The sequence below is a fragment of the Anthonomus grandis genome, chromosome 9 (genome assembly GCF_022605725.1).
Source record: "Anthonomus grandis grandis chromosome 9, icAntGran1.3, whole genome shotgun sequence".
Taxonomy (NCBI): domain Eukaryota; kingdom Metazoa; phylum Arthropoda; class Insecta; order Coleoptera; family Curculionidae; genus Anthonomus; species Anthonomus grandis.
This window is the reverse complement of record NC_065554.1, coordinates 22,140,585-22,392,064: the sequence shown is the minus strand read 5'-3', so window position 1 is coordinate 22,392,064 and position 251,480 is coordinate 22,140,585. Positions and strand designations below refer to the sequence as shown.

General features: G+C 30.0%; 3 protein-coding genes across 3 annotated transcripts; 2 read left to right on the top strand and 1 right to left on the bottom strand.

Annotated features, from left to right (window-relative positions):
• Window positions 1-35,725: 35,725 nt before the first annotated feature.
• LOC126740722 (piggyBac transposable element-derived protein 4-like) lies at window positions 35,726-36,499 on the top strand. Its single transcript, XM_050446855.1, has one exon. The coding sequence runs from the start codon at window positions 35,726-35,728 to the stop codon at window positions 36,497-36,499; it is 774 nt and encodes a 257-aa protein (XP_050302812.1).
• A 52,989-nt stretch (window positions 36,500-89,488) lies between these two features.
• On the bottom strand, window positions 89,489-227,246 carry LOC126740248 (MOXD1 homolog 2). Its single transcript, XM_050446186.1, has 7 exons — window positions 227,011-227,246; window positions 182,196-182,512; window positions 132,321-132,485; window positions 110,981-111,265; window positions 105,247-106,073; window positions 101,872-102,040; window positions 89,489-94,791 (listed from the first exon to the last, which is right to left on the bottom strand). The coding sequence occupies exons 2-7, from the start codon at window positions 182,451-182,453 to the stop codon at window positions 94,495-94,497; spliced, it is 2,001 nt and encodes a 666-aa protein (XP_050302143.1). The 5' UTR covers window positions 182,454-182,512; window positions 227,011-227,246; the 3' UTR covers window positions 89,489-94,494.
• Window positions 213,557-219,004, top strand: LOC126740721 (uncharacterized). Its single transcript, XM_050446854.1, has 2 exons — window positions 213,557-217,904; window positions 218,022-219,004. Exons 1-2 carry the CDS (start codon window positions 213,557-213,559, stop codon window positions 219,002-219,004), a joined length of 5,331 nt encoding a protein of 1,776 aa, XP_050302811.1.
• Window positions 227,247-251,480: the final 24,234 nt, after the last annotated feature.

The following is a 251,480-nucleotide window of genomic DNA, read 5'->3' as shown; positions in this document are numbered from 1 at the left end:
TTCAAAATTACACTACAATAGCAAGACTTAATAGAACTAATTTATCTCATGGGGGCACTATGATTATAACGTCTATAAACAACGATTTTTCACCGGTAACTTTTTATTAGAAAAAGTAATTGAATTTTCCATAGTTTACCATAATACATACGACCTCTATATTATTTGTGTATATAGAATACCTGACGCTGACTTACAGACTTTCCTTCAAAAACTACTAAGCTTGCTAGAATCCTTGCCCTTTAAAGGTAAATTAATTTTGTGTGGCGACCTTAATATTGATTTTTCCAGTGTGTGTGCTGCTCAAGAATTTCTTCACTCTATTTTCGTCTTAATGGGTATAGTAAAGCATATTAACTTTCCTACCAGAATAACTAGAAATAGTTCTAGTACCATCGACTATGTCGTGTCATCTTTTGCTCCTGAATTCGTAGATTGTACGGTTTTTAATTGCGGATTTTCTGATCATGAAGCTGCAATAACAAAATTTTCCATAAATTAAATAAATGTAATAAAATGGAAGAACAGTTTACTTAAAATAATATTGCAGAATCCTAAAAACTTCTTTAATATATAAGAACGATTGTTTTCCGATAAAAAAATGTTGACAGTTGTATATCTTAATCAATCAATATTTATATCTACTGAATACTCGTTTCTCTCAAAACAACTTATTAGAAATACTACAACATTAGAAATATTTATCGTTTTAATATGAAAAATTTATTATTTAAAAAAAAATGTTTTAATAGACTCAAATCATATTTTTAAATCAAGACACATAATGGTGATTTTGAGTAAAAGCTAATCTTTAAATGAAACCAATATTATTTTGATTAGTGTAAATGTAAACTTTTATTACATTAAAACTTGTGTATTTTCAACCCAATGTTTCTAAATTTTCATATTCAAAAAAGGTTTAGTCAAAAAAAAAATATTTACTTAAATGAACAATATGGCAATATTATTATAATCAGTTTAGTTCAAGTGATAAAATATGTTTTGTTTAATTAGTAAGAATAACATTTCTCCTTTTGAAAGAAAAGTTTTTTAAAAATAAGTTCATATACTTAAATGAAAAAAAAAACGTATAATAATTTGAATTTTTAAGTAGATTAAAGAAAGTATATTAATTATTTATATTAGAATGCATATTTTTTATATAAAAATCACATTTCTTATTTGGAGTAAGTTACTTGTTTAATTTCGATTAATTGTAAATCAACAATTATACCTTCCTTAACTCTAGTAAAATTAAGTAATTAATTCTAAAATTTTGATACTTGATTTGTTCAGGAATTTATTTAGTAGTAGAATTTATTGATATTTAATTTAAATCTATTTTTCTTTACGTACATAGAAAGCTAAAATTTATTCCAATTTTTAAATGTTTAAAATGAGATATTCCTTTTTGTGTATAGTATGTTAAATTATAAAATGTTTATTAATTGTCAATGATCTTTGCTTTATTGCAACAGTCACTTGGAAAATTTTAACATTTCAGGAGTTGCTATGAATAGTAGTTTTGATTTTATTAACAAACAAAAATTCTGGTGAAATCTTAACTGGTTCGCACGAAATCCCTTGATTTCCTCACATGAAATTCACCTGCTTTCACATTCAAAGCAGGGGCACAAAGAAAACTTGACAAAAACGATAATCTGCACGAGCGGTTCCCGAATTTGCTTTTTCTCACGCACATTTAAGCAATTTCGGCTACTTCGAAAGATAAGACTCGGTTAAATGACTTTCTGAATATGTAAACGTGATGCGTCGAGATCCATCGTCAAATGTGCATTTGCAGACGATATTTGGCTCCTTGACTACACTGAGAGAAAACTTAAATTCATGGTTAAAAAAAGAAGCAATTTCTCATTGTGTCGCGATATTATTATTGCCAGCAATTCTTGCGGATTATTCTCGCCGCAGAAACAAAACGCATCAATCCTCGAACGCAGATTAAAAGATTGTTCGGTTTGGTAACAAAAAAAAAAGCAATCGGAGACCGCGGCTCGCAGGATAAATTTCCCGATCGTAACCGGAAAAATGACACAAATAAATATTACTTGCCTCTAATCCGGCATTGGAATCTATCGCTACAAAAAAAGATACCATTTTCTCCCTGTTCGCTATATAGATTTGATGGGAGATTCTCTCGTTTGGTGTTCAGTAGCGTTTCAATCCGTTTTTTCAATCGTGCATTCTGTTCTATGCAATTGTGTGTTTGTTATAAGAAAGTAATTATTCAAGGCAATCTATGCCAAGAACTGATTGGCTCAAATAATTTGAAGTAATGGAAATTTATTATTTTTCTTATTTTCAGACATAGACTTATTTTAGTTTCACTTATAGAGTAGAGTAATAATGTAATGCTTTTTGTATGCACAAGGTACCACACATTTAAAAATAGTAATTAAGGTATTAATGAAAAAAAAGTATAGAATACAAGCCAAGTGAAAAAATGAATAAAAATGTTATGTTTCTTATATGATTTAAATATTTGGGCTCATTTTCCATTAAGAATCAATAAAAATCATAAAAATTTATGGACCTATTTTGTGCCAAATTGCGTGAAAAATAATAACTTTAATATGAAAAAACAAAAAAAGAGGATATATATTTAAAAAAAATACGTTTCGCTATTTTTGGATCTAATTTTGTCCTATCTCATATGTAAGGCTAAATTGCGTAAAAAATTTATCACATATGATATATTTCTCGTGACCTTAGTTTATATGTTTGCTGAATTTTTACTTTTATTAGATATAGATAACAAGAACGACTTAAGACGACCAATTATATATTTTTTCGACATTTCGATCTCTATAAGATCATCCTCAGAACTCTAGAAGGTACATAAAAAATAAATAAAATCATTGAATCAAAGATCATTAAATCAATTTTATACAAGTAAAATCACATTATGAAATTAATTATTTTGAAAAATTGGTTATAAAACTTCACTAAAATAAAAAAATTACACTCAACACAAGTTCTGAACCTTCCAAATTAAAAAACCAAAAGGTCAAAATAGACAACATCAGGAAGATCTTATCAAAACGAAAAACTGCATATTCACACATATAAACTACAAGTAGTGGATGTTTGTACAAATATTCTTAAGACAATTTAACTAGACACCTATAAATTAGTTTTTCTATTTATTACAAATATCATGATTAATACAAGAATTTATAGGCCGTTCTTTGCTCTACAGTTTTTACGTGTTTTTTGTTATACCAAGATAAAAAAATTGACTTTTGAAAAACAGTATATAATAAGAAGATTTGGCATAATTTTTTAAACACCTGTAATTTGCATTATATCTTATATTATTTAATAGGGAGCTAATAAAATAAAAATAAATTGAACTCCATATCACAGTTCTCAAATATATTGTATTATAAGAATAACGGATTACACAAAATTTGCCCATATTAATATCAGCATCAGATCTACTTGTGTAATCATTAATTAAAAAAGCAAAAAAAAAAACAACACTACAACACTAGTTAGAGATACTATGGTTAACTAAATGAAAAAAAAGTTGCTCAATGAAGTGTCTATAAATATTCTGTCATATTCTTCTTTAGACTCGAAATAGCAAGGAATATAAGAGGAAAATTTGCGTTTAATAAAGTTCTTTATATTTTGTTTATTATAAAAGATACAACATCAACATTTTCAGAGTGGGTTAAGAAACGATCGAGAATTTAAAAATAAAGTAAAAAATAATGCCACTATGTTAAATGATGCTGTAGTCAGGTGTCAGGGTTGAAATTAAAAGTTAAAAACGACGTCCTACCTGTCTTTTTTCGCTATTGTCTTCTGACTATACACATACACAAATGCATATAAAATAGATCCAATGATGCTTAGTACAGGCAAAACGCGGGTAATTCTTTGGTAATTATTGATAATTCTTAATATTTGAGACGAAGTTTAATTTACGACTATTTAGTAATCAAGCCGGTCTATTTGAGAAAAAATTAACTATTTCTTAGAGTAGCTAAATAAACAGTTAAATTAGGAAGCAGTACGAGATGGTTCTATTTGCATGTTATGTACTTTATTATTGAAATAGATCTTTATATACATATAATAAAAGAAATATGTAAAATACATATTTCTTATAATTTGTGTCCAGTCGTATCTAGTCGAAGTAAACAAAACTCATAGACAATAAATAAAAATATGTTTATTTATAAATAAAATGGATATATCGATTCATAAAAATATAAAACAAAAATAATATAAATAAACAGTTTACTTTTGAAGGGGTTTAACCACTTGTTAAAAAAAAGTCTGTAGATACTCAAATTTCTTTTAATCTTTTTCCTAGATGCAATTTGCACAGTCCTAATAGTCAATTTTGGGATAAAATAGTCAATTTTAGGATAAAATCCCATTTCACATTTTTTTTTCTTGACACATTTTTATAAATATGAGAAAACAGTTAATTTTGGGATAAAGTCACATTTCACAATTTTTCTGTTCTTGACTTATTTTTTTTCAAATCTTTGTAATATTTCTTATATAATTTGGAATAAGATTATATGTATAACGTAGGTGCTAGTGATATTATATTATTGGTTCTAATGACTGTGTGAATTTCTATATAAAGTCGAAATTATACCCATTTGTAATAGCGTCATTTTTGTTTATCTTTGTTTAGCATTTTCCAAAGAGCGGCGACAACAAACTTTTGAAAAAAATTAGTGTCTGATGATTATTCATCTTTTATATACTAGGTGATGTGAAATATCCGTCCCTGTCAATCAAAAATATTGGTTTGTCAACTTGTTCTTGAAAGTTATTTCGAAAAGTGTTAAATAATGCCTAAAAAAAGATATAATAGGTATAATGAACAATCGCAGCTGATGATTTTAAATATATTGTTTTTTTTTCAACTGGAAAAGGAACAAGTCCGAAACGGAATTGCACTTCAAATTAAGAATGTGATACAGCGAGCCGCAGATGCAACAAAATTGAGCACAACAACGATCGCAAATATAAAGAAGAATGGGATAAAATCAGATCAGGACTACGTAGCCCGTATATCTTCCAAGTAAAAGACAGCAAAAACCAAAATTACAACATATTTGAAACATAGAATTCGGGACATAATTTATTGTATGTACGCCAGAAAAGAATATGTAATATTGGAAACAATAAGATAAAAATTCAGGGAAGAAATTGAATATTTTGAGTTTTCCATTGACTCCTTAAAAAGATGGATCAATCGTATAGGCTTTAGGTGGAAAAAATCAAATAACAGAAAATATTTGATAAACTTGCCAACTATTGTTTAAATTCTTCAAATCAATTTTTTAAGAGAGTATATTATCAAAAATAGAAATGTAGGTCCGGAAGGTTTTACTCTAGTTTTTATTGACGAGACGTGGATTTTTAGCAAGGGATCATTTCGTAGTAGCTGACAAGATGACACCAAGCACACGGATTCAAGGAAAAACAGTGAAGGTAAAAATTATCTGGTTATCTTTTTAGATTTTTTTTTGAATAAAAACTATTGCTCGTGTAAGACCTCTAACTTCATAATTTCATCTGTTTCATAGTTTCATATAATTTCTCTCTAAGACAATATGAGGGAATTTAACTCCATACACTACTCGTATGTGCATGGAACATTACTTATTAATTATATTAAATTTATGTTCTGGAAGAATGATTTCTAAAAGAAGTGAATTGAATTATCTTTTATTTTTAAGGTCATCGTTATATCGTGGTCCACGCCGGAACCAAAGATGGCTTCATCAAGGGTGCAAATTTAATATTCAAGAGTGGATTAAGGACGGGAGATTATCATGACAATATGAACAGGAAAAACTTCAAAAACTGGTTTAAAGCTCAGCTGGTTCCAAATCTTCCCCCAAAGTCATTTATAATCATGGAAAATGCAAGTTACTATTCTGGTTTATTAGAAGAAATCCCGAGAAAATCTTGGACAAAGCAGAGACTGACCGAATGGTTAAAGAAAAAGAATATTGACTTTCCAGAAAAACCCATGAAAGATAAAATATGGCCTACCATATCATTGCCAGTTTAATGCAATTGAAATGGTATGGTCGGAATGTAAACGAAAATATGACCAATATATTTCTAATTTTAAGGAGCCTGTTCCAGTTTTAATTTCTGACTACATGGGAAAGGGTAGTAAACGAAATTTCTATAGATCATTGGCAAAAATATGTTTTTCATACAGAAAAGATAATTGAAAAGGCTTGGGAGGCAATATAAGTGTGTGATGCCTATGACATTCTGCCACTTGTGATTACGACTGACGAAGACGACGATGACGAAGACAATGTCCCTGATTTCAGTTCTGACTCTGACAATACTGACGAGATTGATTAAGTTTTTTTTGTTCTAGCAAATTTTATTTTATGATCGTCGTTTAAGTATTCAGTCATATCGTTGCAATTTCATTGACTTTGTAATGCAATATGGCATTTTTTTTTTGAGTTTGTATGTTTTATTTTTTGGAATGGTATTTTCATTTTAATGTGTTAACATATTCCTTCAAGCAGCATTTTTTTTCATAAACAAGTAAATTAAATTGTCAGTATTAAAATTTTTTCCAGTGAGTTAAAATAATTTTATACCATTATTCACAATTTTTGTAAGCTCGGTTTTGTTACGTCTACTGCTCGTACCGAATTCTACTTTTCAAATATGTTGTAGATTTGGTTTTTGCGGTCTTTTGCTTAGAAAATATCTGAGCAGCGTAATCCTGATCTGATTTTGTCCCATTCTTCTTTATATTTGCGATCGTTGTTGTGCTCAATTTTGTTGCATCTGCGGCTCGCTCTATCACATTCTCAATTTGAAGTGCAATTCCGTTTCGGACTTAATTTTTTTGGGAATGAAAGTATATACACGAGTATTAAAATATAATAATATGCTGCTAAAATAAATCATTTGTTAATTTCTGAACGTATAAAAATACATAGCAGACTATTAATTTCTGAAGGCGATAGTAAAGTTTCTAACCTAATATTGATTGGCAAAAATATCTACGCCATACGTTTTTTCTCACCTGGATGACTTTAATACAAATGGGTATAATTTCGACTATAGATCTTAGTCTACCGTAACATAAACATAGGATGTTACTTATAAACGCTCCAAATGTCAAAATTTTTATTAAAGTTCGAAGGCTTTTTATATTTGATCTTAAACAGTGGATATTTCGCTGAAACTATTTAACTATTTCCACTGGATTTAACACTAATCCATTTTTCTTGAAACAGGCGTATGCTGTTTGTAAATTTTCGTTGATATAGATAAAAAATAGAAACTTAAGAAGAGGTTAAAGTAAATAGTAGATTATTTTGGCGACATACAGATCACGAAAGAAAATTGACAAATTCTTAAGCAACTCAGCTATGAATCATGTAAATGGCGAAAGACCTCAATATGATCCTCACTCACTCTTTTCTTTTGGTAATTCTCTTTATTAGATAGAATCAATTAATAATAGGGTATAAATTTCCTATAATATTAGAGCTTACAACTCGCGAGGTCACTAAATTTTCAATATTATTTTTCTGTTATTCGGTTATAATACTTCTCTTTCTATACATGCGAATTAACGACGATCATAATAAACCTGTGCTTATTACATATAAAGAGTAAAACTGCGCAGTTATAAAGAAATCAGATATAGTAGAAATAAAAAAAACAGTAAAAAAGACAACTTTTTTTTTCGTGTTTGATAACTCACTTTTAACACAAGAAGATAGGATAAAAAAAATTTAATTAATGTTTTTTTTTGATGTAGTGAATATAGGTGTATAAAAAATATGTAACTGTATTTTGATTCGGGTATTATGATGGAAAGTAAATGGAGTAAAAATTAAGAAGCGGTTAATAATTTAATATTTTTTCATAAATTTCAATAAACTATTTGTTTTCATAACCATAAAATAATTTTAAAAAATTATCAATTAAATATTATATATACGAAAAAGAAAAGTCTTAAATTATAGTAACATTAAAATTACAATTAAAAATCTCACTCAGTGTGTAGATTGGACGGCCAGCTGGCATAGTCTCTAATGTCTTTTAAGAAATTGAAAGACACTTAGCATTTTTAGGATGGTTTGTTAGTATTTTCTCCAAACCTAATAAAGGTTGTGATTTTTTTTTTAATTTCACATAAACACTGATGGAGAGACATATTTATGATGGTAGGATTTATTTTCTTTTTAAAAGTTTCTTGACATGACTTGCTATAAGGAATTTTAAACATGGCGCGGATAATGCATAATACTTTAAAGATTAATGCACTTTCAATAGTACAGGAGTTGCTTCAGGAAGACAAATCATAGGTCAAAAAAGAACTAACTACGGCTACAATTTACGCTGTTCATGTTAACAGGGATATCCTGATATAAAACTATAAGCTCTGTATTAAACATATAAACTTCTAGAGTAAATCAAAAACTTATCCCTTTAATTTTAAAATCCAATGCAAAAACCTTGTAGGTATTCCAGGCATTACAGAAATTTAAATAATCACAGTTGAATCCTTGAAGAAAATTAAGGTTAACATAAAAAATAAGATAAAGACAAATACCACAATAAATATCTAGAATGAGATGAAAATTCATCAGAGAGAATTGAATGGCAATAAAATAATAATTACTGTCATATAAAGTATCAAAAACACATGATTTTAACATATAGGAGTCAGAGAGTAGGTAATGGAGAAATAAAATGCAACGATAAAAGCGATTAAATAAAAAGTCAAAACGAAAAGAAAATGAAGGCAAATAAGGACGTGAAGATCCCGATTAAGGAAGACAGACTTAATAAAATACATGGAATTTTCAAAATTGAGTCATTTATGTTAACACTTTGTAGAACTCGTTAATTTAACAAAAATTACCTATTCAAAAAGTAAAAAAATTATTTTTTTAGGTATTTAATCCGTAAAATAGTTAACGTTTTTTCAAAAAAAAATTTAAAATTTGTTCGTCTAACATACAATTTCCCTCACTTAATTCACGACTCTTAACGAGCTTCGAAAATAACATCTCGGTGTCCACAAATTAAATTGCAACAATTCTCAATGCGCTCTCGAAGTTCTTCCGGAGTATTTACTGCTCCATCATGATACACCAACTCTTTCAAATAGCCCTACAAAAGAAAATTCGCTAGGCTTTAAATCTGGATGGCGAGGAGGCCGAAAAATGGGTCCATTGCACCCTATCCGTCTATTCGAAAACTCAATATTTAGATATTCATGAACTTGTGGTCTAAAATGTGGTGGAGTCGTATAATATAGGTACCCTCATTCTATCTCATATTTAGAGGAACAAGTTCTGATAAAAAGTAGGTCCAAAACATTTCATGAAGATCTATGGTAAAATTGAGTTCATTTTACAGCCTGCAGATTTTCTACTACTCGAATATGATTGACGTGGAAATTTTTGCTGGGAATCTCATATAAATGTGATCCCGACTGTACACATCTTATTTTTGTTATTTGGCTTAATATTAAAAATTATCTCAGTGCGCCCCTGATGCGCCCAAAACGTTCAACACACCCCTCAAACTATACGGAAACGACTAAAAAAAAATAATTACTTCCTTATTTATTGCTTATTGTGACGGGGTTCAATATTTTTGGGATAGCGCGGTCGATTCAGAAGTGGGATAACAGATACGCCGATATACGTTGTAGTATTTTTTTTTCGGGAAGCAACAAAAGATATCAAAATATAAGGGTGGGTTCGTATTGAGAGGGAGATCTGTTCGCTCTTATTTATTTGGTTATAATTGATTACTTTTTTATCGTGTTTTCTTTGACGTTTTATCTGTATTGTTTGATTAAAACTTAAATAAAAAAAAATTATTGTCGCGTGAGGAATTGGTTAAAGCAAGCTGTGTTTATCTTTAACAATATCCCCAACTGATATTTGACTTTTCGAATAATAATACCATACAAAAGCGAATAATTGAACAAAAGAAACTATAAATAGGGTGGGTGTTTTCTACGTAATCACAGATGGTGTAGTGCTACACCCCAAGTAACGTTATAGTAGTGTTCCAATATAATTTGAAAAACACCGAACGAGAGCACGGAATATTTAAAATTACTTTTTAATCTGTTTTTAATTAAATTCATTAAATTCCAGAACATCCATTATTTTAATTTTTGTATATTTAAATTATGGAGCTAGATCAGTTCCGGCTCTTTTGCATATTGTTCGGGCGAATCTGCACGATAAAATTGTAAAATAATATGACCTAAATACTATATAACTCGCAGATATTATTCAAATTTTAAACGTATTGACATTATTGGAAAATATTATAAATGATTGCTGTGCAATTATCAACCGTAAAGCCATATGTTGTGTATTTAAGGGATGCACTTGGTCGGTGTATACATGTATAATGTCATAATGATACAGAGCGGTTAAGCTGCATAACTACAAGGCAAACAACTGTTAATGCCTTTACATAAAGATTTACGTTTTAAGTAATATTTGTTACGGATATAAAACCATAATGATAACTACATTTGTAACGCTGTGCTTGATTTATTAAGAAAAAAAAATTACTACTGGATAGGGTGATATTATTTACCTAAAACTTCATATCTCGATACGAAAAAAATGTATGTACTTAATTATGTCCTCATTTATTCCTTAAGTTATATTGAAGCATTTTTACTTTTGTGAGTTTCTTATTAAAATAAGAAGCTTTAAATTTTCAACATTTATTTAATCTTTCAGTATAAAATTATTAACAAAACAAATAACACAAATCTATAAACTGGAAATATATGGTGTGAGAAGATCTGGCTGAGAAAAAAAGAAATAAGGGATGAAATGATTCTAAAAGTACACTAAATGGCATGTAATACCATGAGGTCATGGTACTGCTATTTTTCTCTATGCGAGTAATATAACAGTTGGCAATCTGCGCAACAACATACATAAGGCGAAATTTGAACATAATAAAATGGGTTCATTACTAGCCTATTTGATCTATCTAGAACGAATAAAATGAATTGACAGTGGATTTTTAAAAAAAAATTACACCTTGGCTCTAGTAATATTTATTGTTCTATTCATCAGCACCTAAACCAAAATCCAAATTAAATGAAACAAGTGTCAAATGTTTGTATGAGAATATACTCCATTACCAACTTCGATATCCAAATATCTTGACTCTAATAACTTACAAATTATTTATTGACGTAAATCAATTCAATTGTTATGTTTGTAAGTTGACATTTTAACGATATCTGATAGTTAAAAGGTTTCGAAATTTGAATTTATGAGACAGGTGTAAATTTATTTTGTTAGTGATACGTATTTTCCTAATCGATATAAGAACGTTTTATATCAATTGATTGTCCCATAAATGTACAGTAAGTAACCAAGCTGTATATTAGCGATGGGAAATTGCCCAGAAACACCGAAAGCAATGACAAGATATTAAAGGTAATTTCGTTTTAAATTGCCATCATAGCAAGGAAAATCAATTTTGTAAAATGTACCAAAGGTTCTCGTATATACGTGTCTTTCAACGTAATTATATGCCTTCGCTAAATTCTGTAAATTGGATGTATTAGCTTTGGGACTTGTATGAATGTCCTAGTTAAGTCCCAAGCATAAAAGAGAAGTTTTTCCTTAACATTTTAATAAAAAAAAAACATTAATTTATTTTAGTACATCCAAATCAAGAACGCGTCGTTGAAAATGAAGCAACCTAAATGCAAAATAGTTTTTGCGAGTTTAAACGGGAAAACGATCCGGGGATAAAACTAGAAAATGAAAATGCGCCGTTCGCTAAAATCGTAATCGTAAATAGAAACAAAAGTGAGAATTAATGTAGCGGAAGTAAATTATTGTGCCGCCTGAAAAAAGTGCGATTATTTTTGAAGCCTTCGTCGTTCTCGTTTATGAATAAAAATGAGAAGCGTTAATAGCAAACCGTTTTAGTATCGATAGGATCATTTTGTTTTTTAAGAAAACGTTATAAATTAATTTCCTAAAAACGAGAATTTTAGTTAGGAGAAAATTATGAAATTTAACAGTAGCGTAGATTCACTAAAAGAATCTGCAAAGCTGCTAAAAAAACATATAAAAAATGGAAATCATTAAATGCAAGAAAAGTTTTGTCCTTGGTCCTTCTTAAACTTACCTTCATCAAAGTCAGGAAATCGATAAGTCCTTCTTCCGACCTATTAGATCACAAAGGAAAAATATACTTGATTCAAAAAATAAATAACATGAAAAAAATCCTTAGTATGTTCCGCTCTCAAAAATGTCAATTTTATTATTTTTCCTTAATTTAACCAACTAGTTTCTTTGAAGTTATGGGATATATGTTGTCTCTTTCTCATGGCAAATATAAGCCTCAAACAGAAATTTTAAAATTTTTGGATCCTATATGAGTCGGAATTATCAAGTCAAGGTCCGTAAATCGTGTCATAATATTATAAAGGTGACAGTATTAAGATTTAAAAAAATAAGACTAACAAATATAGGTCATTCAACTGTTGGTCAATCTTATGTGCAGGAAGAAACTTAGGATTTTGAAAACATTTTGTGACTTGCACAACTCACATGCGTCCAGTTTACATATACGTCTATGTTTCCGAGATTTCAATGGTCACTTTCGAATTGGGGACACTTTTTCCACAATAAGCAATTATAAATCTTATAATAATTCAAACTAAAGTAAAGAAAGGATAAAATTAAATAATTAGATCATAACATAGCGCACATTATTAATTCGAGCCAATTTGACACGTGTAGGAAATGGAATCTGATGCTTAATACTACACCTAGAGATATCGATTATTTAATCAGAAGCATGCATGTAAGCATAAATAATGTTATATTATGTACATCGCAGCTTATTAATACAATAACGAGCTACTATATATCCGTATACATCCACAAACGACTTAATAATTTTTAAATAACTCCTCTCGGTTCACTTTTAAACATTTAAGCCGGGCAATTCAAATTATTTTTAGCAAACAACGTTAATGGAAGCTAAATATTTCAACACTTAAAGCAACTTAAACACGGTTTACAACCGTGGCGCTCATAAAAACTGACAACCGCTAAACTTGCAACATTTTCTTAATGATTTAATGAAAATTTCGAGCGAGTTAAATAAATAAAACGTTACCGCGATGTTACTCTGGAAATAATAATTTAATGTTACCGTTTTGATGACAGCTGAGAGGTTAATTCATGCACCTCATGACGCATTTATTTTGTCGGTATATTATATTAAGCTTATATATTAAAACGATTCGCAAAAATATAATTTAGCTGGGGAAACTACCTTTGACCACGTATAACATGCATGTTTCCAAATATTATTAATGCAACGTAAACAAATCCAAAAGCATTCCGTGCTGTACTGGCGGTAAAGAATCAATTTTACAGTGGAAAACATGGAAACCTGCCGCGGAAATGGAAATGGAATAAATTTGTTTATAAATATAGAGACGGGGGAGCGGTTTGGTTTTGAACGCGTAGTGATAATTTCATGCTTTGGATTGTTTAGATGTCAATAATGAGTTATGGATTTGTATATAGTAGCACGAAGTTGAAAAAATATTTTTGTTATGTATTTGTGTTTTGTTTGTAAATACGTATAGGGATATTAATCACTAGGAAAGGTTATGAAAATAAATGTAAAAAAATATGTATACAAATCAACTTACTTACCACAGTTTTCTAAATCAAAATAGGTACTTAAAAGTGAGAAAAAATATTCCCTTATATTAAGTATTTTTAGGGTTCATTCGTATTTCGAAAACACGTCAACCTGAACGACCCATTTTTCAGTCAGATGATCTCTAGATCAAACTAATCTATGTATATAAAATTATTGGACTAATGTATCTTTAAAGTGAAATAGCTCAGAATGTATCAATTTAATTAATTTAAAATGCTCACAAAAGTTGTTAAGATAAGACTTTTTAATATTTTACAGTTTATTTCATTATGATATTATTAGTAGTTTTTGAAAAATCCCACTTTAAGGCCAGATGAGCTCCAAGATGAAACAGCGTTATAGGACTAGTGTCTCTTTAAAGTGAAATAACTCAAAAAATATTATTTCAATTATTTTGAACAATTACCAAAATTTGTTAAGATAAGATTTTTTAATTTACCAAAGCTTATTTTATTGAGATATATTAAGTGATTTTTAAGAAGTCACACTCTAAAGCCAGTGATGAGGTCCAAGACGAAACAGGTTTATAGGACTAGTGTCTATTTAAAGTGAAATAACTTAGAATATATTAATTTAATTAATTTAAAATGTTGACAAAAGTTGTTAAGACAAGATTCTTTAATATTTTACAGTTTATTACATTATGATATTATTAGTAGTTTTTGAGAAATCCCACTTGAAGGCCAGATGAGCTCCATGACGAAACAGCGTTATTGGACTAGTGTCTATTTAAAGTGAAATATCTCAAAAATTATTAATTAGTTAGTCCAGGCATTTAAAGCGTAATATTAATTTATGTACCTTAAATGGTAAAAAATGTTTAACAACTACAAAAACTTAATTTAAACATTAACTTTAAATTAATTAATTAATTGGCCCTGACAGTTAAGACTTTATTTAAAGAGCCTGTTATGGTAAGAAATCTACAGTTCGACTGCCTGGAATAATAAAATAAGTTTAACTTAACATTTAATTAATTAAATAGAAAGTTGTTACATGATTTTAATTAAAAATATGTGACTCTTTAAAAAAATATCGAGTTTAAGTGGTTAACGTTAACTATAAGTTAACTATTTTATTACTTTAGGCATTTAAGTCATAACTTTAATTACAGTTCCAAAAATGGTACGAAATCTACAGTTCGACTGCCTGGAATTATAAAATATTGTTTTTTTTTCTTAAAGGTTAATTATTAGTCAATTAATTAAATATTTCAAATGCCTATTACATGATTTTAATTAAAGGTGCCTGACAATTGAAAATATTAATATACAATTCAACCGCTAATAATTATAAAATAATTTTAGCCTAAACGTTATCTATAAATTAATTACTTAATTATTCTAAGCATTTGAGGCATAACTTTAATTAAAGTTCCGGAAGTGGTACGAAATTGACAGTTACACTGCCTGGAATTGTAAAATAATATTAACTTAAACGTTCACTTAAAATTAATTAGTCAATTGTTCCAGGCATTTGAGGTATGACTTTAATTTTATTTCCTGAAGTAGTAGTAGTATTGTAAGAAAAAAATTAACTTTGAATTAATAAATTAATTAATTATTCCCGGCAGTTGAGTCATAATTTTAATTAGAGTGTCTCAAATGGTAAGAAATCTTCAGCTCAACTTCTTGGAGTTGTAAAATAAATTTAACTGCGACATTAACTAATAATTAATCATTTAATTAAATATTTCAGGCGGTTATTACATGATTTTAATTAAAAGCACATAAATCATAGTTCCTAGGATATTATATTAAAAGGTATTTACTTAAATAAAGAAGGTAAAATAATATTCATCAGTTTAAACCGTGACTTAATTCCTAATTAAAAAAAATTGAGGAAACTATTGAGGAATTTCTCATAAATAAAAAACATCAATCATATCCAATAAAGTTTCAAAGCACTTTAAACTATATATAATCTAATACCTATTTTGAATAAACATTTAAATGGATACTATAGGACTTGGGAGAGGCAAAATCTCGACTTTCGGTGGGGTTTTTTTTAAACATATCCCTGTCATAGTTCTTTGATATCCTGGGTATTATTTTAAAATTGTGTTTTAATGCAGCAGTTCATCCAATTACATATGAAAACACTTATTTTATAATAAGTCTTCATTATCTTCATTTCAATTATTTTGAATTAATTACAAAATTTGTTAAGACAAGACTTTTTGTGACTTGAGATATCTTAAGTGGTTTTTAAGAAGTCACACTTTAAAGCCAGTGTTGAGCTCTAAGACGAAACAGAGTTATTGTACTAGTGTTTTTTTAATCAAATAACGCAAAAATATTATTTCAGTTATTTTGAATTACCAACAAAATTTGCTGAAATAAGACCAATGAATCAAGAGTCATCTCGTTAAGATATCTTAAAAAGATTTTGAGAAATGTCACCTAAAATTCAGTGATGAGCTCCAAGACGAAACAGAGTTATAGGACTAGTGTCTCTTTAAAGTGAAATAACTCAAAAAGTATCATTTCAATTATTCTAGATTATTAATAATTTAAAGCAAAATAACTCAATGCAACAATTATATTAACTAAAAAAGGCCCCTAAATGAAAGAAAAATTCTTTTTGTTTAATATCATTTGGACTTGTTCATATTTCGATTAAACCTCAACCTAAAAAATCCCACCCTTATTTTGGTTTCATACTGATATTTTTCTAAATTTTTAATTAACTGCCTTGAAGATATTAAATGTATTATACTTTTTTTTAATTTTAATAGAAAAACAAAACTTTAATTTACTAAGACATACTTAAAATTTGCTATAAAACGCCATAAGACTTCTATTAGAATCACAATTTATTTGGTTTAAATAAATAAAACAAGAATAATTTTTTTATTGAAATTAATAAAAACTTTAAATATTATTAATATATAAATTTTTTTTTATAAAATTAAATAAAAAAATTGGCGTTAATTTATCTAAACAGATGATAAATTTAAAATATAAAAAATTAATATAATAAATTTAAAATATAAATTTAAAGAGTTTTATTGCCGTTTAAAGTTATTAAACATCTACAGAGATAAAACTACCTTAGGGATAGTATTTATCCCGCCTCTTTTATTTTTTTATATTTCGACATAGCTAATATCCTAATAATTGTGGTATCTTACATTTTTATTAAATTTAATAAAATAAAAAAAAAATATTTGTTTATAAAAAAACATAATTTTTATTGTTGCAGAAGTAGTCCATACTTGCAGTGGAGTTAATATGTCAATGGGTAACTAAAATTGCTTTGGTCATCCTCCACTAAATTTATTTAAAAATTATTCATCCTACATGTTTCAAACATATATAACATGTCCATCATCAGGAATCTATAAAGAACCAAGGAAACTTATAAGATAAAGGTTAAAAGTGTTAAAATGCAAAAGGTATTAATAATTTGGACATAAAAGTAATAAAATAGATTTACTAGAAATTTTAAAAATAAATAGAGCTATAGAGAATAATAAAACCATATGTTTCAATGATCAAATAAATGATTCATCCACAAATTTTTTTAATTCATTAAATTTTAATGCTAATTTATAATGCCTTTTCATTTTCTCATATTAAAGAGTCAAAACATTTATATTTAGTTTATAAGTATCATTTCTAATACCGCCATCTGTAGCCAACTTATTAAAGTCTATTTTTACGAACTACCGGTACTATATTTTAAATAAGGCGCGCCCTATCTTTTGAACATGTATATGGTTCTTTTGTTCTTAGTTCTTGTTGACATAACAATTAGCGTAGTGTTGTCATGTGATTTTCCAGTTTCATCTAGTTTTTCATGCATCTTAATGTAAGTTTTTTGTCTTCAACGTCCAACTGTTTATTCGTTATTTAATTAATCCTTTTTATCATTATTGTAGATGCCATTTTTATTTATTGGTAGTGGTTTTAACCTTTTGACCTTGCCACAGGCACTATAGCTTCTTATATGTATTGACGAAAACCCTCAATTTGTTTAAGTTATTTTTAATACCTTTTGTATTTTAACACTTTTAATCTTTATCTTATAAGTCTTCTTGGTTCTTTATAGATCCCTGATGACATGTTATATGTCTGAAACAATTAGGATGAATAATTTTTAAATAAATTTAGTGGAGGATGATCGAAGCAATTTCAGTTCCCCATGGATAATTTTTATTTTTCTAAAACATGAATTTCCCTATTTCATGGAAAAATATAATGGGTAAATTGGAAGAATAGCAATACTTTTGCAATACTCCTTTAGAAAGTTTTTTTCAGAATAAGCCGTTTTTTGCTCTTGACTTTGAACCATCAAATTCTTTAATCAACAGTACATTTGAAAGTCAACCTTGTGGAGCCTTTAAGAAATCACAAATCAGTACTAAGGTACAAACATAGTGGAGCGGCGAGCCTCGAGTCTAGCCGCGATTCTAGCGACGAGATAAATTTTAAGCAATTATATTCAAATAGAGGCGCATATAGTGTATAATTTGTGTTTATAATCTAAAACCGCTTTGGGATCAATCACATCCAGATCATCATAATAGATATGTTTTAGACCGGTTATGGGCCGACGTAGCCAAGGAATGTAAAATATCAGGTAAGTCAAATATTAATATGTTTTATTAAAATAAAAGCAACGTATATTATTCAAAATTAAATATTTATGTATACTGGATAGGAAAGGAGTTGACATACATTTGAAAAGTGTCTCGCGTAAACTGAGCTTCATTAGTAGCTCGTCCTCTTGGTCTGTTCACAACATTTTGAAGAACTCTGTCAGTTACCAATTTTAAATGTTTTCAAAGCCTTCTTTATGGATGATGGTGTTATGCAAAATACATATTGCTTTAATTATATCATCAGCAGTTTCTTCATTTGTTTGAAATGCTTTTGACAATATGAGCCATTTTGAATACAGAATGCCAAATGCGTATTCAATTGTTTTGCGCACTCTTGAAAGACGCAAATTGAAATTCATATTTTCTGGGGTCAAGTTTCGCCTACTATATGGTTTTAATAAATGCGTCATAAGTGGATAGGCTTCATCAGCAATAAAGACGAAAGGCGCTTTAATATTTGTTTCAGGAAGAAAGCTATCTGTGGGAATTTTCAATTTTTGTTGTTTAAGTAACTTATACCTATTAGAACTTTGAAAAGTGCCGCCATCGCTTTGTTTTCCAAAACCTCCGACATCAATAATTGTAAAAACATAATGAGCGTTGCATACTGCTTGAAAAACGATGGAATAGAACTGTTTATAATTGTAATACATTGTACCAGAGTGCTTGGGATTTTTAATTTTGATATGCTTCCCATCCAGAGCACCAATACAACTGGGAAAATTCCACAGTCGCATATAATCATCACTTATTTGAAGAAAAGCTTGTGTTGAAGGTGCTGGCATATGTTGAGGTTGCAAAACTTCCCATTATACCTTGACTGTTTCTTTTACAATTTGGTCTACCGTTGCAGCTCCCATTCGAAATGTAAATGACAGACTCTTGTAGGATTCTCCGGCTGCCAAATATCTAGAAAAGAAAGAAAAATTTTAACATAATATTACCTTCATTATAAACAAACTGATCTTAAAACTTATGTCATAAAACATGAATTTGATCGAAGTACACAGGGTTCTCTCAAAAGTGTAAAAAATAATTATTATCAATGCAGGATTGGCATTCTGTTTTCTTCATCAAATTTTATTTATTCCAGCAAAAGAAGCACAAGCAAAATGGAAAAGTCTCAGAGACTATTTTAGACGAGAACTTAAGAAAATATCCCCTCGCTCAGGGGATCCCGGAGGTTCAGCACCACGAAGTCTAATTGGGCCCATATGAGGAACCCAGAACAGTTTTGCAAGCAAGACGTCGGACTAGAAAAAACCAAGTTGATGCTCTCCTGGAAATTGAGAAACAAAAAATGAACTACATACAGAGGAAGCGAACGGAAGAACCTCGGTCGGAATCAGCACCCGATGAGGAGCAAGCTCTTTTTTGACAGTCTCATACCCTATGTCAAGAAAATTGAAGACTCTCGTAAACTGGCTTTTAGAAACAAAATTTGCAGCCACCACAATCACATCGTACGCAGTTGGAAGGGTTTAATTATAACTACGACCGAGACTACGACGCACTTGACCTAAATAACTACACTTCCTAACTCTACTTCAACTGTATTACAACAGGAAAACTATAATTTCAATAATATACCATAGATTGAAACTTTAGCCGTGAAAGAATAATATTTTTTTTTTAATTTTAATTATCTAAACACAGTTGTAATAGGTGTATTATTTCCCTTAAAATAAATGATATCATTTATGTAAACCTGTACACTATGTAGTTAATTATTTACCTTAAAGTAACTTAAAGTCTTTCTTCAGGCGAAATAGGTTATCGTAGAAAATTTGTGCATTTCTTTTGAAGAAATGGTGATACCTGCTCCAAAATGTACGAAAATGTAGATAAGTCCATTCTCACATAGTTGAAAAATCTTTCAGGGTGGTTTTTTAGTTCTCTGAACAGAGTGTAGTAGGCACCACACTTCGTTCTTCTTTCATTAACTGTATGTACAGCATCTTGTCTTAGTAAAAGTACTAAAATTCGCAATGCGGCACCACCTAGAAGAATTTTGTCCTCACTATCCGACAACATCTTGGTAACTGGACCTTAGGTTTTGTCTCTCACTAAAATGCAAAACGCGTCGCTCTACTATAGGATGTGTGTCTCTTCGAGTTTTTAATCTCGCCGCTAGGATCGCGGCTAGACTCGAGGCTCGCCGCTTCACTATGTTTGTATCCTAAGAAATTATAGTTTTCGATGACAAAAATTAAAATTAGACTTTTCACTTCATAGACAATCACTGTGTCATTTCCTAAATAGTGTTTGATTAGCCTGGAAATACTGTTTTCTCGTCAAATTAAACAAGAAATATTTTTTTGATTCTTTATTTTTTAATTCTTTTTTCATAAATCAGACTGAGATGAAGATATAAAAATTATAATTAAACTTTCTTGTAGTATAGGCTTAAGTATAGGCTTCTTTATATAAAAAGATTTTAATCAAGTACGTGAAATTCACTTACAAAACCTTAAAAAAAAAATTTCCTTCCAAATTAAGAAGTCATTCTCTGTCATGTCATTCTCGTCAAGAGTCCTTTATTAGGAACAGAATCAATAATAACATTCAAGTTACATTTTTCATAAAAAAAAAGATCCAAATTCTTAATTGCTCGTTATTGACCAACCTATTATGATAAAAACAATTTGGCCACTGACACTTAAAAATCTCTCCTTCCAGAAGCAATTTTTGGTCCTTACTGGGTACGGTTCTCGCAATTCGGTTTTTCCAGCTGGCAAATGAAGCAATATTTTAGCAGAAAAGCGGGCGGAAGCGAAAAGGCGCCGCGCTCCTGCTTTTTCTTATCGTATTTCTCTGCAAAACGATAAATTGTAAGTATAATAGCTGGGAAATACATTATGTAACACGTGCTAGAGCGAGGGAATGTAAGCTCATAAAAGGGAATATTGAAAAGCTCGAAATCTTAATAAATTTTCGAGCCTCAGTCGTGGGTTTTTTTTTCGCCTCTATTTTAAGCCGACACTTTTCACTCGAAAAATGATCAACAAAGTAAGCCAATCCTGTCATAAATCCCTTAATAAAATTCGTTTAAATCATACGAATTTCCGCGTAAGAGAAATTTAAAAACCGCACTAAAAACGCCGTAGCAGAAGACTTCATCGCTCGCCGTAATAAAACTCGAGACGTGCAAAACTTTTCCGGTAAAAAGTGGAAAATAACGGGGAGGGAAAAACTGCATCGAGAAGAAAACAATGGATGGAAGGCCCAGCCTTCGAAAGTACTTAAAAATTATGTACATGTAGAGAGAACTTAGGAAACTGTAGCAGTTAAATCATCTTGCGGTATTAGGGTTGAAGAGTTACGAGAGCTTACCAGTGGTGTAGGAAAATAGTTTACAATTTTTTTTGAATTACGTCTATAGGATTGAGAAAGGAATATTTTTATAATTATAAATATAAAAATGATCAAAAATAACAGAGTTTTTTTTATCAGAAGATCAGATAAATCTAATATAGCTGCAATTAAAATAAACTCAATGATAAGTTAAACGTAGATAAAAATTTAAAAAAAATAGTACAGGCTAAAATAACATAAGATTTAAGTAAAACACTATCTATTTACATTTTTATTTTATACTTATTTTTAAAGTGTTATAATAAATACACTAGATAGTAAGAGTTTCTTACATTTGCTTTGAAATGTTTAAAAAATCTTCCAATTTTTGCAACTTCAGAAGTAAGAGATTGTATATTTTCTTTACATAACAAATAAATAACCTCCTTACTTCATTATTTTTAGGTATAAATAAAGGATTATTTTGTGATTGTCCAGTAAGATGTTCTCTGTGTACAATCAATTAATCTTTTGGATAGTCTGAAAGCGACTCATTGTGGTTCTGTGACAAATGATACTCACAAGAATTAATTTTTCTTTTTTTTTCACTGTTTTGCCTCTTCCACTTACTTCATCTAAACTCATTTGATTATCTTCTTGATCTTAATAATTCAAAGTATTTCTTCAACTTCTTTCATTAACACGTTCACTACCAACGTCCAGTTAACTAGACGCATGGTATCTTTCATAGGGTACCCCGTCTAGTTAACTAGACGGATTTCAAATGCTGATTTATGAGGATCTATATATATTCGGTTCATTTTGATTGACTCAGTATTTAGTGTTGAGACAGAAACTACTAATAAATTTTTATGCTAATAAATTTGTCAGTGTAGAATACCCCTAATGTGTTTTGTAGATTGCCTATCCATGTTCATGTTTACGTAGCGGTTGAGATTTAAAGTTTGTGATTTTGCTTTTTTTGTATATTATGGCTGATGATCGTGATTTACCAAGGTAAGTACAAAGTAAATAATAATGCCGTTGTAGTTGTACATGTATCTAAAGTTGTTATTTTTCAAGTATAGTAAAATTGAATTATATTGTAAATATATATTTGAGGTTAGGTTAATTTGGTCTGGCTATCTATCTTGCTAAAAGTCTTTGATTTGCATGATATACTCTTTTTTTGAAAATTTTTGTTGCAGATCTGTTTGGCTTATTTTATATTACATCTTATTATTTAAATTGGACATATGTATTTATTTACAAATTAAATTGATAATGAGTAGGCATTTTTATCGGATTGAAGCATCCTAAAATCAAGATTCTAGTTTGCTTTTTTTTAGCACAGTTAAAAAATAGATAAACATTATAAAATACGGTATATTTTATAATAATAATAAATATTATATTTAATTCATAAAGAATTACATTAGGCATTAAAAAATAAAAAAAACGTTCAGCACTTCTGAATAGAATAAAAGGAAACGTCACTGCATTCAAAATCAAAAGCCATTAACAGAAGCAGAGCTGGAGCAATGTTTTCTTAAATCAGAAGAAAGTGGATCCGATTTTTCTAGTGACGATGATTTACAAGACAAAACATTTGTGATATCTGATGAAAATAGTTCTGAATCCGATGACGTCGATAACCTTTTTGACGGCTCCAAGCCAGAAGATGATGACGCTATTCAGGACCACCCTGCACAGACCAACATCAATTGACGATGATGACGACTGGACGGACACCGAAAAAGATCCTCCTAATATTCTATTTACAGGGGTGCCACACGTGTCAACACACGCAAATCCGTTACAATACTTTTTTGAACTTTTTGATGATGACTTAGTTCAACTAGTTTGTACAGAAACAAACCTAAGAGCACATGCAGTATGCCAACCAAATACAAGGACCAGTAAACATAAGAAATGGAAGGACACAACTGTTGAAGAAATGAAAAAATGCATGGGTTTGTGTATATTGGTAGGCATGATAAAACTTCCTGCTCTTTCTAAACAGTGGAGCACTAACCCATTATATTTCCATCCAATATTTGGCAAAACTATGGCGCGCAACCGATTTCAGGATATTATTAGGATGCTGCGATTTGTAAATCATGATAATGTTGATATAACCGACAAATTATTGAAAGTCTGCCCAGTTTTGAAAAAAATGTTGGGAAACATAAAAAAGTGTTTTATCCTAAGCAACACCTTTCAATAGATGAGGCAATGATAGGTTGGCGAGGCCGACTATCTTTTAGGCAATATATTTCCAATAAACACCATAAATATGGAATAAAATTGTATGAGGTGACTTGGAATTGAATTTTGATGGTTTTTGATGGGACTTTGAAAATTGAATTGATGATGGTTTTATTCTAGACATCGTTGTTTATACTGGCAAGGGTACTCTACAAGATGAGAATTCCTCGCACGCTGAGTCCGTTGTAAAAGAGCTGCTCTAAGATTATCTTAATAAAGGGCATACAATTTTTTTAGATAATTTTTATACTAGTATGAGTTTAGCAGAATTTCTTTTGCAGCAAAACACGACGATGGTCGGAACATTGCGAGAAAATCATAGGGAGACAATGAAAAAGAAATTGAAAAAAGGAAAAGTTTGTTGGAAAAAAAAGGGAAAAGTGGTTATTACAAACTGGAAAGACAAGAGAAACGTGCGAATGATTAGCAGCAAGCATAAACACACAATGGTTGAAATTGTTGGTAGAAGAGGCACAAAAAAATAAAACCGGCTTGCGTTATTGATTACAATAAGCATATGTCCGGTATAGATCTTTCCGACCAAATGCTTTCCTACTATTCGGTTCCGAGAAAAACGTTGCGTTGGTACCGCAAAATATTTTTTCGTTTATTGGATATTTGTATTTGGGATGCTTGTTACATTTACAATAAACACCAAAATAAGAATATCGTCCATTTAGCATTTCGAGAAAGTCTTTTAAAAGACTTATTGGGCCTAAACGCAATAAGGTTGCCGGGACTTAATAATACGGAAAGATGCTCTTGGTGCATCATTATTTAGAACCGGTACTATCAACCGAAAAAATAAAAACGGCAATGAAAAGATGTCGAGTTTGCTCTTCACAGAAAATTCGAAAGCAAACTCGTTATCAATGTGCAATTTGTCCGGAAAAACCTGGATTTTGTGTTTATCCATGCTTTAAAATAAAGCATGAGTAGTAATAATGTGTTTTCTTTATTACATTTACTTTTATAACTTTGTTAATAAATATTTTGTCTTAAAAAAAGTTGTTTTTCTTTGTGTCCAGTTAACAAGACAGCGGTACATTTTATGAAAGTTATAAAAATATACCGACGTCCAGTTTACTGGACGGTTGAAAATAAAGGAAAAATACATATCTATATAATATTTTCACTCTATATATTAATAAAAGTACATACATTTTTACCTAGTATATAAATAACCAGTTGGTCCACGAGGAAAGTTTAACGTTTTAGGCGCGGTAGCGAACGTGTTAACAATACCCAAAATCTCCGAACTGGTTCTTCTCCTCGTTGTAGTATCATATAATACCATATATAATGAATAGTATTTATACATACCTATTATTTTCTTAATTTAAAATAATTTTTAAATACATAACCACCGCAACCAAACCGCACCAAAAGGAAATACCATATCTGAGCTTGCTTTGAGTTAAAGCACAATATTCCATTCCCATTGAAGTTTAATCCTCTAGAAATAGCTCGTAAAGTCAAATAACCAAAAGATCTTCATAATAATTTTCATCAAAATACCTAAAAACTTTAAGCTGTCTGGATTGCTTAATTTATTTCCATACAGAATGTTTATTTTAATTAGACTAAATGTAATAAGTTACTATTGAGCCAAGTCTACTTTTCGCAAATCATTGTAGGTATCATCCTCCAATACGCGACAATTGGAATAAAGCCACAAGATACTCGTATCATCAGCAAAGAGTGCCAAATGGCCATTTATTCCTTCTGAACAGATATCATCGATATACAAAAACGATATACGTAAAAAATAAACAAAAAAGTGTTATAAAATCGTATAGATAAGTAACAATAACAGTAGTATACGATAAAAATTCTGAAAAATAACGACCAGGCGTTTCGAAAATATTAAAAAACATCTTCAATAGGAACTATAAAACACTCTGTAACATGAAAACGATTCACTTTTCAAGATTCCTATATATAAAGTTTTTGTCTTATTTTTAGACAAAGATGCAGCTAATAAAATATTGCGATGTAATTTCGGGACCCCCTGTATAAAAGGAACAATAGTGACCCCTATGGGACAACACATTTATTAGTACTGTTGTCGGACATAATTTGAATCCTATCAAAAACGATCCGAACTAATTTAATGACTTCTCTCTAAAACGATATATTTTAAGCTACCGAAGCAGTTTTTCATGATAGACAGAGTCAAAAGCTTTTGTTAAGTCACAAGACAGTGCTCAGAAACTTTACCCTGATGTTAAGTAACAAATGGTTGATTGAAAAGAATACAGAGAATCACTAGTACTCTTTTTTTCCTTAAATTCAAATTGATTTGAGGTTAGTAGGTTATGGCCCCTTCATGATCTTATTCAATGACCTATTTTAAAAACCGTATATTTTAAGCTTTCGAAGCCGTTTTTATGATTGATAGAGTCAAAGGCATTCGTCAAGTCGGAAAACACCACTACAGAAACTTTATCTCAATTAAAATTTATATATCGTTGTTTCAGAAAGGAAAACAGAGCATTACTATTACTCTTCTTCACCCGAAGACCAAATTGATTTCAGTTAAGTAGGTTATGTTTTCGTTAACTAATATTTTTCTGATGATGATCATCTTCAAACTATGCAACAACTAAAGAATGCATCATGTCAAATCCAACTGGAAAACAAAAGTAATGAGTATTGACGAAATTGAAGTATTTATTGACACCAAAAAATAGATACAGTTAACAAGCAAATAATTCTGGTTTATAAGATCAGAATAGGAAAGGAAGTCAGGCAGCACAAATTAAAAGAAGAACTGCATTATCATAGGCTGCATTTGGGAAAATGAGATATATACTTAAAAATTAATATTTACCAATAAGAGATAAATAAAGAGAAAGGTATATGAGCTGCATCTTACCAGAGACAACTAATACAGAAAGAACTGCTAAAAAACTGGAATCGGCAAGGCATATAGCAAAAAGTGCCACAGATAGATGGACATCAAGATTACCAAGATGGAGAACGAGACAAACAAAAAGAAGCGTAAGCAGACCTCAGCAGAGATAGGCTGATGATGAAAATTGCAGGTAGAAACTATTTGGAGATAGCACAGGACAGAAAGACATGCAAGAAAGTTGAGAAGGTCTTTGTTCAGGAGTGAACAAGCAATGGCTGGGCAAAAAAAGGAAGAAGAAGGTTATGTTTATCCAAAAACTAATAACTCTATGTTCAACTAGCCTCTCTATGATCTAGCTTAATGACCCATCTTTAGAGCTATAATCGAGCTTCCGCAGTAGTACTTGACACCTCTTCCCCAAACAAAACTTTACTTTGTTGACTTCTTGACTGAGTGCAATAAATTAATTTAATGCACTCATTATTTAATTCAGCAGAACGGCTATCAATGAGATTTAATTGCTGATCCAATAATTAACCCTGAGAGGCTCACAAATAAATCCTTCAAAAATTTTCGGATGATAATAAGAAAATATATAATACTTATTGATTTATAGTTGTTGAGTCATGAGTTATCACCAGTTTTAGGAACTGGTGTCAATTTACCAGACCTCAGAGATAAGTCAAAAATAGTAAAAAGGGATCTGGCTACTGAAAAAGTGCAATTTTTAAGAAAAATTAGTGGAATACCATCTAGTCCAGGGCTCATATCTGAGCTGGATAATTCATTGCTTGTATCAGAAATTAATATTTTTAGATTGGATGTATAAATATTATTAAAAGTCGAATTATTAGGCTTCGTTTTGGCTATACATTTTAGAAAAATAATCTGCAAACAAGTCAACAAAGAGCACGCCAGTAGAACCTGTAGTGCCTTATATGAGAGCACATTGGGTAAAAGAAAATATACCCAACAATATCCGATTTTAAATTTAAAAGGCCGTTCTTGGCCAATAAGATGCTTCTCTATAAACATGTTATTAGAGTCAAACTGCTAGCTTACTTTAAGATGTTTAGCAAGCAGAGCAAAAAAAAGCTTGTGCAAAAAAAGGTTGGAGGCTTATAGCTCGGTCAAGCCTACGTAACTCTGATCTGGCGGAGGACTAAACGGTCAATTTCCTCATGGAAGCTAAAGAGCCGAAAAGTCTTTTCTGTCTCTCTTATTTCGAACCAACCGCAACCGTTTCTTTTCCCTGAACATTTTCCAACCAATCCTCAAATAAAGAAAATCCTTTTCTTTTTTTACCTCTTGGCACAGAGATGGTATCCAGAAAACCAAAAAAAATAGAGACCTATAACTCGCATATAGTCTAGATTCACAATCCAGTCAGGCCGAAAAACAGTCAAAACAAGCAAACTTTTGTTGTTCTTTATCTTCTTCATTCCATCGTCTATAAGGATTTTGATTAGTCCTGAGAAATGATATTACCATATCACCATTTTTTGAAGTTAATGCCTCAGTTCTTTTTGCACAGGACTATTATCTTTTATCTTATAACACGTTAAAGTACAGTTTTTAATACACGAATATCAAGTGTAATTTTATTCCTCCGCTACTGGTTTTCCATGGGAGTAACTCCGAAATACCTTAAGACGAGCAACTATGCATCGTTATCTTAGCCAGAATTTTAATAAAATTTGAAACAAGGCAGGCAGGCAGTACGTTAGAACTTTGAGGTTAAGGGTCCGTTTTTATACTGCAAAAAAACTGGTCGGATGCAGAAGTTTAGTCTTTTTAAGATAAAAGTTTGTAAACTTAAATCGTATATTGAAGGAGGTTTTTTTATGCAATATTAAGAGCTTCATTAGAGACCTTCTTGCGTATAGCACAGCACGTTTTCCTTTTTATCCCGAATGCGAAACAGAGACTTTCCGCCCCACATCCCGCCATTTCCATAGTGTTTAACCTCATTTTCCTCACAATTTATGGTTTTTCAATAAGCTGAGCGCCCGGCTTGCGACACAAAAAGCCTTTTTATGCGGTCGTATCGTTTTTAAAAAGGATTAAAACGGCATAATCCATAAGGCATATGTTTTTTAATGTAAACCTAATGCGGCCCTTAAAAACCGCTTTATATGCAACGCGCGGGGATTTTTAAATGGCGCTTTTTTCCACATTGACGGGAAAAATTGACGCGTTTTAAATTTTCAATGTAATCTATATGCATTTTGATGATATGATTAAAGTTGACGGTAGTCCTAGTAATTAAATTTGGAAAAAAACGTTGATATTGTTTTGAATTAAAAATTGTCACTTTTAGGAAATCGGATATTTTTTATCAAAATTTCTACATTTAATTAATAACAGAATATGTTTAGTCAAAAAAAATGGATTTATTAATATGTAAATGCCTAATATATTTATTCGTGTACGAAAATAATAATAATAATAATAATAATAATAATAATAATAATAATAATAATAATAATAATAATAAACAAAATTTAAGAATGACACTTTAAAGTGAAAAAAAAACTTATATAAAAATGTTAGATAATATAAGTTAAAAATGCAAGCAGCATGAAGCAAGCACATATACATATATTTAATGCATTAAGGGATAAGGAATGGGAAAGGGGAGGAAAAGGATTAATGTCGGGATAAATACATGTATATTATGAATGAAAAAAAAATTATATATATATTTATTTTTTTTTGTCCTTTTTCTACTGGCGAGAGAATAATAATTGTTTAATTTGCTTTTTAAAGGTAGCACAGGATAAGACAAATGTTGAAATGTTTAATGAGTCAACAGTATTGGCGAGATTACATGAAAGACTTCTTTTGAAAAGTTCTTTTCTATGTCGCGGAATAGTTAGTAGATGTATTTGTCTAAAGCGTCGGTGGTGAGTATTTATTTGAAACTGGACTTTACTGTATAAATATGAAGTTCTTATTAATTTTAAAACTTTGCAACAAAGAGAAGCAAAATGTAATTTTCGACGACTGAACATATTTAACCATCCTATATCCTTAAGATTAATATGAGATATATGATTTCGGCGACGAATTCCAAAAATAAGACGAAGGCATGCATTTTGCACTTTTTGAATTCTACGAGAGTCGACTTGATCTATGCATGGTCCATATACGATATCACAATGGTTGAAATTGGATAACACTAGAAAAACACAAAGATGCTTTTTTAAGTCTTGACCTAAGACTTTTCTTTGGTTATCCATAAGTTTAAGTGCACTATATGCTTTATTTAATTTAATCAGTTATATGATCACGAAATCGAAGATCAGAATCAATAATAAGACCTAAAGATTTTGAAGTATTAGTTGTTATAATAGGGGTGTCATTAATTTTTATTTTGAGTTCCTCGCTTATTCTAGATCTGTGGCTTTAATGTCTTCCAGTTAAGGTAACTAACGATTTTGCAGGGTTTATTTTTAAATGATGTTGTTTGGAAACTGTAATTAGATGTTGGAGATCGGTATTAATATTTTGATTCGCAGATGTTATATTATTAGCGTTAAAATGAAAATAAAGTTGAGTATCGTCGGCGTACAAATGGTAATTAGGAAATTTTAAAAAGTCTTTAAATCGGCAAATCTTAATTGTGATAAAGAAGTGGTCCTAATATACTTCCTTGAGTGACACCGGCACAGTATTAGATTTGGAACTTTTCAAAACTGTTTGCTTTCGACGATTACTCAAAAAAGAAGTAAAAAACTTAACTGCACAATTTGAAAAGCCGATATAATGCAAGATAGACAAAAGAATTTCATGATTTATGAGGTCAAAGGCCTTTTTATAGTCTAGCAAAATAAGAGCATAAAATGTATCCTCATCCCACGCTTGAAAGATATCATCAGTTACGTCAGCCATAGCTGTAGCACAGCAATATGTGAAAACATTTAAAAAAATAATTATTCCTGGAACGAATTTTCTAACATTCAATCAGATGAATTGATAATTGCAAAAGAATTAAATACATTTTTTAGTGACAGCCTTCGTGAAATAATCAGTAGCATTCCTAAATATTCTATGTAAGTAATATTCTTTGTAAATCCTGGAACCCAACCTTTAGTTTTTTTAAAATTCTATGACAGACATAAAAAATATATTCAAAGATATGAAAAATGTTGAGGATGGAGACCAGGCAATTTCAAAAAAGTACTGTTTGATATTTGCTAGAAGTTACAAATACACCCCTTTTAAAAGAACAATTTCCTGAAGTATGGGAAGGCTCGACTGTGATTCCTATACTAGAAGTGCAAAACACTTCTTTCTATAATGAGTCAAGGTCTATTATACTGTAGAAGCCTATGAGAAAGCATTAGAGCTCGCTTTAAAGAATCAGTCAAATCGGCGTTTCCGTGAATATCATTCGTGTTAGTCTGTCGTTATTAATATATGTGTTTAAAAAAAAAACTAAATAGAGGGTCTTCTCTAAAATTAAATTCGAAAGCAAGTCTGTGAATACTAGGTAACTACTTAAATTCTGGCAGAATTGCCGGCGATGGTAAGAAATCGTAGGCAGTTTCTGAGGCAAAATATTTCAGATGGTCTTAAATTTAGCTTTTAACAAGTAAGCTGCATATATTCTCTAAAAAATAAAACAAGCAAAGACATATCTGGTATCGATAACCATTATTAAAAAATTTGCCTAAATAAAATTATTTTGACAGAACATTTTCCATTTTGTCTAAAGGTTTCCAAAATTGTGCTAATTTGTGTACATCTTTGGAAAGTGTTGCCTAACAATAAGTTGTGCTAATTTTTAGGAATTTTTAGTTCAAGCAATTTACAGGCCCATTTCTTTACTTCTCTCTTTGCCACTTGTCAATATAGTTTTCGATCTAAAAGATAAAGAAGAACCTTCTTCTTAGTGAAAGGAGCTAGTGTAGTGTTTTGTGATCTCTCGAAGGCATTCGACTGTGTTTCCCATCGGATCCTAGTGAACAAACTAAGATTCTCTGGTGTATATGGAGTAATCTGATGCAGAGCTACTTGACGGCCGTATACAGCAGACAACAATGAGATAGCAGATATGCTTTACGTAGTTGACATTATTGTAATTAAATGTCTCTTTTGCATTTGACTTACTGATGTGATGACACTACCCTGGTAAAATAGAGTCATCACCTTAAAGAATTTTGAGATGTGATCCCTAAGTTGTGAAAAGTGAAAATACTCGTGGATAATAAACTTTTTATTATAAAATGGTGTTTTTATTATTACAACCTTAAAAACTAAGAATGAAATGTGAATAATGAAGCAATTGATAAAAATAATTACAGGGCTTTAATAGGACAAATTTATTTTCGGATAATCTCCAACATACTGTAGCGTGTACAAGAAGCATTATAGTTAAAAAAACATCTGCAAGCATACTCGTCTGAACTAAATCATAAAGCATGAAAATAATAAATTCTAAACGGCTGTAACCCATTTCTGCCATAGCCGAAACCCAATTTCCTCAAAATAAATTGCTTATCAGTTTTTCCATCGACTACTTCCTCTGAGCAAGCCTAATCCTCGAATTTATTTTCCGAAATGCGTGACTGCTAAATGAAATACCTCGATTTACCTTGTTTATGTAAATTTTGCCTTATTTTATAAAGTAATGGTTTATTATTGGCAATAAACATTCGATTAGAAAATGTTTATTTTATGTAGAGTTTGCATTGCACAAAATCAATTTTTAATATTAGCAAAATACATTAGGATTGAACTTTTATTCTAGTAAAGGGACCGTAAAGAATCTCAGCGAAGTTCTTCAATAACATATTGATCCATTTACTGGATAAACGGATCTAGAACTCACATTATAATATAAGTGTTAAAGTTCTGATTTAAATCACATCAAACGACATGAATCAAATTATAGTATATTTTTTTTTTTTAATTTGTATTTATTAAATCTTTATTAATTTAATAAAAATCCCTTAACAAAACCCGGATAATTTATCCCAAAAATCATTCCCGTATAATTGGTTGTATAACAAAATCACTTAAACGAAAGTTGCGTGTTTATTTTCAATTCTAATGAAATTGAAAATTTAATCCTTTAATTTCGAAAGTAAACCGTTCGCCGTATGAAGCGAAATCGTTTATTCAAATGAAATAAATAATTTAATTTCGTCTGGATCGGGACCGTAGATCAAAGCCGTTAATTTTCCTGCGCAATGAAGGAGTATTCTGACGCGTGTGTTTTCTTCCTTTCTGCGCTTTTTCTTTTATTTTTTTTTATTTTTTTTTGGGAATAGAAAATTATGCTTTAATATTTTGCCATTTAGCACATAATTTAATATCTCTTTTTCAAATGGGAAACCTACACATTTTTAGACCAACGTTTTTTTTAAAGAGGACATGGTTGTACATATAACTGAAGATGTATACAGAATGAGTATCCAGGAACTGCATCGATCGATTATGGGTAAAAACTATTAATAGGAAAAATCTGAATGAAAAGTTGAAAATATAATAAAAACGATTGGGGCAACTCGGCTTCTTGTCAAATTCATTATGTCAACTTTAAATATAACGCTCTATACAGGGTGGAATCATTTGAAAATTGAAATTAAAAGAAATTCTTGGTCTTTGAAAGCTTTTTACCCTAATACCTTGGGTCCTATCTATGGTATTTAAATAGTTAACAACTTTTGTTCTAAAGGGACATACGAGGTTTTTTATTAAACAAAGTTAGTAATTGTTTAAAAAAAATTCAACGTCAAAATTTAATTTAAAAAAAGTAGCAGGAATTAGGAGCTTCATTTCATTTTAATAAATTTGTTAATTATTGCCTTTTTTAAAAGTATGCTAAAGATTGATAATAAAACATAATATTTCATTCAAATAATAGGTAATCTGTCAGAAGGTAAGAATTGGTCAGAAATTAATTTTAAATCGTTAAAAAATTTAAAATCGTAATTTTATTGTCACTAATGGTTTTAAAAGCGACATTTTAGGTAATTTGAGAAAAAACATTAAAAAATTTGTATGCAAAGGTATTAGGGTAAAACGCTTTTAAATGACCCCAAAAATATGCCAAAAATTTTTGTCGGTTTATGTGCCGAACACCCTGTATAATAAGGCAATTTTGAATAATTTTTTGCAGCTGTATCTCAGGACCTGTAAATCTGGTAACAATGGATTTTTTTTATTAACATAAAAGTGGTCATGAGAAAATTTTGGAAATTATGTTCAAGTTTCGTATTTCACTGCTAGAAGGTGTAACTAAAAATTAAATAAGAAAAACTTTTTGAAAATTTCTATTATAAATTAACCTAAACCTTTGGTAATACTGCTAAAAAGTCAAGAAAATTCTCTATCAATTTGGTTTAAGGCTCATTGGCATACGAACAATACTAGGGGTGGAGGAAACAATTGTTAAAAAGTTTAATCATTTAAATTGATGTAATTTCTAAACCACCTATTCGATTTAAGCAATTCCAAATTTTGTTGCAAAATCAATGTAGCTGTTTCAAATGTCCGATCTCATTACATTCTTTCATTACTTATATTCTCTGTTTCTTCTGCAGAAGACAGCTTTTAGGGTTTTATCATGTGCAGACTATAGGGATCACTGTAAGTCTTTGTTTTAACACTACAACCTACTAACTCTATATGATCTTATTTTGTTTAAAACATTTCGTCACTGTCATTCTAATATAATGACTTGTAATTTGCATGCATGTATGCCTAGGTTAATTTTATTTTATTTCTACTCTACCTCTAAGTATAATACTTTGTAACTGTTTGTTATATGTTTATTGTAAATTTAGGAATTCTTTGTAAATTGTACAGCAAATTTGCTTTTCAATAAACCTTTGACTTTGAAAAAATTACTACTTTATAACTCCTAATAAAAAAGCTAGACGGCGATATTGGTAGTAATTCCCGTTCTTTTCCATTTTACTCCAAAAGTTCAAGTTAAACCATATATTTTTAATACCATAGTTGAAAAGTAAATAAAACTTTTAAAAATATTCTAAAAACTGGACGATGATATATTTGTTCATTTTAAAGTTATAGCAAATTAAAGTTTTTTTACGCATTGAGTCTAAACTTATATACCGTCATCTACCTTTCGGCCTTACAAATTCTAATTAACGTATAGTAGGCAGCAACAACAAAAAAAACTTAAAAAAAAAAATCGATCAAAAAATATATAGAAACCAAATTGTCCAGAATTAAACTGAGCTTAATAAATATTTTACATTTTAATACAATAATATTTAAAGGTTTATTTTGTTTTTTCCTGATACCATAATTATTTTAATGAGACATTATAAATTTTATCTACTTCTTAAATATGATGTCAGAAATAATCCGCTTAATTGGAACTCTTGAAGTAAAATTTAAAAAAGTAGGAATTATTACAAATTACGCCATCTAGCCCTTTTGTTAGGAAATATAGAGTAGTACTGAGATCGGGCATTTAACCCTTTCGGCCCCAATGGGACAAAAAAAAACCCACCATACATTTCATAACATCTGCTGGGCGCTATCTGTCCCGTTTTTAATGGAAATTGTCATTAGCGGGTATTTTTAAGTTTTAACAACTTTACTAAAATTTGTCCTCGAAGTTTATTTACTTTTATTGTTGAGTCTACAAACCAGCGAATCAAAATTCACAAAGAAAATAAAAAAAGCAGGCGACTTTCACTGATACAGGGGAGATTATGATTACTATTGGCTGCACATTAGTTATGTGTTTCAATAAGGTGCCAAAACTTCGCCATTACTGGTCATCGCATCCATCTTTGGGGTACAAGGCCATATCCAAAAACAGGGGATTGTTTTGACTATCCAAGCTTTATTTCAATAATCCAGTCAAGCCAGAAGGGGCCAGTAAGATTTACTCTGTACAAGAGCTTCTATCTTGCTTCAAATATACGTTTCAGAAATATCGATCTGACAGCACAAGTTAAAGTATTGACGAGAGCATGGTAAGCTTCAAAGGAAGATCTTCACTGAAACAATATATGCCACAAAAACCTGTGAAAAGAGGCATAAAATTATGGTCTAGATGTGATGCCAAAACAGGATATACATACGATGCAAATGTATATTGCGGCAAGGACGACGTTGAAAGGAGCAGAACTTTGGGCCGAACTGTTGTAAAAAAATTATGTGAAACTATACAAAATCCAAACGTAGTTCTGGCCTTTGAGCGATTTTTTACACCAGTCCGTTTGATGGATTCCCTCCAATACCCAGCTGTGGGAACAGCCATTATTATAAGAAAAGACATGCCAAAAAAATTCATTGAAAAACGAAAAGTCTTATCAAATCAAACAAACTCTATTGCGATCAAATGGCAAGATACAAAGCAGGTTATTCTTTTCATTAACTGCCATACCCCTGATATGACCTGTGTGAAGAGAAAAGACAAGACTGGGCAGAGAGTTGACGTACAATGTCCCACTGCTATTGCATACTACAATGAAATCATGGGTGGTGTGGATCTGACTGATCAGATGAGTGCTGTGTATGACTTTGGCAGAAAATCATGCAAATGGCGGAAAAAAGTATTTTATCGACTTTTGATGATTGCTGTTGTTAACAGCTGGGTAATATATAATGACTTACGTCTTACCCAAAAAAAGATACCCTTACTGGAATTTTTATTTACCTTATCAGAGGACCTAATCGAAGAAGGACAACAGCAAACTTCAGTCAAACTTCGAAGAAACAGTTGTGGAAGGTCATCAAAGTGATCAAAAGTAATGAAAGATGTGGGTGGTCACCTTCCAATAGAAACATCGACACGGCGAAGATGTGCTCGTTGCGCTCTTCAGAAAAAACAACGTAGAACCACTACTATTTGTGCAATGTGCGATGTAGGGTTGTACAAGCATTTTTTTGCGCTAAAAAAAAAAATAAAAATATTGAAATACAAAAATGTGTTTTTTGGGCCCCTAGGGATATTTATAACCCACCTAAAAATCTCTCTGGGATATATTTGTCCGACAATTTTTTGCTCTCCCTGTATATATTTTTTTCATTTTAACTAGTATATTATATTGTCAAATAATCTCTTAAAATACCATAGATCGCAAAAACATCCTTAAAATCATTAAAAATAAAATTGGGTCCCAAAGGGTTAAAACAGCTACATTAATCGTGCAAATAAATTTTGAATTGCTAAAATTCAATTTTTTAAGAATTTACACTTATTTTAATGATTACACTTTCAATAGCTCACTTCGGTCATTTGCCCACCTATACATTAGAATCTATATTATGATTAAAAACCCGGTCAAACGTAAAGGTTTCCTTATAGGGTCTAAAGCGTTATTTTTGACATAAAAACTTAAATATGCCAAAAACGTTAATACTTGAAAATGACAGCAGTCAGGCAGTTGAGGAATTGTCTTATTTTTTTATGGCATTTCAGAAAGTAGAATAAATTTCCTATTTTAACACAGTTAAAGAATCGTCAAATTTTTTACATATGAAAAAATTATTAATATTTTTTTGGCAACTGATAATTCTTTCCAGGCACTTCACAGAACTTTCTTATTCATTCCAGGCAGTTAAAAGAAACAGTTTCTTTAAGACATATAAGGTATTTTCTGATTTTTTTTACGCATTTGAAAAAAATCGTTAATTTCTTTCAGGTAGTTGAATAAATTTCTTATTAATTAAGACAATAAAAAAACCGTTAAAATGGACAGTAATAGTTTATGGTCAAGAAATCAATTGTAACATCACCCTATACGCCTACTAGTGTAGTCATGGTAAAGATTGTTCGTAGTATACCGAGCAACATTCCTGTAGGCAAATAAATTTATTATTTTCATGCTTTATGAGTTAGTTCAAACGAGTATGCTTGCAGATGTTTTTTTAACTATAAAGCTTCTTGTATACGCTATAGTATATTGGAGATTATCGAAAATAAATTTGTCCTTTTAGAACCCCGTAATTATTTTTGTCAATTGCTTCATTATTCACAAACAGAATTTATAATTAAAACTTTATTATCTACGAGTAATTTCACTTTTCACAACTCAGTAATCGAAAAGTTCGGCATAAAGAGGCATCAAAGAATAAAGCAAAGTCCAATAATGATTGAGAAATACAACATAGAATAACGACTAAATATTTCTATGAAAGCAGACTAAGTGAAAAACTTACAGCAGGAAATATATCAGACAAGAATGTGGAAAATATTTAAAATATAATTAAGAGATGCATACAAGAGACAATTCGACGAATCAATAGGGAAAAGAACAATAAACTTGGATAACCAAACTCAGCCTTGGTTTGATCTGAAGATTAAAAGGTTGCCTGAGAAAACAAAAAAGTATCTATACTTTACCGTGATATAAGAGTCTTTTTTAAAGAAATTCTTTATCATGTATTCTTATATAAGGTATGCACAAAAATACATTTATTTATTAAAGATGTCTTGGGTTGCAACAGTAATAAAAGAGCAAACCACCTAGTGAATGACAATGATAGATTGTCCCCTTTGAACGTCACTGGATTTAAATAATAAAACCTAAAATGTCAACATCTAATGTTATTTCCAAACAAAGAGTGTCTTTTCATTCGATTTTCTTAAAACGGGAAAAACAGTTTCGAAAAAAGTTCACCGTTTCCAACAATGTAAATTTCAAGCCGTAAAAGGGGCGCGAGATCTTAATAAATCTCGGCAAAGGAGCGCAGACTTTTTTAATATGTCGCTGATAAATTAAAGACTCTGGTTTTACTAGCCGCAATTTCTACGGGTTTGGCACCGAGAGCGGGATTCTCTGGATTAGAATGAGCCGATTTTTTGCGCGAAAGGGTGTTTTTTATTGTCTTCGACGCCGGAAGGAGATTAAGGATAGCGATAAGGAACGTAATACAGAGTGAGAGCAAAACGGGTGGAGAAGTCGCATGGAAATTAGAGGGCGGAGTGGTGCAACTACTATATCAAGTTAAATTTATTACGTTGTATCACTCTATAACACAAATTAGCTACGACCTATATGGAGTACCAATATTTCGGGTATATGCAGAGAATAACCCTATTTGCTGACACAATATATGCTCATAGATTTTTTAAAGCGGAAATTGTCATTTCTTTTTAAATTGTTTTCAAAGACATTTAAATAAAATTTTGTTTTGTTTTATTATATTCCAACAAATTGATTTTTTTTATTTTAAAAACTTTTTTATTTAAATCATTTTAAGCCCTTTTGGTATAGAGATTGTTTTTAAAAGTTTCTGAATGTTTTACGGTACTTGTATTACAAACCAAATTAAAGTAGTAACTTTTTAATCTAAATTTGGAAGTAAGAATATAAATTTTTTTAGTATACACCAATATTTTATTTTTTATACAAATAAATTACAACCATCTTGAAATTCTACTGTTCTATTCAAATGATTTCTGAATCTTTCAAAAATGATTAATTTTGAATTACTTATTCTGACAATAATTATTAAAAATATTATTACATACATTGCCCATTTAAGTGAAGATCGACTGTTTTTTTAGTTCAAATTGGATTCAATTACCATAAAAGTGCTTCCGAAATATCTGGTCACTTGCCAAAAGTAACCGTTGTTTATATTTTTTTGTGTATTTCAAGGAATATATTTGATTCATTTATCATTTGATATATTAAGAGTAATTAAAAGAACTCGTCCATTATCTCCAAGAGACCTCCGTAACTAGAGAAAAAAAAATGAAAACTCCAAGTCTCAGTCTCAAAATGTCTTTTTAATTATTCAGGTGACAGGTTTCGCTAATGAAGCATCATCAGACCTTATAGCTAGATGACCTGCTAAGTACTGGTACTTGCTTCATTAGCGAAACATGTCACCTGAATAATTAAAAAGACATTTTGAGACTGAGACTTGGAGTTTTCATTTTTTTTTCTATATTAAGAGTAAGACAGAGGAAGAAGATATTACCTGTCATTCAACAAATGTAAATTCTCAACTAACACGTCAAGAAGTTAAACATGCGATAACATTTTTCAGAGAACATAAAGATGAATATAAATGGAGAACTGCTAAAAAAGGAAGAAAGCATTCTATAGCAAAAAATTTATGAAATGATTCTAAATATATGAAAACAATAGAACATACCTAAGGAGTAGAACAAAAGCCATATTGTAATTTCGAAATTACAAAAGTATATCGCTGATCAATACAACATACAAGTCTTACAAATATTAGAAAAGAACTGAGAGAGCCAAATGTTATGCACAGATAAGGGATCATCAACGCCATTTAGTGTATCATCAGAACCCCTTCAATATTGTTAATTAATTTTGCCGTATAATATGCAGTTAGCAGAATAGCTTTGAAGCTAATAAAGGGTTTTGCGCCTTAAGATTCAACACTACTGTTGGCTTATGACATAGACACAATGCCTGATTCAGTATTTAGGAGACATATGCGAGAGGTTTTTTACAGCTAAAGGAGGAAGCAGGTAATCTGGGCCTATAATTAAACGAAGAAAAAAGAAATTATATGCTGGTTGCAATGAATCCAAAGCTGTGAATAAGGCAGTGTAAAACCCTTAATAAGCTCAACTTTGAAGTGGTTAAGAAATTTAAATACGTAGGATCGGTAATAACGGATGACAATCTAGTAGAAAATAATGTATTAGCACGTCAGACCTATAAAAGCTAACCAAATAAAATGGGCAGGTTATATAGTAAAATTGGAAAACCACAGATTGATAAAGACAATATTTCTTAAGAGATCAGATGGCTCAAGATCAATGGATAGACCGAGAAAAAGATGGAAGCAGCAAATTTGTCTAGGATGGAAGCTTAAAAGTGGCACAGGATTGTAGGAGATATAGACTCACTCAGAGTTGTAAAGGCAGTGAAAAGAAAAAAGAAGAAGATTTTCAAGTTATTTTTAGTCACATTTGTCATTTATAAAATATATGACTGGAATAGGGGGTATTACTAACTTCGCGATAATAAGGGAGGAAAACATAGATTACTCATTTGATGGAAAAACCTATAATAGGAAGCTAATTTATATGCTGCTGGAAAACTTTAGAAAATAGTATATTGTTTTTCACCAAGTAAAAACATTAGTATTCCAATAAGTTAATTCGAGATATATACAGGCTTAATATATCAAAAAGAAAATTAAAATTAGTTTAAGCGTTTTTGCACGTTATATGTCAAATAAAATGTAGAAAAATTAAAAAAAAACTGAGTTAGGTTAAAAATTAAAAATGTGAATAAAGAGACATTTCTTGACTTAAATATAGTAAAGGTAAAACATATTTAAATCTTCTAATTAAAACTAAGAAAAGAATTTTTAAATATCAAAAATATCGTGTAATTAACTGTATTAAGACTATAAATACAGGAAATTAGGGTATGGTAAAAAAAACTATTAGGGATCTTTATCGTATTCATAAACTTTGTTAATAACTCAATCAAACCACAAATTGAAAGTTGAGTAATTGTTCATTTATCAGAACGTCTTATTGGTGTATATATTCATTTGCAAAAAGCCTTTGATACCATGGACTTTAAACTACTCGCGAAACAGATAAGCTTTTGTGGAACTTATCATGAACTACTACAGTCGTATAAAGAAGGCAGGAAGTATTTTACCATTATAAATAGATAACTCGTCTTCACTGGGTGCCCTTAATTTTCTCTTAAATGCACATACAAAACTTTAAATATCTGCCGATTAAATCAAAATACTTACTGTTCACTGACGACAGTGTCTTTGTATATTCTGCTAAAGATATAGATAAATTAAAAAGGGCTATTGATGATGATCTAGTAAGATACTTGTGATTGAGTGGTTCTGCTACAACCAACTAAGGATGTATATTAAAAAGGCAGTCTACATGATATGTACTCAAGAAGTATATAGTTTTGATACCGTGATTTTGTGTTTTTTTTTCGCCTTGAATACAAGAAAAATAATAAAAAAGTAAAAAGGAACTATCGAGATTTGAGCCTACAGCCTCACTAGAAAACTGGTAATGTTTACTGCGTTGACCGCTAAGCCACACCGTCACAGATTTACAGAGTATTCTGTAAATCTGTGACACCGTTCCTAGACCTGCGATTTACTGCGTGGCCTAGCTGTAGGTTCAAATCTCGATGGTTCCTTTCTACTTTTTAAAAATTTTTCTTGTATTCGAGTTCTATATTATTGTTTTTTATATATTTGTAGCGTCAGTTTTTTTTTAAACCTATAGTATACCATTCAGTGAGTGTGTATAATTGACCCGGTCGATCGTGTTTTAACCGTTTTAAAGTATATTTTACGCTTTACTTTAGGTCTTTTTGTATTTTTTTTTCTCTTTTGTTTATATTATTTTTTAGGTCTGATGATGCTCTTAGGAGCGAAACACGTGTATCCACTTTGACTTTTAAAATAACATTTTCGAGACTGAGATTTTGTGTTCTTGTCTTCTGATTTAATTATATTAAGAATTGAAAATATGGACGACCTCTTTTAATCATATTGTAGTCTCTTTAAGCAAAATGCATGAATTCTTTCAATTATAGTCAAAAAGACAAACGGAACATAAAGCCAGAAATTAAACTAAATGGTATTCTTCTGAAAAGAGTGGAGAAAGACAAATACCTACCTGCCATAATTACAAGTAAAAAGAGTAGTAGGAAACAGCAATATCAGTAAAATAGTTTTTTTATAAGGTGCTATAAGAAGATATATTACTTAAATTAGATTAATAATTTATTTATCCCAGGAAAAGGTTTGCTGATACCTATACACAAAGTGTAATTTCAATACAGATAGCTGCAGTAAAATGCATAATAAGATTTTTACATGTTATACCATTAAATAAGATTCTATTTACCAGTTTTAATTCTTGTGATTCATATGACAATTAAACCTATAATTAAAAGTGTATGAAATTATTTTTATATGCACATTACATTGATTTTGATAAAGCAAGATTCAGAATATTTGCTAATCTATACTGGAGCCAACAAAGCTTATACAGTAATAGGAAATCAACCAACAGCAAAAATGGAGATTGGTCGTGGTATAAGACAATGTTGAATCATATCACTGCTGCTATTCGACCTCTATAGTGAAGCTAATTTTAGGAAAACCCTAGAGGATGAGTAAGTGGGAATATTTATAAATGGAGAAGTAATTATTAATACGAGCTACACTGATAATACCAAAAAACAAAGCTAATCGTAGTTACAAAATTTATACAAGATATGAACCTTGTGAACCTTACTATGGCAAATACCACGAAAGAGAATGTGGCGACGTATAAATATCTAGGAACATGGATAGAATAATTAGGTGACTAAACAAGAGAAATGGGAGCTAGGATAGAGGTAGCCAGATGAACATTTATGAAAATTAAAAAAATATTTACGAGTAAGATATTACATTTAATAGTAAGACATGAAACTTAGGATAAAGATATTGTTCTGTTACGATCTTCCCATAATTTTATATAGAGCTGACACATGGACCCTCAAGAGAAACTACATGAATAAACTACACACCTTTGAAAGATGGTTCTTCTATAGAATGTAGCGTATTTTCTGAACCGATAAAATTAGTAATGGCGAAGTACTGGAGCGGCTGCAGAAGAAGTGTAAGATCATTAACATTATATGAAAAAATAAAGCTTTAGTATCTAGGTCATATACAGAGAGAACAGAAATACACACATCTTCAACTGATAGTCCAGGCAAAGATTTGTGGAAAGCAGAGTATAGGTAAATTCTAGGTGTCCTAGAGAAAGGTCATGGTTTGATTTAAAGCTGCAGTCAACAAGGTCCAGACTGCTGTCATAATAGAAAGATTCTGATATGATAAGTCTATAAAAAGAAGGCAAAGAACAACAAAACATCTGACTCTTCCACCTGATCTAAAAAAAATCCTAACTCTAAAAACTTCAAACGAGATGAAACTCCTTTTTACATAATTCAAGTAAGTAATCTTACTGTTTTTTCTATTCTTCAACAATAATTTGCACTGAAAACTCTAAGAAAATTAAATTCTTTAGACTAACCGATTTTGCAATATACATTCCCTTAGTAATTTATTTTTAAATCTGCTAAACTCGATGGTCCTTAGTAATCTACTTGATCCAGAAAGAAAGCTTTAAAACTTTTTATTTAATTTCTATTGCAAATACACCTGATTAAATATAAATTATGAAAAATTATAAGGTATTTAATTTTTCTTACAAAACAACTGTTTAAACAAAAGAAAAAAACAAATTAACCTAAAATAATTAAATTTCTTGTTGATTGTTGATGTAAACATTGCATTTAATACTGTATAACCAAAAAGTTAATATGTCCTAAATTAGGTCTTAGAGAACACTTTTAATGATGCAACTTTAATAAAAATCTTACAAAAATTCGCAGCTAAATTCCGGCCATTTTTCGCTAACTATCAACTAAGACCTTGATAACAGTGCCGCCGAATTCTTTTCAGAACTTTTTACCTTTCAGGGCTATTCCTCGTCACCTTATAAACGACTTTTAAAGGCGCCCAACAATGCGATTGAACAGGCATAGCAAAAACAAACACTTTTTGCCCGACAAAGGAACCGTTTTCACACAGGTTTGACCCATTTTACTGGCATTTGATCAGACGCATCAATCTTTACCGGGGTGACAGCCTAGTCTGTCGATGCTTTTTGCCCTCCGAATACCTCCCGTGGCGATTTGAGCCTCCTAAACGATTTTTCGATGCTCTGTATACGGATCGTCGGTAATAAATTGCGAAAAACAGGTTAAATCCAAAAAAAAAGAATCTAAAAGTCCATTTTCTAAATTAAAAAGCCGGAGCTTACGATGGAAGCGAGTGAGCCGAAAATGTATACATCATTTTACCATTCCGAGTTCCAAAGGTGGAAAATAAATTTTAATTCTGAAGTGCAATTCCTTAATGCTTTGGCTTTTGCGCGCCAACCATGCAGCTGGTTTTTTTTAGTTCGGATAAGAAGATTTCTTAAGCTCAATTGATAAAACACCTTTTTACAAATGTTTGATTTTTGGTTTTAAGAGAATTTGGCACTAGAGTAAATGTTTGTCATTATTTAAAATATTAGATTTGAGTGCTTATAGTGGTGAGAAATTAGATGCAAGAACAGTACTCTAACTGCTAAGTGTATATTAAACTGTGTATTAAATACACTTAAGTTATACTGTAATTAATTTTTCTATATCAATTTTATATATAAATTATACCGTAATTTGAAAGTCAGCTTTCAAGGGAATTTGATAAATTTTCTCCTCAATTACTTACAAAAGTTTTTTTCTATCTTATTATCACTTTGTGCCTTAATTCACTTACTTTTATTAAAATATGTACAGTATACACTTAAGTTATGCCCAGATTTGTTGACCAATAAAATAAAATATTGATCAGATGTTCATAGCTTAAACCTAAAATTTAGAGGTCTAATATTTCAAAGAGGTTTTTCTTATAATATTTGCAAACTATACACTGTTCAATTTTAACACACTTTAATATTTAAAAAGATATTAAGGTAGCAAATGTTTTGTAAATTTGCCTATTAAAAGCAAAGTGAAGTGCAAATGTGAAAAAGTTAAACGGTATTATTAATATATACATACATGATATTTAAAAGGGTCACGCTTAAGTTGAAAACTTGTATTCTTAACTGTCCTCGAATGAAATATTTTCACTAGTGTAGCTAGTGTTGCATGTTTATAAATTTAAATTAATTACCATAACTAAATGTTATTTATATCATCTGAAATATTCAGGTTCCTTTTACAGAAACTACTCTACTTTCCTCTTTCATGTAGAATGTTCTTAATTGAAACAAAGACACTATTAAAAAGCATAAAAGCTCACAATACTTTAATCCTTTGCTATGATGATAGTAACTTAAAAACATATTCCAGTGTGCCAAATCTATTTTATCTGCTTTTTAGGATAATTTTCTGCTGCTTCCACAAACCAATGTGATTGTCCAAACTTGTATAAAATTCAAAATTTATTATCATTTCTGTTGTAGTAGATGCCTCTTAATAAATAGTAAGCAATTAAATTAATTAAATGCAATTAAAAGTGTACACACTGCATTTAATTAAAAATAAACCTTATTATTTGATTTCTATGTAATTTATTTTCTATTTTAATTTTACTAAATACAATTTGTTCATCACAATAAATTGTACTACACCCTAATTAAATTTTATTTAATTTTCTTTAATTTTCTTGGGGTACTCGAGCTAACAGATTTTGCGAAAAAATACATTTTCTTAGTAACAACTTTTTAAAATTTTGCTAAAATAAAAAAATCTTCAGTCATGTATCTCTCTCAAAAGGTAAACTCCAGGGATGGCTGTGATTTTTTTTTACAGATTACAAGAATTTCATCTCTTATTTTCGATTGCGATTCCTCTCGTATTTTTTATTCTATCCATAATAAAATTTGAACCATGTATATTTAAGTTATGCCTGGAATTAAAGATAATATTATTTAATATCCTTATTCCACTTCAATGTGTGAATAGAACCAAAATTAATAACAAAAGAATTATTACTTGACTTTCTTAAAAATTTTGGTATGAGTGAGTACTAGTGATATCACTGGTAATTATTTATCAATTAACAAAATTAAAATATTAAAAAAACCTTTGTTAAATTGTTACTTTCCTTATATACCTTACACCTTATGCTTAAAACGTTTTTTTTAAATAAAAATGCATAATACATAAAATAACGTTATGTCTTGCAGGAAAAATTGTGAAAGCATCAGATTTTTTGACCAAAAAGTTTGTGTGTTTTTTTACAAAAAAGAAAACGTAAATAGATAAAAAAATTTACCCCTTGAATTTTCCTAAAATTCTATGTTTGTATCTACCTTAATATATGTGTACATTAGTAATTATTGTAATTAAATCGAAAAAATCCCTAATTTCTTTTGATTTATTATCATTTAGTCAAATCTGCAAAAAAAATAGAAATCCGTTGACTTTTGTACCTGATCTAAAAGGAAAAGCCTGAATTTAAAGACTTAAGATCCAATCGATTCTTACATAACTCCAGCTGAAGCGATTCTGACTATAATTATATTTCTATATGTTTACACAACATTTGTTTTATACAAAGTTTATTAAAGTTAAAGTAATTTTTCATTAACTCTCTATTTTATTCATACCTTAATATTCATTTTCTGTCTATAATAAAGTGTGTATGATATCCATTTAAGTTATGCCCTGTAATCAAATAATGTAATATATGAGTACGTTAAATGTACACATAGAAGCAGAATATAATATCATTAAAATAATGAAATCCATTAAATCTTCTTCCCCTTGTAAAGTAATATGGCTAGTAATTATTTTAATTTATTTCAAAACTTAAAATTAATAAAAAATTACCAATGCTTTATTAAATTTTATATTATTTACATGCTATAAAAGGAAAAGCCTTACTTTAAGGATATAATCTTAGTGTTAAATTATTTTAACATCTATCAAGGTTATTCTTTTAAAATTAATATCCTATCTGTGTTATGCCTTGCAGAAAAAAAAATGTTAAATTTGACCAATTGAATATATGTCAAAAATCAAAAATGCGCTCGGAATTTATGTTTTAAGTTCCAAAAAATCAAATTATTTGACCCAAAAAATTATGTAGGAAAGTGCAATAATCCATTTACAAAAAATGTTTAACCATTGTATTCTCTTAGCCTGCGTTATTTGTATCTATTTTAGTATTAATATATTTGTAAAGAAAATAGAGATAATAAGATAAATTATTTCATTGACAATATATTGTAATTTATCAAAAAGTATATACAAGATACATTGAAGTTATCAATGTAATAAAAATCTATAATAAGTAAAAAAATTACACTCTTCCAGCGAAAATGGAAAACTGTTCAACCCTCTGTCCGATCCATGAATAAAAGTCTAATCCTATGAATGTAGGGTTAAATTTCTTCCTACATACCCAAGATACGAATTTTTATTAAGACGTACCCTATATACGTTTAAGTTATGCGCTGCCATAAAAAAATTATATCGAACAAAAATTATTACTGACATTCTTAATCATGCTTTAATTTCTGTTTCATTTGTACAGTCTGCCAACACCAAAATAATAAGAAGCTATATTCCAGAACCTTATCCTTGATACTTTCTTACTTCTCATCATTATTTTCTTCTATATAGTTAAATAATTCCTCTAGCTGGTCTTGATAAAGACCATCAGTTTGGTCAACATTAGTTTGTCATCACTGCTTTTTACTGATAATTCATCCTAATAACTTTTTCTTACTTATCTTTTTTCTGCACTATCTCAGCTTTTTAATATATATATTAATAACAAGGCTCATCTTATTTTTTTCGTTGATCTTAACAAATTTACTGCAGTATATAAATTTATTGAATCGAATAATATGATTTCCACCACTCAATCTGGTTTCAAAAAAGATGTTAGTACTTCTACGGTCTTCAGTAAGGCTTTTGATCTATTAAGTTATAAATTATTTCTAGCAAAACTACCTACAATGCTTTGGTTTTTCTGGCGATACTCTAAGTCTTCTGGACTGGAGGATTATTACTATAATCGACACAGCTGTGTCAAAATCGAACAATTCAATGATACGTTACTATTGACTTTTAGGCCTATTAACAAATGAGTGTCTCAGGAATCCATACTTTCACAAATATTCAACTTTAAAACAATATGCAGATGATTCTTAAATATATATTCCAATACCTTTTTAGAAACCTTTTTAATTTGATTTAAACATTTAGACCCAACCACTAACAATGATTTTGTCGTATATATAGGTACAAGGGGGGCTTTTAAGCGCTCTTTTAAACATGTAGCTGTGCAAATATAGTCTTTCAAAGAAATAGCATTATCTTTGAAGGCGTTTTCCAAACATGTCAAATCATACTAGCAGAACAAACTATTCATGTTTCATAATATATGTATTATCTGTATTGCTTCTTAAAAAATAACATCTTAGCACTATAAGCTTTATTTGTTCTCCTGTTGTCTCCGTCTTTCCACCTAATACCCTATGGTTTGGTGAACACTACTACTTTTATTAAAATCCAAAGAAAACTAAATGAATTTCAAGTGTTTTACATCTTGTATTATGCGAACTTTACACGCTCTATATTACTTAGTAATCTGTTTTTTAATTTATATTACATATTGATGATTGACGTTACATTATTTAATAAAATGCTTATCATATACACATGAGTTATGCCCTAGGAGTCTAAAATATACACCTATAATCGTTACTTTCTTAATATAATATTTAAGGAATAAATAGTTGAAAACTTATTTAGTTAGAGAACTAGTTATGCCCAAGCACTTTAGAAAATTATTTATTCATTCTAAGTTTGTTAAAATGGTATTTTATGCAATAAAACAAAGTTCTTTGCCTTAAGTCTAAGCAACAAAATTGTAGATTTTCCTTATTTAAGTCCCCGTTAATTACGAGCATAAATGTATTCAGTGAGAAACCGCCCGATGGCTGCTACTCAAAAGCAATTAACGAAGCACTGGCAACCTTATATGACTTTAAACCAGCCAACCAACTTGGTAGTTGTAGTTATAAATGCAAAAATCTATTTAGAAGGCGCACGTATGTACGGACTCATTTCCGAACTGCTTATTTCTTAATTTCCTTCTAACGTGTAAGTATTTTAATTAAGGTAGAAACGGGCGGTTATTTGTTTGTCGAGTTGATTAAGTTCTTAAGACGTCTCGCTTATGTGATCCAATGCTATTCAGAATGTACAGTTTTCGGAATTGCTAATTAACTTTAAAATTGTTTTATCCAAGACATGTTAAGAATAAAACTTCTTGACGTCACATTTTTATTATCACTTTTTTTTTGCTGTTAGTAATACTTTCTACAATACAATATTTTCTTCACATTTGCTTTTATTGTATATATGAGTTTTTTTATAAAGAAATTAAAAAAAAAATCGATGATCGTCGAATCGGGTCGTCGCATGTCTTGTCGCAAGGTCAAAGAGTTTTCATAAGTAGGATAATCCTCTAAAAGAGTAAAAGAACTAAGTAAAATGTAAGTTTTTTTATAAAGAATACTCTTGGGCTTTTGTCGATTTTCTTTTCTAATAAGAAAGTAATAAATAATTTAGTCGTATCATTTCATGGCTCGCATCTTTTTAGGCTATGAACATTGGCAATAGGGACACGTTTTATTGATTTTATTTTTTTTTGTGGTTTTAAATTTTAGCACTAAAGAAATATATATTGCAGGGAATTAAAAACAATCATTTAGATATTAAAACACGTATTTTTTTAAGTATATTCTGTGACATAAGAAGATAGTTCAAACCTTTTCAACTATTTTTTGTTCGATTAAGTATTGCTATTCATCATGTTTATGATAATATTCATTTCCTTATTTTACACAATTTGTATTTATGTATTTTTGCTTTTAAAAAGTGGCAAGTCAAGTAGCATTATATACGTGAATAAGTATATCAATTAGAATTTTAGTAAGTAAAAATATATATTACATAAAATATGTAAATTTATTAAACTTATATAATAAATAAATAAACTATAAGCAACAAAAATTTTAGTTATTAGTACCTTAAGGTAATATAAGAATAAATGTATAAAATTGGAAATTTTTTCGTATCGCATTATTATTTCCACACTATTGTAAGGGATCATTTGAAAATTGTGATTTTCTAGTAACGTTTACCTAATTTTAAATAAAAAAACCTATTTTTACTACCGTTTTTGTTAAAATGTGGTTCATAGGCATTTAAGTTATGCCTTAAGTAGTCCTTCTCGAAATTATCCGTTTATGTTAGAAACAACAAAAAATTAAGAAAATAATTTATCACCAAGAAAACATTCTCCCCTTTATAAATTTTGCAGAATATTCACTTTTGCTTATATGAAGTTTAAATTAGATGGATTTTACGTATTGTTTGTTGTAGCAAGTCAAATATTATGAAGGGGTACTGTACAACTTTCAGTATTTACTATCTTAGACCCCTTAAATTTCTCACTTCTCTATTTGTATATAAATATATTCGAAAACCAATCCATATATAATCTATTCACTTCTAAGATTAAAATATTAATAAAAAAATTAAACTTTTTTTTTGTATTATGTTTTATTTGTATACTACTCTCTAAATTACTTAAAACAGAGTTTTTAGCAATGTAGTTTACCCAATTACACATATACACCAGACTGAGTTAAAAATTAATCCTCCTGAATTAATTAAGTCTGGATCAATTTAAAGTTATATTTTTCTGTTATAGTTTCCATAGTTTCATACAAAATGCTATTACTATCCTTTATAATACATCAGACTAAGATGAGGATATAGATATAGAAATTAAACCTTTTCACTGTTTTTCTGTATCAAATATTTGCAAAAGTGCCCTGAATTATATAGAAAATATGTTTTTCTGCTTTAAATTACATTATTATATAGAAAAAACATTACTTTATTACCATTTAGTAGACTCAAGTGGAGATATAATTTTTTTTCCTATATAATTTTGTAATTTGTTTCTATGATTTGAATCAACTTGAAAAATTTCCTATTTCAATGATAGCTTACACAAGAACACAAAAAAATTTCATTTTACGAAACTTTTTTTTTTAATTTCTTAGACTGAAAAAAGGATATATATAGATCAAAACATTTAACTTTATTATATTTTAACTTTTTTATTTTTTTCTATACGTATTAGTGCAATTTTCATTAAAATGTAAACAATAGGCATTTAGGTTATGCTAAAAGTTTGTTTTAATTTTGAGAAAACGGGTTTTCACCTTATGTTTCTGCTTTATACCCTTAATTTCCGCAAAATTTTCCCTTTTGCTAGCATAAAGTGCAAGTAAGAGGGCTTTTTTTCCAATTTTTGTCATAACAGGTAAAAATATTATAAAGATCTATTATATAATTCTTAGTACTTATTTTTTTTTAGATCCTTAAAATCCTCCATTTCTGTACATGCACAAATTAGAAAATAATTTTGTAGATACCAAGTCTACCACTTTCGATTTTGGGATATACCTACAATATAGACATTAAACTTTTCTTTTGTATCATTATTTCATTTATATACCTAGTACTGCCTGATTTAGTGTTGTATAAGTTGTGTTTTTCTTGTATCTTTTTCGTAGCTACATAGAAAATACATTTTGTTAACCTCTTTTATGATACAAAAAACGGAGATGGGAATATCGATATGATAAATAAACCTTTTTACTTTTTTTCATATCAAAAGTTAGTTCAAATACTAATATCTGAATTATTTGAAGATATTTCAGATGTGTTTCTCTGGTTTGGTTTATATATTAATACAAAAAATTTATTTTTTATTAAAATTCTTTATAATACCTTAAACTGTGAGAAGGATGCAGAAAGATGAAAAAAATTACCTTTTTAAATTTTTTTGTATCATCTTTTCACCTTTTAATTCCTAATATAGCTGCGTCTTTTACATTTTATTAAAGTGTGGATAATAAGCATTTAAGTTATACCATAAGTTACTTATTGCGAGCTTATTCTTTTATGTTTTATTTTTGCTTTTTACTCTAATTTCGCAAAATATTTCCTTTTGCTTAAATGAAGATTAAAATATTGTAATAGGTGATGTATTTATTATAAGGGATTACTATATAATTTTTAGTATTTAGGCTTTTAAAATTCTCAATTCTATACATGGACAAATTTGAAAACAACTGTATAGATACAAAGTCAACCGCTTCATAGATTATTCTGCATATACAGGGTGTTTCTTAACCTATACGCATAGAGCATCCCTAATCCAAGAGTTGCAGACAGCAGCTAATTCAGGTTGTAGTCGAATTTCCTCGGCGGCAGCAAATAGCCGATTTCTTAATTCTTGTTCATTGTCAACTTCGGTTACATACACCAGAGATTTTAGGTGGCCCCAAAAATTAAAGTCAAGCGGATTAAGGTGGGGTGATCGAGGAGGCCATCCAATTGGACCACCTCGGCCTATCCATCGTTCGGGGCACATTCGATCCTAATTCATTCGACACAAATTCTGCCTAATGTGAAGAGGGATTTCTTCAAGGAGTACCGGCAAATTGCGTCGCAAGAATTGTAAATAAAGAGCACCAGTTAGACGATTATCCAAAATGAACGGGCCAATAAGTATTCCGTTTACAATTCCAGCCCACACATTTACTGAAAATCGTTGTTGAAAGTTAATGTTCGCCGAATGTCATGTGGATTTTCAACTGCGCAAAAATGCGTGCTGCGGAAATTCCGTGTGAAAATTGCCTCATCCGTAGCTAAAATGTTCCTGGTAAAGTTTGGGTTTAACTGCTGCTGATGTAACAACCACTCGCAAAAGTTTACTCGAGGTGCATGATCCCTTGGAAGTAAAGCTTGTACCCTTTGGACGTGAAATGGATACAGTAATTCATGCCTTAAAATTCGCTAAACTGTGACTGGTGATAATCCAAAATGCGTTGCAATTGTTCTTGGGCTTATGTCAGGATGCTCTTCGATGATATCTAAAATCAAATTCTCCAGATTTAAAATGCGCCTAGGTCTAATGGCTCCACCATGTTGCCCTGGCCTCGGCCGCAAATTTCCAGTTTTTTTGCCCCGCTGAACCACACGCAAAAAAGCTTCACGCGACGGATGATACCTATGAGGAAACCTTTGTGCATAAAAATTAGCTGCAGCCACACTGTTTTGTCTTGATTCCCCGTATGCCAGTAACATGTCCATTAGTTCCTCATTTGAAAAATTATGCGGCATAATTTTAATAAAAAACGAAATACGACCACAACTGTATCAACTGATAGCAAAGTAGGTACTACTAAACATATATCATCCGGACTTGTTTACTTCTTAATTTGAAAACAAAATTTCACCTGATAAAGTTATTACATTTTTGTGAAAATCAAAGAATTATCTCAGAAACTAAAAATATTTTACTTAATTTTTTTTTCATTATCAGTTATTATTTATCATTAGCAATAATTTCCCAAGTTTATGCGTATAGGTTAAAAAACACCCTGTATTGTTTAAGAAAAAGAAAATATTTCAGTCAGAATATAATAATGTAGCTCCAAAAACCGTTCTTTAATATTACCATTACGTGGCGATATTTTAATAACATCCGTATAATGTAACAAAAGGGGTCCAATTTTCAAAAAAAATCCCCGTGAAAACAGCCATTATTATTCAACCCTCCCATAATATTCAAAACATCTGCCACCACGACCCCACCCTTGGGCAGAACCTTTTTTTCTCTACCTGTCATATCTTCATATATAAAATGACACGGTCACAATAGCCTCCCTGTAGATCATCCAACTCAGTAATTAAGTGTGAATTTTTATAAAAGGAAAAAAACATTGTGGAACTAAAAGGCATATTTTAGGGTACCGCCTCGGGAATTAGGGATCTTAAACCCGGTTGGAACAGACAGGTTTTTGATGGGTGATGCCCTTAAGTGATTTTTAATACCTTAATTTAAGAAAAAACGGTCAAAAAAGAGATAAAGCATCTTGGAAAAATCATAGAACAGGACAAGACTAAATTTAAAAGATTTTTTTTGAAGCTAATATAGATGAAAAAGTGAAACAATCCTTCATATCTTGTTCAATTTACTGAAATAGGTCAGAAAAATGTGCCACATTATCTTACTGTTGATTGAATATTTGGTAATCCAAATATTCAATCAACGATCCTACTCACCACAAGATTCATATTATGGATTGGTGCGAAGAAAGACCTGATTTACGTTTTATTGAACACGTTGTATCTTTAATGGTTCGTTTACTAAAAATGATTATTTTTTTTACTTTAATTTTGATCCGTATAATTTGTTCTCAGTTACCATGCACAAACGGACATGCCTTTATATAAAACAATAATTATATTATAAAAAAATTTAAGAGTAAGGACACGCCTATCACCGCCCTACTTCCCACTTTAGTTTCCTCATTATATAAGCATTTCCGGTGAATTTGGTCAACGAAACAGGTTAAAGTTTGAAATGGGTGGAACGATACACCCATAACTTTCAGTAGAAGGGGGGCTCCATAAAGCGTGAATTATTTCGGTAAATAATGGCGGTCTGGTTCTATTGTTTTCAACTTTAACGGACCATAGTACAAAGTATTAGTTGGAATTTGTGAGTGTCTAAATACATAAGCGAAACTATAAATTATGTAAAAACGAGTGGGATTTATTATATAATGTGCTGAGAATATTTGGTGTTGTGCCAATTTATTCAAATTAGTTAAATGTTCTTACAGAATAAGAATAAGCGTATTTAAACTTTCAAAGGCATCTAAATTGCCTTTCATTACTTGCAATATGTTATAAAATGTTCAAGACACAATTAAAAATTAAATACATTTACTTCTTTTATATTTTGGTGAACAATAAATGTTAAAAATAATCCTAGTTTTTTTATATTTGAGAGACGAGGCAAGTATTGCTATGTATGTAATATTATTTTGACATTTTTGTTATTTAAAGGTGTAATCTTTGCTGAGTTTTATTTTAGCAGTGAGATAAAGTCAGTGCAACAATACTGCAAACATTTCATATATATGTTTAAGTATAAACAATGATACGAAATGTGGTAGAAAGATCTAGAATTTGGAAGCAATTTATTCAAGAAACTACATTTTTTTACTTAAAATTAAGATTCAGTTGCAAGAAAAAAATTACAAAAATTTTAAATTTTCAGGAAATTGTCATCAATATTAATATTAATTTGAAAGTAATTTTTTACCTCAAACCTATATTAAACAAAAGTCATTTACCTTGAAGGTATGGTGCCAAAAAGAAAGATATTTCAATTTGTATATTTCCCATAGTTTTTGTACGTATAACTACTTTAAAACTATGAAATTTTTTATTTAATCTTCAATTTTTTAAATACATTATTTAGGATTTATTTGACACATTGCTGAAGTTAAATGTGAAGTATGTGTGAAGAATTATGTGCTTAGGAGGTGCTAAGGAGTGCTTAATTTTCATAATTTATATGATTCCAAATCAAGAGACGTCTCACCTCCAAATAGTAGTAACTATATCTCTACAGCAGCTACTAACTCATATAGTAATGTATTAAAATCGAGTTCTGTTCTTCTTATCAAAAACAATCGCGGAAACGGTCAGGACAATATCTTGGCTGAAATAGCACATTCAATCAATCCAGGGGATATAAAGGCTTGTATTAATAACACCAGGAAAATACGTGGGGGTGTTGCTGTCCATTGTCAGGATGATAAATTGTTACAGGTTTTAAAAACCTCTCTTAGTACTACAGTAGGAGACAAATACAAAATTGATGAAGCTCTAAAATACAATCCAAGGTTACTTGTAAGGGATGTGCGATTGGAGGGATTGGAAACACCTGAGCAGATAATCAATAACACCACTGCTTTAAATGATAACTTGGAGGCTGTTTCCTCTGAAATCAGGTTTATTATCAAGTTAAAGCACTCGAATAACATATATGACTTGGTAATTGAAGTCTCCCCTACGGCTCGGGAAATGCTTCTCAAAAAGGAATTTATTTTTATTGGATGAAGGAAATCTAAAATTGAGGACTATTTACGTGTTACTAATTGCTACCGTTGCTGTGGATACGGCCACACAAGTAGGAACTGTAGGGAGCGCAAAGATATCTGTCCCAAATGTAGTAAGGACCATAATCTGAAAGAGTGTAAGTCCAGTGAGAAGAGTTGTATAAATTGTGTTAGACTAAACAAGCAAAATAGGCATAAATCACCTATCGATCATACCGCTTATAACAAGGATTGTCCGGTATATGTAGGTTATCTTTCGAAACTAAGATCTAAAATTAATTATAACTGTTGATTTCTGTTTCTTTTTTCTTAAATGGTTTAAAATGCGCCTTCTTTGTTTAATATTGCCAATACAAATGTTAAATCTATTTTGCTTAGCATTGCAGAGCTTAATAATTTAGTAACTGATGTATTTGATGTTATAGGAGTATCTCATCCAATAATGTATCTTTACTCGGCTATTCATTTTATAGGAAAGATAGAGTTAACAGGAGAGGTAGTAGTGTGGGGGTTTATGTGAGGTCCGCCATTCCATTTGAGATTGTCAACGTCGAGATCGATGTAAGTTTTGACTTTATTTTTCTAAAACTAAAACTAAATATCTCTAGTGTAGCATTGATTTTGATTTATTGTCGTCCCCACACAAGGGTTACTAACATTATTGAATTTTTTGATGAATACATTCCTAATTTGCTTACTTTTTATGACTTTTCAATTATAATAGGTGACTTTAATATTGACATGCTTAAGCCAAATTTATTATTCAATGTTCTGGATGCTCACGGATTCAATCAACTTATAAATGAGCCTACACGTATAACTAACTTATCAGCTACATGTCTTGATCCAATTTTTATAAGTTGCAGAAATATTTGTTACAATAGTGGCACTATAATTTCAAATATAAGTGACCATAACTATATGTCATTCTGTACTTTAGATATAAAAATGGAAAAACCGAAGCAAAAAATTATTAGTCTCCATTGTTTTAAGAATTTTAATTTAATTAATTTCGAAACTGATTTGCAAAATATTGCTTGGGACCACTTATTTTACATTAAAGATATAAACGAAAATGTTTTATTCTTGCAAAATAACATAACTTTCTTATTTAACATACATGCCCCACTTAAACAAATTAGAGTTAGTAAGAAGCCAGCTCCATGGCTAACAGATAACTTAAAATTAATTCTTAAGGAAAGGGATAGAGCACTTACGAAATATAAACAATGTAAGACACCTGAAAATTGGAGTCTTTACAGGGATAGACGTAATTTTTCCCTTGCATCCATCAGTCGTGAAAAAGCGGCATATCTACACCAGTTGGAAGCTGTCAAATCTCGTAAGGGACTTTGGAAAGGTTTAGGTAACTTAAATATTAAAACAGAATCGCAACTACCAATTGAGCTAGGTCAGCCCAGTACAATTAATGACTATTTCATAAGCATTTTCAATAAGTCAAATGCTTGTCTTAACAAAATTAACTATTACCAAAACCATAAGTTTTGCGCAGATCACACCTTTCATTTTGCCCTGGTGGACCAGATTACTGTTTCTAAAGTCATTGATGATATTAAATCCAATGCAGCTGGAAATGATGGAATTTCTCTTCATATGTTGCGTCTATACTTGCCACATCTTATTAATCATATTACTCACATTGTAAACACCTGCCTGGAAACTGGTTATTTTTCTAGACCATGGCGCGAATCTATAGTCTGCCCAGTTTCCAAAGTTCCTAATCCCAAAAATGTTTAAGACCTACGGCCCATAAGTCTCTTGCCTCTTGTCTCTAAAATCTTGGAAAGAATAGTACAAAGTCAACTAATAAATCACCTTTGTGAGACTAGTATTCTGCCAGCTCAACAATCTGGATTTAGAAAAGGTCATAGCACTACTAGTGCTCTTCTAAATATTACAGATAATATCATTACAGCCTTAGACAAAAAGTTGGCTGTGATTTTGGTGGTACTGGATTATTCAAAGGCATTTGACTTGATTGATCATGATTTGCTCGTTGCCAAAATGTCTTATTTTGGTTGTGATGACTCCGTCTTATCGTTTTTTAAATCGTTTTTATGGAGACGGTTGCAGCGAGTACGGGTATAAAATGAATATTCTGAATCAAAAATAATACAGAAGTAAAGTTTCCGGGATACCGCAGGGATCTATATTGGGGCCACTTTTGTTCCTAATGTATACCTCTGATCTACCTAACGTAGCCTTAAACTCGGACGTCTACCTGTATGCGGACGATACTCAGGTTCTTCACCTATTTAATCCACATAATGTTCAGCTTGCAGCAGACTCCATTAATTTTGATTTGGAGCAGATAATGTATTTCTTCAGTGAACATAATTTGCAGATTAACCCTATTAAAACTAAAGTTCTATTGTTTGCGGGTTGCAATCAACGACATAATATAGAAAATACACTTAATATTACGCTTAATAATACTATTCTCACTTTTTCAAATCACGTAAAAATTTTGGGTCTCATTGTTGACACATCTCTCAGATTTAGGGATCACTGCAATATGTTATTACAAAAATATTATTTACGCTTGCGAATGCTTTATGCAAATAAAAGTATTTTAAATTACAAAACAAGAAAAAAGCTTTCTGAATCCTTGGTTATGTCTATCATTAATTATTGTATAATTGTGTATTACCCATGTCTAGATCGAATAACGTAAAATCGCTTGCAGCGTATTCAAAACACATGTTGTCATTTTATTAATAATCTTAGGAAATACGACCATGTATCACAAGCTATACTTCAATTTAAATGGCTAAAAATTGTGAATATATTTAAGTTGTACTTATTAGTATTTAAATATCGCCTATTTAAAACACGCACACCTGTGTCTTTGTGTGAAAAGATGATTTACAAAACTGAGGTTCATAGTCGTAATATAAAGTATAATATACTTTCAATGCCACGTCATACTACATACTTTATTCAATAGTAAAATTAAGGGCGGTAACTAAAAAATAAGAGTGGTTCTGCGACGATGACCTCTAGAAGAAGTGCGGCTACCTTAACCAATGATGACCCTACCGAAAAAATGATTTTAAAGATCTGCACGACATTCATTAACCAGCTAAAAACAGAATTTGATGCTCGTTTTAACCTGATTAAAGGTAAACTTAGTCAGCTTTTTGCCTCGTTCATGTCTCTAAATGGGCGTATTAATTCCAAGAAAGTAGATGTTTTGGAATCAGGCTTAGATTGTGTTAAACAGCCATTAATGAAATGCACTACGCATTGTGGTATATGAGCATTAAAGTATATATAAATGAGGATATCGTGGAAATAACTACTAATTTTATTTGGTCAACACTTAAAGGTGTTGTTCTCGGTTAATTTATTTAATTGTTACTTAGCTGATGGAACATATGTTTTACTTTAAAGTAGTATTAATTTTAGTTTATTGATTTATTTTTTTTTTAAACTAGATACGTTAAGAGATAAAGAGAAGCTTTTAGCTAATCTTCGCCTGTTCAGGCAAATACTGTAATTTGCAGGGTTTGTTAAATAAAGACGATTTATTATTATTATTATTATTAGTATTATATTATTATAATTATTTTATGAGCAGCACATTATTTTATATATTATTTTATAGCAGTAGGTTAAATAATTTTTTGCCATTAATTTTTTAAAAAGTTATCCTTCACTTTTTTACTCAAGTTCTTATTTTACGAATATTTTATTTACAGAGTGTTTTCGAACAAAAAATACATTTCTTAGAGTACACATTTTTAAATTATAATAATATAGTTGTAGATATAATTTCTGTTTGAAAAAATGTATTTATTTTTTTATTTGAATGAAATGTTCTTTAAGTATTTAATAAATATTCAATGGCGCGAGACATATTTATTAAATATTCGCATTTTAATATTTATTTAATATTTTGATGCTACTACTGGGAGAGGACACACCCCATAAAACATGAAATTCTTTGATTTGATTTTTCAGATATTTAATTATTATGGTTAGATATTTCAGTATCTAACAATGAAAATTATACAGATCATTATAATATTTTTCGTAAGGATCGAATATCCTATTGGATACTTTCTGCTACTTCTCCTGCGTGTTTAAAACTTCTATAGAAGTCACACTAATTAATTTACAATATTCAAACCTTAAACCAGTGAGGGTCATAAAGTCAATTTCGACCATTTTAATTAAACTAAGGATAAAAAATGTAAGTACATTTTTAGTCAGTATCTTAAAGTGTTAACAACTACATTTAACAACCATATATTGGCCTATGACATTTAATCTTGATTTAAAAATGGGCCCATAATCTTTAAGAACATTAATCTTTTTATCTACGACCTTGCATCTACAACATAATAAACTTCCCTTAATAAATAGTCTTGCTAATGCCAACCGACTTACGTATATCCGATAGCATGTCAATCAGTTATTTAGGCCTGGAAAGTTTCATTTATATTACACCGGAGCCTAATTTAAGGCCCCTTGGTAATAGAGCATACACGGCCTGAAAACTTCTATAATCATATATGAGGAAAATAGTACATACAGTAGCCACGTAATTATATATGTCGCATTGGTCGGTAGTTTGCACGCTCAGGGGTGTAGCAAGAACTGTTTTAGCAAAAATAATGTTTTTTTTTGTTTATTTTAGAGTGTTTTACAAATTAGCAGGTCACTCTATTACCTGTATTTTTTATGTATTAAAGTAAAATGTTTAAAAAAAATACTATTGATCACAAATCTACCAGGAACCTAATATTTTCCTGTATTGAAAGCTCTAGAAACATCTTATTCAGCTGTAGAACGAAAAATACAAGCATCAGGACTATAATCATATTAGTAATTACTCGACTTTCTGTGAGATTAATCTCATAGTAATTCAATAGTAAAATTAAGGGCGGTAACTAGAAAATACGAGTTCTGTAATTAACGATAGCTACCTTGGAGAACAATAGCTGTTCTGCGACGATGACCTCTAGAACAAGAAGTGCGGCTACCTTAACCAATGATGACCCTACCGAAAAAATGATTTTAAAGATCTGCACGACATTCATTAACCAGCTAAAAACAGAATTTGATGCTCAAGCTAAGTCAGCTTTCTGCCTCATTTACGTCTCTAAATGGGCCTATTAATTCCAAAAAAGTAGATGTTTTGGAGTCAGGCTTAGATTGTGTTAAACAGCCATATAAATGAAATACACTACGCATCGTGGTACATGGACATTGAAGAACATGAAAATGAGGATATCGTGGAAATAACTACTAATTTTATTTGGTCAACACTTAAAAGTGCTATGGAGAAAGGAAATACTGCTAGACTTAAAATGCTCTTAAGTCCTATAAATGAAAACAGGAAAAGATTCAAGCGACTAAGAAAACTGTTAATCTACTGGCTACGGAACAATCAAAAGAAACCTCTTCTAAAGAAAAAATTGTACAAGCAATAAAAAATTATAAAGCCCCTGAATAGCTGAACTTCAAAAATATGGTGGAGATACTATCATAACACAACTGCAAATCCTATGTAAACTATATGGGAAAAAGAAGGTATCCCCAATGACTGGAAGGAGAATATTATGATACCGATTCACACAAGAGGCATTGGAACGATCTGTAAAAACTACAGAGGGATAACACTAATCAAAGTAGCCAATAAACTTCTATAGAACTTAATTCTAAGCCTAACCTTCTTCACTAAAAAAATATTTAGAGACTACCAGTGCAGTTTCAGACCAAACAGATCAATAGCTTATCAGCTGTTCACCATTAGGCAATTACTAGGGAAGAGTTGAAAATTCAATTAAGACCTCCACCAGATATTTATAGACTTCCAGCAGGCACACTGCAGTGTAAAAAGGGTCAAAATAAACAACAGGAATGAACGTAAGGAAAGAGAGGGTAACATTTCTTATGACAAAAAGCAATAAATAGACCACAGTCGAAACAAACGAACCATAAGCAAGAAGCTAGGAAATATAAATGAAATGGATATAAAAATACTGCATTCTTCCATAAGATATATCCATAAGCGAGAAATGTTACAGAAACACCTGAAACACGAAGATCAGTTAAGACACATAAATAGAGACATATTAAAGGCAGTTGGAGAAGAGACTATTGAAGAAAATTACTACATGGAAAGTTAAGAAGGCAGTATCAGATATTAAATCGGCAAAGCTTCTGAAGATGGTACTAAGATCAAGGCAGTCAAGGCATAGGAAGAGATATTACTGAAGGTAATAACACTCTTATTTAATAAATGTTTTATAGAAGCAACAGCCCCTACAGACTAAAATAATGCCATAGCCGTTATCACATACAAGAAAAGAAATTTTGCCAACCTAAATAAATATGAGCCAATAAGCTTACTGTTACACCTCTTACGTGAATTATTTACCAAAATTATTACTAGGCACTTTGATTCTAAGCTTGACTCCAGAATAGGCAAGTTTTTGGACCGGGTACGAAACTAATGACCACCTGCAGGTTATTAGAACCTTAATAGAAAAATCCGTCAAATATAAGAAACCACTCGTAGTGTCTTTGGAATATAAAAAAGCTTTTGACCTTATCAGACATAACAAGATCTTCAATGCACTTGAAGACTGCCCAGTTGACAGTAAATACTCTTCCATCCTACAACATATCGTCCAACCACGCAACAGCAAATGATTATATGAAAAGACTGGTAAATTTAATATCCGACGTGGAATTCGACAGGGAGACACAATCTCGCCATGTCCAAAAATATGGAGCTGGAGAGTCTAGGTAAAAATATCGATTAAAAAGATCTGAAACACCTCTAATTTTTCCAAGGACATTGTATTGATATCAAATTGCCCAGGTAAAACGGATTCAATGCTGTCAGAACTGAAATTTGCCTCACACATTGTTGGTCTCAAAATGAACGTAACAAAAACGATATTCATGTTAATTCTGGTCCCTAGCCAAAACTCTCTGGAACAGGGAAAATAGATGGTCAAAGTTATATCCTATTAAAATCTAGGATATCAGATCACAATCGGCAAAGATAATCGAAGATGCGAAATTGACTAGAAAATTGGACTAACATGGGTAATAAAGAGAGTAAACAGTTAATATAGTGAGAGTTACACACCGTGCCATGGAACATTCTCTTTTGGGAATTATAATAAGGGATAGTTTTCAATGAAAAAATATGACCGGCGTTACACATGCGGTAGAGCGAATAAGTTGCTTGAAGTAAAGTTGGATTGGAGAGTGGACATGTCGCAAGAATGCCATATAAAAATTGATCAAAAGCTGTATAGAATGGCAATCCAGAAAACAAACCTTCGGAAACAAGAGATGGACACATGCATGATGTGACATGCATTTTGACAAATTGGAGTCATGACGGGAAAAACTGGAGATTATTGAGAGATGCCTATGTTTGGCAGTAGACGAGACAGGCTGTTTGATGATAATGAAAAAGATTATAATGAAATAGGATGATGATGATGATGACTGAAGGATGCTATGGTATTGCCTTTCACATCAGGGAATAAATATAAAAGATTCCTTGACTCACTTCTCCCAATTTATTGTTTGCTCCTTATGTAAAAATGTTGAACTTTTTTCTGAAATCATTGATCTTAGAATATTCTTTTAATATATTGGGCCTATCGGAAATATAGCTCAAGGCTAGTATTACTGTTTATGATATGCAAGTTAATAATTAGAATATCGTAAAGAGGGATAGAGGGTCTATTAAATTTGCTGTGCGAAATTTAGTTGACCAACTTGAGAATGTGTGAGTTACAGTTAAGTGCGGTGGCAAAAAATTATGTCTTGTGTCCTTGTACAGGCCACCTGCTAATATGATTCATAGTAAGGAGGTGTTGGAAGATGTATTGGTGGAGCTTTTACCTCATTTTGATTTGGTTTGTTTTGGAGATGACCTAAATATTAGCTTGTTAGATTTGTCGGCTTCTATCTCAAATGTCTTTATAAATAGAACAGGTCAAGGACGTGACTCGTAGTAATAAATGTTGTAATACCTAGCTAGATATATTAGTAAGTAGTGTTATGTATGTCTGTAAGTCCTTTGGTTGATGAAACAAAAGTCCTCGAAATATATCACCTTTTGAACCGCAAACTGGTTAATATACTGTAAAATACAGATTAATTTTCAAGACTTATTTCGACTTTAAACATTTTTATTACACTAGTTTTGGAGTAGTAAGGAAAGTAGTAAGGAAATAGTAAGTTTTTTTAACAAAAAAGTAAACCAATTGTTTGACATACTTTGATAACAAAGCGTCCAGCTACTTGGTTCACAGAAAACCTTAAGTTTAAAATGAGGTTAAGGAACAAGGCTCTCATTATAAAAAACAGAAAACTGACGAAAATAAATCACTTAGAAATCTGGCTAATATTATAGTAGGAGCAGAAAAAAGAGCTTTTTTTAAGGAAACATTTAAAAAGTCTTCTTAAATTTCTAGCGCTCAATTAAATACCTTAATCTCACAGGCAATGTATCCACTTAACAAGTCTGATATTACTGCAGATCAATTTAGCGATGTTTTTGTTTAGTCGCCTCCGCAATTTTTAGATATTAACACTAGTTTTGTCAATAATTATTATAACAATATAACCTTTCAGAACAATGACGTATTTAATTTTTCCCAATTTCTCTAAATCAAACAATTTTCCATTACCAGTGCTCTTCTATGTCAGTCTCCTTTTTGTAAGAATAACAACACTACTACGCTTTACTTAAGGTATCTGATAACATTCTTAGGGTTTGGGATGCAAACTTGTGTACTATGCCTCATTATTTTGGATTTTAGTAAAGCGTTCGGTACCACAGAATATCAACTCTTATTAACTAAATTAAAATATTATGATTTGGGACATTCCGCTCTACGATTCCTTTAAATTTACCTTATTAATAGAAAACAAACTGTGATATACAATGGCTTAAATTATGAAAGTAACATAATTAGTAAAGGTATCCTCCAGTACAGCAGTCTTAATTTCTCTTACATTTTAAGACCCATCAATTTGCGGTTGACACACAAGTCTATACTGTTTTAATCCTAAAATGTCATTGGCATGTAGGGATATGAACGTTGATTTGCAAATGATCCATATTATTTTCATAGCTCATAGACTCGTTCCTAATGAAAACAAAACTCAGTTAATTTTATTTGGTAAATCTTAAAAAACTATTTTGAACGCTCAGAGTTTTTCACTGGTTTTATAGGGCATTTTGTAGAGCCCAATAGATAGTCGTATCATTAGTTATACAGAAGAGTTCTGGAAAAATTGGGTTATTATATATATGTAAAGAAGTTTTTGAATTTTATTTCAGTTACTGTAATATTGTTTATATTTCTTGTTTACCTTTATTTCGTAAATTTAATCATATGATTATTATAACTGTATCTAAAAGAATCCAGCTGGCTTAATATAAGAGAAAGATACCAGCTACATATTTTGTGTTTGGTCTTTAAAGTCTGAAAAACTTATATTCCAGATTATCTATGAGGAAACTGAACACTCTTTCTGATCCTTTCGTATCAGGTAATCGGTACTAGTAAAGTTGGTTTATAATTATTTTATATGCGTATAACCTAAATAATATTAGTCGGTACATTTATGTCAATACCCTTTCATTCGCAAATTTTTTATGAATAATGTATTAAAGTAGTTATATAAGCAACTTGAGTTGGATACCGTCACCCTATTTGAACTTATTTCTGCATAAGTAAATGAGTAAATTGAGGATATTGTGGTAAGTACTATACTCATTTGTATTTGTTTAATATTTTTGATATTAAAATAAGTGACGCAATACCCATATCAAAATAATTTTTTACGAACCCATTTTTGAAAAGAATAAAAAGATAATTATTCAAAAAAAAACACTTAATCATATAACGTCATTTTTAAGCATAATTTAAATAAAAATGACAGCCTAATCACATAAAGCATATTATTAAGACATGTAGTACTTTATAGCGCCAAATGGACGCACCATTGTTTCTTTTTAAACATTCCTTCTTCTTCGGTTGAACAATGCACAGCGCTGTCAAAGACCAGAGAAAAAGAAGAACCGCGTGATTTAAGGATGGCGTGTGGGATTACAAAGAACGTTTAATTAAATTTGACGTCGCTCAGGTAAAAACAAACCGCGACTAATGAACTATTATTAAGCGAGGTTTTAATTAATAGAGCGACTGTTATGTTAATATGAGGAAAGTCTTGAATTTTTGATAAGAATTAGCGTTTTTTCGCCGATAATTTCGGACCACCCGCCGTGTACCAACATCTAACATATTCAAGTGGCCCCCGAAAAATAGAAGAAAAAAATAACAAAAAGAAACCACAAAGACACACGCCGCTAACCCGCATACACAGTATCATAAATCACCACAGGAAATTGCATTCGGCTCTTGTTCTTTTATTTCGTTTTAATTTTGAATTTTAACGGGGTTCATTAACGAACCGTAAGTGTGTGTGCATGCTTCGGCTAAGGAGATTTTTTTACATCGGTAAAGCGCAGGTTAAGCTTAATTAATTATTATTCTGTAAATGAACTAAGCGGCGTACACCTACCTAATACTAAGCAGAGTCAGGTCGTTGTCGGCTTTTATAAAATAAAAAAAGGTTATTTTTGATACGCCCCTGGGTAAAGATTAATATATTATGTGCTGAAATGAACAATAGTAAGTGTTTTAGGGATTAATGAGCAATTTTAAAAGTAAGATTAGTCAAATAATTGAGGTTTTCAAAATTAAATTAGTAACTGAAATTTATTATTATAAAGGGACTGTAGAAATATATCGGTCGCTCCTTTTTTATTCTTGGATAAAATAATAATTTTATTTATTTAGGTAATACCTAGTGACATTCAATAATAATTATAATTTAATAAATTAAAAAAAAAATATAACCCTTAATGAAATTAAAATAGTAAAAACAAAGTAAGGATACTTAAGTAAAACAAAGACACATACATAAAATTAAAAAAAAACACAAAAAAATAATTTACATCTAAAACAAGGTAAATAACCTTTAAACTTGACCCTATTTAGCAAAATACAAAAGTGTACAAAAAATACACATAAAAAAAATATAAACGGGTTATTTTTTAGTATTGTGAATATTAGGAATGGTAAAATTTAAGAAAAAGGACTTTTTTTATAACAAAATTGTTACCCCTGTTTTAAATTTTTATTCGTACGTTTTTCCCAGTTTATAATAAATATATTTAAACAATAATAAAAACAAATATAATAGTACTTAAATTAGTGGTAATACAAGTACTATTTCAGCATTGACATAATCAGATTTAAGCGTTATTGCTATCCACAAACAGAGTTTTTTTAATGCGAAAATAACGAGAAAAAATACCAAGAAATAAAATATTTTATGGAAAAAATAAGGTAAAAAATTACCGACAACAATATCGTTACCAAAGTACCAAAATACCGTTTTTCTTTAAAATATTTAATTTAAAGTTTGCCTAGATGCTCATAGCAAATACTAACATTTAAATTGTGTATTAAAAAGTGGCTCTGAATGCATAGAATTGAAAAATTGCTTTAAGCAAAAAATTACAATAGAATGGCCAGCTCGCTGACCGGACTTAAAACCCCTAGACTTTTTTCATAAGGCTCTCTCTTTATTCCTAGGTCTTTGGTTTAATTTATAGTTTTTATAGTACATAGAAAATATTGATAAAACTCTTTCGCAAGATGTTAATGTTTAGATTTAGGAACTTCTAGATAATGAAGAATAAATTATCAATAACGAATTCTTTTACTATTATACATATATTAATAATTATTTTCAATTTTGTTTCAAATTTATACATTTTAAAACATCTGTATTAAAACATGTTTTATTTTATTCTATTCATATAGGTATTTAAAGTCCACAATAAATTAAAAACAATTTTTAATATTTTACAGATATGACTTCTTAATACGCAGTTTCTGGAAGATTTATGGAAAATGCTAAGAATTCTGAGAAAATGGCCAGCTCGCTGACCCGATCTGACATCCCTTGGTTCCTCTTTTTAAGGCTATGTCCATGTCATAGGTTTATATATTGTTAATTTATGTACAGAAATTACTTATAGTGTCCATAATATATGGTAAGGATAATAGAAAGCATTCGGAAGACACTAAAATTATGATTTAGGTAGTTCTGAACACTCTAGAAGCAACTATCAATAACAAACTCTTTTACTACTATATATTTATACTATTTTTTAATTTTTATTTCAAGTTTCAAGTATTTTAGAATATTTATATTTTAGGCTTTTAAAGACTTTGTTTTATTATATTCCAAGCATTTAAAGTCTACCATAAATTGGACACAATTTTTCATTTTTACTGATTTAAATTCGTAATACGTAGTTTCTGGAAAAATTATGCTAAGCAAAGAAATCCGAGAAAATGGCCAGCTCACTGACTCGATCTGGCACCACTTGATTCTTTTTTTATGAGGCTATGCCCATGTCAAATGTGGAATAATTTTTCGTTTTGACACATTTAATTTCTTAATACATTCTGGAAAAATGATTCAGATCAAAGGATTGCAAGAGAATGGCCAGCTCGCTGACCAAACTTAACACACCTTGATTTTTTTTTCTAACGCTAGGCCTATGTCTTAAATTTATAAACTTGTAGATTATTAATGTATGCAGTCTTTATGCTATATGGAAAAAATGGCACACCTTATTCACGAAATGCTCAAATTATTATTCAGCTACTTCTGTGTGAAATAGTGTAGAAGGAACTATCAATTTAACTACTATATATTTGTACTTATTTTTCAGTTTAGTAATTTTAAAACATTTATATTAAAGACATGTTTTTTTCATTCCAGGTATTTAAAGTCTACCATAAATTGGACACAATTTTTCATTTTTATAGATTTGACTTCGTACTACGTAGTTTCTGGAAGAATTATGCTAAGCAAAGAAATCCGAGAAAATTCTCGACGACACCACTTAATTCTTTTTTATAAGGCTATGCCTATGTCATAGGTTTATAAATAAAATTGGTTGTAGAATATTAATTTAAGTACAGAAGGAACCTAAAGTGTCCATAACTTAAGAAAACATTGACAGAACTATTCCACAAAACGATCAAATTAATATTGAGTAAAAACAAAATTTCTTGGGTTTACACTAAATATTTAGACTGGCCAAGTCACATAAGTTAATTGGTAGGAAGGTTGAACTTTACTTGCTTTGGAATATAGAATAAGATTTATTTCGAGGTACATTGGTACAAGGTACAAAAAAGCCATTGTAGGATACATGACATTTTCGTAATCCAAAAAAGATTAAATAGAATCAAAAAAAATAATAAAGTATATAAATTATATACAAAGTTGTAAAGGGTTTTTTAAGAAACTAGAAATATTGAGAGTATCCAAACATCCAAGCAAATAAATTACTTATTCCGATACGGGTCAATCAAAGGGCAGTCTCTATAACGTTACATCATTACAACTAATGTACAATTTTCTCTTTATCTGGACCCAAAAACCAAGGTGGACTCTAGATACAAGAAAAAGTAATAAAGAGCTAAAAATGCATAAAATATGGACTGTTATTGGGTCATTTCACTGCACCTTGTCTACGAATCCTAAAACGGATGTTTTGCAAATCATCGATCATCAACTTAGCAATTTTTGAAAAAACTCAACAATTATATAAGCAAGAAGACGCTTATATAATTATTCTACGAGTAAAAAAATAATAAAATATGATAAAATAATTCAGATTTAAGAAAAATAAATATTTACATCATCGAAGTAAAAAATGTAACTTCCTGGGAAAGTAAAATTTGCTTAAAACAAATATTCAAAGAACTTGACCTAAATTGAAATTAAAGCAGTAAACTAGTACTATGCTAGTCTCTTAATAATAATAATAATAATAATAATAATAATAATAATAGATATACTATTAGAACGTTAGATGTTAGATATCCAGTACATAAATTGACATTGACAGAGAAAGGAAAGAACAGTAAAACTTATCCACAAAATGATTCCAAGAGAATGGCCAGCTCGCTGACCAGACCTGACTACCTTTCATTTTAGTTTATATCAGCTTTAAGCTTGTTAATTTCTTGTAGATTATTAATGTGTATACAAAAATAAAGACGCTAAAATAAAAAGTCGGGAGTTTCTGAATAAAGTACAAGGAACTATCAATGAGGAAACACATTGTTTTTCAAAGTTCGTCATTCATAGTTCCCTTAATTAATTTCTTATTCTTTTTCAAATTAAAAAACTGCTAATTATAAATCCAGTTTTTAGGTATCAAGCATTTAAGGTAATTTTTGAATGTTTTCATAGATTTTAGGTAGAATATATACTGAATATAATTAGAACAACTTTTAAAAGACAGGTTTTTTAAAGTTAATGAATTAAATATTGAGAAATTTTTCTCACAATCTTTAAGGAAAAGGAACCTCGAAAATTGCCAACTTATCCACACAAAACCAGATTGTGTGTGCAAATAACATGAGTACACTGCATAGATTTGAGTCTATAGCAACAAAAAATACCACTTCATTAGCACCTAAAATATATAATAGAATTCCAAATCAAATTAAAGAAATTAAAAAAAATTACAAAATTTAATGAGGAACTTAGCAATTGAATTTAAAATTTAAATAGCCAGATTCAAAATATTGTTAATTAGATCGTTGTTTTATATGTAAAAAATTAAATATGCATGGTCACTGAAGCTTGTATTATATTTATGTTAATTAATATATTGTAAAAATTTGTATAGCTATACATGTATGAATTTTAAATAAGTGTTTTGAACTTAACTCAGTTAATTAAAACTAACATTCTAAATATACTTAAAAACCTAATTCTTACTAAAATACCAAATATGGACTAGAAAAACCAATATCGACTCCAAATTCACAAGTGGATAGTACCGCTTCATATGTTACCATTTTTATTTTTATGTAGTGTCAATTAGCATGCTTATTGCTATTAATTTTATTAAAATAAGAAATAAATACCATTTTAGTTTATTTGTATTATTTATTTAATTTTCTTAAACATTTAAAATCCCTGCTAATGAAAAGTCATTTTTGTTTCATGATTTTAGATCTTTGTTGCTTTTAGTATTATTATATTATATTTAGTTAGTAAGTATTATTATGCTTTTATACTATTAGGCATTTTTTTATCATGTTTATTTTCATGAAATTTTAAATACTTTTTTTATGTTTCAAATTAAGATATCATCATACAAAGCATAAAAAAGTCTATAAAACGAGGTGTCAACTACCGAAATATAATTCTCACATGTGTTTCACATAAAGAGGCACCCCCTGTCTTGAAATAAATCTTAAGCGTTTAAGAGGGCCTCTTATACGTTTTTTCTTAATAGAGTGTCAGATATATTAAAAACCTTGTTGCGTTAGTTTCACACAGGGTCCCTAGTTTATTAAGGAATTATCAAATAAGAAAAAAGAGATGCAATCAAACTATGTTAATTGATCAATTAACTGGTCGAATCATCTCAAAAGCCGCATAGAACGTGTACGCCAGGCAAATTCAAATAATCCGTCCGAATGACTTTAAAGCGTCAAAACCGAAACTGGAGCTCCCGATGGTCGTGTCGGAGTGACCCACTATGAAACTTTTATAATTCGGCCTGGGAAAAGTCCAAACAAAACTTGGTTCGAATGTCGCTTTTCGCACGAACTTCCAAAAGCGCGGTCGCCCTCAAAAACCGCCGCATTAAAGGCTCAATTCGGGTCGGCCATTTTTGGCCCCCCAACAATTTTAATGGGGTGCTTATATTTCATTTTGGCGGGAAATTTATTATTTTTTTCCTCTTATCGGCTCGGATACAATAAAATATTTATCACTGCGGTGATTTAAGCGATAAAACAAACCCAACCATTAGGGAATATTTTATTCTCAGCTTGAATGGTCATAAAATTCTCTATTTTGATTTCAACGGTTGAATGATGTAGCTTAACTTTATATTTTAAGAGATACAAACTTACTATTAGGTAGTAATTTGTGACGAATAAAACTCTCTCTCTTTTTAAAAAACACCGAGTCAGCCTAACATCTCAAACCTGAAAAACAACGTGAACAATTATTCCTGGATATCTAATTGATAAAAAACAGTGCGACTGTCTAGCGGCAATAACAATGATTTCGCTGCTGAAAAGTGTAATAATGCTTCATTTTTTATGATTTCTTTTTACATATCCAGCTTGCCAACTAGCACACTTTAAGTGCATAGCTTCGATCGTATACATTGCAATGAATGAAGTTGTTTATATTGAATTTTTTTGGTATTGCACTTTGCAGATATAGAAGTTTTATTCTTTAAATATTGGTGAATTTTAAATCTTTGCTGCTGATGTTAAAAAAGCAGGACGACCGCGTTTCTTCGGTAGAATTATAGAAGTTTTCTCTATTTTTTTTCTTGTTTTTATTTTTTTTAGACTTATTTTGAGCATATTTGGTTACAAGCACTAATAAATATTAAAACTAAAAAAAGTATAATGAAAAGTAGAAGACTCACAGATGAGCGGACTTAACTTAAATACCGAAAGAACCAATTTTATGTTCATTAGAAAATCAGTTCAGCAATAGGAAAACCTATGAATCAACGGAGAATTAGTAGAAAAAGTCAGCAAATATAAATACCTAGAAACAACAGTCAATGAACATAATAAGTACCTACACTGAGGATTAATACAAGAATTGGACAAGCCAATACCATATTTAACAGAATGAGAAATTTGTTATGCAGTAGAGGTCTAAACTTATAACGTAGAATCAGAAAACTAAGATGCTAAATTGCTTAATTCTGAGATCGAATCCTAGGCATTTAAAATGTGGTCATATGGAATAATGTTGAGAATAAGTTGGGTGGACATGGTAACAAATGAGGAGGTACTGGCGAGAACAAGAAAGGAAAGAAAATATTAAACACAAATAAGATAAGAAAGTTGCAATATCTGGACCACCTGATGATGTGAGAGAAATATGAAGTGTTGCAGAATATTATGTTATAGTCTTTGATGAATCAGACAATGCAGATGCGGTAGTGTTGCCATACGGGACAAAAGTGGTAAAAGTCGGCAGCTATTTACAAAGTTAATAGAACGAATAGTTTTCACTTGGAATTTCTTGGAAAATTTAAAAGTTGTTGGTGAATTTCCTATTATTCAATGTTTATATTTTAGCATGCAATATCTGCTTATATTAATTTTTTTTTAATTAATTGTTAAGGATCCCTCATATTATTATATAATAAAATAATATATAAGGAATGACAGCTAAGAAAATAGCTTTAAAATCCGGCAACGCTATAGTGATTAGTTTGATTCTCCGGAATAAGTTGTGTGTCAAATGTCAATAATTTGACAGTTATTTATAAACATCAACGTTCCTAAATTAAAGGAGGCAATTTGGTAAACAACTTTAAAAAAGTGTTTTTAATCGTTATATTTTTAAAATTTAATATAGGAATATTAGTAAGTAAAAATTATTTAGATGAATAAAAAAGTAACTACTGTGCGATAATACTCTGGTATACTTTTATTATTTGTGTCCATAATATTAAGTAAATAGAAGCATAGGAAAATCGTGGTCCATATACAACAAAAATTTTCGTTTGTTTTTATTAAAAAATGGTTCATCCAAAAATTTTTAATGGATTTAAAGTGAGCTTCCTAAACATCCAAAAAAAAATCTAATCGTTGGTTCTGAAATTACTCAATCACCGGAGATATGTTCTTGGATAGAGCAAAACAACAAAAATTTTCACCAGAATAAAGCAGTTCTTCACTAGCCTTGATTTGAGCTTGGAGCTTAGAATACACATGATCAGGTGCTATATCTTCAGTGTTTTACTGTACTATTATCAAGGCTAGTGTCTTGATAATTGAGAAAAAGATCGAGATATTCATGGATTGACCAAGTCATAAACGAAGGTATTAGGAAAATTTAAAAAGGCCAAAGAGTTAATAAACATCATTAAAAAGAGAAAAACATGATGCATAGGCCATATCATGAGAAGCGAAAAATACGAATTACTGAGGCCGATAATTGAAGGAAAAATTCAGAAAAGGTGCAGTTCGGCTGAAATTTTTAGAGCTACTATATTCAGGATAATGCTAGGCCATATAGATCGCCAATCTTGGTAAGCAAAAGTCCTGATCACAAGACGGATTATTTTTGTAGGGTTCTCCTGTTTCTTTTAAGACCGAGTGTATAAAATTTCGGCTTACATTTGATTCAATTTGATATTTGGAGCTTATATATACAGGGTGTAAATAAATAGATCCGAAAAAATTCAGGGGCTGATTCTTGGGTAAATTTTAAGAAAAAAACTTAATATGAATGTATGTCCTAAACGGCGTAACTTTTGATATACCGGGTGGTAAAGATTGAAGAAAAATATGTGTTTTTTTTATAATACCTGTACAGCTCATGTAGATATTTTGATAAAATTTAATATGCATTTTCTATGCATCAAAAGGCATTTTCTGAGGCTTTCTATTTTTTTTTTATTTGTACCAGTGACGGTAAAGCTTAAACTAAATATTTTTGATGAAGAATATGGTACGCCACTTTTTTTTTGTAATTCTCATTTATTTCTGAGCGAATTTAATCTTTTGACTTTCTTTTGTCCGAGGTTGCGTATTCGATTACAAAAATAACATCAATCTACCTAAATGTATTACGTGTTTATTATTAATGTTTAGATGTGATTCTAATTTTTGTCTTAAACCAAATGAAAGAAAAAGGAATTAAATAATTATAATTTTTTTTAAATTACCACCTTTTGCCATTATGCAAGAGTTTATACGTCGCCGCATTTGTCAAAGAATCCGATAATACATTCCGGGAGAATTTTGAACTACGGCACATGAATTAATAATTCGATTTCTCAAGTCATCAATATCCAGTACCGGAAAGTTTTTAAATGACCCCATGTAGTAAAATCTAGTAAATTTATATCTGGTGACCAAGGTGGCCAAAACTGAGGACCGCCTAGACCTATGCAACGATTTAAGTACGTTTCGTCTAAATAACGACGTGCTAATAAACTAAAATGAGCAGGAGCCTCATCGTGCATAAACCACATTACTCTTCTAACATCTAGGGGTACCGCCGCAAGAAGTCCTGGAAGTATGTCTAGGAGAAAACGAGTGTATGTTTCACCATTCAATCTCTGTGGTAGAAAATGTGGGCCAATAAGGTGGTCTCCAATGATTCAAACCAATACATTTAAAGAAAATTGTTGTTGGTGATGAGCTTCCACTATGGCATGGGGATTTTCATCTGCCCAAATGTGGTTAGTATGGTAGTCAATGATTGCCTCTCTGGAAAAATTATCTTCGTCGGTAAAAAGAATCTGCCTTAAAAACTGAGGGTTTTGCTCAATGACTAACATCCAACGAGAAAATTCAAGACGCCTAGGAAAATCTCGTGGTAATAGAGCCTGAACTCGTTGATTACTGATACTCCTTAGTCCATACCGTCATATGATAAACATGTAGCTGCAGACCAATTTTTCTAGTACTGGTGTCAGGTTGTTCATCAATGAAATTAAGGACTGCTTCTTCTAATTCCGGTGTTCTCATAACGCGTTGGCGACCACAATCATGCTTTCTTGGTTGAAAAGTTCTAGTTTCTCGTAGTCTTTGATGAAGGCGTGCAAATAATGTATGATGATGTGCCATTCGTTGAGGTATATTTCAGCATCCATTCTAGATGCTTACAATGAATTTCCATTAGCAAGACTATAAACAAAATGCATATAGGTCAATTTTCCATTTTGATGAAATGGATCAATTTCTACTTTGAAGGAAGCAAGAACTGATAATCAACCAACAATCATCAGCAGACATTTAATAGTTTATTACAGATTAATAAGTTTATTCATTATTTCAAAGGTTAAGTAAAAAATAAAAATGGTTAAAAGGCTAAGTAAACATTGGTGTACCATATTTTTCATCAAAAATATTACTTTAAACCTTGCACGAACGTCACTGATAAAAAAAATGAGTGAGCCTCAGAAAGTGCCTCGGTATCTCAAAAGTTACGCCTTTTAGGACATACGTTCATATTAAGTTTTTTCTTAAAGTTTATCCAAGAATCAGCCCCTAAATTTTTTTGCATCTATTTACTTACAAGTTTAAATTGAGTTAAGTTAAAACTCACTGAATTGACAATATTCTCATTTTCGGACTAATGTGATGTTGTATATGCATCCTAATAAACACAGAATTCAGCTATGACAAAGCTCTTGTATGGATTATTCGACATGTCTGAAAAGACTGGATCACGTCACTCCTTTATTTCTGGAAAATGATTGGCTTAAAATGGAACGACATTTCAAGTCTCTCTTGATATTTGATTTGATTTGATACAAGTCAAATATATTTAGTGTCTAATCTTTAGATATTTTATATAATTTTAGACAGTGCCTACGACTTTAATATTGAATCAAAATTATTCTCCCTTAATGATGTATCTTCTTGTTTTAATCTTAATATGAATAAAAGTCTTTAACCAAAATAGACTGTCCAGTACGTGACACTAATCTGACCGCAAACACGGTATGTCCTGACCATTTTGAATATTCAAAACTGTGACTACATGGCGGGGCCAAGGGATTACGAGCACCAGAATTTAATTGTATTAAAATTAGAGCTAATACCCTTTACAAACACCGGCCGGTGCAATTTAGCCACCTTTCGGTCAAAGTTAAACAAAAGTCTGCTAACGAGTGCGGTTTTAATTTTCATAACTTTTGTTACAAAAACCTGCTGACGCTCGCTGTTTTTTTTTTCCTATTTTTTTTTCGGTAAAAGTGTATCCTGATAAGGGGGAGATGCATCATCAAAGGGAAGGTGTGCATCAGACGCGCCCCCCAATAATCCCCAAATCATTCTGCCGGAATAAAAGACTAAAACTTGTCAAAGTTACCCAAGAATATAAGGGAAGGGGAGCGCAAAATTTAGTAAATCCGCATTTGCCCCGGAGCGACGAAATCGCCCACATGGAAAATAGTATTAACTCGGTTTCTTACTTAGTCTTATACCCCCCTATCCGAGTTACGATTTCTTTGAAGATCAAAACTTATTTCCCCCCATTGACAGATTGAATAGGCTTTCATTTTATATAACATTTATATAACACAAAAACACACAAAATTTATCTCTATCCGCCACAACACACGAAAACCCAGATAATATGATAAATCGCAAATCCGTTCTCGCTGATTTAATTTCGGACAATACGAAAAGTTATTTCATGCAATTTTATACACTGCACGTCATAATAGGGTAAATGCGTTTCTGGTAATGCGGCCATTGTGCCGATTAGCTCTGGAATTGCCATTTTGCGTTCGTGATGTTAAATTATCAAATATTCGATAACGTTTATTTAATAACAATAACAATATACGTTTCTGAAAATTAATTTATAGGCAAAAGGTAGAAGAAAATTGAATAAAACAAATTTATTATATAAACTGTTGCATCAATTCTTTATTTCTTTTCTTAAGAATGAGGGCCTAGAAGAATCTGAGAGACTGCGTCAAATTATTTAAGAAAAAATTAATATCGCAGTTATAGGGAAATAAAACGTGATGTAAATGCGAAAATGGGAATAAAAATGTTTTTTAGGTGTAATTAGACACGTTATGGGGTAAAAAACACTTTTTTCAGGCGGTTAGGGCACTATTAGGAAAATAAACTTGTGATTTTAAGAAATAGGTGGAAAAGTCGAATTCTCATTTATATATCCCTAACTCAGTCTAAAAATTAGAAGAGGATGGGAATGAAATGATGTTATTGGGGTATAATTAGACATACTTTTGGAAAAAAACACTATTTCCAAGCGATCCAAACATTATTTATAAAATGAAACGATGATATAGAAAATAGGTGGAAAAATCGAATTTTCATTTATATATCCCTATCTCAGTCTAGAAATTCGAAGAGAATGGGAATAAACTGATATCTTTCAGGTATCATTAGACACATTACAGAAGAAAAACAATATTTCAATGCGATTTGGGTACTATTAAGAAAATGAAACAATGCTATAGAAAAAGGTAGAAAAATCGAATTCTCATTTATATATGCCTATTTCAATCTGAAAATTAAAAAAGGAGGGGAATAATATTATGTTTTTTTTTGGGTATAATTAGACAACTTTATTAAATTTAAGAAGATAAATTCCAGAAAGTGTCGTTTAGCTTCTGGAACTAGTTTTTCAAGTATTCCAGACATTTAAAGTTATTTTATGTTTGTCCTTCCTTTTCTGCTTCACTGTTAAATATAGTTATCAAAAAAATATTTTATTGACTTAATGGTGGGCCACTGCTAATTTGACTAACTAATAAATGATTTACATTTGGTTTTGCAGGTGTTTTGATTAAAGAGTTTTTACTATTCATAATAAATTCAATTACCAAGTAACCCGTATATATTAGTTTAAACATGATGTATGGGACAGGAAATGAAAACAGGCATTATTTAAGCATTCTTCATGTTACAAGTTTACCTGAGCTCGCCTAACAACGTAATGGCTTATAAATTGGGAGAAAATTGAGTCTGGGCCGTACTGGTTTTCGCGAAATACGTCATACAGTGACGGAGAATAGAAAAATTAAATATGTGTTTTTTTGAACTATTTATATTATTAAACAGCATTTCTTTGTACGGTATATGAATTTTAGAATAATTAAAAAAAAATCTATTTTAATATTATTTTTATGTGACAAACTTGATTTTGTCTCTTAATTAAAATAAAATTATTATTTTAATTTATTTTGATTAACAAAGTTGCTTTCAACTTTGTTGATGATTAAACAAGATTTATTGCAAAATATTATAGTTAAGCTAAATTTATAAAAAAAATCCTTACAAAAAAAAATAGATAAACAGTATATTTTTCTGAAAAAAATATTTTTTTTGTATTTAGAAATTTAGGATAAAATTAACTTTTTAAAGAGTTTTAGATTTTTTATTTATTTTTTTTTAAATATTTTCCAGCTTTTATTTTAAATTTCGTTGTCTCTATTTTACTCTTTTATAATTTATTTACTCAATAATTTACTTCTGTTATTTTTAAATAATACAAAAAAAAAGTCTCCTAGTAGTAAACATTTCCTAGAGGTTTCTTTATTTTATTTATTTTATTTAAATAACATATTAAATATACAAACATAATTTTTTTTTCTAGTGGTTTAATTAATTTCATATGTTTTGTATATAATTTCTTAATGATTTTTTTAATTTGCTTTCGATTTTAGACTACTTTTTTTCTAATTTGTATTGTTCTTCTTCTTGCATTTTCCAAATATTTTTCGCATTCACGTGATATTTTCTTGCCCATCTTTACCATTTTTCTTTCCCATCATTTTAATTTTTGCTTTTCATGAATTGTTTTTTTTCCCTCTTGCTTTTCTTTCTTCTCCTCCAGACATCAAAAAATTATCTTTAAGCATTTACAACTTTTTGATCACCATTCCATAAGGTTACCTTAGTTTAGTTTTACCTTGGTCGATTCTTAACATTTACGTTAAATAATTTAGCCTTAGATCAGATTGGATTAGATTTACTATGAGTAAGCGATTTATAATCCTCCACGCACTCACTGGCATACTAAAGCTTACATTTTTGTTTCAACTTAGCGCTTTGGAACTGTTATATTTGTTTACAGAAAAGCAAGCGTTAAAAATTTTAGTGTAAAATGAAAAAGATATAGAGTACTCAAATTTTAATTTTTAATGAATTTTTTTTTATCTTTCAAAATTAACTTGGAATATTGTTGATAGCTCAGATATTATTCTTGATAGTAAATATGAAATGCTTGTAAATTTTTGCACTTTTTATACACAACTTCTTACAATAATATGGTAAAAATTGCTCCCTCATTATAAATGTTACTAAAGACTCGATCTTCATAATCCTGTAAAACTTCTAGTGATTTCCATATCTTATGCACACATTTCTTATGTCTGCAAGAGCATTTTCGAAATACCTAGAAAAAAACAAAAAATATTTTCAATTAGTTTGACTAAATACGCAAATTATAGGAAACTTCTCGAACATAGAAATAATACAAATTATTGAAAAAAAAATTAATAACTTCAAATTTAAAAAAAAATGAAAATTTTCAAAATATTAGAAAATATAAATTTTCTGAATTGAAAAGAAATTAAATTAAACTTTAAATTTTAATTGTAAATTTTTTATTATTTTCTTTATATCACTTAACTGAAAGAAAATTAAATAAACGTAAAGACAATTTGGTACTTTAATTTGCATTAAATTTTGACATTTAAGTTCATACTAGGAATTAACTACTTAATATTTCCTATTAAACGACTCTGATTTCTATTTTATATTGTTGACTTGATTAAATTTTAATCTTCTTCTTACATTTTCCAAATATTTTTGACGTTTATGTAACTTTTATTAATTTTTCCTTTTTATGTTCATCATTTTGAAGTTTGTTTTTTTTTATTTTTTCAATAGTTCCTTTTTCTTTCTAATATTTTTCCCCCTGTGCCCTTCATCTTTTAGTTTTTTAGTATTTACAACTTTCTTAGAATCTATATTTTTTATGTTCATTCCATTAGATTAGTGTACTTAATTTGACGTTATTTAATTTTTAGCATTTACTTTAAATCACTTGATATTAGGTTAGATTAGGTAAGGTTTACTGATAGTTAATGAGTAACAGCCTATCACTTGCTATTCACTGGTCTACTAAGTCTTACACCTTTTAATTTTGCTTTCACCTTTGAATAAGGATGGATACCTACTTTTTATCAAATTCAAATTTAAAAAACTAGCTTTGCTATACGTCGTTCTTAAGTATGAAAATAGGAAGCGTGTATAAAGTTTGATGAAAATTGAACAACATTAAAACATAAAAAATATAACTTATTAATGACAAGATACAAACTAATTATAATATAAATGAGGTGTAGACTATTTCTTTTTCAATTTCAAGAAAAGGTGGTGAAAAATTTTTGGTAATATGGTCTACAAATTTAACCCTATCATCAACTGTTAGACCCAAAAATTTGCTAGAATAGTGCCTTAGAATAGGCTCATTGTTTAACATAACATTATCCATAGAGCACTTAAAACTTAACACATTTCTTTTTAAGGAACTAAAACAAAAATTATTTGCGTCAGACCATTTTTTTAATTGTTTTAACATTAACAGCCATTTCGTGATCTTTCAAATCTTTCTCATGTCATAAAATGGGTTTAATCAGGAAACATTATCACATTGCCTTTTGTTGGTAGATGTAGCAAGTCATTAATTAAATAACAGAAAGAATAGAATGCTAAAACAATAATTCTGGGAAACTCCAGTAAAAAATTTCCAGTTCTTGTTGTAAGGAACAATAATTGTCAAAGTTAACCTTCTAAACATGAACTGGCAAGTAGGATTTGAATTACTCTAAGGATAAGCCTCGAAAGCCATATCACTCTAGTTTCGATGGCAGTATTTTGTAGTACTCACAATCAAATGCTTTGGATGCATCACAGAACATTACTTCAACCACATCACCGGTATTAAGACTGGTTTTGATTATGTTTATACCCTTTTTAAAATCCAAACTGGTTAAGACCTAGCACAATTCTTTTTATTACCAAGTTTTCGACATGACAGGCAGAAAAGTTATTGGCTAACTAAAATTAAATGGATTGTTATGGTTACCACATTTGTGAAGAGAAACAATCACTTATCCCGTCTTTTCGAGTTTTAATATTTTTAATGTGTAAAAACTGCACAAAAAATTTATTTCAATAAAGAAAAATGTATCTTTAAAATTTATTTTGTGCATAAATTCTTAAGGTTCATACTTGCTTGAAATACCTTGGCTTAGCTTAGTTGCAATATTACAGTGATGTGAATTGCTCTCCGTATATAGTTAAGATTCAGTTTATAGGGCAATATACTTTCCTCTAAATACATTGACAATATGGCAGGATTTCTTACATTTATTAGAAAAAGTATTAATTCAGGCCCTAAAATTTAATCTTTTAGAAAGTAAAATAGTTTTTTCCTGTAATTCCTGACTTTCCTACTTAATGAACATTTTTTATTACAATGCAGACAGCTCATATTTTTCCTTGCTATTTAACCCCTTTGTGTACCCCGGTGTTCTTTTTTTATTTTTTGTATTGACTAATGCAAATGAGTAATTTCTAAGACATTTCTTTCTTTTTACACTCTTTCAGTACGATATCCAGTATCTTTTAGAAAGCTAAAGAGATTTTAGGTTCATTGTCTTTCTTAACTAGGTTTTCTAGATCATCAGCTTATGCCTAGACTTCATTTTTCGATTTAAGTTGAATGATGGCAAGCAGATCATTGATCAAAAGTGACCACAGAAGAAAAGTAAATACTCCTCTTCCTGAATTTTACCATCTTTCTTTATAGAAAGGGACTTATTCTTAAGTCTTTCAACAATACTTAATCCAGTCACAAATGCGTTGGATGATCCCTTTTATCAGGCTCTTTCTCTCCAGGGCTATCCAAGAGGATGTACATACTCTATTTCCTTCAGGAGATTAAAGTTCAAAATTAATTAATTAATATCACATTTTATGGGTGATTACAGATACTGTAAGTGCAAATCTTCCTTTTGGTCAGTCTCAGTATGGTTTATTAGATTATTAATTTAAAGTTAAATACGCCACTGACTTGCATAAAGATATAAAACAAGAACTTTTACGACTTTGATCGACCTATACGTAAATAATAATCATAAATAAAAGTTATGACTTTTCGGAGAGCATTCGGACTTTATAGGGTTTAGCATTTTATAAAGCGGAATTAAGCAAAAGATAGGTTAAGTCCTCGATGCTCGTAAATCCGGGCTCCGCCGTAAATTACCCATAAATCTCATTTAAAACTATGAACAATCAAACCGGGTTATTTATGAAAAAGAAATTAAAATCGTAAACTGCAGTAAATCACGGTTAAAATTAAAGAATTTTAGAGGTGGGCAGTAAATCAATCCCGCGGGGTTATGGCATTCGCAGCACTCCCGAGCACCTTTAAGGACTTTTATTTCTTTTGCAATTTCGAGGTTTTATGACCTTAAAAAATTAAATTCAATTAACGTTTAATTGGTTTGGCCCAGAGGTAAATAACCAATTGGATTATTAGTTAGGACTAAAAGTTAATAAAGTTCTTTCTTGCAGGCAGTTAAAGTGTGAAAGTGAAGACTGAAGTAAAGTTTACTTTTTCAAAATGAAATTTTTGGTCTTTTAGGTAGTTAGTTGGAGATTAATTGAGTTAAAACTAAGAGTTGTTTTTGAGTATTTCAGTGCTTTTAAAGAAAATGCTTTTATTATGTACTTAGAGAATTATGATTCATTATGTCAACGAATTTTTCGCATTCTTCTAAGCTCCTGAATATTAGATTGGGGAATTTAATGAATAGGAATCCTAAAATATTTATTATGCTATGTAATGCATAATAAAAGTTAAAGTTTGTCCAATTAAAATAAAATATAAACTCTGATAAAAGTAGAATAACTTAAACATTATACACATATAAATTTAATAATCTTAAAATTAAACTTAACAAAAATTATTATTATTATTATAATTATTTATTTAAATAAATTATTTAAATAAAACGCTTTAACAGACCTCCTTATTTGGGTAAATAATACTTACTAAAATTGTGTTTGTCTCTTTAAGATAACAACAAAAAAAAAAGTCATTTTGGAACAAATCTGGAGATCTAGGAGGCCATTTAATATCACCAGTACCTTAGATGCAATAATCATCTATTGAATTCCTAAAACTTGCATGTGTTTAATTAGTAGTGGGTTACTAGAGGCAACCTGCAGAAGTAACCGAGGGTGAGTACCTAGCGATTTTATTATAGTTGTATCTCCTTATCAAAAAAAATTAATATAATAGTCGAAGTAATACTGAAATGATTACTGTAGTTGAATTAAGATATAAATAAAAGAATAAATCTTCATAATAAAATTATAGTAATTCGAAAAAAGTAATTGCTATTAAGGCCTATGAAAATTATATAAATTATCCTTCATTTCTTTCAGGCAGTTAAAATATTCTCCGTTATTTACCAAATTTTTTTTATTTATTTATTAGGCAGTACAAATTTTAGTATATTTCAATTTCCAAAAGCCGAATTCTTTTTAAATTAAGCCTTATCCAAAATTCTGGCTTAGAATTACATGGGCCAGCACAAAAACCTATAGAAAACAAAACAAATAATTACCATTTTGAATGTATCTTGTAAAAAAAAGAAATTCATTTTGCTGGGAATGAATTTGTCAACTTTTTTATTAAGATCTTTCCTTATTAATTTTAGTAAAATCTACAGGCTATTAAAATAAATTACCTAATTGTGAAAACACCTTATACAAAATATTAATATTGTTATGCATAACTTAAATGTCTACGATTCACCATTCTCTAAATAATGAAAATTATTTAAATTTTAAACAGAATAATTAAATGTTGCATATTTAGAAGCAACTCATTATTAGCGTTAATATAATTAGGCTAAATATAATTCAATTCTGCAATAAAATAAAGATAATTCTTTTATTAATCCTAATTTTTAAAATATATTATTAAAAGCGTAGCAATGATATAATATGTTTGATAAGCTTAGCAGGATAAAATAATAATAATTTCATAAATAAAATTTAAATTAATAATAACATTTTGTCCATTAACTACTTTGTTTTTGTAGCATACTGAAATTTGTTTAACCCAAATACTCATTAAGTAATAATTTAAATAAAAAAAATAATTAAAGCAAACAAGGCTAGTTCATCAATTGATAATTAATATAAATATAAATAAATTATGAAAATTTATAATAAATTAGATAATCAAATATAGCCGGTAAACATCAAAATTTGTTTTATTAACATTATTGCATAACTTTAATAATAGGATCGACTGAATAAATATAATTAATATTTTGAATCAATACCAATAGGAAAATACTACAGGTAATATTTCAAATTTACAGTTTTAATTACAAAAAGTGCTTTTGTTATTTCACCATTCTCAACAACGAATTACATACTGAACAAAAACTTTTATAAATATAATGTATAAGTTAAAAATAACAAATTCTATTAGCAGTAATGAGCACAATTCATAAAATATATTTTACCTTTATTAGTTTGTTGTTTTTGAAGCACTAAACACTGTTTTTTTTTATTGAGTTCATTACAATACAAAATTGTTTCACGTATGATATCCATAAAAAATTTAATACTCTTCATAATAAGAATACCCAGGTCTTGATTCTAACGGCGCCTACTGCTGTTTTATATCCAGATATTTCCATTTTATCGTTTTAAGCACTGTAAATCTTTGCTTTTATGAATCGCATATACAAGCACCCAAAGTACCAAATCGAAGTTACCGCGTAAAACCGCTGGATATATGGCGGTTTTATGGTTTTCGAATGTTCTTAATTGCTGGTATGGTTCGTTTTATGGTTTTTATGTAGAACCGAATGGATTTGCAGCATATCAATACAGTATGGTGTTAATAAACCACAAATAATCATCTACCAGTTTTTTTACTTGAACTTTCTCATTTTTTTTTTATGTAGATCAAGCAAATAGATTTTACTTAAAAAAACTGAAATAGAAAAACTAAAATTTATATTTTTTAATATCATACTAAATTCATCATCATTTTACCTCTTAATAGGTAAAAAATGTAAAAAAAAACCTTTAGTCATACACGAAATAACGTTAATGTATAATGACATTTATTTAAGCAAGTTGAGATTCGTAGTCCTTTTGGTTATGCATTTTTTTGCTCTTTATATGTGTAAAAAGTAATAATAGTGGAAATTTATACATTTGTAAAATTTAAATTAATTATATTTAAAATTTTCTATGCAAATAAAATATTAGGGCTCAAAAAAGTGTAGGCCTGCACGATTTAAGTTAATAGATTCCTATTTCAATATTATCTTAATTTAATGAAAAATATCTTAGCTTTAGTTTTAGTTAGGCTGAATAAGTTAATAAAGAAGCCTCTTGTTATAAAAAAATATGTGAAAATCCTAAGTTATCCTAGCTATTCTTAATTAAGAAAATAATTAGTCGTATCTATTTGAGTTATTTAACATTAAGATTTTGTTGTAATTTTAAACGCATTTTTTTTTCTTTTTGGACACCCCTAATTAAATAAGTTTTCACTAACTGTTTTATTTTTACGACAGAGCCTTAAGAAATTTAAGTCATTAGCTGTAAAAACCTCTTATGATATGAAAAAAATATTTCAAATCCATATTTAGAAAATAGAGAGTCATGTGCATTAAAGTTATGCATGTTTTAGCGGTATCATTTTACATCTTGCCGTATCACTATATTTAACGATATCCTATTTTTACATTCAATTTATCACATTAGATTGCATGATTAATTTATTCTCATAGGAGGGTAGGTTTAGCATAGATAATCCTCAATTTTGCATGTATGCTGCTGATTATGCCTCTTGTCGAGTTAATCCTAATGGAAAGCTTGATAATTGAAAGTGCACTACAGACTTTCTGTTTACAAACATTATTTTCATGTATTATATGAATAAGGATTTTCTAAATGGCCTGGGAAAGTTTTCTTTAACTTAAGTGTATTTTTCAAGAAAACTCTTTTATGAATTTTCTTCTTATTATATCTTTAAATTTTATTTTTTTATTTCCTAAATTCAGCACTTCTGTTACAAGTTATTAGTTTTAATAGGACGGAAGTTCAAGGAATATTGTTAACATTTTTTTCGAAAAAACTGTAGGACATTGACCATTCTAAGAATGAAAGAAAAATTTTAAAAATCGGTATTTGCTTATTTTCAATATAATAATTGACATTGAATAAATATTGGGCAAATAACAATAAATGGTCTTTCATGATTTAAAAAATCATTAACCTGAGATTATAGCGGTTAATTATTAGCAAGTTATTTTAAAATTTCTAAATATTTCGGCAATTTTTTTTTAAATTCAACACATAAATTTTTTAGGTATCAAAGTGTAAGGTACTTTAAAAAGCTATAAGTGCTTTAAATAGCGTGATAAAAAAAATAATATGGGGGTTAAAATATTGTAAAAGTCAACTCAAGTTGACTTTTACAATATGTTATTACCTCAACAAAACTTTTTATTATGTTTCTCATGCTACTACTTTTCTTAGAAACTGAGGCCTATAAATATGTGAATGACTGTGTCTTGTATCTATATTTTGGGGTTTGATTAATCTAAAGCAGAATCACATTATGTGAGTCATTTTCAATAATTTCTGAAGTTGTCAAGATGAATCTGTGTAATAAAATGCTCTTGTTTTGGAAATTTAAGTTCTTTAAATAAGCTGTAAAGCGTAAATAGATTCTAAGTTTCTGACATGAATCAGAAATTTACATAAAGATCCTGATGAATTTCTAGAGCTTAGATTCTTGGAAATGGCAATAAATCATCTTGGTTTTATGTTTTAAACTAGAACTAAAAAAATTAAGCTTAACTTATCCTTGTTTAAATTATGTAAAGAATTTTCTTAAGGATTTTCTTAACTTTCTTATATAAATGTTATATAAACATTATCGTGGGCATGCATGAGATCCTGAAAAGCAATCCAAGAGATTCGGATTTGTTCGTAAAATCCAACTGAATGGATTCCAACTAACAGGGCCAGAAGGTTACTTAAGAACCTTAATGGATTTCTGGAGAGTAATCAGAAACCAAAGAACCTGAAAATATAAATGAGTCACCTTAGTTTTACATCTATAGATTAGATGTAAAGATGTAAAACTTACTCTAATGAAATAAAAAATTTCCTTGCAGAATATCCAAGCTTCTCAAAGACAATTCTAACTAAAGCTGGTATTCGTGGCAATGGAAATCGTGTGAGACTTTCTAGGAAACTCAGAGTTGACTCTCGAAAAGCCACTAACGAATGAATTCTGTACATTGGAGGTACTAAGAGGAATCAGAAGTTTACTTAAGAACATTGATGGAATTCTAGAGCTTTTCTTATCGTTTCTTTGAAGAAAATAAAGAGTTTCCTTGCAGAAGACACTGTTTTGGCTGTTTTCTTTGCAATTTTTTGCTTTTTTCAAAATTGAAGGTGGGTTTTAGTACAAATTTTTGTTTTTGAAAGAGGGAGTGGCATACAATTTTTTTTTCAAGAAATTATTTCGAAATTTGGTTGTTTTCATGCAATGTTACAAAATTATTGAAAAAGTTTTGCTGTATTTTGTTTTCAAGTTTATGGCATTAAAAAAAAATCTAAATTTTTCGCCAATACAAAATAAAATGTCGATGTGAACGAAAATACTAGTTATATTCTTTTTTTACATCCACTCTAGGTAAAAATTAAATTCCAAAAAAAAGATGGGAAATTTAATTTTTATTCCTTGGACACAAAACTTACCATTAGTTAAAATAAACTTTATTAAAGATAATTGGAGACACTCACTCATATGACCATATCAATGCTCTGATTTAAACCCAACAGATCTCGACTGCACGCAAGTAACTTACCCAACGTCCTGTCGGATTAAATAATAAAAATTAATCAAAATATCTCAAGAAATTTAAACAAATTTTGACTATTATTAATTTTTTTACAATTTATAAAATTATTTAAAAATGTCTTTAATAAAAATTTTAAGTTTCTTAACCGATTTTAATTATTCCTTGCAGTTAATATCTTTTATAATCCCAGTGTATTTTAGTTCCCTGAGGAAGCAATTATATTTGTCGAAACATCAGCAAATTTTTAATTAATTTGGACATTTAATTAGCGATCTCAAAAAAAGACGAATCCAAGTTGATACCGACGAAACCTTTGGAAATGGCTTATAGCTGAATCTATAAACTTGACGACGCTCAAATGGTGAATTAAATTAACCAACCAAAGGTGAATATAATTTAAAAAAATCATAGATGATCCGTTTTAGCTTTTAAAGAAATTACGTAAAACAATAAAAACTAAAGGACTTTTCAAAGGTCACGTTGCAGTCGTTGGCTTATACTGCCGTCAACTTTATAAATCAACCAAATACAAACCTGTAAACCAAAATATAATTAACTAGGAAGAAATAAAACAATACATGTTTTAATATTGCTAGAAGTTACTGCAATGTATTTATAAAATATCTTACACATAATATCTACACTGTACAACAAGAGGGTGATACATTAATTAATATTACATTCAATTGTCAGTCCAACAGCAATAATAAATAAAATATACAGTGACATCTATACAGGAAAAGGGTTAAGGGGATTCGGGGGGGCGGGGAGGCACATTAGGGAATCAAACTTATAGTTAGCACCAGTAAGAAAACACTATAATAGTACATCTCTAGTATTATATACAATATGAGAGAAAATTTACAAGGGGGTGTGGATAATAATATCTTACAAAAGGAACTAGATATAATATTATTTATTTTTATTGGTATACGCCTATATTACTGGTGAATAGTTTGTTGTACAAACTAGCCGCAGTCTAACAACAATAGCTTAGCTTAAAAATGGGATAGGATTGCATTTTATTTAATATAATTAAAACGAAAAACTAATAGGAATTATTTTTTTATACATATTTAAAGAAATTATATAACCTATAAGCTACAATAACATCACAGACCTTTAATCGCGACAATCGCCGTCGTATATTAAAATCGCTTTAATAAACAAAAAAAATAAAAGAACGGGGGAGCGTCCCATTCCGGGGTAGAACCAGTCGTAATTCTCGTTTTCGCGTGCGCTGACATAGCTTTATTTACTTGGACATTAATAACCCCTGGCTCGAAATTATTAATTTTGATTTATTATTTTTTTTGTTGTTGTTTCGTCTGTATTCCCCGGTTTGTTAAACATGCAGAAAGGTTTAATGAAGCTCGGATTATTAATAGACCAGAAAAGTTTTTATTTTTAATATTTTTTTTTGTCAAACCACAGTGGTCTAAAATGCTCAAAAACCGAAAAAAAATCAAATATTACCACCCGAGGTAAGATACCTCTAAACCGTACGAAAATGTATTAAGAGACAAATTGGCGGTTCTTTAAATAGATATAAATAATAATGCAATTAAAATGCAATTAAAATAATGCAAATAAATAAAACAATGCTTTGAATGCGAAAGTGTATGAAAAAATAAACTAGGGGTTTATAAAAAAAGTTACTAGTGGGTCATCATATAGAAGCTAATTGACAAAGCTTATGAAGGCAGAAACTAGCAGTTGCTAAAATAAACTAGGTAGTTATCTTACCTTCGTAGTTAAAATATAAAGATTTTCATAAAAAAACAAGGGGATTCAAAAAAAATTACTAGTAGGTTATAAATTAGACACAGTTCGAAATAAATAATGAAACAAATTAGCGGATCATGAAAAAAAAACTAGTGGGTTATTTTCGTAGCTAAAATAGAACCAGTTTATGGAAAAACAAACTAGGGGTTTCTAAGGAAATCACTAGTGGCTCATATACTTAACAAAGAAACTAGTGGTTCCTGAAAAAAGAATGAGTGGGTTATCTTCATAGTTAAAATAGAACCAGTTTATCATAAAAGAAACAAGAGGTTTTTAAAGAAATCACTAGTGGCTCATAAACTGAACGAAGAAACTAGTGGTTCCTGAAAAAAGAACTTGTGGGTTATCTTCGTAGATAAAATTGAAACAAAAATTACTAGTAGGTCATAAATTAAACTCAATTCGAAATATATAATAGATAAAACTAGCGGTTCGTGAAAAATAACTAGTGTGTTATTTTCGTAGCTAACATAGAACTAGTTCATCATAAAACAAACTAGGGGTTTTAAGAGAAATTACTAGTGGCTCATAAACTGCACGAAGAAACCAGTGGTTCCTGAAAAAAGAACTAGAGGGTTATCTTCATAGATAAAATCGAAACAAAAATTACTAGTAGGTCATAACTTAAACTCAATTCGAAATATATAATAGATAAAACTAGCGATTCGTGAAAAAAAACTAGTGGGTTATTTTCATCGCTAAAATAGAACCAGTTTATAGAAAAACCAACTAGGGGTTTCTAAGGAAATCACTAGTGGCCCATATACTTAACGAAGGAACTAGTGGTTCCTGAAAAAAGAACTAGTGAGTTATCTTCGTAGTTAAAATAGAAACAAAAATGACTAGTACGTCATAAATTAAACACAATTCTAAATATATAATGGATAAAACTAGCGGTTCGTAAAAAAAGACAAGTGGCTTATTTTCGTAGTTAAAATAGAACCAGTTTATCATAAAAGAAACTAGGGGCTTTTAAAGAAATTACTAGTGGCTCATAAACTGAACGAAGAAACTAGTGGTTCCTGAAAAAAGAACTAGTGGGTTATCTTCATAGATAAAATCGAAACAAAAATTACTAGTAGGTCATAAATTAAACCCAATTCGAAATATATAACAGATAAAACTAGCGGTTCGTGAAAAAAAACTAGTGTGTTATTTTCGTAGCTAACATAGAACCAGTTCATCATAAAACAAACTAGGGGTTTTAAGAGAAATTACTAGTGGCTCATAAACTGCACGAAGAAACTAGCGGTTTCTAAAAAAAACTAGGGGGTTATCTTGAAAGCTAAAATAGAACTAGTTTACCATGAAACAAACTAGGTGTTTCTAAAAAAATAACTAGTAGGTCATAAATTAAGCAATTCGAAATATATAATGCAAGAAACTAGTGGTTAGTGAAAAAAACTAGTGGGTTATTTTCGTAGTTAAGATAGAAACAGTTTATCATGTTGAGAAAACTTAGGCTCCGACATTATTATGTGGAAGAAACCGGGAGTCTCTTCTCCCTGTCGCCAATTCGACTACAATTCAAACATGAGGGCCAGGCATCAACCATGAACGAAAAACGTCATATCCACAGGCAACTAACTCCTTATTCTCCTTTTCTAGCTTTCTTGGTTTACTATGAGTATTCCCCATCAATTTTAGTCTCTTACAAGTTGGCTTTTACTATGATTACCATAAGGTTTCTAACACCGTAACGAAAACTACCTCTTCATTGCGATGTTCGGTATATAAGTCTACTTTAAAAGAATTCTATTACATCAATAAAACGCAAAAACTAGTCGTTCAGGCTAGATAATAATTATCCTAGCTATAACAAGGTTCTTTAAATGCCTACTGCATATCGGGTACAAAATTGATACAAAATAATAGTTATTTCATAAGGAAAATGTAAAACAAGCAACTGCAGCCCCTTGTTGACCGATCAAAGCAAATCGAAATTTTCAATAACGGAAATACTACTCGACTCGACAATTGCTGCTAAAATTCTCAGCAGCGACGAAAATTTAAACAAACATTTTCATGTTACACTACAGGTTCTATCGAGTGGTTTTAATATTAACATAAAAGTTTTCGACTTATATTGTTCAGACGCTGCGAGATAAAACTAGGGGTTCTAAAAAAAGTACTAGTAGGTCATCATAATATATAGAAGCTAATTCAAAGCGTATAAAAAATAGCGTATAAAGAAATTAACGGTTGCCAAAAAATAAGACTAGAGGGATGTCTGATCTCTGTAGTTGATGTATAAAGTTATCGTAAAAGAAACTGGGGGTTTCTAGAAAAATTATTAGTAGGTCATCATACATACATGATAATTCAAATTGTTTGAAGAAAGAAACTAGCGGTTCCCGAAAAAAAATCAAATGTGTTATCTTTGTAGTTAAAAGAAGAGCAGTTTATCCTAAAAGAAACTAAGGCTTTCTAAAAAAATTACTAGTGGGACATAAATTAAACACAATTCGAAATGTATAATAGAAGAAACTAGCGGTATCTGAAAAAAAACTAGTAGCTTCTAAAGAAATTACTAGTAACCTTAAAAAGCTAAATGACAGTTGATTCTGATTTAAAACGCTATTTTTTTATATAGGTCTTTGGGCGCCATTTCGAATTTTGACCTCAAATTTGTGAATTCAGCTGCCTCAAAGTTCTTGGGTGTACATGTACATTTCGACTTGGTTATTACAAATTTAGGAGTTTTGTCCGCAAATGTTGGATATCAGACCACTGTGAAACGGTGACATAGACAAAAGACCGTTTAAAATCAATCAAAATGCCACAATGAAAATTTTAGCTCGCGATATAAAGGAGGAAAATGTTTCGAAAACGGTCAACGGGTTTTTTTTTGTTCATTAAAAAATGCCTCTGACAAGCCGAAATTAAATTTAAGGCCACCGCGCTTTTTAATAACGCCGTTCAAAATTATTTTTTAAATTTCGTGTACCTGGATTTAATGAACGTCGCTGCTACGGTTAAAAGTCATTCTTTGTAAAATTTCAAATTAATTTCTTTTTTTTTTAATCAAATTTTTTTTATTTATAATGCTTTCATGAATAAACATAAATGTTATCTCATTACCGGAATATTAATTGCAAACAGCGGTTAGCTTATCTCATTTATTACGTTTTTTTTATGTAGAGTAAAATTTATCACATTTTATATGTTTAGCATAGAACCTGTTTTAGCTTCTTATTAAAATTCCTATATGTGATTGTCCTCGCTTAAACTTTTAATGACTATTTTCACGCCTATGATGAGTAAAAAGATAATAAAATACGCGTTATAATATTTGGTGTTTTGGGAGTTTCATGAGAGCGCAAATAAGCCTAGATTTACTAACTTTTTTTTTATAAAATAAAGAACTAATTGGCATGTTTTGGTTTTTTGATAGGAACATCCTTTTTTTCTAGAAAGTATGAATAGAACAGTCCATAAATTTCAAGAAAACCTTACATCTTATAACTTTCTTTAGGCATAAAATAATTTTAGATGAGTAGCTTTAAAATATTTAGATAATCAACTTATTGCAGCCTCGAAACGCCAATACCAAAAAAAAACCTCATTTTCAACCCCATTCCAGCCTGAGACACTCCCTCGCTCTTTAACGCCCTAACCAACAACCATCGCTCCTAAAAACGAATATATATTACACCATTCTGGCCGACAAAGACTAGTACAGACATGACTGAATCATCATTACAACAAAATCGATAAAAAATAATCAACGGTTGCACATCAACCAGTCCATGCAATCACAATTAAAAACAAAAAAAACATCTATTACGGCCTGGATCCGTTCAACGATAAACCAATAACAGCACAACCGCCCACATGCTCAGAACTATCGAGATTCTGAGCGTGGGCACAGAGTTGTACCTGCTCAGACCCATCGATTCTTCGTGTTGCGCAGGACTGCTGCTGCTGCGCGATACCTTGCTGCGCGTCGCACCTTCTATATGATTCCCGTCGATGTCGATGATGGAGGTTCCACCCGGCCAACCTTCTGTACTGTATTTCCGATAGTTGCATTGATCGGCTGTTGAGCGTACGTAGGGTTTGGTGATTTCTGGATAGTGGGCGTCTCGTTCTGTACCCTGAAACAAACAGAGAAAGAATGGTTAGACTAGGCCTCAGAAACAAAAGATTCATAACAACCTCAACGTGAGCTGAGGATAAGGAAACTATAATTACAACCAAAATGGGAGCCACAATGTACATAAATAAGGGTTTAAAAAGATTTCTCATCCGGCTGTCTATGCATATACGCATTCATTTAGCGTGAGCATAAAGCTCGCCAGGCACGTATGCCGAAATATTCATTACTGTTTCCATGCATCGCGAATTCAAACCGTTGTATAATAACCCCCCGACCCCTGACAAACCCTCTTGCACTCCCGCTCATCTACCCTCAACACAAAACTTTGCAGCATCGCCACCACACCTGCCTTTTATCTGTTGTACGTTGTGAATATCTCTTGTCTTTTAGACGAGCGGTTGTTTATAATGGTTTTAGTGTTGGGATTTGTTTAGGGAGATTTTTGTTTTTACTGCAAAATTAAAAAAAAATATATTAATAAGTTAGTTTTATTGGCCGGTATATGATTTAAAATAATGGTTGTTTTGATGTGCGCTAACAGCCCCTACCAAAGGCAGGCTTTTAAAGGTTCCTTTACTACATAGATTAAAAAGTTTTGAATTATCTTATGTTTAACTTTCGTATTCGTCGCATTTTTATTTCTGACAAAAATGTTAACACATTTTTTCTACAAGTTCCTTTTTTGGTTTGATTATTAAGGTCAAGACAGTTACATTCTATGATTTTACATGAAAAGTCATGCCTCAGCAAGTCGTAAGTTAGATTTGTCGTGCAAGAATAGAGGATTTCCTTGAAGAATGCCACTCTCAAAGGTTTATGGTTAATAGAGTTGGGGTTGGGCAAAATAATGGCTTGCACTATCGCCAGATATGAATCCCATAGAACTTGCTTGAGACATGCTTTGCAAGGTAGTGGTAGCACGGAGAAACCCACCTAGGACTATACAAAAGCTTGTTTGTTCATGCTGCTGAGAAAGAATGACATATTATTCCTCAATAGCATACCTCCATTTTATAGACAGTATACTCATGCATCTTCAATCTTGCATAATCGCTAGAAAATTAAAAATTTTTCCAGTACCTTTATTTAAAAAAAAATATGAAATTTTTAATTTTAATTTCAATTAAACAAATAACTTCATATATAATTTTTTTTTAAATATGGAGTTTAAAAGAAATGTTGAATTCAAAAAAGAGTCGCAAAGTTGTTTTATAAGGATTTTAGTTGTTCTTTTAAGATTATTAAAATTAATCAATTAATAAGTTTCTAATCTATTTTTGCCAATGAAAAAAAACTTTTGGAAATTAAGGGTGGTGCAAAATTTTTGAATCTATCTGTATAATTAACGGTGGTATATGTTAAGGTAAATTATCTGACAAAATAGTTGGATGACATCCAGAATCTATGCATATTACTTTCCTTGTTATTAAGTGATCAGCAAAAAGTCGTGATCCAAATTCTATCGATCATACTTGAGGAGTTCGCGTCCATAACCGGATATATCCACTTTCAGAAAATTTTCAGGAAACACGAAAAACACCCTGTGTGCTTATATTTAAAAATAGTAATATTTTAAGAAAATAGCTTTAATTAGGCGGGGTTGACCAATTTATTAACATAAAAAAAACAAAAACAAAATTAACAATTCGTCATTATTAAAAATAAACTTTGTATATATCCGTTTTTGCATACAAATAAGATATAGTAAGCAAAATTATTTATTTATTTCTCTTTAAACAAACTGGATCAAGTACTATTTGACAAAAGTAATAAAAGGAAAATTAAATATGTATTGCATTTTCTTCGCGCAGGCAATCGCATAGTTCAGTTTCTTCTTGGGTTTCAAAATTTGCCGGTATCCACATTGGCTCCGGTATTGTTACTATCTAATAGGTTTTTGACCCCACAAGCAATCTTCCCTGTTTTGCCCATCATCTTCAAAAAGCTGCTTTATCAAATGATTCAAACTTTTTTTTTGGTATGGAATTACCCAGTGGTAGCGTGCTAAGCTGAATGCTTTTTTCTGATTTTTCCCTTCTTAAGAAGTGATTCCCAAGCTGTGTTACCTAATGATGTAAGCCTATAACATTAAGCCATCTTAATTTTAACAGTGGTTTTGTTATAATTATTCTCAATTTTTTGTTAGTGAATTCTTTTGCATTCTGAAATTCCCTTTATTTTTTATATACCTTTTCCAGTTCTTTCCCATTATACATTTGCCAGTCAAGGCTCAGTGTTTTTACCAAACCCACTTCCGAATATATTCCAACGTATTTTTCTCTAATGACTGGATGTCTTTTTAAGATATTCTCCACTCTACAAAATGATCGGTCCGCAGGAACAAAAGCTATGCCCTCGGACTTGAAAAGTTATTCACTTCTTAATTATATGGGGATTTGTTTTTAAGCCAATATATTAGCATATGAATAATATGCGAATTCTTATTCTGCCCCCCACATCTATCGCAGAATAGTCTGAGAAGGTGTATTCCTTCAGTTTTGAAGATGATTGAACCAAGCAGAGTTAGTTTAAATAGCCCCTCTCCCCGCCAAATTACATGAAAAATATAGTCAATTCGTATGCTTTGAAGAAGCATCTAACCTTACTTCTGCTTTTTACTCACTTCTCTTTTGCTTTCGACATTTTCTTTTTCTACTTCCATCAATTTCTTCCTTTACACTTATTTTCTCATTCATGGTACACAGAATTTAAGTTCAAACACTAAAAGAACACTTTTATTTGACTGGTCTTACAGGAGTTAAAAGCGCGTGGAATTACAACTCAACGTCCAAACACCAACTACTAGAATAGATAATAAAATAATAAAATATTCGATGTTGTTATCAAAATTTGGATATATCCGGTTTTGCTCCGAATGTCGAAGTTTACTTAAACGTTTTAAATGGGATTTATTCAGTTTTACTTTCAAACAAATATATGAATCTATAGAAATGATAACAAAAAACCAAAAACCGTCAAAAAAGGATTTTCGGTCAAAACTGGATATATCGGGTTTTGAACCACAAACTCCTCACTTGGATTACAGTAATACATTTCCTGAGCCATTAAATTTTCAATATGTGCTAGAAGTTAATGTGGAAACATGACAAGAGCCAAATGAGGAAGCTCTTTAAGATATAAAAGATTAAAATACTTTAAATCTCCCTTTAATAATACTGGAATTAAATTCACACGGTGAGAAGCATCCAACATGTTGCAAACGTAAAGATGTTCATCAGCAAGGGTTCAAAGTAGGAGTTTGAGAAATATATATGCTTAAGCTGTGACCTGAAATGACGTCTTTATTAGTAAAATTTAGTATCCAGCATATATTAAAGCATTTTTCCATATCAATGGAACCCTTAATAATTAAAACGGTTTTTTTATGCTCAGTAATTTATTATTAACTTTTTTAAAATAAAAAAAAATATTATCATTATTAATTTCGTTAAAAATAATTTTTTCAGTTAATTAAGGCAATTTTTAACTTTTAAAATATAATGATTACAAGAATTATTCCTAATTTTTTAATTTTTAATAAAAAAATACATATTTGAAAAACCTTTGAGGAATTAAGAAGTCATTTGCAAACCAATAATTTGTGAACAAATATTTTCTTTCATATTTATGGTGTTTTAATTATGTCTGAAAAATTCTTTTTAAATTAAAGTATATTTTTATTTAATTAAAATTATTTTAATAAAATGCTGTTTTAAACGTATATTACTCATATAGTTAATACTCATAGGTAAAATGCCTTTAAAGACACCAAATTTTTTCACTAAGCTTTTAAAATAGCTCTATTTTTAGATATTATAAGATATTGTATCTATAATATTTTTTTTCTTTTTAGAGACTTTAAGCTGTCTTTTTTCCCTGCATATAATTTTTTTTTATAATTTTATTTATATGATATTCTAATTAGTATTTATGTTTCATAATTTTTAGTAATAAATTCACTTTTGCGTCAGTTAACGCAGTATTCGTTTTTTTTTTTTGAAACATTATATTCGTTAAAATTAGTTATATTTTTCCAGGTTACTTTAACGGTTTAAATCATGTAGTTATTACAAGCAATAAATTGTAAAAAATTACATCAGAATTAGAAATTAATTTATTTTGTTTAGTTTCTTTAATTAAATTTGTATTTTTAACAATTTTTCTGAAACTCATAATATAATATAAATTATTATTCTTTTTTTTAAATATTCTTGTACTTCATCCCCTTATAAAATTAAGTGGAGGAAACAAAAGTATACCTAAAAATCCAGCAAAAAATGGAAAATAATTCCAGAAAATTAATTATCCTAAATATTTTTCTCTATTTCTTCAAAGTAGTTGGAAACTAAAGAGACATGACCTCAACTGTTTTAAGGAATTTATGACTCGACATAGTTCAATTTTCTTAGTGAGAAAACTCGAGGAAATTCAAAAAAAATCTGAAAAAGAAAACTCGCGAGAAGCTTAGAAATTCCCGAGAGAAATTAAAAACAGAAGAAAGAAAATCCAAGAAAAATTAGGAAATTTGTAAGAAAAATGGACTGAAAGGACAAAGGGTGCATAGGAAGGAATTCCGAATATATGGACTCAAATAGAATGTCAACTGCCTGTAAGAAATTAAACAATAAATTAAGTTAGTTGAGGTTTTCTTTCTATTTTTTCCATATAGTTGGAATAAATGATAATAAAGAACGCAATAAAATCAATAGCTCCAAACGGGACAAAGTACTTTAAATTGTAAGAAAATGGAGTGAAAGGACTAAAGTGCATAGTAAGGTAATTTACTATAAAATATAAGTCTCGAAGATATTTTATCAACTTGATTATCTTTTATCTACTCAGTTTAAAGGTTAAACAACAGGTTCATTATTATTACAATTTAACATTTTTTTATTAAAAAATTGAAGTTTATTATGTAGTAATATTCAAAATTTTATATAAGAGTTTATATTATTAAATATTTATATAATAAAAGAGTTTATGCTCTTGCAGCAATCTCATATAAATACATGTAACTTTTTAATTATTTATTACTTTTGAATTAAATGGGCCAGAATAGAAAAATATATAAAGACGGATATTAAATAAAGCGATAATTAGGGGATAAAGATTAATAAATAAATAAATAAAGATAAATTATGAAAGGTTTTTTTCTATAGTGAACTTCTTAAAAAAAAGAATAATACTAGAAAAACTAGTTAAAACTTAATTTTTTAATTGCTTATAACTACTTTAACCTGGACATCTCTGTAGTTAATTGGTTTCTATTTTAAGAAAATGATATATTGCTTATTGGATATTTTCCTTTTTTGTTAAAAAAAAAAACACAATGAAATTTACTATTTTTTTTAAATTTATGTTTTTTTTTAATTTTTGCTTCTAAAACCAAATAATAATTCAGAAAATGTTTAATTCGGGCCCATTTAACTCACAATTAACTAATAATTGGAAAAAATACCAGTATATTTAAAAAATTGATGTATAAGGAATAAGTTTGACATTTTGTTGCTTTTTTTTTTAAATACATAAATTTAATAATACCAGCAATACCTAAATAATATCATTATCCTGCCTCCTAACTTTTACCGCTATTATTAGAGATATAAAGTTATTAGAGGTACTTACTATTATTAGAAGTATAAAGTCCAAAAATACCTATTTGTACGTAAAAAAAATAATTCTTGAATCTAAAGTTTTGGATAAAAAAACTCCATAACCTAAAATCTTCCTTGTTAACTAACTTAAACTTTCTTGCTTCATGTTTTAAAATAAATTAATCATACATTTATTCTACCGCTCCCTTTACTTTCAAATGTTTTTTTTTGTACAACGATTTATCTTTTCTGAAAATATGCTTTAATATCGATAATCGCATCTTTATCGGACCGTGTCTAAAGATCTATATAATCATAGTGGTTACTAGGAGAATACAGTGTTATTCGAAGTCCAATTAGATTAATTTTATCATCGTTCTCCTGCAACCCAGTATATTCTTTCAGCGAACCAGCACTATTCTTTCTATTTTTTATGTGTGGCCATTTGGTTATAATTTCATTAATATAATATCGGCTTATAATAAGCTAAGCTATATAATAGTCGGTATCTATGCTTTTTCCCATTTTATGATAATCAACGAATATTACACTATAAGCATCCCAATATATGGAAGTGATAATCTTTGGGACCGCCTTCGGTCAGCTCTTATCGAATTTTCTCTACTCAGCCGATAAGCTCTTTGATTCGAGTGAGAAGTAATTGATCTTTGTTTTATTTAGTGCTCCATAAAAATGTAAAATATCTCTTTTTATTTCATTTTAAACCGATCTCATCGCTAAGCTTGTATGTACGCTATTTTTCGATGCTTTAGCACAACATCAAAAATTTTTTTACATTCACCCGTTCATAATAAACTGAAAACAAAATCATTCAACCCCACACTGTTGGGCGCCAAGGTATACCAATTTATAAAAAAAAAATATTTGCTTTTTCCGGTTCGCTGAAGTTAAGAAACTAAGAAATTCTGAAAACTGCAAATAAAAAATATATAAATTAAACCACAAAATGCGCTCGACTAAACTGGCGAATTGCTACAGACTCCCCGAACAATGAAGATGCGTATGAATAGCTGTCTGAAGAGGGTAGTCTCGGTGAGGACATTGACACGTCTTGTACGTGTTTGTTAATTAAAGCTACTTTAAAATCATTTTGTTACACAGACAGGTTAAATGTTAAAACCGAAATCATCAAAAAATAAAACAAACGAATTACCAGCAGCTATACATTAATAATGGGCCTCTCATTAAGCTGCAAAGTTCAAACAAATTCCCAAAGTTATTTTAAAGTTTACAAGTCGACGCCGGCCAAAAAGTTTCCGCGAAGTAAAGTTGGCGAGTTTACGTCAATAAGCGTCCTCCAGCCCCGTTTTTGTGACTTTTTAAAACCGTGGGGCCGTCCTCCATCGAAAGTTAAAATTATACCTTAAGTCGCCCTTAATTTGAAAAAAAGTTCGGGCGAAATTTCCGCTCGGTTCGATTAAATTTAAAGTAATCGGAATTTATTAGGGAGGGTGGCAAATTACCGGTAGTAAAGTCAGCTGCGACGTCCAACAGATCGGTTTAAAGGAGCCCATCATGGTGGCTTCTTGGAAACTTTCGAATTGATTATCCCAGTCGTAGGAGACCAATCTGGATTCGAGGCTCATTCCTGCTAGTTCTGGTGGTGATGCTATCCGAACTGGATTGGAACCCCTGGAATAAAAGAAGATTATTATTATAAGAGTTAAATTTAGAGAATGATCTTTTGAATATCTTTCTTTTTAGTTAATGGGACTGCTGCTTTCAGTTTCTTACATTTTGAAAATTGAACGGAGTGGTCACTTTGAAGATCAGACTTCAATAGTTTTAAAAACAGATTATTTGGAATTTTTTTCCTGAAATTGTTTTTGTAGAAAGATTTTTTTTAGATACAACGCTATTTCCTTTATAAACTCGTTTCTTCTGATTTTTTTGAATCTGGACTTTGAAGGAAGCGGTTAGTTTGAAAATCAGGCATTGCTATTAAAACTACTTTTTATTTAAGAAAAATATAGAAGGAAGTACTAAAAACAAAATCATAAAATGAGAAATATGGATTTAATCTTTAAGCCTCTAGCCTAAGGAAAGGTTCATATATTAACTTTATTATCCTTTAGCCGCCGTATCTCCTTTATACTGTCCTACGGTAACCACAATACTGTCACCAAAAACGACCGTAATTTCCATGATTTATATTTATAATAATTTACTCAACAAAATCCTCAACTTTCGTCCCTTAAAATACCATTTAGGCCACAGAACGTCAAAGAGTTGAATTATCCGCGAGTAGCAACAGCAGGGAGAGGACCTAGAAACGTGCCCTTTGGATAGTTTAATATCGTATAGTCGTTACCTCGACTGCTGCCGTGACAGCAGAAGGAAGGCTTCGAGGCTTATCGGCTCGACTCTATTTTCGAGGAAATTTCCAAAGGGTCTTAGCCCTGTTAGTACGCTAAGTCCCGTTATTTTGACCCTCATTAATGTGAAGTCACTTCCTTTTCGAACGGCGACGTATTAAATACACGCCTTCCGGCGAATTTCAATATCGGAGCGCTACGTGCGTTGTTGTTTGGCTTTGCCCAGATTACATTTTACAGTTTAATGCTCGAAGGGTTTGATTGGAGTAAGCTACTGCCAAAAATTTCAATAGGGCGTATGTCAGGCTATATCGTGTAAAGCTTTGTTAATTAGTGTCATATAAATTCCTCTAATTCAGATTTGAAAGTTTTGATTTATAATAACTAGGTACCAGACAATCCCATATTTAAGCACGCAACCTCAGATTAAGTACGAGAATTTTCAATATTTCCTTACGTTTATGTTTCACTTATTTTGTATTTTATTTACTATTTTATTTATTATTTAGTTTAAATTTATTGAAAAAATTCATCCATTATTTTCAAGGAGACTTTAATAATATGTAGGCAAGGAGAAAAATAAAATCAAAATCAAACTCTTACAAATGTAGCGTCTATTAGTTAAGTTGGCTTACGTTTTGGCTTACTGGACCATAAGACGTAAAACAAAGATTAAGACGCAGCTATGGTTAGACACTAATTCACAAAAAAATAGCTTTTTTTAAGTACAATAATATACATTAAAGAGCACTTATGATAACATACTACAGATAAACGTGAGATGATGACTACATTGTGTATCTAACTGAATCTTGTAGAAAAGCTAGAGAGAACAAAGGCTAAGAGAAGTCGAATCTTAAATAATGTCAATGACGTCTTCATTTTTAAATCTAATCTCATTTTCAAAAAAATTGACTTTTTTTTCTAAAGTTCATATTTCATTTATACCACTTCCCATAAAATATATAACAACCGAATGTTGTCTTACAGATCAATTTAGCAATAAGGTTAGTGAGGTACAAATCCAAAAAATCCTGGGTTCGATCCCCGTTCAATTTTAGAAACTTTTTTACTTTTTTGTTTTTCATGTTTGTATTTGTTTTTATTTTTATAAAGACATATGTAAGTCATGTACTGGATTGTAATAATATTTGGTGTTTAGAGATTTATATTTTAGTTATTAACGATACACTATATTCTGATACTGTACTCAAAAACAGGTGTGTATTTTTTTGCGTATTATTGTCTAACCATAGCTGCACGTTTTAATCCTAATTTTAGGTCTGATGCGCTACTGTTGTGAGACCTTAAATTTGAGTTTATTTTCCTCCTTACTACATAAATTTATTGCGTTAAAGTATTTAGGTAATTAAATAGTGATAATTCATTATATATTATAATATTAACTATATTAATGTAGCTCATGCTAATTTCACTCAAATAATAAAGATACTCATATTAATTGTTTTAAATACACCATTCAAAGTATACCAGAAAGAAAATATAAGAATAAGTCATCTCAGGTCATATGATTTATACCGGTATAAAGAAGATTTTTGACGAGGTAAGATATTGTATTATTTCGAGTTTTCTATTATCTATTAAAAGTAGATATTTCACAATTTTGTTCCCAAAATTTCATTCAATTTTATTTCAGACGAGTTAGCAATTTTTAAGGGTACCTTTTGTATTCCTCAGGACTCTAAATAAATCAATATTAACTAGAGAAAGCATTGATTTTGCGAAAGAAAATGTATATTAATGCAATAATGCAAAGAAACTATTTTGACAAAAAAGAGTCTTATCATGATTATTAACAACCAATAATAATAAGGGTGACAGAAACCGAGCCCGTTGCCCAACACTTTTAAATAGTTTAATACTACATGGTCTTAAGTCCACTTTTACTACATTATCCTTTTAAGTATTTAACAAAGCTGCTAATGAGGTAACCCATACTTTGGCTCAAGCATCTGATATATCTAAAAATAAGGAAGTAGTAGACGTAGTTTCTTCGTTGTTTTCATCGGAAGTTAAGAAACAGTTTTAAGTTCACTCTACTTTAACTGAACGAGCTTAGCACTTGTGTTTTTTAACAGGGCAAGTTTACACTTATGTTTTTAGAACATATACTTAGTCTATAATAAAGCAGCCGAGTTCAGTTACAGAATGCTTAAATTCCTATTCGTGTAGAGACTGTTATCAAGGCGTGCAGTTTAACGTAAGAAGCAGATCCTTTAACGTGTGTTCTAGAATCAGAGAGTAAAGAATAAAAACTGCAAAATCAGACCTAATATTCTCTCGAAGATGTTAGCGAAACACGTGCAGAGAGTAAAATAAAGAGTTTTGGTTAGTGGTAAAACTGTCTTGTAATTTGAGGGTCATACCAAAGGTCCCAACCATAGGACTTTGAACACTTACTCACTTTTTCTACTTAAACTATTCGAGTTTGAAAAATAATAAATTCTAATAATTAATTTTATATATTAGGTTGGGCGCCAAAACACCTAAAAAGCTACTTACGGACTAAGTTCTTGGATTCCTAACGAGTGCAACACAGTGGGTAAACTCGGTAAGCTGTGACATGAGGCCAACTTGGTTTGCTTCGGATAGTACAGGCCCATAACCAAGCACGTCTCCTCCCGACTAGTCAACCCTCCTAGCGTAATAGCACTCCTACCGGAACTGTTATAGGTGCACTCGGTAATTAAATGATCTCCAGGTAAAATTTTCACTGGCACCCCGAGTTTCCTGTACTCCTGATAATCCGAATCGACGTTATCGTCACTCGCGATCGGAGGGAGCTCGGCGTTACCCCTAATATGCTTAAGAGACACCTGTTTGCCGATTTTATGAGTTTTCATCACCACCGCGAACATGTTAATACCGGAATGCGAGAACGCTTGGCGAGTACACTCGGCCACGCAATGTCCCGAAGAAATCACGCGGTTTTGTCCCGGGGGGATTATGTGGCGCCAGTTGGGGTCCATCCCGATAGAAATCACTCCTGCGTCATGTCTACGTAATTGTGGTGTGTAGAAGAGTCTTAGTCCAGAGCCATCTATGGAGCCCACGTTACTATCCATAGGAACAGTATAGTGTGTGGCCATGAGATAGTACTTGTTGGTCGCTTCCAGAGGGTATCCGGCTTCAGGAGGGAAGCTGAAACCTTCAGAGCCTTTAGCCCAACTAGCCACGACTGTATTGCACATGAAAGGTTGGGTGTGTCCATCGTGGCATTGTTTGCCTGGAGTGTCGGCCATCTCCTTTATTGTGGGATTGTCTTGGCATTCGTAGAGGACTACGTGTTGAAGCCCGTTTGTTCCTGAGACGCTTTGAAGAGGTTCGTACTGCAAACAAAAAACTGGATATTAGTTGTTATTATCATAATAGTTGTAATAAATTTGAGGTCTGGCATATTAGAAAATGTATGCTTTATTAAAACCTGAATTATAGTTTAATTATGCATAACTTAAATGGAGACAATTCAATTGTCCTAATATTTTATTAACTGTTTATATGACTTTCTATGGCTCGTTTATTCATTATATCACTATTAAGATACCATAAATTATTAACAATAACACAATAAAACGTTCACGGATCGATCTTATTCTTTTTCATTCCAGAGAAAAGTTTTATGTCTTTTACCTCCGTCGTACATAGGGCCCTCGAGGGAGATTTCGATCGTTCGAACGACTCTTTCTGCACCTCGAATGTGTGTGACGACCCTTTTAGACTTTTCGAGAGGACAATGCATTGATTGAATTCGCTGCGAAATTGTGTTGTGCTCGCTGTTTGTATGGCTCGCCACTCCGACACGACTCTTTTCTACTTATATTTTTATCGGGAGCTCGTTGAATTTTCATTTTTTTTTCTCTCGCTTTTAGAGTGACTTTGATACTAAAAATTTATAAGGCTCGTATGTCGAATGAACGATGTATCTCAAAGAGTTTCAAGCTGCTGTTTTGTCGAAATATGACGGTTTGCCGGTGGGAAGCATGCAAAAAGTAAAATTTAACGAGGCGATCGTAGTAGAAGGTGAAAAATTGAACTTGTCGCAACTTGAAACTTTAAATTGGTTAGGCGAGAAGAATGGCGGGTGTAAACAAGTTTTGAAAGTCGATTTGAAATGCATAACATACGGGCTACCAATTTTCCTTTACCGTTATTTGTTTTCGTTCTATTGTAAAGTTTTATTTGGGTTTCTTTTAATGAACCATACAATGCAACAAACCTTTGTGTATGTTATAAAAAACGCATTTCGAATTACTATAATTATTTATCATTTGCATCACAGCGTATGTTAATATTGTGCTTTGTGCAATTGTTTATCGGAGTCGATGACTCTCGTTGCTTGGTAAATTGCCATTAATTTCTGCGTTTCGCAGTATCAATTTAAATTATCTTAATTGGTAATTGCTTCTTTGGTGACACTTATTTAACTTACTTGACCTTTTCGGGATTTACGAGAACGATTTTAGATTAAATAGCCATTATATATATTTTTTTAATCTTTATTATTTTTACTAACAAAATATTTTGAGAAAAATTAATTGGTTTTGATCTGTTTCTGAGAGCCTAATATTAATTTTTTAAAGTTGGATATCAGGCACCATCGAACTTATACTACTACTCCTATGACCTTAAATGACTTACTTTTATTAAATAATTAGGGTTGTTTTTTTTTGACTTTTAAAGTAATCATGGCGCTTCTACTGTTTATCCTATAATCCCAAATTACGATGCTATGGATTCTAAATCTTTCAGTCTCAAAATACTTCTAAGTAATTAGAGAAATCTTTTTTAAGAAATTAAGATCCGTATATAAATTTTTCAGAACGTCAAAATTATCATGGTATCAACATATCATCAATATATCAACTACTTTGTCAAAATATTCGCCTTTGAGTAAATTTATTAAAATTTTAATCGTAACCAGTTTAGTTATGCATTTTTCTAATTAAAGTGACCACGAGCCTTTTTATTGGAATAATCTGCGTATTTCAAATTTAATTTCTTAAGCTTTCATTTGTATCTTGATTATGGTTGAACTTCATAGGCGTAAGTTTAATAATTATCTATATTCAGGATAGTCCTTAAAGAAGAGCAAATTATGAGAAAACTTTTTTTTTAAGGTATTTTAAATTCGAAAGTCACCATGGGGAGGATCTCAGATACCCTAAACTGAAAATTAATATAAATAAATAGCTATATAAGCTTTACATGATCTAATTGATGTTACGACATTTCGTCATTCAGCACCCAACATCTATTTTTCTTATTTCTCACCAAACTTGGAATCCCTAACATATTCGTAATCGCGTTAGCTCTAATATCGCAAAAAAATTGTTTAGGGGATCTTAGATATAATTAAAAAGTATTTTTATTTCGAGAAAATAAACAACATTTTGATCGGTTCCTGGAAGATTTTCGCACTAAATACTTAGCAAGTAATTAATAAAGATCTTAAAAGATTTCATTCTTGACCTTCTAAGTCTAAATCTCGTGCAATGTCACCATAAAACTCCTACTGCTAAACGCTGTATCCTAAATTTTAAATCGTTTCAAATAAGTCAAAAAAGTTACTTCAAGATCATTTAATTTATTTACAAAAGTTAATCAGAAAAAATCCAATAACGAAGCCACTATTATTGACTATTTATTCAAATATTTTTAACATTATTGTCGTTTAAGGCATTTCTCAATAATTCAAATTCCTACCCAAAGAGCAAAAAAAGACAACAATTTGGACTGCCTAAACTATTCACTTTTGGAAAAAATCATGAATTTTTTATATAAATGCTTAAGTTATGCATTTAGTGGATACGATTCTGAATTTGTGAAAATTATTTCTGTTATTAAATTTGACTTTTTTACAAGCTTATTTGAAATTATAGCTCTTGAAGGTTGAATCAAAAACTGCAAAAGAATAATGGACTATTGAGAAAACTTAATTTGATAAATATTTTTAAAAAAATTAAAAATTCCGACTATTTGCAACTTATTATGCACATTTGCTCCTCCAAGCATCTCAAGGTATTTGTATTAAAAAAATTTTTAAAATTTTTATCCTATCCAATTTTGTTATACATTTTCATAATCAAAATAATCTTTGTCTTCAAATTTTGAATTGTATCTTAAATATAGTTTAATCTGTTTAAAGCTAAATTTAATTTTATCCATATACAGGTCTGTGGTCTGGTCTATAGTTGCTTATAAGAAAACTGTAGTCAAGAATTTGTTGAAGGTTTGTTACCAAATTTAAAAGTGACCATTGAGATCTCAAGCATCCTAAGTTCTAAAAAATCGGTTAAATTAAGTCGAGGACATATCCTGTGACATTTTTTTATTCTTGGGATTATTTTTCTTTTAATTAGTTTTTTTTATTACCTCTCAAGAAATATGTAACTCATAACATATACTTGGGATATCGCTAGTATCCCAAAGATTTCTTCTTGAGGAAACTTATATAAAACTAGAAATTTCATTGTCCACATAGTTAAAGTTAATATAAAAAAGTATAATTCTGCTCCGACTTCCAGTATTTGTTTTTTGAGAGGATCAAGACCATTTTAATCTATTTCTGAGGTTAAACAAGTAATTTACATAGAAACTTAGATATTTCACTTTCAATCTTCTTTAAGTCTTGTCTAAATCTCTCATAGTATCGCCATTAAACTCTTACTGCTAATCTGTAAATATTATTCATTTAGTTTCAGAAATCCTCCATCTATGCACGTAAGTAAAACTTTTTTCTGGTTATAAAGGTAATTTAATTTTTTTCTAGACATTAGAAGAAAAATACTTATTCAACTACTATTGAGTATTTTAAGCTTAGTATCTCACAAGCTATTTACTTTTGGAACAAATCACGAATTTTTTATATTAATGCATAACTTAAATGGAGACGATCCTTGTTATTATAATTATTTCTGTATTTAAAATTTGAATTTTTACAAAATGATTTATATCTTAAATGTTGTTTGATCTTTTTAAAACTACCAAAAACTTAAAAAAAAAAACATTGGCTTTTTGAGAAAATTAATTAATTATAAGATGCAAAATCTCGTCTATACAGTTGTTTTATATACAACTTATTCGGTACATTACTTTTACTACAAAGGTACCTAGCCAAATATTAAATAATTTAAGTTTTTTTAATAAAATATAATGGTAGACATCAAATATCGTTTTTATTGGCCCTCCTCTTATAAATTTCTTCCTTTAACGCTTTTTCAAAACCCATTTATCAAAGTTAAAACTTAAGAACTTATCTTTTGCCAGAAGTCGAACGTCAAAACTTTAAATTGAAAAAAGCGTCCTTCCGGCAGAACTTGAAAGTTTCATGACGATTCTGACGTTTTAACTTGTTCAAAAGTTGCTCGTTGCAGATGTTTTATATATTATTTTTTAACACGAATACGCTCGAATGATGCCCGTTACGCACAATACACAAAATCAATTAAGCGTTTTAATTTAGTCCCGAGCGGCAAAAAAGCTCGTGCAATGTTTATCCAAATTAAAACAAGAGAAGGCCAATTCCGTTACCACAAAAACGAGCCCTGTTCTGAAGAGCGACCGCAACAATGATGATGATGATGATGATACACATTAAATTATTTTTATGTTCATCAGTTTTTGTATATTTTGTTTTCGGCCTGGACCAATTATGCAAATACACCGGCATGGAGATATGAGAGCCGCTTCGTTATTTCGAAAACTTCACCCCGTAGGCTCGCTCTCACCCTCGGAAATCAAAATTCATGTAATTTCACGTTTCTTTGTCATTTAAATTCGCAAAATGATTTTGCAAATTGATTTTTCGTCCCGCTACGTATGCGTTCCCGTGCCAAGATTGACAACAGGGGAGAGCAAAAAAAAACGTATCTGAATACGCGACGTTTTCTCGAAAAGGTTGAGATATTTATATGCGAGAAGAAAGCGAAGAAGAGAAAAATTATGATTTTTTTTGTGTCGAAAAGGCACGCCTTCCATTTAAATTTGACGAGAATGATTGAAGGTAAGGGGAAACCGCCTGAGTCCAATTGATAAGATTGATAAACGTGATTTTTAAAAATTATTTTTAGCAAACTTGACATCATCTACTGCCGAAATTAGGCATAACTTAAAGGGATACGACTATCCACCTTTTTACTTTGATGCTCGATATAAAATTTAATAACAAGAAATTTCAGTCTTTTCAACTCTCTTGTGCCCTTCCAAACTCCACCCCTAAAAAAATTAATCAACTTACCCTTATCAAATGATGCTTCTTATTAATGATAGATGGAATCTTAAACACTCGACACCAAACCAGGGTATCCCCAGGGATACTGGGCGGCTCAACAGCGGGATTCCTCATTTCCCACACATGCACCGGCTCTTCGGGACTGGGCGCATCTTGATCTGCGCGTTGCACCAAAAAGAGCGATTGCGCACCTCTGTTTGCCAACTCGTGACGTGGCAAAGACTTCGGGCCAACCGCGCCACCTGCCGGCTCGTCTTTGTGGAAAGCCCACACTATTCGCATTGTATCGTTCTGCAATAAATAAATAAAAAAAATTAGTAAACGTTTTTCGTAAAATATTGCTTAAATCAACAAGCTTTTTCTTGATAAAAATCTATCGAGGTTCTCGTTTAAAAGTCAAAAAAAGGAAGAAAATCCTCAATTCGTTGCCGTATTTTACATTTCAAACTACCCCCGAAAGCAAAGCCTTTAGAAAAGCAGCAGGCCAAATCTGACAAGTTAATGAGGACTTTAAAAGCTGAAACATATGGTTTTAAGCTTCACGGAATCCCTTTTATAAGGGTTGGGCCTGCCAAAAGCTCTTGGCTTATCGGGGCTCGATCTGTAATCACTTTTAAGGGATTTTTGACCGACAGCCAGGTTAAAATCGTCGATAATTTTACATTTTGTGACTGGCTTACTGAGAAATGTTTTTCGCACATTTTGCAATTTATTTTATAAAGTAAATTTCGCTTATTAATTCATTTAAATCAGGCAAACCAGATATTTACGAGTATTCTTTAATTTTTTAAATAATTTATTATTTATATAATTTTTGTAAGTAAGGAGGTTTTGACATTAGTATTGTTTATTTATTTTATTTACAACACTTTATGGAAAAAAATGCATTCTTTGAGTGACACAAAAAAAATAACACTACATAAGTTAAATAACTAAAACCTAAAGGTAATTAATTTGCTTTAATTTTTTCCACACACTATGTTTTACGTCTTTGTTTTTTCAGACAAGACAGGAATAAATTTTCTGTTAAAAGAGCTCCAGGGCCTTACTACCATCTTTAGTCGCACTAAAATCACTCAAAACAATTCTAAGGTCAGACCTCTCAAAATTATAAAAATTGCTATTAACTTAATAAACATGGCATTATATGAGTAAAGGAGGATGAGCTGCTTAATTATCAACTAGAGAATTAGAGCAACCTCCTACTGTTCAGAGCCTAAAGTCAAATGAAATGATAAGATCTAAATTTAATTGTTTTTTTCTGAATCAATTAATTGCTATCTATCAAAAAGTTCCAACAAGTGAATAAACTGATTTAGTCTACAAGAAAAATTAACTTAATGCGATATATACTCAGGGATATATAACGTAGATAAATATTTAAAAATACTTTCATTTACCTGAGAGTTGAATCAGAGAATGTATATAGTAAAATGATAAACAAGATAGAGAACTCGAAAATCAATTATAATCCACTTATCTCGACAAGATATGTAATATTTTGAGATTCTGCTTTAAATTTATTGATAATGTTTGCTTTACGGCCAAAACAACACCACCATCTCTCTTCTCTCTCATCTCTGCATAGTTCCGAGAAGAAAAATTATTCAACCACGTTTTTGATATCGCAACAATATCAAAATCCGTCGAATTTTAAATTGCTATGTTTAGGAGTACTTTGAAGCTATTATATATGCATAACTTAAATGTATATGAAGGAAATTGTTTTAGTTTTAAATGCAAATTTGGTAAAAAATTGTGTATAATAATATTAATAATTACTGACTTTTTCTTTGTCCCTAAAATAAATAAAATATAAACATTTATCAAAGTCAGGATGAGATCTAAGATAGTTACTCCATCTAATAATTAAGCTAAATTGAATGCACATTTGAATGTAAGTAAAGGTGAAATTATATACATATATACTAAAAATTAATTGAAATCTTTTACCTTAAATATTGGTTCTCTTGCGACTTTACTGTAGGTGGTAATGAATTATATACTTTTGGCTCAATATAGTTAAAAGAGCCTTAAAATTTTATCGATCTGTGCTTAGGACTAGCAAAAGTATGACTGTTCCGAGTATCTCTATCATGAACCCTAAAGTTTAATGTTAGCTTATTGCGTAAGTATACCGGCTTGCCGAACATTATCACTTTTTATACAAGCTTAGCCAACTTTAAGTTAATCCGTTAATATAGGGACTAATGTATCTCAAATCTAAGGTCAGTGTCTAACAAAGTTTATACATTTTGTTCATAATTACTAAAAGACAAACATGAACCATCTATAGGTATTTCCATCGAATCAAAAAAAAATCTCCAATTACTAGCAGCTCGTACCTAAAGCAGAGTTTAAAAAGAATTTGTGACCTATACATAAATTATATATAGTAGAAAAATCTAAATTTATAGCTTGTACAGGCTTGTTGATATCAATTGAATTAAACGAAGTATAAATTTCGGTAGCATTAGCAAACTGGTGTTAATGACAAATACGAAGATGTTTATTAAAATCATGTTTATATTAAGAAAAAAGTAATGCTCCAAGAACACTATCCTCTAAAATTGCCTGTGATAATTTCAAATATTCAGAACAAGCAGAATTTGTTCTCATGGTTGACGCATTCTAATAAATAATGCTGCTTCTAACGCTAGATTTATGCAGTTCAAAATATTTTAGTTTAATAGCTTATTAATTAAACGGAGTGATTCAAGGTATCAAATGGACCACTAAAGTCTAGCAGCACCAATACCGTTGTCTATCTTTTATCAAGACCCTTGAAAATATCGTCACAAACTTGAGGGAGATTTGTAATGTTACTGTGATTTGTACGAATCTCTAACTCTGTTATTGAAAGCAATTGCCTAATTAAGCACAATTCATTAAGTTGCACCAAACTTAATTTAAATAGTACGTCAATGCAGTTGCAGTGCTAATTTTAGGAGCCGGACTTACTTTAGCTTGCTTCCAAGCCTCTGTAAAAATAGCAAACTTAATATAATAATTTATTAAAAATGGAGTAATAGAAGGAGTCACAAGATTATTTGTTCTTATATTAATAGAATCAGAAACCATAGTATTACTTTGAATTTGAGAAATTATTTTATTTATCTGATACTGAAATACTTGTTTAATTTTAAATTGACTTTCAACATCTAAATAAATTTTATTTGACTGCAAGATGTCCAATATTTAGATTTCAGAGGCAGACGTTATTTTGAGTACTTTATCGACAAAAAATTATTAAACTCCGAGTGTGTATGATCTATCCATGTATACTTTGGCTAGAATTAGAAGTGGTATTAATATTTATAGATTTCAATGTTTCTTTCAGAAAACTTTTAGATCAATTTGTAACTTTTGTTAAAGAAATATGCGTTTTTCGTTTCTCACTGTGGATTTCAAGGTTGTTTATACTCCCTAAATACGGCAGCAGTATATAGATTTTTATATGTGGAAAGAGCCTTCCAGATTTATTCATATGAGGTATATGTATACTTTATTTCATTTAAAATAACTTATTGGAAATCGTATGTATTTAAGTTATGCTTTAATTTTACCCTCGACGACTTATGAAAAATAATTTATAACCGCAATAAACTTCTAAAATTAATATTAATTTACATAAAACCTCACTTATATTTTTTCTTTTAATACATATAAATCTTGGAAATGTCTTATTTACTTCCAAAGGTGCATTACTCAAAATATCCATTATGCCGACAAATTGTTGTAAAATATTTCCTTATTTTCCAGGCGACTTAATCTCGACCCCAGTACTCCCCACTAAATATTTTCCAACAGCCGGAAAAAACATTGCGTGTAAGCGATTAATTACGTCTGACCAAAGCCCGGCGTGGTTCAAAGCCTTATGCACACGCGAAATTAATTTTTCCTTTTTATCCCCGACGAAAAAGCAACGGTACCTACATACGATTTTTTTCGGTAATACAGACGTTCAACCGACTTTTTTACGAAACATCATCGAGGGGTCAGTTATCGGTTTATCACCATCAACGCTCGAATGTAGGTCAGGTGCGAATGTAGGTTAGGTTCGAACTTCATCGTGCCTTATCTGCGGTATGAAGAATGCGAAAAAAAAAAACAAAAGCAGGAACGCCTAAAGAATACGCGCGTGGGCGACCCATCGCGATATCGCCGCCATATTAAAAATTAATAACAGGCTCTCTTATTATTATTATTATTTTTTTTTGTTCGGCTAAAGGAGGTTCGATAAATTGAATATTGCGGGGTGTAGTATCGGCCCCGTGATCTACAGTTTCATTATTTAAGCCTATAATTATTTCTGTTTCACTTCGTTTCATCTACCTACGTAAATGGGTATTTATACAATACATAAAGTATGTAAAAATGCAACACTTTTAATTATTTGCTCCTCGCCTAGGCCTTGTTTGATTCTCTTTTAATACAATATTTTTCGTACCGAATATATGTATTTCACAATAAATTTAAACTTGTGCATTAACTGACTTATATTAAATCTGTATATTGCACAGAGAGAGCAATGGACTTTTGGGTCTGCCTTGCCCCAAACACAAGCAAAGGATGTTATAAAGTTTTTAAAGGCAATGATATAATGAGTTGTACATGCAAAATAATGTATGCTTATAAACTAAGCAAGTAGGTTTTTCTTAACCAAGAAGAATTTAATCAAATAACAGATGCTAAGTTGTGGCCCGAGAGAGTAAGATTTAACCTTCTCCTACTCAGAAGCAAAATAGGTGCATTAGAGGCAAAAATTAAAAATGTTGAAGTCTTTTAAAGTACTAAATGCTGGCTAGCAAAGAAGGAAATTTAAGCGCTATCCATTATAAGCTAACTAGCTTCCTCTGAAACCTAACTGTTTCAGAATCGACGTTTATGTAAAAAATTAATTAGCTTTAATATTCTATGTGAAGAAGCTACGTATCATAGCCCCTCTGACCATTTTGACATCATTTTAGAGTCCCTGGACAGAGTACTAAGCACACTTAACCCACTCAAGCAAATTCTTGTTACTGGGGATTTTAATATTGATTTTATGACTAAAAATACATCTGCCCATAAGCTTCAATAAGCTTTTAAGGGTTTTAATTTGGTTAAAGCTATATTATCTACTCCAAGTAGAGGTAATAACTACATTGGCAATGTCTTTTTGGATCCTGAAATTTTGTATGGAGATTCCGTAACTACATGCATTAGATACCTATTTTAGCGTTTCCAAAAAATATAAAGAATTTTGAAAAAAAAAAATATTTCGGAAAAATAAAAAATTCAATTCCTATCTATAACTCAAAAATTAGTAGGCATTTGAAATTTTATATGAAAATTGTTTTTAACTCATTAGATAACTATGTCAGCGTTTCCCAAAAAAAATAAAAATCTTAAGAAAAACAAATGGTTTTTTGTTAAAATTCTTAAAAATTTTGATTTTTTGAAAAATCTTTTTTTTTAATGAATTTTATAAAACACTTCCCAAAATTCAATTTTTTTATCAATTTTTTCTATTAGTGTCTCTTTACATAATAATAGAACGTTTTGTCTTTTGCCAACTGTCATCAACTTCTGTTGGGCGCCACACTATCGCATTCAATTTTAAATCTATTTAATCTGTGCTACAACTACGTAAAAATCCTCTATCCATCCCTCTTTTTTACATAAAAATTACCCGAAAAAATTAAAATATAATAAAGGACAAGCAAATATACATTTGCCATCAACCAAACTTACTATTTAACGAGCATCAAGCAAGGTTATTGATATACCGGGGCTCAACGAGATGATCAGAAAGCAAAGCAAAAAACTGTAGTACAACCAATTTGGAATTTTGAAAGAAAAAAATAAGAATGTAGCATTGCTTTTTTGACAGATTCCCTCTTTCTTTGAATGATAAATGAGTAAAAACGGTTAATTTTATTAAAATTAATAATGCTATAGTCTATTTTAAATAGGTAGAAAGTAATAAAACCTTATTAAGTATGCCAAAGGGGTACATAGTGGTGGAAAATGTTAGGTTTGTGTTTCAAAAAAAGACTGTAGGCTTGTTTTTAACCGAGGCTTGTTTCACCCATAACTCAAAAAGGTTAAGATCTATTTTATACCGGGTTATCTAGGAGAGAATAGAGGGCTTGTTTCTGATAATGACACATTTATAGATTTTAAGTTTAGTAAGTTTGCGGGCATTCTTTAATCGTGTCTTTAAAAAAGTCTGTAAGACAGCGTGATCAGACCAAGTTGGGCGGATAACATGATTCTCAAATGAACTGGAAACAATAAGAGAACATGAGTGAACATTACATACTACTCACAACTGATAAAAACTTACAAATACTAAATGATTTTAAAAAACTTTATAAAAATTATATAAAAAATGTGAAAATTAATTCTAATAACAGAGTATTCTTGGGCTTGAATGGTGGCAATATTAAGATGATAAATATTATTTTAAGCCCTCTTACTAAATAAATCAATGCTTAAAAGAGAAAACATTCCCAGCAGTTCTAAAAATGGCCATTATGATACGCACAATTAAAAAGCGGGAATTGCCGATCCACAATTCTTGACATTCTTCACCCGTGTATGTAATTTAGTACTGTTGTATTTTGCGACTTAAGTAAGGCGTTTGATTGTGGGGTCCATGGGATACGCCTGAAAAAATTGCAGAGGTACGATTTCTGCCCACAGAGTGTCAAGTTGATCCAGTCCAAAAATAAGAAAATTCAATTAAGAAATATATTTTATAGTAGTGAAGATTATCTGAAATTTTAATTTTAATCTTCATGTGTGTTTTTATTTTTTTTAATTTGTATGTAACTAAAACATAAGTTTTCTGTAATAAAACTATTTTTTTCTCTTTTATCCTTGACATATTTTAGGCCATTAGCAAGTTTACATCAATAAATAAATTTTAATTTAAAAAAGAATGACTAAATTTCCATTCAGAGGTTGCCATATATTTTATCTTGACAACTAGGAATAATATTCATTTAGGTTATGCATTTAGTTTTTTACTACTTTTTTCTCGTATTAGCGCTTTATTTAAAATATTTAATTTTATTTATTTAAAGCACTTTCCATTTCTTGATATTTTAATAAAAAAATATTTATTAATTATAAAATTTTGAAACTAGAATTTACCATCTAATAAATAATCATCTAATAATGATGAAGAAAGCAATGGTAAAAAAAAGTTTATATGATCGTGCAAATATTATTTGTAATAATTAAGATTCAACAACTGAAAAAGATTTTATAAAAAACGTTTTAATTCGAAACAATTAAGAAGAAGAATTTTAAGAAAATTACTTTAAATACGTATAAAATGAAATCAACCATTTTTGCCACAAATTTTATTTTACCATTTATTTCTGGTGTGATAAGATTAAAAAAATTAACATAAGAACTATTTAAAATCGCAAAATATATTACGATAATAATTAACAAAAACTAAACCTTACAATGAAAACAAATTAAATAAAAGTGTAATATATAAATTTTTTTAAATTTGTGTTAAATTTTACATTGGTGTAATCTACAGATTATTCCCACAAAGAATTATCAAACAAAAATCTTACATAAGACATAGTGATTTCCAAAAATTATAGAATCTGCATTTAAAAATAACCATGAAATAAACTGGGATGCTTAATTTTAGCAAGGCAATAAATATAAAAATAATTAATTAAATTAAAGAAAAGTGTATTTATAATATTAAATCAAGATAAATGCATAGGCACTTGTTCGGTTGATTTTAATAATACATCAATTTCTTTGTTAAAGAAAGAGGTACAACAAGACATTCTTAAACTTAATTGATAATTGGAAATGTTGTTTATATTATTAAGTTATAAAAGAGTCCAACTCTTTAACTATTCAAAAAGTAAACTTTATATTTTCTTTAGCAATTTTTAAAACAGTTTATCAAAGTCAAACAAGTGACAATTGTAAAGAAGATCTTTGATAATTAATAATTGTTTTTTTTGCGTAACAAACCAGCATCTGTGAGGCAAATTTTCTATAAATTAATGAATTGTTAACGATATTACCAATACTCGTCATTTTTATTGCCATTTATAACTTTTTTTAGATTATACATTTAAGTTATGCATTTTGAGTACTAAAATGACTTTGTTTAACTGTTTAATATCTTAAAAATAAATATTTTCGATCTCATTATGTCAAAAACAATTTGAAAAAATCCAAAATAAAGCAATGAAACTGATCTTAAGTTACAATCGTTATACACCTGTTTTATCTATGTTATGTATCCTAGGTATGATGTTTGTTATTAAAAAAGTAAATATATTGTCTAATTGTTTATGTTTTAATTGAAACAAAGAGTTGAGTCGTGCATACTTCATCCTGATTAACAGATATAATACGACCTAAGTGCTAAACTTAATTCAACGTCTCTTTTAAACTATAATAATTATTTTTTTTTGTTATTCGACTTGCTCCACATAAGGGTTGTGACCTGACTTCTTGACAGGGTATTTTTAAAATACCGGAAAATACTGAGGCTGTCCATGGAATATCCGTGGACCTAGAAAACATGTGTATGCTAAATAAACATACATTATGATTTACAAAAAAACCCGGGAAAACTAATTCTGTATACCAAAATAAGCGCTAAAACGATTGCTTATATTCTGAAACAAAAAAATATATTTTACGTAATTCTTGTTATCATTCTGAAACAAAACCTATTTTTTATTACTCACATTACACCTTAAATAAATTCTATAGCCATAATAAATTCCTTAAAAGGCTCTTAAAAACCTTTTATCCCTCACGGTCCGCCAAAGATAGGCCAAAGCCCATAGAGAGAAACCCGAGCCAATTCAACGTAACCAAATCGCAGAGAATAAAATATTCCGGGTCACCTCCCATTCTATTTCGGCTAATATCTCAAACTCAACATCATAATTCATCATTAAAACCCCCGACAAGATTACCGTCGAAAGATAAATGCCTCGAAAGTTGAGGCCTGTCGGATCCTATTCGAGAAATGGGGCGAGCTATTAGCGAAATATGGAAAGCCCCTACTAAAAGGGTCAAACACTTTAAAATATTTTTCCGTCACAAAGTCGATTCGATAAATGGGCTAAAACAACTAGTGTCTGAACGAATGACTTGACGCTTTTGATGTGGAAAGAAAACCATTAAAAATTTATGATGAACAAAATAGAATACGCCTTGTTGCTGGTATAACTTTAATATATCTCCATTATTATTTAAAAGAAGCGATATTTACATAATCAAGGTTCATTTGTATGCGCGTAGAAAACAAATCTCCCAAACATCTGCCCATTTGTTTAGGACTAATCACAATTTATCGATTGTAAATCGTTGAGGTAACAGCGATTTTAACTACTATTGGAATAAATTTTTTATGTTTTGGGGGCATTTACGACTTTTGTTTGAATATTAATTTTTTTTTAATGTTATGTTTGTTTAGGTAATAAAATCTGTTTGATTTGAAATATTAACGAGTTCTTAGTGGATTTCTTCTTAAAACTACTCTACATTTGTGACATAATAAAATACAAATTATTATATCTTTAAAAGTCATTCAGTATTTACCTATGAAGTTATCAGTATAATTATTTCCGTTAATCAGTACACACTTCCTGATGGAAAGGATAAAATAGTCCCTGGCCTCTAATTCTCCCTGGTTGAATAATTTAAAAAGCACTTGTTTAAAAAGTGAGATATTAGATACAGAAGTTTTACGGTTAATATATTAGTCCAATAAATTCGTCATTGTATCCATTTATGTTATGCATTTTGTTACTTGATATGAATTTATTAAATTCTTCTGAATTAGCTTTTAATTCGAAGTAGTAATTATATTGATTTATTTATTTAAAATTAATTAAGATATTAAGCATTTACTTTAATATATTAAGCAAATTTAATTTAAAAGCTAAATTAATTTTTATAAAATTTTGAAAAGTATATGACTTGTTGACTTTTTCAAGTGGTTCATTGTCTTTAAAGGACTTTTCTATAGGATTTTTTAGGACTTCGAGAGAATCTTTTGTGTTATAACCTGGTCGAAGCTCAGCCTATTCAAATCTCAACTATCTATTTTTTCCTTTCAGATAATTGAGGAAAAGTATGTTTTTTCTCTACAACTCTCTAAAATAAATCAACCAATTTTTTATTGGAAGTATACCAGACATGACAACAACTGCCTGGACGAGGTTTCAAATAATAATAATAGTAATAGTAATTATAATCAAAATATTCAACTAATATATTTTCATTTAGCTCGGTAATATTCACATTTAATGCTGGTGTAGTTCTTTGTTTTGTTAAGTGTTCCTCAATACCATTTCAAAAGGTGTCTGCATTATTGGACGTAATAAATTTTTTACCGAGAAAATGTTGACAATTTAAGTATTATTGATACATAAATATTTGTTTCAGTTTCATCCATTTTTATAAGATCGCTTCAATAGTTCATAAAATTCTATTAATTTATTTTTTCAAAATAACTGTTAATTTTGAGAATAAATGTCCTGTTTTCAAGGAATTAAAAATATTGTTTAGTTTTGTTGTTTGCTATTTTTTCTACTAGATATTTGACTATGTTTTCCAGAGACTAAAAACATTTCTTTATATTTTTTAGGTATTTTAATTATCTGGCATACATAAATGAAATAAGAAGTAAAACAATAGATAAAGAAGCTTCACTATTAATATATTCCAATAAATTATTCATAGTTATTTGGTTATTTACTATGATTTTATTACATTTTTCCAAATTAATCTTTAATTTAAAATAGATATATTATTCATTTATTTAAATTGTATTATTGAGAAAATGTCAAAAATCATTAATAAACACAATTTCGTTGTAGGTATTTTGGACAAAACCTCTATGTTTAAATAAATAGACAAGCGTCGAATCCACTTTAGTTATGCATTTTTTCAAAATAAATTAATAAACTTTGATAATAATCATTTACTTCTTAGTAATTGTTAGATTTATCTTAAATTAAAATTATTTTATAAAGGCTATAAAGGTAATTTATATACTATTATAGGTAAATATATACCTATATTTTGTATTTTTTTAAAATCATGCTTACTCAAAAATATGCCTCTAATCAAAGTTTATGACCTTGGAAACCACTTACAAAATTTTGCGATTTATTGACACTGAAGACACAAGAAGCATTTGTATTAATTTCATAAATTTATATTTACTTATTTGCATTAAACCACCTTACAAGTAATAAACCTAAATATAATGTAGATAAATACTAAAAATTGTACAGACAATAACTACGTTACAGTTTAAATGATTGTATTAAGAAAAAAGACGATACTACAAGACGTGAGCTACAAAATAAAATACAAACTCAAATTAAATACTAAAATTTAGTTTACGTGTTTAAAAAATGTTTTTTAGGAATTGAAAATATTTTTTTTATTTTGGTTTTCCAGACTTTTCTTCAGATTTATTATTAATAATAAAAAAAAATTATAAAAGTTATAATTTTTCGTATTTTGACCATGGAATCATTTTTTATATCTTCTATGCATTTGACTTTACGTAAATGTTTTTTTACTTATTTTAAGCATTTTAGTCACTTGCATATGTATAAAAAATAAAAGGGGGAACATAAATTACATAGCAAAAATAAAATTATGCATTCTAACAATTATTTGCAAAAACATTATTTCTTAGTTTTTTTTACTTATTCTATTAAATTTTTCATGTAAAATATACGGTATATAATAAATAATATAAAAAAATTTGTTTTCCCTTGATTTTAGATTTATTTTTGGATGAATGGAAAGAGGCCTTCAGGTTGAGTCGGTATATACGCATCTTTCTAAAGCCTTTGACCGCATCAATTATGTGAAACTTTATGGTAAGCTTGATGCATTGCCAATTATAATTAAAAAAAATACATCAGAATCTGTAAAGGTACTTGGCTTTGCTTACAGGTTCTTAAGTGATTGTTTTCTTGAATTACCTGTTGTTTTATCCCCTTTATATGGGAGTCTAGAATAAAATGTAAAAAGTAGTTATCGAACAGAGTAATATGAATATGTACGGATTAATAGCAGTTAATGAAGCGGAGAGAGTTTAAATTCATATGTGCATTTTTCATCGAATTATCAATGCTGTTATTAATTATTGACCTTTCATTAGGTTGAGGATCTCTTCTGGAAATAAAGAATCCGAGAGTTTCTTTGTTCTCTCGCCTATAACTAATTATAGCATTATTATATGGTATAATTAAAGTCGATACGGTGTCTACTTAACCTATTTTTTCACTGCTAACACTTAATAAATTAATTTCTTTCATTCCATAGAAAAGAACCCCTTCTGAAATACACTGTATAAGTTTTAAAAGTCATCTAAGTTACCCTGATTTATAATGATCTCTAAAGTTAATTCGTATTGACCCGGTTTTCGAAGCGAACTTGCAAATTAACATATCATATTTGGCCGGATTCGCGGGTCGAATGGAAAAACGCCGCTTCGTAATCGCTTCTAAGTTCCCACGAATAATAATTATTGCATAATACGGTCATACCGTTATCGGCATTTTATTCCGTCAATTAGAGGTGCGCTCAGGTTGGGTTTGCGCATCCTGTCTAATTATTTCGTTATGTCGCCAATGAAAACGTCGACCTTTAATCTAGGCGACTAGTACGAGGGACAAAAAAAATTTCTATTCCTAAATCGAACCAAACTTTCTCATTTAACCATTTTATAATTAATGCCTCCCATCGCTTTTTTTTCGGGCTCACTAATTTGGGCGAGAGCAATTAACGGAATAGTTAAATGTAAGGTCGGCTATTAAAGTAAGGCCGCGTAGAAGTGAATCGTTCGTTTCGGTCATAAATCACGAAATTGACGTGAAGAATTCGACGAAGTTTCCCCGCGTCGTTTGTCAAATATGTCGAACTCTTTTTTCTTGGGTGTAGTGATGGGGTGGTTTTGGAAGTTCATACCGGTTTAAAAAAATAATTAATTTATGGGTTGTGAGGCCACAAGGAAAATGATTTTAGGGGCTTAAAACAAGTGTTTTATGAATTTTAAGTTACGTATCTGTTGTTTTTTTCCATTGTTTCGATATTTTAAGGTGAACATAGGATGGCGTATCTAGAAAGAGTATTTAAACTTTACGGTGATACTATCATTTATATCAAAGTTTAAAATATAAACCTAAAATTAATAATCAAATATTGTTTAAAGGTTGCCGAATATTTTAAACTTAATGCAAGGATCTATCAAAAATGATATATTTTTTAAATTTAAAAGTTATTGTTTTTAGTAAATTTAAAATTGATAATTTTTTAAGTATATTCTTTAAAGTAATTTTTGTCTCAAAAATTTATTATGTCACAAATTTTCTAAATACTATATTTTTCAGGTATTTGACATAATTCGTTTAGTATCTAGGTAATGTAGATACTAAACAAATTTAGTATAGAAAGAGTTTAGTATCTATGTAATGTTTTTTTTTTTGGTTTAATGCATTGTAAAATTCTTTATATTTTAGGTATTTAAACCAAAAATTTGTTTCATTCCAGGCACAATTTCTTACGTTTTGAGTAATAAAAACATCAGGATATTCACTTGTCTCTAAGAGACAAAGTCTTATGTTTATTATAGGCGCTTCTAGAATAAAAATTCCTACATCGTGACCTTAGGTTAATTGATTTTAGTAATTTCTTCAAAACATGCTAAAAAGGTATGCGTCTAAATATCCCCATTAATCAATAATTTCTAAATTTTGACTACCAGAACACAATATATTTAACTGTTTATGAGAGACAACGTCTTTCGTTTCTTACAGAATTTTATGGAATCAGATCAAATCAACCAGGGTAAAATTAATTTAATATTTAAAATACGTTCGGTTCCGAAAAAGGTTTTTTTGAGGATAATTTTTTAAGACAAGCATGATTTTTTATCCTCTTAGTATCACATTGTTTCTAGAATTTAAACTACTGTTTTAATTAAACTACTTGTTTTATACTGTATTAAATGGATTCATTGCGGATTTACTGAGACTGAAGAAAAAATAAGGTAAAATAAAAGCCTTTATCTCCTTATCGTCTTATATCCTTTGTCTTACTTAATCATGATACAAATTTAATATATTTGGACCTCTGATATTTGGAGTATTATGTTTTTTTTTTTGCATTGAGTAAGATATAATTGTTAAATGTCTAGCTGGGTTTTGAAAGTAATTTTTTTTCTTTCATGCATTGAAAAAATTCTTTATATTTTATTTTTATATTCTATATATTTTTATTACTTGTAATCTATTGACGTTTTAAGAATTAAATATTTCTTTATGATTTTTGAGGATTTAGAATTACGTTTTTACAATTTTTTAACATTGAAACGTAATTTTTATATTATTCTAGGAAATTGAAACTTTTTCCATTGTTTACGTTTTTATAAGAAACTTTGTTTGCTTTTTGTAACGATATTTTTACGCATTTTCTATTATGTTTAATAAGTCAAAGTCTAGAAGGTAATTAACCAAAAGGTAACGTAATTTTTATGATATTTAGGCAGTTTAAATTATGGACCTGAATAGTTTTAAATCACGGACTAGACAAATATAAAATTAAAATTTAATTGCCTTTGCAAAATAATAATTATGTTGCATAGAATGGAAAATTTTCAATTCTTCATCAATGGATAATCCATGGAAAAGTGGGACAGATTCTTTGAAATATTCCTCTTTTATAACTCTCTGTTCCTGTGGCCATTTAGTGCAAGATTATTTTTTTTATAATTTATGGTTACATTAATAAATCTTGTATGATTACAACATGATATTTCTTAATTCGAAATTTTATAATATATAAATAAATGAATAGTTGAGAGAGTTTAGCAAAAGGGGCATAAAGTATATTTAAGTTATGCCTGACAATTGAAAAGATAAACATATTTTATTTTAAAATGCTGCTGTATATCCTTGTTCGTTTTTTTTAACCAGTATATATTTCTTTATTTTTTAGCGTTTAATTTTTTAAAATCCTTTAAATTTATGTACTTTATATATGTCTATTTATATTAGCCCTATATTTTATATTGATAGGCTGTTATCCTATTAATTTTATCTAAGTACTACCTATGCATTTATATATTTCTAGCCTAATGATGATGCGAACTATGCGTCAAATTATTGAATTATATAATTTTTAATATTTGATGGTATTTGTTTTTGTTTAGAATCTTCCCATTTTATTATTTTGCTTTATATTTTAAATATTTCCTTTCTAATAAGCTCTTGTTATTTATAGATTTTAGAAGGTTATTATAACAGATTATTTTAACATGAGCGTCATGTCCATTTAAGTTATGCATGACAAGTGTGTTATTGGGAACCTTGGGTCAAAAAGCGGATAAGTTTCAAAGGAAAAAATGGATATTATAATCAGTCAGAGTCATTTTCATCTCGTGTCTCTGAAGTACAATTTTCACGAAAAACATCACTTCTTAAGGTATCATAAAATAGCATGGCAAATTTTGATACATAGTCTGTAGTCAATTGAACAACGGAGCATTTTAACAATTTGGCAGGATAAATTAATCAAGTACTAATATCCGAGTAAATCGCAAACTTTAAAAGTATATTTGAAGATTCGATAAGTAGAAATGGCAAATTTTACTTTATTATCTATTCTGAAAACTGTAAGAGAAAATGACTTAATATTAAAACCAAAATCGTAAATCATGTTCTGAGGTACACTCAGGATCACAAATCTTACAGCGGAGGTTTTAACTAGTTTTTTATATCCGAAGAGTAAATAAATGCCCTCCATTAATTTTATTTACTTGATGCAAAAACGGGATAAGCCATTGTGACTTACTTCATACTTGCAACAAATTATTAAAAGAGATAAGTCAAAAGTCAAAGTCAAAAGTTCTTTCAACTTCGTTGTTTGTGAAGATTTTCGTCCAATGATAGTATATGCTTTGGGGAAATCCAGGAGACCTACAACTCACTTTTAAAAAAATAGCGACTTATCCTCTGCTTCTACTATGGGCCTCAATTATACATACATTCTCTTTAGGTTAAAATTTAGATCTATTAGATTCGTCGTTTAAAAACAAAAATAATTATTTGTTTAATCGGCTATGTATAATACTACGAATTTAGTTATTGTGTAAATTTAGGACATCAATTGACAGACATTTTAAATAATTCCTTTGAGTAAGAGAATGAGTTCGAAAAATGGAACTTTCTTCCTCAGTGTTTGTCTATGATTACATCCCTTGTTTGCATATTTTTCTAGTTTCTTTTATCCAATCATATTCTCTTTGACTATTAAACAAAACTTCATAATTTTAAACTAGAAAAACGTTTTAAGGAAAACTTAACATTTTTATAAAATTTTATTTCTTACCTAAAAAGAATAAATCCAAGAGCAAACTAGTTCCCACATAATTGAAAATCAACTCGAGCTTGCTCGCACAAGGCGGTTTGACCGGTCCGGGTATAATTGGTTTTCTATTTACCGGTATATCGAAACACATATTCCCTCTTGTCAAAGCGATCTGCCGATTCCCGAGTAATTACTTTCTCGTCCCCCATAAAAAATACTTATTAATGCATTTATATGAGCTAAGACACCTTCGTTAGTCACTCGCATTAATGAGAGAGATTTATATTTTGATCTCTTCCTTCCTCGTTCGTGTTCCCACAGAGAGTGCTACATGTTTTACTCTGTTTCGGAATTCTGTATTAATTAATATATTTTAATTAGATGCGTATATTGCGGGTAATGTAAGATCCTTATCAATAAAAAAGAATGTGTCTGCTGTAGCTGTAATTCCATTTTTCTCATTCTCGTTCTACGATATCAATGTCCAACCGAAAGTGTCGCTAAGATTGAACAACTCCCCGGCTTGTGTCAAGGGGCCAACGACGCTATTTAAATTCAATCGCATGTAAAACGTCTTAAATCTCAAAGACAACGGGTCGACGAGAACAACTGGAACACGAGAACGATTTTTTTTAGGTCCGCTTCTTTCGCTAGGGCCATTTACATAAATACTGCGTTATTTATACTCGCTGCTGCCGCCATCTCGAGGGGCAGGGTTGTAGTTAATTATTCAACGGGTAACGTTAGTTATACGGGATCTCGGGGCTTAGAAAGTCCCTGAAATTGGGAAACGTGTAATTTCTTTACGGGTCTTATTTTCCTCTCGAACGGCACGGTTTTTCCGTTTTTTTTCTCCTGGCCGTTTTTTTTTTGTCGTGTGAGCTCTGTCAGTTGGTGTTTGAGTTTATAAATGGCATTTTATATAGTGCTTATTTAGGAAAAAGCCTTTGAAATTCAGTTGGACTGGGTAAACGTCATTATGAATAATCCAAATAAATGTTAACATAAATTCATCTAAGGGCAAATGATTAGTTTGATAGCATATAGATAAAGTCAGTTGAACTAGCCTGAATTACCCCTTATAGCCACTGAGTGACAATGTTAGTCATTTAAATTATGCAATGTTGAAATATGCAAATAATTACAATAAATTGAAAGTAACGGCTTAGTCATGTACACTTCAATTATGCATAGCAAATATAAAATACTTCACTTCTTTCTACGTGGTTGTAAATTTTTAATCGCAAATCTTTTGTTTTCAAAATCAAACGCCTTTCGAAAAAAATAAATTTTGTTGCATAAAATGAACTATTTTAAAAAAAAGGGTTCATCAATCAATATGAAAGTGGGACAGACGCTTTAAACGAATTGGATAAAAAGGTTTTCCGTTTATAACACCCTGTTCTCTTGGATTGCTTTTCTTACTTTTCGAGGCATTTATTAATTCTTCCAGGCAAAACCACAATAGTCTAAATTGCCAGGAAGAATTAAAAGAAAAAGAAAAGCATAGAATATCCGTTTTTTTATTTCACTCTCTGCAAGAAGGAATTATCGAGGAATATATTGAAAATTTTTAGATATTTTCCAGGCAAATAAGATAATGAATAATTTTTTCTTCTCATTTGTCTGGAAAAAATCAATAATTTTGTAAAGATTTACACATTAACAGAAAACAACAGACATGTTGAATTTTACATTAACGTGACTTTCATAACTGTTTTGCTGTTGGTCCGACTTTGTTGAAATTTGGTATTTGGACTTTAATAAGGATACACTTACAAACATATAACACAATATATGGACTTACAATGGGACTATATAAATACATTATTATTCTTGATCTGGTCTGCTCTTTCTTTCGCATATAAACTTTAGCTTCCCCGACTAACCAGACTTAAGTACAGTTGATAATTTGTGATTTTAAATAATTCCTTTAAGGCTCTTCACTAACAAGACCCAAAGTCGTATGTATGAATAAAATTTAGCAAACAGAGCTTAATGCACATTTAAGTTATGCCTGATAAAAAAAATAATATAATTATTTTATTGGCAGATTACTAATATCCTTCTGCATATTTTTTGTCTCTTTTATTTAAATCTTTTGAACTTATGTTTATGGTATATGCATTTCTTTGCATATTTTTATATTAGGCCCACATTTTATACTAAAGTCCAACCTGATAATTTTTATATTTTTAGCCTGATGATGATACTAAGTATCGCAACGTTGAACTGTACAATTTTGATTATCTAGTGCCCTTTTTTCTACAATCTTCCCACGCGCTATTTTACTATAGATTTCAAGTGTTCGTTTTATTCTTCTGCCTTTCCGATAAACCCATTTATTGCTGATTACTGAAAATCATCGAAGAATATTACAAAGCACTTTATAGTCGGGATGATCCCATTTAAGGGAGGTACAAATTCCAGTAATACAGAATCAAGGATTTGACAAACTTTAAAAAGGAGATTGAGTCAGTAATAAAAGGCATGAAGAACAACAAAGCATTTGAGGAAGATGGCACTGTGAGTGAAATAATAAAACAAGGAGATAAACGCCTTATAAAATCCTTAAAAACTATAATGCATGCTTCTTCGGAGGAAATATATCAAAACAATGGAAATATGCCGTTAGAAAAATATTGCATAAAAACAAAAACATAACACAATTGGAAACTACCAACCTCACAGCTTAATATCTTCCTTATATAAGCTCTTCATAAGGATAACTAATAAAAGACTGGGACCTTAGCTAGATTTTCTCCAACCATTTGAGCAAGCCAAATTTAGGAACACCCTTAAGTATTGGAGTCCCTAATAGAAAAAATGATAGAATTTAACAAGATATTGGTACTGATATTTGTAGAGTTTGATAAGGCATTTGACTCAGTCCAGCTTACTTATGAGATTTTAATAATCTATAGGTGGTGAAGACTCTATGTTCGTGAGATAAGTGGGGTATAGATTTAATATTTTCTTAAAAGTGCTATAGAAGCCATGTCATAACAGACGTTAAACTTATGAGCAGGTATTTGTGTAAACGCTTTTTAACAATTAGACTTATTTACCAGAATTGTTGGCTTCCGTTATTTTAAATGTTTGTGTCAGACCACTTAGAATATTTAACCTAGAATCTCATCGTACAGTTTATGGCCAATTTGATGCAATATATAAATACTAATATAAAGACTATATAAATACATTATTATTCATTGAAACATGATACCCCAAGGGTAAGTCCTTTTTTTTTTCGCATACAAACTTTGGCCTCCCCGACTTACCAAACTTAAGTACAATTGATAATTTGTGATTTTTTTAACAAATTCTTTTAACGCTCCTCACTGTCAAGACCTAAAGTCGTATGTATAAATAAAATTTAGCAAACAGAGCTCGATGCACATTTAAGTTATGCCTAACAAATAAAAAAGAATTATTTTATTGGCAACTTGCTAATATCTTTCTTTTAACTTTCTTAAGATAAGTGGGTTATAGGTTCAATATTTTCTTGAAAGTGCTATAGAAGCCATATCATAACAGACGTTAAAATTATGAGCAGGTATTTGTTTATAAGCTTCTTAACAATTAGACTTATTTACCAGAATTGTTAGCTTCCGCTATTATAAATGTTTGTGTCAGACCACTTAGAATATTTAACCTAGAATCTCATCGTAAACTTTATGGCTAATTTAATGCAATATATCATAACTATTTTTAATAATAGTGTGGATTTAAAATAATTATTGATGATAACATTAATATATAGATTTTCAAACATTGTTGCAGCAGAACTTTTTTAGCAAATTGAGTCTCATGTCCATTTAAGTTATGCATAGTAAATATAAAATATGCAATTAATAAAATTTTTGATTATATAATTTATTAATTATGAATAATTTAATATAATTTATTAAACTTTGACTATATTTACATTTATTCTGTGTAGATTAGAATTTACGTAAAAACTTTTAGATATGTCGCCTAAAAACGAAAAAGATGTTTTTTGTTTACTTTGCTATTGACAATAATAGGATGGTATTATGATAAGTTTATATGAGAGTTACTTGTAATTAACCGTATTTAGGTTTAGTTTAGCACAATTTTTATCTTTAAATTTTTTGGTATATTGAGAATTAAGATCATAACATTACATTTTCTTCAAGTTTCGTAATTAGGTTTTAGTGAAAACAAAATAATTTTAGCTTGACTAACCTCTAATTACAAGTCTTACCAACGGTTTTTTAGAAGAAACATAAATGGTGCTACAGGCGTAGTTAAATGACGATTTTTCTATTAATAAGTAGTTAAATATTGTTAAACTTACTATTCTGGCTTCTCGCTAATATTTTAAGTTATCTAATCCTTTTTTTGTTAGTAGAAGTATATGTCTATAAAGACAGTAGCTTGACTAATCTCTAATTACATTAACACAATGTAATTGAAACATTTTAGTAAAGTGAACCTCAGATGCATTTAAGTTATGCATAGCCAATGAACCATATTTAAAGATCTTAAAAAATTATGATTTCCTTATAAAAAAATAATATTAATTACCAATAAAACTAGAAGATCATGTAACTTATGACAGCAAATTCCCGAAAAATTAATTAATTTCTTAATAAACTGCTATAACCGTTTCATCCACCTGCACGTTGTGCCAAAAATGCACTAATAAATCTATCAGGAGGTAAAAATTTATAGGCCTCCACCCCACCTTTCCGCGCATATAATAATTACTTTTCGAAACCCTCGGTAATTAAAAAGGTAAAAAACGGCGTGCCGAATTGCGATTTCGCATAAATCAGACGGAAGGTGAGGTCATTTCGGATCGCTCCGGGTATTTAGCGAGAAGTGAAAATGGTCAGAGGATATATTAATATTAATGAACCGAATGAAGATAAATTGAGTCGTTACGGTATCAGATTCCAGACAAAAGTGTCAGAATACGGTTTTTTATTTCACTTACTGTAATGGGGATATCGTGGTGGTCACAAGTATCCAATCTTCTCCGGAATCTTAGGACCGTATGGGTGCTATTTTCGTATCCGAGTAGTAGTTGGTAGTCTTGGCTGGGATCCACCTCTGGCTCCCTATCCATAGCGCTTCCAGGTGAATCTTTTACATGCCGGTCCTGTAAAAATATATTTGATATTAATTTAAAAGCAAGGCGTTACTATTCCAATGAGAAAATTTGCAACATTAATCATACTAAAGTAAATGACTGCATCGCATGTGACTATGCGAGCGATAATATTAAATATGACTAATTGTCCAGAAACGAATGAGGCATTTTTACATAGGAACTTGTTTAAGCGAAGGGCGGTTACAATGTAGTTTATAAGCGATCGTATCATTTAATAAAGGAAGACTTTATGAAGCTCTTGCGCCAAATTGTGTCGCTATAAAAGTTTACGGATTTATGAAGAATTACGATTTTGTTAACGTAAGCGTGCTTGTGTGAGGTCTCCCCATATAAGATCCTTAACGTAAACGCAACCCTTTACAAGCAATAATAAGAAGTTGGGGTCGCTATCTCAATCGCGGATCGCAACCTCTCTCAATTTATATGGAAGATGAAACCGGTTTAAAAGGATAATTTTCTTGAAAAAAAAAAGTTTAATTAAAGGCCCGTGTATTAGTTGTGTGTTACGGGCAAAACTGGTAGCTGTTCGGAAACCGCCTTAGAAAATAACATAAATTACGGAGTTATCAGATCAGGCATCTAACTGACAGAAGGATTGGAGCAGAACTGCGAATTTATTTAAATTGTTGCTCTTTACATGGGCGAGGAGCGCTTTTAGTTGGTCTTTAACACACGATGACATTTGTTGTCGTGTTCGTTAACCTTCATGCGTGGGTTTCGGTTCTTTTTTTAGGTGCCATTTTGTAGAGTTCGTTTACCATGGAGGTCCTCGGATATCATATAATTACCATGCAAAGTGTCACAATTAACAGGAGTTTATTTTTAAAATTGTGTCATTAGTTTACACTAGTGGCATCGCATAATGGTAAACCATATAATTATTATAGTAGAATGCCTAAGTAGGTATTCTTATATAACATAAAGACATACAAAAAACTTGCACGTAAATATTTTTATATAATTTTTTTATGCTTGGTTATTTTTTTTTGTTGGATATGGATCAATAAGAATTTACTCCAGACAATCGACTCATATATCTGGTCAACGTTTTGATCTCTATGAGTTCATCCTCAGGACTTTGTATCGTAGGTCGTCTCAAAGTCTTAAAGTTTCTTTTTTCACCTATATACAAAAAAAAATAACCAAGCTTACAAATAGAGATCACGAGAAATAATTAATTTCTTATTTTATTCTAATTAATTTTACAAAACTTTTTAGCATTAGATTTGATAATTTTTATTTTTAATAGTTATTAATGAAAATTCCAATAAAAAAAAATAATTTATAAAAAACACTAAAACATTTTAAGATTTGTTATTTAAATTATTTGTTAGTTTTCTTCGAAATATTTGATATATAATTAAAAAAAATATAAATTTTATTTTATATACATTTTAATATTTAGTAGCAAAATTATGTTTATTAAATATCCAAATTAAAAAACACAATAATATAATATGATTCAAATGTTTTAAATTAATTTTCTTTTTAATTTAAATACATTTTTATATAGTTTTTTTAATTTCTGCTATAAGAATGGTTATTTACTGCAAGAAATGTGTTATTTATTTTGTTTTATAAATTTTTTCATTATAATCCATACATTAAAAGAACTCTAAAGGAACAAAAGTCTAAAATTTAACTTAAAAAAAATAATATTCATAATTAGTATTAAAGCGTTAATGTACAAAAATTACATATTCTTGTTTTTTTAATTATTTTTAATAAAAATATATATTTGTCATTGCTACTATCCTTTTCTATTTACTTCTATAAAAAATATAGGGAATTGGATTGTGCATATTTCGGATTAAAATATTTTATAACTTTTTTAATGTTTAAATAATTTTTTTATTGATATTTTATGCCTTATTAATAATCCTCCATAGATATTTTAACTGTAAATAAACATTATTTTAATGTATTTTTAAATTAAATTGTCTATTAAAATCACCAAAAATTTTTAAATTAAAAAAAATCAAAATAAAATTTAGATAAATCAAAATAGTTTCAGAAATTTGCATTTTATTCAAATAATTTATAATTTCTTATATTTTTAGAAGTTATTATAAATATAAATTCTTTTCTAACTAAATATTTTAATTATAATCAGTTTGTCCATAAACCTATAATGATGTATAATTTTATTTTAGTTTTAATTTTTTTTTGGTACAGTCTTCTTACATGTTTCTCATATTTAAAATGTATATTTTCTTTGTAGTTTAAATTTATTTTAAATATTAGACCTAAAAACAAATCCATAAAAATTTCCAAATGAAAAACTAATATATTCATAACAAATATTTAAAAATTCTATTTTTTTTGTTTTTTTACATTTACATATTTAATACAGAATAAAAAAATATTAATTTTATTTTACACATATTTTATCATTAATTTCATTAAATATCCAAACTGAAAAACACAAATTAAAATATTTGTAAATATGATTAAAAATTTTTTACGCAGTTTTGTAAAAATATTTTTTATCAAATAAATAAATAATTAGAAGAAAAATTAGTTATTTATTTAATTTTATATATATTTTAATTATATCACATACAAACAAGACAAGAAATTTCAACCTATATTAAAAAAAATATTATTTATAAATTCACTTTTTTTTACCATCATCTTACTTTGGTTTTTTGTGCGAATTGTTAATTTTTATTTTCTTCATTTGTATACTAGAAGCAATATAAAAAAATTACTTTGCAAACATTGTGTAAGAATAGATGCTACTAAAATCACTTATATAATCATAACAAAATTAAATTGTGCATAATTAAGGTTAAAATTTTTCAAAATTCAAAAATTTTAAGTAATTTTTTTTCGCTTTATATTTATTTTAAATTTAAGGCATTACTTTAATCACTTCCAGGAAAAAAAAATTTCTTTATTAGGAATAAAATTAAATTTAAAATACGAAATCGAATTTTTTAATTTTCTTTTAAGTTTTTTCACAGTTTTTTCCTAAGCTTTTTATCATTTAAATATTTTACCTGTAATTAAAAAAGTATTTAAATTATATATTATATGTTTAAATTATACCGTCACTAATAAAATCAAATGGTAGAAAAATGACATTTAAAACATTGGAAAATATGCATTTTTTTCAAATAAATTATATTTTTAGAAATTTTTATATATTTAAGTTTCGTGCTTTTTTAATATTTTAACTATAATTAAAATATTAAAATAGCACAAAAATTTGGTAATATTTTTATTTTAGAAATATAAGTATATACATATTAAATATAATAATTTAAAATAAATTTTAATATTTTTTTGCGTTATGTGTTTTCACATGTTCCTCATATTTAAAATGCGCATTCTTTTGAAGCCTAAAATATTATATATTTTTTAAATTATTTCTTATATGCCAAAATTATTATTTTTAAGCACCTTGTATATTTCTTAATAATTATTAAACTGAATGTTAATTTTTTATTAGATATTAATATTTAATAGAGATATTTTAAATTTATACTAAAAGATTCTTAAGATATCCCAGCAACATCTCAAATACTTAAACCTTCCAAAGACATTATTGGACTATTCAAGGGCCCTTTTTTATTAATACTTCAAGAGAGCCTAAATCGGTTTTTTCTTATATTTTTCAATTTAAATTTTAAAATCATTTTAAAGCATTATAATAAAATTCAATAATTTAAACTATTTAAATTTTTGTTACTCTATGAACTCCAAGATATTAGCATAGCCCAGGCATGCTTTTAGCCTTGAAAACCGAATTTTCTCACCCATAAACCCTCTAAAAATCTTCTTCTCTAACATTTAGCATACGAAAAAAGGGACATAAAAAATACTCCACAGTTGCAGTCGGTTATATATTTTATAACTAGCGGAAACCGAGCCAAATCGCTTTATAGCCCGGCAACACGCAAACTTTTCCCTGTTTAGGCATGTTTCGGTCGCTTTTTATCCTTCAGACTCACGTAAACGGTTAAGGGAATTACCCTTAATAATAAGAAAACCTCGTTTCGGGGCATTTTCATTTCGGAAAGCCCTCGCATTCGTGGGGCTATTTTCGTTCTGTATTATTTAATTTAAGTGCACGCTGAAAAATGGTGCTTTTTTTTTAAATAGGCATCAGGCCGTTTCACTTATGTGTTATAACAAGTATGAAATGGCACCAATATTTTTAACGGTGGTACAATGTTAAAAGACCGTATAGTCACCTAGTCCCGCCCATCTTCCATTAAGCGAACCATGAAAAACTCCGAAATTAATTCTTAATTGAATCGTACCCCTCTGGCGCGTATTAGGCTTGCCCATTTAATAATGATTATCAAAAATACCGGGCGGCTTTCTTTTTTCGGACGAACGATCTACAAGGAAAACAATTTATGAAAAAATGCCAGTCACGGGTCGGTAATTAAATTTTGTTTCTCTGGGCAAATGGGCACGGGACCTTTGGTACAGTTTTTTTTTAATATGCCCTTTTAGATGCATTTAAGGGTTGTAATTCTCGAAACATAAGCTCTGTAGTCATTAATTTTAAAGTTTTGAACGTAATTAAGTTTTTAGGAACAAATTTAGAATGATGGTAGAAGCGTCATTTATTTCCTTTTATCAGACAAGCTAAAACTAATATGAACCAAATAACGTAAAAAATTAAATTTTAAGTTTAATATTTTTAGTAAGAAGCAATTTAAATGCACAGCAGGCGACAAAGCTTAAAAACCTATTCCCATCGCTAGAATTATAAAAAACATTATGATGAAATGATGCTCTGCAGAAACAAAATACATAAGAAAAATAACTTTAAAGTAAATTCAGTACAAATTTACAAGCTAACACTATTAGCGAAGGACGTATCGAGATTTAAAATAAAGAGTTTTGGTTAATATTAAAACTGTCTCTTAACTTAAATGTCACACCAAAGGTTCCAATCATAGGACTAATTTTAGTAGATCTGAATGGAATAATTGCTTATTTGTTGGCATAATTTAAGTGGCTACGAATGCCATTTTTTTAGTTTAAATTTTAGAACACTCGATTGGGATAGTTCTAACGGTAAAAACAAACATTTCTAATTAAATTTAGCATAATTTTAGTGGTTAATTTATGACTACTTAAAAAAAATCAACTGTTAAGAGACCTAGTCAACAACCTTTACAACGAACGGAATCACTTACGATGATACAAATAACGAAAATTAATAAAGAACTTTGCAACTTGAAATATACAGAGAAGTAGATAATTGAAGATATGTATGATGGAATAATCAACTTGAAACTAGAAATGTTAAATGTATAATTATTGGTAGTGCTAACCGTAACCAAAAAGAAAATTTAAGGATTAAACAAAATGTCGCAGTGTAATAATTTCTACAGCGAAGTATCGAAGGAAAAAAGAGGACAAAAGGGCGCGTCAATATTAAGATACAAGCATCTAAAGAAGTCTATAAAGTCCTTGGAACGATTGAGCCAAAGAATAATTATGAAAATGAATCTAACCAGACATAGTCAGAAAAAACAATATTTGGAGGACTTCTTTAAGCAGCTATATCAAGAAATTGCGAAGAACCAAGAAGAAGGTCGGACAAAGTATAGAGGTTGTAATACTCGGAGATTTAAATAGTCGCCCAAGTATGAGGCCTTGACAATTATTGGAAGATCTAGATAAAATATCTTAACTGAAAATTAAACTAAAAAAAACTGAAATAATATAGAAATATCTACATCACCTATCAGAATCAACAAAAACGAAGGTAAGAAAAGCACCAGGACCAATAAACATTTTTGTTTAAACTGGCCAGGTACGCGTCAAATCAACCCTTAGAACATCTCTCTGCATTGTTTTAAAACTGCATTAATACTGACCAAATACCAAAAAAATGGAAACAGTCATATCTCTGTAATACTATGTAACACAACAGTCACCAAGGAGGTAGATTTACTATTTGGCGACCTAAAGAAGGCCTATGATACAAATTTAATTACAAATATTCTAAATGTGATAAGAAGCTTATATCAAAACTTAAAATCAAATTTTATGATTTGTTCCAAATAAAAGACTTAAACAGGGATGCTGCCTTTCACCAACGATGTTTATAATATATCTCGAGAAAGTGTTAATGAAATAAAAAAGTAAATGTTGAAATATGAATATCCCGCTTAACCTGTCTACATTGTACATGCTCAGCTTCGCTGATCACCAGATGGTCGTACAACAAGATTCTGATGATATTAAATATATGAATCACAAACTTATTGAGAAATACATAAAGCGGGAACTGGAAGTGAATATTGCAAAAACTAAATAAATGCGGTCAAAATAACAATTTAAAAAAAATATAAATTTCTCAATTTAATGCTCTTCGAACGTTGAGCCAAAATACCTAAAAAATTAACATTTTGACTGAATCACATGATGATAGTTTCCTAAAAAGTGGGTTGGATTAAGTGTCTCGAATGCTTATTCATGAAATCAGACGATCTTTTTAAAATATTTTTTTTACCATTCACAACCTTAATATCTCTTAAATATTTCATCCAATTAATAAAAAACCATGTTTTCCTTTACAGGCCCCCTAACTAATCACTTAATTTCTCTTTAACTATAAAATATGACTCTGCCAACTTTCCCACCCCTGGTCTCAAAAAACTGTAACCTGCCCATTTTCAAAGGTCCAGCCCACCGTGGAAAATTATGTTTTCCCTCATTTGACGTTTATGACCCGCGCTCCCCGTTACAATCTTTTGTAACGTAATATAACGGCGCGTTTCTTAATTAGGCCGAAGCGCGGTAATTAAAGCGATGAAATTCTTTTGTAAATAGTCCGGTATGTTGTAAAACATGTCGCGTGAGACACGGTCGATAAATTTTTTTACGGTTCCACGTTTTTTCCTGATGCATGATGATGTTTTGTTTGCGGTAACCTTGTTTATATTTATTGTTATGAGATCATTACTTGGTACTATTTAGATTAAGTAAGGATAGTTCCAATGGTCAGAGAGATAACAATATTTCGACCCTGACAAGCAATTCTTATTTTCACTATTTGTAAATATATTTAGCATAATTTTAGTGAATATTAATGGCATTTTTCTATCGTAATTTAAAAGGATGTGATAATGATAAGAGGGCTAACAACCACATAACTTACATCATTTTACATGCAAGTTCTGTTGTACAGTCTGTTCTATCCTAACAGAACTTATTTCATTCTACTCTTCTATCCTAACAGAACTTGGTATTACATATTTAGAAATATCATATATACTAATCTTAATTATTAGTTAAAATAGAAATTAGATCCTGAAGCTAATATATTTTTGCTGAAAACTTTGCTTTATCCCTGCGTTAAAGACATGTATTGATTTCGTCATACTTATCAGGTATGGAATTCATATGGCGACAAATATAAGAAACTAATTTTTTGAAAAATTCATCCTTATATTTGGGGATCATTAAGGAAATTTTTTGTGAACTTAAATGGTGAACATCTATACGAAAGATAATTTTATTGTATAATTACAAAGGAATGTGATATTTTACAACTTTTTAAAATGGTAACCTGACATCGAATTCTTTCCTATTAAACATAGTAAGCCATTCCCATGACCACGTTTATTAATACTATAAATAAACCACAATTTGGATTTTCTGAACCCCATGAGAGCACAATATGACTTCTTAAGAGTATTTGACATGTCTCGAAAATTTTAATTGTGAATCAATTATTAAACCTAAACTCTCGCATTTAGATATTAAGAAGATAAAAAGGAATAATAAAACTTTGTAACATACATATCCGCATACAAGTGATATTTGCAGTATTTAAGGTATTAAGGAAATCATGATAAATAAATATTAAACAATAATAGACTTAATATGCTTCCTTGAGGGACACCATTGGGCACCGAGAGAAAGCTTAAAAAACTAAACTAGCCCTTTGAAATCTTTTATGTAAAAATGATTAATTAAAGTACAACTATAACTACTACGAAATCCAGATAACATAATTGGTATATATCACACTAAGAATATGGAAGACAATAGTACTTCCAATATTTAGGCAAAAATTTGATTTTTAAGCATTCATTAATATTACGGGTAATAAACTCACAAATATGAAGGCAACAAAGCTCATGGAGTGTTATGTTGGAACCGTCCTATCCAAAAGCCTTAAAAACTCTTTATTTTTGAATGAAGTTGTACACCTCATTGTTTTCTAAGATTTTAAAATTAATTTATATAAAAATTAATATCATCAAATTCGTATCAATATATTATATAGATTTTCTATTATATACCCTATAAAGCAATTATGCTTTAAAATCAGATAAACGCTGCCACAATAACTAATTTATTAGAAGATGCTTATTATACGAAATAAAATTATTATCTTTATAAAATTTATAAATTATCACCATTTTAAATTAAAATTTTTTATTTGTGAAGTAATAAGGAAAAACTAAATTTTTGGCTTTTAAACAATTTTTAAATTTACTTTTACGTTGCCAGAATAATTATTAATATTTATTGAAAAAAAGTGTGCAATACCCAATTAAGTTATGCATGATCTTACAAAATACCTGTAAAATTACCAGTGTTTTAACCAAACTTTATTTTGATTTAGTTATTTCATAATAACTCTTTAATACATTTTCGAATGTATAAGTTTTGCTACAATATTATATTAATGAATCAAGAACAGATATGTTGAGATCTATCGATCCAAAAGCCTTTTATATTCTTTATATTTCAATGATATTGAATACCTTACTGGCCTAAAATTGAAAAAATAATTAATAATAATTGGTTTATTATTTAAATATTAATTCAGCACATCTTGATCAAAAAGAACATTTAAAATAGCTGATTTAATAAAAAAATTAATAGAATTATAAACATCCTTAAATTGTTCAGGAATACTTTTTTTAGATCAAGTTAGTTTACTAAGCTCCTTTTTTCTCTTTATTTATAATAATAATAAGACCAATGGGATTTATTGTTAATAGAAACATGCTATATTATCATCAAAAACAAATGACAGTAATGCCGTAACGCAGTCTAGCTTAAGAGTTACTTTGCGGAACTAAGTATAGGCGCCAAAAAGCTAAATAGGAAAAAACGCTAATTGGATAAAAGAATGTACAGCATTGTATATAAAATTATACTGAGTACTTAAGTTAACAGATTAAATTCGATAATAACTATTTCATTCTACTTATGTCACCAAACACTAACTAACCTTAAATGCAACTATTGAACTACATCAAAATCCTATAAAAGGATACATGATATAGATCGATTATTATAAACTCTAATATATTTGGACTATAAACCACATCCGCAAAATTAAACCGAGATAGTACTAAAGATTTGGTAAGAAAATGTCTATGTTTAGATGACAGTCTTAAATTAAGGAAAACCCACAATCAGTAATAGCAGGTATTATTAATTAAAGTTAAATGAAGATTAGTCAAATGCAAATTTTGTGACCAAATTTCTTGATGAGATTCAGATTGAGACCGAAGCTTTTGAAATACTGAGAAAAGAGTATCTAAATTTGGGTTCAGTTGACCTACAGATTCTAAAAGGTGGTCTAGCTTGAAATATTTGTAAAGCTGCGTATCATCTGCATACAAATGTATTTGCGAAAATTGTTGTTTTACCATCTTGGATGTGTAAGTATGAAAAGTAAAGGCCCCAAAGTTGATCCCTTTAATCCTCATCTAGAGTAATCAGAGGCCAAAGAATTTGGACTTAGTAATAGGTAATTTTCGTTTTACATCTTAAACTACGTCTAAAGAGCTTCAGTTTGTCTCATCCTTTTCTAAATTAAATAAAGAATTTCCTTACAGAATATCGAAACTTCTCAAAGGAAATTCTCACTGATGCTGATAGTCGTGAACAGGAATGAGATCATCAGATACAATCTAGGAATTTCTCACTCTCAAAAAGGGACTAATTAATAAGTTAATTATGTCCATTAGAAGCGTTTCTCGATACATAAGGCGTATTCTGAACACAGACTCCGCTGCTAACATTTAGACACTGCAATGCGGGACGTTCTGTAGATCTCCTTACACTAAATATAAATATATGCATCTATAGATGAACAAAAATTACGCAAAAGGCTCTTTGATATGGTATTATGCTCTATAATAGGCAAGTGAAGTGTGGCTAAAACGTCCTCATGGCGCTTGTCCGTAATACCTTCAGTCTATTAGGTTTCTGCTTTATTTAACACTCAAACTTCTGTTATTTACTGTTTTTTTAAAGAGGCGAGTGACAATCAAGGAGCACTTCTGAGCTATGAAATTCGATTTATTTCGATTCAAAGTCGAATTAAAAAATTACAATAGGAGAGGGAAGATTATCAGGATACTCCGTAAGACAACATGTATTCTTTAGGGCTGCTTTTTGGGATCTTTAGGGCAAGGCAGCCAGAAGATCAAAGGAAAGAGGGGGAAAACTTTTAAGGGATCGCGATTTACAATTTTTATTAATTTAGTATAATTTTCGATTTTATGCCTATAATAGGCTTTCCACTCCATTAATATCAAAGCTAAATTTCTTAAATATCTATAATATTAGTATAAATATAAGTGGCCTTATAAAGGTGCTTATTAAAATTTAATTTTTACGACAAAGAATAGTTTCTAAAGTAACTAGATGTTAACAACAACCCACACAGCATGACTTAATTACGCAAGTCGGTACGAAAACATGTTAACGATTTACTTATTCATCGGATTTTTGATATGATCTGGAAAGAAAGTATGTCGGCGCGCAATTACCGTCTTTAATGGCCATAAGTGGAGTTGTCGCCGAGGAAATTGTTGTGTTTTTATTGCGGCCATTTTGACTTAATTGTCGTTAAGTCTACGGGCTTTGGGGGACATAAAAGCCACCGAGTCTTGAATACTTGATCGTGTTGTTTTTCAGAAGGGAGCACTCGTGAAATTTGTTAATGTGGAATTAAGTCCGGTCTGTTCTTGGAAGTAAGTGACGGCAAGGTGTTGCGATAATAAAAATACTTTTTTTTTAATTTTGAGAGTTTACTTCCTGTGGTTTTTGTGCATTTTACTCTAATTAAAATAAATCATTACTTTACTTCAGGTTGTAGAAACATTTTCAAATCTACCAATAGAAAATATTGCCCAATTCTTATGCAAATCCGTTTAAAAATAAAAACCAGAATTAAAATTTATTTTTATTTATATAAAAAAGTTAACAAAAATCATTATTATATAATACAATAGATAATTCATTAGTGTAATAAAATTAACCTAATCTGTCCCTATAATATCTAAAATATCATTACATATAATGCATTTTTTCCTTCCACACTAATGGTACAATAATAGCTGGTTTCAGTCCCTAATATTCGACCAAAAGGCATTATTTATTCATACGCTTATTAATGGCGCCTTTGTCACGAAATTGCTGGCTTAATGCATGAGTAAAGCCGTATTTTTATTCAAAAAAAAATCCAGCTTTTGATTGTGGTGTTAAGTAACGAGCTGAAAAAATTCAGGAGTTAATTAAAACAAATATTTATATAACTGAAAAAAGTGTACTCTTTACAGACTCGTTGGTAATAATGCATCACTAATTAGGATTGTTGCTGGCAGATGTTTATTTTTTTGTCACTTAAGAGAAATAGAAAAAAAAGTGAAACAATGGCTTGTTGGGGTGCTAACTCGAAAAGAACTAATGAGAGTTTTTTCCTAGAAACATTTTCAATATTTTCTCGGTTGTTATTTGCTACTGAGATTACTGGTTTCCTGTTTTTATTATAGACTACAAAGATAGCAGGTGAAAAGACTACTTCATTATCTTTGACATTTCTTTAAAATAAATAATCTCTTTAAACCCCATCACCTGTAGATAAACTCTAATCTTCCACTAAATTTAAATAAAACAAACGTTCGAAACCCTTTTGTCTGATTTAGTGCCGAAGGGTGCGCGATTTATCTCACCCTTTGGTGTTAAAACCCATAGAAGCGGCTTAAATTAACTTATCTCCTAGATAAGATAAAACGCCTTAATTTAAAAGGGGGCTATTTTCAGCCACAACACCACTTTTATAGTTTTAAAACGGAAAATCGGCGGCGGCAAAATTATTCACTTATAAATGAAATCGGTTTTATGGAGGCGGAAGCTCTGGGAAATAAGCGGGAAAAGACATTCCGAAGAAGAGATATACGACGTATTCTTTGCGGTAATTCTTTCCGCTTGACCTCGGAGCTATAGTGTAATTTAGCTGATGAGTTTTTGTAATTGTTAACTTATCGGTTATTTTATTTTATAGTACTCCATGAAATTAGCTATTGTATAGTGATAACTAAGTAAATTTTTAATTATTTTAAAATGTAAGTAATCATGGTTGAAGTAGATTGGTACCTTTATGAGTTCTATACATTAGCAATCTCACAACAAACATTAAAAAGTGTTTGTAATACCCATTTAAATTATGCATATTTAACAAAATATGTAGTTTTTGTTTTTGGATTATATCAAAATTCAGTTTATGAGTTTCATGAAATTTCAAGATTAAATCATATAAAAATAGCTATATTGTTATATAAAAATCTTATTACATACCTTAAAAAAGAATTATCATTTTTAAATTGGGTAAACGCTGCCACGATAACTTATTTATTCGAAGATGTTTATCATGCCCAATAAAATTAGTATATTTGTGAAATTTGTAATTTATTAGGTGTTTTTGAATTAATTTTAATTAAAATAACTTTTTTAATGCCTTATTCAAGGATGCTTAGAACTGTCAAAGTGATCAGTTTTTGATCTGTTTACAGTTTTTTCTTCCATCTTTTTCTTATTCCTGTGGGATATTCAAAGCCTCCATCATAAAAATCCTGTACTTCTATACTCTTTCATTCTTTATCTTCGGAAAATATAATTACATTTTATTAGTGTATAATTTAAATGAGTAAAGTATATTTTACATTTTTGATGCCTAATCCAAGAATACATTAATAGAACTACCTAAAGAATTAGCTACTTGTTTACAGTCTGTTCTTCAATCTGTTCTTTTTTAATTTTTTAATTACCTTGAAATTTCTTAAATATATTATGAAGGTAAGAATTCTCAAAAGGTCTTTACGACATTGTCAGTTTTATAGTTTTTTTTTTAGATTTCTCTAAATTTTCTCACTTATCTTGGACTTTTTTAAACCCTATTTTTTATTATTATCAGTTTTTATCAGTTTACCACTGTTTGCTTGCTGTTAGTTCTTGAATTAGTTATTCTTCTCCCTAATTCTTATAGTTTTTCCTTGTTCGTGTTTTTAAAATATAATAAAAAAAGTATAGTCCCCAATATAGATACTGAACATGGAAAGTGTTTACTTCATTCAAAACTCCAAACTTATGTTTGCTTCTCTATTTGAACTTAATATGATTTTCTTTATTAACTTCTTTCCTCCTCTGTTCCTTTAATTACTGATTTTTGTAAATGTTTGTAAAAAATAATAAAGTCAGCATTAATGATTGCAATTTTTGATTTAAAAAAAAATTCATTACTATAATAAGAGATACGAAGATGATTAAATTAGGGTAAAGTTGTAAATTTTTGGTTTTAACAATATGCCGTGAAAAAAAATTAAAAATTCCGAATGGTTCCAAAGATATTCGAAAAAATACAAAATTTTGAAAAATGGATTTTATTTTTTTCTGAGCTTATTTCTTATCTGATATTAAAATAATTTGTCCTTTTATATTGCCATTTTTTTCACGCTAAATAATGGTGTTTTTAGATTTTTCACAAGACGTTTTGTCTTTTGCCAGCCATCATCAACTCTGTTTTTTCTTATAGGCTACATATTTGGTTTTAGCATTATTAAAACCTCTGCTTAATGCCCTTTTTAACAATGTATTACAAGTAATATTTTTTATTTTTGAAAAATCGAATTTTTGGAAAAAACTAAATTTGTCGCAGTAGGCTGTGATGAAAAAAAATACGTTTTAAATATTTGTATGTTTTGTTAGTATTGTAGTATAAAGTGACAGATATCTTACTAATAATTCAAGCAACTAAGGTTTTTATTAATGAAGAAAAGCGAGATTTAATTAAAGTTTATTTTATTCCAAAAATTCGAGTTTATACATAAAAATAAATGTTACCTGTAATACATCATAAAAAGGTATTTTTGTAATGTAAAAATCCAATATGGCGCCCACAACAAAAAACAAAATTGATGATGGTTGAAAAAAGACGAAACATCGTATTAAAAATCTGAAGATCTCATCGTGTAACACGAAAAAAATTTGCAATGCAAAAGTGCAAATTATTTTAAAATCGCATAAGAAATAACCTAAAAAAATATAATCGATTTTTCAAAATTTCAAATATCTTCGGAACGAATCCGAATTTTTAATTTTTAAGTTTACCCTAAATTAAATATCTTCGTATCTTTTGTATATTCCGAGATCCCCATGTTGAAGGTCGAATTTGAAACACCTGTATATACTTCCCTGTGTTAAGTAAATTCAATACCTTTTTCTTATTTTTTGATAGTTTCAATTTATTTCTATACTACTGTACCTTTTTCTCCTTAGTATTTTCTTGTACTAAAATATTAAGTATCCTGTATTAGGGACTGAACAATTATTGGCCCTTTAAAAATTATAACGTTTTTTATTTGTCTTCTGTCTTCTTTACCTCTGGTTCTTATTACTGTTCTCTTAATATTATTTGTCTTTTCATCGAAGTGCTTTATAATTTCAAAAGAAAATAATGCTTTTGTACTATAGCCAGAATTAAAGTTTTCATTTAATTGCAGATATTCTATCTTCTCTGCCTAGTTTGTTCGGTTTTGTTCTTTTACTCTTTATTTCCTTCTGTGCAAACAATTTTTGTTTATTTTTTGCTTCGTCGTCATTTTTTTCCTTCTAGCTTTTTGTGTCACTTTTTAATTGTCTTTGTTTACTATTCTTTTTTCCATACCTTTTAATTAATACAAAATACTGTAACGAATATCTATTATACTCTTCTATTTTCTTTTTATATTCTAACCTAATATAAAAATTCTACTAAACTGGTTACTACACCCATAAAATCATGCAGCCAAATTGTTTTATTTACAACAAAGCAGTGCATACGCATAGTACGATGTAAAACCTAACGATATTCTAACCAACAAGGTCGTATATAAAATGAAAACGTCAATTAGACAAAAGATGGTGCAAACTTGATAGTAAATTAAGGAAAGGCCGTGACAGTAGCTCGTAGAGAGACCGCACACGGGGTACCGAGATCTAGTACCAGATACGCGTGCGCATCCCGGTCGTACCTTAATTGGCCGCGCCATAAACATTTGCAATTGTTTTATGCGATCCTCGGATCCGTATATGGGCCCTAAGAGAGCGGTCGCGATATTGCGATTTATGGCCTCTATGGCTTAATTACCGCGAGAGCTTTGATGTTTGATCGAAAGCTCGTTCTCGAATCGTATAAAGCTCCTTTAAAAGCCGTTCGATTATAATAAAATTTAAATCGCTCCGATAGGCAATGTCAGCGTATTTGTTAAACAAAAGGAGCCCAATATCAACAGTTTGAATAATGCATAAGCTTCTTAAATCTAGATACGCTCGTCTAGCGTTTCGAAAATATACTGTGAGACATATTTTATGAGCCCGACTACCACTGTCAACGAATTGAATTTTTACTTCCACCTCGAATATATCGGATTATACTCCGAGGTAGAACCGAGTTGGGCGTAATAACGGTAATTTTCCAATGTATATAGATTTTTATGTCAGTTTAGAATATCACGGCGAAGGGATGTTTTTACAGTTTTATAAGTAAAAGACTTTATATTGATTACTAGGTAAAATTGTTTATTATAAGTCGTTGAAAGTTTTAGGAAAGTTTGATTCATAGCTAGGTTAAGGAAAAGTGTATTCCATACAGAATTTTCTGGAATAATTAGATTCAAAAATGTTAGTTAATTAGATTGATAAGGTGATTAATGCTCACATGATTAATTATTAAAATGAGTTTTATGCATTGAAGTCCCTCTGGAATATCCAGGAATTCCATCATCATAAGCCTGTACTTTTATACTCTTTCATCCTTCTTATAGCTGCCCAGTAATATTAATTATTCAATTAGATTTTATAAGTGCATAACTCAAATGGGTATGATACACTCTAGTTTTTTAATAAGTCTAAAAAAAGAGGTGCTAAAGTTACTTAAGGTGTTATGACTGTGAAATTCTAGAAGAATGTATAAGGAAATTCTACTTGGGATTCAAGAGCCAGGAAAAGCCAATAATTCCATTTTTCTGGAAGAATATATTAAAATACAAAACTGCGTTCAAGAGAATTTTTTTTTTCTTAACATTAAAAAATATTTAAGTTAGTTAAGATAATTTTGTGAGTACCTTTTTGGGCTTGTAACCTGTTGTATTCTAATATGGTCACCAAGTAAACTTACGATCAAGTAGGTTCTACATATTATATAGTTACTTAAATTATTTATTAAAAAAAAGAAAAAGGACATTATTTAAAGTCCAAATATTACATTTTTTTTATGCAAAAAAAATTTGTAGAATCATGCATAACTTTATTGGGCAAGTTTAACACTTATTAAATAATTATTACGGCCACGCTTATTAGCTATAAAAATCAGAATTAGGTATAATACTTTAATTTTATATATATTAAAGTAATTTTAAATCTATTTGAATTTTCATATATTTATATATATTGAGTTTCTAAGTTTCATAATAATTGTATAATAAATTACTTAGATCCGATATGATTAATAAATAAAGTAATATTTGTGCATTGAAATCCCCCTGGGATATCCATGGTTCTTATCATCTTAATTCTGTACTTAAGATTATGACCAAACAATTCAAAACTTAACTATATTCTATTAGTGTATAGTTTAAATGGGTATAGTATATTTTACATTTTTAATGGCTCTTAGTAAGTTTCCTAGAAATTAGTACTATAGTATTAAAAATATATTACTATCGGCTTGACTGTATCTAATACGAGTGTAATATCCAATTCCTTTATAATAGTTGCCGATTTAGGCATAACCAAAATGGGTAGGGTGACTTTTTATTGTTTTACATGTTTTATGGTTTAGTTTTTGTTACTCTGCCCATACTTATAAATAATCATAAATTTAATAATTGTTAGACAATTTTAATAATTTTTTTTAATTTTTCCTCATCCAATATATATTTTTTAAAGTGTACAATGTCTGTTTTTAAAGCATATCAATTTGCAAAAATAATAACGCTAAAACAATTAAAAAAGCAATTAAATCGATAATGTCAAATAATAGAGACCTTTTTAAAATTTCTTAATGACATCTACAATATTTTTAAATATTGAGGTGAGCAAGGTAAGAAATAAATAAAAAAGAAAAAAACCAAAATAAGTAACTGAGTAATTTGATGGTCCATTATATATTATCTAGAATACCATACCATCTAAAAGCGTTTTATTCATAAAAGCTTAAACAAAGAGAGACAATGAAAATAGAGCACAGTTACCTCGAAAAATAAGTGAAAAAAAAATTTAAAAAAATAGAAAGTACGCAAATTAATAACAAGATAAACAGGAATAGGCCAATCAAAAAAATTAAGAGGTGAAGAAAGTAAGAATAAAGAACTTAGGATAAAGAAAATTAAAAATTATAAGGGAAAATGACAATGAGAAGATAATTACAATAACAGAAATTGTAATAAACGGAAATAAAACTATAAGGTTAAAAAAAAACCTGGTCAAGAATATAAATTTCAATGGTTTATTACCTGTCTTTAATTATATCAGGGTTTGCAATTAAATTACTTTGTCTAGGGATTTTACTTATTTTCAGAAAGATAAACCTAATTTTTATATAATATTAATAAGTATATTTAAATTGATAATAATAAGTGACATTTAAGCAATAAAAGGGGATGCATTCTTTATTTTAAGTAATAGGCGTATCACATACACAATATAGTATACCACATACTCAAAATAAAAAGTGCTTCATAATGATAAGTTTGTGGGTTTTTCAAATAACTTGAAAATTTAATTTGCGTCCAGATTCTCAATATAACCTGTTTATTTTGTAATTTTGATTATTCTGATTATAATAGATCCGAGTACGTATTTTACCAAAAATGCTTATCCCATATACAAAGTAAATGGTCATGAAGCCTTTTACGTAAATATAATTTTGGGAGAGCTATAAATAATAAGAAAGTATCAAAATTTATCCATACATTTATGTTTTCAAATCGTTTTTATTATTTATTATTATTAGTTATGACTATACCACTTGTCACATACTAGACGCCATCTCCAGTATCAATTAAATGCCTACAAACTCGTATTATGACAACAGATGTTCCTCGAGTCGCCATTTTTAATACAATGAGAAAAAAAAACCACCCAGGCCCAAGCACTTTGATGCGAGATAGTCATTATTAATGGCCTCAATAAAACGTACAACCATTTTATTAGGATCGAGTATAAGACGGTTCGAGTATATGATACCGGGCCACTAAACTTAATGGCTAAAGTAGGAAATAAAGGATTTTACGACCTTCTTAAGAGTAACTTAAAATAGCTTAAGGGGCCTTATGGTGTGCGTATGTATATTTTTAAATGATACGTACAATTAAGCGGTTGCGGTCAAATCCATTTATCTTTAATAAAGATGTCAAGTGGGGCAGTTGCCCTATAAGAAAAAACTCCCTTCGATGCAATAACTCAGAGCGGTTCAAGTTTTTCTCGGAAAAGAAACGGACAAGTTCGCGAAGGGTATCCCGACGTAAAAAGGAAATTAATTAGTGGTTGCCACGGACTCCATATGGTGTTGATTAGTCGTTGGTTTCTTTTTCTGGCGACGTGTCAGTTGGCTCATTATGTTATGTTTCGATTGATGGCACGTTTATGTTAAGGGTGTTATTATCTGTTTGATTGAGAAGGTCCTTGTTATAACCGGTTAAAGACATTAAATTGATTGACAGATACATTTTTCTATCAACTTATATAAGTAAATCGCAAAGATCATGCCCTGTCGTCACAGTTGCAGCGAATTTGTCCAGTAGCAACACGGAAAAAAAAGAAACAGAAGAAACTTAAAAAGCAGCGCACATTTCTCTACGGTTTTCACAAATGCCGTCAACTACTTGACTATGCGACTGCGGGCCAAGAATCCCCGAGGAAACGTTAACTTTGGCCGTTTTCCATGCGTTGCATACAAAACGACGACGGGGAGCGCTTTACCGCACCAGAAATTGGCGAAATCGGGTTTTACTATGGGGGGGTGAAAAGTGTGCGAATTGTATCGACCCTTGAACTATTTACTTTTAACACCTTAACACTGTATTGTAAGAATTTTTATTAGAAATTGTCGCTATTTTCTAATAATAGTAGTCAGTTTGTTACTTTGGTGGGCATAACCAAAATGGATACGATGCATTGTTGCTTTACATGTTTTAAAGCTCAGCTTGTGTGAGTCCTTTCCCAGTCTGGAAACACTTGCCCTTTCTAGATTAAGAACTTTCATATTTCAAAAGTCTTTTACTTATACAACAAGCAGCGCTTATAATTTCATTCCACAAAAATTTAAATGTAAATTTAGTATTTAGATAATGAGTTCAGTGTAGGAGTAGTCAATGTTAAAATTCACTCGTTGTATTTGTATGTTCATTGCTTTTTTATAAATAAAGATCTTTCTTTTACAATTATAGACCAGTAATATAATTGGATATAAATATCTATCTTAAATCAAATAATTGGTAGCCAGACTAAAAACTAAGACTAAAAAAATTATACATTATTTTATGCTAAGATTGGTCTCAGAATAAATTCCAATTTAATATTGAAATTTTAGTTTGATTTATAGCTGAATCAATTTTAATCAATATTTCTGTTTACCATTTAATTCTATATATAGACAAAGTTTCTGCTGCGAGCTACGGTGGATCAAAATTATTTAACCAAAAACTCTAGGCTTGACCTTTTGTTTAAGTAATCATGTCCGAATTGGTAAAATTCATAATCTAATAAGTAGTCATATTATCCGATTATTATTTTTTTATGAAAACCATTTAAAGATCCAATATTTTCTAAATTAAGCAGTAATTTATTCCTTTCATAAAAGTGAAAAATATCTATTTTTAAGGCTTGTTATTTTGCGGAAAATGCAATTTTTCTATATTTATTTTAGGCCTAAAATATCAAAGCTATGAGGTAAATAAATAAAATAAAAGGTCAATCATATACGTTCTTGTTATGCCTATGTTATGTGTTAATTTAAATTGTTATGTTTAATTTCCAGTCTAAAATGGAAATATACGAATGAAAAATATACTTTTTTTTGAAGATCCAGAATGTAGTTTAATAACTTATTTATAAAAGTAAAAAAGCTCGGTTTTTATTTTTGTATCGGCTTCTTAGGCTGAGTTATTATAAAGATTTGTAACGGAATTCTTTTTTTCTACCTTGCCACAGAAAAATCTAGACTAGTCTAGTCAGTTTTCTGAGGACACTTAATATAAATTGAACCTTAGGCATTAAACTAAACAACTTTATTTGAGTTTAACGTCTTTAAGGTCAAATTAAGGACAGTTCAGTAGATATTAGAATGTATATTTAAGTCAAGATGTCGCCATATCTTTTGGACCAAAATTAGTTCCTATTTGAGGTGGCAAAACTGCTATACTTTCCATTTATGCAAAACTAAAAAAAAAGGACATCTTAGTAATTTTTGTTATGCCTATATTATGTTAAATTATTTATAAATATATCGTTATCTCAATCTAATCATAAAAAAACACAATAAAATTATGTTTTTTTTTTATGTAATTCAATAAACTATGCTAGAAAAATACGATTTCCAGTAGATCGAGAAGGTACTTTAACCATTAAATTATGATATAGGGAAAAAGGGATAAGTTTGACTTATTTTTAAATCGCCTTCTGTGTCTAAGTTATTTAAAAAAATAGTAATGGGATTATGTATCTTCTGCCTATGTACATACTTCTATGTATTTATTTTGATACCCAGAGAATCTAGACCTAGTAGAGGTAGAGGATATAAGAGGAATTCAGCAAACAGGTTTTTAACCTCTATTTGAGCGTTCAACGTCCTTAGTAAGTAAATCAAGCAAAATTTATAGGTATAGATATAAAAAAAAGCATTGTAGCCATTTTTGTTATGCCTATTTTATGCTAAAAAAGTTCATTAACATATATTCATTATATATTGTCATCCCAGTCTAAAGCATCATAAAAAAGACAATAATATTATATTTTTCTGTGTTATTTAATAAAATCTAATTGATCTTATTCTTAAAATCATATCTCTATCTGTAATAACAACAAAGTTATTCAACTTTTGAGAATTTGTCTAAGATAGAGAAATGTTAAAAATCATAAGAAATATTTAATTTTTGGATTTATTTCTATAGTTAGATAGAAAAAGCTCAATGCATGAAGAGCATATTTTATTTCTACACTATTAAGCTTTTAATTTCTCACATTTTTTATAAGTAGGCAAAATATGCTCTATGCCCAGCTGCATATCTCCCTTTCTAAATGTTCTAGTTTTAATAGCAAAAAAGTTATCCAACATTTTCAAATCCATCTGAGCCATATAATTGCAAAAAAAATTAAAAATTTTAATTTTTCTTAGATACGCTTGATTTTTTCTTTCTTTATTCTTTTACGGTTAATCAAAAGATGCTCGGTGCATTGATGAATGCACTTTTTCAATGAACTCTTTAGCTTTACTAGCAAAAAGTTATCTAACTTCCTGAAATGTATCTGAGGCTCACATTAAATGCAGAAGTCATACAATTCCAGAAAATACAAATTATAATTCAGAAATAAAATGATGGTGCCAAAGAAAGTGTAATAAAGAATAAAAACAAAATTATTTTTATTATTAACACTTTGCTAAAAAAACACGATTTCTAGAAGATTCTGGATGCAGTATAAAAGCCAAATTATGATTTAAAAAAAAGTAAAAAAAATTGTTTTTTATTCTTGTAACGCCTTCCAAGTCTGAATTATTATAAGAAATTGTAACGAAATTATATATTTTTTATTTATCTATTAATTTGCTACTTGAAAAATCTAGACACATTATCCCAAGAATAATTTAATATAAATCAAAATTTAGTCATTTAACAAATTTATTAAAGTTGGCGTAACCTTAGTGTTAAATCGAGAAAAGACTAGTAGCGAATAGAAAGTGTATTTAGTCCTAAGTAAGAGTCAAAACGTCGGCACATTTTTTAGAGCAAAATCAATTCCTATTTAAGGTCATAAATCTGCTACACTTTCCATCTAAGTAAATATAAAAATAAAAAGGCATCATAGCCATTTTTGTTATGCCCATGTTATATTAAAAAAGGTCAATTTTCATTTATATAGCGCCATCTTAGTCTGAGGTATCATAATAATGGTAATTAAAATAGGAAATTAAAGAATATCTAATTTTCAGAAAATTCAGACTATAAGTCAGAAATAAAATGATGATGGCGAAGAAATTATACCAGTTTAATTTTTAGTATGAAATGACGGTATAATAAAGGTCATATGTAATTTAATAACCTATGCCAGAAAAATATGATTTCCAGTACATACAGATACAGACTGTACCTTAAAGATAAAATGATAATAAATTGAAAAGTAGTAGAATTCGAATTTTATTTTTATATTGCTTTCAAAGTCTAAGTTATTCTAAAGAATGCAAACAAAATTATATATTTTTTTGCTTATTTGTTACTACATATATATTTATTTTGCTACCCAAACAAAGTATAATAAGAATAACTTAATGCAAATCTAAACTTGGGTATTTATTTAAATGGGCACACTGATTTTAATCTTTTATTCAAGTTAAACGTCCTTAACATTGAGAAATAAGAGGTAGAATGCGTGTCTAGGCCTAAATTAATGCCGAAACGTTGATACTTCTTACTCCTAAATATATTAGGTTTCTGTTTGAGGTCTGAAATCTGCTACACTTTTCCTCTATGTAATTATTAAAATAAAAGGGTACCATAGCCATTTTTGTTATGCCTATATTATGCTAAAAAAATGTAGAGGATAGAGAAATCCAAAATCTTAAGCATTCAAGTAGACAAGTTTTCATATTTTTTTGATAATGTAGCTCAAACAATATGTTAATAACGATACATTAAAAAAGTCTGTCCTCCAACGTAAACAACCAATCGACCTGCTACAGATCCTTTAAGTAAATAAAAACGGTAATGGAAACTGAAACCCGACATCTGCAAAAAAAACTGTTGACTGATTTACTGGTAATATATCTCGTGTCCTGTTTGTTTACCGAACATTATTAAACATGCCATAAAAAAGTGCGCACTTCTCCGCTCCGGGGGTAGCATTTGCGAAAGTCCGAAAACGGTTGATTTATGTCTCGGGGTGGCCCTCGGAACACACTACATACACAGTAAAAACTATATATCATGCCCCAAGACAAATTACTTGCTGGAGTGAATTAATAGTTTTACTATAAAAATGACTTCGAAATGGAACTGTACTGTTGTTGTCTCTAGTAAAAAAGTCATTACCAACTGAACGGCAAAAAGTTTGTAAACATTATCGAATGATAAATTGTTTTTAAATGAGACTTCTCGAACAATAAATAAATGTTTTTGAAGAATTAATAGGGCGCAAAACAGCTTACGCGAGAATTAATGGCCATAAGGAGGAATCCTGGTACGGGAAGAGAGAAAAATGAAAGTGATCACGGCGGGGTTCGGGCCGGTCAGGCCGGAAAAGTGCTAAGTTCGGCAATCCGGGTGAGAAATCCTGTGCGAGGCCTTTAGACCCCCGGGGAGCATAGGGGATCCAGGAAAATGGATTACTTTTTGTATTGTTTTACACGCCAAGTATTTTTTTTTTCGTTTCGAGGGATCGGCGGTAATGCGATACAGTGGTGGAGAAAATTGTGCGCTATCACGCAATAGAACCTTAAAAATATGTTGAAAAGAATGAAGAAACATTTGGGATTAATAGTCGTCGAGTACTTTTGCTCTTTTTATAGCATATGAAGCAAGAGAACTTATAAAAAAAAGCCCTATTAGGCTTTTAGTTCCAAAAAGGATAATTTGCTTTATTATTAAGTTTTTGAAGTAGCTTTTATTATATTTTTAGCCGCACTTTTGAGGTTAAATTCAATCGATTTTGTTCATTTAGGTGGCAGTATTATGATATTTAAGACTTTATGAACTCACTGCTACCAATAGATTTAATATTTTCCTAAAGAATGATTAAACAAACATGTTTCATTCAAGCTCAAATTTTAAAACTATATTAGTCTAACTTACTAGCACTCATTGCTTATATAAACATATTAGCAGATATACCTACATATATAGATCTAAAGCTAGAGACAGCCATATAAGTGATTTATATTAGTGAATTATCATCTAGTTAAATTTTTTATTTCAACTTGTTCAAACTCCTTTACCCTTTTATCTTTTTTAATTAATAATAATTTTGGCTTTTTCACCTAAGAAAATATAACAAAATATAAATATGGAATAATACAAAAGATATGCGTAGGCATAACAAAAACGGACATAATGAACGTTTCTTTTATTTTCTATGCAATATACTTTAGCTCATAATTTATTATCGAATTCTTATAACGAACTAATAATTATTTCTTAATTTATTTTCCTCTGTTACTTTTTTAAATTTTTATTAATTTTGGCTACGAATTCAATGAGAATTAGATATGCATGAGCATAACAAAAATGGATATGAAGCGTTTTTATTTTTATCCATATAAAGAACTTAATATTTAACGCATTATGAGCCTTAAATGTGACCTAATTTGCCCCTTGCTAAATAACAAACAAGTTTTATATTGCTTTAAATAAACACATCAAGAATATGACCCAATTATCCACGCTCTGCTACTTTAAGCACAAAATAACAAAATTTAAACTGCATTTGCTGTTAAGTTAAAAGCTTTTAAAATATACTAAGCAAAACACCCTTTAATAGAACTAACTACTTTAGAGATTTCAAAAAAAAAGTATATGCACTCAAGTAAAAATATTCTGATTTTTAATTATTTGGAATCTACCTATAATTTCTAAAAAGCTTACGGGCAGTGATGAGGGCACTTCCTTCACTCATTAAAATTAACAAAAATAGAACTCCAACGTCTCTAAACTGTGATGATTAAGAAACTCGAGTTGTAATCCATTTAAGTTATGCATAAAATTAAAATATTTTCTTACCCATCTATTAATGTAACGAAATTTGACAGAATAATAAATAGCGTCCTCCCAAATGTTTCTCTTTAAATAAAGTAAATAAGAACAAGTGAGCGGGAATGCAAATTAATGCAAAAATCTGTAAACGAATAAAAACATTTATTTAGTAAATATTTGGTAACGAAATCGTAAATATTAATATTATTTATTTCAAAGATGCTATCACACTCCTAGGCTCCCTAATTTATTTAAATCAAAAATTTTAACAGGTCAAACTAAAGCAATTTAAAAGATCCTAATCAAAACCCACAACACAATAGTAAAATGACTGTTATATCTGCCGGAAGACATATAATAATTTACTAACTAAATAAATACAGCAATTTGCTAGAAAAATACCGGGTCCTTGTGCTCTAATAACTATTATTTAGCCTCGGTTTTTGTATAGAGAGAATTTTAAGCTGTCTAAATGATCCTAAAATGCTAAATATCAAATAATACGAGTGAAAGGCAAAGTGTCGTAATTTGCAGGTGCAAAGTGGTAATTTAGATTGATATAATTACTGTTTTATATACGTGATTAGTATAAGAGAGTCTGTAATTATTGTATTAAGGAAATTTCTATTTCATAACATTTTAATGAAGCTGTTTATGAAAGAATAAAGTGAATTATGTATGACACTGATTTTCCTTATATCCTGTCCGTTTGCATGTGTATTGTTTTTAAGTACCATTCAGTCATGAATATCAATGAACTGCCCCTAGTAATTCATGATGCATACATAAAACATGAAAATTTTTTAGGAAATTAAAGAAGATGATAGTAGGAAGTCGTAAAAGTAATAATTATATTATTACAAACCATAATTAAACCGGTTTTGGAAGTCTCATGCTTTTAAGATAATAATTCCCATTATCATGAAACTGCATAGAAAATGTTCCTCGTTAAAAGGGTAATATATAAATTTCCGTAATATTTGTCTAACCTCACTTCTCCGATATAATCACCGGGCTTCGGATTTACGACCAAGGCAGATTATTAAATTTTATTATGCCGCTAGATTGCACATTAATCACCTCCCTGTTTGTTTTGAATACAATCTCGCAATTGTGCGGCGTATCTAGATACAGTTTTATGCTACCTTTATTTTATTGCCGTTCGAATAAAGCCCGCGCGCAGCTTTACGAGCTCAAAATTGTAATTTCTAAGAAAATGAGACGTTCGGACTATAAAGGCAGAAACGGGAAGCTTAAAAATTGCGCAAAGGGACTTAATCTGGCCATCAGGGTTATTAAAAATTGAACGGGAAGCTTAAGTTTTCTTTGTTTTTGTCATTTAGAAAATGCGATTCGTATCCGTTTAGGTTATGCCCGGTAAATTATTCAGAACGTATGTGCTATATATAAAGTGTCTTTATTTTGCCATGTGTTATTGTTTAGCAAAATTGTAATATGTTTTATGGATTATCTAATCTAGGCTGGTTTTTGATATATTACGAGGATACGCATTATCTTTCATGAGAGTTTATGATATTAGACTTTTTTTTTTGTAAGAAGCTTAAATAAATTTTAATATTTCATATCACCGATACCATTTATAGCAAACATAAGCACTTTTAAGTTAGGATTTCAAACTATCTTAGAGCTTAAAGAGATTCGTAGAAAGAAGAAAGGAGAAGTGGTCAAATAAAACTCTAAGTTTACTAAGTTTACATATAGGTGAGAAATGAAATATTTCAGTTCATAATGTTCATTTGTAATAGGTTAGTTTCATGAAGGGTTATATTTCACATATCCAAGGTTTATATACTCATAATAAAAATAAAATTTATAGAACATTCGTACAGTGATTCAGCAATAAGATGATGTTAGTTTTATGATTGGAACCTTTGGTGTGGCATTTAAATCAAAGAACAGTTTTTCCATTAAATCTTTAGTAGTCTTCTATTTTTTTTCTTGTTTTGTTTTTGAAACTTGGAAATCTATTTTACACCTTATATCTTACTTTCTTTACTTCTTACATTTGCTGCAGATTTGAAAATAAAGACTATAGAGAACAAACATATATAATAAAAAAATATATATGAAACTTATTATTTCTAGGAAATCCATTACAATATCCGTTTAAGTTATGCATATAAATAAATAATTTCTTTCATCAATTTGGGCTGCTGATATTATAGGTACTTATATTTGTTTCCATTTCCATTTAAAATAAAAAAATTATAAAATTATAAAATATATGCATATAAAGCTTTAGAATTACTTTTTTTTTACATTAAAAAACTTGTGTTTTTTTATTAATTTAAGTTTTATACACAAAAATGAGAAGAATATATTTAGTTCTTGTCTATTTACTTAGAAATGTACCCCACGTCAACGTTTTTTTTTATGGGAATCCTGGAAGAGTGTAATTTTTTCTAGTAAATCCTCAATGTGAACTATCATAAAAAAAGATAACGCAATTATATATTTTTTAATATAAATTTCGTAAAAATAACATACATTTCAGAAAACTCAGTTAGTAATAGAAAAATGGAATCCTAATATCAAAAAGAGTCAAAATTTTTATTTTTATATCTTCATCTCAGTCGGAGGTATCAATGAGACTGGTAACGCAATGATGATTTTTTTAACTCAATTATGGTCATTTTTATAGTAAGAAAAAGACAATTTTTTAGGAGATTAATAGATATAAAAAAAGTGGCATAGCTTACTTTTCGTTTTTATATTTCCATCCTAGTCTTAAACAATATAAAGAATGATACAAAAATAATGTCTTTCTATTGTAATTGTAAAAAATATGCGAGAGATATATAATTTTCGGGAAATCAAGAATAGTACATTTTTGTAGTTGTGATTGACTAGAAAACTTAGTTTCACTGTAGTTATGAAAATAACTATAAAGAACAACTACATAAAATAAGAATATATACATACATAGGAAGTTGACAATTATATCCATTTAAGTTATGCATGTAAATAAGTATTCTCTTTCATTTATATAGTTAAACAAAAAGTGTAATAACTACAGTTGTAGATTGATAATTTTAATAAAAACATAGCACTTACTTTTTTTCTATAGCTCTAATATTTTAGGAGGATTGATTTTTAAAATAAGCATTTTAAGAATTAAATAACTAATTTGCGCTACCAATATTACAATTTAAGTACATACTCGTATTTGTTTTCATTGCCTTTTACATTAGAAACAAAAAATAGAAAATGATAAAATGTATCCATGGAAATCCTAATTATTTTTTTTAATTAAAAAAAAATATAAATATCGTTCTTATTAATTTAAGCTCTATACATAAAATAAGAAAAATAAATTTTTAGTTCCTGTCTATTTACTTATAAAAATCCTCACTGATATCAAATGTTTTAATATTATCGACTTATAAATTTATTATAATAAAAATATTCAATTCACATCCACGTAAGATATACACGAAAATAAAATATAATATTTTATCGCCTATTGTTCTTGGCTTATACTCGCCACTGACGTTATATAATACTAATATTTTTTCCCTTTACCTTTTACATTGGCCGCAGCTTGGAAAAGAAATATAAACGGTTTTGGGAAGAATAAAAGGGCCGCCCTCATGTGGAATGGTCATAAAAATTCTTTATTTTTGGATTATAGCCTTCGCGTTTGACCTTAATTACTGTTTTGGGTCGTGTTTTTGTATGTATAAAAGGTATAATTTGTATAAAGGAAATTATTTTTAGTTTTATATGATATGCAAATACAAAAGAAGGGCTTAAATATAAACCAAAGTAAAACCAAATACCAAAAATAATAGGGATCACCACAATTCTTTTTTTTGCTGGATATTTGCTGATTAGTCAAAAGCTTTTGAGCTTATAAAAAAAGCGCCTATTTCATTTTCTTTCGGATTTATCACTTTCCTAAGCAAAAAAATATTTCCAATTGTAACGTAATCAGAAAAATCAATCTGACTTCTTACTTATTAAAACCTTATAAAGTTAAAAAGCACTTCAACATCGCTCCCTCAGACCAAAAACCAGGAAAAAAAAGGCCGAGCGATGCCGAGATAAGTAAGCTAATAAATTACCCAAAAAGTTCGAGACTACCTTTATCGTCGGCGAATAAAAATTGAATAACGCAGCCCTTAAGGCTATTCGAGGTAATAAATCGCTCCGATATTATACTCGGGCATATTTCATTTTAACACCTCACAACGTGTTTTTTGCTTTTGTTTTCTCCACAAAAATAGGACACTCATCAAGAAACGACAATAATTATTCTCTGTATTCTACCTTAGGCCATCTCGCGAGACCTTTTTTTCTCCAACTCTTTTTTTATCTCTAGTCCATTTCATTATTTAATGCCGGGTTACCGTGAGGAATGTCACCTGTTTGGCCTGAAGGCAACGGTCCGTGTATAACAACCTCTGATTAGTGTCTGAAGATCGGTTAAAATGAGATCGGTAACGGCGGGAATGACTCTTATATATTTGTGGAGATATTTTTATTGGTGCCAAGGCAATTTTCTGGCGAACAGTAGTGGCAGATGCGACAAGTAAAAAACGCACATATCCCCATTTATTTTATAAGAGAAAGGCTAAACAGATTGAAACTAGAAAGATCATCAATCTTGTTTCCAGAATAACGTTTTATCAATCGAATTAGTAATAATAATCGGGCAATCTATCAACGCGGTGATGTTTTATTTCAATAACCCAGAAAAGTGGAAAGAAAAATTGGATAATCACGGCCCTTTCTTTTAAAAATCATCTAATACTCCCTTGAGATAAATGAAAATGTTGTTCGCGGGTTTACTGCCAAATAACACGCCAGATGGAAGTTTATGATTTGATGGGTTCGTGTTTCGCGAGAGTAGATTGATCTAATAATTTTAAGTGCTACGGTAGTCAAAAATTAGTTTTGCAAAAACGTTAATTAGGCATAAACTGATTGGATATGATTCAACCTTTATTCGTAAACTATAATAGAATTTTTTCAATGAGGTCAGTTTGAGTATGAGTTTATGGAATATTTAAATATATTAACAAAATAATCTGTTAAATTCGGTAAATTTTAACAGATATTTACTGGGCCAATTAAATTTTATTTAGAATTTTCAGAGCCTTTTTGTTTTTCAAAAATTAGGTTTATAATGAACACTTAAGGCATAAACTAATAGGATAGGATCTACTTTTAGTAAATTATTTATTTCAATATAAAGTCAAAGTCAAATATCGTTTAATTGTTTTACAACACATAAAAAGTAATTAACAAAACAAACAGAAATGAAGCACTACGCAAAATATAATTATATTCTACCTAAGTAGATAATTATATTCTAAACTGCTAATGCTAAGACGAAAATAAATTAAATTAAAGAAAGTAACAGACAATTAAAACAATAATAGTTTTAGTAGCAGAAAACGAAAGAAATTTTAAAAAAATGAAAGAAAGCACAATGAAAAAGGAAGATTTGCAAAGAATTTATGTAGATATAAGACTCACCGAGATTCTCTGTTTTGTGATGGTAATTCTTTTATGACCATAGAGGTAGATATAGATCTTAAGCCTTTTAAAGATCATTGACTTTGTAATTAGACTGGATGTAGAGATGGCTAGATACAAGTGCAAAATAATTTAAAGTCGTGTTTCACATCTTGGAAATTGAACTAAGACAAGATATTTCCAAGCTATATATGTAAGTCATCGTGAAGATTTTTTGTTGTTTAAATAAAGGCCTTTCAGTATCACGCGGTTTAGCCTTACATACATATCTTAAGGCCTCAGGTCCAAGTTATACACAAATTAAATCAAACTGCATAATAACCAGATGAGAGCCTCCCTGCGAGCTCCGTAATATGAATATCAAACTTTAGTTAGCCGTTAATGATGATACGAAAAAATCTACTTGCATTGTGTTATGAAACTTGTAAACCTATATAGGTAACTTAAGTCTTCTGGGCATTAAAACAACGAAAGATTTGAGTCAAACAATTGTTTAATCTGCAAAAGGTTTGTAGTTAAAGTTGTAAGAAAGGACTCACTGTCAGGACAAAGTTAGAATATCGTGGTATCATCAGCAAATAAGGTAAATATTTCCCTCTATGCTCAGGTTTATCAGGTTATTGATATAAAGGAGGAATAGTATACAAGCAAGGACGAATTGCTAAGGAACACCTCACAATATATCTCCATAATTCGAGCAGTTGAAGAGCCACAAAGACCCGCTGTCGTTTCGATAACACCACTTCTTTTATGACATCATGCAGATCTTATGATGATTCCGTTTCTATGATCGTGTCAGTTGATCGTTTTCTTTCTGATGATGCACTTTCATTAGTCGATTTTCCTGTTTATGTTTCTGCACTTGTGTCAGTTGGGCTTTGAGTTTCTGGTGATGTACTTTTTCTTACTTGATTGTTCTTGCTTGCTTTGTTACTACACTAGTGCCAGTTGACCCTCCTTACTTTTGAGAACAAACTTTCCTCAGTCGACTTTTGTAGTTCTGTTTCTACACTCGTATTAGTTGAGCTTCCTGTTTCTGGTGATGTACTCTTCTTTAAAAAACTCACTGAGAAAATTAAGAAAAATGTAGATGTCATCACTGGTGAATATTTTGCTGGAAGCCAAATTGAACTCCACTTACGATACCATTTAAAATTATATATATATCAAAAAATTCTTCACCAGCTTTTCATTTAGTTTTGAAAGGGTTAAAAGCAAAAGGTTAAGTCTGAAATTTGATGGATCATCAAGACTTCTAGCCTTATGGATAGGAATGACCTTTGCCAATTTCAGACAAGTCGGAAAAGTTCTCATTAGCCAAGAAGTATCAATTGGTTTACCTGGTACATTTAGCACAATGTCGGGCAAACCTAAGAAGACTCCACATTTATGTTTTTAATAATGGATAGTGTTTTTTTAACCTAATCTTTATTTTTAGGAAAAGAAAAAAGTGAAAAATTAATTGGATCAACTGATGGTCTTAAGTGATGCTAAAAGTTCTCGACAAAATGACAAAAAATGTAATTAGGTTATTAGGACGAATTTCTGGATTTTGAATTGGAAAGTAGATATGTCATTGTATTGGATTTTCCAATATTCCCTGGCCCTATTATAAGAGTAACTCTAGTGAGCTTCGCACATAATTCCAGGAGACTTTGGCCCAAAGACCTAAACAGAGTTTGACACAGTATAAAAGGTTGTTTCTGATTGATTATGTGTGTTGTTTAAGAGATGTTTGTTGGAAGCACCTTCAGACCTAGAAAAAAGTTCTTACAGTAAGCAACTGAAGAACGCTAAATACATTATACATGCAAATTTGTCAGTAAAAAATTTTATTGATTTTTCCTTTTTTTGCACTTAAAATTATTTTATAACTACAAATTCGGTGCCTTTAATTTTGCAATTTAAACAAAAACTAAGCATAACCTAAAAGGATATGATACATCTTTTTTTAAGTTCATTCTTCTTATTAGCAAAATTCTCCTTAAGTACTTCCTGGATATTTTTAAAGAATGCCTCTTCCCTTATCGCCTAAATCGATCCTTTTCCTACAACAGTTCCGGGCCCACAAAGAGAATGAATTCGCCATATTTTGCATCCGATCGTGTCCCAGGATGCGGGTTCTAAATCGCAAAAAGACCAAATTGGATGATGTATGCACCGGTCAGGCACTCCCGTCTTTGTTTGGCGTATCTCCGATCTGTGTTAACGCCGCTCCTGTTGGAATTTGGATGCGAATGGAGAGACAATGCACGTAGATAAAAGGTTTTATTTGATTAAAGTGGGATCTATAACATGAAATGTTTCTGTGCCAGGTAGTCGCTCGTTCCTGCTACGTAACGAAATAGAAAAGCTAATTTACCGGTAATCGCTCGGAGTATTATTAAAATAGACTGCAAGGGAAACGTAATGGCCTTTTTAATAGAAAGACAAATTAAATTGTTTATTGTTTGTCTTGAAAGGTATTTCGAAATGTGTGGGGCCTTGATGCATTTTTAACAAGTCGTTAAATAGATGGATTTTTATATATATTTCTATAGTGGTATCGCCCCCCATTTCCGATGAACAGTATTTCAATTTCAATTTACTTTACTTTCGTATGAATTAAATATTAGTTTCAATTTGGTCGCCCCATTAATAATGCACGATTTTAGTATTCCGGAAAGGGCTCGGGGGGCAATTTTAAATAACATTTGACATGCCAATCCTAATTTGACCTTTTTGAGGAAATTTCACTTTATATATTTTAGATTCTGCTGCTGCAAAATTTTATATTATATTGGGGTGCTTTCATATCTAAATTAAAGATTTTACGTCTAATATAATTTTTTTATTTTTGCTATACTTCGGCCTAAATATACTCGTGAGCCATTTAGGTTACTTCCAAATAAATGTATATATATTTAATAAATTAAATTATTAAATAATATATTTGTGTTTCAATTGATCAAATTAAATTGGTTTTTAAGGCATCGACCTAAATTTTACATACGAGGGTCCTACCTAAGTACCCAACCCAGCAAAAATAACACACAAATTTTGGGAAAAAATGTTTTTAGTTTTTGAACATAATCTCCTTTTAGCTCGATATACTTTTCCCAGCGATGTTCGAAACCCTTTTTATATAACAACTGTCTTGCTGCTCCAAATAGTTATTAACTTCCGAGGTCACTTCTTTATCGTTGCACAATATTTAACCACTCTCCACTCTCAAGCCATTTTTTCAAGTTTGGAAACAAAAAATAATTCGAGGGGGCCAAATCTGGCGAATAGAGTGCATGAGGTAGCAATTTAAATTCTAATTCATCAATTTTGGCCATTGGAATAACGGATTATGCTCTCTTGTAATAATATTTTCTTCTTAACCAAATGCAGCGGTTTTGGTTAATTGTAATTGACATACTCGCCATTGGTACTTTTATTTTATTCATCTTTCTGCCAAACAAAAGCTAGTTGAAAAAAAACTTAAATCGTTTATCCTAAAGTGATTTTAAGTTTGACTGATCAAGTAGTACTTGCCTATCAAAATTTTGCATTAGGATACTGAAGTAATCATATAAAGACCATTAAATTCTAGCGCATTTAAGTTGTGAAACCAAATATCAATCAATATACAGTCTATATTACATTAATTGAAAAGTTACTGCAATTGCTCGAGGTAAACTCCAGCATCCTAACACCCCTCAGCTGAATTAAGTTTCTTGAAACAAAGAATTTCACAAGAAAAACAATAAACATTCTAAGTTTTTGAACACAATGCCAATATCCTTAACTTGCATTTTATATAGCAGGTTAGTATAATTTATTGAATACTTTGACGATAGATAATTAATGAATATTAGCCCACGCCCATTATCCCAAAAATCCAACGATATGACCTTGCCTGCAGATTAAACGCTCCTCGCCTCCTTTGGAACTAAACTTCCCTTTTAAGTCCATTGTTTTGATTGTTCTTTTGACAATCTTTGGTGTAAAGTGATTGACTTACGTTTTATCCATTCTGTTTTTGCTCGAGTATAAGCAAACGCATTATTTATCTTACTAGTATCACTTTATGGATTTTCTTCACCATTTCTGGAGTCTTCACCTCATTTAGTCTACTACTGCAATGCTCGTCAAAGCAGCTCGCACGAACTTGTTTAAAATCTGCTACCTAATAATTTAATGATTACTGTTGTAAAAGAAGTAGCAGACTCACCCGGAGTAAAATCCAGTTCAGCTCTTATATTAGTTAAGCTGTGGCCTTAAAATAATAGTATTGTACCATTTAACGACTACCAATTTTCTCCATTTTGGCATCTTCAAACTAGAACCATATATAGATTGTGTATTTACATAAAATAATATTTCTGCAACTACAGCTATCTCTAGGTTAGGTCAGTTACCACCCTTGTATTTCCAATTTAAAGCTTTTGTTGAATATTTGATTTCTTGGCGCCCAACATGTGGTTTGAATACTAAATTAGGAGTAAATGCTAATTTTATATTCTAGAAGATAATTAATAAAGATTAATTTATTAGGAACATTTAAGCTCTTGTGGATGGTTTTCATAATTATTTTATGTTCAACTTTCGAAATGTTTGCTATTTTTATAACAAGATCTCAATCTAACTTTACATTGTGTATATTTATTTTGTTATGCTACTTAAATAATAATGTTTGTACATTCTTCATCTTTTTTTTCGGTGAATTTTCCTTAATGCCCGATTTAGCCCATCCATTGCCGTTCTTAGCCTAGTAGGCGTAGAAGATAGATCATAACAGTCTTCTTGCTCCTATGTACTTCTTCTCGGGAGGCATTTTCTCAGGAGAAAAAAAATGATAAAAAAGTCAGATAAATCTCATATGAATGGGACATAAATAACCCACCCAGTCACCGTTCGCTTATTTTCTAAAACCGACGCGTCGTATGGGGATATGGGGCCGGCCACAGACCAGAGATCGCGCGTATTATCATAACGAGTTCCAGCTTAATATATCATCGTAGTGTCATCTAAAACCTTATGCTAATATTGCCGTAACTGCAGCCCCGCTGGCTTTGTTTGAAGTATCTTTTACCTGAATCGGAGGTTATAAATTCCAGGCGCTTTGAAATTGTGCCCGTGCGTAATACGGAGGCCATTATATTGGCTTAAAACGCACGTAATTGATTGTGGGATGCTTGTCTTCACATTTAACTGGCATCTTATATAAATATGTGAGTTCGCTGCTTAATATTAATGTTCTATACTACGTTTTAGAAATATATAGAGCAAAAAAGCCTTACTAGGTATGATCTACGCTTTGACATCTAAGAAAAAGTCTAGTGGTCACAGATTAGAGCATCGTATTTTTCATTTGATCAATATTGGAAAATGTTGGTTTTAATTGAATTACATTGCTACAACTTCTTGCTCCTAATAAAATTAGAGCTCCTGAGTTGGTATCAAGCACTTTTTTTCTGTTTTAGTCATTGTCACATTATGGTGTTCGAGGCATGGTATTGGACCTTTTTAAAAGCTATCTTTCCGATAGAGATTAATTTCTGAAACTAAGTCAAGTACTTAATCACCCTCTGAAAATAAAAACTGAAGTTCCACAAGGCACCATATTGGGTCCTATTCTCTTCATTATATATATTATTGGCTCACTAAATTTAAACATAAATAGTAAAATTATATCCTATGCTGACGATACGGTACTTGCTTTTACTGGTAAGACATGGTAAGAGGCAAAACAAAGAGTGTTGCGCGGTTTTGGTGTTGTCAAACAATGGTTAGAATCTTTTAAATTATCCCTAAATTTTTCAAAATGTAGACTGAGTTTTACTGAAAATCAGACAAGTGAAGAAAACCACTGTTTTATACCAGAGGTAAAGAAAACTAAATATTTAGGAAAAGTTATTGATTAGCATTTAAAATGGACAGAACATATATCATATCTCACAAAAACAGTTCGCACCTTAATTCAGAAACTTTGTCTTCTTAGAAAATTTCTCTGCATTAAACTGATCAAATTAGTACACAAATCTCTAGTGGAGTCATTGCTGCGGTACGGCCTTGTAGTATATTACATACAAAAGTAATTTACAATAATTACGGGTAATACAAAACTCCATGAACAATATATGATTCATTTACATTTTTAGGAAATAGTATATAAGTAATATTTCAGTGCACATACAGAGGTATCAACAACAATTATTTGATTTGTCTCCTGAAAAAGAGACAGCAAAATTTTCAAGACATATGTGATAAACATTTTATTGGTAAAATTATCATTTTGTGCATTTTTATTAAATAAACCATTTTGTTGCCGCTCAATTACCGAAATTCAAACAATTATGGCCATCATGTCCACTTTAGTTATGCACTCTTTAGAATAAATCGCATTTATACCTTTTAGGTATTTTACTCATAACTCATTCTTAATACTAGAATGTCTCATCGATTCCCATAATTTTCACATAAATCCCATCCAGGTTATAATGTCAACAACAAATCAAGAGAATATAACCATCATATAACTAATTCCGACAGACCCATCACCGCGATATATTGGCCCAGCATGTAAATTGTCGTGTCAAACTCAGCGATACCGAATTAATTTCGAGGGCATCATTCACAGTTGAGGATAAATCCGTTTTAACGTTATTTATGGCGGTAACATTTTTATCTCGTTCGATGCGGCTCGTTGTCTTCTTGACGTCGCAATCTCGTCTCAAAAACGAGTTCTTGCCTTAACGGCATCTTCCTTGTCCAAATATGTGTAGGAGGGCCTCATTTGCATACTAATCCCGAACAACATCGGTCAGATTCGAAATTTCATAATATATCTGTCAGTGGCCCATAACAGCCAGGGGGTTAATATTATATTAAACCCCAATGGTTCCAAGGACTTAATCTGCGATATTTCATTGAATAACGGGGGTACAGTTCTGAAAGATTTATCCTGACAGCTACAAATGTGCCTAAAATTCGTTGCATCCTGCTCTCTCTCGCGAGCCCATGCGACGGCTTTATATCAGTGCATAATAGACACGTCGAGAACGATCATGCTAAATATATGTAAATCTTGCAACTGAGAGATTTATTTTCCTATCTGTCTTTCTGCTGTTGTTTCGCGAAGTTTGGGCCTGTCTCGTTCAATACCGCAGAAAGATTTAGATGATGGTTGTTGATTTGAATTTTCATTTATGCCATTGAGGTTTTAAAATATGTATTTTAAGGGGGCACATAGTTAAGCCGGTTATATTCTCAAGGGTTTTGGTAAAAGATTTACTCTGTGAAGCACAAATTCTCTCAGGAAATTGGGAGGGAGATAGAGCAAGGAGAGTAAGGTACACTTTTTCAATTAAATTTTTTTACATTTAAAAAAAATGGGTCTTAGGACAAAAATTAGGATAAAAAAATTATAAGTCATACTTAATTGATTGAATTAATAATAAAATAAGATAAGTTTTATAACAAAATACAAATGCCTAAAAAACAATAAAAAAATATATACATTTTAAGAATAATATGTGTTCATATTAACACAATCCAGTATACTTATTTCACTTTTAATTATTGTAAATTAGAAATACAACGGTATCTCTCCAGTCTGGTGTAGCAAGTAACTATATTTAACCTTCCCTTAGTGTTGTGGCTATGGATGCTTTCATAAGATTTGTAATTATCCCTAATATTTTTATACAATAGATGTTCCAGGAAATATGCACAAGGAAAAGACAATAAACTCTACTGGGCAAAAATAGCTCTGCAATCTTCTCTGACGTTTTTGAGCTTCAGTCGAAGGTGATAAACCACCCCATGATAAAATAGTATAGGATATTTTACTGTGGAAAATAACAGTTTCCTGAGATACATGATCCACTAGACCCATTAGGGCAAAGACTGCAGAAAGAACAATCTAGGGCTTCCACATAAACCTCGAATCCAGTTCCATAACAAGAAACCTGATAGGTATGATTGTGTCAATTCTATACTAGTTTTACTGAAATATTAGGACTTTAAATAAAAATATAGAGTGTATGTCACATTCAAAAGCCTTGCTGAGGTCGCAGAATAGAGCATTAAAATATTAAAATGAGGTCATCAGCGCATTCAAAAGGTCAACAAGAATCCCTCTCTCTAGGTGCTTCTCCCTAGCCTAAAGGCCAAACTGATGGTCACTGAATAATTTATTTTTGAAGAATTGAATAAGTTGTTTTGACCTGATCCTTTTAAATATTTTCGATATAATTGGCAGCAATGTAGCAACAGCAGCTATTAACTTCGTAACTGCGTGAAATCGAAGTCTGAACTGTGTGAAATTAAACAAAAATATTCAAAAAAATAACTCTGATGCCTAAGATCAATCAACTCTCAGCTGCCCAAAATCGATGACTGAACTGACAATTTTTTTTTTTAAATCGTTTAAACTACTTGAACTTAAGTGCCTGAAAACCGTAAAGCGATGCCTGGAATCAAGGTTCAGTTGAATGCAACTGCCTGAAAATAAAAAGAATCTCTAAGTCAGTCAAATAACCACTAATTAATCACAAGACAGTTTTACCCCTTACCAAAATTCTTCGGCTTACTCTTGAGTTTTGAGTTTTGATTAGTGGTGAATATTGTCTCGTGATTTGAGCGTCACACCAAAGGTTCTAACCATGGGACTAACTAATTCTTGTTTATTGAATATTTTTATTATTAAAAAATTTCATTAAATTAAATTATGACCAACGTCTATTATAATTTTTTTTTTGATCATTTGATCAAATTGCTCTTCTTTGGGCATTAATAGTCAAGAGATATTTCTGAGGTGGCCACTCACTTTAATGCCCAATACCTCAAAAACAAGTTGGATAATCTATGTAAGCTAAAAAACGTAATATTCACTAGAATGTTTTCTATAAATGTTAAATAAGGTTCAAACCAATCCAATCAGAATTTTTAACAATTAGTTGTTGTTAACAATTAATTGTGGTCCATCCGATCTTTGAGTGGATTCTGCGACCGTGCTTGCTTAATTCTAGTCCTTATTTCGATATCGGGATTTGTGACTCTTTTAATCCAGGAATCCAAGTATTTAAAACGATTTACTATTTCTAGGATTTCGATTTGCAATGTAATTATGATAACTGATTTCTGCTTATTACCATTAAAACAAAAATCTGTTTTCTTAAACAAGATTGATCTTGTTTATTTATTTAAGATTTATATGTGTGTAATTAGGTTTTTTTTAGAATAGTATTACTTTTTTAAATAAGTTAATTAGGATTATCAGTTTCTTTCTCCTGACTTGTCTTATTCTATTGTATATGTATTATCAAATGATTAAATAAATCAGTAATCAGTAATCAACGATATCACATGATTGGGGTTCCCATTTGAGGTTAGCTGGAGGTGAGAAGGTGTTTTTTTAACGTGTTTATTTTTTTTTAAAAAGTAATTAAGAGTGGTTTTTTTAAAGAACAAATATGTATGTATATGAGTAAAAAAGGGTAAAAATATTGCTTAAAAATAGACTCTTAATTGTTGATATTAGTATTGCTTGTACTTCTTTGACTTCTTTTTTCTCAGAGTATGTTGCCTCTACGATCACATAAGACTTGACATATTTAATTCTTTCCCTAAAACCATGTTTTCTTTTTTAAAAAAATCATATTTAATTCCCGATTACCATCGAAATTCCAAAGAAATCCACCTAGTCGCACGGCCTCAAGGAATTCCCGTACAAAACAGAAATAACCGCTGTCGGCTCCATGTGAGACACGATGTTCCACGTACTCCTTCTCTCGTTGTTGGCAAAAGAAGGTAGCCGCTCTCGAGATTTCGATCTAAATGTTCTACATTAACATACAGCCGTTATAAAGTACCCAGAGTGGTCAAGGAGAGGGTTCCACTGACCGTGCCGTCACGTTTTTCATCGAGATAGGGAAAATTATAGAGCGATGCGCCTTTCGGCGTTACGTGTGTTACGTAATACCGCGGATTATTTATTGACTTGGGGCGGTTTTGAATTTAAAACACGCGAAATTACAGGAACCCGATGTGAAACGGAGGGACCTTGCGTGGGTTCAATTTTGAAAGAAACATCGTTTTTTTATGTAGACTTAAACTGAAACAAAATATCCTTAATAAAGGGACTTATCCCTAAAAATCCGGCTTAATACCTAATCCCTACAAGCAATTTTTTCTCCTCAAGTAAAATCCACAAAGCGTAATTACAGAATCATAATGAGCCCTCTTTTTGTCCTCTGGGGCAAAATAATTTGCCTAAAGACATTTTTTCTTATTTAAATCGTTCTCATTTAGAAAATCCTTGTCTCTTAAGGAATTTTAGGGCAACGAAGCTACTTTATATCAATCTGGATTTAGCGGCAATTACCTCTCGGTCCTATTTTATAAATGTCTTTAAAAATTTTATGATCGGTCATAAAGAAAAAAGAACATAGTAAGGATGATAAAAAAGCCATCGTAAAATCTCGTTGTTTTTCCGCATTCGGGGAACTTTATTTTCCATGAGAGTGGAACGTGGAAAATCTGGAAAACATAAGTTAAATAGAAGCCGGGGTGACGTTGCCAGACTAGCGGCCGGATTTTGTATAATTTAATAAAAGCGAAATGAAAAATATTCCATGTGACAAGTATGAAAACGTTATGTATATGTGAAGGCGGAAGTGCTTGAAATTTAAAATTTAAGAAGTGAGACTCTCGACAGTTTCTTTTTCTAAATTGCCTTAAGCTTGCCTTTTAATTTTATTTATTTATAATCGCTTTATTGGGACATTCAAATATACCGGGTGGTTTCAACGTTAAGACATTTATTTTAGCTGCTTGTAGGACTCGTCAAAGAAAGCTGAAACACCGCACCTACATGTTTACATTGACTGCCCAATAGCTTTTGACAAAATAGACCTAATACCTCATAAGCATTTTGATACAGAAATTTGAAATCATTAGGTTATAGGATCAATGTGAGAATCTCTGTTTTTCTATTATGATGCTAAAAGTTCATTATGAAAAACTAGGGGTTTCTAAAATAATTATTAGTGGATCATCACAAATTTTTCAACACAATTCAAAGTATATAATGGAAAAAAACTAGCGGTTTGTGAAAAAATTCTAGTAAGTTATCTCAGTTATTGAGATCGAGGTGGACTTGTCACATTTATAAGAAGATATTCCCCTAAATGTAAACCAGAATATGTGGTTTCGACATGCATTTCCAAATAGATCGATAGGTTTTTTTTTAATTTTTTGGCCTCTTCGCTTTGCGATTTTTTTCCGTGGGCTATTTGAAAGAGTTGGTGTATAACGGAGTAGTGAATACTTATGTTAAAACTTGTGAATACTAGTTAAATATTAGTAGTATTAGAATACCAAGACCTATAGTCGATTACACCAAATACTTAATCCAAGGTTTGACTTCAACTAGTCGAATTGGTTCACTAAGTGAAAAAGTACGCCCAAAATGCCAAATACCCAATCTACGGTAACAAGTAGCAAAAGTACGTGCCCTACTATGCTATTGAATACTACTACATTAAAAATGTCCTCCAAGTTAAGAATTTTTAACATCATTCCTCTAATAAATAATTTATTATCTTTCTCTGATAAGGAAAAAGATATTTTTCATATTCTAGGTTAATAAACTTTTAAGATCACTACAGAGGTAATAAATATTTTATTATTGGCAAGCAGATAAAGGACCAATTTTTTTAACTTATTCCATGTAACCGAACTTTAAAAGTCCCCGCTAAAATAAATATTGAAATACTTCCTTGAGGTTAATTTTTTTAAGTCGTAATTTGCATCAGGTGCACAACATTTCATATAGATGCAGCCTCAGTTATTTTTTTTTTAGAATTTTTCTTTATTTTTAATTTTATTTGTCTTGCCACTTTTTTTTTTGTAAAAGCTCCTTATTACTATTTATAAAGCACACCATAGAACTTAGCAGTCAATAGTTATTATTATTAGAATTATTAGAATGAATGTAAAGTGAATAAGGCATAACATAAATGGATACGATATTTACTTATAGTAAAAAGAAAATATTTCTTGATAAATCTTGTATATTTTTGGTAACAATTTTAATATTTTATCCTTTTTTAATTGTTAAGAAACAAATTTTATAATTTTCAATCTGATAAGAAAACGCCTTGAAAATTCCAGCCGGGATAAATATTTTCTCGCTAGTAGTGAAAAAAAGATTATTGCAAGTTTTATCAGTCCAATGTCGACGCCATCGACGACATCGTAGGACCCTACGATGATTCAGCAGAAAGCAGACGACAATGTACTATAGCTTTTGCTGTTCCAGATGGGCAAGGTAACGTAAAAAGGGTATGTAAAAAAACGTTTTTGGAAATATTTGCTATCAGTTCGCAAAAGATTACCACGCTTGTTAGGCGTAAAAAGGAGGAGCATACAACCTTCAATGATAAACGAGGAGATTGTAAAAAATTCAAGTACACTCTTCATGATAGACAGATGGTAAAAGACCACATCAACAGCTTTCCGAGGTACGAGAGCCACTACAGCCGTTCAAAAAGTGAAAAAGAATATCTCAGTCCGGACCTTAATGTCTATAAGCTATTCAACGCTTTTAAAATAAAACATCCTGGTTGCACTATAACATACAAATTCTATAGAAGAGTTTTTATAAAGGATTTTCCAAATCTTTGTTTCAGAAGACCTAGAGTTGATACATGCAAGACTTGTGATTTACTTTTTTTAAGAAGCAAGGACATAGACTTTAATGTATCAAGAAAAGCTAAAAAGGAGCTGGAGTTGCATCATAGAAGAACAGATAAAGCTCTAAAGGTCATTCAAGAAGATAGTGCAAGTAGTACTCTTCCAGGTCCCGATACCTATACCATTACCATGGATCTACAGAGAGTTTTTTCCCTACCAAAATTAACGCATAGTAGTATGTATTACCGCCGCCAGTTGTCATGCTACAATTTTGGAATACATGTGCAAGAAACGTCAGATGGGATAATGTGCATCTGGCATGAAGGACTGTCGGGCCGAGGTGGCAACCAAATGGCATCATGTCTTCTACAAGCCTTGAACCCAGGTCAGCTTTCAACTTATAAGCGAAAACTATGTATATGGAGTGACAACTGCGCAGGGCAAATAAAAAACCGAATGTTCATTTTTTTATACATTTTATTAGTAGCCAATGGACATTTTGACACCATCGACCATAAATTTTTACTTATCGAGAAACAAGCAAAACGTTCTAAGCTTCAGACAGTAAACGATGTCAAAACGGCAATTCCGGCTGCTAGACCTTCCAGGCCATACAGACTCTTAGATATGGATGAATGTACTTTATTTGATTTTGATAAACTATCATCAAAACTTATAAATACAACTAAACTAGGCATTACACAAGCGTCGTGGTTACGCGTGACGAAAGAAGAGCCAGGCATAGTATTGTATAAGAAAAATGTCAGTGACTTAATAGGATGGGAGAAGTGCCGTGTATTAAAAAAGGGTGTGACTGTGCAAAATTTAAAGTCGGTTGAGCTCTTAGCCTTGCCTGGTGTTGAGCAAATATAGGAAAGTAAGAAAAAAGACCTTCGCGCAATGCTAAAGTACATTGATCAGGACAATAGAACATTTGTCCATAAAAAAAAATACATTTGTTTTATTTTCCTTATTTGTCAAGTTTTCTTTGATTTCTAGCAATTTTTAATTTTGGCACTTAGATCACTTAGCTCGACCATTCTTCAATTATATTTTATCATGTTCAAGCTGATATGGAAAGAAGATATTTTTTAAAGGATAAATGATCTTTAAAATCACTGCTCAAATTTAATTATTTTTTGGCTAATATAAGAAAATTGGGTTTTTGTGATTTTAAATTAGGATAAGTTTGGATCCGACTAATAAAGAAAAACCTAAAAATGGTTCTACACTAACGATTTTTTTAAATCACTTGTTAGATAATAAATATATTATAATTTTTAAGCTCGTATAAAGGAAAAGCATTTATTTATTGTTTCTTGGTTGACGAGCATTTAAAACATTGCTCAGATATTTATTTAATAATTTCCAAGCTAACAAGAACTTTTTTCCTTATTTTCGGGTTAACAAATCCTTAAAATCACTTCTGTGATATATATTTAATAATTTCTTTGTCAATAAGGAAGAAAATACATTTTACTAAATCCAGATTAATTATTTTTGATAATCATTAATAAAATATATTTTTACTAGTTTTTGGTAAATGAATCATTAGAATTACTATTGGAATAAATATCTAATTATTTTTTCACTAATAAGGAAAAAATAGTTTTCTTATTCTAGGCTAAATTAATTTTTAAATTACTTTTGACATAAATATATTATTTATTCCAAGTTTGTAAGAACAAACAAATTTTTATTTATCTTAACATTTTATTAAAGAAATCTACTTAGGAATTAAAGTGAATAATATACACATTTTATCAATATGCATATTTTCTTACTCAATAGAAACCAGAATAATTATTTCTTTAATTCCAACTTAAAGAATATTTAAAAAGACTGTTAAGAAAAATATTTAATAATTGTTCCAATAATAAGGAATAAATGTCTGATTTTAGGATTTTAGGACTTTTTAAATCAATCATCACATAATAAATAATTTATAATTTCCCAGCTAACGAAAAAATTATTTAATTTCTGTTTCTTATAAAACCTCTTTAGTCTCTTTTCAAATAATAATAATATATATTTCATACTCAATAATGCACAATACTAAAACAGTTAATAATCTTAATAAATAATAAAATCACTGCTGAGATAAAATTATTATTTTCAAAGAAATAAGAAGAAAAAACAATATTTTTTAATTATTCTGTAAAGTATGTAGAATCGCTGTTAAATTATTAAAGTCACTGCTGAATATTATATTTGTAATGTTTGCAAGCTTATATGAATTTACTGCTGACATAAATATTTACTTGCATCTTTCTAGGTTAAAATTACTTTTAGGATAAACATTTTATTAGTCTAATTAGTCTAGATAAGAACATTAAATTTTCAATGGTTGTGGCTCAAACTATTTTAAAGTCATGATTAATTTGGATCAATCTGGAATTAAAAGAAAGCATATTTTTCTTGTAAATAAAACATAAATAAAAGCTCTAGGCCAGGCTAATCTACCGCTTTAGACAAGCCTTACATTTAGTTAGAAACTGTATATAAGGCTGCTATTTTCTCTTAAGAATAGAAAAAAATCGCTTACTATTTTATAGAAAGACGTTTTCAACGAGACATATAATTAAATTTCCCAATTTTTCCAGCCCGACCCCAATTTCGAATTTTCAAACTGACCGCAGTGCAGCGTGCAGACCGGAAACGAGTTTATGCGGGTTTGCCCTTAATCATATCGTGTTAGCTAGACGATCCGTCTAGCCCCGGACCTTTTGTTCCACAGCCGGATACTGTGTTAGTTATTTTTTTATACACAAACCCCCTTAACCTCATAAAATAACCTTCACTTTAAATGATAAATAAAACTCAGCGCTATAAAATATTAAGTTATCCAGACACTTTGAAGTTGGTTCATTAAGCTCCAAAGCCTTTACTACGGTGTACTTTGCCAGGGTACATTTATTTTACATTCCACGGACGATTTACTTAAGCAGATGCTACTGAATCTGCAACTTTTTTTGCGTTTCCCATATTACGAGGATGGTTAAAAATAGATAGAGAGTAAATATCTCCGTAGTTTCAATAACAAAAAAGTCAATAAAACTTTTTCCCGGTTGAGAGTCGAAACTTTAATTAAAACAAGATTACTATAACCGTTCGGGCGGAATAAAACCGGTAATACTTATTTTATACCTGCTTCCATTCTTGGGGCGCTAAAACTGCAAAGTTTTCCCAATTAAACATTTCGGAATTAAATCGTTTTATGGAAAAGGTAGCGGTGTTGAGCCCGCTTCACTTCTATAACAGGATCGATTAAAGATGTCCCTTAAAAATAACGAGCGTTGTTAGTGACTTAATTGGTCATTAGTTGATGAATCTCTATTGATTCGGATAGTATCGGATGCTGTAATTAACGGATTTTCGTACAATGAAATTTGTTAAATCAATGAACAATGTGTGTCGAAATTGTCACTCAGATGGGCCTTTTCATTCCAGAAAATCTGCCGCACCTCGTTCGGGGATGACGAAGTGAGAATAGAATGCAACGGTTGTCGGTATCGGATCGGTGAACCGAGAAAATCACTGTTGAGATAAATATTTTTGCCTTTCTGTTCTGATGAAACAAAAAAAATTGTTAAAATAAATAAAAGTGTTGACTCTTGAAATCATTGTGTAATTTTTTCTTGTTATTATGAGTTTCAAGATAGCGATAGAATTGAAAAATTACCGGTTCCGGATTGATAAAGCATTAAAATCACTGCTAGAATAAATATTTGAATATTTTTAAGATAATAAATGTTATAAATAAATAAATAAGTTTTCGGTATTTGAAGCTGAAATAAATGCTGAAAAATTTTTTGCTAGATATAAGCTAAATACACAATGGACAATCGGTACACATCAATACACTCACATAGCAAGTATTTCATTTGGTCTTACGAAAAAAAATTGTTAAACAATAAAACTAGGCAAGGTTTCAAGGCAAGAATCTTTAAAAGACATGACAAATAAAATTATTTATTGTTTCCAAACCGACAAAGACATCATTTGATTTACTACGTGATTCGTTTACCACTCAAAATAGTTACTAAGATAAATATTTTATTACTAACTCAGAGGAAAGCCAACCAGTTCTTAACTAGTTATAAATTAAAGAATAAAATCATTGGTGTGATAAATATTCTATCTATATATTCCTAGACAATATATCTATATATTCCTAGACTTTTAACATTCTAACAACTTAATTATTTTTTAATTTTTAAGTCCCCTAATAAGTTTTTTACCACTTATTATGTATAATAACAATATTACTTAAGTATGTCGAGTACAATAATTTATTATTTAGAAGCTGATTAACAAAATAATATTCTTTTTTAGTAGTTTTCTATTGGTTTTTACTAAAATTAATTATTTTATGACTTTTAAGCATATTAGTAAACTTTGTGAAAGTAGCAAAAATTTGTTTTTTTTTTAATTGCTGCTATAATAAATATTTTATTACAGCAGAGATGCTTTAACGGATTCTGATTCATAAAACAGATAATCTAAGATAAATATTTTGTTAATTTTTAGATTACAAAATAATGATCAATTTTAGGTCAAAAATTAAAAACAGATTATAAAATATTATGCACTTTTTCTTCCTGTACAAAACCATGGAAAAAATTATGCTAATCATACCAAAGTAAATCAGTCATAATCCCATGCAGGTCCGTTTTATTTTAATAAAAGTTACTTTAAAATGCATATTATTAACCCAATACTTTGAAATTGATTGAAACATGAATTCGCGTTTTGTCGAATTAAGTTATGCCGTATACAATGTACATCCGTCTTTTTATAAAAATTGACCTTGATGACACAAGGTTTTCAATCAAACAATTTATATTCATAAAAGTTGATAATTACGACCTAACGTTCATTGTTTAAGCCCATCTTCATACCTACCTACCTTTTTTCCTTTAAAAACTTGGTTTTCGATAGAAGTGGGGTTCCTTGACCAATTATTAAGAAAAGGTGAATCATATCCATTTAGGTTATACATTGTAACATTCCATAAACATGCAACAAACTGTGACAAAATAATTTAAGACAAAAAAAGAAACAACCGATCCACGTCTCACCAGGCAACATAAGCATTTGCCAGAGAATACATCAACTGAATCCTGACGAGTTAAGATTTACTCTCTCAACAAATGATCGATAATTAAGAGACATGAAAGCAGATTCGAACATTCGTTACTCAGATGCTTTTGGTGGAGGAGGTGTTATGGTTTAGGGAGGAATAAACTTAGATGCTCATACTGACCTCCGTATCTTTTAATGTAAAATGCTAAAAGATATATTACAAAATTTTTTTAAGAGTATATTATTTCTATTGCCTCATTTGTTTGTACCAATTTCATACTGATGCTTTATATTGCCCAAATACACAGAGCTTGTATAGCAAAGAAGTTTCTGCAGATACAGATATTGATGTAATGGATTAACCAGCTATATCGCCAAACCTTAGTCTCATAGAACACATGTGAGATGCACTCGGAAAGACTATTAGAAGCAGGTTAAATCTACCCGAAAGCCTGGAATAGAAGGGTATTTTTGAACAGTATGTCCAGAATCTAATTATAGGCATGCAAAGGCATTGCAGGGTAGTTATTAGAGCAAGAGGCGGCAATACTCAATATTAGTTTATTTTATTAGAAACTTTGTCTTGTAATAAAATACTAAAATAATGTGCCAATATTTTTTTTAATAAAATGTATATTTTTTAACGCATTTAATTTATTTGGAAATTAAAATAAAAGCGTGTTTTACATGTGAACAGAACTTAATTTAAAATAAAAAAATGGCGATATATGTTTCGAGTAGTGTAGTTGAACATTTTTCACTAAAGAGTCCTAAAATCACTGCTGAAAAATTATTTTATTATAGAAGCTGTTTTATTTGAGCCTGTTAGACTAAAGTAATTAACCTAATTTCGGCTAAAAAATATAAAATCTCTGCTAAGATTAGTAAATATTTGATAATTTTAGATCATTTAAAGGAAAACTAGTTTCTAGTTATTGATTGTTTATAAGTAATTATAAATAAAATTATTTGTTATTTTTAAATTAAAACCTAATAGTTGCGATTAAACATTTATGTTATTAGAACACAGTTTATCCTACCTATAAAATCTAAACCTAAATCGACAACCCAAAAATTATTATTTGTCTCAATATGCATTCAATTAATTTTTTTATAATAGGTTATAAGCGAGGTTTCTTGATCAAGTAATAGGAAAAGGTGCATTATATTCAAATAAGTTATGCAATAAATCATCACATATATTGCTTTAAAAATGTCTTACCTGAAAATACACTTGTCCATGATCGACCCAACCGATAACCATATCGCTTCCGGCCATCCTACCATCCTTGGAAAAGCCGAATCCAACATATCCCATAGTTCTAACTTGTAATTCGAAAGTGATGTCCTGAGGTCCCGGTCCCAGGGACCACAGGAGCCGATAGTCCGGGCTCAAGTACGTGGAATGAGCCCATCGCGCACTGTACACTAACCTTAAAAGGTATAGGAACACTATCAAAAATCTTTGGGAGATTTCCATGATGGTTTTTGTTGGTGATGTTAGTCTACTAGTAGAAGAGGTTATAATTTGTGCATTATCTGAAAAAAGAAAAATAGCCATTAAAGAAAAATAGATTCTTTAACATCTTCAATTAATTCTAGTTAATACATCTGATCATCATCGAATTATTCAGTTGTTGGTTTCCCATAAATAAGTAGCTCCAAAATAACTGTAACTGATTGAACCTTTTAGTACTATTTATGACTTATTTGATTTCAAATGGCAACACAATGCAAGTCACGTAATAATTTACAAGAAAAAGTAACCGGTTCACCTGTTTCGAAACCTATACCAAGTCGTATCATCCCCAGATTCATTCTCCTTTTGTACCACCTATATTACCTGTTAAACTGTAACAAATCGGGCAGTTGATTCCATTGTTAATCCCATAATTATTAAAAATCCCTTAACAATGCCATCGGCTAAAAGATTCATTTCACAGTTGATGTCCTCAAAATAAAACTGTTTTATTTTCTGTCCGTCTTCGCTACCGTTCTTTTGTAAGACGATAATGGGGATTTAAAACTGGCGCAGGGAGAGGAGTTTAATACTCGTGGTCATCGTTTTTCAATTAAAAATCTCTCTTCGGGTAATTAATTGGGTTTTGATTGATTTCTTTTTTATGTCCTATCCAGCGAGGCGTGTACGCTTGTGTAATTTATAAATAATAAGAAACGAAGAGCGCACGATCCGGTTTTAATAGTAATTTGAGGTTAAACTCGTTTCGGTTTGCCCTCTTACCGCATTACGTCGAATGATAACACTTCAGCAGTTTTCGAAGTGCCTAAAATGCAAATACATTACCGTTCCGCGTTGGATTTCTACGAGGTAGACACGCGATTCGACGCTTAATTACCAATGTCGTGTAAGCAGTCTTCTTATTTCCTTTAATTGCATGTCGATTTTAAAGATATTTTAATTTAGGGATTACGGTTTTATGTAGGTGTATTGATCCCTCTTTTTTGTATTCTAGGATTTTGTGTTTTAAAGAGAGACGTTAAAAAATTCTGAGATTTATAAATGTAGATTCATCCAATGGCGTTAATTGACACAGGTTAAACATAAGTCTAGCAAAAGCAAAATAAAATGTAAAAAAAATATTAACATAATTTTCTGTTTTTAACAAATACATGTCACAACATAGTAATTATCGTTGTGATAGCATCCATAGGAAAGATAGCAATGCAATGATTAGGATTTATTATTAAAATACCAGGTACATACAACTTTCTGTAAAAATTCACCTTCAAGACACAACTTTTTAAAACAAGCAATTTAGGTTGGTAAAACTTAATAGTTACATTTATAATTATACTTAAAATATCAAAATTATGATGAAAAATACAAGAATTAATATTTGTCCTAATATACACTACAGCGTCCTATTATTTATGGTTTAAAAAAAAAATGGGTTTAGAAAAAAGTGAGGTTTGTTGATCAAATATAAAAAAGTGAACCATATCCAATTAAGTTATGCCTTATAAGACAGCCACACAGGAAGAAGTTTTCTGCAAGATACGAACATTAATGGACAGATTACCAGCTAGGTAGCCAGACCGTAGTTTTAAGCAATGTAACTGTTTAAGGCTTGAATTTTCAAAAAAAGGAAATTGTGATATTTATTATTATTGTGGAGCGGACCTTATATCTTTTAGTGTAAAAATTGCTTAAATGTTCCAATGTGAAGGCAACCCAAGATGTCAATGTTGACAAATGTACAGCGCTTGTCTTGTAGGATTCCCATGACTGATAGAACAAAGATCTTCTGATTTGGCTTGCTCCAGAATATGAGCATGTTTTATTCCTTTTACACCTAACCCAATTCAACCATACTGAAATATTCTTTAAGTAAAAGATATTTAAATTAAACCAATGACAAGAACATTACACTTATGATATCAATATTACCCTATCTGCATTATAGTATACATCTGTCATTTTTAGGTTCTCTAAGGTCCACATCACTCTTCTACCTTTTTAAGATCATTCACGTCTAAATCCCAATCGATTAAATTACACAATTCTAAAAAAAAGTTATCGTTCAAATGGGTGGTACGCTATAAAAATATCGCCCGAGACTAAGCAATTCGATTTCTTTAAGATGACTTTCCGTTTCGTGGTAAACCATGCGAGGCGGTCTAGTATGCTTGATCGGCTCGATCTCTCCAAGATCATCTTTGTTGCGGTTTCGATTTCCCCATCTCTCACCTCGTTGCCGGTAAAAGAGTTCATTAATGTTCGCTCTGACCTGAATTCGACGTGTAAGTGAATCGGCGGCCGCTATCATTTACTCCTATTTCATTAAAAATTCAACACACGAATAATGAGTTGCAACAACAAACTTAATAACAAAGGGTTCAACATGCGTTGCAACAAGAGAGACAGGATGTTACGGACACCTCGTAATATAATACCTCCCGAAGGTATTGCGTTTAGTGAGTAATCAATCTTCGGAAGATCACGAGACTTGTTTTTTTAATGACGATATCTTGAAATTTTACAGTTAATGAGTTTCGTTATGAATTGTTTTGTATTATTTAAGTAAACTGTTATAGGCCTTTGCAAAGAAATTTAATGTAAAGGATGGTGAAAAACTTAAAAATTGATCCTACTACTGAACATAAAATGAAACCACGTATCGACCTTAATTCTCTTCAAACAAACATCGATTTAACCAAGCAGCGAACCGCCAAGGTTGCCACACAAATTGGATTTTTACAAAAGGTCAAACCCCTGCACCATAATAACTCTTAATATCATAATTTTCTGCCTCATTGCTATAACGTATACGATCTCTCATTCCGTATTGCAGTTTTGTGGTTTTCACGAACAGTATTTGCTTTATCGTACTGAGACGGTCCCAACAGATGTTTCTTAAATTGTTGGTCAACAACTGGCTATTGTACGTATTTGTTTGTTTAGGAAATACGATACCGAAACTATAAGTAAACAATTGTTTACAAGCCGTTTGGTATCGAGCTGTGCCGGTAAGGGATGTAAATAATAGTTAAGGGAGCTTTGGTTGGAAATATAAGGCTTTTAAAGTGAGATAGATGGGAAATAATGTTATAAAATCTTATACTTTATATCATGTAGGAACGAAATTATATCACTTAATAAACATTATTTTACAGATAATGTTGTAGACTACTTTTCCCTTAATTTCTTTGTCCTTAAAGAGGAATACTATTTATTCGAACAAAAAATTAAAGTTTTCCAAATATCATTAACAATATAAAAAAAAACTCTATTTTTTTTTCCTGAGAAAAATTAAATGAATAATACAGACCTTGGCCTAAATTTATAAAGGTGTATCCTTAATTTTTTTATTTATTTGTTTTTATAATTTTCATTTTTATTTATCTGACTGTTGTTATCTATTAAAAGGTTTCAATTTCCATTTATGTGACTTATGAATAATTTTTTTCGACAATTATAATTTAATTTTTTTTAATTTAAGACTTTTTATTTAAACAACTAACTATTTTTGATTCTTAACTCAACAATTTTACAAAAACAAATAAATATTAGAGAAATTGACATATATTTAAATGCACATATTTTATTATTTTTTTATTTTGTCAAAAAAATATTCAGAACACTAAAATAGGAAAACCGGTTTCAAAATCCTTTTTTCTAAATTTCTATTTTAAATTAGTGCGTTTAATTACTTATCATTTTTTTTGTTAATAAATTAAATATTGAACATATATTTTCTGCAAAAATATTGTTTTTCATCAACACAACCCTTACCCCCCCACCCACCCCAAACATTTTGCCAGTACAAAACTTCTTTTGAGAAATCACTGATTTTCTTTCATCATATCCAAGATAATAGCATGTTCTTGTATTAAATATTTATTAATATACATATATATAATTATAATAAATTTAAATAAACAAACTGTGTTAATAGGGTAAATATTAATGATGAAACCAGCTAGTATTCATGCGCATTATTTTGGAAGACAATGATTTTTGAAAACCATTTCTTACTGGTAAGTTGTGTGGGGTGGGTGGGTGGTTAAGGGTTGGGTTATTAACGAAAAAATATTTTTTTGCATAAAATAGTTGCCTGAAAAAAAATGGTTTTTAAAAAAATTATAGGCGATAAATAAATCTATAGTTTTTATATCTACACTTTTCTCACTCAGAAATCTAGAAAAAAATAGGAAATGCAATAACGTGTATGAAACAATAATTATACCAAATAAGATATACAAATGAAAAAATCTTAAGAATACAAATTTGCTCAAAACTTAACAAGCATTTAAGAAATTTAATATATTTAAAAAAATACAGTGTGTACTTTTCTTTCATTAAATAATATTTACGATAAATCCCTTATAGACACCGTTGATAAAAATATTTTTTTTTTTGTATGTCGAAACAGATCTGTAAATTAACAAAAGAATCTTATTCCATTGAACGCATTTTTTAAACGTTTTTAGATAGTATGCAATATAACATACTTAATCGTTTTATTTTTATGGAATATTAATTGTATATTAACCAAAAATAAACGTTTATTTAACTATCGTAAATTGCTTGGGCTATATAAAATAAGTCCATTCAAAATCCCAATAGAATCTCTAAATAATATATCAGCAGTACGTAAACATAAACAGTTGACTAAAATTCCGCAAGACTCACATCATTAATAATGGTCGAAACAAGCCAAGCTCAATATAAACTAATGAATAATTTTCAAGCGTTATGGCTCTAGTAAAACTGTTGACGACAAAGGACTGAGATGCTGTCTGGGGGGACCCTTATCACGCGATACATTAGAACAGGATTAAATATTGACAAAACAGTTGGTGTTTGCGACCCTTTAGTAAATTTTAGGACACACTTGCTACGTCCCTAATAAGAATTTAAACGTGTTTAGACAAGATATAATTTTAAAGGAAACAAACACCAAATGGCGTAAAGGGAAAGCCAAAAAGAAAAGCGCGATAGTCTTTTGAAGCCGTCGAAATATCTGTTATAAATTGCAGCGAAAATATCGACATAGATTTATTGAAAAGCCGTTGAAAAGCCAAACAGACAGGCAGAGAAAATGTCTTGCTTGTATAGGTTTAATGAAAAACTCCGCTGGGACCGTGATGGATTGGAATATATGTATTTTTTTGCTCAGCTAAAATTATCCTATTTTTGTATGGTTTCATGCAGTTAAATGCAAGACATAACAGAATTATACGGATAATTCTTATCGAGTACATGTAAAAGATACGCTTGCAGGTTTTTGTATGGTTTCTTATTCGGAGCAGCGATGCGTTCAAACTCTTGTCTGCACATCCATTCGTTTTAAATAACATTTATTCATGTCCTAATTTAGTGGTATAGCAGGGTATCTCACTAACTATTAAAGATAAATGCTCGAGGGTTTCATGACCTTTCGTCAAACTTTTAATTGCTTTGCTTCTAAGGGCTGTCTCACGTCAAAATATATTAATCACTTAAAAATCGCTCAAAAAAATTGATCAAAATAGTGCAAAACATGACTAAAACTTTGCACTATTTAAGAATATTTACTACAAATCTTTTATTACACACCATATTAATCATAAAAATAAACACTTATTTGAAACTTATAATGCCGATACATCCTTTGTAATTATACCCTTAAATCATAAAGTTAAAAGCATCGAAACCCACCTTGTGCTTATGTAAATTACATATAATTCCCGCTCCATACATGGAGGTATATATAGAGTGGTATGAGTATATATGTTATTATACCTTAAGTGGTACAGCTAATAGATATCTGTCAATGAAGCAATGACAAAGCGAATATTGAGTTCGGCTATTAATTGCAGCCATCTTGAAATAATAGCCGGGTTAATTTCGGAGACTCGAGAGCTTCGGTATCGAATAATATACGTTAATATAATATAATATAAGGTGGTTAATATCTGATGCTTGACGTGAAAATAATAACAAAGAAAATAAGGGAGAAAAACAGAAACGAAATTGAAAATGCGAACATTGCTACGTTTTTTTTTTTGGTTGGGCTCGCCTGTCATTTATAAAAGCCCGGATCGGTCCATTTATTATCTTAATCTTTTGTTCACTTCGTCTGGTGGGGTTTTTCATGGATTTTTATCTCGCGGTGAAAATAAACTGACTTTGGTGCGAACGGTTTTTGACACTATTTATTTAATGGGATGATACTTTAATGGCATAACTTAAATGGATATGTTGCTTAATTTTTATTAAAATTGCCCTAAAAGTATGATATAAATGGATACGTTGCTAATTTGTATATTTAAACTTAGCTTAAAGCTCTACGATTTCACGATTCAATAAACTAGAACTAAACTCTCCAGATGTAAAGTCATGACATATACTCAAAAACGTGGAATAATAAATTATAACTTTTAAATTGGTTTTCAATTATTTAGTCGTACTGAAGTTATAACTGACTTAGGCCTTACCTTCAATTGCTAACTAAATTTTATGTCGCATATTCAGTCCGTCGTGTCGTTTGCTGCTAGAGCTTTAGGGTTAATAATAGGCAACTTTAACCTATTTAATACTGGTACCGTTACCCTAAAGGTACTGCAGTATTCTTTAATTTATTTGAAACTTAGTATTGTTGTTTAATTTTGGTATTCTACCGATCAGATTTATGCTGATGTACAGTAAAATGTTCAAAAGAGATTTCTAAAATGTTTGTGTTTTACTATCACAACTTAGTATTCAATCAATAAAATTTAGAAGAATCCTCATCTCTCTAAATGTATTTTATAAACTGTTTATAATGTTGATTCTCCATACATTTTATTAGTGATAAAATTTCAAACACTCTATAGCAATCACGGATTACAGGAAACTTTTTATTGCCAGATAATTCTTACTAATATTGTTTAAAAATCTCCTATTTAATACATTATGATGAATTATAACAACATATTTTTTTAATGTAATATATATCTCTTTCTTAGACAAATGGCTGCAATCTCCAAAAATTTCTTTTCTTTTCTAATATAGCTTAAGTTTAATACATTATATATGTTATTTTTAGGTAGTAATGATATGGTAGTATTACATGGACAGTTAATATATATATTATACTTTTTTTATTAAGTTTATTGTATTGTTTGTTTGCTCTGTAATGGGATTTTTTATTTAACAAATGAATATAGAAATAAGGAATGAAGAAGAGCTATTCTGTTTTCCATTATACAAGATCTAAAGTTATATATCATTAAAATTTACCTGAAGCCTGTAGTCTCAAAAGGATTGGAAAGTCTGAAAAGGATAATAATAACAAAGGATTTAATAATATGTAAAAACAGAAAAACTATTTAATTTTTTAACCTCTATGCGTTATCAAGCGTTAATAGAAAAATTATATTCAGGAACATAAATATCTCCACTAAATATTACTTTTCTACTAACGCTTTTTTTATCATTTTATTAAATCATATGAAACTTATATTTTTATTACACCAATATGTTTTTTATTCAATTCTCTACAAGTCAAGCGTAATTTTATTAAGATTTTTTGTTTTGGTAGTTGAGTCTGCGATGAGTTTATCATGCCTGTAGATAGGAATTTTCTGGAATTTTTTTAACTTTTTCTTATTTAAAGCAATATGACAAGCATTATTCTACTGACCAAAACATGCATAATTTAAGTGGAGACGATGGATATTTCTTTGTTTTCTTATTTGTAAGTTAGTCACTTTTTATTTAACTTCCTAAATTATCTTAACGATGTTCCATCGTACAGGTTTGTGAAAGCTCCTACAATAAAGTGAGTAAGATTGATTTTTTTTAAAACTCTTCATAATTGTTTAAACAAACATTAAAAAAAAATCTTCACTACTCTCAGACAATTAATATCAGGCAGTTGAAATATTTTTTTTATTTCTTTCAGGCTATTGGTGCCATTCTTAATATTTTCCAGGCAGTTTAGTAATTATTTTTTTAACGAACATTTGAAAGAATTTTCTAATATTTCCACGTAATTAATTATTGCAGTTTAATAAAAATAGTTTTTTTTATCAGGCACTTAGGCAGCAGATAGTATTCCAGTTTTTTTAGATAATTGATGTAATTTTAAATTTTTTTAGGCTATTGAGGTCGTTCCAAAGATGCTATTTGACTCCTTACAAATAACAAGCTTAATTTCATATTTATATTTAATAATGCTTAACTTAAATGCATATGATGATATTTTCTCTCATTTTAAAATGAAAGCATGAAACTTAGTCTGACAAAAGCTATTAAGTTTTTTTGCTATGCTACGTTTTATTTACCTATTACTACCTAATATCATTAATAATTAATATCATTTTAAAATTTTCAAGCATTTTCATAATATGATTAATTTACTATTATCCTCATTTTAATAATTAAGCTTGCATAACTTAAATGAACATTATTCCCATTTCTTATTTTGCAGGTTAAGATCATCCAAAATAGTCAAACTTTCAATCAATATATCTTTTTTAGCTTTTTAAGGCAGTTATATATCGAAACAAACTATGAGTATTTAAGTGAATGAATAATTTGTAATATAATCTAAAAAAATGCTCATTAATCTTTAAAAGTAAAAGAAACAACAACTGCCAGGCAGCTGATTAAATTGCTTGAACTCAATCTAAAAAAAGCACAATAATTTCTCTTCTAGTCATTAATCATTCAGTAGAAAATCAATTTTTAGTCAAGTTCCTTAAAAGGCCAATCACTATATAGTTTCCTTGTTTCACGTCCAAGTTTTATGGAAATATTAGTTCCAAGAAACCATGTAAAGTGCCCAAAATCTAAAGAAAAACGAGTATGACAGATTAGACAAGAGCCTAACCACAAAGCGTTCATTGTTTTCTGACAAGACCCGTAATGAATTTTGAAGTATACGAGTAACAGAGCAACGAGATTCGTGACCAGCTCGTTAGCTGCCTCGATTACGACAATATTACCCGTTGTTTTAAATCACGGAGGTGAACGATTCTTCGAGATTCGATATATTGGCCGTCAGAGGTTACAGTTCAAAGACCGACGAGAAAAATATTGACATAAAACCCGGATAAATCCCTTGTAACATTAACCCTATTTCGTTCACGGCGACTATTCGTTCCGCTCGGATATTTTTTGTTTCGGACACAAAAAATAAAATAAAAAACCCGCTGGCTGGACACAAAGGGCTGTGCATCTTGGCTTAGTAAATTTACGAGCCACTGTCCGGTGCAATGTGGCTTAGTTCCAGCTATACCACAACGGTGTTCGTAATTTAGGTCATGTTTGGGGAGTTGAAAAAAAAAAAACGTTTTCCAAACCCATCCTATTAAAGGTGTTAAATTTTTTTATAATCTCACTGACGCCACAAGAAAACAAAGAACAATGCAAGGAACACCGTAAACTTAAGGGTCTAATTTTATAGGGCGTCTAAGAACAAATAAAGTTTTTTAAGGGTATAAACGGTTTTTTCCTAGCAAACATCTCAAATCGTAAATTTAAAACGCAACTTACTGATTTCTATATGGCGTGAACATACAAATGCTTTTAACACTTGTCTTTTTTGACGTGTCTAGCGAATGATTAATGAATGTTTTGTGTCAACGCATTATGCTAATGTCCCTAAGTGTCTGGAGTCGTGGAAAATATTTTTCGTAATTAAAAACACACTTTACTACGATTATTTCTAGTTTCATATATTCTATTTTTGGAGTCGCTATGCTTGTAACCATGCATTATAGAGACAACTGAAAAACTAGCATGAAGAAGTTACGCAGGGTATAGTATTTAGTTATTTAATTTGTTTAAAATCCTTATTTTAGACGTTGTACTTTGTATTACTTTTTCTTACACGCAATTAATCAATTATTAATGTTAACTAGTTAACAAAAATAAATACATAATTAAAAATAAACTAACAAACTGTATTACCCACCTTGAGAAAAATACAATTATAGCAATTAAAAGTAAATAGATATGGCATAACTTAAATGGCTACGATGCCTAATTCTGTTATTATGATTGGTTCTACACTGCTATGAATCTGCTATGTCTGTTCTATTGAATTATTAAATTGCGCCAATATTTAAGAATAAACCCAGATAAACAATCGAGTCTTAAAAACTCAAAAGCTGTTTGTGCAAAAGTGATAATAAAGTAAGAGTTGGCACTACTCAAAATAGCAGAATTATGGCATAGAGAGATAAAAAAGAATAATAAAAATAATTAAAAAAATTGTATTAAGATAGGAAATGAATTATATTTCATAGAATGTAAACCAAATTACACATGACCCTACCAAATTTAAGTTTTACATCAGAAAATACATTAATGTGTAATTAATGGATTCAGTCATATTAACTAAAAACTGAAAACTTAGTGCAAAAAGAACAACTGGTTCTTTGTAATTAATCTTTATTAAATGCATGAATCTGTAGATTGATTTAGTTTTAAGCCTCAGTCTAGTGAATTAAGTTTAAATTTTAACATTTACTCTAAGACCAGTAAATATTTACATATTTATATAACATTCACACATCTATACAAAAATACAAGCGATTAAAAGTAAGCCAATCATGGCATAACTGAAATAAGTTCGATGCTCAGGTCTTTTTATTTTATTGCTCTAAGACCCTACTTATAAAACCATTACATTTTGTCAACATTTTCAACTATTAATAAAATTGCTAACTAAGTGATATTCTTTCAATTATGTTACTGACCTACTTAATCCAAGCACCAAAACTTGAGATTAAATCCTGATAAGCAATCAAGTCTTAAAAATCCAAAAACTATTAAAGCAAAAGTAAGAATTGGTTCTGGAAAGGTATTGGTGAAATAAAAAAAAACCTTAAGAGAGTTGTGGCGTATAAAAGGAGAAAATTAACTAGAAACATTAAGATAAAAAATGAATAGATCATAAAATATGTGTCAAAATTACACATTAACCTACTTAGTTTAACACATCTACCAAGGAATATCTACACATTTATAGATATGTAGATTTCTTATATTATTTATAATTTTAGCTATTATACTAAAATCTTTTTTTTTGTGTCCTTATGCTTATAATCTATTTTGATTCTTTATATTTTATTTAAATAATTTAAGATTACAATGAATTTATTGTAATTTTTTTTAGTCACATAAAATTAAATTAAGCAACCGCATTACAAACCCTATAAATGCCACATTCTACTGCACAAAATAGAGCACGCAATCTTAATATCACTTTAATGATATATTTACAAAAATTAATTATTGTAAAGGGCCTAGCGCAAAGCCCTGCGCTTTTTTTTAAATTTTTACAAGGGTTGATTCTTGACAATCAAATCTGAGATATATTACTAAGGTAAAACTCCAATCAAATACCAACCAAGCTCTAAGGCCTATTTTAAGTCCCTAAAAAGGTCAATGCATTTTTTATTAGGATTTTGCTAAATAATAATTTGTTTGAAAAATGGTATTACCATAGAGCCAGTGCTTTTACCCTTAGTAAAACTAGGCTGACAATCCGCAAGCACATAAACACACAAACAATTTTTTTTTCTCAAAAACAGTTTTTTCAAGAATCTTTAAGACTAAACTCATTAGAGAAATAAGGCGATAATTATTAAACAACGTTCTATCAAGCAATTAAAAATGAAACAAGGGAAGCATAACTTAAACGGATCTGATGCTCAGTTCTTTTTAGCTTTAATACTGCTACGAATATCGTTTGTTCTGCTAAGCGATTAAAAGGGTACAGTTACCCTACTTTAAAAGCCACAATATCTTATCTACATTTTCAATAACTATTAATATCCATTTCTATAAACCGCTAATTAAGTTATATTCTCTAAATTGTGTTACTGATCTGCCTAATCCAAGCATCACTATTTGAGGTTAAACCCAGATAAGCAATCGAGAGTATATTAAGTAAGCAGCACATCCGCCGACTTACTAATGAATCCGGGGGCCGACACATCAAACCGGCCTGAGATAATCGTTATCTAGCAGATATCTTCCTATAAATCAAGCCTTGAGATATTTATTAAGTCAATATCCTATGTAAACTCAGTAGGAGATTGCTATATGGGTCAGCGAATCTAGGAAATTGAGAGGAAATCAGCCTCTTTCGTTCTCACTTGGTTCCGATATTTTCGTTCTCTGTCTTTCAATAATATTACTAATGCCCAATCCTGATTAGCATAACCCTATTGTTTCTCGCATTACACAATCGAGTACGTTCACTTGTGAATCAATGAATTTAAGTTTGTTTCCTTGGCATTTCGGCGTACTTCTTTTATGTTTTTAGGACGATCTACAATTGGGAATTATTGCATAATGCCACATTGTTTAGGAACAAACCCAAATAAATAGTTCTTATATAAAATAGCAGCATTGCTAAAGAAAAGAAAATATTTAATTACCGTAGTAAATAGGGTTATCTTATTCATGTTAACGTCTCTTTTCATTTCTGTAATGGAAATGCAATGTAGAAAACTAAATTATATCGTCCCTTTGAGAGAAGGATTCAATTTATGTTCAATCGCCTTAGGCACGCAGATTTCATAAACCAATTTTGTTTCTCCCTTTGAATCTCGTTCTAGTTTTATTTTTGCCTGACTAATAGTCGAAATTATATTTAAATGAATGCTGGAGTATACATATTTTAAAGGAAACATTGTAATGGTCTGTATGTACAGTAGACTATCCTGCAGCAGGGTTTTCACAGAAAAATTAAAATATACAATGAATTACTTGGTAATTATTTTAATTTTAATAAAGAGAACTTAGGATTATTTAGTTATGAATCGAGACTGGTTTTATTTAAAATCTAAGTACCTAACAACCTAATTTTTTTTTCTGTCCTAATTACAAAATATTTTCTAATAAGGATTAAGCTTTAAATAGAAAAAACATAACAATCGTATCCATATAAGTTATGCCAGAATATGTTTACTTTAATATTATGTTAAAAAAAATCAATTGGTCTAATATTAGGGATTTTTATGAACAAAAGCAATGGATTGATAGGACAAAGTTTTTTTTTCATTTATTATTTGTCTTTGGTAACCTAAAAGTAATTTTTTTATTCTTTTCAGAAACCCATCGAATATTTATCATTACATAGATTTTTTTTAAAGTTAAGAAAAAAATTAGCAATAAGGAGAAAAAGGATCAATATTTTGCAAAAAAAAAATAAAGTTCGTTAACAATGTTAAAACAAATTGCGCAGTTAAAAATTAATAATAATAAATAAAATAAAACAAAGAAATTATATTTTTATTTATATTAATTTTTATTAAATATTATTCCTTAATTAGGTCTAGGTTTGAGTATGCGTCAGTAATTTGGTTTTTACATTATGCAATACATATTACATTGACAGAAAGCTTCAGCATAAATTCTTGCGAGTTCATTCCTATAAACCTAATTTAACCATAGTGGATTAACTATAGAGAAATAGAGAGTCAACTTAATTTGCTACCTTTGGAAGATCGCGTGATTTGTTTAAATTGATAGATTTAAATTGCTGTACAACCTAGTTAATCGTAGAATAAGAAAGGATTTATTTCGTTTTTTTATATATTTTCACAAAACCAAGTGAATTTGTGAATTTGTAATTACGTGCTTACCAATACTACTTACCATCCTCGTATGGAGATTGTACTTTCACCCCACTAGAGATTATTATAAATCATATTCTTGGCATATATGACATACATAGAATTCAGCTAAGAGAATAAGAAGATAGCTATTTAGTGAAATTTGTCGATGTAAGTATCATAATACTACTGAACTGCTAACTTATAAATTTTTTTTTTTTAAGTGGATGAGAGATACAGTAAACTATCCTGTAGCAGGGTTCTTACAAAAAATTGAAATATAGTAAAATATACAATTAATTTTTTCATACAAAATATAATTTGATCATTTTATATTATTTGAATTAAAATTAAGAAAACTGGAAATGATTTAGTTTTGCATCGAAACTAGTTTTATTTAAGATTTAAATATTCAGAAGCTTCTTATTTATTCAGTTTTTAAAACAAAGTATTTTCGGATAAAGAATCAGCCCCAAACTAAAAAAAACAATCGTATCCATTTAAGTTATGCCAGTTATTTTTACTCTAATATTGTTATAAAACCAAATGGTCGAATATTTAGGATTTTTATGGACACAAATAATAGATCGATAGAATAAAAACTTTTTTGTTATTATATTTTACATTTTTTTTCGAAAGCTTATAAAATGTTTCTTAATACATAAAACTTTGTTTTTAAATGAAGAAATTCTCTACAAAATAATAAGCCATAGCTTAGAAAAAGGTTAAACATAAATGAGAAACAATATTTAACTGGTACTGGTAGAACAATCCAAAAAATATAATTTTAGAGACCAACAAGTCCTTATTTACCCTATTACTTTTTCAAAACGATTAATTTTAGTATGAGTATATATCCAAATATCCAATCGCAGTTATTTGAACCCCACAAAACCCTTTCTGGATAATTTTCAACAAAACAAGACCAGTTAATAGTTAACATTTGGGCAAATTTAGCTCTCGTGACAGCCACTTTGCACCAACACCGCAAATCAAACAAACCCCTGTAGGGATTTTACCCTAAAGGGAGATGCTTACCCTTTTCTTAAGGCCTTTAAACGGTTTACATAAACTTAGTAGCTTAGCAATATTAATTATGCAGGATAAATGGGTTGAATTTACTAAAGCAGTCGGGAATATTACGTTATTATAACATTATCTGAACCCTGTGCTGTCTCTCCGCATAAAACGAAGAATTATTGCGACTGCAAATTTGCCAGTCACCGCGACTTGTCTTTGTATGTAATGATGGTTGAATTCAGGCAGACGTTGTCTGTCCGCCTCGATTTTAATAATAATAAGTTTGCTCGGCTGATTCTGAATGCCACTGTCAGGTGTCTGTATTTACAAGATATCGCTCTATGAAAACTGGTTTCGAAAACGTTAACACATTTCTATATAAGCAATTACTTCCTTTAGTGAAATCCTCGTTAAGACCCTCCAGACCAGCTGATATCTAAGAGCTCCCTCAATAAAACTCCGCTTCCAAAGTCAAATACAAACAGAATAGACCACTGGAGTTTATGGGCCAATTTTGCCAAATTGTTCCCCCAGAAACATAGAATTCGGTCGGATGGCTTTGGCTTTAAGTACATAAAATTAGGAACGAACTGGAATAGTTTAAAATTTAATTAGGTCAAATTTTGGTTGGTCTTAACTGGGAGCCCTTTCAGCCTCTCCCTAATTAATTTGCACGAGAGATTTTAGGTAAAACCATCGTTTGTTAACAATCGAGTTGAAAATAGTCATTACATACTGTATTATTAATGGCCGCAATGAATGGGAGTAACCTCCAATTAATATAAAGTAGTAATAAAATTACATTTTCTAGGAATTGTAATGTAATTAGTAAGTAGGGTTATTATTATCGCATTTGCTTTAAAGTAGCTCCTTATTTGGAAAGTCGATCTAATTCTTTAATCACTTCAAAGGAAATTCATTTTGTATGAGGAACTGTTGTCAATCTTCTTTTTTATAAATGAATAATATTACAATATTATCTAAACTTATTAAGTTTATTTTAAACATCCTGTATATATGTATTATCAGTATTTGGAAAAGGAGCAAGAAAATGAAGGAGATTATAGTCCTATAAATGAAACTTTTGGAACTTAACCAAAATTATTTATTTTATTTTGGACAGGTGTTTCGAAGATAACGATGTTAGCATTTTCGGGACAAGTTTAAAACTGGTCGTTATCTTTAGGAAAGGAATTTTGTTTAGTGGTAAAACTGCTTTGTAATATGGAAGAGATATTGGAACATATCTAACAATATCCTCTTCTTGTTAATAAACTTGGAAATCATCAATTTTTAATTATATTTTTTTTGATAGGCGTCTTTCTAGATTAAGGAATCTCTGATTTGCCATGAAAAATGAGACTAAAAATTTAAAGTATTTAAGAGGACTTTAAAAAGGCTGATCAACTTGAAAACTTACTTTTTCTAATACTTTACTTGTATTCATAAAAATGTCTTCAGCTAATTGTGTTTCGGGAGTTAAAGGATTTAGATTATAAAAAATATTTTCCATGTTTTCTTTATTTCCATATTTTTCTTTCTATATTCCAGTATTCAGAAATTAAGATTTCCCACTCAGTTAAGAAAATGTAATGTAGACAACAAGACAGGAAAATCAGAATAGACAACAAACGTGAACAAAGAATGCTAATCAAATAATTAATATTTAAATGCGCCAGACAAATGCTGAAAAGTAACCTCGATTGAGCATCAGAAGGCAAAACGGCAGTCAGCAAGAAGCCATTACTAAATATTTTTTTTGTCCCAAAAAATGCCAGTAATCAACCCGATAAGAACTGGTGTATGTAAATAAAGAAATAGTTGCAGATCACGAAAAATGAATACAATGATACAATTAAGAAACTAAAATGTAGATACTAAGGAAAGGAAATCCAATCACATAAATAAATATTAAGGAGGCAATAATAAAAAAATGTCCAAATTGCCAAAAAGACGTTAGTAAATTTGCCATAAGTAAACTTGCTTGGGTATCAGAAGGCAAAAAGTTAATCAGCAAGAACCAATAACACAAATATCACGTTTTAGAATATGGCAATGATCAACTACAAAAAAGATTTATTGTATGTAATCAAAGAAATGGCTGCAGATTATTAAGAATAAATATGCAATGACATAATGAATGAAACGGTAATGCAAATACTAAGGCAATGAAATGATAAGTCAGTAATTTATTTTCACAGTTAATAGAGTTTAAATTGAATCTTAAAATGTAGTTTTACAGGCTGTGAAATGAATTCGCCATTTTATTAATTTTATTAATTAATTTTTTCAGGCAAACCAGTCAAAAAATTTCCACGCCATGGAATCACAAATTCATTAATTTATTTTTAAAACAGTTGATTCGTAGTTTTCCTTCCAGGCAGTTGCACCATAAATAAAATCAAATCACTTATTTACTTGTTTCCAATGAGTGTCAATAATTTAATTTTTCAGACAGTTGAAACAAAAAAAAATGGGTTATGAATCTGTTAATTTTTTTTGCAATGAATATTACAAAATTATTTTTGCAGGCAGCTGTTTCAAAAAATTATAGGCTATGATTTTTTTAATCATTATTTCCAACGAGTGTAAATAATTTATTTATATATTTTTTCAGGCAGTTGAGTTAAAAAAAAATAGGCTATGAATATTTTAATTTTTACCAAGTGTTAAGTCCCAAATACAAATCGAATTATAAATTTGCTTGTTTCCAATAAATGCCATTAATCTAATTATTCAGTTAGTTGAATAAAAAAAACAGGCAATAAAACTTTTATTTTTTTTTAAATTAATGTCATTACTTCATTTTTTTAGACAGTTGAGTCAAAAAAAAAGGCTAGAATGCTTTAATTCCGTTTTCCAATGAATGTCATTATTTTTTTTTCCAGGCAGTTGAAGAAATGGCGATGGTTAACTGTGGAAGAACTGGGATAAGTGAACAAGGAAATGGTCATAGACCATGAATAATGAGCATAAAATGACACAGTGAAGAAACTAGAACTAATGCACCAAGGAAAGTAAATCTAATCAGATAACAAATAGCAAAGAAAAAATTAAAAAAATGATAATCAGGTAATGAAGTTCCAATTGCCAGATGAATGCTGGTAAATTGTCTATGTCTAAATAAACTTGTTTGTGAAAGATATCAGAAGACAAATATCTAGGCTCAGGAGAACACAATATTTAACTAAGAATAAATAGATAAATAATATTAATTAACGACCACGGCCTGTAAAAAGTTCTTTTTAAAAAGGAACTTTCAAAGATATTCAGCTGAATACAAAAATGTTAAAAAATAAAGGTGTAAATAAAATAAAGGAACAAGAAACAATACAATAAGGAAAATAATATTATCAATAATAAAGCCATAAATGATAAGAAACCACAAATAGTTATTGCTTGAAGAGGGCTTTATGGGTATTTGGGGTCATTAAGTTAAAAAGATTTGACCTGCATAAAAAAAACCTTGATTAAGCCTGTCATAATATTTATTATATAATCTACAAAGGCCTCTTTTGCTTCCCAGAATACTCGCAAGTATAAGAAATATATTGATAAAAGAATGCAGCTAACATATACGTGAACCCTCAGGGTTCTATAGCGTAAACCATTGTCCGATTCCCTGGGTATTATTGATGAAATCTCGACGCACAATGCTGGTTCAAAACTTCTCATTTCACGGAGGTTATCGTTTGAAAAGAGCGAGATTTTTTTTTATGTTGTTAGTTGTGATGAGTTTAAAGCAGGGCGAGTATGTTAAAACCTGCCAAGTTAAATGCCTAATTTATATTACAAACAGGTTTACTAATTAAAAAAAAATATTAATATAGACATTTTAGAATGATGTGTAAACTGATATGCGAGTCCATATCTCAGCCAATTATCAAATTATCAAATACATTAAGTTTTTAATATCGGGCGACACCTGACACTTTTTTTCTTTTCTTAATTGAAACCAGATCCTTTTAACGAGGAGGCGTCCGTTGCGACGCCCGATACGTTAAATGGCTTTTAATTAAATCTTCGAGTGGTAATTCTTTGGAAAATTCTAACGGTTTTTCAAGGATAAGCATCTTAGATGACAAACACGATTTGTTTATGCGTGATTAACTGCTTGAGAGTAAAAGAAGGAAAGTTGTTGAGACAATTTCAGGTTCTTTTGCGACGAGATTCATTATCCCCTATATATTATCCCCACTCTTATTACTATGAAAAGCAAAAGAAATATTTTTTGGTTTTAATGTATATTATGACAGATTTAATCACAGTTCTTCCTACTCAGGCCCAACCTTTTCAACCTAATGACCCGAGATACATCAGCTCCTACATATGAACTTTTAAGAAATATGGGTTAACTGCTCTTTCACGAAAATCTAACTGCATCAAGCTGTCTCTTACAAGGCACGAGATGGAAAGATAGCGAGCAACAACTTTTAGTTTATCTTAGCGCGAGATGTTTTGCAAGTTTTAATGTTTAAGTGTTTTAGTTACGAAATTACGTCACGCCTCATTTTTTATTCACGTTATTTCTGTTGGTCTTGTAGTGCGCTTAAAGCGTGACGCGGTTTGAATTTCTTAGTTTTTAGGTGTTTTATAATGGAAGAAGCTTCCAATTTTAAGCTCCTTAAAAGAAAAACAAACCGGAGGCGGGCGAGTTAATAATTAAGGAAAGCCACCGAACCCTTGACAAAAGCTTCTATTAACACTCTGACAGAAATTACAAGAGTTTCCGTTAAAACAACAAAATTTTGGGGCGATTTCCGCGAGTTTTGCTTTCTCGGGTTGTTCGTTAGATGAAACATTTTTGAAGCAAGTTTGAATTAAATTCGACTTTTCTTAATTATTACTTAATAGTCTCTTAACAATAAAATTTACTTTGGGTATATTTGTTTTATATTTTCGTTTTATGTGACGGATATTATTATTTTTGAAAATTATTGTGTTTTCTTAATTTTTTTTGTGTCATTGTTTAAAAATGAATATCTATAAATAGACTTCTATACGTTAGTTTTAGCCTTATGGTGGAAATGTTATACGTTGTTAGTTAGGACTTTACTTTTTCCTCTAAGGCATTTTTGTCTTATTCCAGAAACTCGGTTGTCTCCAAATTACCTTTAAAATTTTCTAAATAAAGAAAATTTTAATTTCAGTCCAGGCATTAAGAAATTTTAAATATGCTCCAAAGGTCTATAAATTATTCGCCTACAATACGCCAATCACTCATCACGTCATTCACTCATCATTTTATATAAGAAAACAAGAAAAATAAGAACAAGGGAAATCTATAACTAAAACTAAAAGAATTAGCTAACAAGAAAAAGGTATGTTAAAAAATAAAAGTGGGTTTATCATGAGAATTAGTAAAATAGGAAAAAAATTAAAAAGTACTTGGGAAAACTCTACACAGACTTCAATATCATTAAAGCAGGACTACAATACAAAATTAATTTAAATTTCGAAAAAATTAGAAGTATTCAATCATTTGTCAATTTTGTTATAATTTTTCTTCTTAATTTTATTAGTTTTAGGCATTTGAATTAATTTTTAAATTTATTTTAGCTTCAAATGCTTTAAATAAAATTAGAATTTATTTTCAAGATCTAAAATTAAAGAGATCTACCCGGAAGTTGAAAAAAAAAAACAAAATTCGTTGACGTCTCTGCATCTCTGGATTAGGATTTAAACTCCAAAGAGAGCCTCTCTGGTTCTGACTGTATTTTTTAAAACCAAATTGGGATTCAGATATTTGTTCTTCGCAATTGTTGTTAATTTTTCTGTAGATGATATTAATTAAAAAAAAAAACAATTGGTTATTTCTGAAAATATTTTACTTATTGGCATATTGTGCACCATTTCCATTTAAGTTATGCAACAAAAAACCTTATGAAGACTGTATATATTGTTCAAAATATTTTACTTCTAATTAATTCATATTTTTTTAAATAAAAACAGGTCTGTTATCTCTATATCTCTGTTCATCTCTATAGCTTAGTACTTTTGCACTTTTTGTATTTACATCAATGTTTTATATTCTTATAATTCTAATATCTTTAGATAAAATAGTTAAAAAAAAAACAAAATTCAAAAATTGTAACTTTTTTTGTAATAGCTCGAAACAGTTCTACTGAGCCTTTTCCAAACTAGGTTTGTAGGTTCTGCAACCATGAAGTTCTCCTTTTTTCGGGCTCTCTTTTACCCAATTCCTTTCCTTGTATTATTGTTTAAAGTAGAGAGTATTGGTCTTATTTCTAGCACGCGTTAGGTTTTGTAGTTTTTTTTAAATGGTGTATATGTTTTTTGAATCCTTTTTCATTCTTTGTAGCATTCTCCTACATAACCACATCTTAAATACTCACAAAATTTTAGTAGTAGCTTTTATGAGTATCCAGGATTCTACGTTATGGAATAAAATACAGAAAGGCATAACTTCTTAAGAGTCTTAGTTTCTTTTCATAAGATATGTTGAGACTTTTGAAGATGACAACCAGTTTGTAAAATATTGTCCTTGGTTTTCTTATATGACATTTTATTTCTTGTTCACTTTCTCATTGTTCATTTAAAATGGTTGTAAGGTAGCAATATTATTGAACACGTTCAATTCAAGTTCCGTCGACCCTACTTTATATTTTTACCTATTCCGTTCAATCTCCATCAAGTCTCAATCATGCTGTCTGATAGGGATTTGTAATTAATTAGTCCAGTAGGGATTTGTAATCATTCTGATTTCTATATTGATCGTTTTATGATGTTGAACGCAATCAAATGCTTTTTCGCAATCAATTAGACATGCATATGCATCACAGTTGACGTCTCTGCATCTCTGGATTAGGACTTGAACTTCAAAGAGTGTCAATTTTTCTGTAGATGATAATAAGAAAAAAAAATTGGTTATTTCTGAAAAAATTTAGTTATTAACAATATTGTGCACCATATCCATTTAAGTTATGCAACAAAATACCTTATAAAATAACTTTCAAGTATTATTCAAAGTGTTTATCTTTATTTTTCTTATTGTTTTATGTAAAAGCGTTACGTTTATGTTAAATACGTTTGTTATCATTATTTCTTTGCTCATCTCTCTAACTGCAGAATTCCGCGCTTTTATATCAACATCATAATTTTATATTTTAATATTAAAAAATGCTAATATCCTTATATAAAATAATTAACTTAGGGGCTTTTGGAAAAAAATTGGACACACCCAAGTTCTAAAAATAAAATAAAAATTCTTTACTTAGAGGCATTTGAGTTTCCACCATTCTCTTCCAGGCATTTTCCCCATAATGTGCCTTACTGGGAATAAAGTTCCTTGTTTATTCCTTATCATATTATTAATTAGGAAACATGATTTTATTGCAATATTTGCTATCGTGCTATCAAAAGAAAAAATCCAACGGATTAAGATCCAGGGTACGCGGAGGCCATAGAAATTAACTACCTCGACCAAATCATCTGGCACTGGACTGTTCGGGTTACTTGCAAAGCCTAATAGTAGCCAATGTTTGCAATTTTTATGGTATGATTTGTTGGACCAATTTGATGATATTTCTTTATATTTACAACAAAACATGTTGTAGACGAATAATTTATAGACCTTTAGAGCATATTTCAAATCTTTTAATGTCTGGAAGGAAATTAAAATTTACTTTATTTAAAAAAGTTTTAAAGTAATTTGGAGACAACCAAGTTTCTGGAATAAAACAAAAAATGCTTTAGAGTCATTTGGGTGTAATTTACGGTCTCAAAGCAATTTGCAAAAACTCAATAACCAGGAACAAAATAAAAATTTGCTTTTCTTAAAAATTTTAGGAAGTAAGTTGGAGAAACCCAACTTTCACGAATTGAAAAAATATGTTCAGCTTTGAGGTATTTAAGACTTGAGTATAATTTAAAGTAAATTAAACTTTTATGATGTTGAACACGATCAAATGTTTTTTCGTAATCAATTAGAGATGCGTAAAAATTACAGTTGACGTCTTTTCATCCCTGAATTAGGACTTGAACTCCAAAGAGTGCTTCTCTGGTTTCGACTGTATTTATAAAACCAAATTTGGATTAGGATATCTGTTCTTCGCAATTGCTCTTAATTTTTCTATAGATGATATTAACAAAAATAATAGGAAAATAGCATATTGTGCACCATATACATTTAAGCTATGCATCAAACCTTACGAGAACTGCGAGTATTATTCAAAATGTTTTAGTTTTTTCTAATTGTTTTATGAAACACATTTCTATTTCTCTACTCATCTCTCTGACTGTAGATTTCAGTGCTCTTGCACATTTTGTATCGACCTCATTACTTTAAATTCTTACTAAAAAAAGATAAAAAACTTTACTTAGGGGCTTTTGAAAGGAATTTGGAGCCACACAAGTTCTAAAAATGAGACAAAAAATTCTTTACTTGAAGACACTTGGGTTTCCACCATTCACTTCCAGGCTTTTTCTTAATCCATGATATGCCTCACTTGGAATAAATTTCGTTTTTTATTAATCATGATTTTTTTGCAATAATTGCTATCATGTGTGGATTTCTTATTGACTTAATATGGCCCTAAAAAAAAAATTCAAAAGAATTAAGATCTAGGCTACGTGGTGGACATGAAAATTCACTGCTACGACCAAAATATCTGACATTGGACTTTTTGGGTTACCCGCAAAGCCTAATCGCAACCAGTATTTGCAGTTTTTACAAAAAGATATATCGTTGCCGGGTCAACTTGATGATTTTTCTTTATATTTACGACAAAATATATTGTAGGCGAATAATTTATAGATCTTTAGAGCAATTTTCAAATTTCTAAATGCCCGAAATAAAATTAAAATTCACTTTATTTATAAAACTTTGAAAGTATTTTGGAGACAACCGAGTTTCTGGAATAAGACAAAAAATGCTTTAGAGTCATTTGGATGTAATTTACGGTCTCAAAGCGATTTGGAAAAATCCAATATCCAGGAACAAAATAAAAATTTGCTTTCCTTAGAAGCTTTAGGAAGTAATTTGGAAAAACCCAACTATTTCTTCGAATTAAAAAAAAAAAATCTCAACTTAGAGACATTTGAGACTTGAGTATAATTTAAAGTAAATAAATTTTTTATAATGTTAAACGCAATCAAATGCTTTTTCGTAATCAATTAGACATGCATATACATCACAGTGGACGTCTATGCATCTCTGGATTAGAATTTGAACTCCAAAGAGAGTCTCTCTGTTTTCGCATTTTTTAAACCAAATTGGGATTCAGATAACTATTCTTCACAATTGTTGTTAATTTTTCTGTAGATAATGTTAATAAAAAAAATAAATAATTTGTTGCTTCTGAAAATATTTTACTTATTGGCATATTGTGCACCATGTCCACTTAAGTTATGCAACAAAAAACCTTATAAAGACTGCAAGTATTATTCAAAATGTTTTTCTTTTAATTGTTCCATATTTTTTTAAAGAAAAACAGGTCTGTTATCCCTATTTCTCTGTTCATCACTCTAACTGCAGAATTCAATGATTTTGCACTTTTTGTATTTACATCAATATTTTATATTCTTATAACTCTAATATCTTTAGATAAAATACTTTACTTAGGAGCATTTGAAAGGAATTTGGAGACACCAAGTTCTAAAAATTAAACGAAAAATTATTTACTTATAGCCGTTTGGATTTCCACCATTTAAGTTAAGCATAGAAACCTGTGTATAATTTGAAGATGCTTAGTGCAACTCACAAGCACCCAGGTCTCTGGCACCCAGGTCTCTGGAATAATATAAAAATGTGCTTTACTTAGAGGTTACTAGAGTAATTTGGAGACACCCGAGTTCTTACAATAAAACCAACATTCCTTTATTGCTTTAGTAATAAATAAATATTTACATAATCGGGCTTCAATAATAGGCCAATGGATGTTCTCCTGGACTGCCTAAATATCATTTATGACAAACTTAATAAATTAATCGAGATACTGTCATAAACCACACGCCAACGAGACGTCGGCGTCTCGCAAAAAAAAACATCTATAAAGAAATTATGACACGAGGGGCTATTAAAGCCACTTAAGTTATTTTGGAAGCACATATCTCTAGTTGCGACACGCCCGCAGACACAAGAAAACATATTAATCATAACGGTTGTCAACCGAGTGTAGCTGAAACTTGAACTTATGTTTTAATGAGTCGAATTCTGACTGACACGTTTTTGTCGTTCAAAAAAACAAAATTTGTTTCAGGAACATAGAGTTTTATTTATTTCTATGTTCTTTACTCCTTTTTAGCTCATAAAACTCAACGACTCAAAAAATATTGCATTCAATAATCAAAAAAAAAAAAACTACATAAAACACAAACCTAAGCCGCACTTCAGGTGAATTATCGTCCCTTCCGAAAGATAAATCTGTATCCTATTTCCTCGGAAATGTCGAAAATTTATTTTTTATTCTGTCTTTTTATTACTCGCCGAAGTAAAAAGTTTTACGTTGCCGTCGCCCCTCTCGCTTTTATGCGGACATAATAGTAAAATAAAGGGCAAATGGTTTAGAAATCGCTTTTCGAAAACTGTCCCTATGAGAAAGTCGTAAAAAAATATTGAGTTTAAGTGTCGAACGGGGAATTTGGCAATGCGGTTCCTATCTCCTTATAATGGGCTAATCTGTTAAGATTTAGTAGGAAACGGGAAAACTTTTGACGGTTTTAATGGCGCTAAAAGAGGGAGAAGAAAATTTAGCATAAAGTAATCAAATACAAAACAAGACTTAATTTGGCAGTCAAAATAAATCAATCCGCTTAAACGCTTCACCCTCTAAAAAGTTAAATCGTCGTTTTAAAAACCCATAAATTCAATGAAGCCCTTTTAAAATATATACACAGCTTACCGAGAACCAGGAATTTATCAGTGAGGCATACTTGAGAAATAATGATCGTATTTTCATTAATAATTTCCCTGTCAAAAACAACAGTCGAAACAATCCCCGGCTTGGAAAATGAGTTATAGAAAACAATAAATCCAAGGTTCAACTTCATGAAATTATTGTTTCTGTAACGGATGCCTGACTAAGTTGGTAGTGAGTCAGTGGCGCCCAGGGAGTTTCTACAATTTACCGGTTTCTTTAAATAAATAACGAATTATTAATAAAGCAACCGAAGGTTCAACAAGCTGCGAGTAGAGCGGAGGCCAATTAAAAGATTTTAGACAAACGGGCAAAACCGAGAGACCGAGGCGGGTTTCCTTAAAATTAGCTCGCCGAAAATGAACGGATTATCTCCTTGACGACTGGTCTTGTCTTTTGTTAAGTTGCGCTTTGTGCTCAACAAAGTTTTTGAGAAGGAAGATAAGCAGCTCTTTTTATCTCCACTTGTGAAGACGGTTGTCGAAACTAAGGAGTATACTCATTACAAGGGCCGCATGCCCTTGGAATTAGAGAACAAAAAAATAAAACTAGTTTTTAACGCGTTAAGGTAAGAGAAAAACTTTGGTTTTTTAAAGACTTTTTTGGATTAATGATAACAATAAACATCCCAAGCAACATGACTTCGTAATATATACGTTAATTAAATATATTTTACGTATAAAAATGGCATAAAATTACCATCGTATTAATAATATGCGCTTTTTATATTTACGAAATGGATGAGATACGCATATTATACGATTTTTTTTCTAGTTCCTCTTACCACATACGTCTGTTATAATAAGCATAAATATACGGTTCTTAACCGTAGTGTTAAATAAAAAATATTTATTTATTTTCAGCTAAATTTAAATTATGTGCATGTATGTTTATTATGTACAGCAGGCTTGCAAAATTGTCTTAAATGTTAAGTTTATTTGTAGTATACCGCATACCGTTTAGAATGGCTCGTTTGTAAATAGGTTTAATATACGTAGAGTAAGAACTCTAGACTCACTAATGGGATTCCAAAATTCGTAAAAGATACAGTGTCGATTGGGTAACTTCTTGCAATATTGCAACATTTTGTGACTTCTCTTTTAATTTCTATTTTGGAGGAAAAATTTAGCATCTATACTAAGGATGCAAAAGCTACCTGTCCGATACAATCTTAACCCGAGTCAACACAGTTTCAAAGAATGAACGTAGTACGGACAATAAAATGGTAAAAGAATAGTAACCTATTCTAGGATACCTATTAGGATACTCCATGACACGAAGCAGAACAAATAAAGAGGGTACCTGCCGACACGTGTTTCTGCTTTTTGGCTTCTTTAGGGCAGGTCAACCAGAGAACCAAAGGAAAAAATAAAGAAAAAAAAACATAAGGGATCACGAACAGGAGCAATCAACCAATTTGTGTAATCATATTATTTTGAATAATAGTTACAGTCTTCATAAAGTTTTGCATAACTTAAATGGATATTGCGTACAACATGCCAATAAGTAAAATATTTTAAGCAGTTTCTGGTAGTGGCTTCTATGTTTATATTTCTCATAATAATTCGATGGATTTATTTGAAGAATTAGGGCTGTAAAATAGTTCATAATAAGTTCATAGTAGTGAGAAGGCCTATAGAATTATAATATTCAAAGATAATTGTAATACTGCCACATTCACATGAATAGAATTACTCTACAATAAACGCATTATTAAAGACTCGTTGGTCTTTTTTGGCATTTTTTTTGCTTAATGTTTGCTTTTAACAGGTTACTTTTTTATAATAATTTTTTTTATTCTAACTTAAGTTGATTTAGATTTTAAAGTTAATCATGCCTTTTTCTTTTTACTTTCTTTGAGAATTTTTGGTGGCTTTCCTATATTTCATTCTAATGTGTCTCCTAAAAATGGTGTTTTTCTTATTTTTTCTTTAGGTGTGTAGTTTAATTTATTGATTAATTTTTTAGGTCTCTAATTCCTTTAAAGTATTTTTATAATAAAATTGTAGTAAAAGGAATATCAAGATTTCGTGTGCAACAAATAATAAAACCTATTTCTTGAAAGGAAAAGTATCAAAAATTTGAAAAACCGTTGCGCAACAAATACCGATCCTATTCAGATTAAAAGATTAAGGTATAAATAATGAGAGCACTAATACTCATAGACATAAATAAAAAAAAATAATGAGGTATGTTGCACAATAAAAACCAATTGTTTCATTGTTGTTTTTATTAACATTAGGTCAATAAGTCCTCCCTATGTTACGCAGTTTATTAATACTTGCTTTTGGAGGGTAAAAATCCTTGAGTAAACTTTGATTCTCTAAAGGTTTCATAAGAATGTATATTGAGATTTACTTGCAACAATTTAAAAGACTTTATTGTTATCCCTAATAATATTGAAGCAACAGGTCCCTTTTAAGTAGGTATAGCGAGATATATTGCGCAACAAAAGATGGACTTTTTATCGCAACAAATCCCGTTTTCTGTAAAAGATAATCATTGAAAAACATTAGATTTTCAACTTAGAAGGAGATTTTCATATTAGTGAACTTGATATTTATAGTATGTTGAAAATAAGACTGGTAGAAAAAGCAAATTCTGACATGACTTAATCAATTTAAAACTAAAATACTGCTTAACAGGCTGATTAATTCAATAGTAAATTGCAGGAATTATCTTCACTGTTAAAAACAAAACAAATAATCACTACGAGATATAATAGATCCATTTAAATATCTTCTAATACTCTTAAACAAAGCAGAATACCGACACGTGAGACTCTAAAGACACAAAAGTGTTAACATCGCCAACATTTCAACATCCGCGGCGGCCTTTTTCAACACACATAAAAAAAACATCCGAGAGCCATCGAGCCATTACATCTCGTGAATGCCTAAATCTATCACCGCCATCTTTAAAACACCAGTTGATGGGTGTACCGACGATCGCATAAAGAAATATTTTAATATTTTTTTTGTACTAGGAGGTTTGAGCGGATAAAGACCGTTCGATAGAACAACGTGTTTAGGCGTTGAGCTAAGATTGATTGGACTTATAGAGGCCTTTTCAATTCTTTTGTAATGTAAGAGAGTACGTAAGAAGAGTTGTGTTTGATATAAGCTCCCTCGGGCATGAGAAAATTTTTTTTTAAAATAAAAGTGAAAATTGTCCGCTGAAGGACGTGTGTAAGGCATACTCGGTCATGCATAACTTAATTGTATTTGAATTACGTTGGTTTTTTTTGAGATTTTTGAAGTTTTATGCAAGGTTATTGTGTGACATTGTTTTCCAATACAATTCTATATTTTTGAAACTGTATGCTGAAGAAGGTGTCCTCGATAATGCTTAACTTAATTGTATTTGAGTTTTGTTTGTTTTTTTTGCAAGGAAGCCATGTATATTTTTATATATTTTGCATAACGTGATTCTTTATTTATTTTTCAACTTTTGTCTTAGTTATAGGAGCAATTACCCTAGAAACAAACTGATAGTCCGGAACTTTGTCGATATGGAACCAAATCGCAGAATCGGTCAGTTTTACCGGTTTATCGGTATCGAACTCCATCTTCTACCAAATTTACGAGGGGTACCCCAGGAGGCAGTCGCAGAGGACCTAATCTAGTGGGAATCAAACGTTTAACGAAGGTCAAACCTTGACCACCATAGAGTAAGCAGCTTGGGAGCTTACCTCGGCTTCTATAGGCAACATAGAATAAGTTAAACCAAAAGTATGTAGCTTCTTATCGTTGGATTATTGCTCTTCCTCCAATATATAAGAGCCCATGTAACCTTTCCTATTTTAACAAATAATCTAGAATTGTCACCGTTTAAACTCACAAAATTGGAAATTTATACAAATCTACGATATAAGCCCATAATAAACTTATTCTTTATTCTACAAAAAACCACACATGGCATAGGGAAAAACAGAAAAATGCTCTCTATATAAAAAAGAAAACTTCAATTCTTACAATTTGACCACAAATCTAGAAAAGAAAATGAGAAATGACACAAATCCTTTGAATTTAAAAATAAGTAAAGAAAGGGGACTAATAAATTGTTGAGGCAACATAATAAAGAGCAGCAAAGATGCTGAGAGGTATGGCACATTAAAAACTCCAATAGTTTATTTCAAAAACTTTAAAAAGATATAACTAATAATTAAAATGTTTTAGAATTACAAATTATTGAAACTCAAAAAGGATTATATTACAACTAGCAAGGTTAGTTGTAATCTGATCTGTGTAGGTATAGGTCTAGGCCTGATGATGCTCCGATAAATACTGTTAAAAGTTAATTTTAACAATTTATTTTATTTTATGATTTTATGGAATCGAAGTTTATGGTTGTCAAACGAATAATACCTTTTTTCTCAAGTAAATAATTTTTGCCTGAACCTTCTCCCAAATCCCAACATGTGTTTTTACCTACTTTTTAAGAAATGCCTTTGTTGCCAGTTTAGCTTAAGTGCACTTAAAAATCCATTTTTCTCCTTAAGTTCACTTAAGTGTTGGCCCCATGACACACGTGCATCCCACATTTTTTACCCAACATTTCACCCCGAGTCCCACGAGAAAAAATCAGTATTCACTCCGTCGCCGCAAAAAGAAGTACCTACTCTCGCGCCCCCGAAACACAAGGTTTCTTTCACCAGTGAAGGAATTCACAAAGCTTAAAGTACCGAGAAAATAAGTTAGTCAAGAGCAAGTTGGCGCAAGCAATTCCTCTCTCTCTCACTCTCTTCCGTTTAAGTATTTGTCTAAAGTTCATATATGTATACCTAATTGTTACGATAAAGTAGTTTAAGTTATGTAAAAAGGTCTATAGTGAATAAGTGTGCGTAAAGGTGGAAAACTGAACTGAAAGTGAGTGCAACGTTGTGAGTGCAACAGTGGTTGTCAATAGCTGCACAAACCAAGGTGACGTTAGTGCTAATGCCGTTCCTGGTTCCTGCTAAGTTCCTGCTATTGGTCTTGTGATTCTGGAAGGCTGGTAACGTCAACTAATATTGTAAACCCTGTTAAATAACTAACTTCAACATTGTAAATCGTTCATTAGTCTATACCTGTAAATTATTACTAACCAAAAGGTACAATAAACCCTTATGTAATCGTAAATCACAACTGTGTAATTTATTGAACTGGACCTATGTCATCGAAGGGCTCGTCAATGCAGTAGCCGTTGCTCGAGCAGGTATAGGTAGGTTTTTAAGAAACCCTAATCTATATTCATGGTCCTTCGAGCCGGATCTTCCCAAGTTGTGATTTTACGATTCATCTAAGCAAAAACAAAACATACTTCTTGTGTAAAAAGTATATAATTGGTTCCGACATATGTGTCGGTGGTCCTTCGAGTAAACAGTATTTTAGTTAATTACTTACTAACAAACCTTTTAGTTATTTGTCCCTTGTTATTTTGTTATTTTTACTTGTTATAATTGTTATTTGGAAATAAGTAGCAACTCACTTTTTACTTTTTCTTTTAAATTGTTTATTGGTAATTAGTTTATTTTCTCTTAACAATTATTGTTTAAATTTAAAGAAAATCTATTCCCAAAAAATAAGCATCTGGTTGTCTCGTAATTTTTTGTGTTTATTCTGTAAGCCTAAAACTAAAAAGTAAAATGACTGAAGGAATAGAAATATCAGTAGAAGCGTTGGTTAAAAATCGCGGATATTTAAAGGCTAAAGTAACACGAATTGTTAATTGGTTTTTAGAAAATAATGATAGTATACATGACTTTTTAGAAATTCAGGTACGTGAAAGTATGTTAACCCACGCTTTTAAAGATTTTGAAGAGGTAGAAAGACAAATTGTAGTTTTAGATATAAGTAAAGTAGACAAGGATGATGTAGAAGACAAATACTTAACGTGTGTTGCTAAAATGCAACGTAAAATTTTAGAACTTTCCCCGCAAGCGCCAACTCAAGTAAGACATACAGTTCCCCAACACTCTCATTCCCCAAATGTTAGTTTGCCCCAAATTAGCATACCTCCATTTAACGGAGACATCACTAAATGGAACGCCTTTTTTCAACTTTTCTCTACCCTTATTCTAGATAATCAATCTCTCTCTGATATTCAAAGATTAATTTATTTAAAATCTTATTTAAGAGATGAACCCCTAAATTTGGTCGACAATTTACAATTGACCACTGACAACCTCCAAATTGCCCTAAATACCCTTAGACAAAGATATGATAATCAATTATCAATTATTTTTGCCCATATTAAAAATTTAGTTGACATTCCTATCCTAAATAAGGTATCCTCACACACACTTAGGGAATTTATAGTTTGCATAAAACAGAACTTTGATTCACTGAAAAATCAAAACATTCCAGTAGACCACTGGGATTTAATTTTAATTTATATTTTTTCTCAAAAATTAGACTTTGGCACAAGAAAGGCATATATATCCGAGAGAGGTTCTCAAATGCGCTCTTCCTCACATGTGGTCCCTAAGCTTGAAGAATTTCTAAGCTTTTTAGAAAAGCGTTGTTCGGTGTTAGAAGATCTCTCTGAAAGCCCTTCAACTAGAAATTATTCCCATGGACGTTCTTCTCAACACAACACTCCCTTTGTTAAAAAAATTTCACACTATGCTCATGGTGGGCAACGCCAAGGCAACCAAGTCATACCTCAAAACTCTCCTCAAAACTCTCGCTCACATTTTGTTGCAGGACAAAAGTGTCCCTTTTGTGAGCACCCTGATCACAAAATTTATACTTGTTTTAAATTTAAAGATCTTAGTTTAAAACAGAAACAGGATTTTGTTAATCATAAGAATCTATGTTTTAATTGTCTCGGTTCAAGGCATCAAGTAAAAAACTGTACATCTCAGAGGTGCCAGATTTGTCATATGAAACACCATTCTCTTTTGCATCCAATGGATGATGCAGCACAGCCCTTGCAAAGCAGAAATTCACATTGGAGGCCAAATCCTCAAACCCAAAATGAACGATCTCAAAATTTTAACAGAAATTCGCTTCTCATAAATAGCTCCCATTCTCGGAATCAAGGTTCAAGCCAAAGCTCCTCTCAGACTCAAGAACCACAAATCCCAAGCACAAGCAATGAAATGAACTCGAATCGCCCTCACGCTAATAAACCTGTGACTTTGTCAGTTTTCGCCACTGAAGATAATGAAGTTTTATTAGGTACTTCATTGATTCAAATACCCGACAAGAATGGTCATTTTATTATTGCAAAGGCAATATTAGATCCCGGGAGTACTATATCAATAGTAACCCAATCGCTGGTTCAAAGACTTGATCTCTCTCCTAAGACGCAGCCAATACAAATCTCTGGTATTGGCGGCAAAATTAAGCACTCTAATCACGCAATTTCCCTGAGAATTCATTCCTGTCACAATCACGATTACTTCCTGAATGTTAACTGCTGTGTATTAGACAAAATCACAGAAAAATCCCCTCACTTTAAAGTCAACAAATTTATGTTGAACCTTCCCAATAATACACCGCTTGCAGACCCCTACTTTGATACGCCTTCTACAATAGATTTATTGTTGGGAGCAGATGTATACTACCACATTCTTTCAGGCGAATACACCAAGGTTAACAAGGACTCTTTAACGTTGGTAGGTACCTACTTTGGCCACATTCTTTCAGGATTAATCCCCTCCCAAGCTCTCGTTCACAAAACCCCTTTGGCAAATTCTAAGAATTGCTTTTTAGTGCAATCATTAAATTCAGATTGCTCACTGGACTCATTAATTGAGAAATTTTGGTTACTAGAAAATGTTTCGCCCACTCACGAAAAACCCCTATCCCCTGAAGATTCTATGGTTGAACAGAATTTTCAAAATACCACGGTATTTAAAGATGGTCATTTTCAAGTCGACTTACCCCTTAAAAGGCCCCAAGAGTCACATCCGCTAGGAGAGTCATATTCATTAGCCAAGAAAAGGTTTCACCACTTAGAAAAGCGTTTTCAAAAATCTCCTGACCTTTTTCTTGAATACAAAAAATTTATCGGTGAATATATCTCACTCAATCATGCACGAATTATTCCCCTTTCCCTTAAAACTGAAAATAACAAAAATCGATACTTTCTGCCTCACCACTGTGTAATTCGTGAGGACAGTACAAGCACTAAACTTCGTGTAGTGTTTGACGGATCTATGAAAACGTCTTCTGGGCTACCACTCAATGACGTAATGCATAAAGGATATACAGTTCAACCTGAACTGTTTGATATTTTACTTAGGTTTCGAAGTTTTAAATTCGCTCTCACTTCTGATATCGAAAAAATGTATAGACAGGTGCGCGTTAACCCAAATCAAACTTACCTGCAAAATATTTTATGGCGCGACCATCCCTCTCAGCCAATGCAATGCATTGAATTACTCACCGTCACTTATGGCACGAACTGTGCCCCCTATTTGGCTACACGCACCCTGAATGAACTTGCCATTATTCATAAAGACGATTATCCTCTTGCGTCTCAAGCTATTTTATCTCAATGTTACGTGGACAATGTTCTCTGTGGGCAAGATACCTATGAAAATTTGGTAGAATTACATAGGCAGCTGTTGGAACTTTGCAAGATTGGAAATTTTCACTTACATAAATGGTGTTCAAATAGCAATTTATTTTTGTCCAAAACTTGTGATAATGGGTCCCAAGAAAGTTTCACCATAGAAACCGAGGAAATTTCAAATAAAGTCCTTGGTGTAGGCTGGAATCCCGACTCAGATGAGTTTTTTATCTCTTTACCTGACACTAGGTCCGAAAGCATAATTACTAAACGTATAGTTTTATCTAAAATTGCGCAAATGTACGACCCCTTAGGATTCATAGCTCCCATTGTTGTAAATGCTAAATTAATTATGCAAAACATTTGGAAAGAAAAAATTAATTGGGATGAACCCCTGAAAGAACCCATTTTAACCCAATGGACCACCTTTATTAAAGATCTTCCCCAACTAATGTGTTTAAAAATTCCACGTTTTTTCCTAGCTAATAATAATCCCAGTTCACTTCAAATTCATGGATTTTCAGATGCCAGCAGGAAGGCATATGGTGCGTGTGTGTATATAAGAGCCCTTTATCCTAACAAAAATGTCTCTTGTCAACTTATTACTGCCAAAAGTAGAGTAGCCCCGATAAGAGAAATTACAATTCCCCGCATGGAACTCTGTGGAGCACTTTTACTTTCCAATTTAGTCACTCGTGTGTGTTCCATATTAAAAGAAAGATTTTCAGTTGACAACATTAATCTTTGGACTGACTCTGAGATTGTACTTGCTTGGTTAAATGCCCACCCTTCTCGTTTCAATGTGTTTGTAGCAAACCGCATTTCTCAAATTCAGGTTTTATCCCAAGACTGCAAATGGCGTCATATTCCAACTGCGGATAATCCAGCTGATCATCTTTCTCGCGGATTTACCGCAGACCAGATTCTCACCTCTACGCTTTGGTGGAACGGCCCAAAGTTCTTACTGGACCCGAATTTAAATTTAAAAATGTATGAAAAGGGACCTTGCTCCACTGAAGAAGAAGCAAGAAAAGCAAAAACGGTCTTGCTTGTTAACTCCGAAGATTTCTGGATAACACTTTTTAATCGGTTTTCTAACTTCTCGCGATTGCAACGAACTATTGCATTTATACATAGATTTGTAAATAATTGTAAAGGTAATGGTAAAAAATTTTATGGTGCTTTAGCTGTAACTGAATTAAAGGCTGCAGAAATTTTTATAGTAAAGCAAGTTCAACACCAAACGTTTTCAAAGGAAATCAGTGAACTAAAGTCAGAAGAAAGAAAAATTTCAAACAAGCAAGTCCTTAGGTTAAACCCCTTTATCGATACCTCCAATCTCATAAGGGTTGGAGGCAGATTATCCCAAGCACCCATATCATTTGATCAAAAATTTCCAATTTTATTGCCCTCAAAAAACCATGTTGTTGGACTCTTGCTGAAAAAAGAACACATTAGGTTAGGACATGCTGGTCCTCAAACGATATTGTCAAATATTCGTCTTAAATACTGGCCGCTAAATGGATTAAGAGAAATAAAAAAGATCTCTATAAACTGTTTACAATGCTATAAATTTAAGCTTAAAACAGGAGAACAAATTATGGCAGATCTCCCTAAATCCAGAGTTGTCCCTTCTAGACCGTTTTTAACAACAGGTGTCGATTTTGGAGGACCATTTATTATTAAATCGTCATCTCTTCGACGCGCCAAAATTGAAAAGGCGTATATCGCTTTATTTGTATGCATGGTCACTAAAGCTGTTCATTTGGAGCTAGTATCAAGTCTCTCTTCACAAGCATTTTTAGCATGCTTTAAACGTTTTATTTCAAGACGTGGATGCCCGGCAACAATTTTTAGTGACAATGGTACAAATTTCTCTGGTGCCAGCAATCAAATTAAAGAAGTTTATGACACGCTTAAGTCACAACAGACACAAGAGCAATTGACTGCATTTTTCTCATGCCATGAAATACAGTGGCAATTTATACCTCCTTTCTCTCCTCACTGGGGTGGTCTTTGGGAGGCAGCTATAAAAAGTACTAAACATCACTTACGAAGATTAATTGGAAACCAGAATTTAACCTTTGAAGATTTTTCCACTATTTTAGCACAAATTGAGGCTATTTTAAACTCCAGGCCACTTCTTCCCCTATCAGCTGATCCACTGGACTTAACTTGTCTTACCCCTGGACATTTTTTAGTTGGAAGTCCTCTCGTTTCGTACCCTGAGCCCAATGTCTCGTCAATTCCTGAAAACCGCTTAGATCGTTGGCAAAGGTTAAGTCAGATTCAACAATTCTTTTGGACTAGATGGACCAAAGAGTATCTCAACAATCTTCAGAATAGGCCTAAATGGATGTCCCCAGTCCCCAATATTGAAACAAATGACCTTGTTCTTCTTAAAGATGAGAACACCAAACCTCTTGATTGGCCGTTGGCCAGAGTAGTAGACACTTTACCTAATAAAGATGGTAAAATACGCTTGGTAAAAATTAGGACTAAAAATGGAATATTTACTAGAAATATAACCAAATTATGCCCGTTGCCCAAATCTGATAGTAACTTAGTTTAACCATAGTATTTCTTGATAAGTTTTGTCTATAAGTTATAATGTATAATGTTTGTTGAAGGCAAAGCCTTCAAAAGGGGGGAGTATGTTAAAAGTTAATTTTAACAATTTATTTTATTTTATGATTTTATGGAATCGAAGTTTATGGTTGTCAAACGAATAATACCTTTTTTCTCAAGTAAATAATTTTTGCCTGAACCTTCTCCCAAATCCCAACATGTGTTTTTACCTACTTTTTAAGAAATGCCTTTGTTGCCAGTTTAGCTTAAGTGCACTTAAAAATCCATTTTTCTCCTTAAGTTCACTTAAGTGTTGGCCCCATGACACACGTGCATCCCACATTTTTTACCCAACATTTCACCCCGAGTCCCACGAGAAAAAATCAGTATTCACTCCGTCGCCGCAAAAAGAAGTACCTACTCTCGCGCCCCCGAAACACAAGGTTTCTTTCACCAGTGAAGGAATTCACAAAGCTTAAAGTACCGAGAAAATAAGTTAGTCAAGAGCAAGTTGGCGCAAGCAATTCCTCTCTCTCTCACTCTCTTCCGTTTAAGTATTTGTCTAAAGTTCATATATGTATACCTAATTGTTACGATAAAGTAGTTTAAGTTATGTAAAAAGGTCTATAGTGAATAAGTGTGCGTAAAGGTGGAAAACTGAACTGAAAGTGAGTGCAACGTTGTGAGTGCAACAGTGGTTGTCAATAGCTGCACAAACCAAGGTGACGTTAGTGCTAATGCCGTTCCTGGTTCCTGCTAAGTTCCTGCTATTGGTCTTGTGATTCTGGAAGGCTGGTAACGTCAACTAATATTGTAAACCCTGTTAAATAACTAACTTCAACATTGTAAATCGTTCATTAGTCTATACCTGTAAATTATTACTAACCAAAAGGTACAATAAACCCTTATGTAATCGTAAATCACAACTGTGTAATTTATTGAACTGGACCTATGTCATCGAAGGGCTCGTCAATGCAGTAGCCGTTGCTCGAGCAGGTATAGGTAGGTTTTTAAGAAACCCTAATCTATATTCAAATACGAAACACGTGTAGCCTTTAAATATATATGTTTAAGGAGACTCTGATTTGGAGTTTTCAGTTTTGTTTTGCTAAATATTCAATTTGGAATCAAAAATCAGCAGCAAGCTGCAGGATTTTTTAAGCAAAAATTGTCTACTGAAGGACATGTGCAAGACTTTCTTGATCATGCATAACTTAATTATATTTGAATCACTTTTTTTGCAAGGGTTGTGCAAGATAATGGTGTGACATTATTTTTCTATATCGACTATAATTTTTTTTTCTAAAGCATTTTTTATATAGAAGCTTTTTTAACCCTATAATCATATAAGAGAGTAGATATAAATATGGAAAGTTCTTATTAATATGAGGCTTCTTAGTTATCAGAAAATAGATTTTCTTTAATAAAAGTGAAAATTTCCTGCTGAAGAAGGTGTCCTCGGTCATGCATAACTTAATTGCATGTAAGTTACTTCTGTTTTATTTTTGCAAAGTTCTATGCAAGATAATTATGTTCACTATTTTTGTAAACAAGTTATTTTTTGACATTTTTTATGTTAATAATTCATAATATAACAACTTTAAATAAGCTTAAACGTACTGGGAATGATAAAGCTTTTTTTATAATTTTTACTGCCAAGTTGTAGATTTTTTCTACTTTTCTTTTATTATTTTGACTCGAAAAAAATGCATTTATTATTAGATCGAGTAACTCTTAAAATTTCCTTATGGTGAACGATTTAAATAAAACAAAATGTTTACTTTTTTTCAAAACGAAATTTTATTTGTATATCTGGTAATTGTGAAGAATTATTTTGTTACATTGCTATATTTGTTTAATTTCTACAATTGCTTATTATCAAAAGAGTCAAATATATTTTAAAAAGTCTAAGGTTTTTTTAAAGTCAAACTAAAAATCCAAAATTAAAATATTAAAAAAAAAAACGTGAAAAAGTCAAAATAAAACAGAAATGAAATTACCATAATATACTGTCGTAAGCTAGGGATAACTTATTTGTATTTAAATTACATGTTATATATAGGGTATATATAATTATAAGAAAATATTATTATAAGCTCATAATATTTTATTTTGTTTGATTTTTCTTTATTTTTTTCATTTAAAAATTATTATATTAACAAGTACACGAGTCAAAAATCAAAACTATATAAAGCATTAGTTTTTCCCCTTTGACATTAAAATCCATAAATAAAATAGACAAACAGTCCAAACTAAATTAGAAAAAAAAATAAAAAAGAAAATAGTCAGTAAAAAAATAATTTTTATATACAAATTATTACATTATCAAACATATTAATATATTAACAAGTATACGAGTCAAGGATCAAAATTATATAAACCGTACGTGTTTTACCTTTAAACTAAAAATTCATAATTGAAATAGTCAAACTATTGAAATTAAATTAGAAAAACAAATAAGACAGGAAATGAGTAACGTAAATTAGAACAATAAAAAGCAAATATTTGTTAGAAAAAAAATGTTTGACTTATTGAATAAGCACATTTATTTCTTCTCTTTAATTGTTATTCTTTTTCTTAATTCTCTTTATCACCTTTCTTTATCTTTTCCACTTTTTTAACTGATTTCTCTAAAAAAGATCCACATTTTAATAAATATAACATAGCTTTTTTATATGAAGTTGGATAAAAAAAAATAATATTATTAGCATACAAACTTATATAAATCGAGAAAAAAATTTAATATTAAGCTCAAAAATGTACAAGTGAATTTCCTTACATTCTCCTGTCTTACTTTTAATATATATTGTTATACCTATAAGTTTTAGTTAGAAGTTCTATATCCTTCAAATGCCTTTACTATCCATTCTGAGTACTCAATTACGAGCACGTTCAATAGTAATCTAATGCTGCAATAAAAATTGTACTACGAGGCTTAAAGAAACTATTGGCGATTTTTAAAACGTATGGTCCACTAGGTGATTTATGATTAAAAATAAATGTAAATTCCAGCACCCTCACATGTCAAATTAGAAACAAAAAACCGATCGTGTCCAAAAAAGCCCATCAGGCTCGAACTTTAATCTCATTTATTCAGGCAAAGCTAATGTTGGCTGTCATGTCAGACGCGAGACCAGAAAGAAAATGACAAATCGGTTTTTAGTTCCAGCGTGGGTACCAGCGATGGGCAATGAAATATTAAGACGAAGGACCTAGAAAAAATATTTTTACATGTCTCGCAAGACAAGATTGATTGAGGATGATTATAATATGCATGTTTATAGATCTTTTTTCTGTTGTTAGGACAAATAGGGGGAATAAAACTTTCACGATAATAAAGTTAAAGAAATATGGGTGCCAGGTACAATTAAATTATGCATTTGAAAAAAAGCTATCAAGTGGACAACGTTTATGCTTCACTGGGACACAAAAAAGAGCCCGAGAGACAATAAAACCTGAAAAACAATTAAAGATTTGGTCGAATAATTCCGTAAAAAGCTCGAGCTCTCTGCGATTTGTGCCGTTTGATTTTGTTCGTCTCTGAAGCGCTCTGGACGTTTTTACTTTCCAATAATTAAGACGATGAACATTAAAGTTGACAGAATTGAATTGTTCGCCTCGCTTTAATTGATTTTACAGGTAAGAGCGGCGTGAAAGTATAATAAATTTTTTAAAATAACTTTTCGTAAAATACTAAGAGGATTTCCCATAACTAATACGATTTCGGGCGTGAAAAGTGGATCAATGTCACATTCAAAGGTTAAACGAATGTCTCGTTTTATATTCAATACACCCGCCTAGCGCGTATAAAAAAAAAACTTATAAAAAGGAATTAAAAATTCAGCAGCAATAAGGGGGTTGAATGTAAATTAAACCTTAACAAAGTTTCAAGGAATTATGGGAAGTTTTAATATTGCCTCGTTATCTTTATGGAATACTAATTTTAATCTGTGTCTTCTTGTTTATTTATTAAGTTTGTAATATATTTTTTAAAAGTTCAGCTTTAGAAGTGAGAGTTTTTGAGGAACGACTTTATAAAGGTTTTATCTTTTTTTCGGTAATAAATGCTAAGTGAGTTTCCTTTGAACTGAACTTCCTAAGGCTATTTCAAGATACAAAGACATTTTTTATTAATATAAAGCAATAAGATTTTTTTTAAAGAGTTTTAAGAGTGACATTTCTTTTATTTTATAAATTGATTTAAATCACAGTTTCTATTGTAATTTTTTTTACTGGTATATAAAAGGTTATTAATACGTAGATTAAAGCTTGAAAAATAGCGTCAATAAAAGGCAAAAATTTTAATTGGAAATTAATTAAAAATAACTCTTTTCTGTATACTGTTTAATTTTTGTATATATTTCAGTCTAGTTTATTAACTTCAATTTTAGAAGTTTGATAACATTGGTATATAGTAAGGTAAATAATTCACTAGATTATTCTTGGTGCTCCAACTATGTGAACTTCTAAATGAATTTAATTTTTTTTTTTTTTTTATATAATTACTTTTTATTAAATTCAATATGTTTTATTAGCAATTATAAAACAAGTTACTGATCTTTATAAAATTATTATTATAAAAAGAATAAACTATTTTCTTAATAGAATTTGTATAAGATATAATAGAGATTGGATATGATTTGTGTAAGGCCTTTTCAAAAATTATTAAATGTTTTTTTGTTATTTACTCTTAATAACTTCATTATGTCATTATGATTATGTATATTATAGGAGCAGTTACAGCTTATAACCACTTAAGCTCCTGAACTAGGTTATCACCAATTGATTCGGTAATACCACAGGCTTTAATAATAGAATTGATTTATATACTATTAAGTTATGCATTCATTTGCGCACTTGCACTTTATTTTTAGGAAACTAGGATCTAAAAATTTTTTTATATGGTCTCATGAAAATTTAATGATTATGCTTTTTGTCCTTGGCAATTTATGATAAAAATAAATATGCAGTAGCAAACGTAGTAAATATACGTTCTATTAAACGTCTTGTATCAATAATTATATGTTTCATGATAAAATATTTATTAATTTAATTCTTAATAAAGAAGGTTTTATATTAAAACTTATTATTATAATTTAATTATTTGTAATTAACTTTTTTTCGCAATTTTTATAATATTGGCATTATTAAAAATAAGGAGATGTGAGTCATGTTATATTAAGTGATTTAAATATTGTAATAAATACATTTATTTTATCTTACCTAAATCCAATTTTTCATTTTATTGTGAGCTATTATGGCAACTCTTCTTATTCTATAATTACGTTTATATAGAGAAATTTAGACTCGTTATTTAATAATAATTAGCAAATACAAATAACAATTATACACCTGTTAGTAATTGCATATACTCAAAAGTTTTCTAATTTTATTAAAAGCCAGTTTATTTATTAATGAACTCTTTAATATTTATTCCCACCTTCAAAATTTATTATTTATGATTAGCTTTAAATATTTATAATTTTATGAACAAATTCTTTTTTATAATGGCAATGACTAGAGCTTACAACTATATAACGAGCCCTATTTATTTATTTATTTAATAAAACCATTAGCCCTAATAATTTTAACTATAATGAGTAAATCATTTACTATTAAGTTATGCATGAAGTTGCTCACTTATACTTTAGTTCTATAGAACTACGATCTAAATTTTTTATAGTCTCATAAAAATTTTATTATACTATGAATATTATAAATAAGTAGTCAATAACAAAGTTAAAAATATACGTTTTATTAAACATGTTTAAACGTTTCGAACTATTATCGTAATTATACAAGTAACGTAAATTTTAAACTTTTTTTTTAGATATTATCATTAATTTATCTTAGCTAAATTAACTCTTATTTATTATATTAAACTAACTTATCTCATCCCTATAGAAAGAAACCTATTTGTTTTGTTTTTTAATTAAATTTTTATTAACGATAAGTTATAATAGTTTGTTTATTGGTAATAATTGCACATACAGACATAGAGACTTTATTAATTTTATTAAAAGTTAGAGAACTATTTTCTTTGTTCTTTATTTACTAGCATTTCACTATTTACTCTCACTTTATAGTATATAAGATATAAATATTTAAAACAATTTAGAAATAATTATATTTTTATTTTTAAATAGCAACATCTACAGCTTACAACCATGTAATTAACCCTAATTTACATTAATATTTCTTATTATAATTATAAAAATTACAAATCATTTACTATTATGTTACGAATAAATTAATCACTTTTACTTTATTTAGAAAAAGAAATTTTATTTTTCTGCAATATTGTGATGGTCAAATTGTTTAGAAAAATATAAAAAGTATTAAAAAAATTAAAGGGTAAATAAAAAACAATGTAATATAACTTTCAAAGAAACCTCCCTATATTTTAAGTCTTTAATAAAACAGTCTGGTTTAACCCATCTATTTATAAGAAAAAAGTTTTAATAAACACCTTTATTTTATGTAAACCAGAATTATATTATAGTTGTATTATAGTTTATTATATATTTTATATTATAGTTATATTACTTGATTTATTCAATCTTTAACATTTGTATTTAAGAACTCTATTAATGTATGCACAAAACCATAAACTCATTGTATCTTTTAACTGTCAAGTGTTAAATGTCAATTTTTGTCAAGAATTAATTTTCGTATTATAAAAATTTATATTTATATTTTTAAATGGCAGCAACCTTAGCTTAAAACCATTAAAATATTTTCAACTTACATTCTTATTAAATTAAATATTTAAATCACTAGTTCTATTATTGATAATATTATAATTAATAATATTACTTAAGCATATACGATTAAGTTATGCCTAAAATTTACCAGTTTTCCTTTATTTGTAGTATTTTCAAATAATGTGGTTGTTAAATAGTTTGGAAAAAATAAAATTTTATTTTGAAAGAAATGAGTCGATTATTAAAAGACGAGATATAATTTATAAAAAAATCAAAATTTTATAGAAAATATAGTGTAATGACAAAATTATGAAATTTCGTTATGCAAAGTTTTCTTTTCTAAGGATAAAATTTTCTTTAATATTTTACTCTGCACCAACAAGCTGCTTTTATTCTGCAATTTTTAAGCATGTTCTAATTAATTGTTTTATTGTTCATTTAGATCATTTTATTCGAAAAACTAATATACGCAAAAATGCATTTGAAATTCTATTAAGTAATGCATAAACCCATAAATTCATTATTTAATTTCTTGACAATAATTCTTAAATGATTTTCGCCAAAAATTATTTTGCGTACATAATGTATGACAATTTTAAAAATATTTGAATGAAATTTATTAATATTTTCGAATGGCAGCAACTGTAGCTTACCACCATATTATAATTAACTCCAAGTTACATGACTATTTATTTATCCCTTTAAACCACAAGTTTTAATAATATTAATATTGCAAATAATGAAAAGTAAATCATATACTATTAAGTTATGCATAGAATTTACTACTTGTACTTTATTCGCAGTATAACATTCTTCTATTCTCAATTAGTGTAATTGTCAAATAGCTTAGAAAAAAACAAATTTTACTTTTATAGAAAAGAGATGATTATTCAATACACACAAGATAATAAAACTTTTAAGAAAGCCTTCCTTAGTTTTACGTCTTTAATAAATTGTCTATATTCGATTATCTGTTTAATAGATTAAAAATTTGAATAAATACTTTTATTTTATGTAAACCCGAATGTTATGGAAAAAGAATGTTAAAATAATAAAATGTTATTATGCAGAGTTTCTTTTCCAAAAAGGGTTAAACTTCATTCAACGTATTTCTCTGCACTAAGACACTGCTTTTATTCCACAAGTCTTAGAATTATTATACGCAAAAATGTAATTCAAATGCTATTAAGTTATGCATGAACCAATATCGTTATTTCATCATTTTTAAATGATTTTTTTCAATAATTTACAAGTACAGTCATATTCAAATCTATACACTGTTAACTGTGATTTCATAGGTACTTACCAAAAAAGTCCTAAGAAAACTAAAACCCACACTAATAAATCCTCATATCCAACTCACAGTTCACCAAATTTCAAAGAAAACGTCCCCAAACCAAAATAAAAAAAACTTTCTCACAACTGATGAAAATTCGAAAATCGCGCGTATATCCACAACCCGAATACGTTGCGGTACGTGAAACGGAGAGAAATCGAACCGTCGCGATCTCCTCGACTCTAAACGCTGAACTGAAAGCTCAAGCTCGCACAGCACACAGGCGGAGAGCTTGCGAGATGTGCTTTGCCCCCTCTCCCTATTACTCTTTACACCGGGCGCTTTTTGAATGATTTGTATTTTACCTAGGAGATTTTTCAAGCTTGGCGATCGCTACTGTGCGTGGAGTGCGAGCTTTTGATGGCTCGAGTGTTTTGGATTTTATTGCCGGTATTAGATTTTATATTTCATCAGTCTGAAGGTGTGTTTTAAAATGGGTATTAAAATTCGTGCAAGTCTAAGTAAACATGCTGCATGATCATAAGAAAGGCTTGTGGGAATTTATGGCTTGGATATTTGGGCGCTTCATTTACTTTGATCATTTGACTTTATTAGCCAGACAAATTTCAAAAGAGAAAACGCTTAAGAAAGGGCTTAAAAATGTCACTTGTTGGCAGCAAACGAATTTTTACTATTGCTCTTAAAATAAAGATATGGGCAAAAGTATATATCAAAATTGGAAAAAATCGAGGTTTAAGACTCTATGAAGTATAGACAGTAATTTTTTGTTTTTTGCAGGCAGGAGTGATTTCTTTGCTTTCATCTTTCTTGCTTTGCGTAACTTTTTAAAATTTAAGAATTTATTGTTAAATATTTTTATTTTCTATTTGCCCACTTCTAATATCTTTATTATTTATAATTAAATATAAGAGCTTATAACCACTTAAACTCCTGAACAAGGTTATCACTAATTGATTTATTAATACCACAGGAAATATTAATAGTATTGAATCATATAATATTAACCTATGCATTAACTTGCGCAATTATATTTTATTTTAGGAAACTAGGATCTAAAAAGTTTTTCTATGGTCTCATAAAATATTTATGATAATGCTTTTTAACTTTGACGATTTAATTGAAGAGGACTATTATGAATATACAGTAAAAATGTGTTTTAATAAAAATATTGAAACAATAAAATGTTCCATATTAAGGATTTCAAAATATCACCAGTTTGAAGAAAACAATTATATTCTCTTGCATTCAAATTAAAAAAAAATAGAAAGATGTTGGCAAACGAGTCGTTATAAATACTGGAAAAAAACAAGTTTGAACTTTTTATAGTGGATAGATAGTAATTTTGCGTTTTTTGGAAGCAAGGGTAATTTCTTTGCCTTTACCTTTCTTGCTTTGCCTAATTTTTTAAGCTTAGATAATTTATTGTGCAACATTTTTATTTCCTACGTATTTACCTGTAATATCTTCATCATTTGTAATTAAATATAAGAACAATTACAGCTAAGCACCAGTTAAACTTCTTAACTATTTTTTCATTAATTGATATTATTAAAATAATAGGGATTAATAATAGTGTTTACTATTAAGTTATGCATTAAGTTATGCACTTTTACTTTATTTTTAGCAAACTAGGATCAAAAAAGCTTTTTCTTTGTTCTCATAAAAAATTAATGATAATGCTTTTTAACGTGAATTAATTGCCGTGACCTCTGTTTATGTTTTCTTAATTTTTGCTTTTGTTGGATATAGGTCAAAAACACTACAATACCTAATAATTGTACTTTAGATGATCAAACATATATTTTATCGACATTTCGATCTTTGCGAGATCATTCTTAGGACTCACAATTAAAATTATTCAACCAATTTTATACAATTAAAGTCACATTGAATGAAATAAAGTATTTTGAAAAATAATAAACCTTCCAGATTTAAATGCCAAAAAGTCACAATAGATAACATTATGAACATTCTAACAAAACAAAATAATTAGATAAATATATCTGGGGATCATAGTGTTGGATCTTAGGCTATGTACAAGATGTTCTTAGTTTTTTCCTTTTTTAATTTTTTTTTACATTTATGTTGCTAATTAAGTTGAAATAAGCTTAGATTATCCACGTCCTGTTTTCTATAAATATTACTTGGGTGTTTTTTAATTTTAATCATTTCACGTAAAAGTCTTTTTTATAATTGTCTAGATGGAATTTTTTTTTTTCAAAATCAAATGGATGTTGAAGCTTTTCAAAGTGATCGGTAATAGCGGTTTTTGAATTACTTTTCAAATTCTGTAATAAGAAGAACATGAGGTTTTGTACTTCTTTTATGTTCAGAAACTCTAGTTCTTAAATATCTTGACGCTTGACCGATGTAAATCATCGCATTCGCTACATGGAATTTTATAGATGGCATTACTTTCTAAGTCATTTGGTGTCTTTGTTTTTAATTTTGAAAAGAACCGTTTGGTAGTGTTTTTATTCCTAAAAGCAATGTTATATGAATGAACGAATATTATCGTCGTTAAGTTCTTTTGCGATAATTTTAGAGAGGCAACAGAGAGGCAATAGATAGGCTGACAAAGGCTATTTAAAAAAAGAAAATTCCGCGGTTTTGGTTTGTTTTTGAGCTGTTTGATTAGTTTTGACAATATTTTATTAATTAATTAATGTGGATAGTTAATATTTAAACAAAAATTAAGTATTTTAAAAAAATATTTCTGTGATTTATTGAGGCAGTTGTAGTGATCAATTCTTCCATTTTTTTACAATATTAATTTTTTGTTTAAAAGGGTGATAAGAGTTACAGTTTAAACATTTTTCCGAGAATGTTGGTTTTTGAAACAAATCTGTTCATATTTTAGTTAATGTTTATAAATAAATATCTCATAGAGATTGAAATGTCGGTCAAATATTTAATTATTTTATTCAATTGTAACTTTTTTTATCAAAAATATGCTAAAGGAATCTTGAGATCTTTAAAGTTGAATTCTTGTGTTTTTTATTATAAAACGTTTTCAATAATATTATTTATAAATCTTTTTTACAGCTTAAAAATATTTTGAAATTAAAATAAGAATGACTTTTCATGAAATTATTAACGAGAAAATTACATTTTTATTTTTTTTTGAAGTTTTTTTATATTTTATTTTTTTTGCCATTGAAGTATTTCTATTATTGAGTCTTTAGCTCTAGTATAGTCGAACATGTTTTTTGTCAGCCTTTAAAACTAAAATTAAGATCTTTTTAATGGTTGATATTTCTTATATTTTCAAACATTTTTGTATTTCAAAAAAAGTTGGTTGCTTTTTAAAGGTATTTAAAATTATTTTTTATTTTTTTTACAGGTTTTTAAAGGATTTCTAAAATTTTATTTCAGATTTTTTTTTAATTATTTTTTTCCTTTTTATTATCTGGATTACTTCTCTATGATTTTTCTTTTATTTCTAAGCTATCAATACGTTTTTACCATTTCACCTTTAAATATCAAAAGAAGTTAACAAGTTAAAATAATAAATAATAAAAAAATATTACTGGTATAAAAAATAATAAGAAAGGAGAGATCTTTTTATTGACATAATATATAGAATGACCAATCAAAAAGAGTCTGGCAAGGTTTATGGAATTTTAAGTAAAATTTAAAAAAAAGTCGCTTTATAAATATACAGATAGATTCCATTACTACAATACCTTAGAGATCATTTGGACGTAGTTATGCAGAAAACTTCCAACCCTCAAAAGTAGAGTTTTGAGTAAATTAATATTATTTATACATTACAGTATAACTCAAAAATTATTTTTTTAAATTTTTATTCGGCAAAATATCCCATTTTTAACAAAGTGAAACTAAGAGAAAAATATTTTGAAAAATACAGCATTTTTTTTGGGGGTTGGTTACTTTCTGCATTATTATGTATTATTAAAATATTAATAAAATTCAAAAGATCCTTACAAAAGAAAAATCATTTATTGATAAAAAAAATTATTAAACATCTTCCAGTTCAAAATCAAGACTAGCTATGTTATACCCGCCGATATCTTCTTTAATGTTGTCATCTCCTTGTATTATATAAGATGCATCATTTCGTTAATATTTACAAGTTTTTTTGCAGCGATCATCTTACCATTGGGTCAATAATTTCTCTTCCTTCCTAATAATAGCTTTGTTAATAGATTCACACTCCTTGGTTAATTGCCTGTTTCTTATTATTGTTATTTCCTTACTAGTACATAGAATTTGATTTGTAATAGTATCACTTACTTTTTAATTTGTTTCAGAGGAGTCTAGTACTTTAAAGGACATACCAGTTTATAACAACCTATAAAAATAAACCAACATTCTTATCTTAAATCAATTTTAATTAAAATTTCAATCGCATAAGACGGATATTCGGCGCTCTTAAGCATACAAGGTAGCAATTAATAAAAGTCCTCATGTAAATAAAATATTGTTTATTTAATGTCTTTACCCGTATATTTTCTGCAACGAGAGAGAATTACTTCAATAGTTAATTAAATTTGCAGTTTTTTTTCTCTCCTGCCATTATAATTATAACTACAGCTTGTTTATACAGACAACAAAAGCGGGTACCTATAAAATTAAAGCGTAAATAATACGCTGGAAAAATATCGTGCGGGAGGGGCGTAGCAGTTTTATAAATTTTAACGAAATTACACGCTTTAAACCTGCGAATTTAAATTATAACCTGGTGACATAAAAAACGTAAATTTCTATACAAAACGTAGTCGGAGGTCAATTTCGGTAGCGAAAGAGTCGAATTTCACCTCTCATAATACCACAGACGCACCTGGGATTGTGACACATGATCCTATGAATCTGATCGCATCTCCGAAGGGTGTGATTGTGATGTTTTGACAGAAAAATCGACAGATTTTCTAAAGGTTTCCGGTGGAAGGAAATAGGCGTCCTTTTTTTTACTTTGGAAGAAATGATGTGTTTGTTACTTGAATGATGTAGTTATTTTGCTTTGGTAAATTATTGAACCAAATTTAGAAGACATTTTTGGGGTAACTATTTAAGTGTTTTTAGTCTGTCTATACAGTTTTTGTTAAACATTCATAAGAAAACTTTATAAAGGGTGTTTTTTTGAGAGGTATACAAATTTAAAGTGAAATAAAACTATTAAAAAAAAATTATTGACATGGTATTCATTTTATTTAAAAGACATTGTTATGCCATTAGTGCTTAAAAATAATTTCGGGCATATGGGCGCCACGGCTGGTTCGAAGGTAGCGTAATCGGAAAGTCCAATTTTCGACCATTTTTTCTAGCATCTGGGGCCGTATCTCGGCAATAACGCGGCTAATGTTTGCTTCCAAGTGATCCAAAGTCTGTGTTTTATCTTTGAAGACATGTGATTTCACATATCCCCAAAGAAAGTAATCCAGGGGTGTGAGATCACACGATCGTGGAGGCCAGTTCACAGGTCCATTGCGTGAAATTATGCGATCATGGAATGTTTCCCGCAATAAATTGATAGTTTCACGCGCTGTGTGACATGTTGCACCATCTTGTTGAAACCAAAGCTCTGGCACATCAAGTCGGTTCAACTGAGGAACAAAAAAGTCGGCAATCATGGCTCTATAACGTTCTCCATTGACTGTAACATTCTGGTCGTTATCATCTTTAAAAAAATATGGGCCAATGATTCCTCCTGACCATAAAGCCCACCAAACTGTGACTTTTAATGGATGTAAGGGCGTCTCAACAAAAGCTTCTGGATTTTCTCCACTCCAAATTCGACAATTTTGCTTATTGACGAAGCCGTTCAACCAAAAATGAGCCTCATCGCTGAACAAAATTTTGGATTGAAAAAATGGGTCATGCTGAATACTGTTTTCCGCCCATTCACCGAACGTACGGCGCGCATAATGGTCACGCGGTTTCAGTTCTTGCACAGGTCGGATCTTGTAAGCTCGCAAGCCAAGATCTTGCCGCAAAATCTTCCACAAAGTGGATGGGCACAGCCCCAATTGTTGTGCACGATGGCGAATCGACTCATTCGGGTCCTCTTCAACACTATGCTCCACAGCAGCAATAACTTCTTCAGTGCGCACTGTATGGCGTCTTTGTGGATGCGTATTATCAACTAGAGTATGCGTGGTACGAAAACGAAAACTTGCTTGGATAGCCGATTATGTCGACCGTAAAATGGACGCAGCGCACGGTAAGTTTCGCGAATTGAACTATGATTTTCAAAATATATTTGCACAATTTAAAAGCGTTGTTCAAATTGTGAGTCTATTCATTGTGAAATGGCAAACTGTTTTGACCACGAATACACCACCAACTGTCAAATTGACAATCACCAGAAACAGTTTTAACAACTTAAAATCCAAACCTCTAAAAAAAACACCCTTTATGTGTTAATCTGTAGCGTTTAAAAAAAAAGGCTTTTATTCAAAAAATATTTTTAATTTTTTTTATTATTACTAAAAAAATTATCTAATCCAACCCATATCTTTATGAGTTCAAGATAGGAAACATAAAATTTGTCATACTAATCAAGCATTAGTTACTCATTAATTGATTGTGTAATATTGCATAACTTGTTTAATTTTGTATATATAAAAAATATACAAAATAATCAATTAAGCGAGGTTTAAATCATTTACTTATAAAGAAATCCATGTTTTGTTCTTCCATCTTATGCATGTATGGTAAAGTCTAGCATGTTAATATGGTAAATCTATTGTTATTTTAGCATAAAATAACAATAAACAAAAACAACATGGATTAACTTTTGTATGGGATAGAAAGTAATAGAAAACAATAAAATAACATAATTGAACAGCAAAGTAGTATTATAATACAAAATAAGTTTTCTGAGTGAAAAAAAAGAAAAACGGAAGGTCACACATGTACTGGACAATTATATTTTTCTAGTCAATATTTTTTTAATTTAAACCTACATTTAATGAAATTTAAGAAGCAAGTATTCAGGAAGTGAGTTTATCAAGCTTAATAGTATTGTAAGAAAAGTGTCTAGTATAAAACAGTTCGAAATCGAGGCATTGAAAACTTTATAACGTTATATTTATAAGACGTGCAGAAAGTCGTGTTATAAAAATATTGCGCAAAATTTTAAAATTCTGATCATGATTTATTAATATTTTCCTATGTAAAATAACGTAAGTGATGCTTACAAATATTTTCCATTTTGAGCCATTTTAATTTAATAATTTTATGAGAACTGTGATGGTGTTTCTAGATTAGACAAGAGCAAATATTTTGCATTAGTTGTATCATGTTTTTGTCAAGAATTTCACTAAAGACTCACTAAGTAGTGTATTAAATGCCTTAAAAAGTTTAGCAACAAATTTTTTGATATCTACTTAATAAATATAAATTCATTAAAGAAGCTGACTCTTATATGATATACTAGGTGTAGGTAAAATCCAATTCCACTTTTCCATGCAAGTGAGAAATAATTTTGCTCAAAACAATAATTTATTAGATGAACTCGAAATCATTAATTTGTAGACTATAATAGTTACGAAATCTCAGAGAAATATTGTATTTTGAAAAAAATTATTATTTGAGTTAGTAATGTAAAGTATAATTTGAAAAAAAATTAAGCAAAATAAGTAATACTTTCATTATGGTGGAAGCGGTACACATGAATAACTACAAAAAAATCGCAAATTGTGATACAAGCAAGGCGTTTGGTACAAATGTACTATAGACTCAAATAATAATTTTTACCCGAAGTTCCTATAAATACATCCCTTAGGGGAGGAGTGGAAGCACCATTCTAACCCCCCTCAAAATTTAAATGTATTTATTCACCAAATATCAGTAAACCAGCTTTCATTCTGTTTCAAAACATTGTGAATTACGATCAGGTGTTAAAAAAAGGTAATAGTAATCTTTAAAAGCAGTCAAAACAATTATTAACCCCTTAAAGGGGGTGACTACCCCCTGATTTTTTGAAACTTTAGCGCAAAAGATAAATGTTTAAGTTAGTACATTTTCATAAAATAAACTTGATCCAAATTAAAAAACTAGAAATTTTGGAAGCGTTTGGGGGGGTGGGGGAGGGGGAGATGCACCCTCTTTTGCACCCCTACCGCTCAACTTACAAGAAACAAAAAAAAATTGTTATGTACCATTGCGATCAATATTCTAAGACTTCTTTTTTAATCTTCGACTAGGAGTTTTTTTTTAAACAAATTGTACTTGTGACTTTTTATGCCCTAAAATATTATTTTTTATTTTGCCCTATAATATTATTTTCATCTATATAAGCCCATGGGCACTTCCACAAATGTCTCCGAATACTGTTCTAAACAGTTAGTTCCTGCTCTAACAAAAATTGCTAATAGCGTAAGTGCTCGTAGAATAGATGTGGCCTGGGATCTTTACTGCAATATGAGTCTTAAAGCGACCACTCGCGATCGAAGAGGTGCTGGAGTTCGCCAGATAGATATTCCTGAAAGAGGTAAGAAAATTTGACACAAATAACTTTTTACCAATAGTATTTGCCATTATTTTTTATTTGTTATGGATATTCCTCCAAAAAACTGGAACGACTATTTAAAAAACTCAGAAAACAAACAGGAACTGTTCCGTTTTCTCGCTAGAAATCTTATAGCTTTACTATACGATTTCAAATTGATACAAATGTTGTTAATAAAATTGTAACGTCACCTGGATCTACTTCTGAGTTACAAGGATTGGATATTTCCCAAATGGACGAAGCTGACGGCAGAATACTTCTTCGTGTAAAAGATATGGTTGCCAACGGAATCGAGTCAGTTCTGATCCGCTGTTCTGACACAGAAGTAGTTGTGGGAGTATCTCATTTCACCGAGCTTTAAGATCACGGTTTAAAAAAGTTGTGGATTTTGTTTGGCAATGCATTAAAAAAAAAGATACATTCCTGTCCACGAAATCGCAAATAAACTTGGTAGAGAAAAAGCAGTTGCGCTGCGTGGATTTTACGGTTTTACAGGGTGTGATTCAACTTTCTGTTTTACATCAAAGGGTGCGTACTCTTATCACTGTAAGAGAAATTGCTTTGATATAATGTGTTTTAGGTAAGTGCCTGGTCTACTTGGAAAGACCCAGACATTAATTCAGCTTTTAAGTGTTTGTCCTACCCCTCCAGCATCGATCAGCTGACTGATGCACACATAAAATCTCTAGAAAAATTTACGATTGATATGTACGATTCACGCAGCGAAATAACCGATATCACCGAAGCCCGTCGTCACCTATTTGCTACTGGAGAGAAGTCCATCTCAGGGATACCTCCTACCGCTGGTGCCCTTTTAGAGCATATAAAACGCGTTAAGTACCAAGCTGGAGAGATATGGGGACGTGCACTGGAAGGCTCTATATCTAGCCGACCACCCCCAGAACAATGGTGGTGGAAGAGGCGGGAAGAGTTCCCTTGAGCCAGTTTGGTCGCAGCTAGACTGGATATGGGCATCAGTTGAAGAGCTGGATAGGTGTGGTTGTCGGTCTGGCTGTGACATAAATAGATGCTGCTGTAAAAAATATGCAATCCCGTGCACACCCGCCTGCAAAGTTTGCCATGGAGACTGCATTAAGAAAACGTGTGTTTTTGAAGGTGGTAGACAATGGTACAGTGAAAACATCTTGTCGGACTTGCATTGTCTTATTTATTTAATGTAACACGACGTTTCGGTTGGTAAGTATATTACTTTAACAGTTACACTTTACATTAATAACAACAAGTAAGTAATGAACATGTAAGTAACACTTTACATAAGTGTAAACTGTTTAATTACATTAAACAGTTTACACTTGATAACGGTTGGAGATACTTACCAACCGAAACGTCGTGTTACATTAAATAAATAAGACAATGCAAGTCCGACAAGATGTTTTCAAGAAAACGTGTGTTTGTCAATTATTTTATCCTAATTATTGTATTCTAATGCTCCTTTTTTATTTTTATAGAGAAAAGCAATGAAGATGAAAATCTCTGAATAGAAAATCAATTAAATTAGTTGAGGAGGCAATAAGGGGCGCATTTTAGGGGTGCCTGCCTGCCTTCGTGGCACCCTCTAAGACCATATTTTATTTTAGTTGGGCCATAACTGGGATAAAATACCTATTATAACTAACATGTTTATAACTAATACGTTTGACTCTAAAAAAAATTAGTTTATAAATAACCACTTTTAGGGGTTAAAACTTATTTTTTACTCCCTTTAGGACTACTAAAACTACTATCAGTGTCTATTTACCAACCACAAGACTTTCTAACAGGATAAATGCACGCTTACCTACGATTTGAGCAGCACATGCGCGCTAGCTCGTGTATGTGTTATCGGTTGTTTTTATAATCGCAGTTCAGTCCGCATTACTCTTAGCATTGTGTAAATTCTTGTAATAAAAAAATGTAATTTTCTATGTACAATGTTTAAGTGGTAATAAAAGTCTTTTGAATTTGAATTTGAAGTTGAATTTGTAAAGAAATCTATTTAAATTTTCAGTAAGGGGTAGTTATTCTCCCCATTCCTCCCCTAAGGGAAATTTTCGTAGGAACTTCGAATATTTGAGCCAGAATGATTATTTGGGTCTATAATATACATGTAGCAAACGTCTTGCTTGTATCATAATTTGCGGTTTTTTTCTAGCTACCGCTTCCACTATTAGGACGGGATATATGAAGTGGTAAATATTTTTTTCGTTAGAAAAAAATATCAATGTTAATCAAGTTTATCAGTATTTTTCGGGAAGCGATAATATTTAAATAGTTTAGTTTTTTATTATAAATCATAGGTTTCTAGGCTATTTATAATGATTTCAGTAACGTATATTTTTTTTGTAGAATTAATTTTTTTTAGCAAAGTTTTATTTTTGTAACTTATGAGCATTCTTAGATTTGCAAATCTTTGATTAATCGACATAAGTGGTTAAATATTCAATGCCCTTTTTTAATTAAATTATTTCTTGAATAAGTATTTGTCTTCTTCTAAGCTCAGTCATAATTTCCAAATTTGATGCATCAAGTTAAACTTCTGTCAAAATTACTGTCAAGGAATTTCTTCAGCGACATCAAAAGTTGATCTACATTCCGAACTGTTTTTTCCATTATAAATTTTAAGTTTAATAAAATGTTTTATGTCCTGTCGAGGTATTGCCTTAGTTTGTACCAAATGCTTGTTAAATGAATTGAAGCTACTATAATATAAATTCCGAAATTCCAGGGTGAACGAATTGACAATTTTTGTTTTTTTTTAATATTAGAAAGCTTTTTACAATAATATCAGAAGTAGTAAAAAATAAGTAATTAATGATATAAATTTTAAAAAAATAGTTAAACCACATAACGACGACGAAAACATTTTTGTTTAACTATAAAGCCAAAAAAAGTCCTTTTGATTGATTTGGTTAAAGAATTCAGGATTTTTGCTATATTTAAAAAAGATAATATAATATCTTTTTTTTTGTAATAACGCTTTAAATAAGAAAAAAAAGTAAAAGAAAATAAAAACTTTAAAATGACTCTTAAGTTTATTAATTTTTCGTAATATATAAATAAATATATTTTTATATAAACCCAGTTATTAAGACCATAAGTTACATTTATTTTTCCTTACTTGAGCTCAATTAATTTATTAAAAACTTCTTTTGTCTACATCCTATAACAGTCATATACCTTACCCAACTTTTCCTGAAGTGTTTTATCATCATTCCCACCCATATTAATGCATCAATATTACGATAAGAAATTCTATTTTATTTACCTTTCCGGGCTTTTGAACTTTGCTTTACAAGTATGTCAATACAAACAAAACTTATAACGATAATTATTATCTACAGTGGTTTAGTGGGAAATGACAGGGGCGCGATAGATACAAAACTATTTTCGTCTATTTATTTAAAAACAAAAAAATATATGAATGACGACCTCTGTTAAAGTGATCGATAATAATGTCTGCCTTAAACAAAAGAAAGCTCATAAAAGTCTTTTTTAACACCACTGACCCAGATTCTTAACCAATAGATCACAATCGGGTTAGCCAAAATAACAAATGATTCGGTTTCCTTGAAATTTTCGCCTTATACAGATAGGATCTGCACCCCATCCTTTAACGTACGACCCTACCCTAAATTTACTTCTGTTAAAGTCACTTTCTTTAAAGCGTAACCAGGGTAATAAAACGATTTCAAGTAAAGATGTCATATTTAACCCTGGGACAGTTTTAGTGCCCTACTATTAAGGGCTTTTTGTGTAACTAGGGCACTAGGCATCAGGTCTGGTAGCTTGCCAGGAGGAGTCTATTGAGATAAACAGGTAGCGACATGAAAGTTTTTCAAGGAATTCTTGTATGTACACTGTGTCCCATTTTGTTTGTAACAGCAGGATATCTATTTTTCTGACTAATAAAGATAGAACTGTTGCCATTTTTTTTATTAAAATTTTTATTTTACAAACTAAAATGAAGTACCTTTTTTTTGGTTCTTAGATATAATAGTAAAAGTTTCCCTTTTTAGGGAGAGTCCAATGTGTGAAGTATGGGAATAGTCTCTCTCAGGTTCTTAATATTGTATTTGGTGTTCCTCAGGGAACAGTTTTGGGTTCATTATTGTTCTCATTATATATAAATGATATGGTAAAAGTTATAGAAAAATGTAAAACAGTATTATTTGCAGATGACACAATGATTTATATAATAGGAAACAATATTGATCAGAAGGTAACTGATATAAATAGTGACTTAACCAAAATTTTCAGCGGGCTTTGTATCAACAAATTATGTTTTTTATGTATTTTTACAAAAAAATTGAAAAATAATCAAATAAATATTGACAATGTGAACATCAGTGTAGGTGGGGAGAGTATTTTTCATAAAAAAGAAATAAATTATTTGGGTACAATTTTTCGATGCAAATTTGAATTTTATCGCACATGCAGATTACGCCATGAGAAAATTTTCGAAGGAAGTTGAGTTTATTAATAGAGTTGGAAAAAACTTATCAATGCATACAAAGCTGCTGCTATATTATGCCATTGCTGTTCCCCATTTGCAGTTTTGCTCCACATTATTATTCAACCTGCCTAAATACAAGGTGAAATAGTTTGAAGTAATTCAAAATAGAGCAATGAGACTAATCCTAAAATGCAATCGATATACTCCTGTTATTATTATGTTAAGTGTGCTATGTATGATGTCTGTCAGGCAAAGGATTATGTTTAGTGTGTATGTATTTATTTTTAAATTAAAACAACGTCTACTACCCACATATTATATCTGTGATAAAATAAGAGTGTTCGGAGACGTTCACAATTACTGCACCAGAAATAATACAGATTTTGTCCCTGATAGATGCAATACTAGTCAGATGTTAAGTTCTGTAATCAGCAAGGGACTTATTGAATTTAATAAGTTACCAACTGATATCAAAAGTGTGTATGTGTATTTATTTTATTTTTATTTTATAATTTTAACTCGTATTTTATTTTATTTTTGCTATTTTATTTTAGGCTTAAATTCTATTTATAAATTTTCTAAATGTAAGACTTTATGTGTTTTTGTATATGTATGCCATTTTGTACAAGCGCACACTTTTTTTTTCAATTTATTTGCATTTTTTTATTTTTATTGATTTAAATTCTTTAGGTTTTTTTCTTATGTGTATTATATTATCTATATATTATGTATTACGTTTTGTAGCCCAGACTAAATAAATACATTATTATTATTATTATAAGAAGCAAATCCTAATATTAAGACAATTATAATTATTCAATAATGTAAAACATAACAAGCTGAATAATCTAATTCTATCTGGAAGAACAGATTTGAAATTAAACATGCCAGATTAAAGCATACCAAACAGATAAGCATTTAACCATATATTTTTTATAAGGCATAAAAAAAAATTATATTCAGAACACAAAAATTTAATAGTATTGGAATAAATGGCATTTTTGGGTATTGATGCCAAAAGGGATATTTTATTTAAATAGTTTTAATAGTTATTTTACTTAACTTTAGTTATCACTCGCTTTGAAATTCACAATCATATAAATAAATGGGAATATTTAATGTATATGAATTAGTTTAAGAAATCGAACTATGGACTATTCGCCAGTTTTGGTAAGTTTTTCTACACCTTCTTCTAGTATCTAGTGTTCACGTAGAGGCAGCTGTCACCTACTTACTATCTTAACGTAATAAAGTAAAGTAGTAGGTCTTAAGTAGTAAAGTAAGAGAAATATCCTTTTAAATTATGCATCACTAAGTGCACAATTAAGTGCACCATTTTATTATTGAAATTTCTTGTTAAGCTTTGACATTGTTACCTTATAAAATGCTTTTATTAAAGTTTCCCTTATTTGTGTAGGCTTACGAAAAAAAAAGATAATTTTGACAGTTTGAAAACTTAGACCTAAAATTAATTTAACCGAATCTTAGTTATATGGCCTAATTATTGTTTTTAGTTAAATACTGTTGATTGCTAAGATCATTTCAATATCCAAGAGGAAGGAAGCTGGCTCTTGGAAGGAAGCTACCTTTTAACTTCCATATCTCTTTAATCAACTCTGTTCAAAATTATAATGAAACTAGTAAACATTAATAGGCTATCTTTTATTAAAATAAATAATCCTCAGTAAGTGTCAGTTTGTCTTTCGTGAAAATATAAGTACAAATGATGCAATATACCATCTGCTACTGGACTTGTATACCCCGTGGCAGTTTTTATAACCTGTCTAAAGCTTTTGCCCTGGTTAGTCTTGATGTTTTTCTGCACATATGTTGCCATTATGGTCTTTCGGGCATTTAAAGATACTGGTTGTCATCTTACATTCTTGGTCGACACCAGTGTTTATTTGGTGTATATAAACACTGAATAGGAAGTACCACAAGGTTCGGTTTTCAGGCCAGTGCTATTTTACTTTAAGTAATGATCTGGGTAGCCTTGCAATGTATGTTTTTTTACCGTATTTGTAGATGACACCACAATAATATATCAGGCTTTGGACACCAATTTATTTTTTAAGATCATCACGGAGAATCTCGTGAATGTGAAAACTTGGTGCAAATCAAACTTACTGACATTAAATCCTTTAGAGAGAAAGTTGTTATATTTCATATGTTATCTTACAAATACATTTATAGATAATAATGAAATGTAGAATAATTCTGATTTTTTATTAATTTTGAAAATGCCTCGACAAAACAAGTAAAATTTTACAAAACGTGAAATCAAAAGTGAAAAACGAAACTTGCCGTGATGATGAACTGTTGACGATGCTTAAGGGATTTATGAATAGTAATTTTAAGAGAATATCAACCTGTTGCAGTAAATTTAGAAATTACAACTGAGCTCATAGACAAAAGCCAAATGCGCATTTGGAAAAAGTAATGATTTCATGATAAACTGGTTTTACTAATGCACCACTTACTAATTAAAAAACACTTTACTAATTGAAAAACACTTAAAATCAATAACAGTTAACATGAGTCAGGTGGAAGTTTTGTAATTTGACTTTAACAATAAAATAAGTGTGTTCCTGATAAAATAGTGCATGAGCATGTTCCTTAGTTCCTTTATAACTGGTAATAGAAATAACGCATATCTAGAAGCCCAATTGAGTGGATGCCTTTAACCAGAAGTTAGGTTAAGATGGAGACCGAAAAATTAATGGAGCTGCTATTAAAGAAGTTTAATGAGCAGAGATAAGTACAAAACCATAAACATAGAGTCAAGAAGATCTCAGTCAAGAAGACTGAGATCGTAAATAGAGAAAAGAACAAGAGAAATGAGACCGTAAATTAAGGAAGGAATAAGAAGCGAAATATAAAATAATGAATTGACTTAATGAATTAAAAAAATGATTTTAAAAAAATTTAGGATGAACAACTTGAAGAAGAACTGGGGATAAAATAGCTAATTCAAAACAACAGTTGAAGAAGAATACTGGGGAGCACAAAAAAAATACAAGAACTTGAGATGATGTTTTAATACTAATTTTTAAACAGTATAAAGTTCTAACCATTTTTTGTACTATTTATCAGCTAGTTTATGATTAAAGGTTGTGCATTAATTCAAGTCCATAATGTATGAAAATTAAAAAAATTGTACTATTTCTCACTCAATATTAAAATTAGAGTAATTATAGAATTTACGAGTGGTCACTTTCAAATAAACGATTTTCTTTAATACTCAAAATAACCATTTATTATATAGTTTTGAAAAAAAAGATTTCATTACATTTTAATTTAAAAAAAAGATAATGCTTTGTAAACACAAAATAACGGGTGCTCTATTAAAAAAAAACTTTGAATTACATCTTCGAGAAAATTATAATTTTTTATTTTCTCTTCGGCTACGTCAGTACAAAAAAAACACCTTATTATACTAGTTTTACTTTTGTTATAACTTATACAGAGCCTAATTTATAATATCAAGAACCTTTAAAGTTAAATTTCTTACCCTGTATCTTAGTAACAAAAGAAAATAGGTCAACCTAATTAATATATATAAAAGTTTGATAAAAATGTGGCATAAGTTAGTAAGAACCAGAAGATTCTATCTTTCTTAGCAAGAAAAATACCCTAAAAATTTAACTAATATAAAACAGACTATGCTTGACAAATGACAAAAAATGGGAATTTTTGGGACCTAAGCAATTAATTTTTTTATTAGATATTAAAATAAACTTTTTGCTAAATGACACCGATAGCCGTCGCAGTGCCGAACCGAAAATATTATTTAACAATAATAATTTGTTGGCTGTATTTTCGCGTCCTTAAAATAACAAATTTCGTTTTAAATTTATTACGGTTCTCTCGGCTTTTAATGTAAATTTTAAAAAACGGCCAACGTTTTTAGAAATTAATTGAATCGCTTCGCCCGGGAAAAGCATAAACATTAAAAATAATAAATATAGCTGAGTCAATAAGTGTATTTATTTATTATATCGTGTACTAATATAATTTAAATATAAATTTATGAAATTAAATATATTTTATATAGAGTTTATTTTCTTTTTTTAGGTTGAATCATTCAATAATTTTTAGATATTAGGATTTTAAAAATGTTTAAACAAAAAATTTTGATATTATGTATGTTTGTGTAAAAATATATATATTTGTATAAATAATCCGAAAATGTCTTGAAAAATATTTGTTTATTCTAAAAATGTACCTTTGAAGGTAGAAAATTTTGTATTTTAAAAACAAAGAAAATATATTATACACGTATTATAAAAAATGTTTTTGAATTTAAAAAGGCAATTTGCATATTTGCAAAATAAAAAAATTTGTCTAAAAATTTTATTTTAATATTCAGAGAATATTAAAAAATGTCCATAATATAGTATATTTTAATATTGCAAGCAGTAATACAAACATTTTTGAAATCCTGTTGAGTTTCTCTGAAAAGAACAAAAGACTCGTTTTAATTTTATTACGTTTTTGAAAATCAATTAAAATTTCCCAGAAAAAGCATAGGCGTAAATAGATAGATAGATAATATACATATCTCTATTTGGCAAATTTTTTTAAAACAAATATACATATTAATAATTATAGAAAGAAAAAAATACTCGTGAGTCAAGCCGTAGGCTACTCTTACTCAACCCGTGAATTTCCGTCATCTGATTTTAATGATTATTAACTTAAGAATATTATAATAAATGATAAAGAAAAAACGTATATCTCTGAAATACAGCAACTATTAGTTTAAGCAAAAACGAGAAAATAAAAAAATATTATATTTTTATTTCATTACAATCTAATTTACAGAATTTAAGCAGCTAATAACTTAAAGAGCTGCACCCAACAGTATATACGTTGCTGTTATTATTGCCCAATTTGATTAGAGAGAGTAATGCTTCTCGCACCTTATATATGGAAATTATATTTTCTAATTTTATCTGATAAGAAGTTGTAAAGGTTAATTGAGTTGTATGTGAAAGAACTTTGAAACATGGTAGTGTAATATAGCAGAATTGGTAATTGTATTTTTGGCCTTATATTAACGTAGAAATAATGTATATTATTTCTAGGACAGAATTTATTTTAAGTTCGAAGTTTTATGTTTAACCATTTGCACTTGGATATTTTGTGGGATATATGATCGTAATTTTTAAATCCGTATAGGAGCCTACAAGATAACGCACAGAGAAAAACTACTGAGGAATAATATATTACGAATCTCTTTGCATATGATAGAGTACAGTCAAAAGATAATCTAGAACAAAACTTGTCTGGGTCGTCAATTGCTATATAAGAGATTAGTAAAGCAATAAAGAGTTCGAAAGATAAGAAAATAGGAGCAGATTTGATGTGTGTTGAGTTGCTTAAATTACTAGACAACATAAATATTAAGAGTCTGCAAAGGCTTTTCACCAAATTAACAACACCGGAAAACTCCTAACCAAATGGCTTTTATCTCTTGTTATCCCACTCCCAAAAAAAAACAGCGCAACGAGATGTAAATATTGCAGATTGATTATTTTGACGAGTTACACTCGGAAAGTGTTTCTAAAAGCCATTCACTACCGAATTTCCGCAAAATGAGAAAACATTGTTGGATCTTTGCAATTCGAATTTAGAATGCCTCTCTTGTACTGAAGTCTCAGTACAAGAGAGGCATTGGTCGTAACCCAAGTGTTGAATCAGAACTATTATGATCAAAAAAAGAGAAAGTTACCTGTTTCATAGATTACGAAAAGATTTGATAGAAAGCAAATTTGTACTGAAACTAATCGGCAGCATTTAGATTTGATATTGAAGATATTTTAGATTTACTCTAAAAACACTCTGGTGTTTTCCGAGAAGCTCTCGAAGAACACCAAATAGGCGTCAAAGTAACTAGCACATGGATCAACAATATACGGTATCCAGATCACACATTCCTGATAACAAATAAAATGAATGACCTCCAAAGACTCCTGGACATAGTTTGAATGCACAGACGAATTATGAAAATTACCATCAATATAAAAAAGACAAAATGGTTAGTAAACATCCGCAAATTGGATTTTAGAATGCAAAATTTTCATACTAGGCAGGATATTAAAGGTTGGTGCAATATATAGGATAAAAGCATTTGAAATATTGGTCTATCAAAGAATCTTGAAAGTACCATGGATAGCATGAAAAACTCACGAGGAAATTTAAAAGATGATAGGAAGAGAAAGCTAATTACTAGGCATGATGAAACGGTGGAAAACAGTATGCCTATATCATGCATTTTGTGTCCTTTGTATTGATTGCATTTTAGTGCTGTAGAGGCAAAGTCCATACATGAAATTGCTGTATCCGAAGTGTGAAAGTACTGGGATTTCGCATAATTATTCTTTTAAATTAAAATTTAGAAAGTATCGATTACTATATAGGAGTTTTAGGGAACTAAATGCCTTTCTATTGCAGTTTTAATGTGTTCATTAAAACGCAGATTCTCATCTACCCAAGGCCCCAGATTTTTTGCTTTCGTTACAGATAATAAAGGAGAGTTTTGTAAAGTGAGAAACATATTTTTTTTCTAAGATCAATACAAAGTACTTTAGTTTTATCAGAGTTAAATTTTAAATTGTGTTGTAATAATAACAACTAACGGTTTCCAAATGTTGTTAATATTACTTTGCTTGAATTTCTGTTGGATGAAACAACTGTTGTCCTCGGGATATGCATTTTTTCATATTTTTGTAAATGTAATTATGTCAACAGTGTTAATGATCAAGAGGATAGAATATAACCTTGAGTAGATTTAGACAGAAGATTTGCAGTTTCCTTTATTGTTATATCAATTTTTTTATTACCTGTATGTAACTTCTTGATCTTACGAATTTAACAGAACCTTTATAAAAACCATAGTAATTTAATCTTTGCTGGTGCTAGAGGCTATCAAATGCTTTAAATTCTAATAAATTTTTCTGAAGCATTTTGATATTAATCCAGGAACAGGGCCTTTGTTTGTATAGAGTTTAAATTAGCGTGAATTTCTTCTACTGTACTCAAATGAAATAAGTTCTTCAAGAGACTCTGAAGGCAAAACTTGCAGACGACACAAGTCGTTATAGTTTTTTGTTCAGATTATTAATATTCAAGAGCATGTATTGAGATCAATCACAAATAGCAAGAGCCTCGCATCCTTGAAAAATAATTAGTTCGCAAATTTGCATATTAGCAAAAACTTATTTTATATTGCTTTTGTAAATTGAATACAGTTTATATAAATTCTGTAATTTGGACTCATGTTAATACAGTTTTTATATGATTTTTTAATTATATTATCAGCAACACTGACCAATACGATTTTGATTTTTTCTCAGTAGTGATTATGGTATCTCTAAAGGGCTTATATCTAAACGTTAGAATATCTAGAAATAGGAAAATTAAGCCAAATGTTCAAAATTAATGATAATTTAATAAATTGTTTTCGAAGGTTAAGTTAATTTATAATATATAAATAATTCATATATAAAATGGTCTGGCTGTGTCAACCATTTTTAAAATAACTAACTAATTTATGTCATTAGGAGAGACTGTTGAGTTAATTCCGATTTCCCATTTAAGTAAATAAATTATCGCATTTTCACGAAAACAACAATAATATCTAAATAAAATACATTCCAGGTTGCCACTGTTACGATGGGCACCAATAAAATTGAAAATTTATAATTTTTTTAATAAAAACCTCTCGTTTAATCCTTAAAAATTCCATATAAAATACTCCCACCAACCCAAAGAGCGCAATTAGAGTCACAATATGCACCCCACACGCCCGATACTATATAAAAGTAAATTTATGAATATCCAGTCAAAAATATTAAATAATAAAGAAAACAAACTATTCTGTACCCTAAGCGAAGCAACGCTCGGTTGCACATGAAAGAATGGCCCTGGGCGTGTGGTCTAGGCCATCTCATTTACTAACAATAGAAGAGGAAGACCATTGGCTTGTAATTCGTGGAAGACATTTTTATTTAAATCTACTAGAAAATGAGCTGCTTGATGGTGGGCAGGTTTTGATTGTACTTGGTGGACGCAATCGTCTAATTATTTTTTAACAAGGTCTAATCATTTACATTGGGGCATAAAGAAATAGTCATTCTTGCTGACTGTATAGATTAAATAGGTAATATTAATTTGATTTTAGGAGGGGTTGATTTGAGTCGGTTTGATTAAATCCACTTACACTTAAGACATTATTTTTAAATAAATTAATTTTATAGTTTTGTCTTTTTCTTAGGATTACGTTATAGAAAATAATAAGCCAATTTTATATAACCTAATAAGAGCATATAAAACTTCCTTTAAAAAACAATTTATGTTTGCTTTTAAGATCACATTAATATTTTTTCTGACTCGATAATCCATCATGAAGACTACTAATAAAATGATGGATATTGGTCGTATCAATTTTATAATACTTTAGGGTGTAAAAGATCAATACTTTAGCCATAACTACCTTTCATATACAAGGTAAACATAATTTAATTTTTATACATTATTGTGATTAAGTGGTGTTTATCCTATAAACTGGACCAAATTGGGTCAGATAAATTTAATATAATAAGAAACCATTAAAATGGTGTATAAATACAGCAACAGGTAATATCTTTTAAAATGGATTAGTATAATTCCAAAAGTTATTGAGGCTATTAATGGCGGTGTTGACAGATTATATTTTAGAGTTTGTAAGACATTAACAAAAGTAAGAGGAAAGGTTTTACTGATAGAACAGTCATGAAGATATTGAACAAGGAGTTGAACCACAGAGAAAATGACGTAGTGTCTTGTTGGTGGACCCTTTGAATGAATTTCCATATATGTAGCAAGATCTTTTTCTACGAGCAGAAATAGACATGCTCTTACTGCTATGGATTACTTTAGTATGCAGCTTGAGGTTTATCCCATTTTAAACTAAGAAGCAAGCACAGTACACAGTACAGAAATACATTTAGACCAATGAAGGAACTTTGAGCCACAAGTATTTCAAACCAGTATGCCAGTTGTTGAAAATAAATAACCAGCACACCCCCCTACACCTTCAGTCTGATAGAATGGTTGAAAGATTTAATTGCACATTCGAAACTTATTTGAGAATCATCGTAAATTCTAAACCAACCAACAGGGATACCTGTATACAATCATTCTTCTTGGCATATTGTTCTTCCATTTACGAGTCTACTGGAAATAGCTCCGCAAAAGTTATCTTCTGTGATGAACTTTTTTTAACTTTAGAATTTTTTACATTTGGCAGGATTTTTTATACAACTAATAAATTTGAATGTCCTCCGTATTTCCACCACAAAATTATATATCGCGCCGATGTTATTCCATTAATATCTGAACAATATATCTTTTAACTATACCACCTCATAAAACCAAAATATTTAAAAAGTCACTTACCTAGCAAATTTCCTCTGTAATTAATAACTACAAAATAATTTTCTTTATTGATACCAGCCTTCAAAAGAAACTTTAAAGCGAAATTGGTTCAAGAGCAATAATTTGCGCATAATTGCTTTCTTATTTTCTGATTATTTAGTTACTCTCTCTCCTTCTCTCTCTCTCTCTTTTTCTATTTTCTTCAATTTCTCTTATAATTTTTAAACTAAAGACTATATTGTTATTTTTTTAATTGCTTACTGTTTTGCGGTCATGTATTTCTTATTAAGATGAAAATTTTAAATATCCTTTGGTTAGCTCCTTATCATGACTCAGGTAGCCGTGAAGGTGTTAGTTCAGTGCTAAGGCGAACTAAACTAATATTAAATAAATATATACATAAATACACAAATATTAAGTACTATAGCTGCCGCGTCTTGGTGGTCCTGGGCTGTTAGGCCGCTAAGGAGGGAGGTTTGCTGACCTAGAGGTGTTGATCTGAAAATGTAAATACGTTATATATTATCAAAATTTTTGTTATTAACAAAAATAATACCAAAGTGTGTTTTTCAATGTTAATATTAATAATACTAATAAGGGTGGCAGTATCCACCTAAAGCTGCTCATACAATCATTCTAATATATTTTTATTAAAAATTTTCCTAATGCAACGGTAATGACTTAAGTTTTATACCTTATAGAAAGTATAATCTAAAAGTCACTAATATTTAGTAAATTAATTTCACTTATATGCGGAAAAATAGTAAGAAACTCCCAGGCTATTCTACTAATTTTATTTGTCTTCCAGGCATTTTTATATCTTTGAGACATTTGAAGTAAATTTTCATTTTATTTTAAGCATCTCACGCAAATTTTTTATAATTTTCGTGTATGTAATATAAGTTTTCATATTTATATTTCATCATTTTCCAAGCAGTCATTTAAAGAATATTTCATATTCTACCAAGCATTTGGCGTTTTTATTAAATTACTCTTTAATGTTGTTATCTATGTCTTTTTATTATTTTCTTCAGGCATTCAAGGTATTTTTAATTCAATTCTTATCAGTCTGTGCGGCTCTAAATTGTTTCTTTTCTCTCTTTTTATTTTGAATTTAATTAGAATAAAATTTTCGTAATTATTTACGTTTAGATAAAAATTTTAATTTGGCACACATCATAAGCAACCTAAATACTAATTTTTGGTCTCTAGCTCATTTTGCAAAACTTCAAAATGGCGACGGAATGCCATTTTGAAAAATAAAATTAAATAGAAAGGGGGCGTCATGCAATACATCATCTAAAAGTTACCACTAAAGGCTTTAGGGTCCTAGAATATTAAGTCATTACTTCTACCCATAGCAAAATGGCAGTCATTAAAAATATTATTTTTTGCAGTTTCATTTTCTTTACCATACCTATTCAGGCGTAATTCATTTGTGGGTGTATTGTTGTTTGTAGAGTTTACTTTCGTACCTTTACCTAAACATGTTGAAAAATGCAGTAGAACTAATGATCCTTGAGATTATTGAAGACAATCCTTATAAATTACAGTTGGAAACAGTTTTTCAATAAGATAAGGCACCGCCTCACTTCAGCAGAAATGTTGGAGAATATTTGACTAATAGTTACCCTAATCGGTAGATTGATCGACGAGGGTCTACCGAGTGGCCAGCCAGAACGCCCGATCTGACTTTTCATTTTATTTTAAGCATCTCACGCAAATTTTTTTATAATTTCCGTGTATGTAGTATAATTTTTCATATTTATATTTCATCATTTCATATTCGTATTCGTATTGCAAGTATTTCATCATTTTCCAAGCAGTCATTTAAAGAATATTTCATTTTCTACCAAGCATTTGGCGTTTTCATTATATTACTCTTTAATGTTGTTATGTATGTCTTTTTATCTCTTTCTTGCAGGTATTCAAGGTATTTTTAATTCAATTCTTATCAGTCTGTGCGGCTCTAAATTGTTCCTTTTCCCTCTTTTTATTTTGAGTTTAATTAGAATAAAATTTTAATAATTATTTACGTTTAGATAAAAATTTTAATTTGGCACACATTATAAGCAACTTAAATACTACATTTTGGTCTCTAGCCCATTTTCCAAAACTTCAAAATGGCGA

Bases quoted from the DNA above. Each gene is read 5' to 3' on its own strand.
- LOC126740722 (XM_050446855.1), top strand. From the start codon at position 35,726: ATGGTAAGCTTCAAAGGAAGATCTTCACTGAAACAATATATGCCACAA.
- LOC126740248 (XM_050446186.1), bottom strand. From the start codon at position 182,453: ATGGAAATCTCCCAAAGATTTTTGATAGTGTTCCTATACCTTTTAAGG. The intron at 102,041-105,246 runs GTAAGTAGCTTT...CTTTTATTCCAG, and splicing joins GGAATCCAAGAACTTAGTCC to GGGTTCCAATCCAGTTCGGA. The intron at 94,792-101,871 runs GTAATTTGCCAC...TGTTTGTTTCAG, and splicing joins CGCAGCTGACTTTACTACCG to GGTACAGAACGAGACGCCCA.
- LOC126740721 (XM_050446854.1), top strand. From the start codon at position 213,557: ATGACTGAAGGAATAGAAATATCAGTAGAAGCGTTGGTTAAAAATCGC. The intron at 217,905-218,021 runs GTCCTCAAACGA...AGCTTAAAACAG, and splicing joins CATTAGGTTAGGACATGCTG to GAGAACAAATTATGGCAGAT.